At 26.1% G+C, this 288358-nt stretch overlaps 23 protein-coding genes and 1 long non-coding RNA gene across 38 annotated transcripts; 11 read left to right on the top strand and 13 right to left on the bottom strand.

The window, feature by feature from the left end:
* Positions 1–20408: 20408 nt before the first annotated feature.
* On the bottom strand, positions 20409–22265 carry LOC112600785. Its single transcript, XR_003115016.1, has 3 exons — positions 22089–22265; positions 21136–21255; positions 20409–20515 (listed from the first exon to the last, which is right to left on the bottom strand). It is a non-coding gene; the product is annotated as an uncharacterized LOC112600785 (long non-coding RNA).
* A 7494-nt stretch (positions 22266–29759) lies between these two features.
* LOC112600755 lies at positions 29760–36302 on the top strand. Its single transcript, XM_025348063.1, has 3 exons — positions 29760–29875; positions 33444–33604; positions 35075–36302. The coding sequence occupies exons 1-3, from the start codon at positions 29855–29857 to the stop codon at positions 36132–36134; spliced, it is 1242 nt and encodes a 413-aa protein (XP_025203848.1). The 5' UTR covers positions 29760–29854; the 3' UTR covers positions 36135–36302.
* A 6041-nt stretch (positions 36303–42343) lies between these two features.
* Positions 42344–47104, bottom strand: LOC112591031. Of its 3 annotated transcripts, none has more exons than XM_025334672.1 (9): positions 46621–47104; positions 45543–45684; positions 45018–45361; positions 44639–44738; positions 44506–44575; positions 44278–44445; positions 43989–44195; positions 43727–43926; positions 42344–42582 (listed from the first exon to the last, which is right to left on the bottom strand). In XM_025334672.1, coding segments are annotated over exons 1-9 (1335 nt in total). In that variant the 5' UTR covers positions 46724–47104; the 3' UTR covers positions 42344–42581. The 3 variants fall into 3 exon arrangements, with proteins under 3 accessions (XP_025190457.1, XP_025190474.1, XP_025190464.1); XM_025334689.1 differs by having other exon boundaries at positions 45141–45361; XM_025334679.1 differs by lacking the exon at positions 42344–42582 and having other exon boundaries at positions 43726–43926; positions 46621–46723.
* A 2290-nt stretch (positions 47105–49394) lies between these two features.
* LOC112600253 (nuclear pore complex protein Nup153-like) lies at positions 49395–60843 on the bottom strand. Of its 2 annotated transcripts, XM_025347540.1 has the most exons (12): positions 60512–60843; positions 60119–60335; positions 59924–60046; positions 58000–58128; positions 57508–57591; positions 56842–56948; positions 56548–56757; positions 54619–54773; positions 51384–53664; positions 51188–51315; positions 51024–51120; positions 49395–49508 (listed from the first exon to the last, which is right to left on the bottom strand). In XM_025347540.1, the coding sequence occupies exons 1-11, from the start codon at positions 60533–60535 to the stop codon at positions 51051–51053; spliced, it is 3528 nt and encodes a 1175-aa protein (XP_025203325.1). In that variant the 5' UTR covers positions 60536–60843; the 3' UTR covers positions 49395–49508; positions 51024–51050. The 2 variants fall into 2 exon arrangements, with proteins under 2 accessions (XP_025203325.1, XP_025203258.1); XM_025347473.1 differs by lacking the exon at positions 49395–49508 and having other exon boundaries at positions 50965–51120.
* A 195-nt stretch (positions 60844–61038) lies between these two features.
* On the top strand, positions 61039–90447 carry LOC112597685 (sushi, von Willebrand factor type A, EGF and pentraxin domain-containing protein 1). The gene is made up of 13 exons (XM_025343851.1): positions 61039–61417; positions 65835–66044; positions 79800–80012; positions 83159–83382; positions 84033–84244; positions 85185–85417; positions 85519–85695; positions 85768–85947; positions 86015–86197; positions 86288–86445; positions 86622–86781; positions 86887–86968; positions 88757–90447. Exons 1-13 carry the CDS (start codon positions 61375–61377, stop codon positions 89139–89141), a joined length of 2460 nt encoding a protein of 819 aa, XP_025199636.1. The 5' UTR covers positions 61039–61374; the 3' UTR covers positions 89142–90447.
* A 1885-nt stretch (positions 90448–92332) lies between these two features.
* Positions 92333–97296, bottom strand: LOC112597677 (ATP-dependent DNA helicase Q4). Its single transcript, XM_025343840.1, has 14 exons — positions 97104–97296; positions 95803–97039; positions 95579–95715; positions 95412–95508; positions 95113–95342; positions 94787–95041; positions 94413–94712; positions 94230–94341; positions 93992–94167; positions 93617–93928; positions 93375–93525; positions 92836–93022; positions 92642–92768; positions 92333–92578 (listed from the first exon to the last, which is right to left on the bottom strand). Exons 1-14 carry the CDS (start codon positions 97194–97196, stop codon positions 92333–92335), a joined length of 3660 nt encoding a protein of 1219 aa, XP_025199625.1. The 5' UTR covers positions 97197–97296.
* Positions 97297–100586: 3290 nt separating this feature from the next.
* Positions 100587–134495, bottom strand: LOC112596280 (rhotekin-like). Of its 6 annotated transcripts, none has more exons than XM_025341893.1 (10): positions 134189–134276; positions 115121–115301; positions 103966–104147; positions 103662–103877; positions 103420–103599; positions 103240–103334; positions 102931–103151; positions 101569–101723; positions 101395–101507; positions 100587–101076 (listed from the first exon to the last, which is right to left on the bottom strand). In XM_025341893.1, the coding sequence occupies exons 2-10, from the start codon at positions 115277–115279 to the stop codon at positions 100859–100861; spliced, it is 1539 nt and encodes a 512-aa protein (XP_025197678.1). In that variant the 5' UTR covers positions 115280–115301; positions 134189–134276; the 3' UTR covers positions 100587–100858. The 6 variants fall into 6 exon arrangements, with proteins under 6 accessions (XP_025197678.1, XP_025197656.1, XP_025197664.1 ...); XM_025341871.1 differs by lacking the exon at positions 134189–134276 and adding an exon at positions 130659–130684; XM_025341879.1 differs by lacking the exon at positions 134189–134276 and adding an exon at positions 130659–130684 and having other exon boundaries at positions 102931–103148.
* Positions 134496–135239: 744 nt separating this feature from the next.
* Positions 135240–137261, top strand: LOC112594469. The gene is made up of 6 exons (XM_025339263.1): positions 135240–135515; positions 135950–136196; positions 136259–136478; positions 136545–136789; positions 136871–136970; positions 137068–137261. The coding sequence occupies exons 1-6, from the start codon at positions 135298–135300 to the stop codon at positions 137184–137186; spliced, it is 1149 nt and encodes a 382-aa protein (XP_025195048.1). The 5' UTR covers positions 135240–135297; the 3' UTR covers positions 137187–137261.
* Positions 137262–138288: 1027 nt separating this feature from the next.
* Positions 138289–142713, top strand: LOC112591025 (sugar transporter SWEET1-like). 2 transcript variants are annotated; one of them, XM_025334658.1, is made up of 7 exons: positions 138289–138581; positions 138685–138816; positions 141038–141115; positions 141181–141304; positions 141375–141530; positions 142356–142475; positions 142532–142713. In XM_025334658.1, exons 2-7 carry the CDS (start codon positions 138749–138751, stop codon positions 142619–142621), a joined length of 636 nt encoding a protein of 211 aa, XP_025190443.1. In that variant the 5' UTR covers positions 138289–138581; positions 138685–138748; the 3' UTR covers positions 142622–142713. The 2 variants fall into 2 exon arrangements, with proteins under 2 accessions (XP_025190443.1, XP_025190433.1); XM_025334648.1 differs by lacking the exon at positions 138289–138581 and having other exon boundaries at positions 138588–138816.
* Positions 142714–144613: 1900 nt separating this feature from the next.
* On the top strand, positions 144614–145839 carry LOC112599382. The gene is made up of 2 exons (XM_025346269.1): positions 144614–144650; positions 145385–145839. Exons 1-2 carry the CDS (start codon positions 144644–144646, stop codon positions 145729–145731), a joined length of 354 nt encoding a protein of 117 aa, XP_025202054.1. The 5' UTR covers positions 144614–144643; the 3' UTR covers positions 145732–145839.
* Positions 145840–147381: 1542 nt separating this feature from the next.
* Positions 147382–152181, top strand: LOC112594369 (colorectal mutant cancer protein). Its single transcript, XM_025339128.1, has 13 exons — positions 147382–147689; positions 148138–148349; positions 148406–148554; positions 148669–148782; positions 148852–148990; positions 149052–149116; positions 149854–150009; positions 150486–150626; positions 150700–150887; positions 150975–151112; positions 151177–151653; positions 151712–151814; positions 151876–152181. The coding sequence occupies exons 1-13, from the start codon at positions 147574–147576 to the stop codon at positions 151960–151962; spliced, it is 2085 nt and encodes a 694-aa protein (XP_025194913.1). The 5' UTR covers positions 147382–147573; the 3' UTR covers positions 151963–152181.
* Positions 152182–152817: 636 nt separating this feature from the next.
* LOC112594360 (pre-mRNA-splicing factor SPF27) lies at positions 152818–155251 on the bottom strand. The gene is made up of 5 exons (XM_025339117.1): positions 154952–155251; positions 154789–154881; positions 154455–154627; positions 153147–153257; positions 152818–153080 (listed from the first exon to the last, which is right to left on the bottom strand). Exons 1-5 carry the CDS (start codon positions 155024–155026, stop codon positions 152888–152890), a joined length of 645 nt encoding a protein of 214 aa, XP_025194902.1. The 5' UTR covers positions 155027–155251; the 3' UTR covers positions 152818–152887.
* A 3505-nt stretch (positions 155252–158756) lies between these two features.
* On the top strand, positions 158757–161017 carry LOC112596438 (heat shock protein 70 A1-like). Its single transcript, XM_025342129.1, has one exon. The coding sequence runs from the start codon at positions 158976–158978 to the stop codon at positions 160887–160889; it is 1914 nt and encodes a 637-aa protein (XP_025197914.1). The 5' UTR covers positions 158757–158975; the 3' UTR covers positions 160890–161017.
* A 3839-nt stretch (positions 161018–164856) lies between these two features.
* LOC112591929 (ankyrin repeat and zinc finger domain-containing protein 1-like) lies at positions 164857–167886 on the bottom strand. Its single transcript, XM_025335881.1, has 11 exons — positions 167751–167886; positions 167512–167688; positions 167201–167349; positions 167023–167134; positions 166807–166955; positions 166509–166734; positions 166268–166435; positions 165572–165932; positions 165365–165506; positions 165138–165299; positions 164857–165068 (listed from the first exon to the last, which is right to left on the bottom strand). The coding sequence occupies exons 1-11, from the start codon at positions 167884–167886 to the stop codon at positions 164895–164897; spliced, it is 1956 nt and encodes a 651-aa protein (XP_025191666.1). The 3' UTR covers positions 164857–164894.
* A 2011-nt stretch (positions 167887–169897) lies between these two features.
* On the top strand, positions 169898–175839 carry LOC112593185 (serine/threonine-protein kinase PLK1-like). Of its 4 annotated transcripts, none has more exons than XM_025337534.1 (10): positions 169898–169946; positions 170455–170615; positions 171717–171961; positions 172140–172337; positions 172462–172557; positions 172610–172911; positions 172980–173192; positions 175081–175234; positions 175296–175542; positions 175617–175805. In XM_025337534.1, the coding sequence occupies exons 2-10, from the start codon at positions 170520–170522 to the stop codon at positions 175803–175805; spliced, it is 1740 nt and encodes a 579-aa protein (XP_025193319.1). In that variant the 5' UTR covers positions 169898–169946; positions 170455–170519. The 4 variants fall into 4 exon arrangements, with proteins under 4 accessions (XP_025193319.1, XP_025193310.1, XP_025193335.1 ...); XM_025337525.1 differs by lacking the exon at positions 169898–169946 and adding an exon at positions 170356–170375; XM_025337550.1 differs by lacking the exon at positions 169898–169946 and having other exon boundaries at positions 170520–170615; positions 175398–175542; positions 175617–175839.
* A 2059-nt stretch (positions 175840–177898) lies between these two features.
* LOC112594652 (U4/U6 small nuclear ribonucleoprotein Prp3) lies at positions 177899–182205 on the top strand. Of its 2 annotated transcripts, none has more exons than XM_025339568.1 (12): positions 177899–178222; positions 178328–178539; positions 178598–178756; positions 178844–179206; positions 179358–179518; positions 179588–179673; positions 179986–180128; positions 180208–180422; positions 180486–180632; positions 180719–180815; positions 181215–181361; positions 182117–182205. In XM_025339568.1, exons 1-11 carry the CDS (start codon positions 178072–178074, stop codon positions 181350–181352), a joined length of 1872 nt encoding a protein of 623 aa, XP_025195353.1. In that variant the 5' UTR covers positions 177899–178071; the 3' UTR covers positions 181353–181361; positions 182117–182205. The 2 variants fall into 2 exon arrangements, with proteins under 2 accessions (XP_025195353.1, XP_025195346.1); XM_025339561.1 differs by having other exon boundaries at positions 181215–181387; positions 182117–182134.
* LOC112594663 (galactosylceramide sulfotransferase-like) lies at positions 181477–185057 on the bottom strand. Its single transcript, XM_025339580.1, has 2 exons — positions 184951–185057; positions 181477–182541 (listed from the first exon to the last, which is right to left on the bottom strand). Exons 1-2 carry the CDS (start codon positions 185055–185057, stop codon positions 181503–181505), a joined length of 1146 nt encoding a protein of 381 aa, XP_025195365.1. The 3' UTR covers positions 181477–181502.
* A 1468-nt stretch (positions 185058–186525) lies between these two features.
* Positions 186526–190549, bottom strand: LOC112594412 (velvet complex subunit B-like). Its single transcript, XM_025339182.1, has 2 exons — positions 190403–190549; positions 186526–187371 (listed from the first exon to the last, which is right to left on the bottom strand). The coding sequence occupies exons 1-2, from the start codon at positions 190415–190417 to the stop codon at positions 186691–186693; spliced, it is 696 nt and encodes a 231-aa protein (XP_025194967.1). The 5' UTR covers positions 190418–190549; the 3' UTR covers positions 186526–186690.
* Positions 190550–193001: 2452 nt separating this feature from the next.
* On the bottom strand, positions 193002–193768 carry LOC112601894. Its single transcript, XM_025349761.1, has 3 exons — positions 193682–193768; positions 193217–193381; positions 193002–193115 (listed from the first exon to the last, which is right to left on the bottom strand). The coding sequence occupies exons 1-3, from the start codon at positions 193766–193768 to the stop codon at positions 193002–193004; spliced, it is 366 nt and encodes a 121-aa protein (XP_025205546.1).
* Positions 193769–194940: 1172 nt separating this feature from the next.
* Positions 194941–202840, top strand: LOC112599055 (coatomer subunit beta). The gene is made up of 15 exons (XM_025345807.1): positions 194941–195170; positions 195254–195483; positions 195788–195957; positions 196038–196245; positions 196307–196444; positions 196499–196691; positions 196809–196957; positions 197022–197297; positions 198353–198695; positions 199468–199637; positions 199712–200009; positions 200075–200236; positions 200301–200446; positions 200509–200745; positions 202592–202840. The coding sequence occupies exons 1-15, from the start codon at positions 195080–195082 to the stop codon at positions 202661–202663; spliced, it is 2883 nt and encodes a 960-aa protein (XP_025201592.1). The 5' UTR covers positions 194941–195079; the 3' UTR covers positions 202664–202840.
* Positions 202841–202945: 105 nt separating this feature from the next.
* Positions 202946–206641, top strand: LOC112599129. The gene is made up of 4 exons (XM_025345931.1): positions 202946–203067; positions 203181–203463; positions 206362–206436; positions 206499–206641. The coding sequence occupies exons 1-4, from the start codon at positions 203056–203058 to the stop codon at positions 206615–206617; spliced, it is 489 nt and encodes a 162-aa protein (XP_025201716.1). The 5' UTR covers positions 202946–203055; the 3' UTR covers positions 206618–206641.
* Positions 206642–206826: 185 nt separating this feature from the next.
* Positions 206827–227794, bottom strand: LOC112598632. The gene is made up of 5 exons (XM_025345157.1): positions 227673–227794; positions 213520–213703; positions 211280–211385; positions 208405–208657; positions 206827–207262 (listed from the first exon to the last, which is right to left on the bottom strand). The coding sequence occupies exons 2-5, from the start codon at positions 213689–213691 to the stop codon at positions 207161–207163; spliced, it is 633 nt and encodes a 210-aa protein (XP_025200942.1). The 5' UTR covers positions 213692–213703; positions 227673–227794; the 3' UTR covers positions 206827–207160.
* Positions 227795–245387: 17593 nt separating this feature from the next.
* On the bottom strand, positions 245388–282887 carry LOC112595112 (transient-receptor-potential-like protein). Of its 2 annotated transcripts, XM_025340207.1 has the most exons (14): positions 282174–282887; positions 270012–270249; positions 268647–268789; positions 265622–265823; positions 264570–264734; positions 264074–264308; positions 260421–260573; positions 259044–259302; positions 258474–258707; positions 256331–256526; positions 256085–256249; positions 254245–254482; positions 248927–249146; positions 245388–245969 (listed from the first exon to the last, which is right to left on the bottom strand). In XM_025340207.1, exons 1-14 carry the CDS (start codon positions 282260–282262, stop codon positions 245465–245467), a joined length of 3042 nt encoding a protein of 1013 aa, XP_025195992.1. In that variant the 5' UTR covers positions 282263–282887; the 3' UTR covers positions 245388–245464. The 2 variants fall into 2 exon arrangements, with proteins under 2 accessions (XP_025195992.1, XP_025195999.1); XM_025340214.1 differs by lacking the exon at positions 268647–268789 and having other exon boundaries at positions 270016–270249.
* A 1026-nt stretch (positions 282888–283913) lies between these two features.
* Positions 283914–286182, bottom strand: LOC112594788 (vacuolar protein sorting-associated protein 29). Its single transcript, XM_025339779.1, has 4 exons — positions 285984–286182; positions 285680–285874; positions 285380–285615; positions 283914–284092 (listed from the first exon to the last, which is right to left on the bottom strand). The coding sequence occupies exons 1-4, from the start codon at positions 285984–285986 to the stop codon at positions 283975–283977; spliced, it is 552 nt and encodes a 183-aa protein (XP_025195564.1). The 5' UTR covers positions 285987–286182; the 3' UTR covers positions 283914–283974.
* Between the last annotated feature and the right edge of the window lie 2176 nt (positions 286183–288358).

The raw sequence follows: 288358 nt of genomic DNA, 5'->3' as shown, positions 1-288358 counted from the left end.
TGTCTGCAATGTACTTGACTAAAACAATAAAATATGTAAAAGTCATGAACTCATGAACATCTTAAAACAATAAAATAATTTTATGATATAGTTCAGGTTAATACCGTTCAGAATTTAGTTTGTTCGATTAAACTACAGATAAAACAATAAAAATTCAGTTTGATACTTAAGTTTAAATATAATATTATAATCTTACATAGATTTAATAAATATAATAAAAGTACCCAATTACATTATTCTGCAATTAAAAATATAATTTTCGGTTTCAATCTGACAATAGTTTGATGATTCGACCATGTTCAACGCTGAAAAATACGTAAAATAATATTTTAAATAAAATAAATATATTATCCCAAATAGTTGTCATTATAGGATATTACAAAATTCTAATAAATATCTGATCGAGTTCATTAAGTCATGTATAAACGTAAATCGTGTTTTTTTTAATAAAAAACACTTCGACTTATGGAATAATTTTTATAAATCAATAATTCCAAATTTATAAGATATTGACAAATAATAATATACACTGATCAAAATGAAATCCTCAAACCATGAAATAATTAAGGTGTGCGCTTAAATAACTATTATTTTATTTTGCAGACTTATCATTAATATTATATTTAAAAAAAAATTATCCAAAATGAAAATATTTGCATATTTAAAGTAGTAAATAAATCGCTAAATAAATTATATAAACCTTTAAATATATTAATTACAACAACATAATATTATACTAAACAACAATAATCATATCACAGTATTATTATTTATTATAATGACTTAGTTTATATGTTAATAGCCGTAAAAATATTGTATAAGTATTTATAATTCATACATTTCTTAATGTCTTGTCCTTGGGGTAAAGTTTCATCTCCTTTGGCATTCTTTGAGCTGCTGCGATCGAGTAATAGAGTGTAGCAACGACCTTGCCAGTGAAAGTCGTTGCTATGGATCATCATTTATTCCGGTATAAATAAAATACGTGGTACCTATATATAAATATATATTATAATATCTTATACTAACTTTTCACTGTACATAAAATGATCATAATATTATTTTTCTGTATTATTTAATAGTTTTGCTTATGCTGTTTTAAATGACGTGTACATAAAAATTAAAAATAATACACTTTCGCGGTGTGTTTACAAAATAATTCAACTTTTTAATTTCAGCGTGTTGATATTCTATACTTCCGGCTACTCGAGTTTTGATTGTTTTTTTCCATACGATGTGTGGGACATTTAGATAAAAACTAAAAAACTCAATAACAAATACTAACAATTATTACGTAAACACTTAATGTCTCTGGGTCATATTTTCTATACAAACATGTACAAGTATGCAGGAAATTATTGAACAGAGTAATAAGTAAAATTATGTACCAATTCTCAGTAGTTCCGTTAACTCATTAATAAACCTAACTAATACAATTAAATCGTTATATCAGAGTGATTTAGAGTGAAAAATAATAAATGATTTGAATGTACATTCAACTATTAATATATATATATATATATATAGATAGATAGATAGATATGGAGAATAACTGCAGTGTCATATCATAATTATGAATAATTAAATTCGTACAACACTACAGTAATAATAACGTACCTACCTATAATTTATTATATAACGTTAAAATCAAGTCTACTATACTATTGTTGTCATTTAAACACTTCAAACAATATTTTTAAATGTATGTAATCTATAAAATATATATATTTCAATTTTAAAAAACTAAATAATCTATGATATCATCACAACAAATCATGTGTCTTTTGAATAAACGATATTTGACACTTGCAGATGAAAATATATTAAAATATCGTAAAAACGTATACTGCAAGTATTATTAAAATCCAATAGTATTTTTGAATTCTAAAAGGAGTGATGAGTGTATTTATTTTACATAATGTGTTTTTTTTTCTTTCATTAGTTATCACCTTTTAGGGTAATATAATTACTTCAATTTTCAACTTTGAGAGTGGTTTCTGATAGAAAATTGGATCTAGTTGGTACTTTGGGGGACGAAAAAATATATTTATTTATTTTATCATAATTTAAAAACCAATAGCCATTAATACTTAAAATTTTCACTAAATGTTTATATTATTATTATTTTATAAACCTATCAATAAAAAATTATTTACTGATTCAAAACTTTGAAAATTTCAAGTGGTTGACTCACAATAATACCTACTATATAAATTGAGCGGTACCCATTTTCTCACTTTTTATTTTTTTAATGTCCAAAACTAATCTAAAATAATATTTTTTTAGTAAAATACACAGCAAATAGCCGATTGCTGATAATAATTAGTAATTACATAAAAATTGGTCTTTATTTAAAAACAATAATACGAAATTTATCAAACAAATCAAATAAATATTTATTTATTGTCATAGACAATATAACAATATAATATATAATATTATTAACCACGTTGTTAATGTTTACGTGATGATAATTCGTATAAATAAAATGGCAGTTGGCATACTTTTCAGGCACAACGGGAAATTGGAACATACAATATTTCGTTGTGACATAACTGTAACGTTGTTATAGTAGACGGACACGTATTAGCTAGATTGGATAAATAAGTAGGTACGAGAGTATTATGTGCTTGGCAAACGTCCTGCGCGAGCACAAGTTACGGTCCGCCCGCGCGTCTGTCGGTCCCGCTTGAGACTCGCAGCAGTGAAAGCGGTCTAACGTATATATAATAATACTATAACAATAATAATATATAAAATATTATATATATAATATAACAAAACACACTCATGGTTGTGAATATCAATTGGTCGTTCAAAGGGGGAAACACTACCAATACAATATTATCATTGCAGTGTCGATTTCCTAGTTGACTATTTCGTAACGACAGCTAACTATATAATACAATGCCATTATACATTTATACAAATGTAATTAAATCGCGTGTACGTATACATAAATCAAATCGAAAACTTAATGCATCACAGACTTAATATAAACAGAACTCATGTCGTGTGTGTGTGTGTATCATCGTATCAATATTTTAGCATTTGGCTATGAAAAGCTGCGGTTTATATAATATTGTATACAGGTATTTGTATACTTAGATATTACAATAATTGTGTAGGTCATATTATAAACTTACATTATTTTATGCGGATGCAACCGCATGTTTAGTTTAATGCACACGATATAGGTATCTATCTAGCGCGTTAGAGATTAATATTAATAGAAAAGTATATATATCAGTGAAGTAAAAAATCAAAAATACTGTGTCTTGAGTTAATCAACTTTTAATTTTTGACGTGGTTTTATACGTTTACAACACAAAAGTTGACTTACACCCAACCTTGAAATTTAGATTCCATTTATCCGTATACTACAGTATTATACATTACGTACAATTAAAATCACTCTTGTACATTGTCCAAAATACATCTTTTATCACGATGAAGTATTTTTAACTCAAACTAAAGATCTTTTAATGAATACATTGTTTTACAAAGAAAACTATAAATTAATTACGATAAATAAGAATATTTGCGCAATACCAGTTTTCTAAATAAGTGTAAATACTTGAAATATTCATTAAATATTTATACTATCATTTTCTAAGTAAGATTAATTTTTTTAAGACAAAATGTTTGAAAATTCAAGGTTTCTCATAAAATTATAAAATTAATCAAAAAAAGATACACAAGAAAAAAATTGTTTTATAGACTTCTGAAGAAAAAAGTTGACAAATCCATATATTTAAATAAACAATAACGATCTTATTTCATAAAGTTTAAGTTATTTTGTTATAATTTCATAAATATTAATAATTGAAAGATTTCAGGGATTTTCGTAATAACTAGGGCTCAGATTTTGTAACAAGATAAATTCTTAAAAAAGCATTTATTAAATTTAATTCTACAAAAAAAAATTTAAATTACACATTCAATTAAATATTTAAAAAAGGAATTTATAACTGATGTATTTGGTTAAGTCACCAGATATAATTCAAATAATTTCCCCATTTCTTAAGTTGTAAATAAACTTGTAATTACAGTTATTTTGGTAAAGCTACAATTTTTGCACAATAATGTTAGTTATTATTATCAGCCATCCTAAATTATAATAATAATAATATAGTTGAAATATAATACATATAAAAATATGTTAAAATTTCATAAAAATGATGTAAACATTAGAAAAAAAGAACCAAATAAGGAAAAAAGCAAAAAAACCATAAAAATAAAGTTAACTTCATTAAAAAACAAAACAATTTAAAATATATTTATACATACAAATTATCTTTCTATCACACTTCCATAAAAATAAACATTTATTACAAAATCCGAGCTCTAGTAATTATTACCTACATTTATTAAAAACGAAAAAATTTGGAAATTTTTAGACTAATAAATTTTAAACTATTTATTTATACCATAAACCTATTTCCACTATTCTAGTATTCTACTATAAGTTTTTATTGACTTATAAGTTAATAACGATATAATACTATAATAATTATTATGTAATACCTTTATACGATCGCGATGTTTTAAGGTCAAAAATTAGTGCAACTTCATCCTGTTAAGAATTACTTACAATTAATTATATTATTCTTAAAATTAAAAATTGATGCATCACTCAGAATTGACTTTCGTATCCAATGCTTTATAATTAGGTTATAATTTAACATCAGTTACTGTAACCTACTCCAAGATGAGGTACAAATTAAACTCTATACTACTCATCAAAACGTCTTTTTTGGTTTTCTAGACTTACAACTTAATGGGTAAACAGGTATTACCGTTATAAGTTGTATAACATATTTTTATCCGGTATTTTCGTTACTTATAAAAAACAACCGTTATTTGATTAAATAGGCAGTATTGTAGATTTTCTCAATTTTAAAGATAGATTTTTTTAGTCATTTTTTGTAGTTACTTAATACTATATATTATTTTATACACTATAAAATTTTTAAAAAATTTAGATTAATTTTTTGTTATTGCTTATTTTTACCACAACCTTACGTGGATAAGTCAGCATTCGCTTAAAAGTTAATAATAATAATATATAATGTGAATATTCACTATAGGTGTATTGCACGAGATAATAATTTTATATTAAAATGTTTTTACCAACAATTAATTTAACCAACTGTACTACTAAAAGTTAAATAAATTACTTATACGTGAATGTTATTTAATTTAATTCATATTTAACACTTACTTTACAGTGACTTACTCAATGATGAGATGCACTTGACACGTCCTATTATACAGCAGAGAAATAACTTACTTCCGCTTTTTTTTATTTTTTATTGATTTTGAAGCAAACGTTATGTGATTTATTTTAATATGGTATAGTTTTACTTTAGTATAACGTATTAATATGTATATATAAATAATAATAAAATATGACTTGTTTATATTCATGTTTGTTAGTAGTTTGGAAAAGCATCTAAGCACAAATAAATAGTTAAAAACTAGTTATAACTTGTAATTAAAAAAATTTTAAATATAATCAAATTCTGCTTTAAGTGCTAAACTTTGATTTCAAACTATTTTGTGCCGTCTCTAAAAAAATGATCGTCAGTATCAGATATAAATTATATGATAAACCACAAAGGATTTTGACGTTGGTTCCTCCGCACACTCGTAAGTGTGTTACTCCTCCTTGCACTCTGCAGTTTCTATGCATTTTAAATAAATTATATTTATGATGTTTCGATTTTATTTGGCAGATTAGTTAACGTTTAAGCATAGCCAATCGTTTTATACATTTAATAAGTGAAAAAAACAACGATAGGCAGTAATTGTTCTAAATAAAAATAATAATGCAATTACCCACTCCTGAGTAATTCTCTATTCCCGCTATGCGTTGTTGCATGGAGTTGTAAACATATTATCTGGTCTCAATAAAAATAGGTTCAAATTTTGATTCTTGATCAAATCGTTTTCACGGTAGCATCCTCAAATGCATAAGTGTAGCTATAATTTGGTGGAACTACTCGGTGACTTAAGTTTTGTATACATAGTGTATTTGCTAACCTCATTACTTATGGCCTGACGAAATGCACCACTTGAGGATTTTCTTAGTTGATTGCAAGTGTCATTGGATAATTCTAATTTTTTATCGATGAACCAAAATTATGTATAATTTTAAATATTAAAATGTTTATGTTTATTCGACAGTTCCATGAAGAGATATTTATAAATAGATTATGCTGAGACGTTAGGTATATAAATTATACTATGTGAAGTTAACTAAAAATTTAAGCATGAAAATTCAATAAAAAACCATGATATACGATATACCTATGTTAAATATACCCAAACACAGCTTGCTAAAGATTTAAAAAGTTATTAATAAGTCGTCATAAATATCACATCTATAAAAAGTAACGAATCTACATTAGTTCCGATTACTATATACTCATAGGTAGTGTATTGTTTAAGTACCTATACGATTATAAAGCTAAAAAACTCTTATAAAAAAAAAAAAAAATTATAAGAAATGATAATTAAAAACTAAAATAAACTAATCGTGTGATTATTTTTCTCTCGGAAAATGTTAAAAAAAATGTTAAAATTGATAAATGGTATCATTGGTTATATAAAATATTTCAATTTTAGTATGAGTTTATTTTTTAATTAACACACGTATTATAAAAAATATGTATTTAGCTATCATAGTTAATACATTAAATAATGTTATTTTGAATTTTATATAAAATTTAAAAAAATATTAAATTTATTTCACGTGTATGTGTATGTATATATTATGTGATTATGTACTAATTTAATTAGTAATTACTAATTACTAATTAGGTATTGTTACATTTTGTTTAAATCATTTTAATTTCATTATTTTTTAATTAAATTTGGTAAGTATACGATATGATATTTTATACCTATTTATTGCTCGATCTATATTTTTAAAATTTCTTTATTTATAACATACGTAATATTATCATTGAGTATACATATATAGTCAATGGTAATATATATTGGAGATAGATGTTTTGGTATGATATCTTTTAATCATGGTTAATGGTCCTTTCATAACTATTAAATTACTTAGACGGTTATTTTAATAATTTTAAACCACGATGTACTATTTATGATCACTGTGGTTTTTATAAGTACGGTTGATTGGCTTGAATAGATAATAGTACTTTATAAGGTCATCTAAAAAAACTTTCTCTGGATACATTACAATAATATACAGTTTTTAAGTCCATCGAATCAGTATTGTACTCCATTAAACAATTCATCACTTGGTATACGTATATTATTTAATATATAAAAAAATGTAAAATAATCTGATTTATAATGTTGTAATCTATTACACTTATTTGTGATACTTAAACGATTTTGTTTTCTTCGCCATCGATCTTAAGTTATTAGACGGGTAATTAAATATCTTTTTATCAAAGACAATACGTGATTATAATAAATCAATATAAAAATATTAATATTTATAAAAATACTGTTTTTTTTTTCCAATAATTCTGCATTATATAATTTTTACCAAATAAGCATAATATGCAAGTATCTTCGAAGCCAGTTGTTGTGGTCAAGGGGTCAATTATCTTACATAAAAGATAATTATTGCTGGGTTTCATTTGCCCGAAGCTATATTGAATCATTTGAATCCGGAAATCTATGCCAAATAATAGGTAACAAAAATTAGGTCATTTTGGCAAGAGGTTAACAAAAATCCAACATTTTATTTTGATAACTTTATACAATCTATATGCTAATAATAATACATAAATAAATAATTTATGAGCTAATCATCATTTTACTCGATTTGGATTATACTTAAAAATATTATTATAAATATTGTGAACGTCTATTTATACAAAACAAATAACTCAAAAACAAAAAAACATGACAATTTTGATGCAAATTATATATTTATATTATTTAAATAATATTACTATAAATTTATTTACGTAAATAATTTTTCAAAAACTATAGCTACCTACTAGTATTATTACTCATATTAATAAGATAGGATTTTAGAAATCGTTTAAAAACAAATAAATATAAGCTATATAATAGATATTACTTCGAATAAAAATAATCAAATATTTATATTTATAATTTAAAACACAAAAACACAATCAACCAATGAAAGTTAGCTGAAATATAACGAGTCCACGTAACCGCTAAAAATAGATCATTTCATAAATTAAAAATATTTGCAGAAGGAATTGATGAAAAATATACCGATAAAATAAAACGGCTAAGTCCTAGACAGATGATTCGTATAATATATGAGTAGCGTAAATTGAATAAAAAAAATTTCAAAATTTTAAATATTGTTGTTTGAACCAATAAAGTTTCATTCTGTAAAAAGTACATAGAAAATGAGCTTTAATAGATCGAGGTAGTCAATATCGATACTGGAGGAATCCAAAGTCGACACAATAGTCCAAAATAGCGATGGATGCTTATTATCATTTTATGAGCAACTATTTTCTGTTGATTTTTGTCGGAAAAAAAAACGATGATGGATACAGATAGCAAATACGGTAAGGGGTGAGCGGTCTGCTAGCCGGCGTTCAAACTTATAGATGACGATACGGGGAATTATTTTTTCTCTTCAGATACAGATGACCTTGGAGCCGGTTAATTTATGAACGTTTGAAATGGAAAGTAATAGCGGAAGACAAAAATAATGTACGTATATTATTCAATGGTTAACTACAAAGAATCTCACGCATCTCAGACTCGATAGGCTGTCCGGACTTCCTACACATATTATATACATTGCAACTGAAACCACTTAAGCTGGCATAAGTCTGCAACTGGCCACGCCACGATGTTTTCTGTAACTGTACTTAAATTATAGCCTGTATATTATATACACCTGCGTATTGTATAACTGCAACAGTTATTTGATTATTTGATTTATTATTATTATTTTTTTTTTTATAGCTACGCGATAGTTAATGTTTATAATACAAAAATATAGCAATAATATAATATATTATAGATACATCCAACTGAAGTTTAGGGGTGGGCAAAGGATTATAAAGGATTATCGATATTGCGCAACTACTCGTATAATATTACAACTCTTATTAAGTACCACCTACATTTAAATATCTAATTAGTCGTTTCTATGTATTAGACTCATTTAAAAGCTACACATAGGCCATAAGCACATTTTTCGACCTATATTTTTTAAGCTTGTGTACTTAACGAGATAACGCCAATAAGAAATCTAACACGCACTGATCGCAAATGATAGCACTATAATTAAAACAACCGCTATTTTAATATTCTTGTAAATCTTATTTGATTACTCTCAAATAAATAATAAAGTCGACTGTTCTGAAGAACATATGTAATTTAATGCAAGTATTCTTATGCTCTGTCCGTAGTGATAATGAGCTCTGGGAGCAATTTATGTTGCATAGAAGAATCAAATCGGAAACATAGTAAATTATAACAATTATATACTTCAACGAATTGTAAAAATAATAATTACAGTGTATTTGTGATTTAAAATAATATTTTTTCTAATATTCGGGGCTCGTTTAAAAAAAAAAAAATATTACCTATTGAATTTTGATTCTTAACTTCTTTTTACGTATTATGACTTTATTCTGCAGGATACCAAAATGATTATAATATAAACTTTGTAATACTCGACTACATGACCATTAAACTAAAACCGTATAATGACAATAATAAAACCGTAAATTACTCTGTTGCAAAAGTGATAGAATATTTTCTATACTTACTTATTTTAATATGGTCAATAATTATTATTACTTATAGATATTCAAAAAATCAGGAATTTAACCTGGATTAAAAGGAACCCGTAACACATTTAAAAATCCTTAAAAAAAATCGAATAAAATTAAATCGAGTCTAGGCTACTTTAAAATATTTGAATTAAGTTCAGTTTGTTATTTCAATATTATATATAAATGAGTCTGTTGAATTCCGGGCGTACTATACGCCACGATTAGTACATTCGTCAACGGCTCGGTGTCCAATAGTTTTTTGTTCGTTCAAAATTACTACAGTTATGTCAAATACTTTGTAAACATACAATTTATTACGAGTGTGAAATCAAGGAATGTACCATAATCAAAAACAAAAAAATAATTATCGTTACATTAATATTGGTTTAAAAATTGAGTTTATAAAATTTTAAAAATAAGTTTGACTAAAGGAATACTAAGTTAATGTATATTATAATAGGTACCTCAAATATTTTTCCGAAAAAAGACAACATTTGAAACTCATATAATCTTAATGATTAATTATTTTAATAAAATAATTAGTTTTGTTGAGTTTGTTGCAGTATTAGTTCAATTTTGTAATAATTATTATTGAAAGGAATAATTTCTTACAATTAATTGATATTATCAATTAGGTACTAAATATTTTTCGTTATTAAATTATTTCAATACATTTTATGAAAATAAATAACATAAGAAATACCCTTTATTATAAAAAATTGATACTCGTACATAAAGTTTTTATAAATTAAGTTTTTCTTTAATTAATGAACACTTAACTTTCAGAATTAACTTAATTAATAACAAATACCTAACCAAACATTTGTTTACATTTTTTATTCTAATAGTTTAACACCAGAATACATCCAGCATCAGAAACTCGAATAAATGATTCAGGTGCAAGGTCATAGGAAAAATATTGGTCGTTGCATAATTTCCCGAAACCGCGATGGATGTGGGTAGTATCTATAATACATAATACATCGACATGTATGAACTCGCATAATGTATGTAAAACGCGTTTAAACAAATATAATGTATAAAATGGGAAAGAGCTTATATTACGTCCGATAGAAAGTTGATCAAGAAATTCGCAAGGTCGCAATCCGCCCACGAATATTCAATATCTCCCAGTCTCTTTCTCCGTCTCCAGGATAGGTTAGGTTTACGTAATATATGTTTTTTAAGGAAAAAAAACTATAGATATTATGAGAAATTACTTTACGTACGTGAAATTAATCGTTTTTAGTGTTCACGTGATTAACTAGTCAGTTATTACATGCATGCAAATGAATCAAGCTATCCAAGATATCAGTAGATATAATATTGTTAGTTTCTAATTTTATCATCCCATGTTTATTTGTTCTAAAAATATTTTTTAAGCAAAATTTGAATGTCTACGGAACGTATTATTACTGTTATTATATTTTACTTTACTAGTGTTTTTAAGACTTCTATTATTATTTATTATTATTTAACGTGCTAGGTTAGATTACGTTTCTACTCATTTTGCAAATGTATTTAATGTCGTAAAGGCTGCAACACACAATAAGAACGAAACGAATTATTTAATAGGACCCGACAGATACTTATAAGTTATAATTTTTAACTTGTAACTAAATATACAATGTGTTATTTTATAGAAACGTTACGTATCATATGTACTAAATAACGGAATATGCCATACAAATACTTTATTCATTTATTGAATAGTTGTAGATAGCTTGAATATTTATTTTCAAACCATAAAATTATTGGTATACATCGAAATATCGAATACAAAACGTATTAAGATTTGACGAATCATTTAACCAAAATACTTTGTAATGCATTAATGTTTATTTCACATAATTAAACTGAACCTGCGATAGGTATCGACCACCCATATTTTTGTAAAAAACTAAAAATACATCAATTGATAATAAAAAATAATATTTTTCATTTTGCTAATTTTCGCCTCCAAAACAAGCATAGGCATTTTATGCATGTTAACATTAAATTACATTTGTGTGATCACTAAAATATTCCGAGTTAATCAATAGTAAAAAAAAAAACGAAAATACTAAAATTCCTTCTGTTAATGAACAAAACGCATTTAGCGCCTTTCTAAACGTTTATTCATTGACTGTTATAAACAGTAGACAGCTTATTAAATAATGCAGTATTTAGTTTGTTTGTAACTCGACAGTTTTTAAGTAAAAATAATTACCTAAAGTAAGGTATACATTAATCACTTCTCAATTATTCATAAGTTATTCCTACGATCTAGTACAGTGTTTCTCAATCTATGGGTCGCGACCCAATCTTAGGTCGTGAAATATTTTTTATGGGTCGCCAGCAGTGACCTATAATTAAAATATACATGAAAATAATTTTAACGAAAAATTTAAAAGTACCTAAATTATGTTTTGTTTGATACCTCTATATATAATAAATAATAATAAATAATGTCAAAAAAAAAAACATTCAGCGGTCAACCAGTTCCATCAAGTAATTCAGTACAATACATTTTTTTTTCTAGTGTTGGTGGGGGTGGGTTGCGCAACCAACAAGCAGTACATTTATAGGCACCATTAAAAAATGTTGGGAAACACTGATCTAGTAGATATATAAAAAATATTCTATACCTAATACTTAACCAATACAATAATTCTTCACAATCTTTCATTCAGATAGTCTTATAGAAATCTTATTAAATAATTAAAAATATTTTACATAATTATTACTAACACCCGATAATATGTAAACATCAAACGCCCATTCACCGTAATGCTCAATTGCACGAAAATTAAATGTAAATATTAACAGTTATTAAAATACCAAGTACCAGACGATTATGATAAAACGATCAGCAAAACTCGTTTATGTGCAGATATTCTGCATATTATTTTAATAATATGTTGATTTCACTTTTTCATTAATATAATTGCATCCGTTGCAATTACAATCGGCAGGTATAATCGACAAAAACAAGATTTGGTGATAAATATTAAAATATCCTACTGTCAATGAATGTCATACGAAATTTTTTTATCAAACACACTAATGTCTAATACAATACATAAATTTAGTTATAATTTATTGTATAGTGGTCTAACTGATAGCTAATTATTGCACGAATAAATGAAGAACAACTTAAATAATAATTATGTAAAGGGTTGAGCTGATAAAAGAGTTAATTGGAATTTTGTGGAAAATCGTTTTTATCATATAATTGAAATTTGAAATAGTGGTAGTTAATGAGGACCATTAACATAAACATTTTAATTCAAGTACTCCATTATATTTTTAGGGATAAACAATTAATAATTTTACATAACACGAATAAAAATATAAAATATTTTTCATCCCTAAAAGTTTAAAAATGTCAAACTATCTGCAGTTTAATACTATAATTATTATTATAATAGATACCTATAAAGACACCGCGAGTTTGAACTTGGCAGCAAAAGTCACCTCTAAATCTTTTTGTTTTGTTTTTATTAAGCGCTCAATTACATGATTAGAACATAAACTGTTACATTTTTCACTTCATGTTCCAAAGAAAAATATTTTTTCTGAGAGTTCCAATACATAAAAATCGAATTTTGGACGAATCGTTAATTGGTTGTAATTAATAAGTATTTAAAGTATTGATAAGCGGAGTGGAATGACACATATAGGTATGGTACCATACATTTTTCCAATACTCTATATTACTCTAATATTCGTCATACAAAAAAGTAAAAAAATGTTAAAATAATAGAAAACAGAATATTTGTATAAAATGTTATGTGTAATGACTTGTAATTAATTATATGTATAGGTATGTAAAAAAAAAACTATATATTTTCAAAAACACTAATACTTTTCATAAAAATAAGACAAATGTTTACTAAAATCACTTTGTATAATTAAGGTGTGTAAGTGTGAATAGTTTTTTTTTACATTCCCGCGGTTTAATATCGTAATAATTGTGTAAAAGTGTTCTTCCGGTCATCGTCCTTCCGACTTTTATTGTTTACATTTCACTCGCGGAAATGTTAATAACACGATTTATTTATTTATATTATACTTATACGACATTATTATAATATAATATATATAGTAGCTTGTTATCACAATGGGACAGACGAATGAAATTTGAATCGTGCACGCAACCGGTTAAGCCGCGCGACTACGATACGCGGTTATGTACCAGGTACATACGTATATAGGAACACACGTGACAGTTACGAGGGCAGAAAAACCGCACTGGTTATAATATAATATATCCACAAAATGATTAATTACCATTTATTCATAGGCCGTAGTGTTGTAACACTGGTCCATCTCGGGACAGCATAGGTATACGGTATCTATATAGGTGTATAGTGTATAACTATGTATGATAACATATTATAGGTAGATAGGTACGCATCGCGTTTTATGGCCGAGAAAGTCTTCTGCGGACTAATATTCTATACAATAATAATATAACGTGTAATGTACACTGCACGAAGTAGACTAGAAGTTGTGTTTCGACGCGCGTAAAATGTTTATAAAATATCCGAAACAAATTAAAACGTTGACACCTGATGAAAATTAGGCTACCCCATATATTAAATCTCGTGTGAAACGTGTGAGTATAAGTATTATATAGTCACTATAAGATCATACTATTAATAAATACACAATATATACGTACTATGTAGGACGTAGGTCTAATGTATTTATGTAACATAAAAAAAAAAAAAAAAAATCGTATTAAGAATAATATTGATAGGTATTTAGACAAGTACTCGTACTTTTGATCATGTTCACGTTTTCCACTTATTCCAACTATTCAGGTAACGTGACGTTAATACAATAACAGTCTAATTATATATTATTATAGATAGTATATAATTTGTTTCTGTCAAAAAAACTAAATGATGTTATTTCATGAAAAACCTAAGTATAGGTATACACTATAGTTACTTCATACTCTAACCAAATTAAACCGATAAAACATAAAATATACAATACACTTTATAGGTTTTTTGTAAGTTTCCCATCATAGTTCAATAATATTATGTACTTCAGTCTTTAAATTTCATTAAGATAGATAAGATTACGTTAAATTTTATACTCTTTGAACTATTTTATCGTTTTTAGTATAAGTTGATGTGACAGAGTCAATACATATATCCAGTTTTGTCTCTAATCAGTTATTAGTAGGTATATGCTGCATAATACATGTCACATTAAGTTATGCAGGTTTGTTTCAAATATATACGCATCACTAATTTCACAACTAATTGTTATAAATTTCGTAGTAAATGGTGCGTTATACGAGTCAAAATACCATAAAAATTTTAAGTTATCATTTTGAATTTCAGAATGTTTAAAAATTAAATTAAATAAATTATCCATGTATTATTATTAATATTGTTTACCTATATTCAAAAAGGCAATTTTTGTGAGTGAATATAAGCGATCAAGTCTATTAACAATCGTGGTTCTAAAATTTGGTACATTTTCGAGTAATCTAATATTTGAAAAAGTTCACCTGGAAGCTAAATTTTTAAATTTTGATTGTTAAAATTAGTACTTGCTTAGGTATTTATTAGCTCACGAAAAACGAATATTTTTTATTTGTTTAGAGTTTTTATTGATTACAGAAAATAAAATAGTCATTATAATTGAATATAATTTTATACCTATATGTTTTATATTTGGTAAAAAACTCAAAACTAAATAAATTTGTTAAAAATATATGTAGCCTACTTTTAATGCAGTTTAAAATAAGATAAATTCGTTGGTATTATTTAATTTGTAACAGGCAACTCCATGCAGCCAAACAAGATTAGCTATAATTAATATGAATATATTTACTATATAAATCAAAACCATAAAATGGATGACTCTTATATAAATCCATAGTTTTCAATCCATATTCAAAAAAATTTTCGTCAGTAGATTCAGTAAGGACTGTAGTGACAAGGCTATTTTTTATCTTTCAATAACGCATAAATGTCAAATATAAAGTTTACCACGAAAAACTATCGTTTTTAATGTTTTAGTATATTATGTAATATTGTTGACATTGATTACAGGAAATAAAATAATTGTCATGATTGGATATTATTTTAAACCTGTACATGGTCAAAACAAACCAAATAACTGTTTTAAAAATCTATGTCATTTACATTTAACGGAGTTTTAGAAAGAATAATCTTCGGATGACGTAGTTATGCAGTATTAACTAAATTATGATTAATTGACTACCTAGTTAGTATGTTGAAATTTTTTATAATGGTTTACTGTCAATATATCTAATATTAATTTTGTAAGACCATATTTGTATAATTTGTATAACAAGTAGAAACATTAATGATTTTTGTGTTCACTTTAATTTATTAATAATGTAAATATATTTATAAGTTATAAACAATTTATAATCCTGTAAATATACGGAATAACTAATTATTACATTATATGTATACATTTTCCGGATAAAGTACTTTCTTATTTAATTGTAATTTAAATACTAAATATCATTACTACATTATTATATATGCTTACGTTCAATTATAAAATAGCAGATTAAAAACTTTAACAGTAGCAATATAGCATAATAATATAGACATCACCCACGTACGTCGTACATATACCTACCACACATGTTATAAACAATTAACGCCGTATAATATTATAAATAATTACGTTTTTAATAAAATTTATGAAACTGCAATGATAATTATTCCGGATAATCGAATAATATAATATAATATTATGGAAGTATTTAATTATTGCTGGACTATATTATTGTTGTGTGCATAGTGCATAGACTATAGATGCACATCATAGTAAATGTAATGTATATAATATCATACACGCGTGATGTCATGTTGTAATAATAACTGTATAACATAATAAGTTATGAAATATAAAACGCCTAATTATCGTTTCATTTTAGAGCAAAGCGGATGATGGTGATTCTCCTTCGCTTCTAACAGTGTTATGTTTAAATTACGTAAAGTTTTTTTTTCCAAAAATTTTGGTTTGGTAATTATTATTATTAAAAAGTTATTATGAACCACCAAAACCACGAACTTCTAATAATTGAATGTATCATCGTACATGCAGTGGTTTAACAAAATTTGACGAAGTTCAACATAAACATACATTTATACCTGTAATTATAATAAGTTATAATAAGGAACGTACCTATATACCGTTTACGGTTTTAATTCTAACACTGACATAATACAATAATTTGATCATAACATGGAATCATGGACTAGGAAAATTATATAATAATTACATATTATTAACATTCGCTAAAAATACTATCTTTATATACCTACGCGTAATAGGTGTTAAAAACGTTTAATTCTACATTCACGCAGAATACCAACAATAATATTACTAAATTCATAAGCCATTAATACTTAATAATAATAATATGACTTTTCTTTTTCAAATTCATAATAATAATAATAAACCGACGTTTAAATTGTAAATGAATGTTTTTATAGTTTATAATTTAATCAGACCCGCCCTGCTGTTTGCCTATAAAACAATATACACTCCTCGAACATCATATACGTATGATAGGTACATCATAATATTAATAAATAGTTATGTCTCACTTGTTCTACTCGTGTCAAGGAGCAATGTAAAAAAAAAAAAATTAATAATGTCAATACTCATGAAACTTCTTCTGTTCTATTAAAAAGTCTACAAATATTGTACTTTTTACGTATATAAACTGTAAACATCATTAAAAACAATTGTAGACAAAAATAAAAAGTCATAAATTATAATTGTTAATCGTAACTATTAGGTAGTTAGCTGATATATTGTATCAAAAAAATAGTAGGTATAGTATACGTAAATCAAACATCAAATGTCATATGGAAAATCAGAACTGCGATTATCTATCTAAGCATTATACAATATGTACATTATATATATCATATTGTGGAATATCGTCGAATGTTTTTTCTGAAAAAATATATAAATTTAAAAAATAATTGATCTCATATATATCTCATCTGTACATAAAGTAGCTCAAGAGTGAATATGGTGTACTCCAGATGATTTTGTTTTAAAAGTTAACACTATATTTTTTTTTCGAAAAGTAGATTACATTTTTAGAAATATTTTTTTAATAATAAGTAGGTACCTATTTAAAGTTTGGATGAGGGAGTGGACCAACATTTTGCGCGTTACCCCTATACAGCTCTAATTCGTCCATCAAAACTGCAATTTGTTAGAAATTTGATTATTATACTTATATTATCCTTAGGAATAATAAAATAAAAATGTATACTATCATTAAAAGTAAAAAGCTTAAAAAATGTAATGTGTTTTTAAAATATTGTTTTGTAAGTTTTACTTAAAATTATGTAAGAAAACCTTTAAAAATATTCTTACTTTTTGAGGTTAAAAGAATCATCCCGTTTAATGTAAATAGGTATAAGGTATACTGTATATCATATATTATACAATAGCAAGTTTATTATTATATCATATATATCTAAAATATCGAGTATATATAATAATATATAATATATATTATTATATTATACTATACATAATATGATATAGTTTGTTTTAGAATGAATCCCGTATCACCTATAATATCTCCATGACAATTCAGTATATTTAAATGTGAGTTTTTTACAGTTATAAGTAAAACAAATCTAATTAAAGTAGGTACATTAGTTTCAACATTTTTTTTTCGAAAATTCAAAAAAAATGTTTATAAAATTTAACTTTTTAGATTTTCAAGATGATCATTATTTAAATCATATTTTTTAACAGTTATAAAAATTAAATTGAGGTGGAAATTAATCAATTTAAAGCAGATTAAGTATTTGCAGACTTCGTATAAAATTATAAAAATAGTATGTATCTATCTGTTAGTAAAGTAAAATACCACAATGCTTTAATTAATCCTCGGCAAAAATTAATTTATCTAAAAATATTAGATCCTTACCTATTCCGTGTAGTACTCATTCACAAAATTGTAATTTGTAACACCTTTTTCATCCCCTTATTAATCTATCGAACAAACTTCCAGCCACTACGCACCGATATTAATAAATTATACATATGGATAATTTTAAAGCTACAACTTAAATTTTAAAGCTACACTTCTTAGAACTTAAAGATGTGGTCAACATTTATTTTACTCTCTGATTCACCTGATCTATTTTACTCATTATCTAAAAAAAAAAATTAAGTTTTTTATAAAATTCGAAAATTAATTAACCACCTAACTTTATACTATACTATATGTTTCTATGTGGAATAATCATGTAACTTGATCAATAATCACAAAATTAAAATGTTTTTCTTTAATTGATGATAACTAAAACATTATCATAGAGTTAACTATATTAAAAATGGAATAAATTAAATACTTAAAAAAATTTTTGTAATTTATTATTAGAAGTTTCTAACTACTCGTAATTAATAATTGCTGCGAAAACTTCATATTTAAATATTTTGATTTTTCATAGAGATACTATAAGAGATAAGGAACTTCTGAGACAAACTGTATACAATGATAGCGGTAAATGTATGTAATATAATATAATGATACGTACGATAAAGAAAATATACATAGTATCGGGTTATTTTTTGCGAATCTTAAACCACGTTCGGTTATAGACAATATTGTGCTGTAGTTCAACGCATATGATGATGAGTAGGAGTTATTCGAAAATCCACTTCCGGTAGTATAAGCCATAAGAACACATAATAATATAGACACTCGGATATGCAGTATTATAAATAATCGTGTGTTGACGTAACGATTGTTTACTTGTAGCTTACGTATTAAGCTGCACGCGGATTATTGTGGGTACACACACACAACATAGTATTTTTTTACACATTTATAATGCACCTATCTAACCTAAGATGACGGAAATGAGTGAAAAAAAAAATGCTTGAAAACCACAGAAAAATGTGTTTATATTAGAGTACTAGCAGTTGTAATATAATAATAATATTGTCGACTGTTGTTGATGTGTGCATTATTATGACAGAATGTGTACAACTTCAGCGCAACTGTGCAAGGAACTTGGGAGTTAATGCTCACGATTGGTTAGGTCAGCCGGAAGTGCGGCTTACCGATTGGTCGCTTTCGCGTGTGTTTTTTCTATTTCATTAAAAATATATTTAACGGATATCGAACAACATACAAAACCATTAGCTGACGACAGGAAAATCTAAAAACAAATGAACAATTTGTATCTATACTATTTACCTAGGTACAATAAATTTATTATTTATGAATATATTAAAAATCTTGATAAAATATACACGATTATAAGCAGGTTTATTTTAGAAATTAAAAACTATTCAAAAATAATATATCTAAGACACATCATTTTAATAATTTAATTGATTAAATATACAAAATATATTTTTTTCAAATTAATAATTAAATATACACTTATACATTACACATAATAGGTGCTTTTATATAAATATCCATAAATTATAAATGCATGAAATAATAAAATGTTTAGTGGCATCAAAAAAACTTGGTTAGCCGACAACAACACCAATCGCTCAAAAAAATTATTACAAAAGAAAAGAAAAATGATGTAACTATTACAAGAAAATATACATGACATATGTTTAATAATTATTCAAAATAATAATCAAGAATCGCTATTTCTTTTTTTTTGTTAAGCTTAACGGTAATGAAATAATTTAATAATTTTGGAGGATCTGCTTTCTCCAGTGAACTGCAGGTGTCGCGAAACTATTTCGATGTCTACCAATCTCGTCTAAAAAAAATAAGATTATTCATCTATATTTAAAATATTACACGCTATAGCACAGTTGCAGATGATTTGAGCTTATTAGTTATTACAACTATACATGTTATAATATTAAATTTCTAACTTGCTAGGCACAGTATATAACATTCATATCGATTTAAAATTTCACGAAAAACCGTTAAGAGCGCTAAAGAAATTGTAATACTACAGTTGTAGTTTAAATTATTATAAATAATAATATAGGTACATGATATTTGTAATATAATATGCAGTATGTGATTTAAACATTCCAAAATACTGTATATTTTAATCATTTGGTGTACAGCACTGCTACAGAGTGGTACGATACATACGATTATAATAATATAATATAATTATCGAAAACGACTTGAACGCCGCGAACTATTCGGACAGAAGTCGACCATACATAACATAATATATGTATTTTGTCCTGCTGTAGTAAAAGTGAAAGCGAATGCTCTAATAATAACAACGCAAACAATTATGTTTGATCTATAGAGACGATCGTTTTTTTTTTTAAAACCATTATTACATTTTATACTATCGTATATCGTTATCAATATATTATCATTATTCGTGGTTATAATGAATAATGATATACGTACTCGTATTGTGTATAATAATGGCCAATCTTTTCGATGAGTGTTATATTGATGGCCGCGATAAACATTTGTAAACGCCCGTGACTGCTGCAGAGACCTCTGTTAATTTTTTATTTTTAAGCCCTTCCATTTAATCAAATTAAACATATTATACGATATACCTACTATACGATATAATCTAATTTTTATACTTTAGAAATTAGAAAACCAATTATAACATTAATATATTTAATGTTAGCTCAAATCAACGATAAAATACAATTTACTAGTAACCTCTACTTAACACCTCAAAAAAAATGTTTATGTTCGTTTTTATTAAAATCTTTGACGCAAATATGATAATAACGCTATAAACACTCGAAATATTTTACGACAAAAATTGAATTTATTTGAAATTACAATATTAATAAATAACTAGGTAGGTATTCTTTAATATTCTCGCTGTACTATTACAATGTATCAATTGTATCCGGAAATAGGTAAAGATTCTACGGGATCCATCATTAAAACTATTATTTTTGGTATTCTCTAGAGACGCAATTAATGTTTTAAATTACTACCTAGGTAGTATATTATAGTTGTTATGTAACTTTTATATTTTTTTAAATATTACCTAACAAAATATTTTGTTAAACATACATTCTAATATTCTATACTATTAATACTTTTTATTAGATACATACTAACTGAAGTGGTTTAGGTAAATAGTACACATTATTGTTAAATCAATAAATAATATAATATATTTGTTTATTTATATTTAAATCATTGTATAAGTAGTCATTTATTTATTCGTTTTAACGACATCATTATAAATATTATGTGAAATTATGTTTTTAACTTGACTTATTTTTCAAATTAACTAGAAAAATCAAAATTTTTTTAAAGGATTCTTTAACTGGTTAAGGTCTTAGGTTAATTAAAAAATTAACTAGTCAGAAGTTTAGTAAACTTACTATGAAAAAAAAAGGTAATGCCCGCCTTATTGGACAGATGTGCTGATGTGTACACAAGGAACTCATCGCGCGTATGGAATAAAATAACAATAATATTATTATTTTAATGTTTGGACAAAAATGACGCACGCATTGAAACAACCTGAGGCACAAACATCGTTGCGCAATTGCAGCAGACCTAAAAAACCCATAGGTATGTATGATTACGATAACGGACATAGTTGTTAGACAATAATAATAATATATACGCCGCCTATATTACGTATAGATCACCAAACTGGAAGTGGCTACTGTAGGATGGACAGTACTATTACATGGCACATAGCTAGTATATACGTATCATTGTACAAATATATTTTAAGTGTTATAGTACGTGAGACGACTACTCAGATCATATCGGGCCCGAGTACGCATTATTAAACAATAACGTAGGTATACTACATAATATTGTACATCACATTATATCAACAGTTAGCTTTAGTTATTACTTATTTTTAGCCCAGTTGTTTTATTAATATAATTAGGTACATTTATCTATAATAATCATACTACTAGTATTTATTTATAAGCAATTCTATAACATATACACTCGTAGGTACACAGTGAGAATTCTATTTGAATAAAATACACGATTTATCGATTTGAGACGTAATAATAATAACCTAATCTAACTCTAAACTAACAACATAATAAATTGTGGAAATTTTAAGAAAACAATTTTAGAATGGCCACATAGACACTCCGTGTCGACCGAATGTCCCTTAGGAAACATTTCGATAAATATCATTATTTAATGTTTTACGTCATACGAGTATAGAGTGTTTGTATTTTATAATGTGTAAATATACATACATAATAATTAATGATTAAATGTTTACTTATAATTTAATTTTATCTGTTAATCATTCACCGTAACACGACGAAGAGAAAATAATTTATGTATAATATTATTATGTTAAAAAAAAAAATCAAATGCAAAAATGTTTTTAATTGGTTCATTTTGAATTATAATACCTTTATGACATAAGATTTATATTCATTGTACTATTTAAATTTAAAAATAACCTCAGAAATATCGTTAACACTGTAACAATAATAATACTTCCTAAATACTACCGAAAATATATAATAAGCATACCTAACCATTAAGATGAGAAATAAGATTATGGTTTTTTTTCTGTATATTAATATAGTATATTATAATTATTTTCTGTGTAGGTAATTATTTTTAATCAGTTAATCGACGGAAATGATTAATGAAAAATTATTAAGCCATAAAACGCCAGTCTTATTATATTACAATTAATGTAAAAATAATAACATTAAAATCGCATAAAATCATATGAAAGTTAATTCGCTTTTCGATTATCAAGACTTAGTAAATAGCGTGCATATTACTGAAAATGTATGAAACAACTATGAGTACTCAGCTGCAGATATGTACGTAGGTATTAGGTACCTACCGATACGAGGTTATTATTTTGATTAACAATAAAGATAATAAAGTGAAACATTATAGATAATGTAAAACGTTTTTATAGGTATGTCTGACTGGGCGAATGTTGACGGCTGTTTCGAGTTGAGAATAATGGAGTCTATCATTATGATATTATATTATATATAGCACCTGTACCATGCTCGTGGTACCTACGTGTCGTGTATCAACTTCAACTGTGTAGATCACGACCCCGATTCGAACTTAATAGTCAATAATCAGTATTAATTGAAATACTAAACAGTCATATATTAATAAGCTGCTGCAGTTTATAATATTATAGGTACGCATATTATTATACCATATACAACACGACCGCCATCAAACAATATGACATGATCCGGTGTCAACGGTAGTACTTATTGTAGATCAGAGGTTATTAAAAGTTATATACCAATGGTTATTGTAGTTTTCTACGTAATTGTCCAGCTGCATAATACTACAGTAGATAATTTCAAAAGATGTATTTAAAAAAAAGTCTAATCCGAATTGAAACCTAGTTTTTAATTGTTTACATTAATTCAAGTTAATATTTACCAAATCGAGATATGTATTATTATCATAATAATATTAATTTGTGCTATAAAATTAATTTAAAATAAAATACTATAACTATTTTAAATATGAAGAAAACGAAAATCGAAGTATAATTAATACTAGATTCTATAATAAATCTGTTTTTATAAATCTGTAATTTTGTAAGACTATTTTTAAGTATTATCCTTGATATAAACATTTGAATAACTAAGAAACTATTTGTTTGAATTTTGAATTAGGTAAATCAAAATTTTCAAAAAAATTACCCATTGAATAAAATAAATTAAAAGAAGGGTTCTCATTAAAAAAAAAATAAAAACAGATGTTTGTAACACCACAGAACACTCCTTAAATAGTATTAAAAATTTAAAAAAAGTTGTAAATATGGTCTTATTAAGTATAGGTATTTAAACATTTTAAAAATCAGAAATTGAAGAAATTCATAATTAAAGGAAAAATTGGTGTGAGCATATTCATTTAGTAAATCACCCTGTACATATATAGTATAATATATCTAATATTTTCCATATAGTTTTAAATTTAATATTTTTTAAACGTCATTCGTAAGTATTAGGTTTTGAAAAGTTATTAATAAAATTCGACATACATTTCATGATACTCATTTTATACAGTTTTGTGCATATGATTTTTATCTAAGCTATAAAATACAATTAAAGTCTTATTATTGAACAAAATTTAAAAATAGTCAAAACAATACAAACATTTCAAAAAATTAATTTTAAGAAAATTTTAATTAAATTTTATTTTTTTTACCATTATATACTTACGTATATATTAATTAATTGATACCTAAGTTGTAAATATAGGTACATCTATTTTTTGTGTGTGGTTAAGACAGAGTATTGAATATTCGAATGATTTGCACCGTGAATGGTAAGACCAAACACTAATTAAAAAGCAAGTAATTAATAAGTCAATCCATAAAATATTAAAAGTAATTATTGTATTATAATATTATAACGTTCTTATAATGATTACACGATATATTTTATACACAATAGCACTGCAGTATCAAAACAAGTTGTTATATTCTTAAACAGAATACATATTGGTTGTAACGAGAACCACCCGGGGTCACGGTATTAATTGTTTATTATTATTATTTTTTTATGTATTTATTTTATATTTTAATACTATAATACATTACCATATTCCATGATCGTCGTAGATAGTTTTTTAGTCAACCTAAACAAGCATATTAGTATTTTAAAATGTGAGTAAATAAAATTTAAGGCTTCAGCACATTTCCAAACAAGTTAATACGGCTCGTTAAAATCCAACAAACATAATTATTGTATATTTTAATTATAAAACGCTTGGAGTGGGAGAACTTGCAACCAATGTTAAGTATGTTAAATTTTTCTAAAAATATCATATGATAATATTAATTTAAATGAAACCAATAATATACATAGATATAACAACTTAATTAAAACCAAAAATGCTTGGTTTGAATTTATCGTAATTTATAAAGTACCTAATTTTATGCGACAGTGGAGTTTAACAATTTTTATTATTTTGACGTAGCATGTGTCAAGAATACGCACACCTATCTATACCCAAGTTATATTCAGGAATTCAGGATAAAACCTAGCATATGTAGTGCGTGTATCGGTTGCATTTACGCTGCCAAAATTCTACGCTTGCCACTGATAATATTTTCGAGCATATGACCATGCTTCTTGTACCGTAAACTTACATAATTTTTATTTAATGCGTTCAACGACGTCGAGAAACGCGTATCATATTATTGTTATGCCCAACAACTGGAATGTACTTAAAAATTACATATACTATGCGTTTATTATGCATCACATACATGCATACGTGCACAATGCATTAATACTTGTACTCAATTATTTATAATTAAATGCAGTATACGAGTCAACGAGTGCCCACCACGAAACAACCAATAGAATATAGTTCCGGAACATCCTAAACGTCTTCAAGATATTAGAGCAGTCAATAATATTACGTCATTTTTTAAATTCATAAACGTTTTGAACTAAAAAAAATAAAATAAATGTAAGTTTTCTTTTACGAATCGAATTAAACGAATTTACTATAGGATATTCCACGACTATTTTATACATATATGTATGTTTTAAACAAAAGATTAGAACCATGAAAAAGTGTTCGAACTACTTCAAACTTCAAATAGATATTTGATAATAACAAAATATAATTTATGTATAATAAAGCATAAACGATTTTTATTATTATTATAAATGTTATTATGATCAAATTATAAATATTGAAGTATAACTATTAATTATTATACAAGACCAGGTATAGTTTAAAGTATCAAGTTCATAAATATAACACTGTGATAATGATTCAACGGTTGTGTTTATATCGTTCTTGAGAATTAACTGGCGTTTAGTGATATGTCTGTAAAAACCTATTTTTAAAAAATAATCATACCAACAATTGATTTTTTCGGATAGGTCTTGAATATTGATGATATTTTTTAATAATAAAAAATAAAAACATGCATCATTGCATGGTATTTCATTGAAAATAGAGAGTGAAATGAGTGAAACTTGTCTGAACAGAAAACTATAATACATAACACCTATATGTACTGAAATGACGTTAAATTATGTATTATTAAATAAGTTTATAATATCTACATATGATTGGTGACTTAATTTTTAATGACCAAAAATCTTTAAAAATATAATTCAAAAGAATACTATATTTTATTTTACCATATATTTGTCGTAAACAAAAAATATGTATACAACTTTCAGATTTTTTATTTTAGCAAATTGTCGTTTTATTACTATAGCCACTCTTGTTGATTAAAAGGTGTGTGAAATTAAAATTTTTTTTCTCCTTAAGTGTATTTATAATTTATTATTCTTAGTTCCTACTTGCTAGCCTCATAAAAATAATTAAATTTTACGATTTAAAATGGGTTTAAAATGTGTGAGTATTTAAGTACATTTATCAATACAACACACAATATTTCTAAAAAATTTAAGTTAAAATCTTATGTTCTAACCTGGTATGTATTTATTTATTTACAAACGGGTAATATATTACTAAGGTTTCATAATTTATAAAGAGGCACTCACTCATAAAGTATTTAAAAACATTTTTCATCGTAAATAATAATTTAATAATTGCTGGGAACAGCGTTAATGATTTATATTTGAGTTAAATTTGAATAATATATTTATTTTTATTTACTAAGAAAATCAGCATATAATCTTAATAATAAGATAAAATAATTAATTACAATTTTGATTGATCTACTTCCTTTATTTTATCGCCTTTATCTGTTTGATAATTTTTTGATAATCGAGATACCCGTCGAATTATTTTAAAGTTCACCTATACATGCATTAGCTTGTAATGCAAATAATTATAGAAGTGGTTTTACTCAATAACGGCAATAACACACACAACATATTGTGTAGGTAAAACATGTTTAGCACAGCATTATTTTAAATTGGAATTTAGAGAAAAGCATATGACATTTTTAAATGAGATCAATTTATGCACATTAAATATTAAGTTTGTTCAATCTTAACAGTATCAAATTTAAAATTAAAATTAAACTAAGTATTTATGTTTTATTTATTTTTAATGATGAATATAATTTTGTTTTAAAAATGACGAGTATATATTATATAATACGAGTAACTATTAATTATTTTTTATATTGTAAACGCAAAAGGTTCTTTTATAGTTAATTCATAATAAGTATATAGTAAGTTCAATAAATTGTATTAGTGTTATACACTTATGGTAAATTATTTCGTTTAAAAATTAAGCAAATAGATTATTAAAATAACTCCGCTCTTAAAATTATTTACTTTGCAAATTCAATTATCTTTAAACCATGTTTCCACGAAAGCAGAGTCCAATTTATATTTCAGTACAGAGTATATATTTTTTAATTCTGTTCGGAGGATATTAGATTATTGTATCATAAATTCCTTTGATTCATAATTTTTTAATTCGCGTATTCTACGCATGCACAACTCTTTTTTGATAGCAACTCCTATTTTAAGTACCATATTCGGATTGATCGATTTTTTTTTCAAGCCATTTTAATGTATCAACTTCTTCTCTAAAATCAAAATTGACAGAATAAAAGGTATAATAAATATAAAACATTGTTAAATATGAATTTTTATGCAATTTTTTTCTTAATAATACGAATTTTTCCTCTTTAACTCGATAATTACTATAATTAAAGTCATAATTTACTATAAATTATCCATGAAATATTAGATATTTTATTTTATTATTACACTATTGATTAAAAATATAATTTTTACTATCAAACAACAAAGTTTTAAATAATTTTTTTTCATTGAAAAAATAATAAATTTGATACAACATGATACAGAAATGACAAAGATAAATTATTCAACAAATTGTTCAATAAGTACAGTTAAGAAAAAAACTACTCAAGAATTCATAGTCAACAATATTTTATTTTTATCATACCTCTCGTTCTGTTAATTTTAATATTAAAACACTAGCTAATACATCAAAATAGATGAAAAAAATCAATTAATCCAAAAATGTTACTTAAAATAGGGGCTGCAATTAAAAAAAATTAAGTTGTGTTACCCGTGCGCAGAATAAATGAATGATAATTTATGATCCAATAGTTTAGTTTAATGTACTTCAAAAATAACTGAAAAATATAGACAGTGTACTAGCTGAATTATAAAGTGGACCCTATATTTCCACGGACACGCGGAATATATGTTAAGTAGGTACAAATGGCACATTATTATTGTATACGTCGTTTACGATTGTATAGAATACGTCGTGGGTAATAAAAATAAAATATTATAATTTAATCTGTACTTTACTGTACATTAAAAAAAAAAAACAAAAAACAACAAATTCAAAGATTTTTTTAGATATACAAAACGAACGTATTTATACGCGGTTTGAAAAAAATACAATGCAATAATCATAATAAATTTAAATCACCGGAAAAAAAACGCAATATAATATCTTTGCACGTATATTTCGATAAAAGACACGAAGTTGAAAAATCTCGAAATACCATTAAGAACCGAAAAATACTTCAAAACACTGCAACGATGTCGTAGGTATATGTAGCGTGCAGTAATGAACAATATTTTTAAATAACATAATAAGATATCGTTTGAATTATCGTCGTCGACTGCGTTTAGCACTCGTCCTTCCGTAAATGATCGATCCAACCACAACGCGAACTGATCGAAGAAGCAGACGAAATGAAAGATCGCGCGTCCTTAAACTCGCGTATACCTTAAACTTATGCCGCGATCGCGTCGTATAGGTTAGGTACCTACTCGCCAATATCGTCAATTACAGCGTATTACATACACGATTTACAATAATTCGACGACGACGGCACATCACAAACAACCATAATAGTAATAATATTACATTTCGTATGTTTGGTGTGCTGCAAGTCTCCTCCGTTGTCCAAGTCGCGGCGCGCGCGTGAAAGTCATCATTCGCCTTCCGTAATAGCGGTGCGGTAAGAAAGTGCGTGCGTACATTTTTCGGTCTTCTTTTCGGGGGAGGATATGGTAGGGACAAACGACCTTGTCCCGGCAACGGCGAATCGACTCGATATAAAACGGTTCGGAGATCTGTTACTACATGTCAATCGGCGACGGACTTGCAGACAACGTGGTGGCTCGCAGCAAGTAAACACACACTAACGCACAAGCACTGAAAACGAAACATTATGGATCGCCACCAAATAGTGGTTAGTAATATACACATTATATCATATTTTATTTTAACACGATGTCGATTATTATTAATATTAAGCTTTAATATATGAGCAATATTAATTTCAAAACTCATTCGATAATCCGCGTTTTAAGATCAATAATAATTTTATTCACATGCGTTTTGGAGGGAAAAAAATAACCGTTCGTTTTATTTTATAATTTTTTGTATTGTGTGATGTCATATTATAATTAAGATCAAGTTTTTGGATTTTATCTATTTATACAACACCGTCACATGCAGTGGTATACAATATTATCATTCGATATTTTTCAAAATCGTGGGTCAAACTAAAAACGATAACTGATTTTTTTTTTAAAAGTGAAAAAAGTATCTGTTTATACTTATTTTTTATTTTTTTTTTTTAAATTAAAATTACACTTAGTATCGTATCTTTTATCTTTAATATTATAAACATAAAAAACAAATATAAGTTTTGATTATCTAAGTTTTTCTAAGCCTCTCGTGCTTTTCAAAAATCACATAACATTATAGGTACCTATATCATAATTTTTGTCTTTATAATATACAGTATACATCACACTTACAGTTATATACATTAAGTGTTTATCGTGCACACTTATTTGAAGTGTGTATACAGAACAGATATTGTATATACCAATACAGTAATAGCGCACGCTGAAAGTACGTATAATTATGATTTGATTTCATATTATATATATATTTTTTTTTTTTGTTTTGTTCACAATAGAACATTACGGCACTATATATAGTATAATATTATAATAATATTTATTTCACAATTTCTCTTTGCATTTTTGCACACTTACCCATGTATATAAAACGAATAATGTATAATATCTTTTTCGTGTAAACATCATTTCCCGAAATTCGTGCTATATATATATATATATAGCACTGAATAATAATAATAATAATAGTGTAGTAATAGTACTTTATATTTGGACCGAACTCGCGCACAACACAATAGTGTTCTAGCTTATAGCATGCGACCGTTCTCACGCGCGCTTTCCCGCGTTCTTCCGGAGACTTTAACGCCGGGGTTACAGTTCTCTTTCTCCGCGGTACATTTTTATCAATAACACGACTATAATGGGTGGAATGAAATTTTATCGTGAACTAGCATCGTTCTTAAGCTCTATATGCAAATTCCACGAAGCAAACATAATTTTTTTTACCAAATATTCAATTTTTTTCATAAATTACGTACAATATAAGACTCAAATCGTTTTTTTGGTAAAAAGAAACTATTACACCCTTAATTTTTAACTATGGACATATAATAAGCTAACCACCAATTTTTTATTTTAAAATTTCCTTCGTCATTAACTCAATTACTAAAAAGAAAATCTAATAGATTTTTATACCAAGTACGTTATTTACAGAATGATATTTTTGTTGATATTATGTTTGTTAAGTAACGCGCGCACATGTTGTATAGTATTGTAGATAAATTATTATAAATATAAACAACTAAGTGATAAATAACAGTTATAGCTTGATATATAAACGAGGGCAATTTGGCGAAACTTGATCGTGAGCATTTTTTAGACTATTAATTTTGAAAATATTTGAGATTTTAGGTCAATGTAACTGGTTTGCCATCTGAAGTAGTTTTATAATTATACAAATCGGTATTACATAGATTCGACTGTCTGATCGTCTGATCATCTGAGTTCCACATACCAGAAGTGTATAGTTATCCACGTGTCATATATAAACTTGGGTTTACATAGATTTTAATTGAAAAGCAGAATACGTTTTATATTATATATTTAACCGACCCACAAAATGTCCAAAGATTTATTCATATTTATATATATTATACATATTAACCGTTTACTTTTTTCATAGCGCTACTCATATATATATATATATATACGTAAACATTATGTTGTTTATGCACACATATGCTTTATTTATTTATAAGTGCAAATACTAACACTGAAACCAGAAATTAATCAAACCGGACATACTGCAGGTATTTACTTAGGCACCTACATATTAGATATATCATTCTATGGTAATGAGTAATGACCTACGACCTGCAAATTCATATAAACTTAAAACTAATTCTTAAAATTTGTGTATAATATATGAAATTTATTTTATACAAGCAACTTCTTAACATATTACTTTTGGCCAGAATCTACAAAAATTTCCGTGAATTCCTCAAGTAGGTACATCCGCGTTATTCCTATATTACAATCCCGCTCGACTCAAAAGCCAAATCATTATTTTACTCGTAATATATATTTTATCATATAGCTTAGACATCAAGGGGGTGTATCAACAATACAGTGCAGCTTTACTTTTGTTTCATATCATTATTATAAAAATTACGTACCTTTCTAATTAACTATATTATACCTACTCGCAAAAAATAATATATATATATATTTCAATCGAATATGATTATATTGTGAGATTCCTCCGACTGTCGTATTCGATTATCTTTATTTTTTTAATGATTTTATCGATATCACTGTCTAAATACAGCGTCGTTGACGTATTATACGCATAAAACCATATGTTATATAACGCGTGTTATGTGCGCGACTCATCCGGATATATACGCAATATCTTAAACCATATAATATTATTCAATTCAACTTTCCGGCCCACCGTTGCATGTCCGAGGGATAAATATATAATTACAAGTGCCGAACTTTCACCGTAAAACATCGGATCTTGTTTAATCTACACGTTATGTCGATACGAATAAATAATAATAACACTATATTGGATATAAAATCGTTACGCAATAATCAAAACAAAAAAAAAACTGCGCGCAAAGAAGGGCGACATTGAAAAACAAAAAATTTAAAACGCGCTTCTTTTTGCCCGGGATGCTTTCACCGGTTACGCCACACGCCCATATCATATTAGGTACCATTACTCTCCGCATTAAATTATGGACCAGATGAAATACGTCACGTTTGACCGGCGCTCAATATTTTTTTTCCAATTTTCTACTGCTACACTTCTAGTTCTACTATACTGCGCGACTAGATTAAAATATTTCTCCGATAGCGCTTTGGTATATATTGGGTTTATATATAGTTATATTTTAGGTATTTACATTTAAGCACGCAGATCTGTTTTTATATAAAGAAATGGCAATAATAATATATTATTGTACGTGTATACGCGTTTACCTATACCAATATAGACATAATAATATATGATATTGTGCGTAATAATATTATTATTTTGCGCGTAGCTTCGCCGCTGAATGAGTGTATATATTTCGAGTGAAAGTCGAGATCAACTTTTAGTCGTGATTTCCGGATATTAAAAAAAACAGCCTCCTACCCGAAAGTACCTACTCGAGAGTCAACTACTAATGTTGTTGTATATATTTCCCTGGGACGTAAACCATATTATATATAATAATATACTATACACGCACACATTCGTGAAACAGTGAAAGCGGCAAAACGCGTATACTTAAATGACTACCTATACCTAATAATATCATATCATAACTATACATCGTGACGATATATACATTTATACTATATTATTTTTTAACTCGTTTTCAACCCCTTTTTCCACAGGTGTTCCTGGCGTTGTTCGTCCACGTCACCCTCGTCTGGTCAAAGGCAGTCGACTTGCCGCAACAGCAAGTGGCCTTCCCGAACGACGACGCATCATCGACATCGTCTCTCAAGCGTGACAAAAAGTCGCCAATCAATGATTATGCGCAAACTGGTCTGCAGTAAGTACACACATTTCGTCGGGAAAATTACACCGATATTTATATGTAAATACCTTTAGGAAGGTTAATGATTTCAAGATGCATCTTCGAAATACATCAGTTCCGTAAATCATTTATCGTATTATACGTCTAAATGCGCCACAAAAATTTAGTAAGAATATGGTGTAGATTCGGCGTAGTTTTTTTCTTAATCCGATTTAATTTGGATGACCTTAAAATTTGAATATCGGTTAGTCGTCAACGTCTTCCGCAACCGATTCGTTTATTCCAGTTACATTTTTTGTGCTCATTTGCAACAAACGTCTTACTGCATTTTATGCAAAACACGTTTTACCAAACTTGTTTTTGTAGAAGATATCGATACTGGTAGGACATTATTATACATACATGAAATTTAAACGTCATCACAAATTTATAAACCGTTTTTAACGGTAATTTAAAACATAATATCTGTAAACATCATAATTTATTATTCACGCGAATGCCATGATTTTTTAATTCTTCTGAACGCACATTTTTTTTAAATTTATCCTATACTCGCTAAACAATTAAAAAATATGTATACTATTATATCGATGTGTTATCCGCTAACATCAATAGTTATTGTATTTTCGTCCATCCGTTATCCATAGCCCATAAGCCGTAACGTACATTTTCTCCGAGCACATTTATCATACGTTAAGTAACGACTATTTTAATAAGATAACAGGTGGGTGTTTTTTATTACAACACTCTTATGATTCACATAAATCATCTCCTAGGGAGTCTTATGATTGTTTCGTAGTACGTTCAAGTCAAAGTAATGATACAACCACGCGAAACGATGACGGTTCTTATCGGTTTTCGGCACAAAGAGAAATCTACGTGAAACCGATCCTCTGCTTATAGACATCCCGTTTACTTTTTATTTATTTTTTTTTTAATTCAATCGCTTTATTATTATTATTATCATAATAAATATTGTTTGCCGAATAAATTACGAAATGTATAGAGAAAAGTGTGAAAAATCGATATCAACCACATACGACTATCAATACGAAAACGATGACAATAAAAAGAACAACGTAAGTACGTGTATACCTATCGTAAATGGCGCCGAATTTTCATAACATTCGAACAATGATATGGGAAATCAAGACCGGAAAATCTATTGTAAAATTAAATGCGCATATATATATTTAAAAAAATACTTTGTATTCGATGATGAATAGATAAAAGAAAAAAAACAGAGTTGCTAAAGAAATTGGCTATATATCTACACGCATGTATTGACATATCATCTTTTTCATAGGTATCATACTATCATATCATAGGTATGTTAAATAATAATAAATCGTAAGACTGACTTTTACCTCGTGGTATGGCTATTCACTATATTTGTATAATGACATAGATACATCAACGAGCATATATTAAATATAAATATACATGGGTACTTAACACATGATTCATTTTGTAATGTGTAAATAGGCAACCGGCAGTCGCACAAAGCCGCATTGGAGTGCCAGATCACGGTTATGGCGTTGACGACCACCACGACCATCATCACGAACACCATCATGAACCGTTGAAAGGCTACTGGAAGAAGAAGCTCATCTGGAAGCCTGACTGGGTGAAAACATGGAAACCGGGAAAGAAACAAATCTGGAAACCTTCATGGAAGAAAATCTACAAGCCAATTTGGGTGCCAACGAAGAAACAAGGTTGGAAAGAGGTGCACGTACCGGTCTGGAAAAAAATATACAAGCCTGTGTGGGTGCCGATAAAGGTTCCAGCTTGGAAAGAAATACAAGTTCCAGACTGGAAAAAGATATACAAGCCAGTGTGGGTGTCCATCGATGTTCCAGCCTGGAAAGAAGTGAAGGTACCTGACTGGAAGAAGATCTACAAGCCTGTGTGGAAGCACATCGAAGTTCCCGCGTGGAAGGAAGAACATGTACCAGACTGGCATAAAATACACGTTCCAGAGTTAGTCAAGGCGTACGTACCTGGATCCAAGCACCTTGGTAAAGACTATCATGGATGGGAGTACGAAGCGCACGACCTGTGGAAGAAGAAAGTCGTGTGGAAGGTCCACTGGAAGAAAGTGTGGAAGACTGTGAAGAAGCAAATCTGGGTTCCGTCTAAGAAGCTCGAATGGAAGGAGGACTGGGTACAAATATGGAAACCCGCGAAGAAACAAATTTGGGTCAAAGATAAAAAATTAGAATGGAAGGAAGACTGGAAACAAATTTGGCGCACCGAAAAGAAACAGATTTGGGTTCAAGACAAAAAGCTCGAATGGAAGGAAGATTGGAAACAGGAATGGAAAACAGAAAAGCACGAAATTTGGATCCCAGACAAGAAATTAGAATGGAAAGAAGATTGGAAACAGATTTGGGTACCCGACTGGAAAGAAATTTGGCTGCCAGCGTGGAAGAAAATCTGGAAGCCTGTGTGGATATCCGAATGGTTCCCGATAGAGGAACACCATCACCACCACGAGGAACACCATGATTCTCATGGTCATGATGGGTACAAGAAAAAATGAAGACTGAATTATTGTTTCGAATAATCACATCACAGACTACCCATGTTGTGTACATATAAATACCTTGTAAATATTGTTATCACTATACATTAAGTTGTTAAACTGTTTTATACTTCTTATTATTAGAATTATTATAAATGTAAATCAATATTGATTTTAATTGATGAATTCATTTATCATATTATTTTTATGTGTACCTACACGTACTGTAGAAAAATTACCCTTCGTCTTACCATTGAAAAACACTATTTAAAAAAAAAATCTTTATTAGTGTATTAAGCCATTTAAAATCAAAATAATTGTTTTCATTATATTAATATTTTATATTGACATTAATAAAAAAAAAATGTAACGGCATTTTTAGAAAATAATAAATTGATATGAGCAATATTCAATTTTGAGCGTTTTTTTATGTACCTACTTATCTAGGTGGTATCACCCGACCTATCTATCTATTTAATAAATTAATAACCATTATTAATTGGTAATTACTCGCTATTTTCAGTTTCTTTATTGATAAGTAGTATATATCTACCAGCTATACTCGTTGTTAAGTTAAATCTCGGGAAATTATTTTAATAATTGATAATGTTATAGTAATGGTAATATATAAGTATACCTACCTAATAATAGTTATTAGAATAAAATATATTGTAATTTTTAATGTTAATTAATGTCATGGAAAATTGTGAGCTATCTATAAAAATATTCAAATTAGTAAAATGAAAAGCAATATTTTCAATTTGAAAACAGAACTTAACTAGCACATTTTTTTCTAAAACTGTAGGTATACAAAAAATATTGAACATAACAAAATAATTAGCACATAAATACATTGATTGATTGTTCATAAAATAATACAACATAATATAATATAAATAAGTATTATAATATTATTGTGCCGATAAAATACAGTGATAAACTTACTTATAACAAGCAAAAAAGTGTCCCTGCTGGGTATTTTCTTTTTAACGGCCAATTATGCTAATCATATGTAATATCCATACTAAATCCACGCATACGCTAAGTGTAAAAAAAACATCATTTACACAATTTATGTATTTCTTATTAAATTATTAATAAAAATTATAAGTAGGTACGCATATTATTATCATTATAAATGGCATTACCCGTCTTCGCTCTTCCGCATAAACTTACATAGGTACCTACGTAATATAATATAACTAACCGCAATATAAATGTGTATATCCAAAATCTATTTAGGTAAATACACTTTCCTACGTGTGAATTTTACACAGCCACACAGGTTTAGGTACCGTTGTCGCAGTGAAAGTTCTCATTTGACTTTAATGCACTAAACACCATTTCCGACGGGTGTAAATTATACTCACGGCAATAATAATTATTATAATATACGACGTCACGGAACATAATATAATACAAATACCTGGTGTTCTGACCAATAACTTGTTTTCTTACTCGTTTTTTTTTTTCTGAAACATAAGTGAATATTTTATGTACCTAATATACTAAACTGTATTTTGGACGACTAGCACAGTCTCCGGACGGGGTACGTTAAGGCAGCGTTTCTTAAACTGAGTTCCGCAGAGATTACTTCAGGATTTCGCAAAGCTTAAGTAATTTTTTTTCAAGATTTTCAAGAAAATTACTTTAAAATATCTAATTATAGATTAGTAGCGGCTAGTGAGAGAAAAAAATGTTTGTACAACTTTCATCGATAAAGCCCAATAGGTATTAAGAATATTTGTATTAATAAAAAGCAATTTCACTTATCTCATTACTAATTAAAATTTGGTTTAATTATAGTAATTTAAGAATTATTATATACAACTAATATTATTTTTATTGCAAATAATCCTAAATAAAGCTAAAAAGCTAAAAAAAAAAAAGTAGGGGTTCCACAATAGAAATGAACGTGTTAAAACATTAAAAAGGATTTCACGGATAAAAAAAGTTAAAGAAACACTGCATTAAAGGTACGAGAAATTGGACACATTAAGGGAGTCATAAAGTGAACATTTGACCAGAGTGGCAAATTATCAAAAGTAACCAACTTCTATACAATTTTAAATTGAAATAAATTGGTTTCTTTCAATTTTTTTCATGATTAGCATTTATCAACTTGACATTATAACTTATAAGTGTATATTCAACTTATGAAATTATTTCAATTATTTTAGCGTAGTCGTGGTAAATCGTCAATATACAGAAATACAATTATGTAACCTAATGAGAGGCAGAAAAAGTTTAGCATACGTGTTAATCTTTAAGAGGATATAATACTACACCACGTGTGTTGTCTACGTTTTACAAACGTAGAACGTTGCAGATTTAATTTAAATAGAACAGATCTTGTGTTTTTAGCTTTGATATTAGAGCGAATTAAACTAAAATAAAACTTAAGATTAAAATATTATCTAAAATTTCTCATTGGATTTTTACAATCTTTTAATTAAACGAATTATGAGTACGTAAATTACTATGAAATAAAAATGCTCATAACTAGCTTAAACTTCCATCGTATAACATGTCTATTACACATTATTTATCGATTTGCTTATATTATAAATGAATGGTAAATTTTCTACATTTAAAAATAAAATTTTCGTAGAAAACCGACGAGGGATAACAGATAACGTTCTTACTTTTAAGTTTGATCACATCCTATGATAGTATGATCCATAGACGACATAGACCATAGGCCAATTCGTTTTAATATAAAATTAGAAATACAGAAGAAATTCAATTTAATAATGGGTCCACGAGACCGTGACTTCTGTGAAAAATAATTATACCTCATATGAATGATTTATTTAATACTAATGACTTTAGTACTTATACTATTATTCTAAAGAGTTTTTACCTGTTTATAAATATATAATGATATAACGTAAAATCACACATTTAAAATACGTTAATAGAGTATCTGAATATTATAAGTAGGGCTAAAATTTATACGCTTAAGTACGTTTTTTTGCAACTTTTGTCAGTTATGTCCATGAATCATCTCATAATAAGATAAACACTGAATAGGTACTGTATATTCTTGCATATTTCGACTATAAAAACGCGAAAATGCATGTTTTATGGTATATTTTGTTACTATATATAGACGTTTTTATTGTGTGACAGTATGTATTGACGCTGTTCAAAAAAACCCATATAAAAATGTAAAAAAACATGTGGTGTAACATACGATCGTTCAATTTTGAAAATTTAAAACACCATGTAATTGTTTTGTATAAATGTAATACATTTGAATAATGTGAATGATTAATTTGCATATTTTATAATTTTTTATTGCATATAAATCCTAGCCCTGATTATATGTATAATATATTATACTAAACTGTTTAATAAGATACATTTTATTTCAACATTTTTTATTAATTTTTAGAAAGTATAGATAGGGCTCACACCTCCTTTTGTTCTTAAAACCACACCATTTCAATGAAAAACTCAATTTAGGTATACTATACATCAATTATCCAACATGATTATCATTTTAATAAATTTAAAAATGCAATAAAAAACTCGATAATCAACCAACTATTAAAAATGTTAAAATTATAAATACATTTTCAAAATTGGAAAGGATCCGAACTCCTAAGTTCGATCTGGCGGCGAAATGTCCGGGTTTCTAAAAATAAATTCCACTAAACCTTTTTCTTTTTCTTAATCAAACGTAACTAATAAATACTTTGAAGGACAATTAAAAATAATACGAACTCAAACCTGGATTAATGGGGGGGGGGGGGAGCAAGGGGCACAATTAGGTTATAGGGCTCACTGATTTTGAGGACCTATCTTTATTTCCAACAGAAATATATATTTTTAATACGTTTAAAAAAGTTAAAAAAAAAAATTTTAGTGGGTACAATAGATAATTAATAATCATAAAATAAAAATGTTCTTAATTTTTTATTATTACAAAAAATTACTAAATGATAATAAATATTAAATTGTTATTCTAATAATTGATAGCATATTCTTGATCTATTTGCATGAGGTGTACATATATAATAAAAAATAAAAATAATTATTCGGCTGAAAAGGAATTTTCCAAATTAACAGGAATAAAAAATAAATATAGAACAAGTCAGACTAAGAAAAATTTAACATCATTAATGATATTATACTTGGAAAATGATAATCTGCAATTAATCGATCTCAATGAAACTATTCGATAATTTGCAAAAGAAAAACCAAGGGAAACAATTTTAATTATTATTATTTTTAACTAATACAAGTATATCCAGGATTTGTGGCGTTGGCCTTACAACCATGTACCATTTTCTAGCTCTAAGGGCTAATTACGATCCATGGAGGTTCAGAATCATTGAAACGATTTCTGTTCGTTATATGAACCACCAACGACGGGCCTAGGTCCGTGCCTTTCTGATTATGGTCGGTTTTCACCTTAGGGTCCTTCCTTCCACCAAGGTGGAATGGTTTGTTACTATGCTAGCTTTTATTTCACAGCCACCACGTTTCAGTCGAGGTAGGTTCCTCAACATCGAGGTTTCAGACTGCTATCAGTCCTAGGCTTGATGGGACTTCTCTCTCCCGTGGTACCGATTAGTTTGAAGTTGACATCGGTTGGTCAACCCGAGGCAAGCCTTTTCCACTATTTTTTTGACAAAATACATTATAAATTACTACAGAACTATTAATTTATATAGCCTTGTATACATATTTTTTGTGCTGACAGAATTATACAATAAATGTCAATAATATGGTTTATAAAATTTAGTGATACAATTTTTTTAAAGTTTAAGTTGAAAGGAGGTCCACTAAGTTTATGGTGTCCTGGGGCTCAATCGATCCTTGATCTAGGCTTGTCCGAATTATGAACATTTTTGAATTATTGAAATTCAAGGTATAGCGACTAGACAACAGTATGAAAGTTATATACCTATTACTTTTGGGCAATTAGTCATAGAAAATGAGCCTGTAAAAACGTCTGTTGCATCTGACGTGTAATTTTACACACGCCTATAAGCAATAACATATAGGTATTATCTACAATTAATACTTAATAAGTATGTGCATACACGTACTCAACAGTTAGATACGTTTTTACGTGTAACGAAATAATGAAATACACGTCAATCACACGGAACAATCGACGGAATGCACCTGGTGGAGAGCATAATATATAATGTACCATTATCTTACATGTATAAAAGATATACATACGCGTCGGGAAACAGACGTTTTAAAGTGTTAAAAAATAAATACATTATACACGTATGTCACAATTAACGTACGTGTACCTATGTATAATACCTATCACTGCAGGCTACAGAGTAGTTGTGTTAGACAACAGTTAATATTAAGAGACACGCCTTTAGCGTTCAAAAACCAATAAAATAAAAGAAATATATTATATTTCAAATTGAAATCGGATCAAAACGATAGTTTGTAAACACAACCGATTACTGAATGGTCGAAACGTTTACCACTTCTATATCTCGGTTGTATATCATAAAATAACAGTTCTCTTACCAGAGCTTAGACAAACCAAAAACAAACGCACAAAATACGGCGATAGGAATGTGCTTAACTCCTTCAATTTTTATTTAAAAATGAATACTTATTATGGGAACCATGACTAATTTAAGAACTAAATATAGATATAGTAATTTTTATTACAAAAGCGTTTCATTACACCATAATAAAATCTTATTTATTTAAACGAATAACACCTATTTGAAATTACATATCAATATAACTTCACTTGAATGATAAATATTAATACACTACAAACATGACCTAATACATATGTAACGTTTTCATAAAATTTTAAATCATTTCAAAAGTAATTACAGAACAAGTTAAGAAAACTAATATGTATGTTTTACATTTTTTAGTATTCATGATATATCTATATTTAATCTTACATAATAGTGTATAATTTTTAGTAAAAATTATGGAATTAAAGATGTGATTTCGAAAACTCAAGAGTAGATAAATTATATATCTAATAATTTTAAAATTTTTGATTTTGTTTAATTAAACTTTCTGTTCAATAATTATAGAAAACACCAAGTATGTTTCATAATATAAAAAGCGTAAGTAATATAGTTTATTATGATATTATAAAAATATAGTACAAAATAAGTGCTACTTTATTAAAAGAGATAATTATGTCATACAATATCAAACTAAATAAATAGAAAATTTAGGCATAAAATTAGGTATAACAAAGAAGACAAATTTTACTTAACAATACTCCTTATTCCTTCAATATTAAAATATTATTTAAAACAAAATGTTTTCCCTCATATTCGTTTAGCTATTTTTGGGTCAATATATTCAAAACATTTAATATTTATAATACATTTGTCTTACTATTTTTCACTATTAAATAAAAAGGTTTAAGAATTTAAAAACATATTTATAATGAAAAAAATGTGTATTATAAAAATATATGTTGGTATTCAGATGATTATTCTTCAAGATTCTGAAAAAAAAAAATGAAATTTTTTAAATTATGTATGTAAGTATTTAGAAGTGGGATGATTTTTTAATAAATTATGACAAAAATTGTATGGAATAATTAGAGGTCAGATTATAAAAAGTTAATATTATTGATATGCTCTAAAAAAAATAAATATTATTCTAAGATTCTGTTAAAAAAAAAGTATAAATTAATCAACAACCAATACATGAAATTTTTTCATGTTTTTTTTATTAAAATACAAATGAAATCACGATTAAAAATTTCTTAATTATTTAATAGATACATTGAATGAGCATACAAAATAAGCTATTATTAAAAAAATGTATTAGGCACTCTTAATTTTAAATATTATTCTTAAAAGTGTTAATTTAATTTTTAAAATTATAATATAGCAATAATAATAATATGAATGATCAATTTTTTCAAAAAATTCAATTCAATTTCTCAGATTAAATGAAATAACATAAATGAAATAGAAATATAATATAAAACAACTTCATTACTAGAAATTTTGTTTAATTTGAAGCCTCAACAACTAGAATACATGAAATTTTGATTTTACTCCTCTAAAAAGTTATAAAACAATCCTTTAGCCCTTATTACTAGTCTATATACAACTTCATTACTAGAAATTTTGTATAATTTGAAGCCTCAACAACTAGAATACATGAAATTTTGATTTTACTCCTCTAAAAAGTTATAAAACAATCCTTTAGCCCTTATTACTAGTCTATATTATGTAAGATACCAAAAATCCAGACCCACACTTAATTACATAATAAATGTTAAATATTATAAATAAGTGAACAAAAAAAAAAAAAAAAACTAAAATTAAAAATATGAATGCTTAAGAAATTAATTTTCGATAATATTTGTACATATAAATGTACATGTCACATTACTAATTTAATTTCCTAATTCATAATAATAGTATTATAAAACAGCTTTGAATGACTTAAATAAAATATAATTAGTTAGTTATAATATCTTAGAACTTGGAAGGCTTATGAAAATTAAAGAATTGACCTATAATTGTTTATTCAGTGATAAGTGACACAAATTCTAAAATAAAAATGTATTGATATTTTTATAGCTAACATTGTACTATGAAATAAATACTATACAAAAATTTGAGTTAACTTACTAAAGTTGTTCAGATACAGAGTTTAAACAATTCCTATTTGGACGAATTGAAAACCTTGGGCTGTGTGGTACAGTAATTGGTCTTACAGATTTTCTTATTAAAACTGGTTTATATTTTTTAATTGGTTCTGGTTTATGAATAGTTTGTTGTCGCATATTTTTGATCAAATCCATTTCTTTCTTTTTCATTTCTTCTTGTCTCTAAAATATAATAAATATATAAATAAGTTCATCACAATAATGTATAGAGCCAGTAGGATTACCATTTTTGTATTTTCTTCATATTGTGAAAATTTTTCTTTCATTTCAAGTTCAAAAACCATCCATTCTTGAGCACGTCTTTCAGTATTCAAACGTATATTTTTTGGTTCAGTATATTTTTTTTCATGTTTAGGAACAAATGGTTTTTTTTTTAAAACTGTAGCTGGTCGAGCTTTAAATGACCACTGTTGATCTGTACTTTTCACACTCTGTAAATTTACAATAAAAATAATTACATTTTCTGTTATCTATCACTCTTTAGTATTATAGTTTTTAAAAATATTATTATACTTGAGGTTTGGTTGTACACAATTTACGAGATTCAAAACTAAAAGGTTTTGGAACAGTATGCAATTGTTTTTCTAAAACTTTGATACCACCATGCCCAAGTTCTTTATTTTCGACCACTTGAACTCCACCTTGAGAGTTGAGAACTTTTATTTTTTGAGGTTTGTTAAGCTAAAAATTATAAAATAATAGATTTCTAGTATAAAATTAAATGAAAACAAATTGTATTACCACTTTGACACTGCTTGTAGGAATATTTATATTTAGGTTATTATAAATCTGTTTGTTTTCATTACTGCTTCTAAATTAAATTAAAAATCAATTAAAAAAAAAAAATTAAAAAGTTTCAATTAAAATTACTTACTTTGTTGATTTATTTTCAATAATATTATTAGTATTATTTGAGCTAATACTTGGCTCAAAAGCACCAGGGAAAAGACTTCTAGATTTGAAAACCTTTGAACCTAAAACAAATTAAAATGATCAAATCTATCATATTTAATGAAGATATATTACAACATGTTTTAGTTATTGTAGTATTAAAGTAGTAAATTTAACAAGTTGCATGCAATAAAAAATGATTTAAACATAATAATATGAAAATTAATATTAATAGCATATTTATTTTAATAAAGCAAGTGTCTGTTACAAAATATAAACAAGAACTACCTACTATAACAGAATTGTATGGGCTAATAGAAAGCAAGAAGACGCTAAACGAGCACCTGATGAAAGCGACTCACCAGCTGAGACAGTGGGTTTAGAATGAAACCTAGGCGGTGTGTTGTTGAAGAAATTCCTGACTTTTTCAGCAATACTCATGAATTTTTTTGAACTTTTATCTAATATAAGATTTTCTTGCGAACCTGATTTAATGTGTTCATATTTGTACTCGGATTTAACAACAGAACGAGTACGCAAATCTAATTTAGGTGTGTTTTCTAATTCATCTAGTCTGGTAATCATGGCATGATGTTTGATCCGTGGTAATTCTACTTCTATTCCTTCCACAGTAATTGAATGTCTATTATGTAATTTTGATGTCCTTGACTTTTTTGCAGAACGAATCAACTGATGAGCCAATGAACTGTAAAATATAACTGAATATAGTTAAAATATTTGAGAATAATCTTAAATTTAACTAGAATTAAAAAAATCATATATACATATAAACATATACTGAATTATACAGTACTTAATTTTTTTTTATGTAAATAGAGTATTAAATGCATAAAATTTAAGAAAAATTTGATAAATAAAATATTTACTTGATATTTTGATCATCAAACTGATCATCGGGTGAAAAATTTTCCTTATTTTCTTCTAAAACATCACTGTCATTCACAGTTGATTTTTTTACAATTCCCAAATTTGGTTCAGATTTAGCACTTTCCAGTTTTTCAACAATGTCTAATCAAAATGTAATTATTATTTACTACAAATTTATGTGGATATACAAATTATGTGGTGTTCAAATTAGATAATCATTTAAGAATCATGAGAATATAGGTACCTAATGATCAGTAATACTAATATCTATCAAAATAAACAATTAAACATATTATATGAAAAGAATAAAACATGTAAATTATTAAAAGTTTGAAATTTAATATCTTAAAGCACCTACTATTAATGAAATATATAATTTATTGATTTAACACATCTGACCAAATGATTTTCATCAAATGACAAAAAAAAAAAAGGTATGAAGCACTATGTATCCTACACTTAATTCCAAGAGAGAAAATAACAATTTTGTGTGACATGTTTCAAATGTTTACCCTTCTTTCTTTAATATGGTTTTCAGCCATTGTATAATAATCTCTTTTCTAACCACCAATTGCTTCTTGGTGAGAAAAAAAATTTAGACACACAAAAATTAATCATCATTAAGTATCTTCTTTTTTAGAACAGAATACTGTTAATACACTTTATGAAGTAAATAATTAAGTATAACTCAACAACGAAAAATAAATAGGTAGATATATAAAAAATCAAAAACATTAGTTAGTTATAGCCCAACAGATTGTAGATAGAAACTATAAAAGTGTTGGATCTATTTAATACCAATGTTAAATTATATTGTATAACTATGTTTATTTCTATAATTAATTGGGTATTTTAATAAATTATCTCAATTAATTAAAATAGGTAGGTAGTGGAATTGTTGTTGCTAACTTTTATAGGATGAAAACAGCTATGCACAACTTTAAGCAAATATTTCGAATAGGATTGATAGTATATTATTCCTTTCCATTTGAAACAGGTAATTTAATAGAAAAAAAATAATCAGCTTTTCATTGAGGAGTACATACAGTTAAACGAAATCAACTTTTTCGAACTTACCAAAAAATCTGTCAGCACCGTCATCTTTAGCATTTGCTATCTCGTACAAATTGACGAACGTCTTGGGAGCGTCGAATTCAAACAATTCATCGTCTTTGTTCATGGTTCTAAACTTCGAATACTTACCTGCAGAAACACGTCTGTAGATTCTTTGACTACAGTGACGACGAATAAATTTTAGATTTAAAAAATAATAAGCAAAATAGAATATCCAAGTCCACGTTAAAACAATGTAATATTGAGAATAATCGAATAATGGACAGTGATGTCACAGTTTAACGAAACGATGCGAGATACACCAGGCTTATCTATACAAAAACAAATGTTCAATATGTAGTAGCATCGATTAAATACTAACATACAAGTGACAAATGTTTCACTATTGTTGTTTTAGATATGTCTTTTAGTTTCTTTAGCCCTATAGGAGACACGAATAAGACGGTACAACACTTCGGTGGAAATTCCGTCAGTTAATCAATTTGTTCGTTATTACGAGCCTTCGAAAAAGTACCTGTAACCCGATTGGTTGTTAGAACGCATTGCTGCCAATAGACGCGCATGATTTTAACGGTTCGAGACAGTGACAAGGAGATTATACATTTAATATGTGTATTGTGTAGTGTGTAACGCCTCAAGACCACGTCAAAGGTAAAAATTAGTAAAACATCAAAAGTAATCTAGACGGCATAAACGTAATATTCATATTTCGTATATTAATTGTTAATGAAAGGGCAGAAACGATATAATATTTAATTTCAAATCTTTATATTTTATACTTCACGGCTATGAAAAAAAAATGATATTGAGACCATAACTGCTAGTGGAATAGAGAATATTAAATAGCTAAATACTCTAATTTTGAGACTTAGCCTCTCTAATTATAACTTTTGAATACCTTATAAAATTAAAGTAATGAATAAAACAAATTGTATGATTGTAATTTAAAAATGATTTGTTTCACGTAGGTCATAAATTGTAATACTCACTCATTGACAAACATCGTACTCAATATTAAATCAATATGTTTTTAAATTTTATGCAGAAAAATTAATTCATAATGAACCGTAGAAATAGCAAAAATTGATTAAATAGTATTACAATGTAAATCTGCTTGTTTTATTATTGGTTTTTTTTTTGCACTAATTCTTGTATACTTAAATGTCAAGTAAAATTATTGATTAAATTTATCAATAGTCCTCATTTTCCACCGGGTATTTAGGAATGACATAATATAATTAATAAAATATAATAATTGTAGACTACATGGAAAATAATTATAAATTGCTAGATATTTCATGTTAAGTAAACACTCAACTGTGTACATTTATTTTATGCATAATGATGGTCATTATTGTCCATCAAGAAGTTTACTGTATTTTTACTTATTTAAATCTATCTATAAAATTTGTTTTACCAGTATTGATGATAAAAAAGAATAATTGTAATAAGCAGTAAACACATTTAGAGTAAATTAATATTAACAAATTTTTTTAATCAAATTAGGTAGGTTGGCTAATTTTGGGTGCTATTACTGAATAGCTTCTTCACTCAAGCCAACCATGACCCCTATTATAATATATCATTCCATCTATTGTGCTTATTGTAAATATATTATATACAGATTGTATAAATAAAAATAAATGTGAAAAAAAAAGGTTGGTTAATCAAATTTTTTTTACTAATGTGTGTATAATGATAATAGAGTATGAGAATGCTGTCACTTTAATGAATAAAGATAAAGAACTTTTTTTTTTTTTTTAAATATAAATTAATTTTGTTAGTTCAAAAATAAAATATAATACTTTTATAAAATTAGTAAAATTTTCGATTATTACACAGTATGGAACATACAATTTATTATAAGTGATTATATATTTTCAATAATATATTTAAACACCTATGTATAAAATGTGTATGACATTAAACATCAGAAAATTAAATTTATATCCAAAAAACATAAATATGACTTTCGATGCAATTGAAAATAAGTTTCTATATTTAAATTTAATTATTTTTATTATCTTATCAAATATTTTTTGATGCAATTTCATGTACTTACTAAAATAGAATATTAGATGTAAATAAATATATTTTTAATAAAAATCATTATTCTAAATAACAGAAAGTCTAAATTTCTTCTCAATTAAAAGACAACATTTAAATTCATTTATTCATAGAAAAAAATGATTAGTCTGATGTCTTCTGAATTAGCATTAAATAGAATTTACCTGCAAACATTAGAATCTTTGGTGGCATCTAGTAACCATGAATAAAATTAAAAACAATTCATTAGTATTTTATTTTATATAAAAAAACTCCCCAGTATGAATTATTTAGAATACTCTAAAATATCATAGTTTAATTGTTAATTTTTAAAATATTTCAAACATACCCAATCTGCGTATTCATTTTTAGAATGTTTCTTAAATAAACAGCTTTGAAATAAAATAAAATTTGAATATACAGTTGTAAGATCTTAAAGTAAATAAATGAATGATTTTTAAAAAATAAACAAAACATATAATTTTATTATGTATTGTACCTAAATTACAATTTTTTAAGAAATGTAATGTTAACTATTATAAAATTAAATTTATAAAGACTTAAAGTACACTTATGTTAATTAAAAGACTGTACATTTTATAAAGAAAAATAGGCTACATGAAGCTCGAATTAGCAGCCTTACTCCTAAAATTACTCACTTGGACAAAAATAAATTATATCCTTACATCACAGTCAAATTAGTTTATTTCCACTTATCGGTTTACAAAATATTAATCAGCAACACTTTACAACAAATGTATATATATCAAAAAAAAAAAAAAAAGGACAACAATATAATAATAACTACTTACTGATGCACAACTAATTAAATGGAAATAAACAGTCTGAAATTTAAAAACAATTTAAAAACATCATTTCATTTTTTTTTTTTTTTTATAGCATATTAAATGTATATTTAGTTTTAAAATTAAAAATACATTTATTTCAAAGGAGTGAGCCTGCTATAGTTTTCGATAATTATCATCGAACATAGCCTGACCCACAAGAATATCACAGACATCCAAGCCATTTTGGCTAACTTTTAACTAGTAACGTAATAGTTATTTTTTACATTTTACTATACAAAAATAAAATATAATATCTGTATATTTAGGAATTATTTTATGAAATAAAAATAAGGGATCATTTGAATATAATTCATACAGCATAACCATACTTCTGTTGCCAATAGAAATTCCTTGGGTCAGACTTAGAATAATACACTTAAAAACAAATATAACCACTAAAAGAAAAAACATTATTTAACATATATAATATTCAACATTTAATAAAAAAATGTTGTGTTCTGTATACCACAAATAATAACACTTATATTTGTCTTGTATTATAACAATAGAATGGCACATAGTAGCCAATAAATGATAATTAAATTAATTAAACTCACTAGGACAATATAGTTGTACATCCATTTAATACATATTAATATCATTTTTAAGTTCCAGGTTTTTAACATAAAGCAAATATTTAACAATAAAATGTGTTAATATGTATCAATGTATTAAATTAACGAAAATAAAATATATATGTTATAAACGTTTTGAATATAATCATTGAGGTGAAAAGGTGGCGCACAGTAAGAAGAAAATACTAATATTTTAAATGTTTAATTAATTATTGATATAATTTTTATTATTAACAATTTTTAAGTTTTATTTAAAGAATAATTATAAATGACTAAATTAAAATGGCCAAATACAACAAACACACATAATAAATAAAAAACAGTTATTATTATTACGGCATAAGGCATAAAACATTAGTATATTTGTAATTGTATTGTAGGCGGTAATATATTTTTATTTTATTTTTTTGTTATAATTTTTAAGTTTTATCTATAAACATAAGTAAAATTTCAACTGTTGGAACCAAATCTAAGAAAAATGCATACATTTATTTAATTAAAAAATTGTTTTTAAATAAGTTACACAATTCAAAATATCAAAAATTAAAACATATAGACAATAGTTAAGGTTTTCTTATTTTTTTTTTTTTTTTACCAAAATAAAATTAAAAAAAAAAACATTTGACAGTTTAATGTAGTTAGTATATATAGTTTGATCCAGATAATTCAAGTTAGGATTAAAAACTAATTTATTAATATGTTATTAACATATCTCAAAATACTGTGCGCCATCAAAATATGTTGTCAAATGTAACTTTTTAATATCCAAATAATAACTGTTTGTCTACAAAATATTGACCTCAACCTGTTTTTTAATTAACTATTGTTAACCACAGAATATTATAATACAAATATAATGACAAGAATCAGTTCAAACATTGAACAATTATAATATTATATTTAATTTTTGTTACACAATAAAAACAATGTAACTTACAAAATATACAAGCAGTATGTCCATATTTTACCGAATCCTTCTAACAGGTTTTAAAATTTTTCTTTTAGTAGGTGGCTCAGTTGTTTCTGGTTTGGCACTAAAAACAGAAACTTTTATAGTTCAAATACTTTTAAAAATAATAAAACAAAATGTTTAATTCTTACGTAAATTGAGTAGTAGCTCCACCAGTAAAATTAATTGATATTGGTGCATTAGGATCTAATTTCACAGGTTGTTTCGTGCTTGGTTGATTAAATATACTATTTGATGTACATTTAGTCTGATCTTCATCCTAAAATTATTAATTAATTGTATTTTAATGTTATTATAAACGTATAATAAATAACAATGTGGACTAACCGTTGTAGATATTTTTAAAGGTCCTCCAGCATTGGGAATACTAAATACAGGTGAAGATTGTGCACCAAATGAAAATCCAAGATTCGTTGAATTGAATGAATTAGAAGTTGGAGCTAATGGTTTTTTATCATTGTCATTAGAAGACTTAGAAAAAAAACTGTTGGGAACCTGAGGAGCTAATGAACCAAATGAAAATTGAGGTGTTAGTATAGATGAACCCAATGTAGCTGGAGTCGATGTAGTGGTTCCACTTCCAAAAATAGAATTACTTGCACCAAAAACTGGAGCAGTGCTAGGAAAACTACTACTACCCATTATTGGTGAAGCGAATGATTTGTTATCATTGGTGACTGATCCAAATGTAAACATCTTAGGACTTTTTTGGTCAACGGACACATTTTGATCTTGTTTTGCTAAAGAACCAAAACTAAATAACTGAGAAGTCTTAATCAAACCTGGCTTTTGATCTTCATTCAATGTTTCATTAGGATGTGAATGACCATTTACCAACTGATTTGTATTTTCAGTAGTAGATTGAACAGGCTGAACTGAACCAAAATTCATTATTGGTTTATTTTCAATTTGTTTTGCTTTATTATCCCATACAAATTTCTCCTTAGATAAATCTTCATTTTTATGTCCAACATTAATTAATGAATTTGAGTTGTTGATATTAGTTGCAACAGAACCAAAAGATACTTTAGGACTGGAATTTTCATTTATATCATTAACTTTACGTTTATTACCTTGATTTTGTAATTCTAATGGTTTTTCTAATTCTTCATTTTTATTATTTACCAATGATTTAAATTCATTTGTAGACTGTTTAACTATATTACTATCAACAACAGGATTTTGATGAACAGATTTTTCAATCTCTAACTTATCTGAACCAAATTTAAATTGTTCATTTGGTTTATTAGTTGTGGCATTTAACCCAAACTTAAACTGACTGTCAGGTTGATTTGGTTTAATTTCAAAACCAAATTTAAACTGTGTTTCAGAATTATCACTAGTACTGATATTTGATTCCTCATTTAATTTCTTTGCTGGCAAACTTGATATACTATCAGTACCAAATTTAAATGTATTAAGGGGTGCATCAGTTTTATCATTAACTACACCAAATTTAAATTCATTAGCAGAAGTATCTGATTTAGCATTATCAGAACCTGTAAACAGTGCAGAACTTCCGAATTTAAACTGGTTAGATGGTTGAGTATTTTTACTATTATCAAATCCAAATTTAAACTGACTGGCACCAGAATTTTCAAAAGTATTGTTGTTTAATCCAAATTTAAATTGAGTTGAAGGCAAAGGTTTATTTTCTGGAGCAGACCCAGGCTTTGCTGTTCCACATGAAATACAAGTGGTACAATCACTTTTATTTTTTACCCAACAACCATCACAAGTCCAAGTATTACTTTGTACCACAGTTTTCTTTGTAGTACCAGGCTTTTGTGTTTGACATGCGACACATACTTCTATTTCATTTTTATTGGGAACCCAACAAGTTTCACAAGTCCATGTACTTGATTTAACAACTTTTAATACTGGTGTTTGTGTTTTTTCACACTTGGGAGTTTGACAAGCAATACACTTTAATATATCAGCATCATTTGAAACCCAACAAGTATCACAAGACCACTTATTTAGTTTAGTTAATGACTTTTCTGGTACTAATTGATTTTCATTATTAGTTTCTAATTTATTCGGTAAACTGCCAGAATCCATATTCCCCGACTTAGTAAATTCTAATTTAGAGTCAGAACACGGCAATGCATTTTCTAAAGTTTTTTTAGAATTATCATCAACAAACCTATCAAGGTCTGAGACCTTATCATTTTTATTTAAATTTTCATTAGAAACATCATTATTGGCGATGGAAACTTTTGTAGATTCTTTTACAAAGGTATCATCATTAGAAATATCAAAATTTGATCTAGGAATTTCAGTACTAGATTCTTTACAATTTACCTCTACATTAGTATTTTGTGCTTTCTTCATAGACATTTTCTGTTTTTTTCTACAAGTTTTCTCAGCAAATTGTGAAGTAAACTGTTCTATTGTTAATGGTTGATTGAATGTGAATTCATTATCCTCATCAATAGAACTTGATAAATTGATATTTGGCAATGATGTCATTGGTAGAGTAATCTTGGGCAAATTGACTTCAGTGGGCATTTCCAGTACATCAGACTTCGGAACACGACCCTTTTTTGAAAGATTTACTCGTAGTTTTCTCGTTGCATTTGAATCAACTCGGTTAGAATAATTTGATCTATGAAAATAAGATCATCTTAGTTAAAATGTATTTATTAATCAAAAAAACTTTTTTTATTTATCAGTTACTGTTAGAAGACAAATATTATATTATAAATTTTAAGAATTAAAAAATAGTAGCCACCTCAGTTTATTAGACTTTAATAGACTAGTTCCAATTTACACATAAGTAAGAAATAGGAAAAAATTTGTCTGTTATTAGCTTGTCAACTCAAATATTTAAGTGTTAACTCTGTGTAACTAATTATACCTAAACTTTGACCAAAATAAAACAAAATTATTTTTATAAATACAACTTATTTCAAATATAATCATATCTATCCATTAAATTGATTATAAATAAAGAGGGAATTTCCATGCAATCGTATTTTTTTCTTTTCACTTTTTTGGATTTTTATCAGTTATCTTCACGAATCATTTAATGGTGAAATTTTATTTATCTACTTTTGAATAATTTTACAAAATTTAAAATGTATTACATATCAAATTAAAAATTGTTTATATACATGGTATACTTAAGTAATTAATTATTATAAATTCTTTAATTTGTAAATTGTATATAAATAAAAAAAATTCTTGCATATTTGTTGCATGTTTTTATGATTTTTTACTGCATATTATATGACATATTTTAATACTTTATAATATATAAAAATCCGTGCTCTAGTTATAACTTGTAAATCACCTGTATGGGAAATATTTACTGTGAATATAGAAAAATAATATACCATTTTCATAAAAAGGTACACAAAATGACTGCCTACTATGCTTGTGTAGTGTTACGTCTATAAAGTCATCTGACTACATCATACATGACATTTTTTTGTTGGTTTATATTTAATTTTTAATGTTTTATACAGAAGACAATTTTCAATTTATTTTAATAAATACATGGCAATAAGAATAAGCATAAAATAATAAGAAATCTATTGTTTCAGTAAAGTGAACTTACGAGATTTCATTAGATTTGCAATCAGCTTTTTCAGGTGTTGTTTCAACCACTTTGACAGTAGACTCCACTTTAATAGGTACATTTTTTTGAACTGCTTTATGCCTTTGATGCACTTTAGGTTGAATAATAAATTTATTTTCTTCAATTTCTTTGTTCTAAAATAAATAAGAACAAACTTAACTAGTACTTATTTTAAGTTAAAATAAATTATAGCCATACGTTTACATATATTGAATAAAATGACTAAACCAGGTTTGATATTTTTTATACTATTAGAAAAAAAAATTTTAGAATCTTAATATAAAAGTTAAAATTAAATTACTAACAGTATAAAAATTTTAAATATTTTAAGAGTATTAAATCTGATGATTAAGTCCATGCATGCATTCATTTTCAGAAATTGCATTTATAAGAACATAAAGAAATAATCATTAAAATTTTTTGTCAAATATATATAAATACTGTCAACTTTTGAAAATAAAAAGTATATGGAAATAAAATCTTCATTAATAAAAAAAGCTTTAAGTAATTGATTGTAACTAATAGTCATCACTTAACATACATGGTATATTAAATAATTATTTATATTTAATAATAATTTGTAAGAATACATTAATTTTTTAACTTAAGAACTTTAGACAACTAAATTAAAATACCATAAAAACCTAGACAATATTGTTTTCTATAACACTAACACAAAACGGGAAAAATTTAATATTCAGAAAAATTCATTATACTCCATTAATTTTTAAAGAATTGACAAAATTATTAAATTTAAAGGAAAAAATTTAATCTAAGCTACTTTAAAAATGCTTTTTTGATATTATAATTTAAAATGCTGGTAACATGCTTAAAAATTACTTTTTTAAATGCCCTAAAAATAGTGTCGTTGTTTTTAATTTAGAATTTGTACAATGAATGAAAATATTTTAATAACGAACACAAAATTATGTTTAATTAATAAAAAATAAATTGAAAAAAATTGTGCAATACCAGTAATGAAACTTTGTGTTTAAGATAACATTCTATCAATAATTTTAATGATTTGGTCAATTCATACTAATATTATAAAAAAAGTATATCAAATACTTTTTTAATGTTATCAATATGCATTAGTAAGATGAAGACAGCACATGAAGACAAGGTCCACTTAAATTTATATTTAACATCACGTTCACCAATGATCTGTGATCGTCAGTAGTATGTATAGTTAGGTATGCTTGTAAATAACTGGGCTCTAGAGATACTAATATAATGTTTATATTGACCATTCAGAACCTATTAATTAACAATATGTTGCAGTTGGTTGCTAAACTATAAAAACACATATATTATCAGATCCTGAGCTACTCAACATTATAAAAACGATAAATGAATATCATCTGACGAAGAATTTGATGATAAAAAAAAAAAAAAAAAAAAAAAAAAGATAAAAGGCAAATTTGTCACAAAAAACCATTTATAAGGATACGATAAATTACTGTATAAACTGCAAAAACAACCAAAATTATCTTGAATATTGCCTCAAAGAATACTACCAGGAAATTATATGAATAATGATTTTATATTAATATTATTAAATAAAAATATTACACGTTTGGTAAGAAACCAAAAAAAGCATTATCTTATGAAATAATAAATATTTATTAATTATTATTATTGAAATATTTAATAACATATTATATAATTATCTATATATTGTACACAATTTAAAAATATATCTTAATTTGAAAATAAATGTTAGGATATATGACAATTTGCGATCGACGCCAGCCAGTGTCAATTATGGATCATTGCATATATAATGCTATCACAGTTATGTAGCGTATCGCATTAGATTAGGAATATATACGTGGAGGTGAATGTGTTAATAATGCAATGACTCAGTACATTTCTATGCATTCCTAAATTAATATTTATTTGACTAACCTTAGTAGAAATATGTTCCAGGAGAATAGATGAGGTTGTTCTAATTTCACTATTATTTGTAGAAGATATTGGTATCACTGCTTTTCTATGAATTGGTGGAGTATTACCTAAAATTTTGGATAAACTTGAACGTGCAGAGTTGCCCCCATACATAACTTGAGAACAATTTAAAGGTGACTTTTGGGCAAATAATTTTTGACGCTCTGACAACTGAAAATAACATACATAATTGAATTAAAATAAATACTCAATTCCTAAAAACAGAAATTGATAACTAAAAAATAGAGAACTCACTTCTCCATAATTAACAAATGTATCCCATCTAAATGAAGCTGAAGGTATGTGATTTGTTGATGTTTCATGAAATTTTAGTGAAGATTGTTGAAGCGATTCATTCTCCCCTAAAATTTAATAATAACATAATAATTAAAACTTTATAATAAGCAAAAAATTACTTCTAGTACATTTAAATATCAATGAAATTCTTATTTCAAAAATTAATGATTGGCTGAAATAGCTAAGCGTTTCAGCAATAATAAAATGAAATGAATCAGTCTTAATTGATATTTTAATTTCAAATATTAACTTATAGAAACTTCATAACAGAAAAGTATCATAAAATATTACATTCTATTATTTGTTATACAACATAAAACATAGTTTTCTAGTAAAAAAAATACATTACAAATAATAATAATAATAATAAAAATAGTTAATGAAAACATCCAATACTTTAATAAAACTTAAATTTTGTAAATTAATGTATCATAACAAAAATAAAATACAATAATCAGAAGTTTACAGTTTACAGTATTTATATATTTTAAAATATGTGATAATTTAAGGAGGAAACATGTGATGTAGCTAAAATAAATAGAAAGCAAATTAACATCAGTTGAATTAATAACTTTTACTAAAGTTTTATTTGAACAAAAATCTATCAAAAATAGGAAAACTTACTTGGTCTTATCAATTTTGATGAAGTTGGTGTTAAAAATTCATTACTAGTACATGATTTATCTAAATTTAATGATCTCTTTAAACCTATAAAAATAAATTTAATTTGTCTTAATTTTAAACACGTAAAAATCATAAATTGTATTAAAATGTAACTTGTAAAATTTTTTTTCATTCTAACCAATAACTCAAAATTATTACTTTGTATCATCTACTTATTTCATGCTTCATAAAAATAAATTAAAATATACATTTTATTTAACGTGAAATTGCTGTTAAAAAAATCATCTTGAGCTAACTAAAATACTAGCAATTATTTCCACATAATACTTATTAGCTAGAAAAGAACCATTCAATATTTTAAATTTAATTTACTTTTAACTAAATAAAATTGAATATATAATAACTAATCATATTTATATTTAATAAACATAGCATAATTTAGGTAAAAAGTGTAATTCTATATTTAAAAGAAATAAAAACTATAATACTTACTAATTGTAACTGGTTGCTTATTTGATGTAATTACTGTAGGTGTTGATGAAGCAAAATTGAAAGCTGTTTTTGAACTTGGTCTGTTAATATTTGTCGAATCTACCACATCAGATTTCCTTTTAAGAGCACCTTTATTTAAAATAACACAATAATTTTAGCAATATAATATTATACACCAACAAACCCTAGAAGGTTATTTTATAAAAAATAAAAACTCTTATAGTATGGAAATAATAAAAACAAAACCAATAGTACATTATAAGTTTATACATTTAAACTTATCTATGTTAGTAAATGTAAATATATTGGAAGGGTTTAAATGAGTATAGAAACATATTGGTATAAAAAATATACATTTATTTGTAATTTAATACTTTTTATAAAAAAAAAAAAATAAATAAATAGTATAATGTAAATGCACTATAAATATTTTGTCTTAACGATAATAATATGCAGTCAGATCTTTTCTTATTAATTGTTGTTTGTGTTAGATAAAATATTAGCAAGCATACCAAATTACATTAATTATACTAGTAGTAGTGCAAATGGTCAATATCTCTCAAAATTAAAAAATAAATACCAAATATTTGCAATTTTAAAATGATGATATTGTATAATGAATACTTGGTCTTTGAATATATAAATTACAAAAACTAAAATTGTGAATGAATCAGGGATTTCCTTAAGCATCCTCACAAATACATCCCTAAAAATAACAAGTAATGTGTTATAGACTGCTAATTCAATAATTAATAAAAGAGGTTATTCATTTTATAACCCATCTATTTCAAAAACAAAATATAGTTTATTTTATGAGTTTAGTATAACAAAACACCTAAATGGGTTCTATTATTATTAGCTAAATAACCTATGTTTCATATTTTATCAAAACAACTAAAATTATACTCTTAACTTTTTTAATTGTTATCTAAAGAAACCAGTAAATGCATATTATGTATTATGAAGCAACAAGTGTTCAAAAACCTTGCACATTAGATACTGTTAGAAAAAAATAACAATAATACATAAGCAACTAATCAGATATTTAAGATTCATAGCAATACATCATGAATTAAAAAAGGACAAGTCTCATTAAAAATAAGATAAAAGAAAAAATGAAAAATGCACATGTTAAGAATGAATTATATACACATCAAATAAGTATTGATCATACAAAAACTGTGTACAGTTCTAGCAACATTATAATTTTAGTTTATGTTCAATATCATAATCAATTAAAAGACATTATCTAAAGAAATAGAAATGTAGCAATCAAATCTTCTGTTATTAAAATAGGTTTATAAGTTATAACCATAATGAAAAAGTATTTAATTCATTTTATAACTATTAATTATAAAAAAACAAAATCTTATGATTTCACACATTTGTTTTTAGACTATACAAAGGAATAATTGTAAGATATAAATTAAAGTTTATATTTTAACGATTATTCCATTGTTTATTACCAAACAATTTAATTACAATTAACTAAACTGGCATTAAATGGGCTCTTTAATGTGCAACCGCTTAATTAGGTTACTAGTTTTTTTTTCTTTTAGGTAGTAATTCAACATTTATTCACTCAAGAGATAATTGTAAATACTTCACTAAATGCAAACTAAAATATGTTAAAAAATGTTGAAAATTTTAATTATATTCAATCACCTATTATTTAAATGGATTTTATTAAATAATTAAATAAAATTAAAAAAAAATTTAAATACGGGTATGTCTTAAAGTAGCAAACAAGAAGTTAAATTTAATAAACCTTAAATACACACTCCAATATTTTATTATTAAATTGAGAATATTAAAAAGAAAACACACAAATAATATATCGGTTTTCACATTTTCAAAAATTATCTACTTACAAATACTTTTTAGGTATCTACTTTAAAGAATAATGTTCAACAATAACACTTACTTCTATTACCAATATCATGGCTTTGTAAGGAAGAACTTGAGTGGCTTGTAAATTTTGGACTTTGTTTACTTGTACTTGGTATACAAGTAATGGCAGATATTTCTGGTAAAAGGACATTCACATCTACACAGACGAAAGTACAAGAGTTAAGAAAAAGTAGATATCATAAAACTAATACTATAGATTATAATTTACTTGAACCCCTGTGGTTGTCAGTTGAACTAGTAGGTAGGTATTTGGTGTTTGTAAATGAATTATTGGATGTGCACAGTTTCTTTACTGGAGGTTGATCGTCGTTTTCGGTCACTGACGTAGGGCCGTCATCGGTTTGCGCATCGCTGATTAACGTATTCATCCACGTCATTCCGGGTATGTATGCGGACACGCGTTTCGTGACCCTCCTCATAAAAGACTGGAATATCAAAAAAAAAATTTTTTTAAAAAATCATACAAGGGGACATATCAATCGTCGTGTTGCGTGAGACCATGTGATTGCGCAGCGCAATCGGGCGGGAAAATCACTGGAAAATCATTAGACGTTATATCGCCGATCGAAGAAGAACTGTGAGACGTTTGTTTTCTACTTACGTTTGATTTGTCGTACGGCTTCATGATTCTCAGAGCCTGATCCCATGGACAAGCACAAAAAACTGCACGGCTTAACGTACGCGCGACGCACAGCGGTCGAACAATCGCGAAGAGCGCATAATCAACGGACAAATAAACGAGGCAATCGGAACAGTACGCACTCCGTCTTAAGGCCAATGTCGTAATTTGTCGTTTTAATTTTATGATTATTGTATAAACGTTGATGTTGTTATTTTTATATTTTATTTTTATTTTTATACCCTAATCGTTGTTAACGGAGAACGCGATCGGCACACAAGCGTAGGGACGTGACGGCCATGATGGATAAACTAGATCAGTCCATCGCGCGCGACCAAATACATTGTGACCAATCGAACGGACTGACGACCGTAAGGCCAGCAGCACTGGCCGTGCACTACCGTGATAACGCCGAATACAGTGGACAGAGCGCGACACCATACAAATTCCGCCGTCGAGGAGTTTTCCCCTTTCCCTGCGGTTGATGGGCAGATGAATCTCACCTGCTGCTGCTGATGCTCTGCCCTCTCGATGGCTAGTGGCGGTAACGACGACGCCGATGACCGGTTTGGTTAGATTAACCGCCGGGTAACTTTCGTATTTTTCAATTTTCTCCAGTCGCAAGTGTCACGCTGATACGGTTAGTGCTGTGGTGTCCCGTTGCTTGTCCGCCGTCTGTTTTTTTTACGCGTCGTATTTATCGTTGTAATATTATTTAATATTAATTATTATTAATTTCATCGATCATCTTGATTTTATCCCTGCTGATAATATCATAACTACACTGAAGTGTGCAATTTACGCAATTTATTCTGCAGGGGTGCTCCTCTTCTCTTTGCTGCAAGATGCGGCGATCTTTTCTTCACGTCGTCGTCTTGACGATTACAGGTTAGTGTAATTTACATATTTGTATACATATTATATTATTACATACTCATGCAACCAGTACCGTAACTACCGGTATCCGCGGGAGTGCCAAGATGAGGATACTTCTTCACCATTAAGTCGTATACTTGGCCGATCGGAGGAAATTTGATTATAATATATTTGGTTATAATTTAATCTACTGACATATTTATACTTGGTAAAATTGCGGTTTTTTTATTTCTTTCTGCCAACTTATTTATGAAATATTATATTTTGATTAGTCCGCATAAAGTAGGCTTGCAACTCCGCTGATAAATATTTATTTGTGACAATGTATACAACCTGTAATATACTGCAGTTCTATAAATAATTTATTTATATTATTGTAATTAACAAAATAGGTACACACAATTATTAATTAGATATTAAATTGAATATTGTCGATTTCCTAATACATTTTCTTAGAAATTGAATATATCATGATCATATAAGTACCTTTAAAAAATAACAAATGTAAATCTTATCGAAACATTTTAAAGTCACATCAAAAAAAATTTACCATTTTTTTCCCCAAAGTTAAAAAAATATCTTATTGATCCCCCTCCTTACTATTTTTTTCTTCTAGAAAAGCAAATACTTATTTATAACTATTAATATTGGCCCAAGTTATACCTAAACGTGTTGAAGTAACCCCTATAAATTAAAACCTCTAGACTGAAGTCTACACGAGGTATGATTTTTTTTTTTTTTTTATCAAAATATGAAAATATATGCATTAAAAATTAAAACAATTTCTTCAACATTGTTGTAAATCGTATTTCGTATTTATTTAAAATACAATTTATTAGACTCAGTTAAAATATTTAACGTCTAAGAAATTATGAAAAATATTATAGCTTCACTTACGAATTTTACATTTTATATGGGTACATTTTTCATATCATTACCTCATAGTTTTATCATATTAATGAATTTGTAAAAAATAAGGTATATGTATTATGTACGAGTTTACTGCAACGTCTAGATATAGCGAAAAGTGAAACAGTACGGCTCTACCTTCACGCAGTGTTATTGCGTTTAGACGCTATAGACTAGTTGTTGAGTCTGTACTTAAGATAAAAATTCACATTTTTGTACTACTAATTACCGCATATTATGTCTATTGAACTGATCACTTTAAAATTTACAAAAAAATAAATTTAGTCCAGTGACCAGTCTAATCCATCCAGGAACTATAAAAAAAAAAAAATTTGATTTAAAATATGGGATGCTATGTATTCTATTTCTTACTTATACCTACTTACCTACGTACATAATATATAATTTTAATAAAAAAATGCTTTTATATTTTTATACAAGGAACTTACATATTACTATACTATAAACTACATTATATTCCTATATTATAAGTTACAAAAAAAAAATAGAATATATCAGTACAATTTAAAACATATTATTTGTACGAAAATTTGTTATATTTCACTATTTTTCTATTATTTACGTAACTTAGAATTCAATCACGTAAAACTTAGTGTAACTTGTGAAGAAATAAAGAAAAAGAAGGATACTAAAATAAAATAACTACCACAGAATTGTTTTTCAATAAATTAAGATTTGATGCGTAAAAATACTACGAACTAGATGCCTAAGATCCTATAAAAATCAAAATTATCCTAAATACTTTAAAGTATTTTTGATTTTTTAAGCGTTTTCTTTAGCAACTTTTGCTTACCTACAAACTAAATCAAGTTATATTTACTCAACGAAATTTTATAATCATCGAAGTTTTATTACCATATCAGAGTCAGTTATATAAATTTTATTCTTTCTAATTTTGTACTATTATTACTAAATTCTTACAAAATATTTTATTAATAATTAGAATATTATCAACCAAAATGAGTGTTATTTTTTAAGTATATTAATTATAGTTAGGTAAATAATTCAAATATAAGTATGCAAATTTTATACCATTCATAATTACGTGTAATATACGTAGTAACAAATCGGTTAAGAGTGTTAAGACTTAAAAACCAAGAGATTATCAATAATTTACAAATTTCAATATTAAAGACGATAAAGTGAAATAAATTATGAAGAAGTCTTTTATTCATTAGGTAGAAGTACCTGCTATTGTACTTAAGTTTAAGAATTAAAATTAAACACAATTTTCTCTTATTTTTAAAAGAATGTAAAAATTACTTTTCTAATATCAACAAAAATGTCATTAGAGCATATTATATGCTTATTAATATTTACTAACATATTTACCAATGATTAACCTACTCGTTTATTTTATTTCCTTACAGAATACAGACGTTGTGGTTTTATATTAGATTAGTTTATATAGGTAAACGTAGACTTGTATAGTTTTTAATATTTTATTAATGTTAATATCTTTAGTTAAGTATAGTTATTACTTATTACTGTTTTATTTATGATGCATAAGATAGTGGTATGTAATAATAATTTAGATAAAAAATATAAAAATATATATATTTTTAATTTTTAAAATTTCGGTAAGTAACCAGCATAAGTACTAAAATTAGTTTATAGGCAAAATATTATAGTATACTCCAAAACAAAATCACCACTATTAATATAGTTATGCCAATAAAATTGAATTGAGTCTGACTCTTAAAAATTAAATAAGTACATGAATATATAATTTAGGTACTCATATTTTGCAACAAGTAATAAAATTTGCATTTGATTTTTATATATTAATGCATATAAACTTATAATTTTAAAATACGTTCAACCATTTCATTTTTTGTAATAACTGTTTTTATTATTTTATAGTTTATACAGTTTATAAATAAAATTCCTGATGAAAGAATTAATAATTTAATATCGTATTACTTTTTTTCAAAAGATCTTAATTATTATAGGAAGGTAAAGATATTAAGGTTTTTTTTTTTCATTTCGGGGAGAAACTATTTGACTATAAAAAATATGTATAAAATTACCAAACATCCTATGTTATTTACTTATACTTATTGTACTTACTTGTTTGGAACGATAAAAACAAGAATAATTAGTTTATGCTTTCACATTCCAATTTTTTTATAATTTGAAATTTTTCTTATTACTTCATATTTACATCTGAATTAATTATTTTATATTTAATTAATTAAAAAATGTTTATTTCAATATTTACATTATAATATGTGATGGATAACGATTGTTTTCATAGAATCAAAAATTGAAATAAATTATGAAAGTAATTGTAATGTAAAATTTAAGATTAAAAGCTACAAAAAAAAAAAAAATATATTAATATTATAATATCTATAGTTTATTGCAAAAAATAATTTTTTTCATTTATTTTATAAATGTTCAAGATTGAAACTGTCAATCCAATAGTTATAAATATTTGAAAGAAACACGAAAAACAATAAAGGGAAACGCTTAAATAGATATTGATTATTATGATAATCACCATTCACCATAGATTTAAATTCAGGTTATACACTAGGAAATTCAAAGAAATGTTAGTGCGATAATTTTGAAAATTGGAGGATGATTACAACATAACCAAGAGCCACTCGGTCATTTGACACGGTTGTTTGTTTCGCTTATGATTAGCCCAGATCGTTTTTCTTCCGTAAGTCCTCTGTATTTGCTCCATAAAACACATTATGTTCTATCACTATTTACTTTATGACCTATGTAATATGCTTTACGTGTTGTTTAGAAAAACAAAAAAATTGTTGTTTTTTTGTCATCAAGAAGGAGTATTGTTACGTATTGTATTTCAATTACATAGTATTTAATTTATATTTAACAAATAGATAATATAATTGATATAATCACTATGGCGTAACAAAAAATATTTAAAAAATGTAAAGTCTTAATTATTAAACTATAAATTTTAGATTATTAAGTTCTTGATTTAACTATGAAATTATTTAAGGGAAATTTCCCTTGACTAATATGTAATGTATGTAGAATAAAGTATTAAACAGAATCATAATATGATTGTAAAATGTATTATATAATTTAAATAAAATTAAAGAAACATTTTAAAATTCTTTATTTTTTTATCTATAATAATATTATTTTCAATTTTATCTACATGACTAAGGTATATGTATAGATACTCAAATACGTATTTTATTTGGTCATATTAATGTATAGTAGTATGTATAAAACATATAGTTAAGTATTTATACAATTTATTATTATTAAATATTATGCATGTAAATTGTGAAGAATATATTTTAGTGTAAATGTGTAATAGTAATAGCATTTTACGTATTACTCATCAAATAAGTATGAATTATATATGTCAGTAAATTTAGGGTTTGGTATACCCCAGCATGAATTTTTTTGAACATCATTTAAAAAACATTTAAAAGCAAATTATTTAATATAAACATATTATATAGTATCATATTGCATATGATTTTTTTTAAATTTTAATCTGGTTTTACAGGGTTAGTAGGATGTTGGGCAATTTCAACTGAAACTCGATGTAAATTTCCTGGTGCACCAGCACACTCAACTGTATCGTTTTCGAATGATACCTTAAGCATTGGTACAATAGCTACGTATACTTGCGAAAGAGGATTTGAACTCTTAGGACCAGCAAGGAGAGTATGTGAATCTACTGGCGAATGGCTACCTGAAGGAATACCATTTTGCGGTAAGTTTTATCTTCTTTTATTAATTTTGATAAATATATAGAATATAGATACATATATACATAAAATATAGCTAAATAACCATATCAATTAAAAATGTCAATGATGTTTATGATCTAGAACTATTTTTCATATATTTCGAATTTTTGATTCATTTTTAATCGATTAAAAATTGAATTCGGCTTTGTAAAAGATAGGGACATTTTATATTTTTAAACTATTTATACGACTAGAAAGTCTTCGAACTTATTCTATATTCAACGATTACTTTCCTTATTATTATTAATTTTCCATGTAGGTAGTAACAATTGATTATTATAGAAGAACTATTTTTTTACAAATAATATTTTTTCATTATACATTTTTAGCAAACATTGTATTAATCTTTTGTTGTGTTTTGAACTTTCTCTCGCGTTTATAAGCAATAAGCAAGATCAAAATAAGATTTAATTATTTTTGAATACTGTAACATTTTTTAAAAATAATATAAATGTCGGTAATATATACAGTATATTTTATTACAAATTGATACGCTTATAACTTTTATAATGTAACTTAATATAGTGTGTAACGTTTATATTGTAAACTCTATGTATATATTATAATACAATATAGATAAATTTAGCAAGCGAATGATGGGATGATGTATGTATATCATCCAGTTTATGTTGACAAAAAACACGATGATTCTTTAGAAAAATTAGTATATACCGTTGGCCAAGATCATAAAAAAAAATATTATGATTGTCGTCGGTTAGAATCATACAAAGTGGGAAATTATGCTCATAAATTTAATGCTCCGTGAAAAAGTATATTTTCATGAGTAAAAAAATATGGAATGTATTTTATAACAATAGTATACTGCTGATACTTCGACAGATTTTAATACCGTAAAAAATTGTAGTAGGTATATGTTATCCACAACAGCAAAATACCGATTAAAAAAATATTTCCTTGTAAAAATAATCTGTAAGCCTTAAGCAGCATACCTATTTAGCGTAACTATTTTAAACAAGCTCTTGAAATAGAGATTTAATATTGATAGTTTATTTACCCTAGGAAATTATTTATATTTTGATTAACATATTTTCTAAAAATGAACGCACCTTAGGTATAATGTAAGTTTGAAAGTAAAATTGTTTTAAGATAATTCTTAAGTTTAAAGATATTTAAAGAATTACACATCCATATAATGTCGTTACAAAAGTTATACCTACAATTTATTTATATATAGATAAATGGTAAATCTTTTATATTTTTTAATTAATTTTATTCGTAGGTACCTCTTATTTAAATAAAATTAAAATTAAAAGTTTAAAAATTGAATGGTAGATTTTAAAGAAAAATATAATATTATAGTAACCAATTTATTGTATAAATCACCTTACTATACCTACTATATATTTTATAGTAATTTCATATAAATTAAAAAAAGTGTAAAAATTCTGAATTTGAATATGCTGTATCATAATATATTGTATTTCATACGTACCTACTTACTGAAAATATAAATACGAAAATCATATAGATTTACCTATGAAAACATTGAAAAAGTTAACACATTTTTAGTTAGGTGCTTACTTTTTATTTTCATCTAATGTAAGAAGTGAAAAGCTATTGAATATGACCCGATTATAACTTCCAAAGTGGGTGACGTATTCATTACTGTGACCCCTTCGATTTGTGGGGCCGACACCATTATAACATTATAACTGCAATATTCTATCGTGGGACAAACCAATACATGTACTCAATGGTATAACACTATAAGATATACATGGAACATGCACACACACACACACACACACAAACACACATAAATAAAGAACCTGTTTATTTGACTTACAAAGTCACTATAATCTTGCCACGTTGAACGATAAATTAAAATAATCACAGTCGAGTAGAAAAGTATGTGTGTTAAAAACAGTGGCTAAGATATTTGAATCTACATACAATACTGGCATATTGAAATCGAAAATGAGGCACAATGAGAACATCGACAAAGGCGCGTGCACTTATTATCTTATTGATATTTGATGACACATATAACATATTTTCTCGATCAAACACGACATTAATTTTATGTCACACACTCACGAGACAATCCTTTTGTCACCGTGATGAATTTAAACACATGTTATTATTATGGTACTTTGCGTGTTATGTACACGCTAATACGTGGCCCAATTTTTTCGGACATACTTCTACGTCTTCCCATATTATAATAGTCATAATACCGCTATTACAACGGTAAACTACACCTTCTCGCCTGCGTCTCGTTTCATTCCACCGCACGTTTAGATCTGACAATCAGCACCCATCGTTGCATGATAATTGTCAATTGGCATGAGTAATCAATGAGTTTACCAAATCATTATCAAGGCAGCAATCATTCAAAATTCAATAGTCGTTTGTTTTTTCTCCACCTTAAAACTCCAACAGTCCTTATAAGTGTAGGGACTTATTTTTATTATCAAATGAAAATATCAAATTCACGTATTACAATAATGGGCAAGGCCATTTAGGGATAATTAACATTTTATTGTTTGACAAATAGGAGATTATAACTGTTTTAATTGAGAAAGTTTGAACTTTACGATAAAAATGTTAACTCTTTTTTTTTGACGTCAGTTGTTTTTAAAATTCTCACACAATTAAAAAATATTTAACTAAATTTTTTATGTTAGGTAAACCCTTGCAATTTAGTTAATTGTTACAATTAAAATTTAAAATATCGTAGTATTTATTCTTAAAAGTAAAACGGGTGATAAAAAAAATAAATAGATCTACAATATATAAAATTATAATAAATATTACATTAGCAATTACCTATGTAAAACAAAAATGTAATACATTTTAGTATACTGTACTAAAATATAGCTATATAACGCCGTATATAAGATTATATTATAGCGTTGGTTAAACTATTTATAACCAATGATAATAGTTATATAGTATTTCATATTTTAATTGGTTTTCAAATATAATAATTATTGTACAATGTGTTATTTATAAACTAGCTAAATAAAATAATAAATATAGTTAATGTATGTAAACTATGTCTTTGCTTTTACAAACAGTTAGGTAAGGGTAATAGACCATTATGTTTGCATTATTATTTTTAATAATAATGGTACTTTATTTATTTTATGAATTTTTCTTTAAATTCGATTCAGTATATTATGAAGATGTGCCTAACTACCTTCCTATTATTAAATATAATTGAATAACAGAAAAATATGTAGTTTTAATAATACATATATATTGAACATAATATTCAAAATATATGGGTAGGTAAACAATGTCTTTTTTTTTTAGAAGTCATCTGAGCGTTATAAATCCGTAAGATTCGTACTATAATTGACCATTTAAATAGTACATGGATAATGAATTTACCTATGTCGGATAAGCGTGGTCTCTTAACCTCAATATATGCTATTGTGTAGTAGAAATGCGTATAAGTAACTAATGTTTTATATTTACACAAGATAAATTTAAATAATTGTTTTATTTAATAGTAAATATACTATAAACAAAAAAAAAAAATTATTTTATTCCATATAATAATTATTAATTTATAATGATTCTTTATCTTAAAAAAAATTAATTTATTCAAATGTAAAATTAATAATTATTTATGTATTAATGTAATTTTAAAACAGTAATCAAAGTGGTCTTCAAAGTTTTATAGGAATGTTGTGTTGATAGAGGTTGTAGTCTACTTATTATTACCTAGATTACAGTATTTCTTTTAATGCGGCAGAATATGAGCTATGATAGAGTAAACATAAACAAACAATTTTAAAGAGTGTGTGTAACGCATCGATGAACTAAGTTTTAAAGATTATACTTCACTATATTACCCTTATAGTTTATTAAATCATACAATACATTTAAAATACTTTTGATACCATGGTGGATATAGATATCTACTATAGTTTACAACACAAATATAGTGATTTATTTTTAGAAAATAAAATTGGAATTAATTTAATGTGTAGGTAATTAAAATTCAAATGAAGACAAGTAGATTAAACTTAGATTACGAATTAATAAGTAGGATGTTGGATAAGTCATTAAGTCAATGCATACAATGCATGATTATAAAATTTTCATTGGTATTGAAAATAAATCAAATAACAATAAAGATGAAGAATTTTTAGGTACAGTTTTACATATTTTCTTGTATTACTATGTAACATGTAATAATAATAATTAACCTAATATAAATGGATAAAATAAAGAATAACATCTTAAATATATTATACAAAAAATAATGCCATTTAAATTATGATGAAATTATTAACTATTATAGTATTATACCTACAACTATTGTTAAGAATATCAATATATTTTGTATAAAATCTATGTAGAAGTTATTATTTAAAATATGTTAGTAGAGAGTGATTTTTGCTTCAATACATTTAACTATTTTATTTTTGTGTAGGTATCTATGTAAGTACTTAGTATACTTATATAACTGTTTAAGTAATATAAAGTGTACAATTAGTCAACAAACCAAAATTATAAAATGTAAAACAATTACTATTATGCAATAGTCCTTTTATGTTAGACCGCATGATGAGGCTGATATAGTAATGTTTAAAAACATTAAGTTGTATTAACAATTTTCCAGTAGTATAATATACATGAAACTACAGCTTAAGATAAAAAATAATAATACATAACCATATTTATTTACATTGGGCCATTTTGTGCCAAATTAACGGTGCTTGGGAGACGAACCAATATTACACAAACAATACGTGATCTTTCTATATTTGTGGGTAAAAATGTAGGTCCTGACCGCTTTTCAACTTCTAATGGGCAACGTATATCATGAATTAAAAACAAGTTAAGCAGCCGCATTGTATTTAATAATAAATATATTAGAATCGTGATGGACAATACGTGCGAGAATTCGCCTTTATAAACAAAAATGAAATAAGTATTTTTCAATATGGTAGTCAGTGATAACACATAAATTGGTAACGGTGTAAAAAAACAAAAAAGTCCAAAGGCTAAACAAAGAATACATTTCGAGGGTCTTTGTCAGTCATACTGAAAATTTATTTCATGATTTTCTATTTTAATTTGTCATCAATGTGTAGCCTGCGTTCATTGTAACATAGTGCAGACACGGTTTAATTCGTAATTCCTGGTTATAGTTGGTTAGGGCGATTTCAATTACTGAAAATTTAATTTTAAAACAAAAACTATTTTCGTTAGTTGAATTTTTATGAATTCGCTTTCTAATAAAAATAATTTAATGTTAATTGTTAACTAATGATGAGGTATTAGTTAATCCTTGAATTAATTGTATTAATTTAGCCACTCAATACTTATAAACAAAATCAATAATTTTATGCATGTATTGAGATTTTAGAGTTATATCAAATTAAAATAAAATAACAAAAAAAAAAAAATATTCATTTTTATTTAATAATATCTATTTAAATAATAGAATTTTAAACTAAAAAATGTTTTATTATTTTTATTAATTTTCCAGAAAACCATAATTAATATAAATTAAAGTAAAAAGTAATTTTAATCTACTAAGTAGGTATCTACCTTTACTTAAATAATTAATTTTTAGATATTTATTTGAATTCACTTTCAGAGTAGTTAAAAGTATCAGTTGAAAATGAAAAAAATATTATGCATTGAAATCACGACATAACCAATCGTATTTGCATGTAAAAGTTACTCGTGCACGATCTATGGCATTACCTTTTCGTTTTTCGTGTGATTTTTCTTTAAAACGAAAGTTATGTACAGTTTTTATTGACCACAGTAGATTAAAGGGCATAGTCAATTCCAGTCACGTTTTTTTTTTTTTACAAATACCAGATTTAATCTTAAATTAGAGTCGTCAATACTCAATAATATTACAAAATAAAAATCCTAGTATATTATTGTTGGTAAAAAATAACATCAAAGTGTAAAGTTTTTATGGAGTTATAAATTTTTAAAACTAAAAATGTAAGAAAAATAACTTTCCACCAATAATAATTATAAACTGTAATGATGTACTTGTATTTATTTTTATTTTGAAATCATTGTAAAACTATATTTATTAATAATATATACTTAACTATATATTTTATTTGGTAAAATATATGTAACCGTATAGAATTTTAGTTTTTATTTTTTTATAAATCACCTGATTAAACAATATAAAGTTCAACAACATAACATTGCAACAATGAATACATTTTTTTTTTTTGCGTTACGAGTACATTATAATATTGATTTAAAAGTTATTTTCATCTCTGAAAAATATTTTACACTGTCAAAAATTAAATCGTAACATTATTAAAATTATTAAAAGTACATTTCTTGATGTGTTGATAAGTATTATTAACTAATAAATAATAATAATTTGATAATTAGACTTGTAAAAAAAGAAAATTTAGTTCACTTACGTTTCAAAATCGGTTAGCTTTAATATGCCAGCAAAATTGCTATTATATATTTGTTATTACCATATCACATTAAAATCTGTAAAAAAAAAATTGATATGCATGCACTTACAATAATTAGCAAATAAACATATAGGTAACCGATTTTTTTGTAGTAGATTTCATAGGTATGTATAACTATAGTTTTTTTATTCTATAAAAAAAAAAAAAAACAGTAGTGCTAACTGCTATACAAAAACGTGATCGATTAATTTTCAATTATTTTGTAAAGAGAAAAAATCAATGACAAAATGAGTTGTCTTTGAATATGTATTTAATTTTATTATAATATTAAATAGTATTGCTAGCTGTATAATTAATTATAATAGTTATTAATTATATATATTTTTTTAATTAAGACATAGTTTTCATGCTAATAAGATTGGCATTTGTCGATCAATAAATTAAATTATGCGCACTAAATAAAATTGAATTTTTATTCTTTAAAAAAAATGTACAATTAATCATAATATAAAATTGATATTGTGTAGTTTACTATAATATCAAACATGCTGAATTTACTTAAAACGCAGTAGTTCTCAGTAGTTAAAATGCTCTTATAATTACAAACTAATAAACAATAAATTAATAAAAAAAGTTGTAAAAATAATATAGTAATACAATTTGATAAATTTTAGTTTTTATTTTTTAATATATAAATTTAATTTATTAATTACATAGTAAGATATTGAATAATAGATATTATAATGTGTTATGGTTCAAATATTTTAGATACATTTTTAAGGAGACCGTAACAATGTTTGGTATGTATTTTTTTACGAAAAATTTCACACAGAAATACACTGATGGTATTATTTAAAGATTGATTTATCTTTCAAATTAGAAATATTTATAAGTAGTATCTATAAGTGTATCACTATATGTGTAATTATTTTTTTCACATTCATAATAGGGACGATGCGTAGGTATTGCATTTTGACGCGTGTGTGTACATGTTATTTCGTGGCCTCCAGTTAGGTGAAGGCCACGGTCGGCTCTCATTGGTTTGCAACCGGTTCCGCCACAGCATCTAGGTCAAACATTCCGTATCTATGTAGCGCCTTGCATCGCGGTGTAAAGACGTGGGTACTAATAAACTAGGCACGAAGAAATTTCACTGGAACTACTGAAAATGTGCGGTAGTATCAAACTTAGGGTTCTCTCTTTCTTTTTATAACACATACACAGGTGTATCATTGATATTGACGATATTGTTAGATTTTTTTATGGGTATTTTTGTAAGTGCGTGAATTAGTTTCACGTCTAATTATTTTAAACGATTTGACAATATTATGTTTAAATAATGTACATTATACATGCATGCGATGCATATAGCTGTTATTATTTCTAAATGACATCTTTTAAGTTTTAAAATACAAACTTAATTTTTCTGAAACATATTGATCGCAAATAAAACTTTGACCAAGAATAATTTAACGCCTAATTTGTAGATAAACTGTTTCTCAAAATTATTTTACTGTGACAACTAATTTTAAGCTATTTTAATATCATGTCATTATAAGCCACATTCAGATATAAATAAATAATTTTTTTAAATAAAATTATTAAATTCAACCTAATTTTTACCTAATTAGTTTGTCAAGTGCAATTAAACATAGTTTCGAATAACTATTATATCTACTTTACTTCTATGTAGATCCATTTTTTTACTTTAATAATATAAAATTACATTATTAGATAGTAGAAAAAATCATTAAGAATAGTTCAATAAAGTAAAAGTAGTTCTAAAGTTAAAAAAAATCAAATATTGATCATTATCATTTTATATTGTTTTTATTTTGGTCTGTGAACTTGAATGTTATAAAGATGCGCAATGGGACCTTGAGATAAAATTCTTAATCTATTGTTACTGTCTTAAGTCGTGACCATTTCACGTTAAAGATAGGTTTACTAACTATATAGAATATTTCATGATTTATTATTATGTACCTATATACTCGTATAAGGCCAAGGGCAAATATTTTAATAATCTACTTTCCTTTCTACATGTGGGTAATCAATACATTTTTAGTTTTCACTTTATTTAATATTAAAAATATATATTTTAAACATATATAATAACCATGGCTTAAATTTGGATAGATCAAATTTAAACTGTGTTTCCTAAATTATTTAATTTTTAATGTTTAAATAAAATACTATAAAAATATTAGTGTTTACCTTGAATTAATTTTTTTGAAAATTTTGTTCATTTATTAAAAATTGTCAACTTAATTTTAACATTTGAAAATTTTTGCTGCTTTCTTTTTCTTTAACTATACTTTCACATAAATTTCAATGCATGTGATGACATTTAATCAATGTTTATAGAGATTAAACAATTTAATATAATGTTACACATCATAAAAAAATATTTATAATATAAAAGCATTACACTCCTTGGACTTTATGTCTCAATAGTCTGAGCATAATAATGGTAATAATACTCCTGGTTTTTATATTATCTAAAGAATAATTATATTATTATTATTATTATTATTATTATTATTATTATTATATTCTATTATATAAAAAATACATTATACTCGTCCTTAATTATTATATTAGATACATTATTATACTGTAACAATCGTAATAATAATAACGAAAAAAAAACTATAAAATTCATAAATCACTAATTTCAAATTATTTATTTCATAGTCACCAATTACATTCTTATTTTCAATAAAAAATAATGTATAAAACGTCTTATTTCACTATAGATTAACCATTAAACGAAATTTATTAGGAGTTTTGATGTATATGTACATAGTTTAGTTCTGAACTATATTTACTTATTCATATAAATATTAAATTATTTACTACAACAGCAAATATTTGAATTTTCTAAATTCTTATAACGTATTTTTAAAATGTAAATAATATTATTTTAACATTTTGTTTCATATTATTACATTGACTCACTAAATAATTATTTTCGAAAGTAAAGAAACGAGCAGGTGCATGATACATTGTTGTTAAATTACACGTTTTTCAGTGTCTATAGATAACTACCTTACTTTAATGGGGTTGGACCCTTTAAACAACATTCAAAAACCAGTTGTTCCACTTTCTTGAAATCCACCCATTTTAAATTATAAATAAATCTCCCCCAAACTATAGTAACATATTTGTTGATCTTTGTGAAAAAAAAAAAATAAATATTTTATCCACATACCTAAGTTAATGTGTATGTTTATATAGTACCTATTTATTATATAATCACAGTGTATTGGTTATATAATTTGTTGATACATTACTATGATTCAGAGCCTTGGAAGTAGCATAGTTTGATAAAAATTGTGATCGATTTTGTTCGTGATTTATAAATAATTATATTCATCATGATGTCTAAATACATTTATATATATATACGTGAACATTAAATAAAGAATGATAATATTTTTCGATTTCAAGTAAGAAATAAAAAATCATTGAAGTAGATAAATAGAACATTCCGAACAATTGATATTCCGTTTTCTTTTATTTATCAAAATGCGTTTTTTAACTTTAGGTCTGTTTGTTTCTAAATTCTGAGTTGTTGGTTAATGTCAGATTGCATTCATTTTGTTTTTTAGTTATATGCTTTGTAAAGTGAAACAATAGATCACGCAAGTGAAACTTTTACCTAGGGGTCATAACATTATCTCCCAGCAGGTCATTTATATTTCAAACATTATTCAAAAAACAACAACATCGTCTATGTATGAAAGTAACAGTAACGAGCCCATTTTCATTGTTATGCTCAGTAGCCTGTTAATACATATATTATGTACGTAACAAACAAAAAATTGGTCATTTCAATTATATATAGCATTTTAATTTTTCGAAAGTCTAAATTAGTTTAAGTATAGCAACAATTAAATATTTCGAGTACAATTCTGTCAAAACATATTTAATAATACTTAAATGAAATAAAAATATATTCTAGCCAATTTTGTTATTAGGGGTAAAAGGTAACAAGAGTTGCATGACCTGACGACCAATCATCGGGGTTTAAGAAGGAGTCGATCAACAATAGTCACAATAGTACAGTGTAATTTTCGTTTTTTTGCTTGTCCGTTGGCGAGTCCACTCATTTGGAACTGCACAAACCACAGATGCTGTTTAAAAATGATGATTTTCTTTACCGATTGAATAAAGCACGTCGGTTATATTTTTCATTTGCCTCGTAGATTGTAGACAAGAATACTGTGAAAAAAAAAATCGATCAGACGAATATACAACCGGTTCTACCTCACTTGAAACGTGCTCTAGGTTTTCCGACAATTCGTCTGTTCAGCCAAGAACTATTGACGACCACTATTTTTTCGTCAATAAGTTTCCAATATAATCATCATCATTATTTTTGTTCGCCGTTATAATAGTTTAATACATTAAACAATGATCATATGTGAAAATGTTTTTTTTTTATAAGACGTGATTGAATTTATGACAATAACCTCTAAACAATTTTTAATCATCATATTATTCAATTATTGGTGTTCAAAATGGTATAAAGAGATTAATATGAAATGAATTTATAAATATCAGTTATCAAAGTATAGAATTTATATGTATTTTTTCTTTTTAAATTACTAGATGTAATATTTATTTATTTATTTGTTATATTTTAATTTAATAATCAAATGTTAACTCTGGTCTACAATTTTTGGTAGAAAAAAGATCAATTTTATTTTGATAATCAGCTTCAATTATTTTTACTGATAATTTTTTATTAATTTACTAAACACTGCTCAATTTAATCTGTAGGTAAAAATTAATGTATCTATCGTATCTATAATATTATCGTATACAAAGAATAAAGTCAAAGTAAGTTATTGGGGAGCATTCTTTAAAAGCATACAAATAGCAAAGTGTAAATATTTATTTATTGACGAATTGATCATAAATATTATGTAGAATAAAGATAACTTAAAATATTTTTTAAAAGCTATCTTATCATAACTACTTTGAAGGAAAAACAATTGTTTACTTAAAGGTTAAATTACAAATTTGCATAAATTATTAATGAAATAAAATGAAACAAAAAAAAAAAAATAATACATTCTTTGAATGAAAATCATTCCTTCATAAGTATATTATATAGCGTAATTAAGATTATTTTTTAAAGTTCTCAAGAATAAAAATAACCTATTTTTTAAATAGATTTATATATTTTTATATAATTTAAAAAATCAATACTCTATTTACAAATTTTTACTATCAAAAACTGGAGGTGAGTTTACTCTCACTAGCTCATATAGTTTACATTATTCAGTGTAAATAGTGATAATGGCAAATAATTAAGTAACTAATAAAATCGAAAATAGATATTGTTTTTACTTGAAATAGATTCTATATATTAAACGTATGCAGCATCTAAATATTTTATTAATTTTGATTTCTCTTGGTGTGGTATGGATTTTATTGCCTAATTAATATTTTTACATAATATATACATACAAAGTTAAAAGTTTTAATCACAACGTAAAATTATATGTTGTACTGAATGATTCATTTTCAAGGAGGACTATAGATACTTCAGTAACGTTGTAAGGAGAAAATTGTTTCTCTAGTATGTAAAATGTTAAGGTACCTAAAAGCCAATTATGTGATTATTAACAGTCGGAATTCTATCTTAATGTCTCTGCGCTGACGTGGTCAGGAATTCCATTATTAGGAAAAATGATGGTATTTTATGTCTGTTGACACTACTAATAAAGTAGGGTTTGTGTTGTTGCCAACCAACGAGGAGGTTGAATCATACGGACCATGACCACTCCCTCCGCTTTCACTGGCTGCGTTCCATCCGGCCGGAAGACCTACATATAGGAAAGTTTCCAGGCTATAACGCCGTGCAAACGCATACATTATTATATAAATATATGCACGGTACTACTATATTATAGACATATATATATATATATATATATATATACGTGCACTTACATGACGAAGTGTGTACTGGAAATTTCCTAAGTCGATTTTGAGTCATGATGGCTATGATAGATACTTAAATATTATAATGCAATTATTTCTCTGTTCTCTTTTGTATTTTTGCGACACATTGTGTTATATTTTATTACTATTACATTATAACTAAAAATAACGAGCTCAAGTGATCCGGTAAATTATTATTATATTATAGTACAAAAACGTTTAAGGCAAAATTTCCACTCAGCCACCGCGCATATAAGTAGGTATATTATACTTTATAATATATATATACCCGATTTCGTGTTATTGTGTTAGTACACGTATAATAATTGCTCGACCGAAGCAAAACAAATTGAATTCTCCTTGGAGGATCATGCGCGACTTCTTCCGGAAAACTTTAATCGATGTACAGACTGTACAGTTTAAGTATATTATATATCCGTACATAAACTGCCAATACAACAAATACAATATTAGTTTTCAGTTAAAAAACTAAATAAATTATCACCATGATGTATTATGTGTATCATACAAATGATATTATATTATTATGTGTATGTAACATAAATATGGACTTCAAATTTAATTTCATGTAGTCTGTATTGTTATAAATAGAAAATAAATTTAAGTAAACACGATATCATAACACAAACAAATATAAACAAAAACAATAATTTTTAATACTGGTAATTAAAAACCCATATCTAATTAAAATAACAGATAAAATTTCTTTTTTATCTTTCTTTCTCTTTAAACATATTTTTTATTGTTACTTTTATTATGATTGAGGTAAGAACAACGACGTTTACGCTGATCCATGTTCTATGACCCACAAACTCGATCGTTTGATACGACCATGATGCTATAGTATCTTATGATTTTATATGGCAAATTCGTTTTGGTTTTCACGCACAAACTAAAAAGTGAAGTAATATGATTATTTAGAGCTTGAGTATTTTACATCATTGATAGATTAATTATTAAGTTATTATCATGTAGTTTTATGTATAGTATTTAGTTGGTGTATATAACACCTAATATATATTAAACATATAATATTTGAATAAATTAGTTTTATTTGATTAAAATATCTTATGGCAATATTATTTTTAAACAGTTCACATTCTTATGAAAGAAAGTAGGATGATAAAATTTTAGATAATACCTAAGTGTAAAATTTTTGGATTAAAGACTTATTTTTCAATGATCCAATATTTTTGCCGCTATAGTACTTTCGTTTTAAATACACTAATCTATAATACTAAAACTCATAAATTACATTATCTTATAATTACACCAGTTTTACTAGATTTCACTATGAATGACATTAGTTATATTACATCGATAGATAATTTCTTTTCGTATTTTTTTGTATAGTATTAAATGTGGCTGCAGGCAAAGCGCCTATGCAAATCAGTTCAGAACCCGGCGGCCTACCTCAAAAAGCCATCGACGGTAGCACCAGTTCGTTTTTCAGCCCCGAAACATGTACACTCACTAAACCGGAACGTACCCCATGGTGGTATGTTAATCTGTTGGAACCATACATGGTTCAGTTAGTGAGACTGGATTTCGGAAAAGCTTGTTGTGGTGAGTATTTTAATTTAAAATTATTATTATAGTTAAACGAAAATAAGAAATCTTTTTAGTTGATAAATTATTGTAATGTAAAATTTTAAGTCATAATATTAAAATTTTGTAATAGCGATAAGAAAATAATTGGTAATATTATGAAGCATAATGAAATAAAACAGTATAAATTAATTAATTAATTAAATCCAGTATAAGTTAAAATCTTAATCAAAGTAATGTATAAATTGAGTACATTATTTATGTTTTTTTTTCGCTAAATTATATATATTCAAAATTATTTGAACTAAATTTTTTAATAATATAATAACTAGGGCTCAAAAGTTGTAAGAATTGCATATTGTTCTATATGCTCACAATTTATAGCAGACCAAGCTAGAAATCTGAACTATACAATGGAGAGTTAAAAAATTGAAAATGCATATTTTGTTAATTTTAGCTAAAAAAAAGTGTATATTTCATTGATTTTATACGCATATTATGCATATTTCATATTTTTCTAAAAAAATTTTTTTTCTTAGCCTGTATATTTCAATTAAAACTGAATATAAAGCTCAAAATTATCAACGAAGGTATTTATTGTAATTTCAAAAATACCGAAAAAATATTTTTAATTATATTTTTAACTCAATAAGATGTCAAAATACCAACCAGTTATAATTTTTTTCAGTTATAAACAGTTTTTATGTTAATTATTATTTTTTTGAAATTTAGAATAATTTTTTTGCATATTTAACATCATTTTTAATACATATTTTGTAATTTTTTCATACATATTTTGCCTTCTTTAGCTCCTACAACTTCCAAGCCCTATTGATAACGAAGTAAAAATAAAAAGCGACATAATATCACTTAATTTATTTATCATCAAATATATTTACTTAAAAGTTAAACCTAAAAAAATACACTTTAAAAATAATATAATAATGTTAATACCGCTTAAGAGAATACATTACTTAATATATTATCAAGACAAAGTTATTTTAACTGTTTGCAAATTTTAGGTTAACAAAAAAACCTTAAATAAACATCCGTTAAATTATTTCTAATTTTAATAACACAGTTAGTAGACAGTAGCAAATTAGGTAATTATACTAAAATCCTGAATATTATAAAAGAAAATAACTTAACATTTTTAAATTGATTAAATAATGGAATGTAAAATAATAATGGGAAATAGTGATCATTATAAATCAATATTAAAAAGTGATATTAGTAGGAATATTAAAGTATTAAATAGGTTTAAAATTGTATTTATTTTTTTATACTTAGTTTATAAATATATTATTTATATCATTATTTTTATAATTATATGATCAATTCGCATCAATACCAAAATATTTTCTCCTGTTATTATAATTATCAAATTAATTCCATTCTAAATTTTAAGGTTTTACTCTTTGATAATATAAAACCTAAGATGCATTTATTTAGTAAAATTACCAATTAACATATTGTTATAAAGAAATTTTTTTTTTCAGTTCTTAAATACTATTTATTATAATATATATAATTATTGAGTAGATCGTTAGGTTTCCAAGTTTATTTGGATTTAATATTAATAAAAAAAAACTATATCCAAGTAAGTAGAATATAAATGAAAAATATACAATTATTTTACCCTAAATGACTAACATTTATTTTACTAAAAAAATATATCATAGTTATTAGTGTTTCCATTATAGTGTGTGAAATTAAATTCAAAATCCTAAGTTAACAATATGTTCAAATTTTTACAAGACGTATACGAATTATACAGAAATAATCAATTATTTATAATAGTTAAGTTTTAGGTATGTTAAATTATTTATATATTGACATTGACCACAATATAATGAGAAATTTAAACTATATAGATACTTACCTTTCAACATATTTTACATCAAAATAATTCATTAGACACCATTATCAAAATGCATCGAGTAATTTGAAAGTTTTGATCACATTTTTCTAATGACTATCATTATATAAATTTAATTTCAGAATATAATTTTAGGTCATTTTAAAAAAATTAAAAATAATCAAGAAAATTGAATAATTTATCAAATGTCATAAATAAATAATATTTCAAAAAAACATGGATACATAAAATATATTTTTCATTAATTATTTTATTAAAGCAATAAAACTAGCTACTTAGTAAAAAATTACAGTCAGTAACGCTTCTTAACCTATATAAAGATTTTGATTTCTCTAGTTTTATTAATTTACATTGATTTGTAAAACTGTGTTAAATATATAAATTAACTTTATATAACAATACTTTCAAAATACTGAGTACTACTAAAAAAGTAATTGTCCAAAATTGCTATAGTTTTAGAAAAAATATTGTATTCAATCATTAATTAATATATGCAGATACTGTTGTCTGTTTTTGATTGTTTATTAAGTTATTTTTTAATCAAGAATTTGTTATTTTTATTAATGATCGTTTTAATTTTTTTTTTTATTTTCAAGCTTGTATACAAATAGGTAAATTGTAAAATATTTTATCATAATATGTCGGTTACTGCTAATGTTCGACTTTTTATTTTTAATTTAATTTATAAAAATGTAGATAGACAATTGTAAAATCTTATTTTTTACTAAACTTAAGTCAATGTCTTAAATTTTGAAATGATGCAGAAAAGAAAATATTTCAACAATACATTTTATTCTATAAACTATTAGGGTACTTTATAAAAAAAAATAGAGAAGTTCACGATTGTTTTCACTTGGAAGAATTTTGTTAATCTAAATATAAATATAATATTACTTTTGAGTTATTTGTATTCATAAAGGTATTTTTGATAAATTAGTTACAATGAATAAAACCAATTTTTTTCATATTATCATTCAAAATTCTATTAGCACGTGCGAAAAACGTGCACAAAAAACCGGTCAAAGAAAGTTGTACCCTCTATATACTAGTATATTATATTATATTATATTATAGTCATTGGTGTAACTATCTATTTGTCACTTCTGTATAATAAAACAATGAAAATACATTTGATTTTTGGAAAATAACTTTTCACATGGTCTAAAAATTTCTCAAGTAATAAGACTTGTCATAATGACACGATAAACATTACTTATTGTTTACATTAAAGTATATAAATAAAATATAATTGTTGTCTGTTAACTTATATTAGCTTTTATTACAGGTAAAAATAAACCTGCTACGATAGTCGTGCGAGTGGGAAACAACAGGCCTGACCTAGGCACTAATCCTATATGCAACCGATTCACTGGCTTTATTGACGAAGGAAAACCGTTGTTCCTCCCGTGCAATCCACCTATGCCAGGAGCATTCGTTAGTGTCCACATGGAAACAGCTAGTGGAACCACTCAGTTATCAATATGTGAAGCTTTTGTCTATACCGATCAAGTAAGCTTATAGAAATTAAATTATTTTAATATAAAAATAAAATATCTAGATAATTAAGTATATTAATTTTATTTTATTAATTCAAAATGTATTTAAATATTCATTTTAAATGTATATACAACATAGATACATGATAGTTAATACATAATACTTAATATGTTATTGTTAAGGTTTTGAATTCGTTATTCTTTGGTTTAATATGGAATTATAATAATGATGCAGTTTAAGTATATTATACTCACAAATTAAATAAATAATTTATCTAAAAAATGTATAGAATAACTAGTTATCGTACCTACATAAATTAGGGGTACAATAAATTAGTGATGCCTATAAATTTACAAAATAACTTACGTATACTTATACATGCTAATAAGTGACAAAAATATGGATAATCCATTATGTAACTGAACAATAACTGTGAATTTGTAAAATACCTAGATAAATTATGTATAACATATTTTATCGGTTTGGTATCTAGATATTTCATGAAATGGCAACATTTAGATTTAGTATTAGAAATTATTACTACAGAAAAACACTTTATCTGTATTTAAAATATATATATATTGGTAATTCAAGTCACTTACTTCAATTTAGAATAATAGTTCTGAGTTAATGACTTATAATATCATTCTTGTATATTTTAGGCATTACCAATTGAAAGATGTCCACAATTCAGAGATCAACCACCAGGAAGTACTGCTACTTATAACGGAAAATGTTATATATTTTATAACCGTCAGCCAATGAATTTAAGAGACGCGTTAAGTTTTTGTAGATCAAGAGGTGGCACATTGGTTGACGAAAGTAATCCCGCGTTACAGGGATTTGTCAGCTGGGAACTGTGGAGAAGACACAGGTGAATTTAAATATATTTTATATGAATATGTAATTAAATAAAAAATCAATGTTATCAAAGCCTAACGTATAATATACATAGTGATTTACTAAGATTTATCAAGTGCGCTAATCCCCAATTTTGCCTTTGGTTATAAATTTATATGAACTCTGATTTTTTGAATTTTTAATATTATTAATGTCCCATTTTCAATTCTTAAAAATTGTTATACCATTTAATGAGTATCCTGTGAGAATGCCATGTATTTATTTCAAATGAAAATTATTGTTTAATTCTACTAATTAGTAAGTCAAAAACTTTTAGAAAATTTTGATGTTAAAATTGAAATTTGAATGAGTGGTTTTTAGATTATTAAACTTTATCTATCAAGATTATAAGGTTCGCGATAATAGGTTTGGTAGATATGGAGGCTTTAATAATTTGAAAATTATCGTATTTCATACTAATCTATTAATATTTTATAATTAAAAAAATGTTCAGATTATAATAAGCACTAGATTTAATATTTAATCATATTTTAAATATTTATTAAATTATATTTAAGGTCTATTGTCTATTATTCTTAGTATATGTATTTTAATAACTTTGAAACACCTAGTTTGGATTTTGATTTAAAATGTATATCAATAGTTTCAAAAATATTATCGATTTAACAATTTACAGTAAAAACATTAATTCTAATTTGGAAAAAAAGAAGTTTTTATAAACACGGAGCACTCTTTAAATTGTTAAAAAAAAATTAAAAAATGACAATTTGGTTCTTAAATATAAAAGAAAATTTCGAAAATCAGAATTTAAATAAATTCATTATCTAAGTAAATATATGGTTGATCATGCTTGGTGAATCACCTCTATGTTGTATAATATAATGTATGCATATGATTATACAAACATTTACACTTGTATATTTAAATAACTCTTTCTAAATATTTAATTCCAGGAGTGATTCACAAAGTCAATATTGGATGGGTGCTGTAAGAGACACACATAACAAAAATAATTGGAAATGGCTAAACGGTGAAGATCAAACAGTATCGTTTTGGAGTTTACCCTCAAGCGGTTCTGAAACAACATCTATCAATGGAGGCGATTGCGCACGATTTGATGGTTCCAAAGGATGGTTATGGTCAGATACAAATTGCAATGTTCCACTAAATTTCATTTGTCAACACCGTTCGTATTAATTTATTTTTAGTATAATTAATAAATAACTCGTGCGAGAATAAAATGTAATTATTTTAGTTATAAAATGTCTCTAAATGTTTTTTGCGTAGAACCAACTGCTTGTGGTAGGCCAGAGCAACCCCCAAATTCAACAATGATTGCTGAAAATTTCAATGTCGGCACTGCAGTCGAATATTCTTGTGATGAGGGCCACCTGTTGATCGGACCGTCTACTCGCACGTGTCTCGGAACAGGATTTTATAACGAATTTCCACCTGTGTGTAAACGTAAGCTTAAAGAAATATTTAAAAAAATTTAAAAGTTAAAACTAAATACTAATCCTCATTATTCGTTTATAGGAATTCAATGTGGTTTTCCTGCAGACATTTCAAACGGTAGTTATAAGCTAATCAATGGTACCGTCAACTACTTAAGTCAAGTACAATACACCTGCAATGAGGGATATAAAATAATTGGCAGAGATAGATTAATTTGTGATTTAGATGAAAGATGGGATGGACCCCCTCCAAAGTGTACAGGTAATACAAATAATTTTCTTATTCGTTTTTTTTATTTTATTAAAATATTATGTATTTTTTCATGAAGTCCAAAAATGTGATGATCCTCCAGTAATTCCTAATGGTGAATACCAGATGTCAAACAATGATAGTATTGTTGGAACATTAGTAGAGTATACGTGTGTGTCTAAACGATTCCGTTTGGTCGGACCTAAGCAATTAGTATGTTTACCAAGTGGTCATTACGATAATAAGCCACCTTATTGTAAAGGTTAGTATTGCAATTATTTATTATACTCCGTCCAACAAACTGTATTCGATTATTTATTATACTATTGAACGATAAATATTTGCTATTCAGAAGAAACCAAAACACCAATTGTACCAGCCGTGTTAGTAACCAAGACTGTATCGACTAGTACTGTTCCTAGTAGCCGTGCGCCATCAACTCCTAATCGTGAAAAACCACGGCCGTTCACAACCAAGCCCACTTTATTAACGAAACCAGCTAACGACCAGGTATGTTAATTTACTATGTTGTGAATTCTACGATAAAGAAAAGTAGACACTTTCTTTGGGTTACAAATTTGTAGCAAGCTCGATATATATAGTTTATCCGAGATTATTAGTTCAAATCTGAAAATTCGGTGCTTTATCAACCGTAAACTGAGCGAATGTTACTTTCACTTCATTAGGACGATAGCGGCCAGACGTCATCCAATGTGGTAATTGCCTCAGCGCATCCGCATGACAACGAGATTCCAGATAGTGTTCACGTCCGAACAAATCCGAACGCGGCCAACATACCGTCTCAGGTGGAAAGCGAACACCGGATCGGCCCCAAACTAAATTTGGGTAAGCTACTACACTAATTCGATTTCGTAAACAGTAAAAACTATAATATCTTCGATTTTTTTTGATTTTTTTTTTTTTTTTTTTGTGTGTGTTCGTATAAAACAGGAGCAATAATCGCGTTGGGTGTGTTCGGAGCATTCGTGTTCCTGGCAGCAGTGGTGACCACAATCGTCATACTAGTGAAAAGGTAACGTGATTTTTTTTTTTTTATTATTATTATTACACGGCGTGCTGCGGCAGCAGTGTTAGGAATTATGTTTAAAGAAAGAAAAACCGTGTGCGCGTCTGAAATCCTTGTGTGTCTGTGCGACTAACAACAAAAATCGCTTGTCGGCTGCTACATGTGGGCTGTTTTGTTTTTGTTTACAGCAATAGGAACCACAAACTTCCGTCTGGTGCGCATAACATGCCGTCCCGATGGTATACACTTCTGGCAATGCCGTTCCCCGACCAGCAAGTCGGACGGCGTCAGTTCTCTAGGGCGTATAGAAGCCGAGCTGGCTATTTCTCTAACCCGCTATGACAAATATAACCGCGCACCGATAAACACACTATAACTTTAACGTGTACCCGTGGTACCAAAACCAAACAAAAACAAACCTACCCGAAACCCATAAGTCTAAGGTACGACTGATGATATGTATCACCGCAACGTTTTCTAATCGCACTGTTATTGTTATTGTTATTATCGTCATCATTATTGTTGTTGTTGCTGTCGTTGTTGTTGTCGTTGCATTGTTCTCGTCCGACTGTCGTAACGATAATAATAATATTGCACTATGGCGCACCGTTTTTGACGCACGATATTACGCTTCTGTTCTTTGCACGCTTTTATACTTAGTGTTATGGGTACGGCAGCACGGGATTATTGCAGTTTCGAAGTTGGATCGGTTGATGACCACGGAGATTCGCGTTTAGGCGCGCGCAATGAATACGGTTTGATGCCGGTGTAGCTCGAAACGTGTTAAAAATTGTGGTGGAGGCAGTATAGCGCAGTGTCTAGAATTAATTCATACTGCGATACGAATTCAAATTACCGAGTGAAATTCTCAAAGACAACGATGGTTGTCAAACAAAAAAAAAAAAAAATCAGTGCGCACGCTTGTACTTTTCATGTGATGTTTCGCCAGAATATAATGATTTTTTATTAATGCCAAAATTTTAAAAAGGTTCGACTTTCATTCAAGCCAAAAATAATGACGTTACACCTAATACCTTTGATAGTTATTACTAATTATTAATAATCACTAAATCAAAACAAAATATGAGATACAACGGAAATCCACACATTTCAATTTTATAATAATTACATTTTATTAAATTAGTAAAACCTTAAACAGATAAATTATTATTAATTCTATTGTGAATCAAATATCAACAGAAAACATTTAATAGTTACCTATGTCCTATACAAGATTGAGTTTTCGATTTGATACCTAATAAAAATTTATGAAATTTAAAATGTTGCTATAAAAAATATCAACATCAAAACATATATTTAATGTTTGATATTAATATTTATGTGATGTATTTAAAGTACTTATTTGAAATTTTAAAATGCCAAGGATTTCCGTTCACCCCCTCTCACAACTCACAAGACCCAAAATGTACTTATGTAAATCAGGTATGGTGTATGCCATGTAGATGTACCCTATACGTATTAAAATATGAATGATTGGTCTTTTTTATAAATATTTCGTCGGTACGTTTGATGACGTTTACATAAATTACTTTTATTACGCTCTTTACTTTAAAAAAATTAGTCAATTCCCATGATGTATTATAATCACGATGATAGTATCGAGATTATTTTTGGCGGCAAACGAAAGTCGGACTTTTTTTTAAGGAATAATAACTGCAAGTCGACGGGCTTTAAACGCATCACTTTCTCAGTCACGATATAATATAATTTACAATGTCTACCTAAATATTGACGTAGAATTTTTTTTTTTTTTTATCTCGTGCCCATCCGCAGGAACCGCAGTGCCAAACATTACCGGCACCGAGCGTCGCCGGATACTAACACGGTCGCCTCGCTGGACTCGTCCGGTTCCGAGAGCCGGGGCGGTCTGAACCGGTACTACAGGCAGGCGTGGGAGAACCTGCACCAGTCAGCCGCGTCGCCCAAACACTCGCGGCCGCACCATCACCACCATCATCATCACGCGGGCGGCCGGCGCAAGGACACCGCGGCCGAGGGGTCGCCACGCGTCGAGAGCATGCGCGACGGGTCCGAGCTGGTCGTCAACGACGTGTACCATCCGCGGTCAACAGCCGGGCCGATGGACCACAACAAGAAGTCGTCCAGGCATCACCACCACCATCACCATCACCAGAGCAGGGCGGCCAACCGGTACTGATTGATGGTGCGCGCGGACTGCTATAGTTATTACGGATGAGATTTAGACGTCGCACGCGACTTGTACCGCAGTATAACAATAATTATTATTTGCAGCAGCTGCTGACGTCGTCGCGCGGTCATAATAATAATAATAATATTATATAATTTATATACAAACACACACATATACATATATATATATAGTTAAACGTTAGTAAGTTGTTAGGTGTAAGCCTACTTTTATTATTATATACTAATCACGACCGAATCGCTCGTTGTTTCGAAAATTATTCATTCTTTTGGAAAACTTAAAGTACTTGCATGACCTATACGCAATTAGGCATATAATGATATATCATATGGGTATTGTTTTTTTTCAATCTTGTCGACTGAAATAGAATACACTTGTTGGAAAAAAAATTAATGTCCCTATACCCCTCACCTATCATCTACAAATATCGAATATTGTGAGCAAATTGTTTTGTATCAATAAACATTTAAAGTTTAGATGACGAGCGGAGTACAGGCAGCTGACCGCGAAATGTTTCGCCGTGTACCCATCGTAGCCTCTAAACTTTAAATGCTTATAAATAAATAATATTAAGTTTGCAAACGTTTTCAGTTTTCCGGAATAAATATTTCAAAAAATTTTCGTACTTTTCGTAATAATGAGTGTTTGCAGCTGTTAAAAAACCGCAATGTAACGAGCACACTCGTTTCACTGCGATTCAGCGTGTCACATAAACATTAACGGCTTCAAATCCCTCAGTTTTATGAATACCAAAGACTTAAATAGGTACTATTTTTTTATTTAATACGAGACACCATAAACAATGATAAAATCGATACGTCTTCCGAGGAAACTTGTTCCACGAATTATTTTTATTTTCTATTTATTTTTTCAAAATATTACTTTTTGGGTGATTGCTTTGATATTTGGTTGAACATATTTGTATAAAAGATAAACTATGACAAATATCTTTTGTACAATCAATTAACAGTGATTTTAAATTATCATTGAAGTTGGTTTCAAATAAATTTATTTTTGATTTAAACAGATATCAAAGCATTGGTGATTGCTTTATAAATACAAAAACGTACTTCGAATAAAAAATCGTTATATACCAATCCGACATCCCGAATTAAATGATTTATTATTATTTTATTTTTTTAACTAATGGAATTTCCACACAGCTATAAAGTTCACACCTATATTTCATTCACCTAAGTTCTAATTGGTTTACAAAAACAACAGTTAATTAATTTACATTTAAAATCATTAACTATAAAAAAATGCAATTATTATATTTAAGTTCTTTGGATAATCCAAATCCATATTTTTGTATTATTTAAAATATAAAAAAATTAAAATAAAAAATCTGTAAATAAAGTATACTATATATTATAATATATACATTAGACATAAAATGGAATATATGGCAGTTAATTTATTTTAGTGGATAGTCTTATATGTACCTAAATACATTATTCGATTTATATTTCTTCAAAATACCTACTTCAATACTTAAATCCTTAAAAAATTTAAATAAATAACCCTTCAGCTTTTAAAAAATAAAAAATTGTATCATTTTATTTTTTTATTTGTTCATCTCAGTTACTTTATTACATAATGCATAGTATTATGTAGTTGATTCTCGTGCCTACAATTTTTTTTTTAATTTTAGAATACAATTATCGATGACTGACAGTTAAATAAATAAAGCTTTAAACTAATCGAAAAATTAAAATTATCATTTTTAGTCTCCTTTTATTGATAAGATACAAGATCCCCTATTTTATATTTGCCAAACATTGAACGTATAAGTATATAATAATTTATAAATAATATGTATTATTTTTAATGTTACCTTTTTTGACGTTAAAATTTAAGTCAATAATGTTTAAGATTAATAAGTATCATTATTAAAACATTAAATAATATTTATTATTATTATTATTATATATATATTGTGAATTATTTATTTATTTATACATTATACTATAATTTTTTTTTTCAAAAAATAAAATTTAACCACAGAAGGTATAATATAATATACTATGGTTATGACAAACATGTTCAATTAGATAATATGTTTCTTTTTTTACCTAATCAACAGAATTGTAAAAAATGTAAACATATTTTTACTGCCAAAGTTAATTGATTTTATCTATATAAAAATATAGTATTTTAATTTTGTTTATCTTTAGTTTATTTAAATAATTTAATTATTGAATTGTGTAAATATAGTAAACATAACCAAAGTATTGTAATATATTTTGACTTATATATCATCTGTGTAAGTTATTCCTTGATAAATATATGTTTTCACGAGTTGTATCAGCTTATATATTCCATAACCTATAAAGTCATGTCATGTAAGTAACATTTATACATTTTAAAGATAAATTTAATTTGATTTATTCAGTTGGTCAATTTTTATTATAACATTCAAGACAAATATCGGCTTACAAATATATAAGCCAATGATTTTAATAAAAGATAATATAGAATCTCTATTGTACTTTAATATTATTAATGCATTTGCATAAAGTTATTAAAATGTGAATTATTAGAGCCATATACTAAATTAATTAAATAATTATAATATGAAGAAAGTTAACACATTTTAGAATTGTTAACCTTATCAGATTATTCATAAATTATATTTTCATTTTATCAATTAATAGTAAGTATAAATGTATACAATTAGTAATAAATTAGGCAATTTAAAAATCAAAATACAGCTATGGTATAAAACAATTTTTTATTTATAAAACTTTACGTACACAGTTATATATAATATAACCTATATTAAAATACAACATTCATCTACAAATTGTTATACCTAGCCAGCTGGACTCTTAGCTATCAATACATAATGAATATTAGTAAATAATGAAATGAGTCATTAAAAATGATGTCTCTTGAGTTTGCATGTGAACTGAACAGCTGTTTTTATTCTGGGCCTAGTATATGGTATTATTTTAAGATATTTTCTTTAACAGAATTGTAAAAATTTAGAGTTTTAAATTTTTTAGATTAAATAATGAAATTTAAAAATATTTTTAAAAAAAACAAATATTTACTAAATTTATTTATTCCAAAATATGTAAAATTGTCATTTATCAACATACAAAAAAAAAAAATAATCATAAATCTTCGATAAAATTTAATAAATTAATTTAAAGAATAAAAATATTAATAAAAAATTATTTTAAATTAGAAATTATTTGTTTTTGAGCAATTTTACATACAGTATTAAAATTAGTTGTTATATGAATACGCCAAAATGGAGATCGTCCCCAAACATAAGCTGGAAAGTTTGGACTTTCAATACCGTGAAATATTCTAGCTACAGCTCGAGCAGTAAACTTACAATCAATATAACTATTGAATATACGGTTAACATCAGACGCAATTCGGGTTTCATCGGTTATATTTAAAACTGTTTCATCCTAAAATAATAACATTTTATTAAAATAAAGTCGTACATCTAATTATGAAATTTAATAACATACATGTTCTTTTTGAATAAGCATTGATAAATTGTCAATGGTAAAATATTCCCTCACATAATTCTTTAATTTTTCACATAATTCTATATTAATCTCATCACAACACTCAATAAAACTAGATGTTGAAGACCTAGACAAAATATAGATTCATAATAATAACAAATATTAATAAAAATAAAAATTCAATATCTTCTTACCTCATAAATGTATCAAAACAATTTTGTAATTCGGAAAGTGATTTTGTTTCTTGTTGATGTGATATGCTATATAAATTGCAAAGAGTTGAATCTAATTGTTCTACATCCATATTGCCAGGGGCTAATACTCTAAATCCTAGACAATAAAATTCAACTGCCACTCCACTTTTATGAAATTTTCCATTGGCTACAAAAATAAAAAAATATATTAAAATATTTTATGAAACAAAATTCAAACACAATAAATTTTTTGTAGGTTTGGTTCAAGATATAGAGGGAGAGGGATTGTACATTTTTAATGATTTATTACCAGTTCAATATTTCATTTTTAATTTACACTTAAATTAGATACAAAAGACCAGAGCACTAACAGGTGTTGTTAAAACAATATCTGTAATGGAGTAAATGGCTACTATAGATCTATTATGCTAATAGATAAAAATTGTGGGTAGATGATACCTTGTGTAAACTTGGTTTGTTTGATAAAAGCATTTTTTTTTAAGTTCAGTATTAATGCACAAAACAGATGAAAAACTTACTGTTTGTCCATTCTAAGCTTTTTAGTTCTTTTTTAACAATACCACTGTCCCATCCTATGGCAGAAGCTACTTCAAATATTGAAAATTCAAGCTGATTTGATGGTTTTCTGGAACTTCCTTTCAGGGCATAAGCAACAGCAAGAGGTGGACACTATATAAATTTAAGTGATTATTTATATATTAATAATTAATACAACTTTATTAATTTTCTATATTATATTGTTAATGAGAATTTTACTTACAGTCTTGGATAAATTTTTTAAAAATAATGGTCCTTTATAACTTGTAATTTTGCAAAAAATATAAGATAATGGCAAATTTTTTACCAATTTCTTAGTATTTAATTCAAGGTAACACAATAATGTTTGAATATTTTCTTGTTTCATATCTAAAGTGGAAACAGTATCTTCTACTTCAAAGACTACTTCATGTTTTGTACATTCATTTTCTTTACATTTGCACTCAACAAACACCCTTTCAAGTAATTTTCGAATGGACGCACGATCAACAGAATTTGAATATATATGACGACTTAATTCAGCAATATCATTCCCCTTAAATAACATAAATATTTTATAAAACTATAAATGTAAGGCACAACTAAATAGAAATTCTACTTCAGATTCCAAAAACATGTGACAATGTGCCACATTTCCATCACGTCCAGCACGACCAATTTCTTGTACATAACTTTCTAAACTTTTAGCCATATTATAATGGATGATGCCCTGCAGATCAGCCTTATTTATTCCCATACCAAAAGCAACAGTAGCCACAACAATCTTAAGTTGACCTAAATAATAATAATTATTATTATTATTATTTGTTCACAAATTAATATCTAAATTATATTACCATCCATAAAATACTTTTGTGTACGTTTCCTTTTGGCCGCAGTTAATCCTGCATGATATGGCTCAGCAATTTGAGATAACTGACCCCGTTTACCATTAGAAATATGCTGAGACTAATTAATACACATATAAATATATTTATAATATAATACAATTTATTTTAAGTTTATACATGAAATATTACCTGAAAAGTGGTTCTAATGAATGAAGCAATTCGTTCACATTCTTCTCGCCTAATACAATAAATAATTATTGATCTACAATTTTTAAAACGATTTCCATTTAGTAAGTTGATTAAGGCTTTATCACGATCTTTATCTCTTGACACACTTAACATGAGATTATCAGGTAAAGGAATATCTTTAATTATCGAACTTGGATCATCATCCAACATCAATTCATTAGCAATACTTGAAACAGTTGAAACAGTAGCAGTCGCAGTTAAACCCAAAAACGTTTTAACACCAAATTTTTCTCTTAATACCTAAAGTGGAAAATTTAATAGAAACTCTTAAAATTAAATTTATATTGTATATTTTATATTATATTTAAAAGTACTTGACAAATCATGAGGTAAGATGGTCTAAAATTGTGAGACCATTGAGAAAGACAATGAGCTTCATCTAGACACACAAATGCAATAGGAGGAAGTTTTGATAACCAATCTGTATTAAAACCAGAAACAATAGCCTCAGGTGATACTAAAAGTATTGATAGATCTCCATTAGTTAGTTTTTCTATAATAATATCCCGTTCTTTTGGGGTCTGATTATTATGCAAACATGCTATATTTACTGCACTTATTCCACCAACCTTAAACATTTTTTTTTTACATTTTTAAAAACTATATACTTAATATTAATATGTATTTGATTAAAAATTACTTGATCTTCCATCAATGATATGAGAGGAGAAATGACTAATGTAATACATTTGGATTTTTTACCATATAGGTATGCTGGTAATTGGTAACACAATGATTTTCCAGAACCTGTTGATAATGTGACTAGAGTTGAAAGACCCGAAAGAATTCTCATTATTGCTTTTTCTTGACCCGGGCGGAATTTAGTATGACCAAATAACTTTAAAACTTCAAATACTTCATCTGGAGTGTCTGATATTATTTAATAAATCAAAATTATATGAAAATATCAAGGTATATATTATATAAAAAAATAAATACCAATAATATTATTATCTTCAAGAAGTTGATACACTGGAGAAATATTTTTTGTCTTGGTAATATCTTCTAATAATGGAGGGTATTCTATTGAATAGTCCTAAAAAAAAAGTTATTATTATTAGCATACAAACTTTAAATTGGTATTTAATTTCAAACAATTCATATACTTGATTTTTTGATTCCCGAGTCCATTTCTTACAATGAGCTCTTTCTTTTTTTTCACGAGCTAATTGTTCAGCTTCTTCAAGTGTAAGATATGGACTGTCCTCTTCACCAATTTCTTCCAAAGGAATTAATTCATTGCCTATAAAAAAATAAAAATAACAATAATAATAAGTAATTATTATTAATCTTTTAATAAAAATGCTTTTAAATAATTATCAAGTCTTACTTTTAATACAATTCTTAGAATAATGCCCAATATCTCCACATTTAAAACACTTTAATAATGTTGTTCGATCTGTGGCTGAAAAATCTCCACCAAGTTCCTTCTTTCTATTTTTCCACTGTTTTTTTTTATAAGTAGTAGTTTTAACCGATCGTTTACCACGACTATAAATTTTTCTTTTCATATCTAATTTTACAAAGTTTTCACTAGCTTTACCATTAGATATTTTTGCTTCTAACATTGTTTTTTTTTTATTGTCTTTAATTGATAACTTAACATTGTCATAATCATGAGTTTTTGATATTTTTGATTGTACTGTACATTCTTCAAATTCTTCATCAGAATTATAACGTTTTTTTGAACTTCTTGAAATGTCATTATCCTCTAGTTTAGTTTCCTGATCAATACTATTTTGACTATCACTGAATTCTTGAGCCTTAATTCTTTGAGATGAATATAATGGAATATCTTGTGTTTCATTATCACTTTCATAAACAATATCTGTATCACTTTCAATTTCTTTTGTTTGTTTAAAATCAGATTGATTAATGATTGAATTAGTTATTTTAGAATTATTTTCATTACATCTTTCCAACCAACCTTCATCTAATTTTCTATTTACTGTCATCATTTTAGGGGAGGCCTTAAAACTAATTGTTGATTTTTGTAGTAAACTTAGAGGCTGAGGAGTATAACTAGAGATATTAGAAACTTGAATTGTACTGTTTATTAATGTATTAGAATCTGCAGCAATAACAGATAAATTAGAATCTTCATGAAATGCACTATCCTCTTGTGTGTTAGAATCATTAGAGGTGATGTTGGTTATATTGTCGGGAGCATTTTGAGAACAATCAAGTTCACTAGTTTTCTTTTTTACAATACTTTTTCGAGGATTTCTTTTCTTAAAATTACAACCATCAAATAATTTCTTTGAAAATTTTACAGAAATGCTATTTTCAATTTGCTTAACTTTAGTTGGTTTTTCAGACTTAGGCTTATTACTCAAATGTTCACCCCAAACTGATGGCTTATTAATATCAACAGGTGGTTCATCATTTAATGGTTTATTTGCTAGTGTCTGGTCATTAATATTGCTGAGAAATAATGTTTCATCAATTGTAGAATCATTTGCATCGTCTAATCCACCAATTAGAGTTTTTTCAAGTAGAGAAGTTTTCATTTGCCAGTACATTTTGTAGGCATATCGCACTTTTTGTTCAGCTAACTTTATATCCTCCTAAAATGAAAGGATATTTTTTTTTAATTTCTACAAATTTTTACTTTAAAATTATTTTAATTACCTTTCTGGGATTGCGACTGTTAGTCTTGATAAACTCATTTTCCCATTTCTTCACAATAAATTTGTACTTTAAATATGGATCGCTTATTTCCATACTTAAAAAGAAAGCTATAGATTGACGACTTACAAATGATAATTATAACTTCAGTAAACTAGTTAAGAAAATTGTAAATAATACTAAAAAATAAAATATAGTAAATACTAAATAGTAAATATCTAATTAATAAAAAACTTCAGTTGTCAGTTTTTTTGAGTTTTGAAAGGTGCAGTATGACCAAGTTTTAAATATTGATAACGTAACACATTATCATACAATATGATTATCAAAACTTATCAATTATGAATCTTTGCTTTCAAAATTAAGGTTCACATAGTAATAGATACTCTATGGACTATGTTAACGTTAAGGCTGTATCACTAAAATTCAAAATAAAAAAAATTAACTTATTTAACTTTTATTTTCAAGGTTCTTACATTGAATTCAACTGTAGTGTCTGTCGACTCGAATTTCAAACTCCATAGTATCATACTTCATACTTTCACAGACATAACATAAAAATAATACATTAATAAGTACCTATTAACGCAGTATTAGATACAGTCTAAGAACTTCATTGTGCTTATTAACATGATATAATAAATATCATATAGTCTGTGATTATATTATGCAATATGCACTTATTTTATCTATAATTATTGCGTATCGAATTATGTGATCAACAAACCTTTTACTTTGTACTTTGTAGTAGTTTCATAGAGCTAAAGTTGTATCTATTCTGTGATTTTGGATTCAATTCAATATAGTTCATAGTTGTTGATCAGTAATCAGTATAATATGGTAATATAGAATAATCACATATCTACTATGATATATTGCACCTTAATCCGTGTTGTAAATATTATTATTATTGTCATTAATATCTAATTTATGTTAAGTAAGTAGGCACTAAGAAATTATTAAAAGTAGATAATATCATTGACATAGGCAATACATTCATTACCCGTATTTATTAAAAGTCATTAATAAGTCGTAACTTTTAGCGAATCTAAAAATCTAAAACTACATTATAGATTAAATTATTTTATTTTATCTATTTTGTGCTTTATAGACTAGATGCCAACACAACAATAGCCTTGATTTAAATAGTATTCGACTAGTTTCATTTATATTATAATCTTATTATGTTCATGATCTCAACTATTAAAAAAAATAATAATACTATGCAATTATAGAACGTGGTCTGTGCACATGTTTTGTCATATTTTTAATTGAAAAACTTATCAGGAACGTTTTAATTTAACAAATTTAATAACTCCACGTACTTCCTTTAAATTAATTGAAATAAATCTAAATATTTTATAAGGAATACGAAAAAGTCAAACATTCCAAAATATTATCCTCAGTAAATTAACAAATGCCCCTCTTGCAAATAAAATTATGCACTATTCAGATCAAAAACTAATAACTATAAATAAAGTATTTAAATCCTTAAATAAGGTTTCTCATTAAAATCAGCTCATAAAAAATTTAAAATACATTAGAATATTTAGTAATTGCCTAGGACGTTTTAAGTATAAGTGGTTCTGAGATCTTCTTCAATGTACCTAATTAAAAGATCAAGTGATAATAAATGAAAGCATCATTAATGGGTGGCTCTTTTCTTAAACTTGTTTTTTTTCTCACATCATCTTTACTTGTAAAAAATATTCTTATCATGCCATTGATACAGATTTTTTATTAAATTTAATAAATAAAAAAATAACATTTTTTTTGTGAATTATGAAACAAATATTATTTGATTAAAATTATGTTTTTGTTTAAAATAAGATTTTAACAACATATAATTTTCAACTCGTAAGTCATTTAAATTTATAATTTTATAGTATGAGAACAAAATACCTATTATGATATTGTAACAATGGTTTTTTGAGCAAAGCAAGAACATTTTTTTATTTTACTTAATATGTACCTATTTCACGTTAACTCTTTGATAATTATTTACCTAATTTATGTCCATGAGTCCATAAAGCCTGATATAATTTATTTTATTTTATTTCTCATGGTAAAATTTTTAAAGTATTTACAGACGTACAGTATATACCCAGTAGTCAATACTTATCAATAATATATTTTATTATACTAGGTACTCACTTTTATAAAGAGTACATCTGTATTTTGTTAGTTGATTGCTATAACTTTTAGCTGAAATTAAAAATGGACGCATTATAGCTTTTTTATTATAAATCAAAATGTATACCTAGTTAATAATAATTATTAGCCTCAATTTTGATATTATACAAAAATAGTAAGTTATAGTCGTATACATAATAATATGTTTTAGTATCTTAATGTATTTGCATTATTTCTTATACTTTTATAAATAACAGGTCTTTTATTATTTAGGCATAAAACAAGATTTAATTTATAAATAAATAAATACTTCATTAATATATTATATTTTTCTAATACGTTACAAAAATATAATAATACTTATTAAACACAATATTAAATAAAATAATATTTTGAATGAATTATAATAAGTTTAGCATCATTGAGATTATACTATTCAATATTCATGGTCATAAATGTAAATATAGATTTATATTCATTCCATGGAACCGTTGTACGTAGGCAAAATATAACTTCTCATACTTCTGATACATCAATCATTTAATTGTGATTAATAAACTTTGTATTATTTGAAGAGATTAATAAATTCAAGTTAATCACAACTGTTATAACATCGTGCATTACTACAAAATACATTGTCTAACACCTAGTAACTCTAGTAAGTAGTCGGTCGTACACTTTACATCATCAAATAATTACTTGATAAACAACAATACACATAAATGAGTTTCTATAACTATGTGTTTGTATTCTAATAGTTTATATTTTATTTGTATTTGCTAATGGCTCTAGAACTTTAAAAGTATTAACTTAAACATCATGTTGTAATTGTGGATATATAATGTATATTATTATTATAAATAGGAACATTCTTTGTTAGAAATGACATTCAGCATTTCACCCATCATATTTTTGACTTTAATTGAGTAATATTCGATATAATACACTGAAATTTTATGCAAATATACATATATGTTTAATATCCTTGTATGCATAAACTTGGTATAAGAATGTATAGCCTTAACAAATATGGACTACTAAATTATACATACTAGACACAATTTAACAATCAGTAAAAAAAAACTTAGTCATTATTCATTACTCATCATTATAATTATTACATTAATTCTTTCAAATTACATATATTTAAATTTAATATAAAAGTTTTAGAATTAACTTAGCACAAAAAATGGGATATATTATGATGATACATTGCCAACTGGACACATTTGAAATACAACAATAGTCATATTATTAAATAATGATAATAATCAATAATAAATAAAAAAAATTCTTATTTTATAATCCTAAAATAAAAATAAGTATTCATTTTATACAATTAAATTTAATACTTTTTTTGTAAGTCTTAAAGACACTTGAATGAGAGAGGGCTATACTTCAAATGATAATAATATGCTTAAAAATAAAATGAAATGGTACACATGGGAATAGGTACAAAATAGATAAAAATGAATAATAAAACTATTAGAATTAAGCTCTTTTAAAATTTAACATTAAGCAGGTACAAAAATGGTAAATAAGGGTATAAAACTAGGAATCTTAGTAAGGTGTAGCCCACTCCAGTATGTATATCTTAATGAAGAAATAGAAACTTTGTGTGCCAATCACGTTTTTCTAGAAAACGGCCAATGCAATCGTTTTTGGGTTCCACTACTGCTCACAGTTGATGTTGATGATGAGGATGAGTTTGAGCGTAAATTATGAGACATAGAACTGGTGGATGAACACGAGCTAAGACTGCTAGTAGACACTTGACCTCCATTGGAAAACATATCCATTACACTAGGCCTGTTCTTATCACGATTGTTCTTGTCAAAAGATTCTAAACATAGAAGATTGAATAGTAAAATTAATAAAATCATGCTTTACATGAAATGTTTAGTTATAGAATAGCAAACATTTAATTTAATTTCATATTACTCCACTATGTAAGGTTTGGGTTTTAGTATATTTAATACAAATTTAATATCTTAAGTATATTTTTAATTGAATTAATTATAAGTAGATATATAGCAAATAACATGAAAATGTAAAGATATGAATATTAGTTCAAACATTTATACTACTCAAGTTGAGAAATTTCATTACTTGCATTAGCAATTATCAGGGATATTAATATAAATTTGTTGAGTAAATTTACCTAACAGTGGAGTTTCATCATAAAGTGATCCTTGTCGCTCTGGCTTAACAAATGAATGCCTATTAGTTTCTAACAATTGTACTTCCATGACATTTTCAGCTGCTTTTTTCCATCTAAAAAAAAGAAATGCATTAAATTTAAAAATTATCTCATTGTTGAATGATTACACCTTACTTGTAATATTCTTTGGCATGTTGTACTAAATATTTCAGCCAATTACCCTTCTCTTCACCGTTTTCCACTGAAAATATAAATGATACTGTTCGCTTTTCAGATTCGTTAGATATTTCAATTTCATTACTAGTCTTTAACGCTCGAATTACTGTATTCTAGATAAAATAAAACAAAATATTTATAATGTTAATTAGTATACACTTGTCACTTATTGTAGAGCAAAAGAAGTAATGATTAAGGTTTATAAGAATTATATCTATCATTTAAAATATATTAATTTATAATTAATAGAGACAAATTTACCTTAGACATTGGACAATGATTACATTTTAACTATAGTTTGACAAAATATGATTAATTTCACTTAATAATTGTTTTACAGTAACATGAGAGTTATTTTTACATAAAATTATCCTTTAGTCAGGACTATGCGTACATAGTAACTAGTAACTAAAATTCATAACCAGAGTTTGGGACTTCAAGCATTTGCTTATTTTTTTGCCTATCATAAAATCTAACAGAATACTAGGGAAACTCATGTCATGCTACAATGATTTAAAATATAAAATTTGAAAACGCTCCATTTTGCTTATTTCCTTACTCAGTTTTTTAGACAAATTGCTTTTTTTTTAATTTTTATGATGATTTTTGCTTTTTTTATGTGTACGCTTAATTATGACATGGGCCATACTGACAAAAATTTAGAATTTTTAGTTATTGCTGATTTTAATTTTATGTATTTACAGTAATATTAGGACTGAAATTGATTTTTCTATTTAACTCAAGAAAATATTTAATTATTCAATGCAAAGAAATATTTTAAATAATTTTTTTTTTTATATAAATGGTTTGTTTTTTAATAATTATTATTGCTAGGTATAGAATATATTTTAAATTTTAAATGAAATAAACTGTTTTTAGTCTAGATAGGTAAATATTTAAAAGAACATTTTATCTAACTATCAATAATCAATAATTATAATTAAGTAATTAATATTTTAAGAAAAATTCTTAGTTAAAATAATACATTAGATATAAAGAAATAATAAAAAAAAATATAGATTTCAAATAAAGTCTTAATCTGAAATATCAAGTTTTCAGTATCACCCAAAATATAACAGTTAAAAGCTCTAAAATATTTGTTAAATGTTTTATTCTGGTATATCTGAATACCGAAAACGGTGAAAACACAAATAAGTCATTTGAGCATAATACCTTGCTTTTAATAATGGGAAATCTGATAAAAAATATCAAGTTTAAATTATAAAAGTTATTTGTATACGCTTTATTCGTTAATTGATCATGGAAGTTATTTGATTTATTATTATTTTTAATTCTATCACATTGATTTACATATTATACCTTATCAACGCGAAATGATTTTTGGGGTGGTTGAGATTTTGCTTCTTCTGCTGTTGACCATATCGATAATTCAAATGCTTGAAGGCTGGCCCACGAGTAAGATGATTCATCTCGTGGTCGTACACGCCCTGAATATACCGGAGATGATACACATTGGGGCTGTGCAGCCAACCGACAACAAAAATGGCCAAATAGAGGTAACTGGTTATTACGGTTTTCTGCTGGCATAAAAACATAAAACCATTATTAATCATTAAAATATAATATATATTTTCAGCTCTCTTTACTATACTATTTTGTTTTACTTACGAGTGCTCTCGATTTTCATATCGTGTGTATGTACTCTGTCATCCACTTCTTCTAAAGTCAGCTTGGCTGACGCCATTAGTTCAAAATTAGGTCCACTGAAAATGTGTTATAATTTACTTTTATACAGATTACCGATTTAAAAATAAAACGTGCAAGACGTTATAAATGTTTGATGCTTACATTTTACCGCTATTTAATTCGTCCCTCAACGTGGCAGCCAACTTCTTACCAACCGTGCGACTTATGGAACTGTGCAACGTGTTCTTAATTTTTCTTGGAGTACTAGCAATCGAAAAGTCGTCGCGCAGAACGTGAGCATATACTTCTAAGTCGAGTTTGAAATCCGGTCCAACGTTTTCACTGCAGCAATAAATAAATAAAAAGTTAGACATTTTCAGGAGACTTTAAAACACGGGACTTACAAGAGCAATACATCGTTAAACGTAACGTCGGTCATGGATCTATCTACCGGGAACATGAGGCTAGTATCGTAAAGTTGCGTGCCGATTTTAGCCAAACAGAACACCGCAAATCGCCGATAGTCACCTTTATTCTTGAAATGATCCGTGTCCCGCCACATCAACGGGAGTCGTAAGTCCGAAAGTGACACCCGAGCCTTGCCACCGTTCCATCCAATTCTATAAATTATAGAACAATAAAATATCGTTCGGTTGTATACGGTAACCTCACCGATTTTATAATAATAAAAAATTCATCAATACTTACTGTGGGGGTTCTCGGCTTTTCCGGTGCAATTCAGCGATGTAAGCGGTCATTCTTTCATTAGACGTCAACAAGCTCTTGGCGGCTTGCAGCGATTGAGTTTGATGTTTGCAGGCGGCAAGAAGTCGTGTAGTACCTTCACGCATTTTCATCTCGAATTCCATTTTTTGTTCTAATTCGTAATCCTGCTCAAAGTAACAAAAATAAGTCACAAAAATTATAAGTAAAAAATAATAAATAAATACACGCGTGCAATGAACCCAACAAAATATAGAACAATAATCAATAATGCATGTTGATAGCGAGAACATAATATTTCATTCACCTCATATATGTGTTCCGGGCTACAGAAAGTTTCTATAGTTATAACTTATAAGTTATAACTCATAAGACATATCCCAAATACAACGCACAGTCATAGTTTAAATGGGCGATAAAAAAAATACGTATCTAAAGATTTGTGTCAAGCCAATTTTTAAACTACGTTTTTATGTCACCATATAAATAAACATAATTACAGTAACACTATACGTATTTTAATAGGTTAAAAATGAATAAAAAAACACGAATTGCGTGTGCAAAAAATTCAATTTCTGAATTTCCCAGGTTCGATTCTACATAAAACCATTTTATAACCTAATTTTAATGATTTATTCGTGATGTTTTTTTAACATGCCTACTTCAAACAAGTAGTTGTAAATCGTTCATATTTCGTAAATTAAAAAAAAAACAAATGTTATTAATTAGGTAACCTCAAAAGGGAAAATGAGTACGTTTTCGAGTAATAAAAAAATACGATCAAAATGATCATTGATAAATTAATGTATTATGTAAGCATAATATATATATTATAAAAACTAGGTTGTCTTGGCTGATCAACCATACATTATACATAAGTAATTCACACATTAATATACAGTGTTAATAAATAGAAATAATGGAGAGTGTTTGTAAAAGGTCAAAGTAAATTTGCACACTACATCGACAAATTCTTGAAGAAAATTCAACTGTACATTTTTATACATATAACGAAAAGGTCAGAATAGGAAGTTAATACTGAAGTATATTTCGATATGCTTATAATGTTCTACTTCACTTACATTACATAGGTATATTTTAAATAACTAATTAGATCATAAGTATACAACAAAGAATCACTTCCATGTGCATGTATAAAAATAAAGTAAAAAAACACGCGTAGCATTCATATTGAAAACTATTTTATTGTAAAAGCGTGCAGTTTTAACAAAGTGAAATTAAATGTATATAATTTCTGTATAATTTAATTATAAAATGATATAAAACTACCTTATTGTTAAACGTAACTAATAGTTTATAACCTAATGATTTTAATAATCATATACTCTTAAAATACCTACGTAATAACTAATAAATAATAAGTTTAGTTATAAGTTATAATAGGTACTTATAAGTTTTAACTTAATATGTTACAATAATTTATACTAAATGAATGTCTTTTTTCAAACTTTGAAACATAAAAATATTTGAATTTATTTTAATATATACTATAATAATACATAGGTACATACAAATCTAAATTTTTTGAAAACATTTAATTAACAAAATACCAATAAAAAATATCATATAATGCATTTTATTTTATATTGGAATTTAAAAACTTAAATACAACGAATTTTAAACAGTATTAATGTATAATTAAAATTGGAATGATACACTTATTAATATCACAGTAACCGGGATAACAATGTACACTTAGGTGGCTAGGTACAAACAATATTCCCGCATTTTATTTTTCTAATCACAACGAACATCCCGTAAGAATAGGGTGGTCCAGGAATAAGAAAGATATACGGTTACAGGAAGTTATAGAACCGACACCAATATCCTGTATCGTCTAGGCACGTGTCTACAATAACATCTGTGGCTCTTATATGTAGGTACGGTACAGACTATTATAAAATTCAAAACACGTGTGACACACCACGACTATACTTCAAAAAAAAAAAGAAAGAAAAAAAGAAAAGAAGGGCGGTAAACTACAGTTTAATACATACAAAAATGTAATGAGAAAAAAACCATATAATTTTCACTTTTTATCCCTTGTTTTTTATAGATTATAGATAAAGAGCGACAAGTCATAAATATTAGCTCAATATCTGATATCTTCTAAGAACGTACTTAAAAACGGTTCTATGTATTTTTGTGGCTATAAAAAAAAAAATTGATGCTGGTTGGTTTGTAACACAAATTATTATACTAAGGATAACTAAACTTAAAAATTAATTGACACATTTGTAGTATAGGAATATGGATGAAAAAAAAAACGAAAAATTACTTTAAACAATAATTTAACATACTATATAAGTTGTTAATTGAAAGTGGTAAATGTTTGTTATAATAGATTTAAATGTTTTTATTCAGGTTCACCAAAATTCGTTTGATTATAAATTTATTCAAATTATTTAATTACAACTAATTATTATTTTTTAAAGATTTAAAACCAACATAAACCTATCGCATCTATAATACGGAATAATGTTAAGATAAATATATTTTAATTAGCTCAGATTTATTATTGTTTATTATTAAAATAACTATAAAATAGTTCATTTTATCTATATGATCACAGTTCACCTTAAAATAAGAAGAAAAAAGGTATTAACAAATGTGCTATATATTTCGATGACTCAAAACATTTAATAGTTTATTTATAATTTAATTTTCTTTTACAAGATAACTTGTACTGAATAAAAACGCTTGAAAGTACACATGATAAACACAATAATCTATGTTCAGTTTCTTAACAGTAATTTAAAAATTACTGAAAATAATACTAATATGTATCTATTCAGATTTAAAATACAATTGATTTATTTGTATATAAAAAGTAATGAATATAAGAAAAATGAAATAATAAGCAAATTTATTTACCATCAATTACCGTAAACTTGAATATAGATCGCAATAACAGTAAAATAATATTGGAAAAAGGTGTCACAGATACAAACATACAAGTTTTTTCCACACAGACAATGCATAAAAAATATTGGTAAAGCAGTTAAAGATTTAATAATGCAACTGATGACGTGTGCAAATATTTTTGAACAAAACGGAAATTAGAAATTTGTAATAAGAGATAAAATGGTACTTTTAGAATTTGTACTATTTGTTTTTTTTTTGTCTACAGAAAATGTGTATGTTTTTCCATTGTATTTTTGCTTACTTGATGTCTACCACTGTAATTGTGACTGGGCAATACGCCACAAATGACTCACCGACATCAGTTATTTTTTGATTAATTAATGTCAACGAGAGTGTTAATAATAATTACACATAAACGGCAATGGTTTGGAAACAGCCCATACAAATTTATTGTAAATGCAATAATTACCTACTTCTACATATGCATGCACTATACGAACTAGAATCTATTATCATCTAATTTTATAATGTAATTATATAAAATCTGTTATAATTACTGTAGGGTTGAATATAAACTAAAAAGTAATATATTTAAAATGTATTTTATTTTTCTACCATTAAAAATAAATTTATCGAAAATTAAAATAGATAACTACATTTTAAAGTTACAAGAAGTACAAGCATCATACAATGTAGTTCAATATGTGCATAATGTATTTATCGATTAAGAGTATCACATAAAATTCGGCACAATGGATGGTTACAAATGGACGTGGGCAAATGCATTTCAGTACCCAGGCTTATGCATTACATGTATTACACAATAGAAAGTATTGTAAAAAGTAGTAGCGAGCCTGGATATAACAGAAACATGTAAAGAAATAAGTTATGATTTCTAGATGAGTAATTGATACCTAAAATGAATACCAACGACACATTGTTATAATATAAGACTATATAGATACAAATAAAGAGAAAGAGAGACTATAAGTTTAGTTAAAATAAATTCTTAAATAAAATGTTTTTTAACATTCGAATAACTTCATTATTGGTATCAAAATAAAAAATAAACATATATTATGTAACACTAAAGATTTAACATACAATATAAGTTATATTAAATTAGAATATTAATTAAAAAAATATTAAATGTTAACGAATAAAAAATGAATACATTTTTAAATGATTTTATATTATATAAAGAAGACATTTATTTAAGTGATAAATTTAAATAGCCGAATAAAGTTAAATGAGGCACAGTATTGGCATATTCCTAATTCATATAGTGTTTTAACTTTAAGTAATACGTTAAATACCATTAAAATATTTAAAATTATTACGCAATTCTACAATCGGTTATATCGATTATTTGAAATGTTTTAAGTTAATTATCATAACTCAAAAGTAATTACCACAAAAGTTTAGTTTTTATTTAAGTAAAAGTAAAATTTCACCAAAAATATTACCATAATGTTCTTAGTTATATATTACTTCAAAATATCTTCGTTTTTACTATTAACTACATTCGATTTCAACTGTTTTTAAGATCGGATATGTTGAAAAAATTTCTTATCAAATATTTTATTAGTGTGACTATAACATATTTGCCATACATTCAATACCGGTTATTACGATGGTGCTTCTATAGTTTCCGGTTTTTAATATTATTCGAACATAATGAATGACTGCATGTTTTAACGTTTTTAAAAATATCTATACCTATTAGACTATGTATATATCTGTATATTATTAAAAATTCATATGTACAAACATAGTAAAAATGTACTTTCTTCTCGATACCAATTTTATGTTTTTCATTATTTTATATATAACAATTATATATACACAGGTATAAGATATGTATTTTAAAAACTCAATTAACGCCGTGTCATGTACAAAAAAGTAAAAAAAAAATTGGTTTGCGCCCAATACAATATTTAATAATATCTGTACAGGAACATCAGTCCGTGTAGTAAATAGGTTATATTATAGTAATATAGTACATTAATGCGATAACGGTGCAGCAGAGACTTCGACGGGAAAACGATATTATTTGGAGGTATTAATTAACGCTTGCGGAAATTGAATATAATACGCGCAGTTCATATACCTAATATAAATTAAAATAGTAGCGGTTTGTTCGGAGACCACGTTTTGTACATATAATAATTGATTCCGGGCACATTTAAAAAAATATATATATAAATTATATATCAGTATTTAATACAATATGTGCCTATATACATACACAGGTCACAGGGTGGTTGTTTTATTGCAAACTATGGAGTAATATCATAAATTAAATAATTTCAAAACTTCAAAATCAAATGAAGATGTGAGTACTATTTTACATTTTTTTACGTGTTATTGGCCGATTCGCGATAAAAAGTAATCGATCTGTATAATATACTCCGCGGTGATAGAACACTTTGTGTCATAATAATAATAAAAATAACAATATAATAATATTAATAATATGATATGCATTCGGCTGCCGCAAGTTAGTCGTCGGAGATTCCGGTCACGAGAGTTTATTGCCGAGGTGACTGACTATAATATGAACGAGTACCTATATACTTCAGCGTACGTTGGGTAAATCGGCGGCGTATTGTCCAGCGCAGAAACCTTCCCATTGTGCCGATCGCGTATGGTGATGGACGACGATTATAATACGCATATTGTGTCCGTACGAGGACCATGGCGATCTACTCGTGTGATCGTATGTAACAATAATAGTGCATAATATACCTACGACGATGAAGCGTAATAATAATAATGGTTTGTCGAATCATAACGGGTCTTTTCCATTATTATTTAACGAACTCTGCGGCTGATGTACACGGGCATGGCGAATTTCGCAGGACCGTACCCACGCGGAATCGAACGAAAAGAAAAAAACGGATCACTAAACGACGGTGTTACGACGAAAAATAAAGATATTCAACGTTGTAATTATAAAAATATAAAAATAATACCGCGATCACGACGCATCCTATCATTATTATTAAGTGAAGGAACGGCGATATGCATGTATACATCTTTTTAAGTTGTTTTTTTTTTCTGAGAAGTGAAATTTTTTTTGCCGTTTAAAAATATACAAATAACGATGGGTATGGTTTTTTTAATTTTAAAATAAAAAAAAACACTATGCTATTTGCAGGTAAATATGCATAACTAACCGTACGATTTATCACGCAAAATGACGATAAAAAATGTATTATAAACATATACAAGTCTTATTATAGGCTCAATTATAAATTATTACCCTTATTTTTAAATCATTATGTAAGTAGAAAAAATAGAAATCCGAATAAGAGCAAAAATCAACGATTAGTGACTCTAATGATTACAATCTTCATAAATGCATAGTAATATTTTTACTCATTTCAAATTGATTAATTAGTAGCAATTATACTACAAAGTATACTTGATAAACATTTTTATTATGAAGCAATTATAAGTAATATTCAACTATACTATAGATTAGATATCTAGTATAAAATATAGTCATCATTTGTAAATTACCAAACGCAGGAATTTCAAATAAAAGTATAATGCTAATTTATACTCATATATTTTATACTATATATAGCCATGTAATAATACGACTTCGATTGGAAAAAACGAACACGAAATATATGGTACTATATCGATATATTTCAGTTTAGTGTACCTATCGGTCACGGACAAGTCGGTATGACGGTATACCTAACTTTATGAAATAATGAACAAATTGACCTAAATTGGATGTAGCATTTAGCAACCTTTAAGGGTTGAAAAAGAAGTTAAAACACCTCTAACTCTCAAGGAATCTATTGGTAAAACCTCTATTAAAATCGGTCCAGTATAATTTCTAAAATAAATTACTTGATAGTAAAAACCTCATTCATATTAAAACAAATAAAAATCAATTATGAAAATAATTACAAAAATATATAAATATCATACCAATTATTTGTAAAGATATGATGTAAAAATTCATAGTTGGAAAAATGTACATGTTTAAAACTAATAAAAAAACATAACGTGTGAAATAAGGTAATAATTAAACATAATATCTATTTATTTATAACAAAAAATCTTAGGAAATATTAAAATAGATACCTACCAATATTAACTAATATGTATAGTAAACCTACGTTAGCGATGGGTTTATTTTTAAAATATTTATGTATATAATTTGTATCTTGGGGTAGATGTAATAAGTGAAAATGAAATAAGATGTAGTGAATTGCTTAACAGAAAAAGTCACTAGAGCGAGGGTCGTTATAAATACAGTCGATTACGGCACCGAGGTGTTATCATTTTTTTTTATCAGTGTTATCACATAATCTAATAGTATCACCCATATTAAATATTATAATATTATATTTATATATTCAATTATAATTTGGTAATTAACTCAATAAAGTATAATAATAATTATTAATTAATAAGTATAAAAATCAATTAAGTTTAATACTGCTACCAACAAAACGTAGTTCAACAGTGTTATTGGATTTACCGAGAAACCATAAAAAACCTAAAACAAAAGACTAACTTGACGTAATATTGTCCTAATTTGTATTTATTATTATGATTTTTAATTTTATACCTAAAAAATTACTTGATTGATTTATTGATTTATTTTAAAAATTGACGACCAATAGCATTATTATTATTATACTTAATTGATTTTTATACTTATTAATTAATAATTATTATTATACTTTATTGAGTTAATTACCAAATTATAATTGAATATATAAATATAATATTATAATATTTAATATGGGTGATACTATTAGATTATGTGATAACACTGATAAAAAAAAATGATAACACCTCGGTGCCGTAATCGACTGTATTTATAACGACCCCTAGAGCGATGACACTATCTATATAGTTTCAGATGTGGAGTTTAAGAGGGGGGAGATAGAGGCTATGTCTCTATTACACATCAAAAACTACCTATAAATAATTTCTTTCAGAAATTATTATAGAAGTTTGGTGTGTTTATAAATTATAATGGGCATAGCCATTTTCGACCAAAAACGTACCCTTCACTTTTCAGCCGATTCACATTTCGATCAAAAAAAAAGTTTAATATAAAAATAATATTAATGTTATTGAAAAATGAAAAATACATCATAGATGATCAAAACGGACAACTTGACAAATACAGTATATAGCTATGCTTTATAATTACCTAAAAGTAAATATTTGTATACTTTTATATTTGTAGGTATGATTTTTTTAAGTTAGTTTCAAATAACTACTATAAAAAGTAGTGAACCAGCAACCTAACCTAAACAGTGCTAACAAAAGTGAGTAAAGAAAAATGAATTATGACAGGTATGAATATTATTATGATTATATTATTATTAGTATTTTATACAACTTATACATTTTTTAATATTTTTTTATGATAATATGTATAACATAAAGACTTATATTATATAATTATTATCATTATTTATTTGTAACCTACAACTATATTTAAAAATAACTAAAAAAAATTATTTTTTCTATATAAAGACTTATAATTATTATTTAATAATATTTTTTTGGTCGAAATGTGAATCGGCCGAAAAGGGAAGGACACGTTTTTGGTCGAAAAGGAAATCAACCTTTTTCAAAATTTGGTCGAAAAGTGTCTCGCCCATTATAATCACGGTGTCAAAAAAGTTATGCTATCACATTATAAATGGTCAGTGATCACACTAATTGACATCTGCAGGTCATATTGTTAATAATACAATCTTTATTATCTTTATAATTTTAGCACTTATTCATTAAATTATTTTATTGAATTTTCTAACTGTATTCCGAATATCTACTACTACTGTTAAGTTTATTTTAATACTGCTTTACTTTTGCAGTTAGATTAAAACATGGTTGCAGTCAAAAATGGGTCAAGAAAAAGTAGTAGGGCTGGCACTACTTAATGTTCATAAAGAGTACAATATATCATTTGAAAATATAACTAATCAATTTGCAATGAAGAAAAGAAATCTAGATTTTGTATTGTAGACAAACATATACATTTGTTTTTATTTAATATGACTATATATTATATATTTTTACCTACAAATTTTATTATTGCTGCGATACATGTTTTCCCCTCTATATAAACCTTAAGTGGGTAAATAATTAAAAGTAGAATTTTTGGACCAAAAGGATATTACCCTCTCTCCCATTTTCACCGTTTAGAATATTATCATGAAACCAATTATTTTTAAGCTGTCTCGGAGATCTTCAAGCATTATGTTTAATTTTTTGTGAACTATTTGAAATTAATATTTTAAACGGGCGGGATCCGTTTTTCCCAAAATCAACCTTTCCCGTTTCGCCCAGATACCCGTTTCGACCAAAGCCATTTTAGCCGTTTTAAAATTAAGTTGGCAATGGTTTTTTAATAAAAAATTTTATTATAATTCACCATCAATTATGAGTTAGTTAAATATTATACGTAATAACATCCAGATAGAAACATACATAAAAATGAATAGTGTTGAAATTCAAAAAAAAAAAAACAAAAGAAAGATAAGAATATAATAAAAAACGTATACTTTTATATAGATCTGGGGAAATTACTAGATATGAATATTTATTAAAAACATGTGTAAAAATTTCAAAAAATAATAATTTGTAGTTTGATGACTTTTTATAAAAATGATTTATTATTATATTAAAATAAACTATAAAAAAGAAAACAAAATATTAAGTGTAACCGCTGGGTTACTTCTTTTTTTTGTGTAACTCATGTCTTTTTTCCTCTTTATGTTAACACATAATTTTATTGTAAAAATTTTTTTTATAGATTATATATTTAAAAAAAAATAAAAAAAATTATATTAATTAAAAACCATTGCCAACTTAATTTTAAAATAGCTAAATTGGCTTTGGTCGAAACGGGAAAGGTTGATTTTGGGCGAAACGAGCTCCCACCTTTTAAACATAAGTATAGATACGTGTTAATGGCTTAGTTATGGCTAGGTAAGACGATGGTTAATAATTTTAATTGTAATATAATCTAAAGATATCTCAGGACAAGAAACAAGACATAGAAAAATATCAATATGGTATGCGAGGACTTGGATTGATTTACTTTGAATCACCATTTTTTGTACTAGACAGTCATGCGAGCTTAATTTTTATAGCCACATGTAAATGCTTTATAAATTGACATAATAATCTATTTGATTATACAACAGTTAATTATGATAGTATATAAATTCATGATTTAAACTTTATAATACATAATATATCAAAAAATATAATTATTTATGAAAAAACTAATTCAATAACAGTTTAGTATATTTATATATAAAATACAGACTCTATAACTATTCATCGTGTGAATCACAGTAAATGTAAATGTAAAATATATATTGTCGAAAATCATTATCATTCAACAGCACTTCCTATTAAAATTATTTATCATTACTTATGTAAAACCACTCGTGCGAAAAAAATTCGCAAATGATGATATTACAATCTTTCATAAAGAGAGTATAATATATTATGTATTTAGTAACTTATACACTGTATAGTTTAATGCAGTTTTTGTTTATTTTTTAGCTTAATTTTATAACACTTTAAGCTTAGTCTAAAAATTTAAAAATATATACAATGTTTATAAGTAATCCTATAGTATAGGACCTATACTGTAACTAAAAAGTCTAAAAAATACATGAACACGATTTACTTTACAGACATTTTAAGTTCAAATTTGGATATAATTAGATACTTAAACAGAGAATAACGATTTTATATTGTTATATATACCCGTTTACAAACAATGAAATGTTTAAATTCAATTATGCGTTGACTAAAATTAATTTATCCTACCGTAATAATAGAAGAATACATTACTATGACACCAATATAATTGTATTTAATAATAATAGGTATAGGCTGAAAAATGTCTTCACTTAAAATTGTTTTTTGGACGAAATAATTTATCAATGAATTCAAATTAAACATAAACAATATACATTCGAGTTACTTACTCTATAAGACAAGGTAGATACATTTGACACATGCTGTACAATAAAGCGGTTACCTACCTACTTACCTTCTTTTTATTAATGTATTTTAAATAACTATCGTATATATCATCTAATAGATCTTATTTGTATTACTTATTATGTAATATATTTTGAGTATTATATTTTCAATAGATAACAATGTAAAACAGTTAAATCAATTTCGTCACTAAAACAATACATACACGCTTAAAATATTTTTAAAAATTCTCTTTGGTTCTTACCTTAAGATTATGAGCAATTTGCTTTATATAAAACATTTCCATGTCTTGTATAACATTAGGTTTTCCACTGGTTTGATTCCCGGTGGTCTCCAAATAAGCGGAATTTCGGCGTTTATCTTTCAGTGTTAGAGCGGCTAATGGCGGGAAACACGAATTCATGGCCGATGGTCGAATTTGACTACTGTAAAAGGGACGTATGGAATTTTACACTTTGGCAGAAACAAATGCGGAGAGAAAATTATTAAATCCTGAAGTGGATCTGATCCAAATCAGCAATGTCTCTCTCTATTTTGGTCGTCGCCATCGTCATGCGTCGACTCGTTGTAACGTCTAACATATTATTATATCCTATCGGTCAAAACTATGGTATATGTATTACTTATATACTTAAGCATAAAGAAATAATGGTTCGCATGAGTTACCAAAAACAAAAATTAAAACGTCGACAAAAGAAAGACGCTCATTCTTCTTTGATCACAAAGGGCACATGCCGTGCTTATTATGCATTCTACAATAAACATTTAGAATAAGTTATAATCATTTTTCTTCGCACTATTATATACAAGATTTTTAAAACAAAATGTTGAAATTCTAAACCACATTTTTCATCGTACTGCATCAAGATTATGGTTTTATAAGGATGTACAAAAACATAAAATTATATTTAGATGTACACAAAAGAAAATTTAGAAAAACACATGGTCCGTAAAAAAAAACAAAAGATTAAGGAAAAAAATAGACAGAATTATAAAATTTTAATAATATTAGTTTAGTGAAACGAACAACTGTTAAACTAAAAGGTTTAGAAATATTATCCTTATAATACCTCACAATACAATATAAATTATCGGTTCTCATTATTATTACCTCAATAAACAACGAAATACAGTATTTATACTTACGTCTATGTTAATAATATATAGAAATGAATTAGGTATATATCAAACCATTCAAATCTAACAATAACGACTTCTTTTTTACATAGATACATACTGTACATGGATCACATTGAGCTTAGTACATCAAACTTTAGCTTAGTTAACAAAAAAATTATTTATGTTAATATATTGTTTGCTTATTGAATAGAGATAAAAAAATAAAATGTCATAATATCAGTTATTATTCAATAATAAAGTATGTTGTTGACATTTTCGGGTGACCTACATACCTTTAGATTGCTTTGTCGTTTCAGTACTGATTTTCATATTCCTAAAGTTTATTAACAACTATTGAACTGCATATCAAGGCGATGTTTAATTTAATCTAATTTTGTTTTTAATTGATCAAATAATTTGTAGTTTAGAGCTTCTAAGACAAAACGGCTGATATTTGTTAATTTTTGCACGCAATTAGTTGTCTGGGGATCGAATCCTCAAGGAACAATACGTGTATCAAATTTCCTAGTCCAGCGTCCTTCTTGTTATTCATGAATTATTATTATGAATATGACTTCAGACTTTCTAATTTATTTTTAAAAACTACTAACGACAATTTGAATGCCACTAAAATAGTATGAAATTAATAACAGTTATTGTATTTATTCGGCCAAACGGATAAAATACATAAATGCTAGAATATGAATCTTATATAAAATATATAAGTTTTATGATCCACTTATTATTTATTTTCATTTAATTTGAAATGATTATTACAGTTAAACATAACTAAAATTAAAAATGATTAGCATCAATATATAATAGTGAATTGATGACTTTTTAAAACTATAAAAATTATTGTTATAATCTACTTATCTAACAAAATGTTATTAAAATAAAATGCATCTATTTACGAGAAATGATAATCATACCATATTTTTCAACAAATACTCTTGTTTCGTATGAAATTAAGTTTAAAACTTGACATTTAACTTATTAATATCGATTATATCGGTTACGAAGACCCTTAAGCCAATTTAATGATTTGCAAAGGACGCTAGATAGGATTATACTATACTATAAAATCTTAGTTACAAATTTAGTTACATGTTTGGTTAAAAAATATATATTATATTATTTTATGTGTAAAAATAATAATTATACTCAATATTTCTATCTTAATTCTCAATCTAAAAATATTTTAACAATATATTGTTACGCCAATGATTAACGTAAAATAAATTCGGAACAATCTTCTACACGTGTTTGCAGTTACTGAAATGATAACATGATGGTATAATAATATACATTACAGTAGAGAGAGAAATATAAAAGATAACATTTAAAAGCTTTCGGTCATTAAGTCAAAATACAAATCACTAGCAGGCATAGGAAAACAATAATGAACTTGTAAACATATAAATCAAATACGATTCTTAAAGACAGTATAGTAATATTTTTAAGGTTTTGCCGCCCGGGTTTCGTTCGCTTTAGAAATGTCACGCGAAAACCGGTTCCGCACCTTTCACAGAGTATTGAGAAATATAAGCAAAAGAGTTTAAAACAATCAAATGGGGCCCATGTAACCTTAAACAATATTTTATCATAATTATTAATTATACTATATAATAAAAAGTATATAGTATAATTTTGAAAACTTAAAACATTCGAGTCAAACGCGCGCCATGTATTGCCCCTTCAAATATATATTATTTGGTGTTAAACAATTAATGATTGACTTAAGAGTATTAATTTACACTTAATAAAATACATTTGTTGACGGGCAAATTATTATCTACAGCAATATATGATAAAAAAATAAACTTCTATCAAAAAAATATTTATAGCTATTTTTTTATATTAGTGCCTACTAAAATTTTAAGAAATTGATAAATTGTTTTATTTATAATATATGCATATATTTATAACTTAATACACACACATATATATAATATAAGAAGCAAGAAAACATGATGAACAATGTTACCTTACGATTGAGCAATATTACAATTCTTGGATTTACATTTTAACGTCTATCATTCAGCATACATTTTATATAAATCATCGAAATAATTAAATTATAATATATCTAAAACCTATCTAATATAGCCACGCATTTTCAATGATAAAACTGTCGGTCCTCAGATCTTTTGCTAATCATGATAAATGTAGAAGAACAAAATAAAAAAAATCCAAAATGTGTTAAAATACAAACGATAGAGGTTAAATAATAAAAATTCGATAAAACCTAATATTCAGTTACGAATCGCGATTATCATCATATATTTATATCTACACCTCCATAACAATTAATTTTAATCACCTTTTTTCTTACATACAAACGCACACGCTATACATATACGTATATATTATATACACGGTAATAGTATAGTATGCTGCGACAGTGTATAAATCACTCGAAAAACGTCACTTAATGTTTAACACACTTGAAATCTCAGCCGATAGAAAATGTATTAAACGTTCCTGTCTGGTTAAAGTAAAAACTTACATCGTTAACTATAAAGTAACGACTTTAATATGATCTTACCGCATATCATATGTTCATATTACACGAGTTGTTTTCGGTGATAACGTCAAAAGAGAAGGGATATTGCGAGGGTCTTAAATGTATAGAAGGGAGTAAGTTATACGTAGGTTCACCACGAATCGACTCTAAATCAACGAATACCCAGGTAGAGGGAGGGAACGTAAACAACGCATACGACTGATTTCGTAGGAGACTTCGGCGACGACGCACAATAGATTAAAATACATATTATCCAAAATATTGCAGGTGATTATCTTCAACATTTTTTCGACCAAACTCGTGACGAACTTACATAATATTCAAAGCAGGACATCAATAAGTGATACGACGGCGGAGAAGTCGGTTTCCGTTTATCAAATAATATAATATGACACTTTATTATGATACTTTACTACTACACTTACATTTCACACACACAAAATAGGTGCAGCGGACACTAGCACGAACGCACGACTACGGAGCTACGCGCGAGGGCCAATGTCGGACGCGGCGTGGGTTATTTTTATTCGGTACACAATACGCGACCTGCCGGCCGACGCCAACACTAATTGCGCGGCGAAGGAAACGATGATGTCACCGCTCACGGTGATTGAAGATCAACGATGATGACTATCGGATGCAAAATATCATGTGAGATGTGACATAATATTATCTGATCAGGTAGAAGGTTCTTGCTGGTACATATAATTTGCACATAATCCTCACAAAAAAACAAATGTCAAATTTACATTTTCACGTTTGACAAGTAGGTCGATTATGTTTTGGAATAATTTCTTATACTTTTTAAATTAATAAAAAATTTAATTTGGGTTTCTTTTAAAATCAATAGTGTTTATTTTTAGCCCAACTTGTCTCATTTTGGAAATAAAAATATTTCGATTAATTATAATGTGTATTCAGTATAACTTAATAAGTTACAACATATCTTTTGTCCATAAGCATCAAAATATTTCAATTTTGGAATAAAAAAAGTATCATAATAGAAAAAATGGCGAAGAGTTCTCCACAAACTCTGATAACGAGTAAATAAAAAACTTTTATATTTGAATTGACGACTTAATCGAACACAGGTTTTGACGATTTAAAATATTTATGAAAGATAAAATATACTATAAAGTTAAGTGCTCATCCTCCTCGTTCTAATGGTTATAACTCCTTTTCCCTTTAACTAAGTATAAAATGTAGCAGAGTTCAGAGAACCAAAGACACTCGATCAGTTAAATTTTTGACGATTGTAAAATCAAGTCTAAAAAGCTAAGCCTTATACATTTTTACTTTTATATCATACGTACATCGTCTTATACTAGCATCTACATTTAATACGTATAATCATATTCATATCAAGAATTAGAGATCAAACTGAATTTTTTGAATTTGCGAAGCTTTTATATTATTTGTAAATAATTACAACCAATCGATTAAAAATTATTAAAAGAATTTGGTAAGAAATCTTTAACAAAAAAGAATAAGTTTAAAAATAAAAATATAATTAAAAAAAACCCTGTTTGTATTATAATTTATTAGAATACATTTTATATATATATTCAATTAAATTACTGAACCTAATCAACATTGAACTTTAAATTATAACATGAAAACAGAGATACGAGTATATTATATTAAAGAAGTTATGAAAGTTTTTTTTCTTGTAAATTAACTTAAATTTAATAATATGCATTTTTTCTAAAATGACCAAAGTGTAAAAACATAAAAGTAATGGATATTTTATTTTATGATAATCAATTTAAACTATTTAATATATAATTATGAAAATATTTAGAAATATTTATTTCTAATAATTCTAAAATTTGAACCATGCTAATCATGATTGATGAATGACAATTAATTAACTTTATTATTTTAACACGGATAAAAATACATTAATTCGATTAAAATTAATATTTATTATCTGTATGATTTATAATACAATTAATTTAACGATTGGTTCACTAATAATTAATTATTGATCCAAGTACATAAAAAATGTAGGTACAATAATAATTGTATTTATAATACTATCAAAAACTAAAGAATAATTTTTGTACCTACTAAAAATGAAACATCAGTGTGACACACAATCCACATTCATATTAATAATTATTAATTAATATCTAAGCATCAAAATTATAAACAAAAAGTATTCAAAATTTAATATAGACAGTAAATTATACATTCATGGTGATGCAATAATACGTTTAGTGCATACGAATGAGTTCACACCTGCAGCAATAAAAACAGCGGAATGCTATAAGCCTAAACCAAACTAAATTGTTTTGGTATAAATTGTAAAGACTCGAGACATTTTTAAGTTATATCGAGATATTTTTTTATAAATATATATTATAAATGAAAAAAAACATATCATAATACTTTATAAAAAACGAATAAGAATCGATGTATAATATTAATTAAATTACGACAAACTAAATGCTGCATATACCTGATATAACATAAATTAACACTACTAGGTATACATTTTATTTTATTATCTTTAATAAACTAATCTAAACCTAATGTTTAATTATCATAAAATTAATTTAAATAATTTAAATTACTTACGTAAAAATCGTTGAGTAATTCCATACGTATTTCATGTGAATTTATTCATTTTATTATATATAAAAATGTTCTTCTTCCCAAATACTTATAAAATTAAAGTGTCTAATCTATAATAAATTAAAATTATATACGAACCAGACAAAGTGTAATAAAAAAAAGAGTTCTATTATTAATTTATATATAATAGTATACATGAGGTAAAATAATCATACATTAACATTATGAAATAGTTAAAATATATTATCAGATAAAATTATAATATTTTATGCACGATACTACATGATACTTTAAATTTTAATAAACGCCCGTTTAATGAAAATTAGAAACTCTCGAAAAATATATTATTTAATTTTTAAATATTTATACAAAATCAATTAATTGCTCCAAGAGATAAAATTAGTTAATAATTATATGATAAAAATTTAAAAATTTATATAGTTTAATCCATATTAGTCAAAAATAAAAAGAATATATTATGTTCTACATATTTACAAAATGAAAAACTAACTATTTATATTCAAAAATATGTATTTCATGTTAACTTATATCGAAAAGTACTGGTTAATAGCCAGATATAACCATTTTTAGTTTTTACCCTTAAACGTGTTTCCCAATCATATTTCATAAAAATTGACAGATATATGTTCCATAATTCCAAGAATAAGGGTATATTAGAGTTCACATAAACTGAATAAACAGTGGTACTAACAATAAGTGCCAAAACAGATGTAGTTTTAAGAGGACCTATACACATGCCTGTGTTGTTTCCGTCTTACAAATGCTAAAGCAAATTTGCGTTCAATAAAATAGATTTGATGTTGTTAACTTTAATATTAAAAGTAAATTGACTCATCATAATAAAACTTAAAGGTTAAAACAAACCTATTATCTATTGTCGGGTTTTTACGATATTTAAACGTATTTATTATTTATTTATTGAAATCCTGATTTTTAAATATTTAAAAAAATTTAAAACCATATTACTTTTAATTACTTAAAATTATATTATATACACATGCTATTTTAATAAATGTTCTATAATGATAAAAACGTATTTTTTCAATATATGAGAATCGTCGTTTTTTGTAAATTGATGATTATATATTACACAAACTTCAATATTTCAAAAATAATTATTATTTCAAATTTCGAATTAGATACACATTAAAAAAAAAAAATTATCCACCTACTTAACAAGTTACAATGTTATTATTTGAATGTTAGCAAGGATGTATAGCCGTGGTTTGGTATGCTCCCACGTGAAGCATAAAAGTAAGCAATTACATACGTGAATTTCTACACGAACAAAAATACATCAATATGTATTTTCCTGCAGGGTGATAAAATTAAATGCATTACTTTTTGTACTGACAAGTGCCATACCATATCTACTATCTAGCATCCCAAACTATCTAAACTTATTTTTATTACCTATGATACGATAGACACGATATGGTATGAACAATCCATTTCGTTAAGTTTAATACTCGTTAATAATTTAATTTTTACTATTATTATTATTATTTTGTATACGACATATAATACATGGATTAAACTAACATTACATAATATGTATGGGTTGGATTTAATTGAAAAATGGATTAGATTTTTTTATGCAACACTAATACAAACAAAATTTAACCACACCAACTATACATTTAAGTTGTCAGTAATAAGTCTGAATAAAGAGGGAAAGAAATTTATATTTGTTAGGTTTTTGGAACCTACGTACAGGTGTATTTATTTTTTTTGTGCTATAACTATTGCATATCCGTGAGTCCTTTTTACCAGCTACATCTCATAAAGGAATTTACATTCATCCACATGGCAAATCACACTGTACTTACATATATTAACTTTAATATTTTATTATTATACAATATAGTTAATAACTTACACATTAAAATAATAAAAATAAAAAATATTATTTATTTTATTGAGAAATAGTATGTCATTTAAATATTATTTTAGACGATTATTTTTAACAAAAAAAAAAGTAATATTTACTAAATTATAATAATCGAAAACGACTTGCCCTAGAATAAACATAATATATGTACAATTTAACGTGCTTATTCATAAATCCAGTTTTGCAGCCACGGACCAAAAATGTATATTTTTAAATTACCATCAATCATAATAACAGTATAAAGTATGGACTATTTTTCTGTATTATTATTGTCCATAAAAGCCTACATGATAAGCTGTAATAATAGACTACAAAATATAATTGCTGGTATTTTAAATATATCTACCTATAAAAATATTTGAAACGTTTTATTATGTACAAAACTTGTCAGAATTGAGTGATCTGTAATTATTAAGACCAAAATACATTTGTTTGATAACAGACAGAGCCAATCTCTACTACAATCAAGTTTTCGTAATCACTCACATGTCATAATAAATAAAACTATACATTATTTTTTTTCTTTAGTCAAATTTAATACGACAGTCATATTTAGTTAAATCGTAATTGGTAAGTTATTATTTACATTTTATGAATTACTCCTAGAGAATTTATTTATGCACTATTTTTTATGGGTATACATATAAGATATTATATGGTAATTTTTATAAATAACATAAAAATTAAATTTAGTATAACAATTTTCTACAATATTCATCTTATATATCAAAAATATTTATTATGTTTCAATTAAATCGTACAATTATATAATCCAAAACAAAACTTAACTTTTAAATTTAAAATTTTAATTAAAAATAGAGACGTGGTGAACGACGTTCCCCTAATGCAATTGCTTAGCCCTAGAAATTTATTTTGAATTAAATTTTAAAATTTATGTAGTCGAATGTACAATTATTATAGTATATTATTTATTTATTTATTTTTTATTATTATTATTAAATTGTTAATGCTCTATAACAAAAATTCTAAATTATATTACAATTTTAAATTGTATATTATATTGTAAGGGGGTAGTGTCACACTTTAAATACTTTGCTTAGGGTTTGAAATATGCTTATTATGCCGTTGCTTTTAAAAGAGATGAAACAAGTTTTTTAAACTTTAAGATTTTGAGCAGAGTGATGAATGTATATTAATTTTACATTGATATAGTTTTTTTATTTGTTGTTTCTATTATTAGTATTATCATCTTTTAGGGCATGGCCAAGATGACAGACAAAAAATAGATAAATAAAAAAACACACATCATTATAAAATCAATACATTCATCGCTCATCCGTTTAGTTTAAAATCAAAGTAAAATGAAAATTTTTACGAAAACCCATATTTTGACAAAATTTATTTTGAGTTTTTAGTGCAACTTATAAATAAATAATCATTTATATTTTTCACTAAATATTTAAGTTAGTACTTTCTAAGTAGTAAAATTTTTTGTCTCTTTTTGAACAATTTTAAAACATTATAATTATCTCTGCAAGCGGGATTTTAAAACTAAGCTCTTTCCATAACTATTTTTAAAATCCTATCATTGCTTTAAAAAGCGCGTATTATAAATTATAGAAATTAATATACCCAATAGTTTAGTGTTTAGGTTAAGAGTGTAAATGAGTGCACGATACTCTACAGTCTCTGTATTCTACATATAGTTCAAACAAAATATTTAATACTATCAAGTTTTATATAATTATCATATTATAGGCCGTAAAGATGCGTATACCTTATATATTAACATTCAATAATGGATGTTATATAGATGAAAAATTGAACTCTGAAATTAGTCATTTCAGCAAAAAGTAAAACGTGTAGTTCATAAAAGTAGCTATAGGACACAAGTATTAAAATATTATGTTCTTTAATAAATATAGGTACTAATTCAGAGTTAAATCAATTACTACGCTTTCTTAAGATTCGTGCGAAGCTGATTTAATTCACATATCTTATGTACATTTATAATTTACAAGATATGTATAAAATATAAATTTATGACTACCGTATTACAAATCCTAAATTATAAATCCCAAATACTAAATACTAAAACAAATAATTGAAAAATTGTTTTCGTTACAATAAATTACAAATGTAATTTGTAAATAGTGCTGGTGCAAAGGTAATGATTGTATATCAACATCAATCATATTTATTAATCATAGTATAATATTAACTAAATATTTTTTGACATTTTAGATTCAAAGTAAAGTAACAATCAAGTTTCAATAAAATATCATACAATTATCAAATTAAATATTACCATTTTTTTTTTTTTTGAAAGTGAGAAAAATGTCAAAAAATGTCATATAACTTCACTTATGAAATCATTTTCATAAAGTATTGTTGACTAAATTTTAAACTAAAAATTATTTAAAAATATTACTGTTTAGTAATTAAGTGCTGGTTCATAAAATATGAATGAAATAAAGTCGGATTCTCATTGCCATTGTGTAGGGTTGATAATGTTCAACTTGTAAGTACAGTAAAACCTCTCTATAACGGAATCGTTTGGGACCAATATTTTTTCCGTTATAAAGAGTTTTCCGTCATAGAGAGGTAGGAAATTATATATTATTTACACCGGGACTATTGACATTTTCCGTTATAAGGAGGATTCCGTTTAATAGAGGATCCGTTATAGAGAGGTTTTACTGTAATATTTTGCCTAATTTTATTACCTATGTATATTAAATATACCTACGGAACACAACAAAACACGGTGTAATGTGAACATCGTTTAAAATATATTAATAATTACCGATTGATAAAAAAAACATTATGTGTAAATACTAAACAGCTAATGAATTCAGAATGAAAAATAAATACAATAGTAATAAAAAACCGGATATAAATATTGAAATCTATAAAAAAAAAAAAAAAGTAGGGGAGGAAAATAAATAAATTAAACCATTTATTTTAAAACAATTGTATATAAGAACATCATATTCATGTCCATTCAACAATTTATTAATAAAATATAATAATAAAAAAATAAACCAACTATGCAAATATACTATGTTATACACTCTTTATGTTTTTAAATTAATACGTTTAATTCAGATAAAAAAAAATTTTAAAAAGTATTTTCATACTACACACTAATATTAACTATAAAATAAACCTAACATTATTTATCATTTTATATATAGTAAATGAGTATATATTGTAAATATTTTATTATGTATTTACAAAATATATAACTAATGATAATGTATGGTAATATAATATATAATATAATAATGATATTACACGTCAATTAAAATAACAATTATAATCATAAATATTTTAAATAAATGACACATATTTAGATAATATTATTATTTACTGATTAATTTAATGATACATAATATTAAAATTAAGAAGCCAAGTTGTAAATAATTAAAAGAAACAAAAATATTTTACAAATATCTATGTACCATAGATAATATTATATAATTAATATAAATATTATCCATATTATGTACATCATAATAGGCCTTATAATCAGACTACAAACAATTGTGAAATACAAAATGAATAACAATAACATTATTTTGATCTCATAGTTAACAATCAAAACAATCGACTACGAGTGTTTTTATCTGATGTATATTAATAAAATAACAATTTAATATTAGTATATTACAGATTGCATAGTACTATATGACTTTTTTTTGATGACTAATAAGTAATAAATATTAATTGATTATTTTCTAGAACATAAATAAATTTATTTTTTAATTTTAATGTTATCGATTAATATAATAACTAACAAGTAATACAATTACCGGATATAACAGTCGTGAATTATGATGAACATTAGTCAGTACCGATGTAAACCAATAAATCACACCATTAAAAATTTAAAAAGGCCGATTAAAAAAAAAAATATATTGTACTTTTAAAAGTCATATCTTACAAAAGATGCTATAACTATCTATTACATATTACTTTTTAGATACACTCGTATTTATTTTTAACACTTTTTTTTTAACAAGTGTCTTACTAAAATGAGTATTTTAATAAATATTTATATATAATATGCGATCATTTTTACATTAATATTTTAGTTTATATTATTTTATTTATAACAAACAGGATTTATTCGTCTTGAATGTATCTATCTATAACATAAAATAAATATCTAAATACAGGTTAATAATATAAAATGTATTTACAGTATAGATACTGATAAGTGATAGTACTCACGGATTGTAATTTTTTCTTTATATATATATGAAAATAGATTTAAATTATAAAATAAGCAAACTAAAATATTAGGTATACACATAAAATATATAGAAGTCTCAAACTTTAATTTGAAACTACACATAAAGGAATTTTTTACCGAGCTCAATCGGTCACACACGTATGTTACTATTATCGTTTGTGTGGATCGTTATTATTTAATAGATAATGAAAACAGAAGATGAAAACGCAGTAGTCGATTCAGAAAAGAGAAAACGTATACGTGTCATTCAGAATGTACACATTAGATAAAATTATACACAAGGATATTTCTTAAAACATTAATTTTATTCCTACATAAGTTCTAAAGGCAAAAATAATAATATAGATAATATTACGATTGTAATGATTAAAACTAAATTAAATGATTGATTAATTAAGTAAAAAATTAATCAATATAAATTAAGCTGGTATATGTGTATTATTGATAAGTTATTTACGTGCTTATAAAAACTATAAGATCAAATAAAACTGAAACATTATCAAACAAAGAACTGAATTTTTTTAATTTAAAAAAAAATGCATAAATAAAAATATAGTATAATATTTCAATTCAAAAGAGAGATACTAGCTAGAGATTTTCTCAACCTAACCCTGAATAAAAACGTATATTAAAAACGCTTGTCTGCAAAAACATAAAATTGTAGAATATACGAATTATTATAAGCTATAAAATAAAACAAGCAAATCAAATAAGCATTTAGATTTTAAAAAAATCAATTTTTACACGCTTTCATATATTATTAATATTTACATCTTTCCAAATAAATGTGATTTGTCATGGAATGTTGTGCGATTTATTCAATATAAGATTACTTTAGAATAATATATGTATATTACATAGAACTATATAGATAGGTACTAGTAAACTACTAAGAGCCTTAAAAGTTAAAAGTACCATTACATAACAATATAATTTCAGTATTCCATTCATAATATTCAATTAAACATACGGAAGTCATTAGTTAAAATATTATTTTCCTGCTATATTTTTAAAAAACAGTTGTTATTTATGTCAAATAATCAATTAATTAGCGTACCTAAATAATAAAATAAAATTTAACACTCTTAATCTACTGCTGTATGACGGTAACTAACTCGTTACCTTTCATAACATCCGTATAAGAAATAAATACCAGTTAACTTTATGAGAAACAAATTTTAACAATCTAAGAATTCATAAAGATATTATAATAACGAGGTATATAGATTTAGGTAGTAATATATATTATGTATTATTTAGAAACGTTACAAAAATTAAATAAATTCATTAAAATAAATAAAATTTAAATATTCCTATCACAATAACTTTTTTTTTAAAACAATTTTCTGTAGAAATTAATTAAATATTTATATATTGGGATATCATATTGGTTAAATATATTTATAAATCAGTTTTTATTGAAACAGAATACAAAAAATGTAATTAGGTATAACTCTATTAAGAGTTAAATTAAATGTTGATGTATATTATTAATGAATATTACAACTTTAATTAATGTCTAAACACCTAGTTGTTTATGAGTACAAATATCTAAGAAGACACAAAATAATAAATAATAAATATTAACCGTTAAAAGTTAAAACACATGTATAGAATACATAATAAAAAGTAATAGAATGAAATGTTTTAGGAGTGATTTCAAACTTAAAATCTTGGTCATTTTAAAGACAACTATAAGCTTGTTTACATTTATATTTGTATTAATAGTTAACATACGTCACAAAAAAACATTAAAAACATATTATAATTTCATACGTTTCATGTAAAATGATTGATAGGTCAGTAGATATGAATACTCTTTTCAAAATACTATACAGCTATATATAAAAAATAATAATAATAATATAATCATATTAATTTATTGACTAAGCAGACAAAGCCCCGTTTTTAAGGTATATTTATGGAAATACAATATAATAATTCAATTGTTTAAAATGACCAATTGGCTGTGAAAGGTTGATGGCGCACGATTTTTGCTATCCACCAACATCTTGAAAATACATTTATTATAGTATAATACCATTGATTATAAATTTATAAATAATAGTAAAATAATGATAATACTGTAGATACACAGAAAACGGGTTCTAACCATATGCATAATTAGAAAAAAATGTCTTTGTTTTACACTGTAACTGACTGCTAAGTCTGATGATGAAAACACTAAATGTTATTATAAAAACAAAAAAATATTTTAATATATTCTACTTTAACCAATAAAAATAATTTTTCAGACCTTCTACCAAGTTAAATTTGGTCATAAAATATATCTATATAATATATTTAAACTTATAATATACGGTTTATCATTCGTTTAATGTAATACCATCACCCCTTTATTAAATATTTTCCTTGATTCTGTACCTATCCGATTTCATTTTTCCTATTCACATGTTTAGTATTGGTACCTACTATATCTTCTACTATATTTCATTATTTTGTTTACCTATAATAACAATTTTCAATTTTACTCTCGTTATGGTGTCCATCTAAATGTTTTTCATCTCATAACCTCTATTATTACTCCATGTTCTATTGTCTAAATGGAAACTATTCGTTTAGACTTTTCTTTTATCAAAATATACCTTCCGTTTTTTCTTTTTTCTCTTTTCAATCTTACTATATTTTTCTTGTTTTTTTCATACTAAATTTTTTATAAATAATTTATTAAGACTTATTTTTTAATAACCATAATATAATACGATAATAAGATATTTAATTCCTATATGTTATTATAATTCATTTATTTTGACAACTTTAAAATATTTTTCCTGTTTCCAAAAAAAAAAAAAATTAACGTTAAAGCGTAAGACTTTAAACAAAAACTGATTTTTGATGTTTACCTACTTAAATTTAGTTGATATAATATACTAATGGATCTAATTAAATCGATTTATGTCAACACAACTATTTATTGTACATGTTAAAAAAAAATAATATATTAATGTGAAAAAAAAATTGGATATTTATAAGTACTTCATTTAATTTCAATTTACAAAATAATTTTTATAATCCCAATAATTTTCTTAATACGAATATACAAATTATGAAATGTATATTAAAAATATTACGAAAATTATAAAATTTTATAATATAAGATTATAGTTTATTTTCTCTTAATAACTCCCTTATTTCTTTAACTATTTTCCATTTGAAAAGTTACAAAAAAAATAATTTCAAACTAATTATGCACTAAAAAAAAAAAATAGCTTCCACTTAGTTTAATAATATAAACTACACAAAAATATAAAAATCTATTTTTCCGGGCTATTATGCACCAATATTTTAACTTTATTTCTATTTTTATTAAAAAATAAGTTTTAACAAATGCATTTGAAAAAAACATTCAATCATGTTGTATAATATTAAACACATTTACAAATTAAGATATTAGCAAAATTAGATACCTTGTGTACATTCATTGTTTGAGTAGAATTTTTAATAACTTGCACGCCTTGGCAAGTGTCGTCAGGTACTATGTACAATCGTATATGGTACATTCTGGACTCACAATAAATTTCATTAACAAACACTAAAATTGTTACACTACTTTATAATAAAATCCGATATGAATTGGCCAAAAAGGCAAAAAAATAAAATTCACTTAATAAATTTATAAAGAAATCTTAAAAGTATTTATGAATAGATTTTAATTTAAGACATAATTAACTATATAAAAAAAAAATGTACGTAAATTATATTTTAAAACACCAGTTTTTATACGTTTGGATAAGTTTCTGTTGAAAAATATCGTTTATTAAGAATAACCTAGACACATGAGACGTAGATTACAAACTGGACGAAATAACGTTTACGCACATTGCCTGTCAATTTCGACACAGCACGAGAACACTGCGCTACAATAGATAATTATTGTTCTATACAACCAGTCACCGATGATCGGTGGATGGCACAGTTAATGGCAGTCATAAAAGGAAGGAAACGTGCTTCCATAACTCCTAACGTGTTTCAATAAGTAAGAAATGATCACGCACTAACTAAAATACTACACTATATATAGGCAGGTACAATACATTTTTCCATTTTTTAAATAACCATAAAAAAATATTTTCAAAACTTCGCAGTATCAAATATTTTTAAGAATTTATTAAATGTTTTTATTAGATATTAAACACAGAAGTATAAAAAAAATGGAAGTTATGATAAATATCGAATATATGAACCATTTATACATACAACCGAATAATATTGCGCTTCAAACTATTTTTTGTAATAAGATAATTATATTATAAAAAATAAAATTAATTAATTAATTGTAGGAAATGTATTACTTGTAACTTATAAATAACCGTAACTAATTCACTCTACTATCTTAAATCTTTTAACTTAAAATTATGTTTAGGGAACTATTGATTCGATTAATGTTAAATGATTGTTTATGCACCCAGCATAGTATATTTATTTTCCTAATCTCTAAAAGTTCATATAAATAAATAATAACACAAATTAAAACATTATTCAAATTATTAATTATGAGCATTATGACGATAGAGTGCTAATATTTTACTGTATCGTCTGTATCTATAATGTTTTAACATAATATTCTTATCCCATACTTAAATCAAATAGATATAAATAAAGTTCTTTAAGATATACTTTAATAATAATATTATAGGTATTATTTTATTATTTTTATTTACTTATATTAACCATTCTCAATTGATAATTCTACACTCGTTATGACTTTCATCTAGATGTTTGTCATCTCATAATCTTATTTAATACTTTATATCTTTTTGTCTAAATGGAAATTATTATCGATTTAGACTTCTATCTGATCAATATATACCAGTCATTTTTTTATTTGTTCTCTAAGCTTATCGTTTTAAATTCTTAATTTCCAATTTATATTAGTAAAATACCTTTAAAAACACAACAAAGAAGAAAATACGGAATTTTTTTAGGACTAAGCTGATTTTATCCTAGGAAAATCCTGAACTTAGCCAAAACAAAGTTTGGAATCTGATATCGTGCAAATTTGATACAAAGATAAATAATTATAAAAAAGTATTTTATATTTTATACCATAGCACAATGTTGTCGTTTATAAACAAATTAAAATTACAAGTTGTTATGAAACTAAATTTATTTTATTATAAAAAGTAGAAATATAAAGTACTTAAATAGATAGTAGTAAATTGTGACCTAGTTGCTAGTAATGAATTTAAAACGACTTACAAAAATGAAGGCACTATATGAATACTGAAATGACGGGACTGCTATCTGGATAGCTTCGTACAGATAAACATTGGGCTTAACAATTATCTGATAAATGATAAGGATAACTATAGCTCAAGAGTTCAATGTAAAGTTAATTGTTTATTTGATGCTCTTAAACAGTTAGATAATGTATTCCGATTACATAATTTGTTTCATTTCACTGATATTTCAAATATATGAAACTTTCTATTGAATACTTCACCAGTTTTCCATTTTTAAAGCATTTTATTAATTTTAAGTGCATATTAACACATTGTACACAAACTTTTAGTGAAATTACAAAATTCAAAATATTGTATCATTAGAAATACTATTTTCATAATATTTGATTCAATAATTTTTAGGTATTTTTCGTCAGTATCAAAAGTCAATTAATTCAATCGTTCTATTTATGAAACGATATCGTTTTTATATATCTACAGCAATTATCAAATGTAGAATCTTACAAGTTACAAATAAATATAACAACTAATTGTCGAGTTAGAATTAAATCCTGATATGGTTTATTTCGAATACCTATTATACCGATAGTAAAGATACTCGAAATAAACCAGATCGTGATATGTAGATATCAAAATTTAGTTTTCTGTTTTTGTAATATAGTTACTTCAATTAAGATAAAGAAGTGATCGAAATTCCTAAAGTAAAATCGTCGTTTTTCTCACTAGCATGAGAAAAAAATAAGGTTATTTTTGATAGTTTTTAGGACATTTAAAATACAAGTCCCACTGTTAATACATTTTTGAGTTACAAAAAAGTCATAATAATATTTTGACTTTTAAAAGCAAATTTCAAACATTACTTTTGTCTCTTATCAATAATAATCAGTTGCCAATAATTCGTATCAAAGATAATATATTATTACTATATTTATATTTTTAAATGTTTTTAATTTTTAACTTTATGAAATATTTTCACGATAATCCCGGTAATTTTTTCCTTGATACTTTTTTGAAAGGACCCATCCACAATACACTTTTGTAAGCTTGCTGTATTACAACTAATAATGTAGGTAACTTTTTGTGAGAAAGACTACAGACATTATTACACAGGTTCTTAATTCTATGTATAAGAGAACTAGAAAAATATCAAAAAGTAATCCACGATTATTGTAATACAAATAAAAATATTAAATACTGGCATGTAGGACAAATCTCAAATATATACTAGGTGTATAAAAATATTATTGAAACTTATAACGTAAGAGTATAAAATAAATGTGTAAAATATAATTTTAATGATAATATAAAAATACATGTATCTATTATTGTATTTTATACGTAACTATATTAATTAATTCATCACTTTATTTCATTTAGATATCTCTAGTTTAAATTAGCTAAGCATTAAAAACAAACCAGTATTATAAAAGGAAAATTTGATAATAGTAATGATTTAATAAAATAATGTAAACGATTTTTTTTTTTTTTATGAAGGGATATATTGTACACTTACAACAAGTAGCCCAGAGTGCCATAATGGATAGTCTCTCAAATCAATCCACATGCTTGTTAATTTAATTAATCTATATTTTCGGTTAACTGTACTAAAAATGTACAAATTGTTAAATTTCTCAAATAATAATTGAAAAAAAAAAATTATAAATATACAGTGTTTGTAATTTATTACTACCTATTTTCCATAACTTTACATATGAAAAAACATAGACTTGATATGCTTAGGCGAAGGTACTTACCTTAAACTTGAGTCTTATCGATTCCCTCCGCCGAATTCTGCTGTGAAATTCGCTGATACTGTGTAAGAACGCGTTTTCTTTATCAATTGTCGTGCTACCAGGCAAATGGCATTTCGTTGACAAAGATTTTCTAGAGTTTTTAGACGTGGGAGCCATAATGATTTACAATTTTACGATAACACACGATTTTTAAATTAACTAGCGTTACGACTTTGACTTACTTATTTTTATGTCTTAAAAAAATTAAAAGTTATCAATGAAACACTACGTTATTGAGAATACACAACGATAACGTTCAAAATAAAACACAACAAATTATATTACATTCAAATTATGAAAAAAAATAATAATAATATATCTGTCAAAAACATAACAAACGTAAATGGCATTACTTAATACCAACTTCTATAGTTCTATAGCTCTATTATAGTATTATTATTTACTATTATAATTTTTTATCACATACTGACACGTCGTATTGGACAATAGAAAACAATGGTATTATAGTAACGGATTTTTTTCGAAATTTTTATAAACAACTCGATAACGTTGTAAACATGTGATAACACCAATAACAGCTATCGTGCGTGTTGCAGTGTCGCCACCATAGTATGTCACACTACTGGTCATTCCCCTATTCACTTAAACCGATAAGAATAGCGGTAGATACTAGATAATACAGCACCGCGTTAGCATGGTTTGTTGTCTGCCGGACGTCAGTGGTCAGTATAATTTTGAAAATTTGTGGCTTTTGCTTTACCAAATCTTCCGAATCCACAGGCTCGGTGACTCGTTGATCGTAATTTATCAGTCAACATTGTGTATTATTGTTTCTTCTGTAAATTCTTTAATGTATATAGTGAAACTAACAACTTTTATTTGATTTTTTATTCTCTGTTTAAAGTTTAAACAGTTTCCAACAATTCACGGTTAAATTTGTCGTCACTAGACATTAAGTGTAAAAGTGACTACTGATCAAACTATTTGTTCAAAATTTATAAATTTCACAATCGTCTTACATTTATTTCATCTATACTATATTTTTAAATGTTCACTGTTAGTTTTAAATTGTATTCAGTAAACTCGTAATTGATATATTTTATTTTAAAATGCGTATTAAATTAAACCTTTTGCAACTGACACCGGATAGAAATCCAGCCATTTACTGGCTTCACATAGACATGACGTGCATTACATTAATAAAACAACTTAAAGAAAAAGTACAAAAAGTGTTAAAGGAACCTCGTGATATAGAATTATATTTTGATAATGTACCATTTCTGGATGAAGATGATATCAATGCAATTAATGAAAATGAAGAAATAACGTTAGTAAACTTTTAATTCATCAGTAATTACATACTTCTTTTTTTATCATTAGTTGTGTGGAATAAGAATTTTCCACTGTACAAAATGTTTTAAAATACCACTTTAAATTGGTATTTTATCATTTACAATAACTAATAACTTATGTTTACACTTAATCATTTTATTTACCTTGTTTAAAATACATTGCTTATTGATTCATAGATACAATTTTTTCAAATTAAAATTTGTTTTTGATAAATTGAATGCCATTATCAAATGTTATTGTATGATTATGATAAACTAATTAAATTACTGAATTTTCTTACAGTTAATGACCTAAAACAAAATATTTAAATGTATTAGAAGATTAATTATCCCGCATAACCGACACTAGCTAATATATATTTAGCTATTACTAGTTAATTTATTACCTATTTGTTTTTTTTTTTTTTAGTGTTATGGTGAAAAAAAGAAATATTTATGATGAATCAAAATGTACCATAACGAAATCAAATATTATAGACCTGAATATGATTCCTAATAATACCAATGGAGTTTTATCACCTTATCATGAAGTGATTGAAGAATCCAATAATCATATTGAAAATTCAACTTCATCTGAACTATTAAAAAATCCTAAAAAAAGAATACGCAAGAGAACACATAAAAAAAATAAAAAAAACATTGAACCTGTTGAAAATGTAATTTATTTAATTTGTAATATAATTTATTTTATACTCATTAAAAATGAATATTTTTTTAGGAGTATGTGGGTACTTTATCTGAGACTTCTATTGTGTCATCAAAGGAAACTTGTAAAATGCACAAGCGTTTTAAATTAGACAATACAGAAAACCTTCATCTAGAAGATAGTTCTCATTCCATACATTCTGAAGAAGAAAAACTTGAAGTAACAAGAGAAATTTTTCGTTGTGACTCTCCAGCTCTAAATTTAAAAGAGCAAAAAAATATAAAACTTCCTAGTATGTATATTTACTCAAAATTATTTTATTTCAAATTGATTATTACTGCTAACCATTTAATTTCAGTTTGGAAAAATGAAAAACCATTAAATATTAAATTCCATAAAGTTCCAGTATTTGTACGTGGTCAAGCATGTACACCGATAACTTCTACACAAAATATAAATTATACTGAAAATGAAAATAATAAATCTAGTGATAGTAATTTAAGTGAAAATTGTGATATGTTAGTAGTAGATTGGAAGAACATGTCTCAAATAAAAGTAACAAATATTACTGAGTTACAAATTCATGATTTATTACAATTCAAAGCAAGTTTTTATATTATTATATTCCGTGTATGAATATATTTAATTATAAGTTAACATTATTTTTGTTTTATCTAATTATAGATTATGTCCATGAACGAATGTGGTGAACCCCACTTGTCATCAGTTATAACTGCTCGTTTAGATCACATTTATAAAAGTACATTACATATTCAAGTACTTTGTAAGTTGATAGTTTGTTATTATTTATTTATTACTATACATAAAAATATAAATGTGATTAAATTGTCATTTTTAATTATATTATTTATTTGTATTAGCTGGTATAAAAGAATTTATGACAATTAACCCCAAATTCAAAATGGATGATGAAGAAAATATTGGAACTCAGCGTGAAGTCGAATTTGATGATCTATATGACATTTTTAAACTTGTCTAATCTGTTAGCTTGTTTTATTTTTGTATTTTTATTATCGACTTACAAATGAATTTATCATGTTTTATATAAATTATCTAATTATTTCTATTTGTTGTTAAATATTTTATTTTAAGATCCTAATTTAAAGACACATTTAATAAGTATCAGTATACATATTAATTTTAAAAAAAAAATTAATAATAAAAACAAAAAAAAAAACCAGAGCCAATTTTAGTATGCCCAAAATTATTTAATGTAATAAATTTATTTTAATTAACAACAGATTACAATTAATGAATAATATTTTTTATTTAAAAATAAAAATAATATTTGGAAATATTTTTATTTTAAATTGCTGTATAAGAGAAGTTTGTAATTACTAGAAAGTATTATCTCGTGAATTTCATAGGTTTTATTTTATATTATAATTTTAAAAAAACTCATAACTTACTTCAAAAAAATTAAATTTTTAAATGATATTCCTAATTTTAAACTTCAGTGGTAGTGTCACAGATTTTATTTTGTGGTAGTAGTGGTGACTAATGACAGAAAAAAAGACACTTTTAGAGTTTAACACGGCTTCTTATGAGGTACAGATTTGCAATACCTGTTAGAATACCAGCACTTCTAGACGCCAATAAAAAGATATTTCCCATTATTCTACTTTTCTAGCAACTGTTTTTCCAAAAATTTTGCAGACTATTAAAATATAATATTATGTGAGCATTAAAAAATCAGTGTGACTAGACAAAAATAATTTTATATTTTTGATAAATTAATGGATACACTGATATTCCACAAATTGAACTGGGTAAGTTTTGAGTGCACAACAAGAGCAAAATACTCTATTCTATGACTACATACCTACGATCATATATGACATATTATATTATATAGTATTTGATAAGAGTCATTTCTGATTATTCTGTGGTAGTGACGTAATGTATTTTTTTTTTATAACGACGGTACAAAGATGATTGTTATTGTAGATAATACTATCTAGTATTAACAGCCGTTGATGAAATATTTATTTTTTTGTACGTCTATGGTCTAATCACTAACCACTAAAATGAAAATTTATTATTATTGGCATTCGGCAATTTTTATTCCTATATTTACAATCGACACAGTCCCACATTTCCGACTCCCACTATTCCCTCTTAAGTCCCGTTCGACTCTATAGTTTATATGCTTTAGATGTTCGGTATTATAGTGGTATTATTCAATACTTATATACTTATTCATCACACACTTACACCTCTTAATCATCAATCATTCCTCCTCGCGTAGTATTTGAAACAATTTTTTGTCAGAGCATGAAAAAAATCTCACGACATCCGAAGGTCAACCACATGCGAGAACCAGTGGTGGTCGCTTGTTGCTACTTCAATAATTAATGTTCCTCTATAGATAAATGTATACACTATTATTATGACGTTTCTTTAACTATAATAGTTTAATTATAGACTCATTTTTTAATTATTTGATATTGATTTGTTATACTTGAAATTGTTTGTAGATATATAACCATAACTTTTTGTATTTAAATCTTAAAGTTTAATAACTATAACGGGTATTAAAATATGAGTCTCACGGACACTGTTGGCAAATGTGCCGCAATTGCAACCATTGGAACATTCTTTGCTCCTGTGTAAGTACCTATATAATTTAAATTTAAATAGTATTCAGTATTTTGTAATATTTAAAATTGACAATTATTGGCCTAGATGCATTTTAAAATCATGTTGCTTATACTTTTAAATTTTATCATTACTTTTTGAAAAAAAATTTCTCAAAAATATACAATCTATTACTTTTTGAAATTTTAAACTTTAATTGTTATCTATATAATTTAAATTGCTTTCATTTTAGTGTTTTATTATAATAACACTTCTACTTAATTTTCTATCAACCATATAAATCAATAAAACATTTTAATTCTAACTAGGTTGCTACCTAGTTAGAAAAGTTTCAATATTTTTTATATTTTGGTTCTTTGATATTTAAACAATACATAAATTATGTTACGAGTAGTGGTAAAATACCTGTAATATATAGAACTAGTAAAAAAAAATATCTAAACATAGTTTTTTTAAATATATTTAATACATGGTTAAATAATTGTTTATACTTGAATAAATTTTAAGAATTTGTGTTAGCTACCAATCAAATACATTTACTAAATATTTTCATTTAGTTTGATAGTTTTTCGTTCTTCTTTAAGAGTACACCAAACTAGTATGTGATGTCTTCGTCCTACAAACGTATAATAGAAAATTTATGTTTATTTAATCATAATATATGTAAATTTAAAATTAGTAATCTTTAAAACTAATACTAGACTCTTGACTTGTTAATCAATAAAAGCTTGTTATTATAAGGTTTTAATAGTTAATTAGTCAATAAGCAAAGTATTTGAAATAAATACTATAACAATAGTTTAAGGCAGGGGTCGGCAACCCGCGGGCCGCATGCGGCCTGCACAAAGGTGGTTAATTTTTGTGTTTTACTTTTGTTTAATAACATTTTTCATATAATTTTCAATATTATATAATTCTTTTTCCTTTATAAATAAAATCTTATCTAACCGTTTCATAATAGCAATACAATTATAAGTATTATATCATAATATGTAATTTTTTTTTTTAATGTGGCCCTTGATGAACAATTGAAAAAAAAAATGGCCCGTGTGGTTAAAAAGGTTGCCGACCCCTGGTTTAAGGTATAAAATTAAAGTACCCAATTGGCTTAATGCTTCAATAAAGATAATGATCTCTTGATATTATATGGGTTATTAATAATTTATTTAAATATAACTTTGATTAAAAAACTAAACATATTCTTTATTATTAATTTTATAATGTATACTCAAAGATTACTTGAAATTGTTAACTTTAAAGTAGCACTAGGGTAGTTAAATTTATCCTGCATTATAATTTATAATAGAATTAAGTCATAATCAAAAATATGATTTTAAAATATTTAAATTATATGAATGTGTTAACCTCTAAATATTGTAAAATATGTAACAAAAATTAAAAAATATAAAAAAATATATTGTTGGTGTTATCTTATTTAAAGAATCAAATAATTAGTATGTAAATGATAATAATTGAAAAACAAACTTAAGTGTAAAAATACCCAAAATAATTTTAATTCTTCCATGTAATATAAAAATAATTTAAGCTTTCTTTAACAAACATGAAGATGCTTGTAAACCTATTCTCTGGTTATGATATTTGTTTATTTAGTAGTAATATATTAATATAAAATAAACTCTACACAGTAACAACATATAGATTATAATTGTATTAAATTAAATTTATATTTTTAAAATAATATCTAAGAAGTAAATATTGAATTTAAATTATTTATAAAATGTAAATAATAATGATTTACACTTTGTAGGTGTATTGGTATTAACTAATTTTCAAAATATATTCCAAAGCATATCCATTTGTATAACTTATGACTAATCATAGCTTTGATATAATTATAATAATAATAGTATAAATATTTAAGTATAATTATATTATACTAGATTAATTTAACAATTTTTAATTTTATTTAAATATAATTGTGTTATTTAAAAATATTTATTAACACTTTACTATAAAATATGCAATGGCAAATAAATTAATTTAGAATGTATTTGTATTGCAAATTATTTATTTATTTAAGTTACATAATTATAGTTATGTATTTAAAAAAAATATATTTTTTTAATCCTTTTTTTATCCAATTATTAATATTGAACTTATCTTATTTTTAATAGCTAATCTATTTTAACCTTAATAAAATAAGACAAAAATATATTTATTGATTAGCTAATACATTTTTAACATTCAATTATTTATATTTCACTGTTTCAGTCTTATATGTCGGGATATAATAAAAAATAAAAGCACCAAAAATGTTGATCCTACACCTTTTATTGGAGGTATGGCTATGTAAGTATTATATTGATAATTTTAATTTATTCATTTAACTGTTCATTATAATTTAATTTGTTTAGGTCCATACTTATGATCAAAAATGGAATACTTATGAATGATCCTAATATTATACCAGTTAACATTTTTGGATTTATACTAAACTTGATTTATTTTTTAGTGTTTTATTTTTATACTGCTGATTCGGTAAATAAATTATTGTTATTTTTAAATATTCAATGTTTTTCTAAATATTATAATGTTTTTATATTTGTAGAAGCCATTATTTTCAATGTTAACAAAAGCCATATTGTTCACTGGTGTATTATGGGGATACACAACAGTTGAAGATGAAAAACTAGTTGAATACCGTTTTGGAGTTATTCTCACTGTATTAATGTTAACACTAATTGGATCTCCTTTATTCTCTTTGGTAATTTTTTCTAAGTGCTCCATTTAAGGGTGGATCTAGAATGTCTGTGACTGAAGGATGATCAAATATCAGTATAGATTATCAGAGTTTATTTTAAGATTGGTTGATATCTGGGATTGAAAAGAAGTTTATATTGAAATTAGTTATGTAAATAAACCAAATTAATCATATTATTAATCAAATAATTTATATTATATCACTCATTCTATATATATATTATTTTTTTTGAAAGTGAGAGAGAATTGCTTTCATGCAATTCCCTCCCCTACTTTGAATCTGGGCCCAAACCTCATTAATATTATTCAAGTATATTTCTTCAAAAAGAAACCAGTAAAAGTATTTTTAATTTTTAGGTAAATTGTATAATATTTTTTATTTATTTTCTTAAAATAAAATCTTTCATATTTAATTATTATATATATTTTTTGCACAAATTATAAAATTAAAACTAGATTAAAATATTTGTAATTATTTTATCATGTAAATAACTTTTCAGACTGGTATTTATCAATTCTATTTATTTCATATCACCAGCTTTTATTTTGTCAATTCTATATTCTGACCAATGAGAAAAGAAACTTGTACCTCAACAAAAATATGTCCATTTTTTTCCATACGTATGATAGTATGTGGACTAGTGTATCAACATTAAAGAAAAATAATGTATCTCATGCTTGTTACAAGTTCTTCTCTGTAGGTTAGAGAAGAATACCTATTAAATATTGACTATTAGTTTATTACTTATAAATTATTAATTAGTAATAAATAATAATCAATAAGTATGAATGTTTTCTTATGGTTTATACGTGTTCATTTGTTTTACAGAATGATATCATCAAAAATAAAGATGCATCAATGCTACCTTTTCCAATGATTGCTTCTGGAGCTTTTGTTGGATTCTTGTGGTTAATATATGGGTTGTTAATAGACAACATTTTTATCAAGGTATAATAAATAATGCTATTTTAATATGCATTTATATTAAAGTTCTTTTGTTTTAGGTTCAAAACATAGTAGCTGTTGTATTGTGTTTAATACAATTGGGATTAATATACAAATATCCTAAACTAGATAGCAAGAAACGTGATTAATGAATATAGTTACCAATTTAATGTAGTTTTTATTTATGAATACTGTGATTAACTTTTACATCTTTCAATATTACATTTACATAATATCCTTACATTTCCATTATTTTGAGTGCTAATTTACATAATTAATTAGTTTTATATTAATTAGTAAATTCCAAAATGTGATGTTAAAGTAATAGTTATTAATTTTGTGTCATTTTTTGTTTTAAATAATTATAGTTAATGAATATAATTATACAAATAATCAAAATCATTCCAATAAATTAAATTAATTTAGTTACCTATTTCACTGTATTTCAGTTTAAATTATTAAAATCATAAATACAATTTTAGAAATTAAATATTCTTTGTGAAAAATTTATTTTTTGAAACAAAAACTATTATATATTTTGTACAATAGTTTATTTTAGGTAGATATTTTGATGCTGTTTTTGTATCTTTTTTGAATGAAATACTTAAGTTGATGTAAGTATCTTGGTATTCAATGAGATTTGTTAAAGACCGATTAGTTGACGGTTGTAGGAATGTTTGTAATTTATTTATTACAAGTTACAACTAGATATCTAGTTTACAACTGCAGCTGAAAAATGAAGGAAGTGCCTATTCGTAAAATGTTACTAGAAGTCTTTAGGATCTAGAGTTTTAAGACTACATTTGGTATAACGTAGAAATAGCATTTTTTAAAACTATAAGTGTGCATAACTATGAATCTAGTTTTATTTTACTAAGTACTTATCACTGCGACATTACCTTGTTATTTTTTAATATATCTACTGTTGTGCAAAATTTAAGTAGAAATTTAAAACATTCGCATAATGGCCATAATGTATTACCATTTTATTAATTGCATATTGAAATATAAATCTTAAAATACAAAATTATTATTATTACCTACATTCTTTTTGAACTATTCATTGAATCAAAAATATTTAAAATGTCTAAACATAATTTTCTTTTAGCTATTTGTATTTGAAATACAAAATTGGATAAGATTACATATTATTATTTTAATGACAAATAACAATGTTCATTATTTTGTTATAGTTTAAAATCATTTTTTAAGATTTAAAACTTAACACAATGAAAATTTTCAAAATATATGAATAGGTAGGTATGTAGATTGACAGTAATTTATAGTTACATGTTCATATCATAATTTTGTCTTAGATGTAATTGATCCATGCTCATATGTACCAAATACCCTTAGATAGGTATCCTAATCAAGGGCGCCCATAGGAAAAATCTCAAGGGGGGGAGGCAAAATTTTAATTATGTCTAAAGATGGGAAGGGGTTTATAATTTTACATACTATTATATTTTGGTATCCCGTCATTTCGTCGCGGGCATTTGATCGCACGACAATTGGATGCGTACGACATTTCGTCGCGTGTAATTTCAACGCATGCTACATTTGGTCGCATGTACCTATATTTAAATGTATAATTATATTATATATATAATAATAACATTACATATATTAATGTATATATTTCAAAATATAATATATTATAATATCATAATATTAGATAAATGGATTATCGACGATGTTTTATGGATATGTATATTTAACAATATAATATAATATACAATAATTCTATAGTATCTTTATAATTTAGTGGTAGTGGTGTAGTACCTACTTATCGTTTACCCATCTTTATTTCAGTTACCTATTTATTATTTGGTTTTTACGTGAGTCTTTATCGAATATTCGAATTATTACAGTGTAGGTACCTACTTGCCGTATGAGTCTTAGTCGATTAAGTAGGTATACTAGGTAGGTATAGTGTTATACAGTATACCTACGTCTACTTAGTACTTACCTCGATTCACATTATAATATTATATTCACACATATTATTTATTTTACAAATTATAAAAGCTATGTCTTTAGAATTTATAAAAAGTCAACGGGGGCATGATCTAATTCATGATGGTTTTATTTATAATCGAGAAAGAACTATTGGCGATAAGATTATTTGGAAATGTAACGAATCTAAAAATTGTACTGACCGTGCTCATACAATGCAAGGTAAAATTTTTAATTTCTTAGTATTGGTATTCTAAAAAATTATTTATTATACACCTATTTATTAAATAGATATCGTCATAAAATACAAGAAACATAACCATGTACAAAATAGGGCAAAAATCGAAGTAAAAAAAACTATAAATCTAATGAAGGAAAATGCTATCACGATAATTATAAATATTTCAATATAATATAAAAATTTTTATTTTAAACATAATTTAAAAGTACTAAAAAATTGTTATGTTATTATTTCAATAATTTTGATGTTGGGCTATAATATATTATTATATTATTTTAGTTACCATCCGAAGTGGCTGGTTAAATGCCGAATCCAAAATGTTTAAAAAGAACAATTCAACGGGTTAGGAACATTTTTGAAGCCATTCCTGTAAATCCACAAACATTACATTTTGAAATTCCGGATCAATTCAAATTGACTTTAGAGTTTAGACGGAGATAATTTTTATTATACGACAGTAGTGATAGTGGCATATATTTCGACTGAGAGAAATTAAATTTATTAAAAGATTCTGAACATTGGATTTTTGATGGAACATTTTCATCATGCCCGAACTTATTTTATCAATTTTATACCATTCATTTAGTATTCCATAGTGATATAATACCTTTAGTATACGTTTTATTACCCGATAAAAAGGAAATAACATATAAAAAATTATTTCAAGCATTAAAATCATTGAAGTTTAATTTATGTCCAAAATCTTTTATCGTAGACTTCGAAAAAGCAGTGATGAATGTAATTAAAACCGAATTTCCCAATACGAAGATTCGCGGGTGTTTCTTTCACTTAATTCAAGCGATTTGGAGACAAATACAACACCATGGTCTTGCAAAACAATACAGTGACGATGTACAATTTTTATTAGAAGTACGAAAATTAGCTGCACTTGCATTTGTACTTGCCGATACAATTATTGAAGCATTTGAATCGTTATTAGAAAGTACATATTATATTGAAAATGAAGAAATGTTATCACCACTAATAACATATTTTGAAGAAACGTGGATTGGTCTTTTGGATAGGAGAGGAAATCGTCGACCCTCATTATTTTCCATTTGAAATCTGGAGTTGTTATAATAGGTTACAAGAAAGTTTACCCTGGACTAACAATAAGATAAAGGGTATAATGGATTTTCAGCAATGATAAGCCATACGTGACCAATTATTTAGAAATTTATCGAGTCATTAAAAAAAGAAGAAAGTTTAAATAAAATGATAATAGAACAAATAATTGCTGGGCATGTACCATGTAAAAAAAAAAAAAATATAATGATTCATCTAATAAATTAATACAAATATGTATATATTTAAATAATAACTCAATATGTGAGGTTTTGAAAGGTATTTCTCATAATTTAAATTTTTATAAATAATAATATTTTACTGCTTTATTTTATTTATTTTTTTTTTTTGTGCTGATTAAAATACTTTATTTTTGTGTTTTTTTTTTTTAAATATTTTATTTAGATTATTATTATTATTTTGATTGAACTTAATTTTACATTTTATAAATAAATATATATTATAATTATAAAATTAATTTACTGATCTATAAAATTATTATTATTTAGAATACATCTAAGTATATACGATGAAATGGCACGCGACCAAATGTAGCATGCGTCGAAATTACACGTCCAATTGTCATGCGACCAAATTATTGCGATGAATTGACGTAAGACAATATTACTGTGACGAAATTATGTATAACGTTATATTTTATATAATATTAAACTGGAAAATTATGAAATAATAATTATTTATCCAATTAACCATATAAGTTATTTATTGAATTTTCATTTGATTAATAACATATATTTATTAAAATATTAATTTACAAATAAAAATTGTAAATTTTTTTTTTTAACACCAATTATATTTATTACTTACTTATTCTAAGTATTCATTCGTTTTATCATCAATTGTTTCCCTATATACGCTTATCATGCATAATCCATCAAGTTTATCTTCAGTATCTCCACTCGTTGTAGATCTTGTGTAAACAATTTTTCAACATTTTCTAGATGGGGAACATATCCGTCCCTTGCCTCCCCCATATGAGCGCCATTGTACCTAATATAAGCTACGTAGTTAGGTAAGTATTTAAGTATATTTATAATTTTCATTCGAAGTGGTATAAAAATAACATGTTATAAATAATTAATACCGAAAAATCATTCAATAATTATTTAGAATTTATTTTAAATACACTTAAATTTTTTCTTATTTTGTACCTATGTTTAAAATTTTAGATTCTGAGGGGAGCAATGAATTTATTGATTTTACAATGAGTGAGTATAATGTATGTGTTTTTTGTGTATGTAACTATTTACTATAAGTTATCAATAAAATAATTCGATTTTAAACTTTAAGAGTGATTTTGAATGTCAAATCGCATATAATTTGTACTTTAAAGAATTCAATATTAAAAACATAATTAATTTTATAAATGTTTGTAGTTTATACATAAATAAAATTATGTATTTTAACAATGAATAACGATGTTAATATTTTATTATGATTCAAAAACATTAGCCGTAAAGGAATTTATTATTATTATCATTTTAAACTTTTTGAGTCATAGGTATATAGACATAAAAAATAAAAATAAATTTTCTATAAATATCGATAATGATATTTATATTTGACGCTTTCTTATCACATTAAATCTGTTATCAGTTATATTCCATAATCTGTATTGTCTATATTTGTTGTTATAAGCTTATTACTTACTCATGTAAAATTATAAGAGACTTATACAATTCGATTTCAATGATTATATTTTAAAAAATGAACTGAAAACTGAATGTAATGTTCTTCAGAATAGATTGTTTCTTCAAAAACACTTGGAATCTTGCGCCAGCGTTGGATTTTAAAATGTTGACCACGAAATGAATCGTTATGGACGAACAACAATCAGTGTCCGAAAGTGTGGAGACGAGTTCTATATGTGAAGAAGAGCGGGCAAGGAAATTATTCCAAGCCTGTGATGGCGATGGCGATGGTTACATCGATAGGTGAAAACAATATAATAATACTATAATTATGATTTTTACTGTATCTATTTATTTTTTTCATCTCAATGGTCGATCTTACTTTCCACTATGCTCCATAGAAGAATCATAGAAATAATAAAAATAATAGAATGCCTCAACATTATCAAACTGCTAATTATTATGATTTAATGTATCAGTTTTATTAATCCTAAATGTTAATACAACATTTCCTTATGCTCATTTAGCCTTGTTAGTATTGCAGAACATGCAAGACATATTTTATTTAATGATTAATTAGTAATCATTAGTTTTAACATTATTAGTTCTTTTTAAAAAATTATCTTGTAATCTCTAAATGGTTATTAAAAATTATGTTGACCTGAACATATATTTTATTTTCCTTTCCTCCTCCCCCTTTTAAAAATAACCATATTTTATTTAAATTATGGTTTATTTTTTTTATTTGTAGTCGAGATCTGTTGACAATTTGTCGTCAGTTAAATTTAGAAGATAGTGTTGATGAATTGATGAAAGAATTGGGTGCTGATAAATCTGGCCGTATATCATTTGATGAGTTTGTTAGACGTCGTTTGGAATTACGAACAGAAATCAATGCACTTCGTGTCCACATCTATGATCCATTGCCTGAATACTTGCCTACCAGTAGTGATAATAGTTTAGGTAAGATTTGTAAATATTTGATTTGAGTTTTTTTATTTTTTATTAAACTATCTTAGGAGCATTATCTGGTGGTAAACATGAAAGCTGGGAATTTGATAGTGGTGCTAGAGACCTAAGTCCTGAACCAAACTCTGTTCGTATGCAAAATCTGCTTCAAACAGGAGGATCAGCTAATTCTGGAAATTTATTACATCTTGCTAATAAAGTAAGGAACACAAATAGTAACTGAATTTAATATATTCTTAAATTGTACTTATCTTATATAGTCATAAGTATATTAAAACTAATTTATTAAACTAAAACTATCTATACATTTTAGTTGCATTTGGCTGCATTAAAGTCATTGAAAACTGAAATATCAGATTTAACTAAACAATTGCAATTGGCTAATGAAAAAAATGAAATTCTTGAAACATCTATAAATCAAATCAAAGTAAAACTTAAACTTTAAAAAATATTTTTAAATATTATTATATTTAATAATAATTTAATTATTGTGCAGGTTACAACAGAAATTGATATAAAACAGAAATATGAAGAAAGAATAACTGAATTACATTCAGTTATTGCTGAACTAGCCCGTAAGTTACAAGTTCAAAGATCTCAAGTTATTACTGAAGAAATAGAAGAAAGTCAATCAGGTAATTTTGCCTTTACAATTTAGATCTATGTAATTTACTTTTATTGATGTCTATTTTTTAGAAATTGATGCTCAAAGTATTGAAACATCCTCATTTATTCAAGAATCCATTGTTTTATCTAAAGAGGTATGTTTAAAAAATATTTTGATTCAAAGAAGAATATATTATAATTACATTTGTTTTTAAGATTAATCATAGTAAAATAAAAAATATAATATACTATGAATCATCAATCTCTTTTGATTGTATATAATCAACATTAAGTTATTTAATTATGTAATTTAAGTAAACAATTTAAAAATATTTGACTAATAAACTTTTTATTTTGTGATTTAAAATATATTTTGGTATACAGTCAACTTCCAATATAACAAAGCTCAGTATAACAAAAATCTTGTTCTCTTGAAATTATTTCGATGTAAAATCAACATTGATGTAACAAGCTCTCAATATTTCACTTTTTCTCGTTCCCTTTAAATATAACAATATTACAAGTTGATTATATTTAACAAAAAATATTGGACAAATCTTTGAGGTGTATTTTTAGGAATTGACTTAATGCATTATAAATATTTATAAATTAATTATGACTTATACACATATAAGAATGATATACTCATATACCACCTGGTCTTCATCTTATTATTGTTAGCAATTTTATGCTTATCAGAACCAGTTTTGGTCGGTAGCTTTAATATTATTAGAGTAAATTGACCTATTATATTATCTACTATACGAGAACATTAAATTGATGTATATAAATTATTTTATAATGTATCAATTTTTAAGAGTATAAAATATAATAATTATTCATCTAAAAAAAAAAAATGTTGTTAATTTATATTAAGTTTTTCTTTTTTTAGGGTGACTGTGCAGCTTCATTTGATAACCAAGAAACCAAAAATCATACAATATATACTGATGTACATACTAAATTGGCTTTAAAAGAAGAAGAATTAAAAAAAACAAGACATAATTTGGAACAAGTAACTGATGAAAAAGAAGAATTAATATTAAATGTAAAGTTTGGTATTTATGACATTTTTAATTTCTTCAATTAGAATTCTATAGAATACTGATACATAAAAATGTATTAAATGTATAAACATAATTACACTGATTTATGGATAATAATTAAAATATCAGTTATAAAAATGAAAGAAAACAACATTTTGCGAGTTTTCTAATCAGTAAAAATTCTTTATTGTTTATATATTTTACTTTAAATAATTTTAAAAATATTTACTACTAGGTTTCCAGATTTTTATTATATCCTAATAACTTATGGATAGTGTTTAAAACAAAATTATATTTTAATCATACAAGTTAAAAAGTTATGATTTTTGTACTATATTAATATTGTTTTGATATATATCATTGTATCTTATGAAATAAGGTAAATAACCTTACTTTATAAAATATAAATAAATTATTTTTTATTATTTAAAAATACTAGTAATCAAGATCATTAAAGACTTAATATTTAAAATTTTAGCTACAGGATACAGAAAGCAGTTTTTCATCTGGTCCTATGTCTCCATCTCGTTTGTTAATGGAGACATCTAAATTAGCTGAAAAAGTAAAACTGCAAAAACTTATTGAAGACAGTGCAGAAGTTAACCTTGAAGGCACTAGTGTATGACTATTATTTTTTTATCTTTGAATTAATTAATTTAACTATTTCATCAACAATTTTCTTGAAATTTTAGATTTGTCAAAAAGCCATAGCTGAACGTCTTGCATCAGCTGCAATTTCTGATTGTAATTTATTAGAATCTGAAGACAAAGAAGTGTTAATGCGCCAAGTTGAACAATTGCAAACGCGTTTAGATCATGTACGTTCACAAATGGCAGTACTTGAGCTTATGTTTGAACAATCAGCTGCTCAAACTGATAAGTATGATTTTTACTTTAAATTGTAATGTTTTATAATACTGATGTATTAATAGAATATGTTTATTTTTTTTTTTTTTATACATTAAAGATTATATCTAATACTTGGAAAATATGAATCAAACATGATTGCACTAAAACTAGAGGTAGAAACGAGTGAAGAAATAATGAACTGTTATTCATCTTTATTGTCCATTTATGATGGTTCAGCAAACGAAGAAGAGAAAATGTAATTGCTATTTTTAAACATTTTATACACTTTATAAAATTATTAATTTATTTTAATTGTACAGGATGAAAGATGAAATCATAGAATTGTTACATAATTTAGATGAAGAAAAGAAAAAAATTGGATCAACAGTAGTTGCTTTAGAGTCGTATCATTGTGAAGAAGAATCTGTCAAACCAAGAAGTCATAATCAAGTAACTCGTATTGATTTAGAAATGGCAGTTCTTGTACAGGAACTGATGGGAATACGAGAAGAAAAAAGTGAACTTCAAGAACGTTATGTTGCATTGCAAAAACATAACTGTGAGTTAGAAAAACGTTTGGCCGAGTGTGAAGAACGATCTAGAATAGATTTAGATACAATACAAGCATTAGAGCAACAGTTGTCATCTGAAGATTTTGATAGTAATGCTAGTGTAAATGTTAAGCTACAGAAACAGCTAAAAGATGTTACAACAGCACATCAACTTGCAATGAGAAATTCTGACACTAGACATAAGCAAAATATTGCATTGATTGAAAAACTTCGCAATGAGAACACGTAAGATTATATTGTTTTTATTATTGACTATAATTATTTATTTGTTCTTAAACTACAGAACACTGGAACGTAATTTGGAAAGGGCTAAACGTAAATCTCAATCACGTTTAAAGAAATTGGAGTCTGAAATTGAAATTATGGTCAGCACACACACTCTTCAGGTAATATTCTCTTATATTTAATAAATATATGTGTTTAATACTACAATTACATTGGTTTTAGGTAAATATTTTAAAAGAAAGAATTGCTGTACTGGAATCAACAATCATGAATAATGAAATCAGTAAAAGAAACGAAACTACTTTATGAACTTTAACAAAGTTGATTAGTCATAAATCATAAGATTTGTGATTTTTTTTTTTTTTATAAATTAATCCTTAGCTTGAAACATAATGAGCATTGCTAGGCTTTATTCCAGTTCCTTTGAATATATATGACTTAAGTACAATATACGAGCAAATAATATTAGGTTATAAAATAACTTAAATTCTCTGGTTTAATGGTATGACTATATTATTATGAATAATCCTAGACATTTTATATAACTAAATTATTATATTAAATATTTATGTAGCTGCTACATAATAATAATAATAATTATTATTAATGTACTTATTGTATTTTTACAACATACTATTAACAAATAAAATTATATAATACATACCGGGTGTGGTGCAAAATGTCGACAATAAAATATTGAAAAGTATGAAATATTGACCGTGTTGTAATTTCTATAAATCAAATTGTAGATTTTGAATTTTATTTTCTGATAGCAAAAAATGTTTTTTTATTTAAATAATTTTATAACATATATTAATAATAATAACTTTGATTGTACCATCATTTAAAAAGGAAAAATGATACAATACATTTTAATAGATCAATATTTGGTTTGATTTGTCAATATTTCATACTTTTCAATATTTTCACAATCGGCATTTTTGCTGTGTGCTTTTCGACTGGCTTCCATACATATCTAGTGCAATTTATCATGATAGTACGACTATCAAACTTATTTGATACTCAAGTTTTTTATGTGTTTTTTAAACATAGTTTATAAGTTTAAAGTAGGCAAAATGCTTTATTTTATAATACACATTTTTATACTTTTTTTTATATGAAATATAAAATTGTGAAAAAATAATACATGAGAGTGTAGTTTTTACTTATTTTTATACCATAAATGTTTTAAAATACTTTATACATTAATAGGATTAAAGTTAAGATGAAATTTTTAATCAGTATCCATTTTTTCTGCTTTGGCTAATTCATATGCTCTTATTTGTTTTTCCAAATGAGCACATGCTAATTCTATTTCATAATTTTTGCTCACTAATCCTACCCAATTGGCTTCTAAATCTCGTAATTTTTCTCCTACTTGCATCTGCACATTTTTTCGTTGGAAATTTACTTCTTGAATTTGTTTTCTAAAAACATTAATTTATTAGTAAATCAAGAAACATATAACTACAGTTCATAAAATTTATATTTACTTTAATTTAGTCACTTGTGTTTGCGCAGCAGCGACACATTTTACTAGAACTTCCAAATAAGATTTCCAGGCTTCTGTGCCATAATCCATCATCAGTTCTAAGTTTGTAATTCTGCAAGACAAAATAAATTTTCATATATTTTATCCAAATTTAGTTTTAAGAGGAGAAGATCAAAGACAGATCTCATATTTATAGTAAAGCAAATACTAAGTAAACATAATAATTAATAACTAGTGTAATAAGAATATCTACAATAATGTTCATGGATACCAAGCAGGATTATGACAATATAATCAGAAAAATTATGGAAAATCTTGACAAATTTAAGATTTTTATTTTTAACTTGATAGAACTGTACAATAGTAACACAAAATATGTGGTTTGGATACAGGGAGAGGCAATTGATTAGGTAGGAAGTTAATAAGAATTCCATAATGACAAACAAATTAAATGAAAATCATACACTCCCAAGTATTACACTAATAGAAGTAATACTAACTACGATTTCAAACAATAAGATTAGCTGTATTAACATATACAAGTATATATGAGGTTGTTAATAAACCAAGAAAATTCTTAGGCTAGTTCTGTCTAATAATAGATCAAATATGTTTTAAGTAGTGCTGGCCCTAAGAGGGCAACTGGTACAACCGCACTGGACTCCGAGCTTGTGGAGGGCCTCCACAAATTATATAATACGAATATCACTTTAAACTAAATTAACATAATATCATTGTTCTAGTACGCAAAATATGTAATAGCTACACAGTTACACTCATGCATTTATAAAATTGTTTATCGTCGATGACAGTACAAAATTATACAGAAATAAAGTAAGTTCCTAAGAAAAAATAAATAAATATTTATAAATAATTAATAAATTAATACATATGGGGCTCCGCAAAATTCTGCACTGGGCCACAAAAATTATCAGGCTGGCACTGTGTTTTGAGAACGATGAAAAGAAAAATAATTTATTGATCCATCTATAATACCGAGACTAATTTGTGGAAGAAAAGAACAGCTGATTAACTAAAACAATCATATGGAAAAAGAGAGTAAAATACAATTTATGAAAGGTATAAGAATGGAATGGACGAACAACATCTGAAGAGCTAAGAATACTATAAACATAGCACATGAGCAACATTAATATTAAAAAAATTAACTATGCTTAGGAGATATGGCAGATATGAGACTCAAATGATATGGAGATCTACATTGTGTATAAAAACTAGGGAAAGTGGAAGAAATTGGTATTAATACCAAAAAACCTAAACAGTCTATAACCTAAAAAATAATATATACCTTGTAGCTTGATGTTCAAGTTGGGCCATTGAGTTTTCTAAACATTCATTCCAAGCAGACATATCCGTAAGTTTTCCCGCTGGCGGTGGAGGTAGCTCATAACGTTTCATACTCATTGTTTCCATAGGCAAACGCTGCTGAAGTCTATCAAATTCTGTGCGCATCATTTCTGTCTGTTGAATATTAATTATTAGAATATTTTATTATTTTAATGTAAACATGATGTTAATAATCTTCAAAATGTTTTACTTTATAATGGTGATACTACTGTTTTAATTAAGTTTACTAATTGTGAAGGAACAGATAATCGATCTTAAAATAAGAAAATAATTACTTCAAACGCTGATACATTGAGTGACGGTAAATGTTCAAGATAATTTTTTGACGGCCTATAACGACGTTTTTCATCTTCGACCATACTGATTGCCTATTAATCGATTAAATTGAATAATTAGTGTTTATTATTAATATAACATGAATATATCAATACTACTTACCGCTTCACGGATGCCAGGCTCATCGTACCCTTGATCAATATACGGAAGAGCATCGACAATAACTTCGCCAGCCATTGTTAATGTCCCTGTATCGACTGTATTACTTTATTTTTTCACAAAGACAATAACCAAGAAATTCAGAAATTGAGTCTTAAATTTAAAACTTAAAAGCTACCGGTTATCAGTTTATTACTATGAAACTTGGTAATGTAATGATATTTAGTTAATTTAAAAATTCTAACTGTTAGCAAATAGAAATTACTTGTAAATAAAATACTGGTGATAAGCTGCACCTGGCGCAAACGCCGCAAACCGTCTTTCTTTTATCTGCCATTTGCATCATAATAATTGTTTAGTCTCCGCCTCCATATTATAATATAATAATAATATTATCGTGATATTCATAATTATCGGTTTTTCAGTAACCGTCGAAGAACCGTAACGATTTACGATCCTATGTAATATGATATACACACTATATATCATTATTTGCTATTATTGTGGAGGTTAATCATGATTCATGAATGATTTAGTATTGGTTATTTTACCACGAGTTACGAATAAAAATAATATTATGGTGTTCGTCATATTAAGCTGAAATTCAATCTTACGAACATTTACAAACTATATTATAGTTAAAAATGTAAACGCAAATCTCAAGACATCCAATTGCACACGCTTCTACAACCTGAGAACAAAAACTAAAAATCTGCGTCTAAAACCACGACTATTTCAAGATGTTCTCCTATCACAATCTGACAATCAAGCGAAGACGAAGACCAAATTTAATTTAATTTACCACTAAAAATTAATATTAACTAAAATGTTTCAATTTTAAACTTTGAGGGTGAGTTTAATACAGTGATACCATATTGGAACTAGATATACTTTAAATAAGTCAAAATTGAAAATTCTCAGTATTTTTCAAAAGAAAAAATCCAGGAAAAATAAATTCATCATTCTTACACAAATCCAGTTTTTGATAAATCAATTTTGTTTATTTGGTTTAACTCGAAAAAAAAATAACCACGCGTAGATACTTAAAGTAATTCACCAGATGTTAAAATTATCATTTTTATTTTAATAAAATAAATATTTTAACTCTTTTTGAAGCATCTAATATCTATTGTCGAGAATGTACCTCACATACCATTTTTCACTAAAAAATACTACAAGTTTGAACATTTTTGTTATTTTGGAAAATGTAATAAAAAATAAAATAATAAAATACATAAAAAAATTGTGCCCATATAGTTTTAGTAGGTTATTTAATATAGATATAAAAATAACTTATTTTTATTTTTATTTTTTTGAATTATCTTCAATATAATTTTATTGTCATTAGAGAAAGAAAAATTAAAAATTTGAAATGTCTAATGGCTCAAAAAGAATCATCGTGTGGTTTTCAAAACCATACGAGTAAGAAACGTAAATATAGACGTAAAAGTTTGTAGAGAATTTAATTCAATACTATTTAGGGTGTTTTTCTGTCGAAATACAACAAAATATAAAAAAATATATTCTAGGAGAAATAATTATAAAAGGAATGGGATTATCTGGTGTCACAAAAAAAATAACACGTAAAAAGTAGAAAATTATTAAAATCGCCAAACTCATAATCTCATAGTAAAATATAATTAAATGTCGTCTATCTCCAACTATTGATTATAGAAAAGTCTATTCTAAAATCAATATTTATAACTTACACCTATAATATAAAACGGGAATATAAAACATCGTGAAAAGAAAATACTAAAGAGATCTGAAAAAACAATAAGGACTTGACGAAACAACGAGAAAGACGGAGAAAATTCGAGAACGTTCTATAACGGTAGCGGCTATTATGGTACAATGGTACATGTTTAATTTTAGAAAATGGTTAGCAATAACTATTTAATACTGATAGGTATAATTCACAAACTTACAAGAGTACAACTTACACCCATAAGTACCTACCTAATATAGTTTATTTAAGTTTAAAAATTGTCATTGACTCTGGAATACAGAGTAAATGTACCTATATATATTGTATTAGGCATTTTCAATTTTCTGTATCAGAATATTGATAAAAAAACTTTCTCAGTCATCAAGCTTAAAAATATAAGTAAGTTTTACCTATTTACATATATCTAGTAATTAAAAAATATTGAAAATAATTAGGTACCTATACCTACCTATCTAAAAATTTTCTATAGATATTTAAATTTTGTTGAAAATAAAGATAGAAATGTTAATAAAATCAGATATTTGAATAAAAAAATAGTTTTTTTTTTTGCAATCAAAAAAAAATATTAGCTGTTGAAAATTGGAAAATTTCACTATTATCTACTAAAATTATTATTTTATACATATAAAATATATGGCGAATATGTCGTTAACATATAGTTGACGTCCTGTATTATTATAATTGAGACCATTTGATGAGAAATGAATAACAAAATATAAATGAAACACTGTAAAAACAATTTCAGTTAAATTATAATTGACTACTTATTGATTTACTGAAAAATAAATCATAATATTTATTTCAGGGCTTGCAAACGTTATAATAACATTATATTTGACAAAAAAACGATTGAAATTTGTAAACGTAATTATAACGGAAAAAGATAAAAATAAGTAGGTTATTAAATAACACAAAACAAAACATAATGATTAACAAAATATATGATATATCATCAAACAAAACATAATGCAAAACGTTATATATAATATATAGTATATCATAAAAAGAAATAATTAATTTACAATTATTTAATAGTTATACATTTTTAAAATATACTAAAAATTTTAATTCTGAATAACGTTTAACGCAAAAGTTGTATAACGTTTTAATTATAAATAACGTAGTATAACAAAATATTTTTTTCAAATGCAAACCATGATTTATTTTGAATATTTTTACTTGTTTTCAAATATATATTTTTATAGTATGCGATGTTATGTATAATTATTTATTAATTTATTATTATATATTACATATTATTATGTCCATTTTATATATTACATGTATTGTAAACATTAGTACGGGGCGAGATTCGCATGGGCCAAGGCCCAGTTGGCCCAGTTGGCCCAGGCTGTAGTTTTGCCCAAAAACATAGTCTACCTCAAACGACTCAAATCATTGATTATAAAAAAGTCTATTCTATAATCAATGCTTATGCCTAAAATTAAAATAATATCATATGTGTAAAGACAAAATTTTCAAAATCATACAAGTAGGAAACGTAAACATAGACATAAAAGTTTGTAAAGAATTTACATCAGTGCTATTTAGGGTAATTTTTTGTCGAAAGACAACAAAATAAAAAATAAATATATTCTAGGAGAAATAATTATAAAAGAAATGAGATTGTCTGATGTCACAAAAAAATAACACATAAAAAGTAGAAAATTATTAAAATCACCAAATTCATAATCACACAGTAAAATATAATTAAATATCGACTACCTCCAACTATTGATTATAGAAAAGTCTATGCTATAATCAATATTTAAAACTTATACCTATAATATAAAACATAGTAAATTTTATGTAAATACAAGTAAAAAGAAAATACTAAATACATCTAAGTAAACAACAAGGACTCGGTGAAACAACGAGAAAGACGGAGAAAATTCGAGAATGTTCTATGACAGTAGCCGTTATTAAAATAACATACATAGAAATGGGATGGCGGTGAACGAGGGGGACAGCGCGGAGGCAACGACATCGCTCGCGAAACGTATCGAACCTTCTAGAACGTTCCGTCGGCTATATAAACGTTAACAGCGCGCCGCCTAGCTTCAGTTTGAATTTCAAAGCGATACGAGTGCGATACTAGTGTAATACATCGAACGAGAGATACTATTTCGTGCTATTCTGTGCTATTCTCAGTTATTTAAGTGCGATATCTTTAAATCAAAGCGGTTTTCAAATCATCATCGAATCGAGTGCTATTAATTCATACGTTTTATTCGTTTAATATCTATTCGTATTAGTTGTGCGTTGAACGAGACCTACGAGTTATTGGCGAAAAATAAAATGGTTGGAAAGACTGCGATCGGTATCGACCTGGGCACCACCTATTCTTGTGTGGGCGTCTGGCAACACGGTAAAGTAGAAGTCATCGCCAACGATCAAGGAAACAGGACCACGCCGAGTTATGTGGCGTTCACCGACACGGAACGGTTGATCGGGGACGGAGCTAAGAACCAGGTGGCGATGAACCCAGTAAACACCGTGTTCGACGCCAAACGTTTAATCGGACGTCGTTTTGACGACGAGAAGACACAAGCGGATATGAAACAATGGCCGTTCAAAGTAGTGAACGACTGCGGGAAGCCTAAAATCCAAGTGGAATTCAAAGGTGAGCGGAAAGTGTTCGCGCCGGAAGAAATCAGTTCGATGGTGCTGTCGAAAATGAAGGAGATCGCGGAAGCGTACCTGGGCCATAGTGTGACGGACGCGGTGGTCACGGTGCCGGCGTACTTCAACGATTCGCAGAGACAGGCGACAAAGGACGCGGGCGCGATAGCCGGGCTGAACGTGATGCGAATAATCAATGAACCGACAGCTGCGGCTCTGGCGTACGGCCTGGACAAGAACCTGAAAGGAGAAAGAAATGTGTTGATATTCGATCTGGGCGGCGGGACGTTCGACGTGTCCATTCTTCAAATCGACGAGGGTTCAATATTCGAAGTGAAATCAACGGCGGGTGACACGCACTTAGGCGGTGAAGACTTCGACAACCGGCTGGTGAATCATTTGGCCGACGAGTTCAAGAGGAAGTGCAAAAAAGACGTGCGAAGCAATCCGAGGGCGTTGAGACGGCTAAGGACAGCCGCCGAACGGGCCAAGAGAACCTTGTCGTCTAGTTCGGAAGCTACTATCGAAATTGACGCTCTGATGGAAGGCATCGATTTCTACACGAGAGTTTCCCGAGCCCGTTTTGAGGAGTTATGCGCGGACCTGTTTAGATCGACCCTGCAACCGGTGGAAAAGGCGTTGGCAGACGCCAAGTTGGACAAAGGAGACATACACGACGTGGTGTTGGTTGGCGGTTCGACGAGAATCCCGAAGATCCAGAGTCTGCTGCAAAACTTTTTCTGCGGCAAACCGCTCAACCTATCCATCAATCCGGACGAAGCCGTGGCTTACGGCGCCGCGGTGCAGGCGGCCATCCTGAGCGGCGACACGAGTTCCGCGATCCAAGACGTTCTGCTCGTGGACGTCACGCCCCTGTCGCTGGGCATTGAAACTGCGGGCGGAGTAATGACGAAAATCGTTGAGCGCAATTCCACCATCCCGTGCAAACAAACACAAACGTTCTCGACGTACGCGGACAACCAGCCGGCTGTCACCATCCAGGTATTCGAAGGGGAAAGAGCCATGACCAAGGATAACAATCTGTTGGGTACGTTTGACCTTACCGGTATACCTCCGGCGCCCAGGGGTGTGCCCAAGATCGAGGTGACTTTCGACATGGACGCCAACGGAATTTTGAACGTGTCGGCCAAAGACAATAGCTCCGGCCGCTCCAAGAACATCGTCATCAAGAACGACAAGGGTCGACTGTCTCAAGCCGAAATCGATCGTATGCTCAGCGAGGCCGAACGTTATAAAGAAGAAGACGAACGGCAAAAGGCCAAGATCGCGGCCAAGAACCAGTTGGAGAGCTACGTGTTCGGCGTGAAACAAGCGTTGGACGAGGCCGGCGACAAGTTAACCGAATCCGAAAAGAACACCGGCAAACAGGAATGCGACGCGATCGTCCAGTGGTTGGACAACAATCAGTTGGCAGACAAAGAAGAGTACGAGTACAAACTGAAGGAAGTCCAAAAGAGTTGCTCTGCTCTCATGATGAAGATACACGGCGGTGGACAACCCGGTGGCGTGCCTCCGGGTGCCCAAGGTTTCCCGGGTTCTAGAGGACCTACCGTCGAAGAAGTCGATTAAATAATTTTAAAAATTCCATCTCATGATATTTGTAAATACTACTGTAAAGTATACCTTAGATAATGTAATTCTCATGTGTAAAAAAACTTAACTTATTATTAGATATAGATGATATTGTATATAAGTTTAGACTGATTTTTTTATTGAGATGTTTGTTTTTTTTTTTAAATATATTTATTACTTTATTAGCTGTACAGCAATTATATACGTGTTCTTTTTTTTTATTTATCCCTTATAACGTGCCTACAATAATTAGTATTGAGACTGCCGTACTTATAGCAGTATGCATAGTATGGTATTGGTTTTTTAAATGCAAGATCTAGGTTGGTAACCACAGTGCTTGTTAGAAAATAGAGATAGGTCATGTCTACGAATGATTGCGTCACTACTTACATATAATTTTCTCGAAATGAAAATCGGCAACTTTTATAAATTTGCAATAATAATAATTTTTAGATTATTAGCATATTAAAATCAATTTTTGATAGTATATAATAATGACCAAACTTGTAAAATATTTAATTTAGCTAAGTTTATTATACTGCTTACAAGTTTTAATAACAATAATCATTTGTTACGGAAATGTAAATTCCAATTTACGTGATATATAAAAAGTTAATACACAATTATATATATGATGAATGATGATCCATGGTTCATGGTTGATAGTACGTCAAACTTTATACAAAAGAAACAACATAATTAAAAAAGATATCAATAATTAATACAATACAGAAATTATTAGAAATATATTATTTTTTTTTTAAATAAATATAAGCAATCTATACAAGTAATATACAATAAGCTTATGTGTTAAGAGAATACAGGACGTGAGAAATTGAATATGTAGCCGCCCACTGGCAAAACTTGGCATGAATTATTTATATATAAATATTATTTTTATTTTTTTTTAATTGTTGATGGTTGAAATTGTATATTATACATGTAATATGTATATAGTATATTTTAATTTGGTAATTGTAGGAGGTCATGACACCATTTCCTTTTTAACCTGCGCCTTGGATTTCCTGGGAGAGTCACAGAGGAGAGATTTTTAAAAAGAGAATTTTATTTTGATGAGGTACAAGTCGAATGCGGAAGCGCAAGTAAAAGGATTGAGCTTCTTCATTGATGGTTTTCATATGAAAATCATTATGCAATATTAAGTTTGAGACGTACGGTGGTGCATTGGAGAGTCGACGAAGGGCTAAGTTTTGGAATACTTAGATTTTATTGGTATTAGATTTTTTTGCTGAGCCTCAGAGCTTAATGCCATAAGTCCAAAGGAATACATAAAATAATTTATTTAGTTCTAAGAGTGTTTTACGAAAAAAAATCTAAATTATTTGTCTTATTCGCGGCTGACGTCATAATATAAAAAGGAGATAAAGAAAGGTAGTTTTCTCAATACGAAATTTGGATTAATTAGTTAGAGTCACACTTATATTAGAATTCTTTAGGCTAATTCCATAGCAAAACATTTTTATTTTTTAAGTATAACAAATAATATATTTTTATTTACAATATATTGACAACGAGAGTATTTGTTTATATAATTAACATAGGTACACTGGTACACATATTTTAATCATTTAATACCTATTTACCAAAGATGCAGTACTGTTCACGGAAGGCAAATCCAAACATCTTAATCGACTTAATCGAGATGCCTTACTATTATGTAAGGTAATATAAATTTCTTGTGTAATGAAAATTAAATAATAATATTACTAATAATAACAAAAAACAAGAGAAAAAATTTTAGTAATGAATTTACAAAACTAAAAAATTAAAGTTTATCGAAAATAGTTTTGAAATTAATATATTTTTAGGGTTTTTTTTTTTTAACAAAAAATATATAATCTATGCCCTTGGGGCTTGGATATAATATTATAAAATAATAAATAGGTATATATATATATGATTTTAGATAGAATTATCTTGTTTTAACTTAAAATAAAATATAAAATGTGTTCAACATAAAAAAAGTGCTTGCATTGAAGAAATAAAAATATCTATTGTAATAACTAATATTATGAAGTCTTTTTGAAACAGCTTTATTCGTTTTAATGCTTCAATGCATAACTTGGTAAATAAACAATAAGCAATTAATTTCCTTAAAGTAATAAAATTGTATGGGATAGGATTATAATATTATCGGTGTTGTTACTTGTTAATTGTTATACATGCTTGCATATTTATGAACATGTACCACTGTATATACAATAAATATATATTTATAAATACAATTAATACAAATATACTTTATTTATTATGGTTTAACTTCAAAATTTGAGACAAGTGTATACGCTGATCGCTGATGAGTGATGAATGATGACATTATGACATAATCTTATTTTATTATCAAAACCGAAAGGAACTTTCGAATACTGGCAGGAGCCCTTATTGATGAAAGTAAACAAATGGGTTAGGTTATATATGGAGAAATTCAAAGTACCTAGGTAGGTACATGCTACTATCACGGAAAAATACTGGACATTATGTCTGAAAATACGAGGTAATAATGTAATATGGAATTCGATATTGTCGAAAACTAATAATATTTAGCATTGAAAATAAATACGTCAGATGTTAACATAAAGGAAACACAGAACGGAATTAACTCAATTAATTAGAGATTTTTAGTTTTACATCTTAGAGACAATTTTAAAAACTAAACTTGCAAATTTCAATAATGATACTACCAACAGCACTATACGCATGAGCTACATCAAAAACTGATATTAATTAATAAATGATTTTGACATAATAGCAACAATGAAAATTAAAACAATAAGCTGGGCAGGAAACGTGCGGAGTTGAGAACTGGTAATTGAATAAATAACTAAACAGATACCGGAGAACAAAATCCCAATAGATATTTAAGTGGTCCAAGTCAACAATAGGTGGATATTCCATAAATATCTTTCATGCTGGACATAATGTATTATAATGGTGAAGAGATGAATATTGACAAATGACAGAGACATGTGGAGGGGAATGGTGGTTGCAGCGAAGGGCCTAATCAGTCTATATCAAGCCGAAAAATGTTTTATATCTCCACGAATAGTATTATTATTTAATTAGTATCATACTAAAATCGTTATTTTCCGTTTAAATATCTATTTTTTTTTTATATATATATTTTTTGAGTAGGTATATTAGTATATGAAATGTTTAATAAAACGATAATAATATAATATGCCTCACCCCCTCTCAATAGCCTAAGTTTGGTTTTATTACCTAATGTAATAGTAAATATAGCTTATAGGTAAGTAATTCAGTATTTGACCAAATTATATTTCTAGTATTTTTATCACTATTCTTGCCGTGTAACATTTTTTTTGTTCTTTCTGTGTTTTTTTTTCTGATGACATTTTTTTTTTTACTACCTGATTAGGTAGGCCCCCTCCATGGAAGTAGTATACCATGAGTGGTGAATAAGAAGTTACTACTGGGCGATTATTAAATTATGGAAATTATATTGGAAGCCCAATATAATTCATTATAATCACAGAGATATTAATTGACCTACGTGGATGTTATGCACACCCCCTAACTTTGCAATTTAGTTGTTTCATTACAAGATAATTAAGTTAATATAAATAGTAAGGAAGTAATGATTATTGGTAATAAATTAACAATAATAATAATAGTTTTAAAAATGACATTCACAAAACAAATTTCTTAGAATATAATAAATTACTATACTTTGTCCAACAAGAAAACACACCAATTTTGCACATCTCCATATAACATTGTCATAGTGGAACCAGATTTGTACAGAATTGATTTTTGTTAAGCCGCAAAACGTTAATCTTGGCAAACAAAATACATAAAACTTGCAAGAAATATGAAAATTAATTCTTAGTGGTTTTAATTTGATAATTTAGTTGGGGTTGCAACGCAAGTAATTATATTTATGGATTTTTGGTAAATCCAAATCAGTCATTCTAGAATTAAACAATTTATTTGTAACAATATAATTTTTATTAATGCATGTTTTCAGTTTACAATATTTTTTTGTCTATGATTTTTAACACATTGCACACTGCAAAATTTGTAATCCATGTATTCAAAAGGATACTTTTCTTCTATATTTTTGCCACAATAGAAGCATCGCAATAATTTAAATGTCCCTTGAACTGCCATAAATCGTTTTTCTGCTGCTAATGCACACTAAAATTAAATTAAAAAAAAAAATATAGTAAATTTTGTTTTAATATATTTTTTTAAACAATATATTACTTTCTCCCGATCTGATAATTGAAGAAATTTCTGTTTTTGAATTTCTTCTTCTTTTTTTAATTCCTCAATCACTTTTCTTTCTTTGGCACGTTTTTGTTTAGCTTTTTTTCTTTCTTTCAATTCCTCTTGTAACTCTTCGGTTAATGGTCCTGGTAAACGAGACTGCAAAGAACATAACCAAAATATTGCATTCAGTCACCATGAAAATAATAAAAATTTATATTTACTTTATCATAATCATATTTATCAGGGAAAACAGCCATAAATTTTCTAAAAACTTTTCTAGTTGACTTATCTGGTGCTAGTTCATATGGTGTTTTAGCGTCTTTATTTTTATGAATTGGATTTGATCCATGTTGTAAAAGTAAGCTATTAAGCATAAAAATACAATTTATAGTGATAATAATATTTATGAATATTATACAATTTCTTACTAAATATGATCATGCAGACAGTAGGTAGAAGCTAAATGAAGCATAGTATTATTTAATTCATCAATAGGTTCGTTTAAACTTTTTTCTAGATATTCTTTTGAAATGGAACTATTTTCATCTTCCAATAAAAGATATTTACTTAAAGCTTCAGAATTTTTATCTTCAATTGTTTGCAATAAAAGTTTTTTTATTTCTTCTACTTCAGCACATTTCTCAACAATTGTGTTTTTGGGTTTCTTCTTTTTCTTTTTGCGTTTCTTATTTTTCGAGTCATTTGATAATAAAGTGCCATTATTCTCACATAATATTTTATTTTGTGAAGATTCTACAATTTTATTTTCATTTTCATTTTCACTAGAATCTAAAAAGCCAAAATAAAATATATTGACATGACAAAAAATAAAATTTTCCAATAATAAATTATTAGAAAAATAATTTTGTATTAAAACAAAATGTGCATTTTAATATATAAATTTAATTGGTTTTTTTCTTTGCATATAATGCAATGTTTATTTACTCAGAATGTATCAAATATACAATATATCAATAAAATAATAAATAAATGAAAATGAGTTATTAATTAATATAGCTTGTTTTAAAATTATATTAGTATCTATATTAATTGAAGTTCAAGTTAGAAGAAATATCATATTTTTATAGTATAAATAATTTAAATAAAAATAAATTATATATTACCTGATTTTGAAGATAGTTGAGTATTTTCAGAAATTTTTTCATTTGAATTTTGAATGTCTTTAATAGGTTTTTCTACATTTTTTTTTGTTCTAGATTCTGTATTTTTTCTTTTTTTAAATAACTTTAATACATAATTTTTAATAGAATTATTAATAATATCTTTGGAATCTGCAAGAAAGTAGATACCATTCAAAGTTATTATTTTACAACTATTAGTTCATAATTATATTTTGATAATTACCATATACTAAAACTGTTGATAGTTGGTTATAAACTTTTTGAACTTCTGCATAAGTAGCCTTTTTGGTTCCAAATGGTATTTGACATAATCTACTATCATTTTTATTTATTAATGGATTTGAACCACCAAATAGAATATTTCGATTGTTTGGACCAATTGCTCGATAAAATATAAGGTTGCATAATTTTATATGATGTAGCCATGATGATAATATTTCTTGAATATGCTGAATAAAAACTTATTAGATATATATAACATTTAATTAAATTCAAAATTAAACTTGGGTAATTAACTTTACTTTTAATTGGGATGCTTCATTATATCTACGTAAACTAGCACCGGCACTTTTACATCCCCCTTTTGATCGATCTTGTGTACTTTGAGAACCACCTTGTTTTGCTCTAACAGTATATGAATGAAAAGTTTTATGAACAATTACTTCTTCTCCTAAAATAAATAAAAAATAAAAATCAATCATAAATTCATAACGTATAAAATTAACATTCTGCTATACCTTTAAATATAGCTGCTGAAAAACGACCACCACCTAACATAATTATAAACCACATAGGTTTAGTGCTAATAGACTTCAATGAATTAATCACAATTTCTTCGTTTGGAATTTCCTATTGACAGAAATTAATAAAGTATTATTTTTAACTTTGTTTTTATATTATAAAGTAATTTATTACTTTTTTATTGGTCAATAAACATCTGTATACAGAAAAAGCATTACCAAAATTATTTTCAAAAAATAATTTTGAATCAATTGAAAAATGTGAATTGTAAGCATTGATCTCATCATCACTTTCACAACTGGATGAGCTGTCATTAGCTTTATCTAAATAATTATAAATATACAATGTATTTAAAATTATAATATAGTACTATTTATTGACTATCCAGCAGCAAATAATTTAAATATAGATAGATGACCATAAAAAAATAAAATGATAGATAAATAATTATTATTATTAGAATTAAAATGGAAAATTTTTAATACTTTCTAGGGCATGAAACTTTGGTTCGTCAATTGTTTGTCTGTTACGTATTTTTTGCTTTAAATTGTACCGATGCCAATCTGATTTATAGTGTGCTCTGTGTTCTTCTGAAAGTTCAAACGCTATTTGACATGTAGTACAATGCAAGCCCAACAAATAGTTTTTATCAACTTCCAAATCTGAAATTTAATTTTTCAAACATTAGTTGAACTAATGGCACCAAAGGTGTTTTAAATTTTACTTTTTAACCCAACCGCTGTTGTGTCTTCTTTTTTCGTCAATCCCAAATTAATGAGTCGTACTCCGTCCAAGAGCGATTGATAATCGGGATGACCTATCAAGACTGTTTTACTAGCAGGCGGTAAAATCGTCGACATTGTAAGTACTCGTCGTGTCAACAAAACAGTAAATATTAGAAAATACCAATTAATTTTTATAAGTACAACGACGATGACGACGAACGTATATTGGCCGCTGTCCACGTTTTGAGAACGTAACCCATGTGGCCACCGGTCCGGTCATGCTTAAACTTGATGATAACAATTACCGAACACTGATAAGTATCTGAACTCTGATCTCTGAAGTCAACGTCCTCTAAAATCCCGCGCTTCCCGAAATCATGAAGAAAAGAAAAAGCGTTTTATTTTTTCACCGCAATTTCGATGTAGAAAAAATATTACCTATATAGTGCTCGCTAAATTTTTTTATAGAAATCACGATTTATAACGTTTACTATATCACGAAGCAGTAAATTTTTCTTCAAATATCCAGATAAAGAATAATTTACTGGAGCGATCACTGATCACTCGTAAATAGATAACAAGTCGCTGTGATAAGAGTTACTCCCACTCCGTAAGGGCAAAAAATGTATTGTGTAATTGTATTACAGGACTTGTATTATACCATTTATACCCATTGAAATCTTCATAAAAATTCATTATTTTTTAAGGTTTAATGCTTTTTGTCATATCATATTTTTTTTTTTTTTTTATTAAAAACAATAAAAATATATATATTATTTGCTGTATGATTATTCATTAATATCAAAGTAAAATACAACAAAATAGATACATGATACACTATATTAATCTTTAATATACCTATGTGGCTCTGTGACTATGTATTATTATTATTTATAATTAAAACTGAATGTAAATTAATAATAATATATATATTTAAATTAAAAAAATAAATAATATAAGAATTAAACTTAATAATAATGAAATACATTAATAGGAATTAAGAAAATAAATAATTGGATAATTGGTGATGATATCAACACCAAAATGCAAAATATATTGATAAATTTTTGAAATATGAAAATAATTAATTGTTTATATTTAAAATTTAAATGTTTTTAAATAAAATTACTTCCATAGATATTATAGGTCTTAAACAATAATTTTTAAAAATTTTCTGCACATCAATTTTTTTTTTCATAATGTTGCGAACAAATATTAATAAATTGTTGACAAATCAAAATGAATAATGATTAATGAACCTACTCAAGATTAGGAACATCAAAATCTACATCAGTTAGTGTATGAGTGTTTGCAAGAAAGAATGTGGTACATAGCGTAACCAGGGGAGGGTCCCCGGGTCCAGATGCCAAATCCCCCCTCGAACCGTGTCGTATATTTTTAAAATACCGTAATTTTATTTTTACAGCAGTATACACGTTGACACATTGTATATATTTTTATTTTTTAAATTATAATTACAATGTTTACATTAATCAAAAAGTAAAATAATAATTAAATTTGCTGCTACTTTAAAGTAATTATATTTTTGGACTCTCTCCCTTAAAAAAATTCTGATTGCGCCACTAATGTGATACTTTTATTTAAAATAATTTTCATAGTACTTTCAATAACAAATAATTACATCAATTACAACTATATCACTAAAATAGTTTAATTAAAACATAAGTTTAAAAATCATTTCAATTAATAGTTATTAAGGAAAAAAATCTATATTAAAATATTAAATTTTTAATTATTGAAAGTAGGTACAAGAAAAAATATTTTAAATTACGGTTTTTTTTTTTTAACACTCATATACTAATACACTATGAATGATATGGATATTAGATTTTTTCAATTTTGGTGTAATCAGCGACCAGCCCAAAGCCCAAGTTCACTCTATTCACCGAGAGAGTAGTGTTGCATTATTGCGCTTGCGCAACGGACGAATAATCATCGTTTCTACACATTACAAGACATAATATATAGGGCCCACCTACCTACCGGCTACCAGTTACTACCTGTTGTTTAGTGTTCTCGAATGGAGAGGCAAGTTTTACGTCCGTGACTTCAGCTGTCAATCGTACGCGGTCACGCGAATTGGAACTATTCTCTCAATAAATAGGTTATTTTAATGACCACGGTCTTAGAAGATCTTCTATGAGTTCATCTTTCACCTTGTCAGTAATGCACCGGTATAAATGACAATCTCTTACATGTTACAATTAAAATGTTACGTTTCATTTCAAACGTATATGGAGCAACACTGACGCTTGGAGATAATTATAAACTGTCATTTTGTATTCATTTTGACATTTTATTACATTTTTATATTTATTTATTATTTGAGGGTGATTGTCACTTGTCAGTTAGATAATGGGTGTGTTGGGTTGTTGGGTATATTTTTGTTCTATTTTGTGGAAATCTGATAATATATATTTTTATTGTTGGTACCTAAGAAAAAAAAATAAATACTGAAACATACCAATAGTATAGTAATATTGTATTTTGTTACTGTTAAGCTGTTATACTTATTACTTTGTAATGTAAAGGTTTTATCATGCGTTTCAATTTTTATGTCATATCTCGTGACAAAACTTTATTTAGTCATTCTCCATTCATACGTAAATACTAGATAGTAGATTCTTTCTATGAGCAAATCTTACACAACATATTAATATTTAAAAATTTGTGTACTACCAGTTGCAGTTCTAGTTCAACTATAACAACAGAGTATAATTTAATAACTATTATCAACCACTAATATTATGTCCAAATCTAAGGAAGACGACGTCAGAATTCCGGATGTAATAATTGACACTAAGAACAAAAAGAAGTATCAGAAATGCAGCTTTCTAGGAAAGGTAACAATGATGACAAATGACTAATGTAATACACTATAAAAAAAAAAATAATATCGAATATACTTAGTGTTGTATTTCAGTTTTATTTTTCCTCCACTGTGTGTTTTGTATATGATATGGCATATTGGACAACAGTGTGTCGAGTTTAGTTCCACTTCTGATTTTTTATAAATTTATTTTAAATGTCTAATACTTTTATAGGCATCAAAAAATTTTTATCCAAACTTGTCTATATTTATAATAGTTATTAGGATCATTTTTATTGAAAAACAATTAAAATATTATATTAATTTTTTGTATTTATGTATATTTCTTATAACTATAAAGTATTAATGTTTAAGATAATAATACAAATTTCTTATTTTAAAATTATTTGTACTAAATAGAAAATATAATATAAAAATAATATTTATTGAGGTGAAAAAGGGTAAATATGGTATATTATATTATAGTGCTATGATTAATGATTTTGTATCTTCTTATTTTTCTTTGTCCTTCACTTTAACTATATGGAATTATTTACTACTTTTACCATTTACGTCTGTAGACTGAAGGAATCTGTTCTCCTCATCTTTATTCATTCCAGGCATTTTCATGTAATTTTCAATTTTGACAATGCATTTCTTCAATCTTCTGTTTTCTCTTCTTTCTGCATTTATTCCGATAGCAATCAAATTACCTCTACAACACAACCAAACCATTTTTTCCTCATTTTGTTTACAATTCCTATTATTTTCCTAGTAAATTAATTTTTAATTCTATTCTCTTTAGTAAATCTATTCATCTTTTTTTAGTAGTCTCATTTCTGCTACATCCATTCAGTATTTTATATCTACTGCCTCAAAACTACTTTATAAAATCTACTTTTTATTTTTTATAGCATCCTCTTATCAATCAAAATATATAATATTTCTCTGTATTTCATGTATCTACACATAATCCTATTCTAGACATTCTCAAAATTACCATTTTTTTAGTACCACTAAGTACTTGAACCTATGTATTGCTGTATTATCAAGTCTGCACTATTATAATTTGTGATGTATATTAATATATTTATCAATACTCATTTATAACTAGTTTTTTTATTAATTGTTACAGGGTGGTTTTGCGAAATGTTATGAAATTATTGATATGAATACCAAGGAGGTATTTGCAGGAAAAATTGTGTCTAAAAAATATCTTTTGAGAAATAATCAAAAAGATAAAATGACTCAAGAAATATTTATTCACAAAGTATTGAAAAACAAAAATATCGTCTCTTTTCATAGTTTTTTTGAGGATAATAATTTTGTTTACATTGTCTTGGAACTTTGTCGAAAAAGATCAATGATGGAGCTTCATAAGTGAGTAATTTAACACTTAACGCACTCGATTTATTTATTTTTTGTTTTTAATAAAAATGTATGTCAGTTAGTATTTTGATTCAACTTTTTGAATAAACTTTAAAAGTTAAATTTATGATATATGTGTAACAAAAATGAATTTGCAGTTCTAGTAATAGTAAAATAATTTATAATTTAGGAGAAGAAAAACACTTACTGAACCTGAAACTCGTTACTATGTGTATCAAATTCTTGAAGGTACATTATATCTACATCAACAAAATATAATCCATCGAGATTTAAAATTAGGAAATTTATTCTTAAATGATGAATTGGAAGTTAAAATAGGGGATTTGGGTTTAGCTGCTAAAATTGAATATGATGGACAACGTAAAAAGTAATTATAGTTAATTTTAATTTTATTTAAAAAAAAAAAATATGTGATTATAATTTTTAAATAATCAATTATTTCAATAAGTATTAATGTATTTAAAAAAAATAATGAAAGTAATTATTTTTAGAACATTATGCGGTACTCCAAACTATATTGCTCCTGAGATTCTTAAAAAAACTGGTCATAGTTTTGAAGTGGATGTATGGTCTATTGGTTGTATTATGTATGTTATCTAAAATAATATTTTTCAATAGTTACAATGTATTATATTTAAGGTATACACTATTAGTTGGAAAACCACCATTTGAAACAAATTCTTTGAAAGAAACATATGCTCGAATTACGCGATGTGATTATAATATACCTTCTCATTTAAATAAGAATGCCAGTACTCTTATTGAAAAAATGCTTCAATTTGACCCTAAAAAACGTCCTTTAGTTTCTGAAATAATGAAAGCTGACTTCTTTACAACTGGTTATATGCCTAAAAAGTTGCCACCATCTTGTCTGACTATGACTCCTCGTTTTGATTCTATTAACTATAGAGAATCAATTTCTAATCGTAGACCACTCATTGGTAATTATTAAATGTATTGCTTTTAAAAGACTTGTATATTTTTTCAATTTTAATTTCTCAAATTTTAGAACTCAACAGTCCAAAACTCTCTGTTACTAAAACTAAAATTGCTTCAAAACCTCAAGACCCATGTTTTAAATCACCAGTGTTAAATATGCCGAGCAAACCTATTGGAAATGGTGTATCTAAAATTGATTGTAAAGATTATATGATTTCTCTTGAAAAAGAATTGGGAAATTTATTAAAGTGTAAACTATCTACAATTAGAGTGAAAAATATGGGTATGAATTTTTAGATTATATTGCGTATGTATTAGTATACTTAACACTATCATAACTATCAGGTGTACAAAGTGTGCGCCACACACTGGCCCCTCTGTCTTTTAAATTTTATAATTTTATAACTCACTAAGGTTCCTATAATCTATTGTTAATTTACTATGTTTTTATTAATCAAAGAAAGGAATATTATTATCTATAATAATAGTTGTTAAAAGTAGTTAAAGCTAATTTTTTCCAAGAAGTATTCAAATAATAAAATTTTATTATCAGGATTATACATTTTTATCTTTAAACAGTGATTATTTTCAATAGTATGGGTACTGTAACTGTTCATCTACGGGTTTATTAAAAATTAACTCCTTGTTATGATCAAAGCACGATCACTGAAAAGAGCAAAACAGATACCAAACAAATTTAATTTTTAATAATTAGTGTTAAATCAACCAGTTTTAAATTAAAATATTGTTTTAAAATGTCATTTTATTTTTATTAACCTCATGATTTATAACAAATTTTTAGTTTTTAGAAAATTTCTAAAAAAAAAGTCCTGTTGATACTTCTTCCATTATTTGAAATCTTCACAGGACATGTATAAACAATATTTTAATCATCTATTATTTATTTAATGACATTATTGAAACTGAAGTATAAAACATGACAAAAATCTATTTTCATATTATTTAATTATTAGCTTAAATATAAGTTTAAATTTGTGAATTAAAGATTCTTAGAATTTAAAATAATTAAAAAACGTGTGATTGCTAGAGCCCGAAATTTGATGCATTTGCATATTTTCTCTTTTACTTTAAAGTCTAATGTATTGCTCACCTCTATAGAAATTTGATTTATGAATTTTTGAATCTAATGGTACAATTTTTATTTTGTATTTTTTACATTTTTATAGAATTTGGTGCTTAACAATTAAATTTTTGTATTTTTGGTGCATTTTTTTTTACATAGATTTGCATTTTATTGTTGTAAGTTACACTTTATTGTAACACATTCAGTTTCAATTAGCTTGTCAATTATTGGCGTTCATTATCTTTATCGTTACCAATTTCTTATTCACACCGATGTTCTATAAAAAGTCAACCATTGCACTATTTCTAAACTTTTTGATAAAATACTTCACATTTGGCCAAATGGAATAAAACATAACAACATATTGCTTTTTATTAAGTGACACCACGCCATACATGGCGAAAGCATGAAAATGTATTTTAAGTATTTTGTTCTAAATGTTGCATGTAACATACAAAGCATATGTACCACATAGAGTAACAGAGGAAATTAAGAAATATTTCCCAAAAATTGATCAACTCATTTTGAATGGAAAAAAAATATTTTTAAAGAAATTGTGCCTACTATACCGTTAACACCACACCCACTACTTACTAGATGAGGAACATGACTAAGTGTATACTAACATTTTTTTTTTACCTTTAAAAACTACAATAAAAACAACTTAATTGGTGTGTATAATATATAATTTTATTTAATAAATTTATAATAATAATTATAATTTAATTAAAAACAATATTTATTATTTTTACAGTAAAATATACATTTTTTAACATTTTTGTGTCATTTAATTTTTTTTTTTTTATATATTATTTTAAATCATCAAGTTCTGGGCCCTAGTGATAACTAATTACTTTATCCCCCCCCCCCCCCCAAAAAGTAACTTTTTCACTTTTTAAAATATCTTGTCACTTTTCTACTTTTTAATAAAAATTAATCAGTGCTATTTATCATATTATATATAATAAAGATGTTAATTTATAAATTTTAATGAGTTGGTGGTAGTTGAAGACTCCTTGTTTTACCCATACACATAAGCCCCAAAAATGTAGTTGCGACACTAATAGTTTATAATTATTCATTTTAGAAGAAACTACTGATCCAGTTGCTCAACCTTTAATTTGGGTCAGTAAATGGGTTGACTATTCTGATAAATATGGATTTGGTTATGAATTATCTGATGACTGTGTGGGTGTCATGTTTAATGATTTTACTCGAATTGTACTATTGGCTAATTTAAAGTAAGGTGTTTTTTAAATTGGTATATCATTAAAATTTATTTACGAAACATAAATATTTTAGGGATGTTCACTACATAGAAAGAAATGGCTCTGAACAATACTATACTATTGATCATACGCCTCCAACACTGGAAAAGAAAATGAAATTATTAATGTACTTTAGGCGGTATATGAATGATCATCTCGTTAAAGCTGGAGCAGATATGTTAGCTAAAGATGCTGATCAATTGAGTCGTACTCCATATTTGTATCAATGGTATAGATCTACTTCATCAGTTATTTTGCAACTCACGAATGGGACTTTACAAGTATATAATGAAAATAATTTATACACATATTATATAAAAAATAAATATTGAAATTTTATTTTAATTGTGATTAGATAAACTTCACAGATCATACAAAAGTTATATTGTGTCCACTAATGAATGCTGTAACTTTTGTTGAAGAAAATATTTTTCGTACTTACCGATTTAGTACAATTGCAGAATATGGCTGTAGTCCTGAATTTGAAAAGTGCTTAGAATATGCTCACAAGAAAATTATGTCCATATTGAAAGATAACCAATAATAATTTAATAGGATTTTTTTTTTTTTTTTGAAATTTGGAGTATTAATTTATGTTTGAAATTTATAAGATTTCCAAGATTTTGTATAGATTGTAAATCATTTTTATTTAAAAAAAATCATATTCATAATTATTTTATTTTTGTTAAAACTTAAAAAAAATACTGTATTGTCAGAAGATTCAAAAAAAAAAAAATGTATTTAAAAGATAATAGTTAATATTGCAACATAGGATCAAAGATTTTTTTTTTCAAATTAATTGAAATAATCAAGCCTCACTTAGAGTATTAATGTTTTAAAGTTCATATTATAACTGTTATGATTTATTTTTATGAAGAAACTAAAAAAAAAAGTATTAAATAATGTAATGTTAGGTTTGTGTTTATGAGTTATGACTAGCCCTTACATATCTTTCCCCTATTTGTTATTGTAAATATTATTTTTAATTCAAAGTAATAAATTACATTTGGATAAAAAATTTAAGTTGAGGTTAACTTATTCATTTGATTCTATTTGGATTGATCTATAAATTCATCTAAGATCTTTTTTAAAAAAAAAAAAGACAAATGTTTATTATATTTTCTCTTTTAGTGACCAACTATATTTTGCATGCGTATATTAAAACTGATCATAGTAAACTAAAGTTAAATTGTTATTTTAATTGTCCAAAGAGCTATAATTTTGACTTCATTTCCTTAAAGCATAATACCTATTCTTTGTTTATCACCAGTATTCTGAATTGAATTTCATTGAATGACATGTATTGGTATATGTTAACTGCCTGTAGGCTGTAGGTGTTTAAAGTCTCACTTATTGGTAGCTATGATTTCCTTACAATAAGGTTTGAATTGTTAATGTTTATATATTATATATAATTGTTATTATATTTCCGGCGTACTTAAAACATAAAAATATTATTGTATGATAGTAAATTTACGTCTTGGCTTCAGCATAGTATTCATAAGGTATATGTATTCATAGGGTTTTATGCTTTCAAGGTTTTGTTGAAAAATCATGAGTATATGAGCATATACTTTCAAGTTATTCATGAATAAAAAAAAAAAAGTGCTTGTTAGCACGGGACAGATTCTGTAGGTTTTTCTGACTGATTTTTAAGTTCGAATTTTGTCTGAACTTTCATCAAACTCTTGAGCTAACTTTTACATTATGACTAAGATGGAATTGATGTAAAATGAATTATCTGGATTCTTCGATGAGCATTCTTACTTGTTCTTTGTCAATTTATGTAATATTTTCATTATTGACGTTTTGACAATGCTTTGCTTTAAACATTTTAAATGTTAATGTCAATTTCTCAACGTTTTAGATTAAAAAATGTACCTATTTGTTTTGCGTCATTAGAACTAAATTCAACTTTCAGCTTTCCTACTTATAATTTAACAAGATTAATGAAATTAAAAAATATTTCTTATGATTGAAACGTTTTTTTTATTTTGTGCGCATTAGTGTAAAACATACCATAGTTATAAATGCTTTATATAACTATAAAACCTGACCGTAAGTTGTCCTGGTACTTGTAAGTCAACATTAAGAAATATTTTTAATTTAAAAACAATTAGAAATTTTTTTTTTGATCTATTTATTTCATCGTAATTACTGCACAGCTCCCATACACGGTTGCTTACACGTGGTCTGCTCCAGTGTTAAGACAAATTGTCTAGAAACTAGTAGAAACAGAGACGTATTTAGAAATTTAGCGGCCATTTGCTAATATTTTTCAGCCCTAATCATACTATCATACGACATACAGAATTAATTTTTTTATTTATAAATTGTAAAAGTTCTACTATGAAATGATATAGTAAAACACCTTTAATCTACCTATGGAAGGTCACTAAAAATATTAATAATTTTTTTATTATTATTACTTATTAGCCTTCTAAATACGTTTGTGCCTAGGAAATAGGAATAAAATAAATGTACATTTCGAATGATAATTAAATTCGAACAACTTGATTTTGGAACTACTACGTTGTAGAACAAAAGATAACGATCCGATTTTTCATCTCATGGCCTAATAAGTTATATTTCGTATTATTGTTTAATCTTTTCACAGTGATACTGAAATGTCTGATATTCTCTTATCCAATCCTGCCGCAGGTTTAAGTAGTCTAAGGTTTAACGTTTACAAACGTTTTTCAGTTTTCACCATTCAATTATTATTATTTTTCATTATTTAATATTCGCTGGGGATAAGTTATTTTGTTTCTATTTTATTAGTTCATACTATCATATTTTAACAAAAAAACATGGCATTATCAATAAGTAGAAAAGAGGTTGAAGACATCAAACCGTATTTGGAGAAAACTGTGTCCAAGTTTTTAGGATTCAGAGAACCGTCTCTGGTGACCACATTGATGCATTGCTTATCGTCTGGTTATGACAAGTTTAAAACCGCTGGTAAATATTTTTACCATTTATTAATTATACAGAAATTACAAACAATTGTTTACTAAGTTTTTATTTTATTCTTTAAAACAAAACTTAATTTTCCCTTACTTCTAGATAAACTCCGGTCTTCACTGTTGGATCCGGGTAAGGCATTATCGTTAACTGATAAGGCATTTGATTTGGCTAAAGGAATGACAATGAAGGTTAATAATATCCCTGCAACTACAAAACGTACTATTAAAACTGAGTATGATGAGAATAATATTAAACGTAAAAAAGAAGATGATACAACTGTGGTCAAAGAAGAAGCACTTTCCATGGGACAGGTACCTGCCTATATTTTTACAATGTTTAATAATTCATTAATTTGTTTGTCTTTAATAGATCAAAGACATGATGTTAAATGCACAAAAAATGATTGAAGAGCGAAAAAAAGCACTGTCCATACCATCTTCTGGTACTCAAAAAAATGCTAATGGCAAAGATAAAAAACCACAAATAACGACTGATTTTGAGAAGCAAGCTAAAATTGCTCAATTGCAGGTTGTTGTTTGTTTATAAAATATTCTGTCTAGATTATAATATTTATAATACATATTAATATTACATTTTTATTTTTGGAATATTTAGGCTCAAATACAAAAAAAGTTAGCTACTGGTATTATAAAGACAGTTCCAAGTGTTCCCAAAACTCTGAGTTCATCTGCAGAAAAACCAACACCTCTAATTCTTGACAGTGAAGGACGTACAATTGATATTACTGGTAAAGAAGTTCAGTTAACACAAGTTATACCAACATTAAAAGCCAATATTAGAGCAAAAAAACGAGAAGAATTTAAACAAACATTTAGTGAAAAATCTAATGATGATTCTTCTGAATTAAAGTTTTTTGATCCACGATTAACATTAAAAACAAATATCCGGACAAAACGATCATTAAAGTTTCACGAACCTGGCAAATTTCAACAAATTGCTGATCGTTTACGAATGAAGGTATTTTAAAATATAAATTCATTTTATTTAGTTTAGTTTTTAATTAAAATATTTTTACTGATTTTTACATATATATTTAATTCATATAAATCAGTTTTTTTTTTAATACTAAATATACATTTTATGTATTAATTACGATTTTTTAATATAGGCTCAATTAGAAAAATTGCAAAATGAAATTTCACAAATTGCACGTAAAACTGGCATTTCATCGGTAACAAAAATGGCTTTATTAGTGCCCAAAGAAGAACAATTAACTGAACATTGTCCTGATTTTGAATGGTGGGATAGTGTTATTTTGGATGGAGCATCGTAAGTTTATAATTATTCATATATATCTACTTAAATGTTTAACTATTATATAAATGTATCAAATTTTAGTTATTTAAATGAGGAAGGTGAAATTCAGTTTAAAAGAAGTAACATAACACACTTAGTTGAACATCCATTACAAATGAGACCACCAAGTAAGACTATAAATTAAAAACCTATCATTAAGTTTCTAACTCAATTTATTTTAATATTTATAAATATTACAACTATCTTTAGGTTTGGTTGAAAAATAAATAAATTAAAAAAATATAAATAAACTGATGTACTTAGTTCAGAAAAAATGTTTTATGCTTAAATGACATACATTTTATTCAAACTATACATAATATATTTTAAGCATAAATATGTTAATGTATATAACCAATAAAAGAGTAAAACAGTTAAAATTTTAATGTATTCTTATTTAGATCATTTTAATTAAACATGGCTTAATAAATAATTTTCAGCTGATCCATTAAAACCAGTTTTTATGCCAGTGTTCTTAACAAAAAAAGAAAGGAAGAAGCTACGTCGTCAAAATCGTCGTGAAACATGGAAAGAAGAGCAAGAAAAAATTAGACTTGGTTTAGAACCTCCAGCTGAACCTAAGGTATTTAAATCATAAACCATAAATCCTCTTATTATTTTTGTCCTACAGGTTCAATTTATTTTATAAAATTTTAATTTAGCTTCGTATTTCAAATTTAATGAGAGTATTGGGAACAGAAGCAGTTCAAGATCCAACTAAAATGGAATCCCATGTAAGGGCACAAATGGCAAAACGTCAAAAAGCTCATGAAGAAGCTAATGCATCACGCCGATTAAATCCAGAACAAAGACGTGATAAAAAAATAAGAAAGTTGCAGGAAGATACTACATTAGGTGTTAATATTGCTATATATAGGTAATTTTATTACTATTAGAGTTATTAGAATAACTATTTATAAATTTAATGTATATGTTTTAGAATAAAAGACCTCAGTAATCCATCAAAAAAGTATAAAATAGAAACTAATAGTAAACAACTATTTATGACTGGTTGTGTAATTTTATGTAAGGACTGTAATGTTGTTATTGTCGAAGGTGGTCCAAAACAACAAAAAAAGTATAAAAGGTGATGCCATGTTTATTTAATTGTTAAATTGATTCAATGAAATATTTTTAGTCAAAGTAACTAACAATATTTATGTATATGTTTAGATTGATGTTACATAGAATGAAGTGGGAAGATGATGTTATTAAAACTAAAGATGAATCAGAACCAAAATCAAATAATAAATGTTCTTTAGTTTGGGAGGTAATAAAAAAAAAAAATTTTAAAACTTATAAAGTTTACTATCAAATATTATATAACAGACATTTAAAATAGGAAATTAAAAAATTATATTGAATAAAATGTAATTACCATCATATAATTACACAACTATTATAACAGTATTTTTGTGATTCAACAGTTATTGTTCTTAACTAAATGAATAGAATTAAATATTTTTTCATTGAATTATTTTATAAGATAAGAAAATATTATGAACACTTTTTTCTTAATTTGAAAAATTCTGATTTAATGCTGTATGTAAATTAATAATATTCTTATTAAAGAAACTTAATTCTTTTCTTCACAATTTTTGTTATAATTTAAACTATATACTTTCAGAAATGGTATTAATTAATTTTGTATTTTGTGATTTAATTTCAGGGTATGTCTAAGCAACGTAATTTTGGAGAAATAAAGTTTAAAGTATGTGCTTCTGAAAAGTTGGCTCGTGAACAATTGAAAAAACATGGAGTGGAACATTATTGGGATCTAGCTTATAGTGATTTAATAATGGATTAAAATATTAGTGTAAGAATAAACGCATTCAATAATTTGTGAGTTTTTAACTCTACTAAATATATTTATCTCATATATATATATATATATATAAAGATATATTTGTAATTAAACAATTTTTTTCAATTTGTATGATAATATATTTTATAATATTTAATTATTATTCATTAATTTGTCCAATTCATTGTATTTCTTCTGTTTCTCGTATTGTATTTCCCTTAGATATGATGTGTATTTCAATTCATTCATTGCAATATATTTGCATGTTGCATTTGTATTTGCTTTTAATTCATATGAGATTGTTCTAGCATAACCTTTATTTGCCACAGATTGTACACACATTTCTAAGATTTCTTGATTTATGACCATTAAACGTTGAATTCCTTTTTTTAGTTTTTCTACTCCATATTTGCTTATTATTTCTTTAAATTTCAGTAAAAACCGTTTGTACAGCATACTATCCGCCATATTGATTTGTTGTAATCGATCAACATCATCATTTGATAATATTTGTTTATATGTACTTTTTCTGCTGTTGATTGGTAAGTATGCCATTTTCTCTAATGGCCACTGCATGAAATGTGCAAGTAAGACAAGAGATGCATCTAAATATTCAAATATCATTACAAAATCAAAATCTCTTTCAATCATATTTATATGTTTATTTATCATATCAATGTTTTCAAAATTGTCTGAAACCATTCCCAAGTCCCAATTCATTTGATTTATTCCTAATTTATTATTGTAACGTTTTATGTGGTTTGCAGATGATTTGTTTGAAAGCCTATTGGTGATAAACTCAGTTAAATTACATTTATATTTTTTATCAAAATGGTAGAACGAGTACAATGATTGAAACAATGCTGTGGGTTCCCGAAGAATAGTGACATAAATTGTACCTGATCTCATAACGGATTTTACTTCTTGGGAATATCTGGTATGATGGACAAACATGTCAAATTTGCCATCTACAGTGGAATATTTATTATTTACCATACTGGTGTTAAAATGCATAGGATTTCCTATGTAATTATTCATAGTTGGTAATAAAATATCAAGGTTTTCCATATGACCAAAACGCATTAGTATATTTTGAACAGTAGAGCTAGCACATTTATGTGTTTTCAAAAAAAATATGCGTTTCTTCTCTGTTGCCGTTGCAGGTTGTGGTGAATTTGATTCAATGATTGTCCTGAAAAAAACTTATAATTGTTTTTAAATATTTTTTTTATTCACCTAATATCAAAAAAAAAAAAAAATAAAAAATAAAAAATATAGTTATTTTCGTGTTTTAATAATTTTATTTACCTATTGACAATATTTGATAGAATTAAGTATTAACTATCATAAGTATTTTAAGAGTTGATTGAATACTTACTAAACGGATTTCTATGAAGTACCTACTATTTAAATTGTAATCATGTAAGTCATCCAAACAACATTTAATGTTTTTGAAATATAATCATTATTATGTATTTTTTCAGAATGCTTTTAAAGTCTACTTAGAGAACTTTTAAAATATTTCAGAAACTTTTCAAAGAATAATTCTTTTGTTTATTAGTAATCTATAGTATAGAATATAATTTGGTGACCCCTGATATGTAAATCATCTAATTCGTTTTTGGTATTTTAATATTATTTATCAAATCAATATTATATAAGTAAGATGATTTCACTAGTTAATAATAACCACTTAATCACACTGTAGGGCTGTATAGATGGGGGAAGGGGTAAAGTTCTCTTTCTCTAGGACTCTAAAGTTATCGACATTTTTGGGGTACCAATTGAAGGGTCCGGTGCAATAACAAGGTATCTCCACTTTTTGAAATTGTTCAGGAGACATAAAAAATGTTTTTACTGACCCACCTTTCATCATGTTACTGTTTCCAAAACTGATTTTTATGCTTTGGATGTATATATAACATTCCATAAAGCCTTATTACTTTTAAATAAATTTGAATAATTTTAATTAATTAATTCAAGTTTAATTTAGTGGAGATATATGGGTTCTTACCCCAAAATTAAAATCCATGTTTTTTGTTTTTTTTTTATCTCAGAAATTCTTTCATCATATGTATTGAATAATCTCAAAAAACATTTATAATGTGTAATTTATACCTATAATCAAAATCATCCAACCTATCACAACCTTTTATAATGATTAAATTGAGTAACTATGTGTTTTAAGGAGATACCTGGTTTTTTTGACCCAAAATATAAGTAAAACTTTGGTCTATGCATTCATTAATGTAGCTTTGATATCCTTTACGACTAAAAAAATACTTAAAAAAAAAACTACTTTGGTAGGATATTTCATTTTAGAATATAATCATGAGCATATTAGTACCTATTAATGAGCACATAATAAATAAATAGAAAATATATCTTAAAATGATAAAAATGTGTTTGTTGTTACTCACAACATAATATAATAAATCAAAAAGAAACAAATTGAAAATAACATAACACCTTGAGCATGTATAAAAACAAATAAAACATAAACATAATAATAATCCTTTTAACAGTTGAAACATAATATTAAAATCTTATAATGTGGTATTAGTTGACACCAAATATTTGCGTACATAAAAACATAAAAATTAATACTTAATTAATAAATTAAAAGTAATAAAAGTGTTGCCATCTTTCTGAGCATAAACAAGGTATCTCCGGAGATACCTGGTTCTTGCCCAGAACATTTAAAACCAGATATCTCCTTTTGTATGATATTAGCGTATTTAATAGTCGGAGATATATCGTTATTGCACCGAAATGTAGACAAATTTTTCCACTATTAGAATATGTTAAAACATGCATTTCGAAAAAAAGTGGAGATACCTTGTTATTGCACCGGACCCTTCAATTTGAAAAGTTACATTAATATATTTTTTGTTATTAATTAATATTTATTTATTTTTTATTTTTTATACATTTATTTTAAATATATATATTTATATTATATAATTTCGAAAAATTAACTTTTTCATTACCCATGTAAAATCTCGGCTTCCCTGGAATTAATGTTATACCAAATGGCACGCGGAATAGGATACCAAGTATGATTTTTCTAGGGCGACAACGATAGTATTAGCACGGTATCGTGACATGGCGAAAAGTGAAAACGTGAAATTGTTGGATACTTTCAAGTTTCAATTATTTTTATATTACGGTATAACTTGTTAACCATATGGAATACACACGTAATTTATTAGTTCCTTAACTCTAAAATATTAATTCATTCATGGATTACCTACTATAATTTACAGTCTGTGTTCTGCAGACATAATTTTATTAAAATGACTAGGTGTCTAATATTATAATACATGAAAAAAATATAACACAATTTAAACCTAAATATAATTATACTAATGTGTTTGGTAATGTTTTATTATTATAGGAATATGGACTAAAAAACATAATAATGTTATCACAAGTATCATGATTAATTTAAATTTTTTTATTGTTTATTTGAATTATATAATCTATACAAAGTGTATACTTTACGCATTTGAAATTTAGGTATGTAATAACACGAAAACTTGAATTATGATTTAAACATGGCATTAAGTATTTATAGTTTATATAACTTATACATACATACCTATGTACAAATCCAGTTGGTATGAAATTAAAATTCATTAAAAATGTTATTAGCGTCAGTAAAATTACAATGTAGGCAAAACAATATATCATTTTTATAAACCGCATAGTATTTATTAAAGAAAATACTAAATATAACTAATTATGTAAAAGTTAGCAGGTTATGGTTATTTTATATATTATTAGAAAATGTGGCGCATGTATTATTATGTAAGCTATACAATTCATAGATGTGACCCAACATATTATTATTCGATCCACCTGAATTATTACTATAATAAAATCGGTAACCTATCTTCATTTCGAAAGATAATTCTTTGTACAGTGTTAAGAAACACGTCAACACACTTACATTTTATAAGTGCTTAAATCATGTATGTATAATATATATATATATATATATATATATAACTATATGCTCTGTAAACATTAAAATTAAAAGTCATTTGACTGTTTCAATAATACCATGGTATAAATTATAATATGTTATCTTAATCTTAAATCAACATTGTTTCTTATATCGTGTGTACAATGTACTATGTACATATCGATATCTGGTATTATAAATTATAGGAAACCTTTACTGTTATTGATGACATAGTGTGAGCGTTGATTCAACAATTTTTCTGCATTACATACTTTATTAGGTTTACCTGTTAGGTTAGGGTACAAAATTTGACGTTTCATTTTAGTATGTGCGCATAGTCTAATATATTCTGGTATATATATAGACTTGAAGATGGATATGGGACGATGTAGTCCCTGTACTCTCTCATAAAATAAAAATAAATAAATAATAAAATATTTACCCCTTTTGATTTTATTCTTATACAGATACTCGGATCAATAAAACAAGGTCAGGTTTTTTTTTTTTTGTTTTAACTTTTTGCATTCTCTTTCTACATTTTTGTCTAATTCAAGCACCGTGCTTATACCGGGTTTTACACGGCTGACCTCATAAAGTGTAGACAATCGTTCAAATAACACGTATAATGTATATAGATTATAGGTGATTAAATAGTAGCCACTAGCCGGCCGGCATCCGGTTATTACACATGGTAATTAAATATAGTATTATGTACCTATATGAGTTATAACTTATGAGTAAACTCTGCACGTTTCGACTTTCGTCATCAGTCAAATATCACAGTATAATATGTCGTGTAAGATCACTCTCGGTTTTAATTTTTTAAATTGTAAGCGGAACGAGGAATATTTTTACATTATACGTCATTACTCATTATATTATTATGTTGGTTAAACAATGATTAAAATTTTATGTTTTTTTAGATCATGATAGGTACGTTTTGTGTCTGTCACCCGATTTCGGAGCGGCGAATTGGCTCCCTGCAATAATTGACGTGGGGGGGTTGCTGCGGACAGCGAATTCGCATTAATGTAATGAATCGAAAAATCAACTCTTACGGATAATAAACGGGCGACTATGTCCGTTAATTTTATAGACTTTCGGCTCGCGGTTGACAGTCGTGACGATTCGTTACAACGCTTGCAGTAGGTATCGTCCACTCGCTATAATCGCGACGTTATCGTTCTAAAAAATTCCAATTCGTGTAATGTTATTTTTTCAAATATATTTTGACATAATTTTTTCATGGCGTTTACAAAATAAATAATTTGCTTAAATCATTATAAGGACGTCGGCACAATCACTGTCATATGTTAAGTTCTCATCACTCATTACATCCCGGCCGCGACGTGATCGTTGTGCGAATCGTCCAAATCACCGTCTGTACGAGTAGTGGGTTCCGTACGGTCCGGAGAAACTGGTGTGCGAGACAGAATGCGGTGGAGTCACGACGGCACCGGCGGTCGGCCCGTAGCCGTACGGGGCGGCGACCGGTCCGTGGCCGTAAGGGACCGCAGCGACCGGTCCGTGACCGTAAGGGACGGCGGCGACCGGTCCGTGGCCGTAAGGGACCGCAGCGATCGGTCCGTGACCGTAAGGGACGGCAGTGACCGGTCCGTGGCCGTACGGGACGGCGGCGACCGGTCCGTGGCCGTAAGGAACGGCGGCAGCCGGGCCGTAACCGTAAGGAACGGCGGGAGCCGGGCCGTAGCCGTACGGGACGGCCGCGGTCGGTTGGTAGTGATACGGCAGTTGCACGTCGTTGGTATACCGGACGTCCGCCTTGTGCGCGGACGAGTACGGCGTTTCGACGGTTTTGTGCACCGCGGACACCTGTCCCGGGTGGCCGGGCGTCCGGAACACGCTTGTCGACGTGCTGGCCACGGCGCCGTCGTACGGGCTGCCGTAGTGGACTGGGCCGCCGACCGCGACCACTGGTTTCGGCGGCAAGTACGCGGCCGAGTAGAGCGACGGTTCGGCCGCCGGCTCGTCCGCCGCCGCGGACAACGTTATTAACGCGGTCGCGATGACGAAGCACTGCAGCACGTTCAACACCTGTATACATCGAACACACAAACACAAATTCGTTTTTTAACTTATTTATAATGCATAACTTATGATCGATAACAGTGTTTATTATTTTTTTTTCAGTTTATATACATTGTGTAACAGTATTATTAATACCTATTTATATAGGTACTCCGAAATTGTTTAAATTAATTAATATTTTAAGCACTTCATATTGTTTTATTTTAGTTTGTGACGTAGTTATAATTTAACATTGTATTATTAATATCGAATAGTTTTTCTTAAAAAAAAAATTTAATTGAATTTCCGAACAAAATAAAACATATTCAGAAATTATGAACTTGGCAACGTAGCCTATAAAAACGTTCGCAATCGTTCGTTTTTTCGGCTAAAAAAAACAAATTTTTTGATAAGCAACATTCGTTTGCAATTGTGTTATAAAAAAGGTAAAATGTTCGCAATCGTGTTGCACCCGATGTAGAATGTATACTAACATATTTATCTATAATATTATGTAATCCATATTAATTTGATGAAAAACGGTGCTCGATTCGTAGGTATAGTTGTTAAGTCGTGCTGTATTATTTGTGATTCGTTCGTGTCGTATTTGTTTCGTATCGTTCTCTTCAATATGGAAATTCAAATAATAATGTCCGAAAAAAGGCAAGGAATTAGTTCTCTTAGATAATTTTAAATACTGTTTCGTTAGAAAGCGTAAAGATGGATATATCAAATGGGTCTGTACAGACAAAAATTGCACTGCAAGTATTGTAACAACTACAGACAAGACCTCTCTACATCAGTCAACGGGCGAGCATAATCATTTAGTTAACAGTCGGCAAAAAATTGAACGACACATCTTGAGAGAGAATTGCAAAAAAAAAGCCTATGATAATATTTCTACCAGGCCATTAAAAATTATACGAAATGAATTGATTAAAGATAATCCGACAAATATAAAACACAGTGATATACAATCTGTGCGTAAGGCGATGTATGATAAGCGACGAAAAATGTATCCTATATTTTCCACATCTTTCAACGAAGCAACTTCTCAACTGAAACTAGTGGAAAATGAATTTTGTTTATTTAATGGAGATAAATTTGTCTTTGTACCGGAAAGGCGGAAAATGATGAATTTGTTTGTATAACTACAAAGGAAAATTTAAAATTTATGACAACACAAAATAAGTTTTTTTGAGATGGTACGCACCAAAATTTTTTTACAACTTTATACCATACATTCTTACACAAATGGTTTTTATGTGCCTATTGTATATATTTTTTTTTTGCAAATAAAACAAAATAAACTTATTTCAATATGTAGAAATACCTTTTGGAACTGTGTCAAAAATTTTTTACATCAATTTTCGATGTTCAAAAAATTCATTTGGATTTTTAATCTGGTGCTCATAAAGCTGCAAAAGAAAATATATTTCCGAACGTAATAATTGTAACATGCCGTTTCTATTTAGGACAAACTTGGTGGAGAAATATAATGTTTAAAATCTAATCTTGTTTATAAATTAATTTATGAAATATACTGGACTTTACCCTTTACGCATTTTTTTAATAAAATAAAATATCTACAAATTAATGGAGATACGAATTTGAGAAATGCATACAATGAATTATAGGTCAATGGCTAAAATTATTTTTCGGCTTACCGTTTTTACCCAATGATGAAATTAAAGATACGTGTTCAACATTAATAGTCGAATGTCCCAGCTTTGAAGAAGGTCATGTATTTACTGATTATTTACTATCGACATATATTGCACCTGATGTATTATCTCCACCGTATTTTTGGGCACAAGAACTCCCTAGTAAATCCAAGGTATGATTTTAAAAATGTTTAGCTTAAATTCTTGTTTCTACCTACGTACATTTTAACAGTAAATACAAAATCCCTAAGTTTTTATAAATATGTTTTAGAACTACCAATGACCCAGAGAGGCTTTCATAGGACGTACAATGGTCAGTTTTATAATCTCCATCCTCCAACACACGTAGTGATACCAATTTTGAAACAAACACAAGTACAAACCATGACAATAAAAAGTATTAAATTATATTCAAAAATTTTTACATAACCCTATGGCTAAAAAAGATAAATCTAAAATTTAAAATAAAAATATAGAAAAAAACTATTATTTTTTAATTTTTTTTATATAGGCTTTTTTTTAATTTGCTAACGTATTATATACATTATGTAACATTATTATTAATATTTACTCCGAAATTATTTGATTAATTAAAATTTTAAGCACTTCGTATAATTTCATATAATTTTATTTTAGTTTGTAACGTTATTATAATGTAACATTGTATTATTAATATCGAATAGTTTTCATTTGAAAAAAAAAATGTTCTAATTGAATTCCCGAACAAAATAAAATATATTCAGAAATTATGAACTTGGCAACGTAGCCTATAAAAACGTTCGCAATCGTTTGTTTTTTCGGCTAAAAAAACAAATTCTTTGATAAGCGACATTTGTCGCAATCGTGTTATTTAAAAAATAAAACGTTCGCAATCGTGTTGCATCCGTAGTCATATGCACAGCCGTCCGTATGGGTATATAGCCAAACGTAAAATAACGATTTTAGTAATTTTATCGTAGTTTGAAAATTATTAATCATTCAATAATATCTAAATATTTCATTTGGTTTTTTTTTTTCAAACCTACTATCTGAATTTATTTTACGATTGTGAATGAATAGAAATTTATTCGACCATTATTTCACGCTGGTCGCAGAGATATTATTTATAAAATTATGTGTATATATATACGTAACACTAAATAGATGTATAAAAATACTGAAATACATAATACTTCATAATATGCACTAGAAATCTTTTCTATACGATACCTATTATGTAGTTTACCAAATCTGTTTCAGTCCTTAGGTAACTACTAACTGTGCACTTTTAAGTATTAATCCTATTAAATATTTATTTCATATTTTGTTAACTTAAAGTGTCCATAATTTTTTTTATTAACAATATGTTTGTATATAATATAAATATCAAGTTATGTATTATAAGTGCAACTCACCTTAAAATTCTGCATGATATGGCGGTATAGCTAGTATGTATAATCAAAGGTAGTCTGAACAAATTATCGTATCGTTGGAGCGTTGTTGTAGATTGTTCTGGGTTGTTGATATATGGAATTTTAGTCTGCAGATAATATTACATTGAGTCTGTGCGTAATCAACTGTCATATTTATACCTTGAGTTCTATGTAATATATGGTGGGAAATCAAATCACCCTAAGGGGCGAGGTGTTATTTCAGCCACCCCTACTTTCTTATATAACAGGCCGATTGCTTTCGGGTTAAAAGGTTCCATTGTTAACATGAAATATTACTATCGATTGTTATACACTATGTCACTATGATATAGTCTTACCATAGCCGTTGTGTGTGAAAATTATGAACAATTTCTAAAAACGACCTTAAGACTACTTTGCAACATGTGTAATAGAGTAAAATAAAAAAAAAATTTATAGGTTTATATAATGCAAGTATTTTTTTATAACAATGTTCTTGTTTAGGTTCAAAACAATGCATGGTCTTGCAGAACTGCAGAGGCCAGAGACAAACAAACGACGATGGACATACTGTATTAGTTATTAATTACTTATTATATAATAATTATAACTTATAACTTATAACATACTACCCAGTGACTATTGTACAATGCTCGTCAAGTTGGTAATTTATAATGGACGATCGCGTGGTTCATGGAGTAAGCATTTTCGGATTTTTAGTCTTTTTACATTAAATTTCTAAAATTATTTATGTACTTATTATTCGCAATTTACTTACTATAGTTACCTACTTAGATAAAAGGCTTTATTTATGTCCTCACACGATACGTACAACCATAATATAGGTGATTAAAATATAATTAATTTATGTTCTATGAGTTATAAAATACTATAAAATTATAATGTAGGTACCTATAACTACTTACTATTATATAGTAGGCGCATGTCTATAAACATGTACCTATGATGTAATTGTATTTTTGAGTTAAAACGTTCTAATGGTAAGAGTGGTAAGAACTTAGAGTGTACCGAAAGTTTTTTATATACAAATGTATATATAGGTATAAAATTAATATTATACAATGATAACATGACATTTAGTGATCAAAATGTCTAAATATTATTATGTGACTATAGTTTATATAGAACATAGAATGTTATACTATACACTATACGCGTCCTAACTATAATTAAAATGACTGTCAATAACTATTTGACATACAAAATATTATGTAAGTTTAAGTCGCACCATTATATATACAATCTATACAAGAAGATTCATTGAGCAATAAACATACATTAACTAAAAAAATATTAAATTTACTTTTCATCGTTATTTTTTTAAAGTTGTTTTCTTTTTAAACAATGCTACAATTTTAATTTAAACATATTATTCAACTTCATAATAATAAATAATACCCAGTATAAATAAGGTTAAACAGTGGCTCTCGACTGAATGTAAGCGGAAAGCTATATCTAAGCTATACCATATACTTTTATATTGTGGATAAAAATTTGAATTATTTATCAAACGCTATAGTCTACGATAATAATAGAGAGACTCTTATTACTTGTCTTTTTTCACTACCAAATTATATTAAGACATGAGTGTAGCGAGAGTGGGGTAGGAGGCAATTACACCCCCTTCGTTTCAAACCAAATTCTGTTTCTTATATCAAACGTATAAGTTTTATTATAAAATCGAAAATGCAAAAAAAAAAATTATCAACTGCCCCCCTCCCCCTGATTAAAATCCTAGCTACGCCCATGTACTATGAGATATATTCATTAGAATCATTAGATTATCGCTGGCAATTAATCGGTAATTAATTATAATACGGGTTTTTTTTTAATTGATACGTGAAAATTTTCAAAATTTATAATACTCGATCTGTACTGAAATATTAAAAAGATAAAAAGATTGAGAGCCGCTAATCTATAATATATTTTTATATTATGTATTAATACGGAATATAGTTCCCGTTTCATAAAAATAATAAAGATATTGTATGGTTATTTTTTTTACAAAAACTTTCCATTGTTATCTGAAGGTTATTATGTACATGGATCCAAATCGTCCATAGAACACATATATTTTACGAGTACCTATATAGATCAAAGATATGTAGATATTTACATGCAATGTATAGAGTTCGTCTATTGTCGCGGTGAATTGTGGACGACTTTGTAATATAATATAGTGTGTGTGTATAGGAAAACATAACGTGATGATTTATGACGTATCCTTCAAGCCTGATTTGTGACCGACTCTTTTTGTAGCCTTAAGAAGGTCGTTCAAATAATAATGTATACATATACGTTTTTTAAAAATTTTTTTTATCATTTTACTAAAAAAATACTATGTTTGACAAAACCGATTTTGTTTTTTAGCGTAATTTAAAGTCAATTAAGTAATAACTGTAGATACTTGAGATTTTCAAAATATTTCCATGCTTTTTGAAATATATATACAATAAAGACATTTACATTTTTAGTAATTTTATTATTTGTATTATTTTTAATCATCATCTATGTTAAAGTGCCTACCAAACATGAGTATATACGTAAGAAATAAACTGTTATTTTAAAATATTTTATTTTTTTATTTGTTATTTTCCTCCTTACATATGTAGTTATTTAACAATCGTCCTTTCAGGTTTTTGAGTCGATGACCAATACAATGTGATGTCACCACAGGAATTGTACGTTGGTCTTCCTACAATAAAATCATAAAACACAACGAATATTTAAATTTACTGTTTCAATACGTCATGTCTTCTTATAGGAGTTTTATGTCACAAATATATTAATTTATACTTCTCTGTAAATATTGTCACGTATATCTTTTTGACTTCTCCAACTATCTGCTTTTGATTTCGGATCGAATGACTTATTTGAGTTAAAAAGCAATTCGTACTGCAGTTGTTGTACGACCGGTTTCTTAATACCAAAGTAGTTTATTAGATTTTCTTCCGATATGTCCTAAATCACATGTAAATAAATAGTCTGTGAATCTCGAATACATCAAATATTAATCATATTGTTTAAAATGGTAAATAATGTATTAGAGTTTATATTCTTCTTGTTTATATATATTTTTTTCTGTCCATTTTGTCATATATTTACCTAATTATGAAAATAAATAAATATACTATTATTTAAATAAATGGTTATTTTAATATCTGTAAGCACCTACTGAAAAAGAGGTTCGGATCCGCCTCTATGTTGTATTTTGTAACATTTATTAAAAAATTGATGATTTGGACTATGATTTTAAAATACCTTTAATGGTACAGTAGACTTTTCAAGTTTCGCCCACATGGTTGTTAGCGCTCTTTGTACCTGTGTCGGTGTATGCCAATCGGCCATAGTATTTACCTATAGGTAGGTATATGAAATAATTGAACAAGTATGAAGTAATACGTTATTAAATTTAATATTTGTAAGTCTAAGGGAAAGAATTTTAATACTCAGTAGCTTATATGTACAAAACTTTATATATAATGTGATGTTGTATTTTGAGCAATATTTACCATAGATACCTACTATTTTATAAATACTTTAATAGATGGGTATTTTTTTTTCATTTTTTATTTTTGTAAAGTAGATATTTACAACCTGTATGAAAAAAAATATATAATAAGTAATACATATGATACAATTTACATGGCTTGATATGGCTCGAGTGAAAGAAGCCCTCAGTAACGCTACTTCAGAGATAGGTATTTATAGAAATTATGAAAATGCATAATAAAATATTTTATTGTATTTTTAATCATATTAAAATTATGATTAATAACAATATTGCCCACAATGACTATTATTTTTTATTCTATTAGTTGTGACTAGTTGCGAGGTTATTAATGTTGTGTACTACTATACAATAATGATTAGTATTTGATGATTAACAGTTTGACTCAGACGATTTATTAAATTAACACTGTTAACTCAAGTTCTGCTGATTCAATTTTAGGAAACAATATCAATTCAGATATTTGGTTATACCAATATAATTTTTTGATCATACAAATATTAAAATTGCGTAGATTATTATTATTTATTCATATTTACATATAAGTACAAATAAGCTCTGGGCCTCTGGGCTTTAACTTGATGGGAACTTAAAGTAATTATAAAGTGTACATGGTACAGGCTGTTACATCGTAACTGTTAAAAATTGATACAATTATATGAAAAAATATGTCGACGTATAGTGACTTTCATAATTTTTACGTACAGATTGATTGAATAAGAACTGAGTATTTTTAGTAAATATTTCAAATTCAAACTATTATTATGCCACACGTTATTCAAGAGGAAAATTTCGAATTTATGTAAAATAAATTAAAAATTGATATCATCTATTCGAATAATAATAATATTCTTATTATAACGTGTGTGCTTACGTTTAAATATGAATTATTGCCGCCGGCCGGTAAAAGCATCAGTGCTTACCAAAACCATGGTATATGTTCATAGTATGTATCGTATCATATTATGACGTGTTATCATAATAAAACAATATTGGATTTTACTGTAACTATTATTATGTTCATTATACAACAATAGTGATTTATACTTATTTTTATTATTTTTTTACTTTTTCGAATGTCAACGTTTCCATTTAGGTAACTGTTTGGATTGTATTTTGCTTGTGGACAGTTTTATTTTTCAGTCATAATGTCAACTGTAGAACAGCCTTGTTATACTTTGATCAATATCTCTAGCGACTATGAGATGCCAAATGAAATGCAACTCAAGTCAGATCTTGGTTAGTATTAACTATTAATCAACCGTCATGTTTGTATATTAAATCATTCTTATTAATGATATTTAATTTTGGCATGTGTATAGAAAAAGGTGATAGCAAAACAAAAATCGAAGCATTGAAAAAAGTCATTCATATGATTGCCAATGGAGAACGTTTGCCAGGATTGTTGATGATAATAATCCGTTTTGTCTTACCATTACAAGATCATACGATTAAAAAATTGCTTTTAATATTTTGGGAAATAGTACCGAAAACTACGGCAGATGGAAAATTATTACAGGAAATGATATTGGTCTGTGATGCATATCGAAAGGTAAATAAGAATTCAACTTTTTATTTTATAATGTATGTTACTCATGGTAAATTTATTATTAATTAAAATTAAGTGTATATTTAGAATATGCCTAATATAAAATGTGTCATGCTGATAAGCTAATTTTATATGCTTGAAAATTTTAATTTTAATTTATATAATAGCTATTATAGTAGTTATATTTTTACTACATTTTATTCATTGATTTTGAAGTTAAAAATGTTTTTTAAGTATTGATTCCTATTTTTAGTCTTAAGTATTAATGTTAATTATCAATTCATTGATCTACATTTTTTTATTTTAGGATTTACAACATCCAAACGAATACTTGAGAGGATCAACTCTTCGTTTTTTGTGTAAATTGAAAGAACCAGAATTATTAGAACCATTGATGCCTACTATACGTTCATGTCTTGAACACCGTCATTCGTATGTAAGACGTAATGCTGTACTTGCAATATTTACTATTTATAGGTAATATACATTTTTTTATTCAATTTGACAAATTATTTTTTTTTTAATTATAATTTAATTATTAAAAACTTGTTAAATAGAAATTTTGAATTTCTGATACCGGATGCTCCTGAACTTATAGCTAATTTTCTCGACGGAGAGCAAGACATGTCTTGCAAACGTAATGCTTTTATGATGTTATTACACGCTGATCAAGATAGAGCACTTACATATCTTGCTTCTTGTTTGGATCAAGTAGCTTCTTTTGGTGATATTTTGCAACTTGTTATTGTTGAACTAATTTATAAAGTAAGAGAACACTAAATAAATCAAATAATTTCTATTAACAATTATGTTTTACTAAAATTAGGTGTGTCATGCAAATCCATCAGAACGATCCCGTTTCATACGTTGTATTTATAATTTACTGAATTCTTGTAGTCCAGCTGTTCGTTATGAAGCTGCTGGAACATTGGTTACTTTATCAAATGCGCCTACTGCTGTGAAGGTATGTTTTTATTGCATTTATAGATATAAATATTAAAATAAAAAATTTATGTAGGCAGCAGCTTCTTGTTATATTGAATTAATTGTAAAAGAAAGTGATAACAATGTAAAACTCATAGTATTGGACCGTTTAATTGCTCTTAAAGAACACCCTTCACACGAAAGAGTACTTCAGGACTTGGTCATGGATATACTAAGAGTATTATCTAGTACTGATTTGGAAGTTAGAAAGAAAACACTGAATTTGGGTAATCATTTATGCCATTATTTACATATAATACTAGTGTAGTGACTGGTTAAGAGGGGATGTTACAATGCCAAGTAAATAATTAAAATATAATAATACATTGTGTCTACTTGTATAGCTATGGATTTGGTATCATCTCGTAATATTGAGGAAATGGTGTTTGTGCTTAAAAATGAAGTAGAAAAAACTCATAATTTAGCTGAACACGAAGATACTGGAAAGTATAGACAATTGTTGGTGCGCACACTTCATACATGCTCTATTAAGGTTTGTTATTGTTTTATAAGTTAATTTTTAAGTTCTTATTTTTTACTCATATAATGTTTTGTAGTTCCCAGATATAGCGGCAACAGTGATACCTGTTCTCATTGAATTCTTGTCAGATAGTATAGAATTGGCTGCTACAGACGTTATGGTATTTTTGCGTGAAGCTATTTACCTCTTCGAATCATTACGTCCTCTAATAATTCAGCGTCTATTAGAAGTTTTCCAATCTATTAAATCTGCCAATGTGCATAGAGCTGCTTTATGGATACTTGGTGAATTTGCTAACTCACAAGAAGATATAGAAGCAACAATTGAACAAATAAAAACATCACTTGGAGATGTATGTTGTTAATTAGATTTATTTTTGAAATTTAAATTGGTTATAACTAGGGCTTGGATTTTGTAGCAAATGCTTCTTTTGAGGGGAGTATGATTGAAAGATAATTCTTATATATAAATATGTTTTGAATCGTTCTGATTTTAATGATTTAAACTTTATTTTGTTTTTTTCCATAAAATCTGCTTTTTATTGCTTTTTCCCCTATTTGGTTCTTTTTTCTTGATTTTTACATATTTTTCTTGAAAATTTAACTTATTTCTATGTATATTATACTTGGACTATATTTTTATTATCAGAAATTATAAAACCAGTAAAAAACCACTAAATAATGTATGATTGATAAAACTAATATGGTTATTGTGCCGAAATAGTTTTATCTTCAATTATCTATAGTTGTATTTACGATTCAAATTAATTAATTTATATGTAATATACACCGATTACATCGGTTGACCTGGAAAGGTCTTTTTCTGTGTATAAAAATATATTAGCACTCTATAGAATGAGTTTTAATGAAAGTAACTTGACTAAATATATGATAATAAATTACTTTTTTAATATTTAATTTTATGTGTTATTGAAATTTGTTTTTTTTAAATTAAATTTAATAAATTTTTTTTTGGTAACTTAAAATGCTTTTTTAAGGATTTATTTTGCTACAAAATTTGAGCCCTAGTTATATCTATTAAAGAAAATTAGCACAAATTCATCAATTTAAATAGGGTTAATATTTGGTATATATATTTTAAACTATTTACAAGCAATTTATTCAAATAGCAATACAAATTGTTCATTTCAAATAACAATTGAATTTTATTTGTTTTATTATATTTCAGCATAATTTTTTTTACTGGATATTCTTGTCCATTGGTTTAATCTTAAAGTTTTCTAGTACAAACTGTGTATAATTGTATATTTGTCTAAATTTATTAAAGTTTAAAATGTTTGTCCTAATTAATAATGGTAATAAATATTTTTGCTTTATAACTTATAACTTCTATGTTATGTATAACAGCTTAATAATGTATTAATAAGAATATGTTGATTTATTTTAGATGCCTTTAGTTGAAGATGAATTAAAGAAAGCAGCTGGAGATTCAGAAAACATTGAAGAATTTGGGTCTAGTGGTTCACAGTTGGTTACATCTGATGGAACATATGCTACTCAATCAGCATTCATTATAAATACTCCTCGTAGTGGTCAGGCAAAACGGCCACCATTACGCCAGTATCTAATTGATGGAGATTTCTATATTGGTGCAGCATTAGGCACTACATTCACTAAATTGGGTATCAGATATGCTGAAATTTGGGAAGAACAAGATTCTATAAAAGCAAATCAATTTTGTGTCAAATTAATGTTAATTTTAACTTATATTTTGAAGCTTGGAAAATCAGGTAAATTTAATTAAATAAAAAAAAAGTACTGGTTTCTGCCCATTCAAAAAGTATTTTGCTGTTTCTCAGATATAGGTAATGCTATGCTTTATTTTTTTTCTTCATATTTTCAATGTCCTAATCCATTCATCACATAATTCATATTGTGATAGATAAAATAGTAAAAAATAATTATAATTATGAAATATAAAGTAAACTATAATAAGCTCATGAAAATCATTTAAATTGTCAAAATACTGATTTATCTTTCAGTTTTTTCTTTAATGAATACTGTCTATTTAATTTACTTCTCTATATAGATTGCTTATATATATTAAGAGTGTTTATTTTTTATTCCTTCATTTATTTTTGCCTTATTTAGCATTTTTCCACATTCTGTAAACATCATGTGTGTAAGTTCCACTTATAGGATCTAATAAGTTATATTTGTGGTTTATTGTTGAGTGAATTAAATTATGAGTATTGCTATTATATTACCTTGTCAAATACTAATAGAATTTTATTAATCATTATTCTTAAAATATCTAATAAGTAAATTTCACAGATATATAGTATAAATTGATTTCATTAATACTTTATTAAAATAAACCAGATTAAGCTATTCTGTATTTAATTTTATTTGTAGTAAACTATAATTTTTTTAAGCTATAAAAAAAATATAATAGAAAGAACTGGTGTTTTCATAAACGAGTTGCAGTAAAATACTTTCTGAGAGGTATTAATTAAATTAATGTCAAAATATTAATATTTATTGATTTGTTGATTTATTTAGGAATTTGTTCTAAACCAATTGGCATTGATGATGGAGACAAAATTATGGAAAGTATTAAAATATTAAATGATAGGGATAGCGAAATTGAAGAAATTTATACTAAGGAGTGCAGCAAATCATTGAATGAAATGTTGGCTGCTAAAGAAGACGAAGAAAGCAGCAATAAAAAAGTAGGCTAATAAATATAATTTATAGAACAAAAGTATTACTATCTTAAAATTATTATAAATTTATAATTTTTTAGGCTAAAGAAAAACCAGGACATAAAGTAAATGTTGATGATGCTATTGTATTTTTACGTACCAGTAGCAACGGTACAGAAGGTACAGAAAATGTTTTTGAACTTAGCTTAAACCAGGCTGTCGTTGGTGGTGGTTCTATTCACCAGAATAGTGGCGATGGTGCATCAGGACTTTCTATCAATAGCAAACTTAATAAAGTTACACAACTTACTGGATTTTCTGATCCAGTGTATGCTGAGGCTTATGTTCATGTCAATCAGTATGATATTGTTTTAGATGTATTGATTGTTAATCAAACAGGTAAAAAAATATAATATAAGTACAAATTATTTATAATCTTAATAATATATAATATAACATATAAGGTGACACATTACAAAATTGTACATTGGAGTTGGCTACAATGGGAGATTTAAAGTTGGTTGAAAAACCCCAACCTGTTGTTTTGGCTCCTCATGATTTCTGTAACATTAAAGCTAGTGTTAAAGTTGCGTCTACTGAAAATGGCATAATCTTTGGAAATATTGGTAAATTAATAAAGTTTTATTATTATAACTTTAGTCATTATTAATAATTATTTATTTATATTAGTCTATGATATTGGCGGTGCAATTGGTGATCGAAATGTGGTTGTATTAGATGACATCCGTATAGACATAATGGACTACATAATGCCTGCCGTATGTAATGACTCTGAGTTCCGTCAAATGTGGACTGAATTTGAGTGGGAAAACAAAGTATAGTTATTTTTGTATTTTTTGCATTTAAGTGTTTAGTTGTTAATTAAAAATTGTTTTAGGTTTCTGTTTCCACTAGTTTGACAGATCTTAATGAATATTTGGCACATTTATTGAAGAGCACTAATATGAAATGTTTAACACCTGAAAAAGCATTGTCAGGACAGTGTGGATTTATGGCAGCAAATTTATATGCAAGATCAATATTTGGTGAAGATGCATTGGCAAATTTAAGTATTGAAAAGGGATTAGATAAGCCACAAGTTATTGGTCATATTAGAATTCGAGCTAAAAGCCAGGTAATTACAAAATAATACTAAAATATTATCTACACCTCACACTTATTGTTCATACTTCAAAAATTGAATGTTAAGCAATAAATTTCATAGTTTTTATTTCTTGTAAAAAAATGTTCGGTCAAAATATTACATTTGTATACTGTACATTATATGGATTCATATAGTATTATGTAAACAAAATAATAATTATGCGATGTTATTATGAACTGATAGTGAATGAAGTATTGAAAACAAATATTTTATTATACATAGAATACTATTTAAATTATATTCTATTATTGTAAAACTGAGTCATTGGATTTTAAAAATACTCTGAGCTACAGAGATAACTATTCGTAACTATCAAGTATTTTTATAAATATACATAACAATCGAAATTCAAATGAGTAGCTTATGATTTATTAGTATTAAATGCTTAGACAAGTAGAGTAATAGACCAATATTCTATGTTGTCCCCGTACTACTACATTCCTCGCATTTTTTTAAAATATTTTTATTTTAGATAAATCAACAATCTGTTACTTATAGCTATATTGAGAAGGGTGGGGTGTGCATAGTAGAAAATGTGCATGATTTAAAGATGTTATTCATTGATAGCACTTCAACATATTTAAGTTAAATGCAATTTATATTAGAATATTGTTAAAGTTGGTGAAAATTCTTTGGCTATCGTCATTTTATCGCCTTTGGGAAGGATTGTTTGGAAGTGTGTGAGATGAGAGATTTAAGATAAAGGGGGTTGGTATGTATGTTGAGGTAACAGGAGTGGAATTTGTTGTAGTGTTTGGCTAGGTTAGGTTAGGTTGGTTAGAGGGACCTTTGGGTCATTATCAAACCTCTTATTTAAATATTAAATACTTGTAACTCATATACTGCTCATCTAAATTTTTATTTTTATTTATTGAAATAATCCAAAAATATTCTGCTCTAGAATATGAAATTAAAAATGTATATTGGCATACAAAAAAATGAAAAAACTCAAAAAATATAATAATGAAGATTTTGGTTTTTTTGACTGGAATTTATGTAAAAAAAATATTTTTAAAAATTAATAGAATTTTAAATAAGTGTTTGATTAAAGAATTAGTTTGTCTTGTTATTGTGTGTTCACTGTTAACTCTGTCATTATTAGGTAAAAAATAATTCATTTATACTAATAATCAAACTGAAATGTATAGTGTTTAAAATAGCTTGTGACCTATATTTCTAGACATTTTTTTATAGATAATACTTACAAATATCTTTAGAAAAATGCATGTAAAATATTTGGGAAATAATCTTTTAGTAGTAGAATTCAATAACAATGAACATAAAAACTGTAAATATTAGCCCTGGTTTACTGATAACATCACAATGTAATTGAATATAAAATTTAGCAAATCTACATTATACCTGATTTAATATTATATAACTTTATTTGGCATTTCTGCATGTCAGCTGCAATGAATCATTAACATATTTTTAAAATGAAAAATAAACTCAATGATTATATTTCTTGCACGGGTTATGACTATTAATAATAATGAATAACTAAGCTAGCCGAATGAAAGTTCTTAAACAATAAAAATGAGTTTAAATTTGGATTGTGTGTATATATATATATATAAAATTATATCATACTGTAGAAAACTGTTTAACAATTTTTTTTTAAATCTGTATTTAACTATATATTTATTACTATAAAGTTTAAACCAATAGAAAAATTTAATTTGTTTTGCATAGGTATATAGGGAAATTTAGAATTTACAATCGGCAAAAGTTGTTTCTGTGATTTAATAGCAATGATTTTTGTTTAAGTTTAATCCATGAATATAATAATATATTATGTTATAAAATTTGATTTTAGGGAATGGCACTCAGTCTCGGTGACAAAATCAATATGATGCAAAAACGACCATACAAAGCAATTGCGGCCTAAGCTCTATGTTGCGGATTCAAATAAAATCATCTATCTCAAGAGTTTATCTTTATTATTATACATATTATATTTATATTGTGTTTTAAATTACGTATTATCAATAGACATTTGTTTAGTAAACGTCTTATGTTTATATTAAAATATTTTAAAATAACAATGTCATCGTTCGTCTATGGACAGGAATGTGTTGTTTATTTTATTTGTATTATTGAGTCATGATTTTATCACATTTTTTTCTCATTAAAAACATTTCTGAACAATAAGAGAATAATTCTAACAAAACTGATAAAACAGACTCTAAAATGCTATTTAAGGGATTCATCTATAAGATGACGAGTTAGTATATTGATGTCTCGTGACTTGATGAGCGTTTATCGTGAAACAGAACTAATATGTTGAAAATTGTAAGTTTTTTTTGACCTACCTAATAAAACTATAAAAGTATCTCTGTTGTATAACAAACGTCCATTTTTTTCACTTCTATTTGTTGTGTTAACGTTTTTTTGTGGTATTTTAGACGAGCGCGACGTTAGTGCAGGTGACCGTATTTTTTGTAATGCAGGCATCTGTTGAAGTTGTAGAACCGTGCAACGATAAATTCATCAAGGATATGGTAGTGCACGTTTGTGGAATGGTTGGATTTAAACGCTCACTCGCTGATAATAGCAATCCTGGTTCGTTATTTGGGTTAAGTCTAGGGGGAATGTTGGGCGATGCTGAACGCGAATTCAAAGACTTGGTCAGAGACATCGCAGAAGCAGACTTGCAACTGAAAAAATCTAATAAGAATAAACCAAAAGGTATTTATCACGACGTGCCCCCTAACATTATTAACGTATGTACGTTCGGTATAGTAATCAATCTTTCACGAATAGGAAGTAGTTGTTGACTCGTGAGAACATAATATTAGGCACTTAAAAATTATTTAAGTTACGTGGTAGTTTTCTCAGCAGACCAGTAAAACGATATGTCGTTACCAATCAGTATCGACTTTTTTTTTTTTTTAAACAAAACGAATTCGATTAGTTGTTCATTTTGCGGTGCACGTGCTTAAATTAGAAAATTGGGTAGAAAGAAAATTCGTCAAAATAGGTAATAATTTACTAAGTGTTTATAGAACCGTGAAATGTGCTATATATTTTTTGAATCTTTTGTTGCATTATTTTATGTCTAAAGCAGTTCGAAATAATGTACAATATGACGACATGCCTCGCTGCAGGTACCTAGGTTCTATGTATAGTACAACCAATAGAACTAAATTAGACATTATAAGAAATTCAACACTACAGTCGACTTGACGATAATATCGTTTTACGAATAATGATAATTTAAATAATATTGGAAGTTTCAAGTTTTTATAATTAATATTTTTTATTTGCAACAAAAAATTAAATATTGTTGAAACCTGAGTTTTTGTAAAAAAATTGGTTCGTTTTTTTAGGTTCTGTGCGATGAATGTATTGGATTTTACAATAGCGAGACTGTTTTTGTTAGATATTTTTATTTTCGTGCCTTTTATATTTAGAGGCAGTAAAAGTGTTTAGATTTTCAACTTTTGGGGGTGGTTTTTGATAGTAAATTGGATCTAGTTAGTATGGTGGGGATCATAAGAATAAATTTTTCAATAATTTTCAAAGTAACTGAGAAAAAAAGTCTAAAGCATAAATGGAATTTTTATGCAAAATTAGTATTCAATAAAATCGATTAATCGATTATAATTTTTTATTTATTTTTTTGGTGTAACTCAGAATTTAATAACCGTGCGTAGATACATGAAATTTAGAAGCATTAACCAACTCTTTTACTTTTGAAATTATACATTTCAACATCGCAGTATTGTCTTCTTTATTTTGTAGAATTTTAGATAACCTTCTAAAACCCTTTGAATTCAATTTCATATTACGGGTGTTGTAGTAGGTAACCTTATCCCAGTATTTAGATTTGTTATACTTTTATCAAATTTCAACTATGTAGTACCTATTGTACAAATTAAAGTAGGTACACAATATTATGGGGTTGAAATGCAATGGTATTTTTTATTTTTTCAGATAATTTAATTAATGCTTTTAATGTTATTTTTTGTGGGATCTAAATTTACTTTAATTTTTTTTAGTGATTAATGATATAAATTGTTGCAAGTGAACATATTCGTAATTAATTGTTGTCATCATTGAAAATAGATTTTGTGTAATCAATTTGATTATTTTATTATTTATTAAAACAGTATTATTGTTCTACTAAAAATCTTGAAGTTTAATTTCGAGACAATACTGTCTTTATCAGAACACAAAGAGTCAAGGACATTATATTTCAAATTGGTACAGTCTCGGCTAAACCGTCACGTATGCTGTCTTAATCCTACTATATAACTAATATTGAGTAACTATTAATTAAAATGAATAACAAATAAAGTAGTTTGTATAAATTATATACATAAAAGTATCTTTTAGAACTCATAATGAGTCTACGATTTGTAGTTTGTACCCTATATCCTATAAGTTATAAATTTTTTATACCCTATTCATTACGAATGAAAGACAGCCTGTTTAGATAATGAGACGCAGTTTTCGACATTCGTGAATTTTGATTTTAATGAATAGCTTTATCCAAGCTTAACTAAGTATAAGGTTTTTAACTGTATTATGTTTTTCATAACTTAACTAAAATAAGGCTTATTACTCACCATATTCAAGAAATTATTGAGAAATAATTGACATTAGTTTTTCGCAAAATTCCACATTTTTAATTTTTTTTACCTGATTATTTTTAAAGTGCTGGAAATTTTTACTTTTGACCTCTCTTGAGTACCAACTAAATTAAATTTTATACCAGAAACTATTCTCAAAATTGAATATTTAAACATTTACCATAAGAACAAAATAACATAAAATAATATTACCCTGCTCGCAAGAATCGTTTTTCACATACAGAACAAGTTTAAATTAAAATTTTTTTTACACTGACCGACTATAATCGTCATTAATTTGTTATATACACAATATTTTTTTTAGTTTAGAACAACACAATATTATATTTTCTTAAATTTGTCTTAATTTTCAAATATTTATTTAGTTCAATGGCGGATTTTGGATAGAACACTAAGGAGAGTTTCTATAAGAATACTACTTACTGAGCAAAAAAAAAAAAATCAAATAAAAAAAGTAGAGAGGTACACAATATTATTTTAAAAATCTTATTAATACATATTTATAAAAAAAAAATAGTGTATCATATGTCTACACAGCACATTAATATACTCAAAATAATATTAATATTTAAACCAACATCTATAGATTGCATCTAAGGTACCTAGATATTATAGAACACTAATAGTACCGTTAGTTTTGCATATCTGTATTTTAATTTTTTGCTACAGTTTTAGTGTTCGTAATAGTTGATATTATTCCCAATGGTTTAAAAAATAAGTGAAATATCTACATTAATTGATAACTTTGACAAGTAGGTATTATGAAAAGTTAGACAGTTTGGTTGTGAAAATGGTGAGGAGAAGTTGCCTCTGAGTTCCTTAGATCTGTCGCTAATATATGTATATCCAATATTTTAATAAGTACTTAATAATACAGTACTAAATCAAAAATTAATATTTTGATGTCTTTACAAATGTCAACGCTGCAGTGATATTGTATTATTCGTTTGCATAATATTTATTAATAGTAATTTTTCTTTTTTTCTTTCAGAATCAAACGTTACTCCACTGCAGCGTACAATTAACTTATCGGGTTTCAAAGACAGATCGAGACACGTGAATAGACGTATGGTTCTAAAATTTGGAGATTAATTACTTATTAATCAATTTTTTGAAAAACAATTTCAGGTGATGATGCCGGAAAGGTCACGATTAAAAAGCGGGAAGTAATGGCAATGTTAAAAGAGTGTTGCGTCAAGAAGACGTGTACTGACAAAGATTTTTATCGTATATGCGAGAAAAAATAAACAATATAATTAATAACATTTTAACATACCTTGTTTTATTATTAAATTATGGGCAATAATTATTATCAGTAGTCAGTACGTATACATAAAAATATATAAATAATTATTTGTATTTTTTTTTTAAATATATTATATATTATATTTCATGTTCCATATAATGGAGCGAATATATAAATTGTCGTAAAATCACAGACTTGTTTTTATAATAATTTTCTAAAAATCGTTATTTATATTATATTCACCGACAATCGTATATCGTGAACTAAAATCGTGCAAACTTAACACAGGAACTAACGACTTATTATACTTATAAAATTAAAATTAAAATTAACACAGCAGGACTTTAGTCAATATTTTTTTTTTAATTCTTCGGTTTTGCGCGGTGCATTGTTACAAAGAAAAATAAAACTGTAAATGAAACGTTATACACGACATATTATGTACGCATAATGTAAAACCAAACAGTATTAAATATTTCGATGAGTTTTGACGATGGAAGTCAAAATGGAAGACGAATTGCAGGCGCGGTGTTATTCCCGAGTTTCAGTATTGCGTGGTTTTAGTAACGATGACCGATGGCATTTTGTCAAAATATGGTGTTACAGTTTTCACTCGTCCTGGCACTGGGTCCTGGACGATCACCGCCTGGAAAAACGACAAAAAAATAATTATATTAATTATTATTGAAATGAAAAGAAGACGACGACGACGAGCCACGTCTTGAAAAATGAGTTTATGGGTTAATACGGACAAATAATAATATATATTATGATTGTACTGTCGAGACATAATTAGTATAATAAGTAATAATATGTATTGATATACTGGATAAAGTAATTAATACTAATTATTATTAATTAGTGTTATACAAATTCACTTGTGCATTTAACGGTTTAGAAATGTATATGTATTGTTCATGCATAATAATATGCAGGGCGTGTCTCGAGGATTCGACATTTTATCCAATATCTACATTCGAGTTCCCCTCCCACGCATGTTTAGACGTAAATATAGGACTTAGAAAATTCATGGGGCTAGAGTTCAGTATAATAAAGCTGTTTGTATATATATATATATATATAATAAGAATTAAGAGTAACGAAATAAGAGCGATATGGGCGATGCGTCTCCCTCACTCGGCACTCTCAACGTCGCCCACCCTTCACGCAGGGTAAACTTGTACTCTCGATTTTATCACGGTACCACTGCAATGATTTTGCAGTGCTCAGTCGGTTGGTAAATTGATAATTAAATGTACTTTATACAGGTAGATTTATCGAAGACGGTTAAAACTAAAATGCACTTATGCCGTCGAGTTGTAGGAATTGTATATTTACGTCAGTTATGCAGGACTTTGTGTCGTATGCATGCGCACAGCGCACGTACCTTAAGTTGAGATTGTCAACGCAGACGTCTCGCACTTTAAAAATGCAGTCGATTCGTCCCGACACACCCTGTACATCACAATTTATATGTGTAATAAATACAATATGTAGGTACAGTCCTGTATCCCATTATAATATAATATTAATATAAATTATTATTGTGTTCATATACAAAACAAAAATACATTATACACTTCATGTACCTATAATAATAATATTATATATTCATAGAGCATCGAGCGCCGCTATTTAGCGATTCTGATTGATCACATGTTAGTTCCTGCAGGTTGGTACATTTATACGTACCTATTATCATTTTCGTTGTTATTAGATCATTAGAGAGTGGTTGAATTATATAATTATTATTATTATTATTATTATTATTATTGTCGTTTGGCTTACTTCTTTCTTTGGGACGTACGGGACCGTGTTGTATTTATTAGTCTTAATGTCGTTTTGCCTACCGAGCTCTTTAGAATTAGGTATAATACTATAAGATTTCGTTTTGACAGTCGTGTACTCAGCCTGCAGCAGACTGTTGCTTTGGCTTTGGGACAGTGTGTTACTCGTGGGGTCTTTCTGGGGTTTCACGTTTTTGTCTACCGAGGGTTTCTCTACAGACGCGGACAGTTCCAAAACACTCCGAGTATCAGACCTGTAAATCATCGTAATAAGATATATTTGTGTTTTAGAAATGAAGCTAAATGTAGTTTTACAATTGTTCATTTGTCAGACGATAATGTAATATTGTATCGTGGACACAAGACGATTATTTAGAATTCGTAGAAGTACGAAATATGAAGTGAGTTAAAAGCAAAATGTGTAAAAACTCTTGGATCGTATGTTATGTATGTAACGATTATATTTCTTTTATTATTGTGTCAATATTTCCACTCGTTCACAAAAGTGTATATTGTATAATAATAAATTTTATTATGCATTAATGTAGAGGTCTATCGACCTATCAATGAGAATAAGAATAAAAAAATAATATTATATGATAATTATGTGGTTGTTGATGAGAAATGAGAATGAGTGTAAATAAAAAGCGGACGAACTATAGTAATGTAACGTACTTAGGTAGATAATAATACCGAAATAACAACAAAAAAAAAAAAAAAAAAACAACAACAAATGAAACCATAAGATTTAATATATTATCTAATGTGACATAATATTTATATGATACATTAATATACATGAGAGTTAATGTAGTGTTTATACAATGTATGTGTGTATTTATGTATGGGTGCGTGAACGTGAACACTGAACATGAATATGAATGTATTATTATAACAATATATTTAGACGATCAAAATATGATTGTAACAATGTATTGGACAGCCAATCAGAATCCTTTTTACGCGGCTCCAGATGCTTATGAAATAATATATAGGTATTATACATTTATACTTAATGTATATACAGTTGCAGTGATTATAGCGTGTATTCGATAAAACTTACAATAAGTACCAGGTAACATAATAAACTCGTACACAATAGCATATAGTATTATTACTATGATTGTTATAAGATTTAATTATTTGCCATTTTAATGTAACTCTAGGTTTTTTAACATTGTATTATATCTTTATAAAAGCGCGTATTGTAACACAGCAAATTTTTTTGTTAAAGAGATTTTTTGTTTGCGTTTCCACACCACGTGACACGTTTGATGGTATAATTATTATTCGGAACTTATACTTAATATTATTTGTCTCGGTCGACTAATGTTGTAAAATCAGCTATCGCGCATAATAATAATTATTGTTAATTTTATCAACGATGTCCATTTATTCTACTGTTTATTTAGAAGAATAAAAAAAAAATCGCAATCGACTGATCTAGCAAGTATTTGATTTCTTTCGAACAATTTATTATTTTATGATAACATAAAAAAAGAAAAAAAATAATTATATTCATTTAAATGCATATGCATGTTTTTAACAACGGTTATGAAATATTTTAAGCCTTAGAGTTTTACTTGTATTGGCGCATCGTAATAATATCATATTTACGATGATAACAATCTAGGAAATCGAATTATAAGATAAAATTATTATAGGTATACGATTTGTAATATATTGCGACAGCGATGCGTGTTAATTCCTATTAACATACTGTAATGAGGAAGCATAGGGCAGAGTTGCAAAAACTTCCTGTCCCAACACAGCGATTAGTAATATTATTATGATACGATGTGCGTGTTTTTTACGAATTTTTTCTCTCTGATTGTGTTCGAATAATTTTCGAGACTAGCTGCACTTGGTTAAAATAAATTTCACGCTTGGGTTCTTATAATAGTATATTATAACGCGTCCATTGGCGCCACTAGAAATGAAAATGCATTGTGGCGATAAACTACCCGACACAAGTACACTATTACCTATATTATTAGAGACTCGGTTTTTTAAAGTACCTAGTAAAAAATTATTCACGACTTTTCAAATTTTACGTATAGGTACATGTGAACTTGCAGGTTGGTTTTAAATTGTATTAAGAGTCATCCAACAATGTTTACATAAGACGGCACGGTTAGGGCATGATTTTCGCGTAATACATTCTAGGTTAGTTTTGTTTTCCAAACATATTTTTTTTCTAGAAAATAATTTGTACGATTAAAATATTATCAGTTGTAAGATATTTATACATAATCTGTTCTTTTGTTTTAGCTAAATACTTATTATTTAAAAGTCATTTATTTTTAAGCAATTCGTAAACCATAGTCCATAGTTATGCCATAAGGCCATGCGGGATTTAGTAAATAACAATGTTACGTGAAGGATTCTAGTCAAATCTTTCTTTTGTAATAAATTATCACCAACCCCTCCAAGCAAAATTCTGGTTATGACACTGGTTGCAAATACCAACCCCGTTATCAGGCTGTATATTTCGGCTTTGGATGTGTTTACGTAATTAATTGGAATGACTAAGGTCGTGCAGACTTACATAGTTACAGTGAACAAGCAAATTTCAATACTTGGTATATATTATTAGACGATGGTATTAATCATGTTTAGATATTAGTTGCAGTATGATTTTTTATGATAACATTGTGAATTTTTTGTTAGATATTATACAGGCATGTAATATAAAATATTATAGCCATTCGTCCGTGCGCGAGTGGAAACGAGACACGAAAAATACAGTCGACAAGCGTGATAATATTTTATAACAATATCGTCGCGCACAGCAGGCCATGTGTATATGTCGATTTATTGATTCGTATTTCGAGATCGTGAACAAATGTAGCGTTAAGTGTATTAGTTAAGTTTACCTTCTATTTTCCCAGCAGTAGGATTTTAAGTGTTTCGGCGTGCAAGTATTTTCGCAACACTCTTCGACTATTACTCTTTTTCGACGACGGCTCGGGACAGTAACATCTGAAAAAATAAAAATAAAAAATAAAATACATATATCACGACGCTTCGCAGTTTAAAAAATGCCATATAATAATAATTTCATAATGCGATAAATAATAATTCAATAATAATTAATAATACTCGTTATTGTAACAGAACGTATTATATGTATAATGTATACATATATAATCTCTTAAACACATTATAGAGGCTATCGCAGATTATAATAATAATATAATGTCATCAAATTCAATTTTTATTATAGACTAATTGGTACTAATTGGTAGATATTAATAAAATATGATTAACTTTTACTCTAATTTTCAGCCACGTCGACGATTTCGTTTGAAATCGCATGAATCCCCTGATCGTTAGGTGTTAATTGTTTTCAGCAAGTACTGCCGATTATCAAATTAAAATAAATAATTTTCTTGTGAGAATGTAATAAAATTGGGAACATTTTGGTAAACCGCATACCAATGTGCAGTTCTAGAATATTTTTTGGCGTAGAATCAGCAGTGGCCGGAGTACTTTAAAATATGTGAAACGTATTGAAATTTGTAAGGGATATTAAAATGTTGTCAATTTAGAAATATTCACACCGGTTCTTTTATATTAAAAAACCATATATTTCATAAATTTATAGGAAAAATAATTTGACATAGCTGGACATATTATTTGTGAACTGAAAAAATAGTATGATAATATTTATCAATGACAATTTTGACCATTGCACATCATTATACGGCTTATTACTTAATACATAAATAATCACTCATTGTGATACGATTATCGATGATTTATAATATTATGTTTAGATAAAATTATATCAATATTATAATGACCGAGAAATTAAAATTGTTCGGGAATTATCTCTGTGCAGAGATGTAAAATTTCATGTTTTCACAGACGTGTTGAAACTTTTTAGAAACTTTTCAAAAAATTGAAATTTTTAATTTAACACTTTTATACACCTATAATTTGTTTAAAAATTATTTAAGTCTATAACCAACTTAAATATATAATTAACAGCAGATACCAGTGGTACCATAATACCTACTACAATTACAATCATATATATTAAAATTATTGTTCTATTATCTATTTATTGGTGTATACTGTATACGTACGATTATGAAATTAAATTTTTGATATTGAAAAGTTTCAATACTTTTAATTTCAATAGCCTTGAAACTTTTCAAATTTCATGAAAAGTTCCACTTGAAAATTTCAGAAACTTTTCAGCCTCACATCTCTGTCTCTGTGGCTTTGCAAAGGTAATCATATCATGTTCAAAATCGTTTTCACGTATTCATAATTCGGTAGCAAATACCGAAATGAATGTAGCAATTAAAATATATGATATATTTTATGTTTCAAGTATAATTTTGGGTCATAAATGATCGTAGTAGATTGTATTTCAATATAGGCGAGTGAATAATATTTACGAATTTATACGACAATTGGCGTTAATAAATTGTGGTAAAATGATTAATAATGATATTAATTGCATAATACTTTTTAAGAGTGTATCTCTAATGGATAATTGATAGAAAGAAAATATTCTTGTAGGAATTTATAATGGCGTGCTATATTTGTAATGAAAAAAGTGTACGTGTCGCCGTTTTTTAATAGTAGCGTTTAAATTCGATACTTTAAACAGGCTTTTCTTAAATGCTTTTATACTTTTTTCCCTTAATCTTATTCCATATTAATATAAAAAAGGTCCGTTTTAAATTTAAAAGAAAATATTTATACGTTTCTACAATAAAACTGAATAAAATTGGAATGTTCTGTGTTTTCAAAAAAATTAATTTAACTTTTGTTTATGTTTGGATACTAATATGGTCGATTAAATAGTTTCGATTGAGATTTTTAAAACTAAATCGTTTTTGTCCTAAATAACCGTTACCAAGTTCATATAATCAATCGTTTTTATCAATAATAGACGATTTGTTAACCACTTACCTATTTTATATGACATTAAATTAACTTAAACTATAAATTACTTACGACCAAAGCATTTGACAGTCAAAAAAAAGTTTGAAATACAGTGGTTTACATTAATTTAATCTCTGTTCTATTTCGAAGAAAAAATATTAATTTTACGATTCCTGTATATAGAATTATTATATTATTATGTATTCGGACTTACCATCACTCGCCGGATGAAAATTGTATCCATTGCTGCAGATCAACGCCAATACGTTGGCGAGTTGCGATCCACAGAAATGCCTCGGCGTGTCCCACGAAAAATTTATGACGGGTGAGCTGCTAACGTGGCTGGCCAGCAACATAACTATCACCAATACTACAGCTGAATTCATTGCAAATCACACCTGAAACACATAATAGTACACATGTTATTAATATTAAATTAGATTACATTCTGTTCTAACTTCACATCCTATTCGCGTATATTGCGCTCTGTTCAAGAATTTTGGAAACTAATATATATTTATACACAAAAAGTTGCGGATATAAAACAGTTTCAAAAATTTTTATCATCTCTTATAGGTTAGGTAAAAATAAACATCACATTATTATACTTATTGGATACGTAAAATTTGTATATCATGGTGTTAAATTTATGATTCTCGTTGTATTTTTGTCAAGTTATTGGAGGAATTGCAGTAGAACGGATTTGTCGGCCAAATCGTATGCACTCTGTAGGTAGATCCATTTAAAATAGTTCTGCTGAGATTTGAAAAAAAATCGTCGATGTATGACCATGTAATGTTATAATATGATAAAAAAATAAATAATTTTATTCGTAGATTGGCGTAGGTGTATAAATTCAATATAATATAATAATAAAACTGTAATAATAATTCATAATATACCTAGTACCATGTATTTTTGCAAAAACGTCGTACTTGTGAAATGGAACAGTAACGGCAATTGTGGGTGAGCGCCTTTATATAGGTGTTGTGAATTCGTGTTCCCGCTACATAGACAAACTAGATTATAATTCTATGGTTCCCGCGGAGTAGGAATAATTAATGTTTAATATAGTCAGTACGAATGGATAGTGGTTAATTATAAATATAAACAATTTATACAGAAATTTATACGCAAGATTTTAGTACAATGTATCAATAATATTAGTGTAGTGCCTATATGTGGGCTATTTCATCAATTTATAAAAACAATAATAAAAGTATGTGTGTGACAACGTTAAAGTCCATTTCGGGCACGTCTCGGCTACAGCTTATATTATAACACATTATGACAAATAATCACACATTAAGTGTTGTTTTGTCTAGAACGTACATTCAGAAAAATCCACACATCGACATAACCTAATCTAACTGTCTTAACGTAATCTATCCTCCACGTGAATAATTATGAACGCTAACTTTCTGAAAGTTGCGTTCATTGATATAATTTGATGTTAGCTTTTGTAGGGGTGAGGAGATATATCACGAAATTTGTCTTTAAGTCTTAAGGATTGTGATTATTTATAGAATAGCTGATTACGAAATATAGGTTAATACTAAATTATGTTTATTGCTAAGTTTAAATTTGTCATATAATTAAATAAGTAAAAGGAAAGGAATTCTACTTTCTTCATTATTTTATAATAATTATGCCCTTTCTAATTTATTATACTATATAACGATGATAATGAATACATGTTGTACTCATTAGGCCTGTGCACAGGGTTTCATAATTGGTGGGGAGGGGGTTGAAAAAAATGTTTTAAATAAATACATCAATAATTAGTAAACAATATTACATATTTATATTTATTACTAATTTTGAAAGTATAATTAAAGTGGTTATACTCTATTAAAACACTATAATAGTAGTGTACCATTTATGTTATGCTTTATTATAAACAAGATTATAAAATATTAAATATAATCGATTAAAAATGAAAAACACCAATTATATATTTTTGGTAATATGGGGGTTGAACTCCTCTCACTTGTGCACGGATCAGGTACTTGAAGTATTATAATACGTTTACGATTGATATTCGAATGAGCTTTTTTTTAAATGTGTCTCACTATTGTAGATTATAATTTATGACAGAATAACACCACAACTCATTTTTTTTAACAACGAAAACATTTTACACAATTATGCATTTTTAAAGAATCTTTAGTCGATAGTGTTTGTCATGATATAATATAAACTATTAAATTCATAATTATTATATGCTTAACATTTGTGTTTACAAGTTACAAGTCTAAATCAAATACAACTGATCCACGTTTAAGTAAAATTTAGAGAGAACATATAAATACAAATACATTATTATACTTTCTGGAAATAGTGATTTATCTCAAGTTGAATTATTAGGCAGAGAGAAATGTAATAAAATGACACATTCAGATACCACAGCCTTTCACTTCAAGCCATGAAAATAATATATACTACTTATTTTTTTTGTTTTTTACTCGTTGGTAAAAATTAACATTAAATTTGAATAATGAAAAATGTTAAGTATTTAAAAGTTTTAAGCCATGGAAGATGTTAAATTAGTTTTTTCATAATAGATATTACATCAATAATTGACATTATTATTATTATATTATTATACAGTGATATTTAGCTGCAATTATTTGTAATATAGATAAAGACAAACATCTCTATTTTTAATTTAATAATCACAGTTTTTTTGAGAATAAATATTTACACAATTTTGTTTTCATTACTTTATGTTCGAGTATTTTTATTTTAACAGATGCCTACGTCATATTCATCATACATCGTTATATCAAGTTTAATATTTATTTTAAGTTGACATTTTTAATATTTTTATATTTTATAGGAATATTATTGTATATTAGTACATGGATTTTGAATTTGATTTGCAGTTAATGTTGTTCACTTAAAAATTGTATACGATTTGGTAATTTATTTATTGATTTACTGAATTAATATATTCAACCGTGTGATCTGAATAAAATTCCATGACGATAAAAATAAGTATTTTGAATTTAATTTGACTACTATGATAACATTAATTGTTTAAAAAAAAATCTTATATTAAAAATATTTTATTATTATTGTTTTCATAGTTACAGTGTATTATGTTAATATTTCGTAGTTATTTTTTTTTTCTATACCTATCGGCAAGATAAATGGTTGGTTCGTCCTATTGGTATAAGACATATTGTTTCTAATTATTTTTGAGTTGTTGGAGTAATCATTTAATTATTTTTATTTCTAGGGTTATATTCTAAGAATCAGTCAAATAAAATATAATTAACGTTTTATCTTCTAGAAAATTAAAATAATTTCAAAGTTATTAAATTATAAGTGTATGTTTATGAACTATACTATTACAGGTAGTATTGTTATATAGATTGTATATTTATATGAGTACAAAACTAAAAATTAATTTGAAGATAAATACCATTATAAATTATAAAATATTCATTGCTTTTTTTTCGTGTTTATATAAACCTCTGAATTTTTTATTTAAGGCTTGTATTTTTATTTGTGGCGGAAACCTACTGCCCTCATTATTCCGACGTTCTTAAATGTTTTTGAACTTAATACTAGAAATAATAGAAAGATCACAACAAAAATATTTTATTCTTGCCTGTAAAATTGTAAAATAGTAAATTTTACAATCGGAAAATTCACACTGTGCTGAAAGTTGATATAATTAATTTTTAATAATATTATAAACAAGTAAGCTGTTCTGTATCTTTAGTGCACAAAAATGAAGGAATATATGTCGTGTAATTGTGTAAATGTGTTAAAGTCTAATTCACACTGCATTAATTATTGCTGATATGTTAGTAATAGAAATTTTTAAAAATTTGACACTTGATTTATTATAAAAACATGGGATTTTTTGAACAAAACAGTACCAATGATGTAAATATATTTTGTACATAAGTTTTCCGTATCGTGAGAAGGATAACAGACGCTGGTATCTTTTTAATTACAACATACATATATAGTGAATTAAATATGAAATAGGAAATATTTTCAAGATCGGCTCAAGCCTCCAGAGTTATTTTTTAAACGGTTATCAATCTATATTCTTCCCTCAATTTTCGAAGGGCTTCTAGGCGTTGGGGACTTAACTGTTTGAGCTTGTGAAGTATTCAAATCGTATTATAATAAATTAAATAATAAAATACGTGTTACATAATAACGATTCGTATATTTATAATAGTTATATTGACATAGATGATATAAAATCGATCTTTGCTCCTAGATACTACACAATACGCGGTCGCAAGAGTTGATGACATAGTATTAATAATAATAATGCTGTTTCTTGAACAACTGTTTCTATTAACATCAACGACAAACACAAATATTATATCATATTTTATTAATATGCCGTATTTTTATATGTGTTTCAAATGTTTGACTTGTGGAAAACAGTAAATTATTATATAACGCTGATTATGTATGTGTGTGAAACAATTGATTTTCCTTGAAGAAAATTTAACAATACAGTATTATACAACATAATATAATCAACGTTGATCAGATAATATTAATTGTATATAAATAACACGAATATTATTTATTTTTGTTATTAATTTTTTACCTCACAATCAAGGTCATCCGAACATTATTATAAAATTGGTTATGGCTTTCGAAAGTAAAGTCATGTATGTCAAAAGTTAAACCACTCAAAGTACGGATTTGTGGATCATAACTGGTATTATTGTTGGCTTACAGGTAGAAATTATTGTTGTTCAGTTCGTTCTTTCGACCCGTGTCTCGAATGCATCGAAGATGGGATTGGATCGAACGAAAATTGATAGATGTATAATATAGATGAAATATCATACTATTATTATATTTGAATATTTATGTTTTTTGGGAGGTTCGAAGACTTAACGATATTTATATGTTTGAATTTGAGTCAAATGTGCCTTATGGCTGAGGGAGCAAGTCGGTTCATCTGAAATTAGAGCAAGATATTTAGGTAAGATAATTTGTTTTGTTATATTTATTTATTGTTATTCAAATGCCTTTCCAACCAAATAAATAATTTTTCGTTACCTTTTCTGAATAATGATGACTTTTGATTATTATCGTTCTCTCATTTAAAACTGTTAGACGGTATAAATATATATATATATATATATATATTTATGTAGTATCAAAACGTCTTCAAAAAACCGGCTTATTCCGACAAGATAATGTATTAATTCTTAACCGTCGTCTATAGTCTATATTATATTGTATAACAATAAAATAAAATAAAATATAATACATATACGAATGAACCGAAATTCCGTTTCGTGCCAATGGCAATGGCCAGTTCAAGGGCGCTTTGGTTTCAATAAAAATTCGTTTATACGGAGCATTATTTTTATTGTACATCGTTTATATATAGTAGATGTGCATATAAATGTATAATGGAATTGTGCGAGGTGCCCATTACCATTTGATAAATGAGGATTAATGATTTTTAAATTGCGTTATGCGTAAAGGTGTACCTATATGCTATCACATAGAAAATATTATTTAATAATAACGTACAGCTGCACCGCGGTAAGGTCGCCGAAAAGACGTCGACTCGTGCCAGAAGGGCGTCAGTCGGTCTAGTGCACAAAATAATAAAAAGCATAAGACAACGATGGCAATAATCATATGATTATAATAATATTTTGTTTGTTGTTTTCGCTAAGTTTTTTGAACCGACAGGGCGCTCTGCGTTGGCTACTCCGTCACACACCGTGATTCTATACCTAATTATAAAACCGTAGAGTGGGCATTTATATTAATAACCGAGTTATAAAATGCTACTGCAAGATTTTAATTTTTAAAGCGTTGGCTTAAAACTAAAGACTCAAAATCAATTTTTCTAAAAACTATTTATTTCGAGTTGTGTTTGACATAAAAATTAATCATTTTGTTAAATATAATGTTTCAATATTTGAAATTCATATTATATATTCTGCCAGTCAGTCAAAATATTAGTTCAATTGCTCCCTACAGGATTTTTAAAATACAATAGATACAATAGATACAATTTTATACGGGATTACCAAATTGAGTTTATAAATTTGTTTCGTCCTCAGTTAAGGAATGTAAACCAGAAAATATCGCAATTTGCATACATTCAAACGTCCCGTGTGATACGTGTGCGGCGCTCTTATTTATCAACGTCCCGTTTATAAATAAAATAATAATTATCAACCGGTTGTGTCGGAGGTTATAATATTTTCAAGATATATATTTAGAGGCTAATAATTTTATAAATATTAATTTTTCGAGTATGATAAGTTCGATAAAATGAGCTGTAAAATTCGGTAATCGGACTTTCGAAAGGTCATTCAGCTGATAATGTTATATCTGTACCTACTAAATGTGCATATTATACGGTTTCAAGTTTGTCCTCAATTTAGTTCGAAATCGCATAAAACCACTGCCTTTGTACAATGACTGTGCACTATCGTTTGGCGGTTGATAGTGATATTAATTATTTTTAACTCTCGTCTGTTATTGCTTTTTGTCATAAATCAACATTGACAGAACGTAATATAAAATATTTTCATATTAATTTATAATTATAACATTTTGCGTGGGATGATAAAAAAGAATTTCTTTTCAACATCCGAAGTATATACTTTAGATTAACGATTGTCATTGTCTACATAATAAGTAATAATAATATGATATGATCGATCGAACGTTTAATAAAGGATGACGTAAATTATAATATTATTAGTATTTAGCTAGGTAACTAACGTTTCTGTACGTATTTAGACGAGCAAAGGTGAATGTATGCACGTATTTCAGTTATTGTCGCGTTTGGCCGACACCTGAGCAATGAACGCCAGCGCATCGTCTATAATATGATCGAAGTTGTGAAAATTCACCGAAAAATCATAATGAAGAGTATATCAAGATAATGTACCGAAAGCAGAGATCACCAATTAATATTTTTGGAGAGCCACTTCAAGAATATACAAAGTTTTAGGAGCCATAAAAATTTAATGTGAATGTAATTTAAAAAAAGTAAATGCAAAATTAAAATATAAAATGAAAATTTCGTTTGATTTACCACAAAATTTTTTTTGTCAAATTAAGTTTCTTAATGGGCCAACATTTGGTGACTCCTGATCAATGGTCAACATGTTGTAGACTAGTTAAAGTCGAACATGAATTTATAAATATTCTGCACACGCGACGATCTTATAGTATTAAATAACGTCCGATTGAAACACTGTAAACTGTAAACTGTTGTAAATTGGAATACTATTACACCAAACTTTTTTCGTATATGACTAAGTAATTTTTATGCTTATGCAAGTACAATGTATACTATTGAAACCTTCATCACGGTACAATATAAAAATAAAACACTCTAGTGGCGAAAAACACAAATATCATTAACATTTTTAACGATTTATGTGGCGGTAATAATATGAATATTATTATCTATAAAATATAACGATTTATATAAATTTATTATTTATTTAACGAGTTACTAATATAGTCAATGCCAGTTTGGAATTCAAGGGGGACTAAGTTTTGCTTAGGCACAAAAAATGTATTTTTCCATCCTTTTGTCGAGGTTTTATTTTTGTTATATATTTTAAAACATTTATTATATTATTTACTGTTAATCATTGCCATAAATTATTATTTCTAATATTTACCTACATATCAAAAATAATTAATCAAGTTTAAAGGAAAAGAAAGAAGGTATATTACTTAAAATAATATAGCATTTGACAAAATTTATATGTTATATATGATAAAACATCCGAATAATCTGTTTTTCGATTATGGGAAAAAAACAGTTTGGCAAAAATAAATTCAAAAAAAGTTTCGTAAGTTTATAATATAATTAATTTCCTTAAAACTTTATTAAATATTTATATTGTAGAATGGTTGTTGAAATTTTAAATTTGACATGTGTTATCGTAGTTGGGTCAAAATTCCAACGATGGAGTTAAACGAATTGTAAAACTGTTGTTTGTGTTTAAAATTCTTCAAAATTGTTCAGTTTGAGTAAAAATAGTTTTTATTTCATAGTCTTATTTAAAATTATCGTGATATTCAGTAGTATTGTCATGATTATATTTTAAATTTTATTCGACCTGAATTGTATTAAATAAAATTTTGGTTTACACGTTACTTGATTGACATAATGTAGTATAGAGAATAAAAATATTATGTTAATATGACAATATTATTGTATATTATTTAGGTGACGATGACCTCGCGAAATAATAAAATAATAAAAAAATTTTTGACAACGTCATGCCTGTAGTCTATTTTTAACTGTATGACATAATATACACAATATTATACTAAAGGAATTTATATATTAAGAAGGATATATTAGTTATATATTATGCCCAATGGTTTATAATATAGTTCGATGACAGAAATAAAAATAAAATATAACAATAATATTTTATTACAAAATAAAAAAATAAGGACTAAGAACTACAGATTGGGTATCAATTGAAATCATAATTTAAATGTATTATACGATTATGTAATCGTGACTCAAGCCGCTCGATGATTGGTCTATTCGTTTGGTAAACGTTTTTCAATAACATAATATGTATATCAGGTACTTCGTGGCATTTACACTTCATAAAATACGCACACGAGCGCGATATTTTCACTATAATCGTGTAAAATAATAAAGCCTTTATTTTTCCGGTGATAAGGCGAAAAGAAAAAGAATAACTCTACTCTCATAATTGTTATCGTTTAGCGGTCAATATAATATTGTACAGTACCGATGTGAACCTTGTGTCGCGGGGTCAAAGACGAGGAACCGCACAATTTAACGAAAAAAACATTTTAATTATAAATTATTAAAAACGTGAGATAATGGTTTTGATTTAAGATTTAATATTATATAGAGAGGTAGATAGCAGGTACCTACTACAAAATCATCATCTGTAGCAGTAAGGAAACCTTCGCAAGCATATTATTGTAATAACGCGTTCAAGACGAAACACGTGTCGCCGATCTTAACACCAGAAACAGTAAAAAACGTGTAAGCAAAAATTATTATTGAATTATACTAAATATTATACTTTGTATTTTATCAAATCACATTAAAATGTTTTAATAGCTTGATAATTTTTACAACTGTATACCTAAAATCGTCGTTATTGTATAGTTTGTTAATTATAATAATTACCATAAATTCTATTCATGTACGTCTTTAACGGTTAATAATATTGTATAATATATAGGCATTGAAGTCGTAGTGTAGACACCTATACCTACGTAAGGTTTTACACGTGTACGTAAAATTTGATCTGGTTTTTGATTATAATTTATTACTGATTAGGGCTGCTAAAATTTTGAGGATAAAACCGTTTTCCATAGTGTACATAACAGAAAAATGCACATCTACAAGTGGGTATTAAATCGAACTTGGTTAAAATGTAAGTCATTTTAAATGTACCTAAATTGGATATTTAACAACCAAATGAATAAAATTATCATTAGCCGTATGGTGTACATATAAATAGTCTCCTTTCAAATATTATTTTTTTTGTGTTACATATTAATATTTTATAATTATGATCTTTAGCCTTTAGATATAAAAAAAAAAATAACTTAAGTTAGATATTATTTGTTATTATTTTATTTTAAGTATTATATAGCTTTGTATATAAGTCAATATTTTATCATGATTTTATAGCAAATGTATTAAAAGATATGTTTTAGAATTATGCGTTTACCAATGTCTCGATCGTCTTTTTATCTCCATGTATAGATAGGTAAAAGGTATCTATACTATATAACAAAGTAGCTAAAATTGTATACCAAGTTACCTTATAATTGTCGCATTAATAATAATCGCACTTCCTACAGCCAATGACGACGAAAATACTCTTTACATAATCTTAGGACTACTGTAAAAATGTAAATCAATCTTTGATCACCAATTTATAATAACTAGTATACAATGTGATAGAGTATTGCGTAGTCTGTCATCTTACAAAGAATATCAATAAAAAATTTTTTCATTATTTCAGAAATTCGCCGATTAAGTATAGATAATTTATTAAAAACAAACATTGATTTTTAAATTATAGATACCCGCGTTATTGTATTTTATTTCCAGAAATTGTTTTTTTGATAAGGTACATAATTTATCTTCATGTACCTTTCTTAATAGTAGTGTTTACAGAAAGCTGATGGCTTAAATATAGTGAATAAGATATAATTTAAATGCAATAGCGATTGAGAAATAGTTGTGAATAACATCGTTTGCAATTAAAAATTTGAAAACAATATGAACAAATTACTTACTGCGAAACGAAAATACATTTAAATGTTATTTGTGAGTTGCAAATAATACTCGTAGAATGTTTAAACTTTTCTAATAACAGTTAATACCATCGTATTTATTGTTTTCATTATTTTATGATTAAAAGTCTTGGTAAATCTTGGTATATAATAAATTAAATAAATAGATAAAGACGATTAAATTTATAATATTATTGTTTGATTTAATATAAAAATTATATTTGCATCCGTATACACACAACTATACAAAAATTGCAATACTACATGTTTTATACCTAATATTCATTTTAATATAAATTATAGGTAATCTACAATAGTTTAATCCAACTAATAATGGATGATTGTTTATAAAAATTGTTATATTCGGATAGGACTTTTAATTTCATTAAATTTTTGCAATAAAATAAAATTTTTTTTTATCTATTTCTAAACTCCTCAAGTGGATTTTTTTTAGGGGTAAAATTGAAACGGTGAACTTATAATAGTTCAGTTATACAAATAAAAGCATTTATTCATATATATTTAGAAAATTATTAAAGCGAGTTTAATATGACTGAAGTCTGAAATTAATAGACGAATATTGTTTTATAGAAATCGTAATATTAAGTAATAATATTATTATGTATACAATGAAAATAATATAGCCGTTCAAATTATCATATTGTCTGTCGTTTATTTTCACGAGGTTTAGAAATCGCAATTAATACAATTGTAACTATCTCGATTTTTTGAACATTTTAACATAGCAATAGTAATGACGACTGATTTCATGACTATTTTGTCAACTTATTATACGTGAGTATCGTTAAATTTTACACGAAAAATGTACAAAAACTTTGCTAACCTCTGCGTTTATGAGTATATACTCCAATTTGTAATGTTACGATTATGACAAAAAATGTATTCGTAAATATATTATATTTCAAGCTAAAAAAATATTTTATTATTTTTAAGTACTCAATTTATTATTTAACAAATTACATGATTATCGTATGTGTCTGGCATAATATAACAATTTGATTTACGTATCAAATTACATAAAATAATGTCATGGGAATAAATAGAAATAAACACTTCGAGTGATTGCGATCGTTGATAAACGATTAAAAAATATAAAACTCTCAAGATAATATTACAAAAAATTGACTTTATAATATTTTATAAGTTATTTCAGGATTTTTTAATAGCAAAGTTGCAAGCCAGACATTTTAACTGAGGAATTTTATTGATGATAATTTGTAATATTATAATATTATATTGTTTTTTTATTGAAGAGTGAAGACGATTTATAAATAGTTGACCTGGATTAACTCTTAATGAATTAAAAATATAGTGTCTTTGAACTTCGTTTCGTTATTCTACCCACCATGTAAGAAAGAAAATAGTTAAAATCATTATATTTGTCACATTGTAATGTTGAAAACATTAAAAAAAAAAAATTGATAAAATAACTAAAATGTTTTTAATACTAAATATATAAATGATTATATACTTTTTTTTTTATTTATTATTATTTAAAATGTTTCAGTACAATAGGTGCTATTAAAAATACAATAAGTTATAATTACAATTCAAAATTAATTTTTTTTTTTAATTTTTACATTTAAAGTACTGGTAAAAATAATATATACATTTTAAATATGTTAGTTACACGAGTGATCATTGAAGTGTATTGCTATATAAATGATATATAGTACAGAATCAATTTTTGAAAATAATCGTATCCTAAATTTAGAACGAGTAATATTCTGATAATAATAATAATACAAATGAATGCATAATTAAAGAATGTATGATAAATTCTTTAACTTAACAGATCTTAGAAATTGTAGTGCTTATTTCACAGATAGTCGTGCGAGTAAATATTTCGAGAGTGAGTGACGTTTTTACGTACGATAAAGATTTTGATTATTTTATTTTATTTGGTAGATTTAAAACAAGACGATCAAAGTTCATGCCAAAATTATGGTTTTGTATTATTTTATTATCTCTAGATTCGTAAAAATGTTAACATTCATTAAATTTATCCGTTTAAAAAGTAAAACGACTATACTGTTCGTTCTTGATGTGTAAAAGCATAAGTTATATAAGCTTAATAGTTTAATACTTTAAGTTAAATTTAGTTATTTTTTATAAGTTTTTATTGTATGCATACAATATTTAGTATAAGTATTTAACCACTAATGTTAAAAGTTTTATTTTAAATTAATTTTTATTTGGTAATTATAAAAATTAAATATGAACACTTATTAATTACATAGATACTGTATGAACTTAACACAGATTACATAACTTCATGTTAAATTTAAAAATTAAATTCAACCAAAAATCAAATTTTCGATAAAAAAATTACACAATTGTCATTGTGACAAAATAAAAAACAATTGTTCAAATGATAATATCATAAATAATTTATTGACTTACACAAAGATCTAAAGATATGATACACCATGATTTTAAGTGGTTTGATGGTCAAAAGATAATTTATGCGCGTAGATTGCGCGCAGCGTGTCTATAATTTGTTGACTGAAGAGCAAGCCAATAAAGCTTATTACATGCAGAAATAAGAAAGACGAAGGCCATAAAATATATCTCATATTATTATATTTTCAAGTCATTACAGTTAGTATTTTGGTAAATAGTGATACGCGTAAAATATTTGTATTAAACTAGAGAATATCTAGATCAAAGTCTTAATAAAATTGTTTTCTACAATTAATTTTAGATTCTGAGTTATAGAATAATGAATATACGGGTTATACCATGATATTATGTATCAAACTTTTTTGAGTTGTTAAAATGATTTAGCCTACAACTATGATCATGGTTTCTGGTATAAAATTAGATCTAGTATTTTGTGGTAAAATAATTCCCAGTATATTATGTACGATTTGATGAGGAATAATAATAATAAAAAAAATACTACAGATAATGGTAAAATTTTAAGGAAAACTAGATTTTTTTTTTATTTAATTTATAATTAAAAAATAAATAACCGATTTCAATAACATATACGAAACTTCAAAGTTTTTCAAAATATTTATTCGGACAATATAGATCTATAATATAAATGTTTAAATTTTTTTTTCGATTTATGTTGATTATATTCTTTTTTTTTTGTCAAAAGTTTAAAAAATTGTAATTAAGTGTTATAATAATAATTGTTCACATACTAATTAAAAAAATAACAAAAATACCATCACTATTTTTATTTAAAAATAAATTATTTTTAGTAATATTAATAAATTATGAAATAGGTACTAATAATTAGAAATAGATGCCGATACTTTCTGATCAGAATCATTTTTCATTTGCAATGATTATTATTGGATTCAAATTCAATACACCCATTATATTAACCTGCTCAATGATGAGATATACTTTAAATTTACAATACATAGCAGATTAAATTCTCCGGTTTCTTTTCATTTAAATTTATAGATTTGCCGAAACTTCAATTTTTTTCTATGAAAAAAAGAAAGTTAATATGATAAAATAATAAATATATCATTGCAATGTACAATCCGGTAAATAATACGATTTATTTATTTTTACATCTATCAATTAAATCGTCACGGTTACTCGGAAAAATGTCGTCAGTTAACTTTAATAAATTAGTAAAGAATCACCGAATTTTCTGTAAAAATAAAACCCTTAACTGTATCTTAATATTTAACAGCTTGATTAACATTAGGAAAAAAAATTAATTTAAGTAATTCTAAAAATTCTAAAAATATAACAGACTGAGACTTTCAAAAATTTGAAATTCACGACAAAAATGTATGTCATCCGAATCATAGACTTACAAATTATATAATATTAAAAATTTTTATCGAAATCCATAAGAAAAAAAAAAAAAATAAATATTATCTATTCTGTATAAAAGTCACGAGATCTGTCGGCGTTTGAATACCTACTCATATAATAGGTACAACATTTGATCGTAATATCGATCGGATAAAGTTAAATGCGCGACCTGTCGATCGAATAAAACTTTAACAATAATAAAATAATAATAATAATAATTTTACATAGATTTTGAATTATTGCCGTTGTTATTTATTTATTTATTTTTTTTATTACCTGTAATTCGTGGGTAATTATTCTAGCCGAGATCTAGAATTGCCGAGGTGTCGGACAACGCGGTCGGTCTGAGTAGATGTACTCCGGTCTTGAGCCATTAACTAACTGACTGGCTGCTTCACATGACCGGCGTTGTCGGCTTTCCGTCTGCTCTCCGTATCACCCTCTATTTATCCCATTATTATAATATTATTATCATCATCACCATCGCAGGCTGGCGGCGTGTATGTGTTTGAGTATGTGTATGTGTGTGTGTGTGTGTGTGTGTGTGTGTGCGCGCGTTCGCGTATTCACGTATTTGCACCGTAGCTGTGTGAGTGAGTGTGCTATTATTAGAACGACTTACTGTTTAATATTATTATGCTCTCGAGAACGACTACGAACGTTATGCGATTATAATAATCATCACTATTATAGGTGTAAATTTTAATAATGTAATAAGCCGGGTCGCACGAACGATCACTTAACATTTGATATGAATTCAGTGCTGAGCTAACGGTCTCTCAAACACGATTTAATGTCCCGCAACCATTGGTTCATTTGATTTTTAGCAAACCATTACAAATTGAACATATCTTTACGCAACTCGAAATTATAATACAATTGATGTCATTATACTTTTTACGAGATTATTAATTCATGCTATTTTTTTCTCTTCGCATTAGCTCTTTCCAATTCGATTAGTTAAAAATTTTAAAAGTCGATTTTAAAAGTTGACTTCCTAGGTCACCTGCACTCGCTTCCACTATTATGACAACGGCGTGCGACAATGAGCCATTCCAAAAAAGTTAAAAAGTTTAGAACGAATTATTATTTACGCGGTTAAGACGGTGAGATGGAATATCGAGGGACGAAAACGACGTAGCAGTAGCCAAAAGTGAAATTTAGGTACATTAGGTTTTGTTCAGTAGCTTCGTGTAATAATAGCGGTCAGCTGACTTAAATTACTATGTGCCTGCTTGCATATAATAAAATTGTACAATAATTTAACGAACAATGAATGTCTTATGTAAGTATTTTTTTACAGTATACATTGGTTATTTTTATGCATTTGACATAATTTGAATCACGTGAGGTACTTTTGCATTTTTAAAATTTCATATAGTATAGTATATTGAACTATGTGGATAAGTTTTAAATTTGGAATGTGATTTAAAAGAAAATAGAAAATCCAGTTTAAAACGTAAAATATTAAAAAAAAAAAAAAAATGGTGCCACTAATTTATTACTTAGATAAAAACTAAATTAAAAATTAAAAAAGTATATAGAATTATTATTTTTAGAAATGTGCGTATTATTTGAAATTCATTCGTTTTAAACTATACTGTTTATTTATAATAAAAAAATACGATAATTTATTAGGTACTACAAACGACTATGTGACCTAATGATTATTTAAATAACACCTTTTAAATATAGATAACATATGTTAATTTATATGAAAATATTAATAAATTTATTTTATTTTTGAATTCTAAGTACAATCTCGGGGTTAGATGGCATACGTAATTATTTAATTAGAAAATTGTATCCAAATATACGCATAATACAGACACGCACACAAACAAACATACATTAAATAGGTATCAGACTTAAAGTCAAATTATCTTTTGAGATTCTCATTGGTCGACGTTGTAGGCAATAACACTCATCTTATAGTTTTAGTTTTATTCGCAAGTGCAATAATAATCACGAAATATAATAATAAAATTACTTTATTCTTTAATTATTATTACCTAATATATTATATCGTTATTAGTTTATAATTGATGTATATTAGCGAGTTTACTTATCGCGCGTGCGAAACACCGTATAATATAGAAATTAGCCTCTGTACACGTTACTCTACCTACTGCCTATTATATTATTATACGGAACATCATGTAATATATTTCGACACGTGTGAGGTACATGCGGTAATCGGATATTTTGTTGTTTCTGATATTAAATAATAGGTATAATATTTCTATAATAAATTAGATTTCCGTAGCGACCTATCGCTGCTGAGATTAAATGAATTAACCGAAAATTATTTTATACGAAAATATAATATGTACATCGCGATTCCTTACAATAATTACAAAGGTTAGGTTATTTTTTATATTATAATTTAATATTATTATATGATTATAAATAAAATATAATAAAATAGTTATATATTACAATAAAATTATAAAATTATTATAATATTAATATTTATTTATATAAATAATTAAAATTATTACTTACCCACATAAATCTGGATAATTATAAAATTTAAAATTATTTATCAAACATAAAAACTATTTCCGGTTAGCATAACCATCTGTTTGTTGTAAATTTAATATGTTATTATATTATGTCTATATTGATAAATATATACTGTTAATTATCTTATTATTTTAATAGTTTTAAATTAATGTAATCGTATATACAGGATAATTCACTAAGCAAAATCTTTCCCATTAATTAATTTATTAAAATTTTTAAAATTTTTATTTTTCAAATTACAACTTCCTTTTTTACAAAAAATTATTCAATTAGTAATTTTTCTGAAATTTTTTAAGTGCTTCATTCAAAATTCAAACGAGTAGTTATTAAGTTATTAAAATATTTATTCTAAAGATAATAGTCCTTAAAAATGGTTTCAAAAAAATATTAAATATATATAATATTTCCATCTAGTGTTAATTATATTTGTACAATGCAAATCATCAATGTTAATTGATTAGTATTAATTATTAAAATTATTATGGATTAGTTAAAAGTAATACAGTGAGGAAGTAAATATTTAAATATTATAAAATAAATACACGAATAACTAAATACTCAGATAATTGGTTAATTTTCTTTATGTAGTTAAAAAAATGGAAATTTTATATTTAAAATTAATTTCAAAACGAGCGGGTCAAGGTAGTCCTCAGACCATTTATAAAAAATGAAGTGTCCCATTGTTTTATAAATAATCAAAACACGAATATCTTTATTTTATAAGTACGAACAGAATATTTTTAAAACAATAAATTACGACTCTATGTATTTATTTAAAATAAATATAATTTATATTTGTCAACGGTTTAACATTGAAAAACTTAATTTCAAAGATTCACTTATCTTCTAAAGTTTTAGATATAAAAAAAAAAAGAATAGCTGGGTGACTTGGTATATAATATCTAGGTTACGACACCATTATCTTTTCAAAATTTTGAGAAGATTACCAGGAATTATTGAAGATATATTTTTTACGAAAATATTAGAGTGGCCAAATTATACAATAAGTTATATTGATTTAAAAAACTTTTTTTTTTCATTAGCTTTCATTTTACAAGTATTATAGCTCAACAATTATAATATAATACTATTTGACTTATTATATAAACACGAGATAAGAAATATTTTTACCTAATTGTTATTAGGCAGATATAAAGACACATTATCGGTATATTTAAAACATTAGTGAGGTACAAAGTATAATCTAGGATAAGACCATTATGTTACAATGGGGATAATATTTTACGAAAATAGCTATGGAGATAAAGAAGCTTTGGGGATTAGTGCGTTAAGAATTGTGGAGAGAAGAGTAATTAATGGACTGATTAGAGAGTTGAGGTTAGTGATAAAATTAGATAATATGATGGAAAAGTGATCTATGGAAAAATCTTAAGTTCGGGTGACTTCAACGTAAGATTTCGGTTTGGAATGAGGGTTTGACTCTGGAAATTTGGAGGTGCTTTCAAAAAACTTTATTTTATTTATTAAGAGTAGCGGATTATTTCGTGCTTTAAAAAAATATATTTATACTGAAAATTATTTCACGAAGTAACCACCAAAATATAGTCTTATAAGTGAGTATAATTATTCCTGTTCGAGCGGTTGCTGTAGAATTCTAGTCAACTACAAGTATAACCTATAATTATATACAAATTATAGTATACTACCTATAATTTGTAAATGTGGCAAATCGCTTACTATAGGAGACGCGTTTAACAGCGTTCACACTGTCATCATTTTTATATGTTTAAAATTGTAAATAAATGTGTATGTAACCTAATATAAATGACTAAATTTTTATGTGACCTTTTATGAGCTGCGCTATCCACACCGCCCTTATTTTAATGAATAATCATCATTGATTATATACGATATATTGCTTTTAAGAGTGATATGCAATATAATTAATGTGTTTGTTTAAAATATAATTTACATAATAAGTATGACAACATTTTTCTTTTAACTATTAATTACAGGCATAGGCGTGCACAGACTTCTGAGTCAGGTGACTAGAGGACAGGAGGTAACCTAACCTCCCGCGCCACGGTCACTCAAGAAAAAAAATTATGTGTATGAGTAACCAGTATATATCTTTAATCGTATAAATAAATATGATTTTGATTTATTTTGTTATCAATTTTCTACGGCTATAACGTCTTATTAGTTATTACTTTTTTAGGTACCAAGTACCCACCTATTTATAAAAAAAAGCTCAGGTGAGACTAAAACCCAATCAGCCCTACCCGTGAGTACACCTATATGATTACAGACAACTTTAAAATAAAAATATTATAATTTCTTATTTTTGTGCCTATACTCAGTCAAAACTATTCACGACCAAAAGTGAATTAAAATACGCCAGTATACCAAAATAATATGCGTGTGTAATAATTCTTATTTAACAGATGCTATTGTTATGACACTATTTTTATGTAATCATATGATATATATTATTTATGAATATATTACAGATAGATCCAGACATCACAAATTAATTCAATAATGTTAAAGATTACTATTAATATAAGTTTAATTTTAATAGAAATACAGAGTAGTATTTGCTTAAAAAAAAAAAAAAATGCTTCAATTATTTCAATTTAAGTACCTTTAGATATTAGTTAAATAAATTATATAACATTGAAAGTTTTAGATTTTTAGTGGATTGATGAATATATAAATATTTTACTATAATTTGCTTGTTTTTTGTCTGTTGAGGCATTGAAAATGCTTTGATTTTAAATTGTGGAGATGTTTTCTTGTAGAAATTTTGTCTAGTTAATACTTTAGGAGGTTAAAAGTAAAACTTCCCCTTAGACTTTTTAAGATAACCAGGAAAAATAAAAAAAAAATAAAACTTAAGACATTTTTTTACGTAAAATGTATTGGACAAAGTTTATTTTGTTGTTTTGTTGTAAAATTTAATCAAATATTCTTAGATGTTTAGAATTTTTCTAAATGTTAACAATATTTTCTATACCTACGTGATAATATTTTTATTTTAAGGAATTTTGAGCTAATTGTAAAATTTTTAAATTTTTGATTTCAATATTATAAGTGGGGGTAAAAAGTTAATATTGATTCATCGTTAAGTATTTATATAAATATTATATATTTTATAACATTTTTTTGAAAATTTGTTTGTTTTTTATATTTGTAAATATATATTAGATTGCACTCATTTTAAATTGATTACAATTAAAACTTATCGACCAATAGTTCTAATACATAATTATAATCCTGAATAATAGTAAAATGTATATAAATTGTAGACTAGAATAATTTTCATACTAAACTAAAATTTTTTTACTCAGCATGACGCATATAGTTTTTTTCATCTAGTCGGGATAAAATAAATAATTCACAGCATGATTAGTTTTGCCTTTAGAAATGCAAGTTGCATAACTTTATACTTTGAATTGAAAATAATATATGTAATCAAAAATATGTAATGTAATAATGAAGAATGTTTATTTACGGATCACTTGTTTTTACATGACCCAGAAGAAGTTATATTTTCTCTGTACAAAAATGATTATTTAATAATTATTAAAAGATATAATTATATATAAACGAAAAAAATACTCACAACTTGAAAACATGATATTTCATTTATCATGTTATATTGCTGAAGACATCGGAAGAGTTTATTGAAAAAAATAAATATATATATATACGTTTTAATGCTAATTAAATAATATGATATAATTCTTGCAGTAGATAATCTGGTAATAAATATTTAACAGAATTTAATGCGCTACCATACATTGATACCAAAGAGAAATAATAACATAATGTGGGAGGGTCCACAAATTCTATTAAATCGTTAAAAAAAATATATGCTACAGTGGCTGTGGCAAGTAAAACTACTGCAGGTGGAATTGTTTTCGGTCAAAATGAACTTTTTCCTTTCAGTCTTTATAACTTTTCGGTCCTTTTGTAATAACTATTTTTGATCAATACATTATTTTAATCACCAATATAAAATTACATCTTTGTAAAAAAAAAAATGAAATAAATTTAAAATAAGCACATATAAAATCGGTATGTTTGTTATAAGTGCTTATAATTATTAAAATAAGCGCCAGTGAAGTTTTAATACGAATATTTAGCGGTTACGCTGCAGTTAACACACATACTGCATACGCACGACTGCAGTCTGCCGCACATACCTGTATGGCAATATCAACAGATAATAAAAAATCCTCCGATCCTCTTATGGTATACCATATACACTATAAAGGTATAATATTTTAGAAAGATGATAAAAATAATAATTTTATAGCAAATGTGTAAAATATTAATTTAAAACGAATAATATCATTTTAACAATAATTAATTAATAACACAATTTTACTTTAGCGACTAAACTCATGTACTGACTGAAAAAAAAGGTTCATTTTGGCCGAACGTTTCTTAGTTTTTATTTTGGGTTGGTACTCATATTTTTTTTTGAAACTTAATTAACGTAATCTTCCTAACTCACTACGCGTATAGCGATAGCCGTATAGGTTTCTAAGAAGTTGATGGATAGTTTGCTGTAATTAATAATTTATGTTAATGATTCTTCAGTAAAAATAACATAATATTCAGTTTTCAAACAATATACTTATCGCGTCATGACTAGAACGCCACCGCACGCATGCACGTCCACGGCTGTAGTATTATATTATCATTATTATAGTAATGTGATCCTTACTCCTCTACTTGGTCGTGTGACACTGCAAGACTTAATATTATAATGGATCGTACTAATCAACAATGCTAATAATGTTATGTTCAGAGTGTTTTGACCTCAATAATGTACTCGAACTAAAAATCAAAATATTTATGTTGACAAATCGAAAAAGTATATTTATTATTCATATACGGATCTGCGATTTGTTATTATCACTGCAGTTGCTACGGTTTACAAATAACTTATGCGTTTTTCATTCTTACAGTGAACTGAATGAAGTCATTTAAAGCTCGGCGGGTGCTCTTTTATTAACTTATTATACGTTTTTAATTTTGTATCTCAGACATCAAATTCAAAAGTTTTAATCAAAAATCATTATTAGAGTATTGATTTCATGTGAGTAAAAAAAAATAAAACCAACTGTTCTGCTCTTTGTATTTATAAATTTATCGATAAATTTAAAACGGTTAAAAAATGATTTAATATATAAATTTATAAAATAGTATACTGTTGTTTGTTAATACGTGGAAATAATGCAGTAATTCATCATATTGGTTTGATAATCGTTCTAATTATTAAGCATTCCAGCCACCACAAATGCATTTAAATGTATGACTTTTTACCGAGTGGAAAAAACATGACACCATATTAATTGGTTTTAGCTATACCGTTGATTTGTAACAAAGGTTTAAACAGGTACAACGTGCACGTCTACAGTGGAAATATGCAGATGTACCTATAATACTAAAATTATAATAAATATACCATACATAACAAACCATATTTATGCAATGAAAGGTTATAATTGTTCATACTGCATATTTATTATTTATTAGTGAATACTTTGTGTATGAATAAAGTACGAAATAATTAGCATTTGATCTTTTGAATGAGTAATGGTGTAGTACTTAATCAATGTTTTATAAAAAAAATGAATTACACATACTGTTTATATTGAATCTTTTGCATATTATAATGCAAAAACTAATCTCGATCGAAATATACTACACGATTAGGTACATTTGAAGATTCTAGGCGGTATATTATATCAATTGAATTTTATTCGCTTGATAGTACTGGAGTAGGAGAAAAATAATTGATATTGTCATTTGATTAAGATTCATCGACTGAAACAAATTCATGAGATAAATTAAGTTAGAAAAATATTTAGGCACGTGTATACATAATAACATAGGTTTTTAGATACTATAAATTGTCATCGTGTTACGTCGTAAACATCTTGTGATGTAATAGTTTTTGTATTAATCTATATTTGAGTTAAGTCCATCAATTGTATTTAAACAATACATGATGATATGGATTTTTTTACGTTTTATACGCAATACATGGGTTAAATTTAATATATTAATAATTATTTCTATTTGTTTGGAAAACACAGAAAGCAATAAACATTAAAACATATAGTACAATAACAAGTATTATAATCATATTATTAAACGATGATTGTGATCATCTAAGAACTAAGATTTATACTTTATTGAAAACTAACTGCGGTTTTTTTCACTATTTTTCACACGTCAATTATAATAAAAACAAGTTTACGAATAACGTTCTCATAACATTATAATGCATGAGAGTTTTTTTTTAGTTTTATGCTCATCGTGGTAATAAAATGATATTTTCGAGAACTTCTCGTCATATTTTTTTTCAGTCGTATTAGCATGTGTACTATTTTATGTTCCAGTTGGTTCATAAATCATTTTTAGATATTGCAGTTTTTTTTTACCAAGCACAACGCTATTGATAGATGAGACTTTCCGCAAACTACTATGATAATTATGGTTCTAAAAAAAACAAATAAAGTGATTCACACGTTTGCGGTGTAATACAATTTATATACTCTTGGTTTCGGTTTGAAAACGTTAAATGTGCAGAGAGTAAACTGCAAACATGACTAGACATCAAATGGCACTGTGTAGGCGTTATTTTCTTAAACATGATATGTACACATTTACAAATTAACTATTTAGATGCGTATAATGTGTTAATTTACACTTGTATACCATATGGTGTACGTTAATATTGTAATTTAGATTTATAAATAGGCATGTAAAATATAAATATTATATGGCGAATGACGTTTGTTAAATTTAATTATTGGTCTATGTGGCAGTGTTAAGACGTTATGTATACATTACTCAATGGTAATTAATGAAAACAAAAACAATTGATATTTTGACGTGATACAAGTACATAGCACATTTAATAGGGTCAGCATATACGAGTACTCAGAACCGTAATTTTTGGTAAATTGAAGCCACTGAAATAACGAAATTTCTATGGAAATCTGAAAGGCAATCTATAGTCGTTTTCATGTACAAAAATTATGGTTGATAATTATTGATGTTGGAGTCGACGCGTGTTTAGTATAAAAATTTATACTTTGTAGCGTGAATAATGACAGATTTAAATATTTTTTTTTTGGTTTAAAATATGAAGATGTTATCCAGAAAAATAAATTGTGATATGTTATTAAAAACTCTTCTTTTAGAAGTTATAATACACATTTATAAATATACATTATATATAATACATTTATTGCATGGCGTTATTTAAAGTTAATTCAAAATTCAAAGCCTAATATGACTTCTATTTAAGTTTTTTTTCTGTCTAATTTAAAAAAAGAAGTTATCAAAATTTGACTGTTTTACGAGGAGAAATGTTTTGATTCTACCATTCCATACGATTTATTATTATATAGTTGCCATGCAAAGTAACTGGAGATATTGCCTGAATTTTCGTCCTTGATACGCCGATGGTCTTAAACGAATTGTGGTAAATAAAATATCTTATTTCGAATATAAAATAAATTAGTTTTACATTGTTGATATTATGTGACTATATAAGAATTATTATAAAATTAAAATTTAATGCTATTAAAATAGTTGATAGAAGTGTATATAAATAATACGATTACGAATACTTAGTTTTACTAATTGTTAAATATTTATGCTATATTTATAACCATTATTCAACAAGACAAAGTCTAAAACAACAAATATTATATAACTATAAAAATATAAAATATAATTATCAAAAATTGATTTAAAACTATTTATACGCTGAAATTAAATATATTTGTATGCTATAATTAAAATTAATTTAAAGAAATTAGGAAAGTGTATTGCAATTTAAAGTAGAGTTTTTGTTACTATTAATTCAAAGAAATTATTTTCTCCTTCTTACTATCACTCTTTCTCTCTCGTTCTTTATATATATAAATTAAAAAATTATTGTACGTTTGTTAGTACTCGTCACTCGAGACTCGAGTCGGAAACCACAAAAGCTATCGAAGTCTTATCACATATTATGATATTAGGTTTGGTTGGTGTGGTTATTGTTATAATTAAGTGCTGCAAAAAAAAAAAATGTATGGGAAATAAAATATTTGTTGAATCAGCTATTAAGATATAACATACACAAACATATATATTGAAATTATATTATATTATTACATAGTGTAAACAATAATAACCATTAAACTAATTATTCGATTATATTTCATAGTATTATGACTTTAATTTAAAATAGCACGTATAAAACACATAAAATTATATTGCTCTATTAGTACGAGTATTATATTTGTACAATATTTCTAAGTACTATAAAGTATATGGTATTTGTTGTATACATTATGATTTATGAGCAATTATTATTATTAAATAATTTTAAATATCGATTACTATACTGTTGTTATGACCTATAACATGTATGATGTACTGAATTTTCATTCAAATTATAGTAACTATGTGGTTCTTGTTCGAATACTAACTTTTAAGACAAGTGTAAACATTCATATTAAATTTGGATGTCTTAACATTTTAATCTTTTAGGCATTTCGTTGATTACTGATTATTTTTTTTACATACCGCTTTATTTTAACGTTGTAGTTGTGTTTTAAGAATGGTGTAACGATATAATTGTAATTAAATTCAGTAGGATTGGGGCTCAAACGTATTCGATCTTGATTTAATGTTAAGAGTGTACGAGTGATAAAGTGCAATAACTGAATAATACGAAATATATTTATTACAGTTATTATGGTTGTAACTGCTATTATGGATAAACTTCACAAATATTGTTGTGGTAGGTCCTTAGTTTTCAATAATTTATGATAACTTATATCTAATATTATGATGGTAATTATGCTATGTAAATAAATAACAATTGTTTTTTTAATGCATTTTTCATGCTCAGAGTCAGCTTTCCATGTTAATCATTTGATTATTATATACAAATTATATAGTATTCATATTTAAGAACACCAAAACAAGTGTGTATAATGATACCTAATCTTCTTGTTTATTGTAATATATATATATCCAACATTCAAATATATTGTTTTATTTAAACAAAATAATCATTACATAAGAATTTATTACTTGGATTGTATTTGAACTCAAACAAAAAACATTTGAAATATTTCGGATAACAACGGATTGTTCATTTGGCAAATTGTGGTTCTCTTTTAAAGACTATGTTTTGAATTTGATACAATATTAATAATTATTACAAAATATAAAATTATAATATATTCTTCATGCTATTACTAGCTTCTTTTTACTCATGTTTCGTTAGTTAAAATAAAATAATAACAAAAAATTTAAATATTTTTAATAACTATAATATATTATAATGTTAACATAATTTCAAGATTAACGTAAAAATAATGTTAAAATATGTTAAATAGTTAAAAAATTGTTTTAATAACTTTGTGTTTTTTTTATGGAAATATAGGAAGAGCAGTTTTAAGATAAATTATTTTATAAAGGTTAACATCGCTGTGCACTTGTAATTTTTCATAGTAGCAATTACTTTATTAAAATATATGTGATAAAATTTAAGTAGAGTTATTCGAGTATTTTCAACCGCGTTCAATGAATCTTTGAAAATTTTCGCAGTTATGAATTGAGTATTGTTTATATTATATTATTTGTTTCTCATACTGTCGCAATCCCAGACGAAGTTTGAGTTTTCGTCGCAGTGGTATCCATTGCTCGCAAATTTAATTTTAGCGCACAGAAATCTTTATTGCCACCTCTGCCTGCATGTGGTGACCTCCTAATGGTTTTACGGTCGGTCGTCGGAATTCAGTCAACAAAAATCAGTGACGAGTTTGATAAATATCTAAGTAATATCTATTATTTGTTGTCTGTTAATTTTATACTGTTACATGTACGACTGCAGCTCGTGACTACTATGTAGCATTAAAACAATTTCACGTAAAATATTGTCATAGTTATGCAGCTATAATGTGACGATGCAACACTTTAATAAATTCATATAGTATGTGAAAAAATCAGCGCGCGTATTGCATTCACACACCTTTCAAGAATTCATGCATTATATTATTAATATAAATTTGTAATTTTTAAATTTATCGCATTTTGATTAACGTGACTACGTGAGTGTTAACCGCTAAAAAGTATAATAAACTTTTTTTTCGATAAAATAATTTACTTATCCGCAAGTAATTGGATACTATATGAATTAATGATAATTCGATGTTTAAAAACTACCATGAATTATGCATAGGAGTAAAATTAAATATTACTGTGACAATCAAATATTAATCAAAATTAAACATAAAATATGTATAAGCTAAGTAACCTAAATAATTAGATACATCGTTATGAATCCATTACTAGTTACTATATTTACCTACGTAATTTACTTGCAATTTTATTATCAGAAGTTAGAATCAGAACTGAAACGAAAACAATGAGTTTTAGATAAGTTATTTTAAAATAAAATGACAAAACCAGCACTAAAACGTTAATCCAAAAAGTTATTACAAGAATCAAAATTGATATTAAGACATTCGTAAAAAATCAGATTTCTTAGTATGAAATACGTATGTATAAAACTACGACTTAAGTTGTAATATTATAATGATAATTATAATCATCACAATTAAAAAAAAAAAACAGTTTATAAATTAGTGTAGATTTTACTCATAATTGATTCTATAGAATTTAAAAACAAAATCATACAATTATTGTTTATAAAAATGATTAGATGGTTAAATCTATGAAAAGAAAATATAAATAATTCAAGTTTACGACTGGGTGTTTAATTAATAATATATATTGTACAATAAGATAAATAACTTACTGTTCAAGGTAAATTGTATTCTAGTTTAAAATAAATTAAATTATCAAGTTGGTACACCAATAGGGGGATTTTTTAAATCTTTTGTTATATTTCTAATCTTTTTATAACATGTATGTGATATAAAAATGCATTGTTAGGTATTTATTTTATTTTATTTATATATGAGCTTGGAACAATATATTATAATATACCAATTATCTGTAATGTGAATTATATAATTTGATTGCGAAAATAATTCTACTAGTAAATTATGTTATAATTAATGAATATACTTCATGCGATTGTATATTTGTATGCAAACCAGCATACCTACCTATATCAATATTGTACGTCGTAATAACTACCTAGTACTTACACTATGTGGACTACATGTTGAACATTTAAAACGTTTTTTGGTTATTTAGCGTAATAATATTTAAAATTTTTAGATTTCGCGTAAATAGTATTTGACCATGAATTTTTTATGAAGGTGTGATGGTTATCAATACACACACATATACTTATTACTTAAATTTACTAAGACATTCATCAGTTTACCGCTTAAGTCAACATCCAAATATTTTGCTGGGTAATATTTACGACATCGTTGTATGAGTTCTTTCCGATTTTCTCAAATTAATATATTGGATCAGTATTTTTTTAGTTATCTTAGATGTTATTTTTATACATTATGTATAAAAATAACATATATACAATATAATATATTTTTGATATATACGATGTAACACGTAAATATCAAAAATATTACTAATGACGATTTTGTCTTACGCTATAATATTGTATTAGGTATTATATATAAATAGATATGTCGTATGCGTAATTATAATCTATATTTCGTTCTCGTTGAATTTTTTTTCAAATAATCGTAAGCGCCTACGTAAATAGACCGACTTTACTAAATTATTATGATTATACCAATAACTGATAAGTAAATATTCATAATATAACTTTTGCTAAATTTTTTCTACGCATAAAACCTTTGAAGCCAAATGTACTCGCCTTGCACTCGCACTGAAGATTACCATGAACAATATTATACTCACGATTCTCGTTACATAGTCTCACGGTATCCAACTATAGAATTACAGGAGTTATACGTCTGCAGTGACACATGGCGGTGACGTAAGACGATATTATTTGACCAAGTATAAACATAAAACCGACTCCGCAGGGTCCTTGTACCAAACGTTTGCAATTTGAACGAGAGTACGTCAGTTGGATTTGTTCTAAGAATTTATGTACAACGAAAAAAAAACAATAATATTAAATTATAATAATAAAGCGTATATATGTTATATTTTTATTTATATATTATTATGTGTTTAGTAATATTAGGTACAATACGCGTTTTGAGTGCATTTCAAACAAAACAAATCATCAAATTTTATTTTTCCTTATATATAGCAATATTTAATAAAAACTGATTAGTATTTAATAGGTTTTAAATATATTAATTTATTTAAATTAATCAATTTTTAATGCTATTACTTATAACATACAATGCTATATTATAACGTTATTGTTTTGAAATTTGGACTTGGACGTTTAAATATAAATAAGAATAATAGAACAGAGAAGAAAGGGAATTTTGCGGGTGAACGCGGATCGAGCATATATATCTATGATATGATAAATTATTATTATTATTAAATGTATACATATAATACATTTTATCATAATATGTTGGTGCTTTTTTTCCTATACAATTATTACTGAGAAAAAAACAAATGTGATAATCGATCAATCATATTTTAACATATAATATAGGCACTAATACCGTTTCAACAATATATATATATAAATAATATTTTAATAAAACGTATTTGATTTTTCCGATTATTTTTTAGGTACACATGAAAAATTTGGAAGAAATGATAATTTATAGTCATTAATATTCACTGTGGTCTTGTAAACTTTTGTAAACGTCAATAAATACTATATATTATACTGCTGCAACATTGATTCAATACGAATGTATAATAATATAATATATGTAGTTATTTGTTTAGAAATTATGACTATTATGTATGATAAATATAGGCAACTAAAGAATTTCTCTTTATACTTTTGTAAACTTAATTCTCAGTAAGAGGTACATTTTTATTTAGCTTGAGTAAGTTTCATGCAATACGGTCACGGTAAAGCGCGGACTTATATAAAAAACGCTTCGGATTGATAATACAAAATTCGCCTGAGCGTAAAAAAATTTTAATTCAGTAAAAAAGACGTACAATTTGGCAACGTTACGGTAAAAAAATTTTTTTTTAAACTAGCTCATATTTTTTTTTTCTTTTTGTAGTTAAGCTTATAAAATAATGCATCTCTTTGACACGCCGCTATTCGCTCAATTGGGTTGCAAAAATAACAAATATGTTGTTAATTTTACAGTTTCTGGCTCCCGAGCTAATTTCGTATTTAGCTGTATGAAATTTATAAATGTATGTCCTTGTTGCTATTTTATCTATCGTGAATTATTATTAGTATTATTATATACTGTTAAAATTTTATCTGTTCGCATAAAACAAAAACTCACGATTGATATTATAAGTTTTTAGTTGAGGTATAACTGTTATAGAATAATTGTATAACACGCGCGTGTGCGATTTGTCATTTTTGAATAATAATAATAAAAAAAAAAAAAAAAAAAAAAAAAATGATATCTATTTTACATCCGCACCCACATATAGATACAAATTTGGTATGCATTTTTTTGAACACACGCTTAAATTATGATAATATAAATATAATACGAATATAATTGAAATACCAGTATTAATATGCATTACTGTACAATGTACAGCCGTACAGGTAATAACAATTATAATAACCTTTAATTATAAAACACTAATTTATATCACACATATATAATTATAAATAGGTGTACTGAAAATATGCATTATTTGCAATGTTCATTATATATATATTATATTGTTATCATAATAATCGGAACGGACGATGATTTTTCATCACACGGAATTACTGAAATAAATACTTACCTACATATTTTTTATCACGATAACAGCGAAACCTTTAGACCTGGGTAAATCGCAGAAGTTTGAGTTTCCGTCATTGTGGCCGTAAAGTACAAACGTATCAAATGTATATTATGATTTCGAGACGCGAAAATAAATAAATTAAGTTGTTTTAACGTTTAATTTTTTTTTTTTATATAAACGAAAAAGTATCAAAACTAATACAATAGATGCCTAAACTGCTTCATTGAAACATTAATACATAGTATAATGATATTATTGTTTTAAAAATTTTATGCTTGAGGTATATGAGATCAATTAGGATAGTATACAGATAATCTAAAATGGTCGTGTAAAAACTAAAAAGCATGAGCAACGTATTTAAAACTATAATTTACAAATAATTTACATATTTTGTCAATATATCATTTCTATTCGATAAGTTGTATCAGTAAGAATTAATTGTATGATAATAAATTGATAAATAATAATATGATTGCACTTATATCATTTAAATACATTTTTAATGACATTTAAGTTTTTAACGTATTTTATATTCTTGGTGAAACGATGACTGTATAGTTAAAAAAATGCGTTTTAAAAATTTTCATTATAGCCATAGTTGACATTGCAAATGTAATTAAAAATATAGTCGTTAAGTATAGGTATTTAAAAATGTAAGATTCAGAATTTGGATAACTACATTTTTGAGTCGGAGGCTGAGCATACTTGTTGAACCATATCATATTATGTATAAAAAGTATACGTAAAAACCATATTTTCAAATACTTAATATTTTTATATCGTCTATAAATTCAAAGGATGTCCTTTAACAAAAAACTTTTTTCTTATAAAAATCATCATTTATTACTGTAAATTGTTAATTATAAGATTTCTTTTTTTTTATAATTGCATGTACTTATATCAGAAATTGAATTTAGAAAGTTTTGAATTATTAAAGCATATGCATTAAAAATAATAATCCACGATAATAAGCTTGGAAAAGATAGTTTAAGGTTTAAGATATAGCTTTGAGGATTTAAAAATTATGTAACTCTCTAATGCAAAATTTTTATTTTTCTGGCTATTAGAACTGAATGGTCATAGTGTTTTTTCTAACTATTTCCAGTTTACTATAACTATAAATTATAATATTACAATAACATATCTTTTAAAAATTCGAAAAACGTAAAAATTATAAATAAAAAATTACAACGATTATTATTTTTAGGGTCACAAATAATAATGTTGTTGAGAAATAATATTTTTAATGACTAATTATACATAAAACTAATACTAATAATGTATGGGTTATATATTGGTATATATATTATGTATGGACATAATATATTAGTAAAATAATAGCTTAAAAACAATAATTTTATATGTAAAGATAACATAATATGAAACCTAACAATATCAAACTACCGAGTGTATTAGGCGTTCGAGTCTAACCCTATAAATGAATAATCTGTATAAATAGTTGTAAAATCTGAATCTTCTCAAACATTGATTTAATTTTGAAAAAGACAATGTTTTTATGATCTAAAATATTTCTCTAAAATAATATTATATGTTAAATAAACAATGATGTAACTAAGATGAAAATATTTCGGATAAAATGATTATTACGGATTAACTTGCAAATTGAATTCTTAATAAGAATACAAAAATAAATAGAAATCGATTCCTATGATTTATTGCATTAGGGTGCATTTAGGTGATAAGCCTCTTAAAATTGGAAAAAACCGTATAACACATCAGTTTTCTTCGATTATGGGTCCAGAGAATTGCCGTGAGCTCTGTCGACGGTCGAATGTGATTCCAGATTGCAGATTTGGCATGCTCCTCCGGGTGACTAGCGGTCTGTCTGGCGCGGGTGGTGCGGCGTACCAGACGGACGCGGACTTTTTCAAGGCGGGCTGCTGCTGTTGTTGGTGTAACATCGATGGCGCTTTTAGTAGTTGCCCGCGAACCGGCACGGGGGCCGTCCACAATGTAGCATCCCCACCGGACCCGTGGTGGAATTGGTTCTCACTTCGGCGGTGCTCATCTATGAGCGCACGCAGAGTGTTCCGACGCTTCGGTAATTCGAACGGGCATGAAGTAGACGACTGCGACGTAGTCGCCGTCTGATTTGTCGTCGTTGGTGTGTAACTTGTCGATGGTTCTTTTTCTCGTAGAGCCCATACCTCGTTCATGGCCCACTGCAGATTCTGCTTGTTAATATAAGAACCGATCCCGGTTGTAGTGCCTATCTGTGAGCTGTAGAAAAAACAATATCCTCAGTTAGAAGTTGTACATAAGAAAATTATGCAGTATAATAAACACGATATAAATATTAATGTTATGTATTTTTTTTTCGTTTTGTTGGTCAACAGTTATATTATTTATTTATTACAGACCCTGATTCAATTTCAAGATAAAATTCAGTATTCGATTAACAAAACTTATAACTAAGTGACAACAGTTTAACAAAATAAAAATATTAGAAAATTAATTATAGGTAGGAACCTACAATAAAAAAAACTATTCGTAACAAAAAAATATCAATAAAATAATAATTAGTAAAAAAAAGAAAAAGAAAAATTAAACAGAAATCTCTAATATTGTGAACATTATTTTTAAAGTTTACAAGACTTAATAAGTAAGAATCATTAATTTTATTATTTAATACGTTTAAAAAAAAAAAACAATTTAAGAATCTTTTCTGCGATCTTTTAAAGACTTGATTTTAAAAATGTATTTATGTAATCGCAATCAAAATGAGGCGACCTCGAAATATTGAAATTAAAACCAATAAATCAAAAATTTTGTTTTAAACCGTTTCGATGTGATTGGGAATACCAATAGCATTGGATTTTCATATAACTGCAACGTATTTTAAATGAGACCTGATAATAGAAGTGAAAAGACATTTAAAGATGAAAGGGTTGTTAAAAGAAGAACAGTTAATAATTATGCATAATAAGACCAAGTGCTTTATTTTGATAGAAATAATATGAAAAGAGAATGTTAGTTTAGTGTCAAATAGGATGCCAAGGTCTTTTACTAGATTTGTACAAATGATCATTTAGATTATAGTTAAAAATCAGTTAATGTGCTTTTAGAATAAGTAATTGTTTGATATTATTGTTGAATATTATTGTATTAGAAATTAGAATATAACATATTATATTACGGTTTTTTTAATCTTGTCATTTTAATCGACTTTTTGATCGGTAAACCAAGTATTAATTTTTAATGTTATTTTTGATACTGACTCATCAATTTATTTTTTATTACATATACAATTTTAAATTTATAAAAATACAAATGTTTAAATGTCCAACTCTTAAATACGCCATTGTAATAAATATTTTGACCAAATCGTATGTATTTTAAGACAACGTTCTGGATATTTTCAATTTTGATTATTATTCAACTATTTAAAAAAAAATCAAAAATATATAGGTTACTGATTTTATATCACAGAAATAACATTTTTTTTTGAATTTTTATTATTCAATAAAAATTGGTTTGTGCAGTGATCCGGATGAGGTAAAAAAATATCATCACTAGTCTTGTACCCACAAAAATTTGTCTATATGTTATCTGCTTTAATATTTTATCCTCGAAAAGTGATGAAAATCGTCTACACGAACGACAGAAAACAACTATAGTAAATTAGAACCTTTTAAATTGCTTATCAGTAGGGTTAGGATATGCAACAGTATGTATTTTTTTGCAATTTCTGATTATTGCTTTTGTTAGTAATGTCTACGAATCACCTCATGATAAGATAAACAGCGGTGTTTCTATTTTGCATATTTTGGAAAAAATGCATATTATTGCATATTTCAAATAAAATTAATATTATTGCATATTTCGACTATAAAAGCGCAAAAAATGCATGTTTTATGGTATATTTCATTACTAGACGTTTTTATCGTGTGACAATATGTATTAACATTGTTCGAGAATACCTATAGGTATAAAAACATAACAGAAGATCGTTCAGTTTTGAAAATTTAAGATATCAACTGTTTTGTGTAACGCATGTGAATAATAGTAAAGAATATTATTTTATTAATTTTAAAACATGATTTTTTTTTTTTTTTTGAGTGTTTATTTTATATTTTTTGACGTGTATAATATTAATTGCATATTTTTGCATATTTTTAATAAACCAAATGCATATATTACAATTTTTTATTGCATATAAATTCTAGCCCTAATTATCAGATATTATAAAATTAATATTTATAATGGTCTTATGATAAGCACATATTATTGTATTGTATTGTTTTAATAAACGTACATTAAATCGGGTGACTTCATTACCTACACATAATAGATCACAGATACCTATTAATAATAATACTCATACTTATGCGTGAACGTAATGGCACACCCACTGAGATAGATACTATTAAAATATTTCGCAAGAACAATTAACAATACAGTCTCTTATATATATTTATGATGAAAATATCACGATGCGAAAAATAGTCATTACATAGGGTTTTCGGAGAACTGCAAAATTCAACGACCGCACACTATTGTCATACATTTAATATGATGTATTCATTCACCTATATCATACGAATATAATTATGCAAAGATGATAGTATTAGTGACAACATTATTATATTTTGAAAAATACATCAACTAAATAACTTAAGGTAGTTGGCGAGAAGTTTTTTATTTTTGTCTTTTAGATTCCTGACGATCACAAATAATGTAAAACAACATTTATTATATTATATATACTATTTAAATTTAATAAATAATGTTATGTTCCTTTTCAGTAGGTCATACATTTAATTTATGCAATATAACTAATATGAGTAATGCACGTTTTGATCTCTCGGAAACAATCATATTTAAGAATTGCAATCATTCTTTGCGGCCAATTATATTTATTCAGGAAAATAATCGTTTAATAAATATTGGTAATTTAGATAAATATAATATAATAAGCAATAACTAATTATTGAATAATAATATATTTAATTTTAATTTAGATAATCTAGTAATTAAATCATACATCTAGTTATGCAACCTTATGCTGAAAACTGAAAACCAGAAGCATTGAATAATTGTATTACAATCAATACAAAGAAAACCATGTGAATAAAATCCTGGCAAACATCGTGAACGTTCCAAAAATAGATAATAATATAATATATATATACAATATACTTAAGTCAAGGGTACTTATTATAACATATTATACTCACTTTTGATACACGTCATAAATGGTGGTCCGCCATTTGTTGGATATCGAGTTGGCCGCCACCATTCGAACAGCCTTACGAAACCGATCGATAGGCCGCAATTGATGTTTAAGTGACTTATCAATGTTACTGCTACTATTGTAAGTACTGCCGCTCGGAAACATTGGTGCCACGTAAAAGTCCGACATCAATCGTCGTTCCCAAATTTTAGACTTTCTGTCCACTGTGAGAGAAAACAAAATATAATAATATAATATCTATAACAGAATGTTTAATTAAACTATGATTTTCAGACGATGGAGGAGTCCGGAGTGATATCTGTAGTTAAATTTTGGATCATCTTTAAACCTGAAGAATTATTATATAATAATAATAAAAATTCGTGTTTCAAGCAAGAAAAAATCTTAGAAAGAACCTTGCAGAATGTTTGTGAATAATACGTCTTATGATGACATCAAATGTTTATACGATATCGAAAAAAAAATATATTTGTGCAACATATGAGTCGTTTTTTAATATAGTATATCTGATTGTTGGAAACCAACCGGGTACGATTTACACCAGGCATAAGTGATAAGTTATCACTGATAACTATATAGACCTCTTCCTTTTAGTGGTTCTTAAATTTTTGTAGAACACAGACACCTCTGATGAAATACTTTTAGAAATCACAGATCTTCCCCTCTCTTACTAACATTATTTCGAATACCTTTTTTTTTCTAAATATTCAAGTTTTTTCTAGGCCGAAATCACCGTAGAACCCTCATGGACTCCTAAAATGAGTGTCGCGGTTTCCCGGGTGATTATAGACAACAGTTTAAGAACCGATGATAAAGACAATAAAATGTACCTAGCTTTCAACTTTTCTATGCTAACAAAAAAAATACCATAGGCGATATGCATATCATAAATTGGTGGTACTGAACTTTGATACCAGTATTAGGATGTATCAAATATACATCGTAATGTAGATCATATCAGTACACCAATATAGTTTCAAATATTTTAATACAATCAAATACGAATACTGGCTATACCAATAACACAACTAGAAAATAATCATTTGAATTGCCTATATCAAATTCTTTAAAAAGCGCGCGTGTGGAACATAAATGTTAAGTATTTTTTAATCGTGCTTATAATTGTATTAGACGTATTTACTATGTGTCTATTGTATTGGGATACATTTAATTACTTATAGGTATTGCTTAAACTTTGATTTCAGATTTGAAATATTTTACCTTAACAATAAGCTCATACTACAGTAAAATCCAATATAAAATAATATTATAGTTTGTGAAGGATCACCTGTTTGACGATTTTAAATTATGATAATAAAAACGAAATACTTATATAAATTGTATTGACCATTCTTGAAATATTTTAATTTTTTTTTTTTTTTTTTTTTATATATTTAAGTAATTTACAATCTATATAAAATTATGTACAATGAGCAAATTTTATAATTAATGTAATATAAAGTAACAGAATTTAACGTTTGTGGGCAGGCGATCAGCAGCACCCCGACCGTGAACATTTTAGATGTCGTGGTTTTTTATTTTTTATTTTTATTTTAGTAGGTCTTTAGGCTACTGTCTTTTGAGTCTTCTGCGTATATTGCCAGGAAGTGAGGTGGAATAAAGTTGCTTTATTAATGGATTACTGTGAGAGTTTAAGTTGGAGTGAAATTTAGAGTAATGTGCTTTTGCTTATTGATTGAGTGTAGGGAATTTTTAGGTCTTTGTGAAGATTATTGTTTGTGAAATACCAAGAAGAAGATGTTATTAATCGTAGGCAGATAGATTGAAAAACTTGAAGCGTGTTGGTGTTAGAGGGCTTTGCGGAGCCCTATAACTGAATATTTTATGTCCAAGCTGGTTTAATTTATTGGAAAGGAAAAGTTTGGATCTTAAGAGTGGTCTAAGGATATGAAGTCTAGAGTTAACAGTTTAATATTTTAATTAAAAATGTTTTATACTTATTTAACGATAGTACTATTCATACAAGTATAATGCCTCATATTTTTAAAATTAAATACCTAATTCTAATTCGACACTTTGATATAATTAATAAAGCGTATTTTTAATATAATTATATTATTAATATTTTTAGGTGACAAGAGTGGGTAAAACTACAATACGTTTTTTATATTTATGCACTCATAACAATTACGTTAGGTAGGTATATATATAATTATTGATTACAGTAAAAATGTTTTAAAATGGTTTTATTTTGTATTTAAATTATTTTTAAAATTAGCATATTTTTGAAGCTAACCCAATACCGAATAACTTGTAATGGTACATAACGTTATAATTTCAGTGCTATACGTAATTTATTATAAATCATTAAAAAAAAAAAAATGTACACATGTTTAACAGCGAATTGAGGATTGTTTTAATAAGTTCATCATATAATACCTACAATTAATTAAGGCCTCATGCGCTCTGATTTATATGGATGATACAACAACAAATTCAATAAATCACGAAAATGTCGATTAAAGTTATATTCATCAACTATGTATATTAATTAAATATTTTAGTTAATAGATTTATGGTTCATCGCTCTATTATTTACACTCTGCGCTAATATTTAGAAATAATTGTTAAACTCGTCGATTGTCGCACCTACAGTCGGTATCGACTTGCCTTGCTATATAATATATATCTACATAAATAATATGTAACCTTTAGGTTCAAATCGTTTTTTTTTTTTTTTTTTAATGATAATTTTTAAATGTTGTAACTCTTTTTTAATTGAATCTTATATAGTTAAATGTAACAGCTAAAATCGTGGTTAATTAAAATTCATTAATTAATTTCCGTTAATCACTGGAACCAAATCTACTGTTTCCTCGTGTTTTTGTTTTCTTATCGTAGTTTTAAATTATATTATGTAATAATATTCAAATTTTTTTTTATGTTCTAGTCGAAGATACTATAGTGATAGGTTTATGTATAAAAAAAATAAAACAAAACAGTTAAGTTCTCATTAATAATGTTGACCATAAAAATATATTAATGCATTTTTAAAATATGTTTTTATTTAATAAAAAATTAATGCCGTATCGTGGATTGTCAAGATTTCAAGTGTTTTAACTAATCTATGAGTGGTGTATGTGTATGTACTTATGGTAGAAAGATATGATCTACTCATTTATTTTATTGAAGCCATAACAGTATATTAAAAATTGTAATATGCTAAAATACATTAATAATATGATTAAAAAATAAAAAATAAATATTAAATATATATATAAATAACCTTGTATACATTGTATGAAAATAAATATTTTCTTTTTAGTTCCCAATAATATCCTATTTAAAATTGATAAAATTATTTCCTAAACACGGTTAAGGTTACATAATGCCTACACATTTTTGTAATGAATTAGCATTTAACTCCATTCAGAATCATGTTTCTGTTCTAATATGAATCGTGTTTAAATTTAAAATAATTAATATCAAAAACAAAATATCATAAACCTCTGTACTCTATCATCACTTGCTAGGGTGCATAAAAAGCTACTAAAATTATTAACAAATTCAGGAATGTTATTTTTCACTTTATTTTATGTATCATTTTAATTTAAAATTTATTTATAATTTATTCTTTGTGTAAATGATGTAATAGGTATATTATTATTATTATTTCGTATTATTTTGAATGACATCATTGGTAAATGTAAATTTCAAATTTGAATACAGTTAAAAAAAATAACAAATTATAATTGTTAGGTAACAACTTAAAAACGTATAAAATTTGAATTTTAAACAAATATTCTTGATGTGTATATATATAAATCAATTGATTAATAAACAAACATATTTAATAGTTAATCGAAACTACATAATATGCGATACTTTTGAGTATATTTATATTTAAACATCATAAATATAATTTAAGGGTAAACAATTAGGTAGGTAGAAAAATAGTTATTTAAATAAAATATATACGTACTAGACAAATATACGATAAGCTAAATTACATAGAGATAAGTACACTTTTTTATAACTTTTATAGATTTTAAACTGTTGAAGTAAATAAAAAAAAAAAAAAAATAAAGAATATAATTTTAATTAATTATTATTATTTGAGATAAAATATATAATTTTTTTTTTTTTTATGAAAGATAGTACAAAAATGATAAATTTTCATTACCTTTCCTCTCTACTTGTCTAATAATATTATAATTTATATAAACGTATACAGAGTGATTAAAACTGATTATTGTGACAACAATTTTTGTATAAATAAAATGGATATTAAAATACAGATAAATATTTGGATTTGTTTTCAAGAATTGTATTTTGCATGTACATGTATTAATTAAACGGCTCTTTGATTGTTTAAAATTATTTATAATATAGCATAAAGATAAGTTTTAATTATTAATCATAAAATTATAAACTAAATTACTAAGTACTAATATCTTTGATTAAATGATTATTTATGGGTGTAAATAACATAAATTAAATCATGTTTTTTTTAGAGTAATAGGTAATGAGTGGTTTATTACTTTTGATAGTGTTTTTATTTTATAAGTTATGCATATAGTTAAAATTTCAAATTAAAAAAGATTTATTATTATAAAATATGTAGTTTTCAATGGCATTTTATATCAATAATTCTTTTAAGTGGCACGAGCAAAATGTTTTAAATGGTTTAAGTTTTATCCCAAAACCAATTAAATGTTTAAACAGTTTTGAAGTGCATATTTTTAATTTGTATTTATACACTGTAGGTAGTTAAAATACTAAAATAGATGTACAAATGTCTTATGATTGAAACTAAAACTAAATCAACACAAATAAAAATGTATAGTTATATATTTTTATTTGTATTGATTATATTAATAGTCAACTAGCCATGTATCTAGTTTTGTATCACATAAACTGAAATTTTGTAAAAGCGAGTATAAAAATAAATGCACGTTTGTATTAAATTGTGTACATAAAAATAAGACTCTAGGGAAGGTTTTTTGTTTCGTTTTCAATCTCTTTATAGATCTCTATATAGATCACATTTGATTCCGTTCATGAAAATTGAATAATTTTTTATCCCATATGCATAATATACTAGGAAAATACAAAGGTTACTAAGGTTTAACAATATACGTCATTACTCATTAGTTATTAATTAATTATCCATATATTTTAATCAAACCTATAAATAGGTATATATTGAACTTTTTTTTTTATCATCGACTGTTTAGTATAATTGTGTATAGTTGAAATTAATTATTGTTCGAATAAAATGAAAATTTATTTCATTAAGTATAAAAATTCTTAAAGTAAATAACTATTCAGAATACTTACTGCTCTTTTTACGATGGTCTCTGGGAACTTCCATACCGTTTTTCCGGAGTACTTCTAGAAAGTCGTATTTCATCGTGCTGAGCTCAGACTTTATTTCTTTTATATCTTCCTCAGTTACACCCATGTTTTCCATTTCTCGATGTTTCATGGAAATATATCGCCAAATAAGGGCTCGCATCACAGTGGCAAACTCACTCTCCCTTTGATTTAGATTAATTATACTGTTGGATTTATCATTCTGCAAATTAAAATATATCGATTGATTTGAATTTTTTCTTCAAAATTGACCTTTGAAAAAATGTTTGATTATAATTTTAAATAGGTTTATTTTTTAAAAATAATGAATTAATCTCTATATATTTAAAATTGTTTTAATAAATAAAATAAAATGAAACTAATATAATAATACATCAAATATATTATATAATCATTATTTGTAAGATATAATTTAATTACTAGAAATAATGTATAAAGAAGAACTTTTTTAGGGTTTGGTAATGAAAGTAGATACCTACATAAAAATTATTTTTATCAACAACATTATATGAAACGATGTATTTAACGTTATCCCCCAAAACTAGGCTTAGCATTAAAGTCACTACTCAGTAATCAGTAAACGTCGCATTTGAAATATAATGATTTGGAGGAAAATAAAATTCGTCCATATTAATAGGTATATTGTTTAGTTAAGTTATAATTTTTGATGGTTACGGTTCTATGTAATCACTCATTATGGTAAAAATTATAAATGTTCGGAAGTTGATTACATTTTTAAGGATTACACCATATAGCCATGTACTATGTTGTTCGGGTGATTAACTTTAAATAACTAATATCAAAGTTTAAAAATATATGAATATTTAGTTAAGAGTGTTTCTGTGATAAGACAACGTTGAGAGAAAAACATTTAAAAATAAGAAGCTAGTTTTTAATTTCCATTAAAACTAATATATACTAGTGTACTTTGTTAGAAAAATAAATAAAAGCAGGTAGGTTGTACCTTTTGTTTAAAAAATATATTTCTTGAGTTAAGTAGATAATAATTTTATAATGTAGTAATATTTAAAAAATTAATATACATAATAGCTTAATTAAAAAATTTCAATTTAAATGTAACACTCGTATATCAGTACACACCATAAACGGTAAATACCCAGAAATCATAGACACTTTTATGAGTTAAAAAAATACTTAAGATCAATAATGTATCTGAGATAATGTAACTAACAATATCAAACTTATATAATAAAATATATTTTATGATTCACGTATGCAGCACAGACATATATTAAACAGCATACAAGATTAAGTTATATTTACTTTATGCAATTTTAATAGCAGAATGAAATTATTTTTATTATTTTTTTTAAAAATACGTTTTGCATACTACAACAAATAATACAATAATTATTATTGTATGAATTTTTTGCAAAAACATAGATAATTAGTGCGCCGACTTTTAATTGACATAAACATAGTTCTATGAAGTATAATATAATAGTTTTATTATAACATAGGTATCTATCAATATAATTATTATTTACTATCAATTGATTAAAGTTCGTTAGAAAAACGTTTTCAACTATTATAATAAGTAGGTAAACAATACACTGCAATAATTGTACATTTTAATCAGTTCAGAACAAAGTTAATATTTATAAAAATATTTAATTTGTCTTCTTTAAATATGACTCATCTGCTGCGTTACTGGGTAAAAGAAAATAGATTTCCCATTTCCGGGTAATTAAATAAATTTCATCAATATAGATCCAATAATTCAATATTATAGTATTATTTTGTGAAAATCTTTTTTTCTGGTTACGAAATTTAATATTTATACCTGAGACCATGGATTAGTTTTTTTAGACTTCCGTATGTAATGATAAAGCTTTTTGAAGTGTTTCGCCGTTGGATACACGTTGTAAGGCGAGGGGAGTGTCGGTGTTTCTTCCAAACTTAACCACAGTTTTGATCTAGAAAATTTCCATTCCACGTCCGATTGACCCTATAGTTTGTCAAGTGTATAATTAATTACTGTTATGATTGATTATATTACTAATAAGCTATAACAAAAAAACAAATATACCTCAATGACAGAATAGGAATTAGACATCATAGCAATGAGCAGGTTCAACATAATCGTAACGTTAATTACCGAGTAAGCAGCGAACATAAAAAGTGCCCAGAATCTCGTGTAAGGGTTCATTCCTGGTAGATCAAAGGTTTCAAGGTTGACTTCACCAAAACCCGTCCAAAACAGAGTTTGTATAGATTCAAACACACTACAAAAATTACAACTCAAATTTAATTTATATTATTGTTAAATTATGGTATTTAACAAAATATATAGGTATATATAATATTATTATTTTAATACATAATGTATTTTATTGTTTTTTTTTTTAATTATTGTTAAAAAATATATTTATGTATTTCTAAATTATAAAAAAAATAATTTATTTTAAATTTTATTCTTATACATTTTAAATTCATTAATAAGTTTAAAATTATCAAATACCTAGAATCAGTATAAATTTTACTATTAGTTTTTTAATTTTAATTTTAACGGATTTTAAAGTATGAACGTAAAGAAAAATATTGTTGTTGGTGTATTTATTTTTAAAATAGCTGCTATGAAAATATTAACAACAACCGTCAAGTGTCAACCATATATGACATCTACAATTCTGTTGATGTGCAAATTTCGGTTTAAAGAACATAACAGCTTATTTGTTTTTCTTACTATATTAAAATAATATTATTTGAGTCCTACCGCATGTACTATCTATAAACTTCATCGTATTCAGCTGCATTATTTTTGTGGTGCTGCGTAATAGAATTTGATTTAAAAATATTAGTTTTTTACATTTTTAAAAATGGAATCTCGACTATATTATACATATCATATCATCTGTTATTACAGTGAACTTAAAATAGACCCAAATATTTTTTTTAACTACCAATATTATAATTACTACGTAGTTATTGTTTTTAATATAAGTCATAATTAGAAATTAATAAGGCCATTAATTATAATATTATCTTTGTTACACTGTATATCTACGTAAACATCATATTCGACCTTGTTCTAAAAAAAAGACGTAATTTTATATCAAACTAATGGCGTTTTTAAAATAAAACAGTTCTAATCAATAATTAATAATTAATGAAGCGAAATTGGGGTTGACTACAGCTGGTACCATATCGTATGTAGGTATGAATAGTATCTGAAAATAATGATTAATCGTTTTAAAAGGTCTGTAACCGGCTGGATGTAAAATTTTTATGGATTACAATATGAATAGGTATTTTCAGTAAAAAGAACGGATATGAGTACGATTGTTTTTATAATAACCCATTTAATAGTGTTCGTATAATATGAGTACATACTTTATAATTAATATATCTGGCTTTAATTTTGACCTGACTGCAGAAAAATAAAATTTTTAATATTATTAAAATCGAAAAATATTCAACAGCTCTAAAATCAATTTAACCATGAAAATTATTTTAATAATAGAATCATATAAACCGTTTAAAAATCATTTGGTCATTTGGATTGTATTAAAACTTAGAACTGTTAACAGTATCGTTGTTTCCATATTCAAAATAATAAATATACAAAAATCTATAACAGTAAGTATTATAGAAATTAATATTATCAAAAACTGTTGTTATTAAATATCATTTATGAATGTTCAATAAGTTAATAAGGTACTAATTATTTAGCAATAAAAAATACATTATTTAATATTTAATATTATATATTTAAATTGTTTGATATAAGAATATCATAATTTTAACACAAATATGTTTTTTTATGCTATCGATGTTTATTGATTATATTATTATAATTTAATCTAAAAAAACCTATACTAAACAAACTTGTTGCTATATTTAGGTCAATAAGCTAATAATTACTTCCTAGTCTTATTATTTTTTTATTCGTATTGTGCATTAGGTAAAAAAAATTATGTACAAAAGGTTGTATTAGTATTATTGTTCTTGAATTTTGAATTCATTTTAAAAATTTATAATAATTGCTTTCATTTTATTCCAAAATTGAGGATCAATTCATTTCTAACAAATTTTCTACAACCAACTATTATAGAATTACAATTTGCTATAAAATAAATATTTTCTTAAGATAAAACTTAACCATCTACTCTAATAAATTTTCATTTGACGTAAGTTAGCTACTTAAAATTTATTTTTACTTAATGACTCACTTTCCAAAATTCTTCCATTTCGAGCATGATTCAGCTTCTGTTGAATTGTTACATCTTTTTCGTTCTTGATCAGCAAAATACCACATTAACTGATTGAGTCCACATGCGAATGAAAATAAAACCAAACTGTAAAAACTGAAGAACTTGAGTATATCGATCAGAATGCGTTTCAATGATAGTTGTAACGGTCCTAAATGTGAACTTATTGAACACATATGGATCAACTTTAAAGCGCTGTAAGCAAAACATAATATAATATTAATCGATTTTGAGTGTAAATATTTGTTGCACCGAGTTTTTAATATTAATGATTAAATAGAATAACGGTTTAACCAATAACTATATTTTTTTGAGATTAATTAGGTTTTGTTAAACCGTTTTTAATTTTTGATATTTTAATATTCAAATTAACTCGTACTGTATAGATGCGAAATCATACATTAGTTTATTCGATCCAAACGTGATTTCGCAATAGAGAAAAACTAGTCTTATAATATTCTTTGATAATATATTGTGTTAAGTGTTAAGACATATTTACGAAGAAAACTGGAAACTGAGAAAAAAACTCACCTAAGTATGTTGGCGGCAGCAAATAGAGCGTCGGCCACGAGTTGAGGGTCGAAAGTTTGCCATTTATTTCTTGGAATGAATGCCGAAGAGGGGTCGTAAGCTATTTGAGAATTTTCGGTTATGTATGCGTAAACTCGTAGCGCAATCACTAACACGTACATCTTATTCCTGGCAAATTCCACGTAGTTCCAGGCGTTGTGCGCCAGATATCTCTTCAGGCCATCCCTGCGTACGTCCAATATCTCCTGCCAGATGTATCCTTCAACAATAACAAGAAATCCTACATCAGTCGTTAACCGGAATTCCAAAAACGGCAAAAGAACATATCGTTGGGAAAATAGGTCAATTGATATCCCAACTATATTATATTACGGTGTTTCTTAATTGTGGGAAAAGTAATATGAGAACCATGTGTTTGTTATCGTGGTATGCGAATATTTTATATTATATAAATAATATATTTCTCTTGCCACTTTTTTAGGACTTAAAGGTATAGGAAAACTATAGAACATAAGCTACTGAGCACTTAAATTGTTCTCAATAGAGTTTGGTTAAAAATATTACTGTTTTAGAAATCAACATTCGTAATCCTAAATATGAAAGATGTGCAGGAATATATAATAATAAATAAAAGAAAAAAATGTATTTTTACAAATAACACATTTATGTGATTAATGATAATTTTTTATGGAAAAAATATTCAAGAAATGGTCTAAATAAATGAATATCAAACGCAAACGAAAAAATTATTTATATTAATTTCACGAAGACTTATCGACTCTATCAACTTTTACCTGTAATAATTTTGTTACCTTCTTAAATTTATTAAAAAAATACATTTAAAATTGACTTAATTATGTGATTAATTAATTAATCAGTTTAAAATATAATATTATTAGTGTTTATTTCCACACATATTGCATTTGAGTGGAAACTTACAATGTAATATCAAATTTAGTTTTTAAAAAAGATTAAAAGTATAAATAATTACGTATAAAATAAATATTATATAATCAAAATTTATATTTATACATATTTATTATATACATAAATTCTTTTTGATATAATCTATATTATATAAGTAAAAGCAATTTGTAATTTTATTCAGGAAGTTTATATTTTTTCCGTATACGTTCTTAGTTCAGTCAAAAATTATATTTTCAAATTGATGTAATTTTCCCTCTATTATGAAAAATCTAGAGAATCGATGAATTCTAGATTTTACGCCCAGAATTAGTTTTTCATAACTCACGCTTTCCGCAACTTATATCATGTTTCGTCAAAAATAACGATCATTGACCGATAGAAAAATGTTGTCCTAAATTACTGTATATGCTACAAGTGATACGCGTTTATATATGAATCCGCTCATCTTACCGATGACAAAATGCAAGATCAAAAGCTCTAAAAATGACGGTCCATTCCCGCGTTGCCGGAGTTGTCGCTGTTGCAGACTTTCTTTCATTGATTCAGATCCGAAGAGTTCTATAAATTGCGTTTCAGCCCTCTGCGACACTAGTACCAATAGACCTATAGTAAAAGAAAACAAATGAGTATGAGGTCAATGGTTAAGTTCATGAGCATATTATTTATGAAAAGTGTATTTTTATTTTAAATTAAAATACATTTTTACTTTTTATGTTTGATAATACTAAACTTGTTCCTCACATATGTACCTACGTACTTAATTATTAATATAATACGATACATATTATGGTTTGAAATTTAATAATGACGAATTATTATTATTATTATTTCTATATATTTTATAATGCACCACTACATACTTATTAAAGTGAGTTCATATTTTTCTTTCCTGATTATTATTGGTATTTGGAAACAATGTGTAATTATAATTATACCTAATTGTATAGTTAAATATTGCAGGTAGTAGGAACTAATGTTGTGGTTAAAGTCGTAAGACTATAGACATTTTATACTTATAATTAAATTTGTAATAATTCTTATTGATTATATTTCATTATAATTTGCCATTAGGTATGATACATTTTATTTTAACACGTATGGAAAAAGATTTATTTAGAAAATTATGCGTTTAAAATTTTTTCTTGTTTTTAAAAATACCTACATCAATTTTCAAAATTTATTTTGTAATATTATTATTTTGTTGAAGCATCATGAACAGCAAATAATCGAGATATATTCATGTATATTTTTAACAAATATACCCAAAAATTTCTTTTTATTGGGATAACAATACATGAATTTTTTTTTAAATTATAATTTGTGAATGTGCATTAGTAATAATAATAAATTATCATTTTTAATAACATTTTACTACAAGCACAACGGTGTAATGTAGTTCATAATTGGTATCGGTAGACCATTCAATAATTTATATACTTACTATAGATTATTTTATCGTAGTAAATTACCTGCTGTACGAATAATTCCTCTCCCCCCCACCAAAAAAAAAATAAATACCGTAAAGTTTTATCTCAATTTAAATATCTCTCAATGTTTGTTGAATATCATTGTATATGGTCATTGGACGTTCTAGAATTTTCGCGCGGCTACTGCGTGTGTAACTATTGTAAGTCTTCCTCGTGCATAGATATTATTAGTTGTGACTTGTGTTACGTTTTTTTTTTCTAAAATAGTATCAAAAATAATTATATTCAGGTAAAAAATATTGAATACGCAATCTTTCTTCGATTTGAGCTATAAAAACGACTTCTTAAATGGATATACGTTAAATAATATAGATTTTTATTATTTTTATTGTGACAGAAATATACACAAATATTTGAATACCTATTCTTACTGTATTATAATTATTTTTTAAACTTTTATTATGGTTTGAATAATATTAATCGTTCATTTTATTAGTTGGTTTTAGAATTATACTTAAGACTTAGAATTTACTAGTATCTCAACTATAATTATGGCTCATAGATAAAAAAAAAATATTTTTGTATTATTTACCATAGTTTGTATACGTAACTATAGTGTGAACAATAAACATATTTTAGAATTATGAACTACCGCCTGATCATTGAAAGCAACTATTTTATATTAACCTTTTTATCAACATTAAGGATGTAAGAAAATTCATATATTTTAGAAGGCAACTATAGTATGCACTGTATATAATAACTAGTTTATGTTATTTTGTGCTTCTTTAATCCTTATTGTAATTTGTATTTACATAGGAAATATTATGTATTAGTTAATCTAGCTATATAGCCATATTCTAATATGTACGCATTAGTTAAATGGTGACTGGTGAGTCATGTTCCAAAATTCGGTTACGAATTTACGATATACTTTAAATAGTTTTAAAAAATGTATTTCTTTTATTTGTACAACAAAAAAAAAAAAAAAAAAACGAAATAAACATAACAATAACTTAATTTTGAAAAATTTGTTTTACATATATAAGCATAAAACAATAAGCATGAATCATGGATCGTAAAAAAATAATAATTATTAAAATGTTTAGCAAATCCAATAGGGTTGAAAATCACTAATCTATGTATACCGGCTTGCTATGACTACTCGAAAATAAACGAATTTCACAGTGTTTATTATTCTATTGAATAGAATCAGTTTGCCAATAAACATTGTATGATATAAAACATCCAATCATATTTGAATATTTAAAAAATTCAAATTTACACAATATTAAACTGTTTGTTGATTCGAACTGTATATTTCTTAAATATAGATGGATGTTTAGTTTTCATTTTATGAGCATTAATGGGATATGATAATAGAAATTCGCTATGAATATATTAATTAATGACTTTATTTTTATTTTGCCTATTATTAATTTTTGTTATAAAAATATATGAAGGTGTTAGTAATAATTTTTATCAATCTATTAGTTAAAAGCGTAAACATACTACTACTAAAACATTACATTTAAACAGCAGATATAGGAATACGATATAGATATGGGTAATATAACTATAATTATTAAATAACATGAATTTATTAGGTAATCAAAATATTTACAAAACATAAACAAATACGTAATTGAGCGATATAATATAATAAATAGGTCGTCACCAATTTTGTGGTTATACTGCTATAATTTCCTTAAGAAATATATAGAAACAATGAGGAACAATGTGTACAATGATAATACCTAAGAAAATTAGTATTAGGCTTTGGCGTTCTAAGATAACATACATTTTAACCGGCATATCTCCTAAATTAAATATCTGTATAATATTTTTATTCCTCTTAACAACTACAAAATCGTTAGTAATTGTAGACAAATAAAATTAAATGTACCTATAATCATATTTTATAATACTCGTGTATACTTCACGAGATATTGTCCACTGTTTTTCCAGATTCACTGTTTGTAGTCATTTTACTCGTTTAAACTTTCTACTCGTTATACATAGACATAGTAGCAGATATTTTTAAAAAAGAAAAAAACATTTAATATTCATAAAACATAGAATTGATAGCTAATCATTTACATAGGCTTTATATGTTCAGAAAAGAGCATGAGTAGAGCGATATTGGTAACTGAGCTAAGATAGTATCTATGACATTTTCATAGTTTCGATGATAAAAATGTTAAATGCCTATGCAGAAAAAAATACTAAGAATTTCGCAATTAATAGATATGATAGGTATTATAATAAATGATAAAAAAAATTTTAATCAAATGTTAATGAAATAAGCTAAAAAAATAGATTTAAAAAGTAAAATCTAAAATATTACTACAATGAAAAATAATAATCAATTTATTAAGTCGTATAATGTGGTAAAGTCTTGTAATTTAAAAAATATTTCAAAGTACATTCTAAACTACCGGAAATATTGTGATTGGAGATATAAGGAACTTATCGTTTATGGGAAAAAATTTACAAGCATTATTAAAATATAAAAAATGTCAAATAATTCCAATACGTAATAACTAATAACGAGTTTATAGTACCTACCTACGTCGTAATAGTTGTCTTATCTAAAAATTCTAAACGTATGATTGAAACCTACTGTTATTAATTTTAAATATTATAATATGCATATGATACGATATATTTACTCACCTAAATATGAAAGATAAGAAGATGAATGAATTAAAAATTTCATAAATGGCTTTTCCATTATTTTTCCAATTTTAGTGCTGGGTGCGTATAAGTACATAAGACAATAAAATGGAAAAAAGAAAACGACTTTGACGATTTCAATTATTTGCGTGTAAAGACGTAGACGTCTAAATCCTGGAAGACCTTCGTACCAAACCGTTGCCAAAAGTTGTTGTATATATGGATGTGCTACAAACTATAGGACAAATAAAAAAAAAAAAAGTTCTATTATATTAATTTATATATTTGGCTTACTTTCAATGCTTTAGCTAATAAATTATTTCTTTAAAATAATATCGATAAATTATAATTTGTATTATGTTATTAGTCTTAAAATGTTAGTAGTAGTTACGATACATAAAAATATATTATGTATTATATTTTGTTAAGTATAATAAAAAAATCACAAAATATCAAACGATTTTTGATATTTTATAATAAAAAATTATTGACTTACATTTTTTTGCTTATATTTTATGGCAAGTTCAACGAGTCTTAGTTTCATGGATCCTATACTGGGAGCATTTTCTGAATCATGTTTTAAAATGACATCTAATTCATGAGAGCTTCGTATTTGCCGAAGCAGATCAACAGCAAACTGTTCACATTGTTTACAGAGTTCCTAAAATATTATATGAATAAATAAACCGGCATAATTAAACATACTTTAAAACTATTAAAATATTATTATAGTGAATATTTTTATTGTTTGTCTAAAATTAAGTGTAAACATTATCACAAAACTTCCTAACTTTTAAGTGTGAACTTACGATACTTTGGAAAAAATTATAATACAAGTTAGGCTCGTAAATATATCTAGAGCAATGTAATTAACTTTATTTATAAATATTGTTTTTTTTTTTTATGAACTATAAATACATTTTTGTATAATATTTTAATTCATCCTGATTAATATAAGTTGGATTAATCCTGATGATGTTTTGAACTTAAGCTTTCTAGAAGGTTTACTATAAGTAAATTTATAATAAAATTTATTTTTCATCACTTTCAATCTTGAAAATATGAAATACCCATGTAGGTACATATTAAAAATAATAACATATACATTTGCCAAAAATATCAAGTATCTATAGTTATTTGTTTTAGAATTACAACAAAATAAAAAAATTAATCTTGTTTCAAAAACTAATTTTGCGTAAAAATTTCAATTTTCCCCTTTTTATTTTTTGTTTTTGCTAATAATTATTATGACAACTTCTGTGAATTTTTAATTTTATCTCTTCTCTAATATCAACTAAATTCATTATTTAAACAAATAAATAAATAAATAAATATTAAGTTGAAAATCAAAGCATTTTTTCAACTATAAATCTTGTTTATACAAAAAAATATGATGTACATATTTTATTGTTCAGCTCAAAATCTTGAAAAAAGAAAACGTAAGCGTCTATCGGCGATAATGAAAGCCGTCTAGGTATACGGATTTTTTCTGTGAAATCTAACAAAATATCATTGCGCTTGCAATTTTTTAATAGGAAATGCGTTTACCATGTATTCGTTTTTGAATTCTTTTTCGATTCTAGCCAATTTTCTCAGATCCCAGGACAGCTCGAATGCAGTTTGTATTGGATCAGCTGATGAAAGTGCAATCAGAGAAGGACTAGCCAGTGCTCTATATTCATTCACTCGACACATGGAGTATCGCAACGATTCTTTTTTTGAAGATGTAATACACTTATGACATACACACCTGAATAAAATGTTATTATTATTATCATAGTTTGTTTTCTTACCTCCATTACCATAATATTATAATCTTAAAATATATTTACATAAAAATATTTAAATATCGAACGCGTGTTGCTGTATAATTATATAATAAAAATAATAAATATAATAAATTCTATAATATTATACTTATAGTAGCATATATTGGATTCGGTAGTTAATGAATTAAAAATCAGTAAATAATAACCTATAAACAGTATAAACTTTAAAAAATATTCCTAAAAAAGGTCATGAAACTCTTTTTTTTTTAAATTTAGTTCAATGAACTTAATTTTATGCTTTAAACTTTAAAGTATGTTTGCATTAAAAATAATAAAATACAACAAATATTATTAATAGTATAATTTTATTTTTATGAAAAAAATTATTGAAATTTCTTTGTCGTTAAAATTTTTTTTTTTATGAATAGTTTTGAAATGTATTTAAAATAGTTTGACTTTAAAATAATTTTTACTGTCAAATTTTACATCAATAATAAATAAAATAAGTCATTATGTTTCTTTAAATTACTGAAAATTAGTTAAGAATAACATAAAGTTAGAAAAAAATTAGTTTAAATAATATCGAAAAATTGTTAATTAAATTAGATTAATATTAACACATTTTTAGGCATGAAATTATTATTTAAGATGTTCAAAAATAAAAAATAAATTATCTTTTTCCGAGTCTTATTTGTGACGTACATAAAAACGATAACATGCTTATATGGTATTATGTATATTAAAGTTATAGGTCTTTAAATTGGTGATTTAGTATGTATGATAATAAATAACAGTTTAAACGTAATAAATCTATAAACGAGCTGTTAGATAAAATAGAAAAAAAATTGATAAATATTATATAACTCGTATTTTGACGAACGGGTTGTAGGTAATAGATGCTTATAATTAATATACATTTCAAGGAAGGAACCTATGGAAATGGGCGTGAGCCAGTTGTTTGGCTTATTACTAATACATAAATAATTAACTTGCTCTTCGAACTTAATATGTTCATTAATTCGGGACTATAATATTATTTTACTCATATTTAAATATCTATAAAATTCGGTATGGGCAAAACCAATAAAATATATGTTATTTCTTTATATATTTATAAAAGAAATTTTATGATATTTCTATCAGCATACTAGAAAACATTTACACACAAAATAATTAATACATTATAATTTAAAATGCAATTTATAAACTAAAATCTGTACATGATTTTACGTGCTAATTACTGCATAATTATAGAATAACCGAGCGAATTAAAAAATAACTTTATTCTAATTTTTGGGAACCATATTATATATTATGTATAATAATGTGTCAATTGATTATTTACACCAATTCAATTTGAACTCACTCGCGTACCGTATACCTATGTACATAGGCGGTATTTAAAATTTAAAAAATTCAGATGGTAGGTAATTTTAAAATTATTAACTCAGAGTAGTTTGACCTTTGTATTGTATAACCACGATGCCCACTCTATAATTATTCAACAACTCATGTACCTATTATTAAATGTAATGACTAATGACTATACCAAATTTGAAACTGTAGAAAATCATATTTTTAGCAATGTTATGGGATATATATATACTATACATATATTTATATTTTATTAAATTTAACTGTTACAAAATAATGAACGAATCAATGATAAAAATAATGTAAAATTTTCTGTTAGTTATGTAGTTAAAGGTATAGTTTATATAATTTTATTAAAAATCGATTGAATAATAAGCAAAAAAAAATGTGTACATAATTTTTTAATGACAATTTCTTCACAATCGCACATCGTTTATAACTATTGAGCTCATTTGAATGCTAATTGAATGAAGTTTCTCTGTAATTTAAGTTTTTTCGCTCACTAAATTTAAGTTCTTCGAACTTTATCCATTGTAAATGTTATATTGATGTCTAATGTACCCTTATTTTCATAATATTATGAACTAGTCAATTTTAGACGATCCACTCTGTATGCGTATAATATAGCGGTCTATAAGTTTAAACAGTCATAGTAATAACCGAATACTCCGAGATATGATTTTAATTGTACAATATATGTAGTAAACGTTTGGTAGGCATAGGATGTAGTTCAAACCTTTTAAAGACGCGGATAATTGAAGATAAGGGAATTAATCTAGAAAAAAATTGTTTGATAGTATTTACTATAATACTATATTAATAAGGTAATTGGAGAAAAAGGAAAAATAATAAAAATAATATATCGGACAATTTTGTTTGAATTAGCAAGCGAATTTCCAAAAACACGATTTAAATAAAACAAAATAACTTAAATAACATTTAAAAAAGTAGCTACACCCGACATGCTGTCTCTGTCTTTCAAATGGATAATACGAACAATTTTCATTTAACTGTTTAAATTTTGTTTTGTTAGCTAAATATTATTATTTATTAGAGTTAATTAACATATATTCGTATTATTAAACATTTAAACTTAAAGCAAAGAGCATTATTTGTGTTTTCACGTTGGATTTTTACGATATTTTAATTTTTTAAAGAGGTTTTAAATTTTAATACTTTAACTAGGTACATACTTTCTTTAAAAATGGATATTGTAAAAATTCAGCAAGATAACACAAATTATGTTCTAATCTTTAAATTTGATATAATAATTTAATTTACTCTAATATTAAAGCTGATAAGTAACAAAATCGGAATTGCTGAACCTAAACCCTAATTCACAATGTTATATTATGTTTTAAGACGGAGGAAATACAATGTACGAGCGTGGTGTCTTCTTAGAACGACTGTAATAGATAATATAGGTTTACTTGATTTTATGTGGCTTCGGAAGTGTTGCTCCTCGGTCCAGCAACATTTTAATGATCTCATAATTATTCTTGTGTGCAGCCAAAATAAGTGGTGTGATGTCAGGAGTGAAATAAGCAATGTTCCAATCCACTTTTTCCCAACTCTAATAAAATATTTATGATTAGATAACTGTAAGTGATTATTAAAACAATCTTTGTTCCGATATACACGTATCGATAAATATCTACAAATTATTGATAGACATTCCTAAATATACAATCAGCATAAGCAATATTGGTTACATCTTACTATCAGTTCAATTAAATATTTTAAAATCTATAATAAACTGGTCGAACTGGTCAGTGGGTCAAACTCGTCTTAGCGTGGAAAATTTCAAAGAGTTGTTCAAGAGGCGGATGTTTTGAATTTTCAAAAGGGTGTTGATATTAGTGTGGTATATCATTATGTCACTATATGGGATATGATGGGTAGTCAGCAGGCCGTGTAATTTTCTGTAATTCCATTAAAACTTTCTTTGTAATATAGAATTATTTTTTTTTTAATAATTATAAAAATCATTTAAGGCAGATAAAGAGCAAAAATAATATAATACTGCTATTTAGTAGGTATTAAATAATGAACAATTTTTATCGTTTTTTAAATTAAATAACTTATTATGTAGTTTGACTATTGGTTTTACATTTACAGGTAAATTATAAATTTTATTGTCTATAGGTATTGAATATATTATTATTGCAAATTAGAATGTTATGAATTTATGATTTTAAATGTTTTTTCTAAATCCTATGTACTGATTATGTCAATATAATATGGTATTTGAGAAGAATTGCAGTAATAGAAGTATATAATATATTTATGCATCATTTATAAATAATAAATACATATTATAACTAATATTTATATAAATATAAATTATTTAACTAACACTATTTGTGAATAATAATAACTGCAGTGTAATTATTTGATTAACATAATCGAACGTGTCAATAAAGACAAGGTTAAATTATTGTTTGCCTTTAATAAATAAATAGTTGTTTGGTTATAATAATTATATAAATTAATTACATAAAATCTCAACCACCACATATTAGGTATATAAACACCTACAATTTGTGCATAGTGAGTATTCTGTATAATGATCAGAATAAAATGTAAGGTATTTCACAATAATTTTGTAATAATATATGGTTTTTATAGTTTTAAAACGATTGAGAAATATTATTTTAAATAAATAGTTATGTTTTTAAACGGATAGTAATAATTTTGACGTTGATCGATTTTTAATTTTTTAACAGATTAAAAATGACAACTGTTATATAACAATATATTATATTGAAACAATGAAACATTCCACAATCACTCACGTACAGTTCGCCTTCCGTGTGCACCAATTCCTCGTACTGAAGAAGAAGCTCCACAGCCTCAACGAACTCGGCATTGATGGCATGCAATAGACTATCCTTGGGTCCTACACCCATTACCACTAGCATTTCGAGCATTTCCAAATTTTCACCTTCGATTGCTAGGTTGATGGCACCTCGACCAAAAGAATCAACGCAGTTGATGTCTATGTGATCTGATCGAAAGGATCGTTGGATCATCCTGTACACGAAAAAAACAATTTTCCGTAAAATTAATATTATCTTAAAACTGATTTTGATACGATTAATTTTAGCTGTAATATTTAAGTTTTGATGACAAGATTAATACTGCTAAAAAACCTAGATTTTTATTTTATGATCTATTATTACAAAATTTCAAATGAATAGGTCAAAATAAATTATCAAGAACGGTTTTAAGTCATGTAAAACAAAAATTAAAAACGTATAACGAATCACTAATTTTTTCTATACATTTTAATGTTTCACTCTATAGTTTGTACTTCACAAATTTTCAAAAACAAGCAAGAACGAAATTATTTACTTTCACACTACAAATAAATTCAAGATCAGTACGCTGACTTCTATTTTTTCCTTTAATTATTAATTAATTAAAATTCTGATTCTTGAAATTTATAAATATATTTAAATATCATAATATTTTAAGACTCTTGAGATTTTTATACAGCTTAAGAAGTATTTTAATATTTTTACATTTAAGATAAATAAATATTTAATTCCATTTAATGTTCGGGTAGAGGTAAATATATTTTTTATTGTCGTGTTCTTTAAAAATTTCGTTTCAATTTTTGTTATAAAATAGTATCTTTGTGCATAATCCATAAACGTGTCTTATCTACGTTATATAAAATAAATGTGCAACATCTTTCTTTTAACATCAAATTCGAAGCCAAGATTTAATAATGATAGTCGTAGATACTCGACAAGTCTCAACTTATTGCAAAAAGGAAATTGAGGGGAATGCTGGATTTTGTAACATATTATTAAGCTTAAGTTGTAACCCGTCTATAATGTGACATTGTGATTTGATGTAATATTATGCCGTACTAGTGCTATGTCATCCATGTGTGTAGTAAATTTAGTTGGTAAAATATATAATCATATAATATATGAAAATTATATTACCTATATTATATTTTTAATATATTAAAAATATATAATTATTTAAACATTTTAATATAAAAATACGTATTTATATTTTATAATTATTTCTATATTATAAAATAATGTTATAATGATACCAAGTTAACCAAAACACACATGACATTTTTAAATAAAACGAATAGCTATTTATAAGTTCTATGAAATTATCAGATTGAATGCAATATGATTATTTTGATTAAATGATTGGATAAGGCATTGATAAATGCCGTTATGTGAAGTATACAAATGCAACATAATGTTTTAGTGATGAAAACAATAATCTAACAAACCAAAACAATGATTTATACAAATTATTACATAATATGCTCGAAGAAATATCTAAATAAAACAATAAATTATAACATGAATTCTCAAAAATAATTATACTTAATGATATTTTTATTAGATCCATAATAAATTAATTGATTTATCCCAGTTGTTGGTAATCGGAGTATACAGTGTATCTACATTAAATTATTGGAAACGTCAGACCACAGACGAATTGTATTTTAAATAAATTACGAGTAAATAGTATTATAAATTACATGTCAGTGTCAAAGTTCATCGTATATAATAATATGTAAACCTAATTAGTTGAAAAAAAAATACATTAACGATTGAAAAATTAAAAAGATTATGAAAAATATAAATAGTTTAAATAATTAAATAATTCAATAAATTATTATGAGCATTAAATTGAATACTACAAAGAATATTATTTAAATATTTCTTTGTAGTTCGCATTGTTTGTAGCATAATATTTATTATCTTTTTATACTATTATAATAATAAATCTAGATTATTTTTCATTGGATTTATTATTTGAACGATTAAAAATTAACAAAAAAAAAAAAAGTTAAACTATATATTATTACCTAAAAGCACTACATCAAATGTAAATTTAGGAAATTAATGATTAAAACATGAAAGAAAAATGCATATTTTTATTATTATCTGTTAAAGCTTCAACAAATGATTGTGGTTACTAGCATACTTTAAAATTAAAATATTAAATACAACTTTTACAAAATTATTATAATTAAAACTAAAATTTAATAAAAGTATTTAATATTATTCACAATTTTTGGTTTAAGTTTATTTTATTAAGGAAAAATGTTTTAATTGCTTCTGTATTTTCTTTATAAAATAAATAATAACTATCCTATGAGTATATACTCATATAGGTATGTTACCTACATTGCATTATATTAAATATCTAGTGAAATAATAATTAGCAAAGTATAAATACACAAGTGAAGTATAAACGCATACATAATATTCACTCGGTAGTAGGTAAATAAATAAAATATATTATGTTTTATGGATTTATTATTTTAATATTTTAATATGGTTAATTAATTTAAATGTATAATAAATGACAAACTAAACTGGTTTCAGTATGATCATAATCTCAAGATCAAAGTTATCCGATGTATAAAATTTCAAAAATCGTACGTAAAATCACGCTAATAATAAAGTTTTCTCATTTTAAGTAAATATTATATAGTCTACAAACGGGTTTCTGTCAAGTTTGTTTTTTTCTTTGGTAAAGCTAGATCCGTAGTTTAACTATAGAATAAAATATTTCCCGATTTGAACATTCTAATGATTAGATAGGAGTTAGCATCTAGGTGTACGAACGCGAAAATAATTGTTTTAATATACCTATCTAAGTATGTTTGATTTAGTTTGTAAATAATAATAAAATATAATTATCGTTTTAAAAACAATAAAGCGCAAAATGTGTTTACAATAAACTAATCTGTTCAATAGTCAATTTAATGCAAAACATGCATCAAGTGCACGATCAGTGCATAGTAAGCGCGTTTTAGTGCATGCCATTGGTTATTATTTTATTATGTTTTAGTTTATAATATAGTGCATTGAATTGATGTTCTAGTGATCTTCCTTTGAAAATAAAATAATTTAAATTAATCATCTATAAAATAATTGCTATTATTATTTTATTATCAACGTCAATTTTGGTCAAATTATTGTCAATTCGACTAATATGATTAATAAATAAAATATTATGCATTTTTAAATTATTGAGAGAAATCAGAATTATCAATTTTCTTGTTTCGTATAAAATTAGACGTTTTGCGATAAATTTTATATACGTACATTAAATATATTTAGATCAATGTATTGATCTTACGATTCAAATGTTCGTCCGTACTAGATCTACTTCAATGATTTTTACATTTTTTTTCTTTAATAACGTAGGTATCTATGATTTAATTTATTTATACCTATATCGGTTTATATTATTATAATATCATTCCAAGATATACTCACATTCACTATACTACACCAAACGAAAACGTGCGCACCGGACTAAAATCCGTATTGCGTAATCGACGTGTAACTATAAGTGCACGTTTTCGTCGACGGTTATTGCGTACACGGTACACTTGTTGAATATAATATATATTGTAATTTAATATACTATTATAATATTATATACTATATACCTAATATAAGCACAGATAATTATTCAACAGATAGTCAATGTATGGCATGTGTTCAGGGATGGTAATATTATAATATATATTATTATCTGCTATGAATTGTGACGTCAACGTAATATAATCAAAGCCATATTATACTTAGAAAAGTCGGCGCCCGGAGGACAGGGATAATGAAAATCCTCATAAATAATATACAGTGCACTACCTTTCCCACAAATATTTTTTTTTTTAATATACAAATTATAGATATAATTTTAAAACATTAAAATACACACCCATTGAAAATAAAAATCAAAGATGATATTATTTTTTAGAAATATGCACACAATCAGAATTTAAAAACTTTTACTTTTGACTATTTAATATTACAAAATATATAATGATAAAAAAAATACGAATATTAAAAATTTTAAAAATTTATTTACAACAAAATTGAGTGAAAAATTTTAGTTGTTCTATTGCACGGAAGTTTTTTTAAAACTAAGTTGTTAGGATATGTTGTGTATTAATCAAACATGATCACTCAAATTTTTCATTTAATAATGATTTTATTCAAATTCTGATCTTAAGAGTTTTTAAATATACTTAAAAACCACATTCTCAGATTTTTAAAATTTTTTCATTCTACTTGTAAGGAATTTTCTATAGAAATATAAACTTTTGTTTTTAAATGACGACCCCTCTTTTTTTTCTATAGTTAATTATTTAGCAGATAATTTTTCTAAAAATATTGACGTATCAAAATAAAAATTTGAACCAATAGTTTTTGAGTTATTTAACTTTATGTGCTAAGGATAATTATTAGTCTTGAAGATATGAGGGCTAATTGGGTATAACCAGTAGATTCATTATTTGAATTTTGATAATTATATTTAAAACATTACTATATAATAATTTAATATTTAATATTTATACATGTCATTAAAATTAAGTGTAGATAAATATAGTTTATTAATGTGTTGGCTCTTTTAAACAATAATTTTCAATCCATATAATGATTTGTTTTATGATTTACAATGAAAATAGTTACATAATACTGTAATTATTTTATGGTCGATATCTAGTCTTAATGTTTCACAAAGAACAACATAAAAGACAGATCACCGCCTTATATTTATCCACCGAATATACATAGGTATGAGTACAAAAGTACGTTACAATAATTATTAAATTTTTTTATAATATTGTTAAAGTAAAATTATACGCATGATTGAAATACGATTCGTAAACTATTTGTTATTCATTTAGTCGACATTTGTTGAAGTGTTTAGATTTTAAACCCGTTGCTGATAGGTTATCATTTTTATTAAATTATAAACTATATTTTAAAACTTGATTGTCAATAATAATTATAATAATAGATATTTTATATGTTGTGCAACTTGTTTTTTTATAGATTATTTAGCGTAATACATTTCGATATTTGTTTTAATTTTCTTTTCATTATTTAATATATTTTGTTATTTATACTAAGTTCTAAATATATAAGATTTCAAGAATTAAACAAATTCATATTTTTTATCAAACATTATTAGTTTTATTAATTTGCTTCTATGTTTTAACAATGTCGATGAGTGAAATCGTACATATTAACTAAAAAGCAACTATACTAAAATTAAACCAAAAAGATAATTATTTTTTAATGTAAACAAAATGAATCTAAACATATCTAATTATTATATATCTCTTTTGACTTTATACAAATATAATCATACATAACATGATAGGTACCTACCTACTATTAACTACTGTTTAACTACACTAGGTTACCAATTATCAGCTATAATCATTACTGGGTTATAAACAAATAGTGTAGTAAAATATATCTTACTTAATTGTATTGCCAACTTACAATAGTACACCGCCTAATTGGAAAATTGTTTATTCTCTAATACCTTTGAACTTAATTTAAAAAATAAATTTTCTATCACAAATCCCCGTATATACAGCTTCATATACAATTGAACAGACGTATTAACAATATTCTAGCTATGATAATGAATAATTGTTAATTATTTCAATTCCTTCTGTATTTATACTTTTATCATAAAACGTATCTTATTTGGTGGCTTCGTTATTAATGCCGCCGCAGGTGCTATTACCTTTTGCATAATCGATGTCCATTCAATCCTTTACGGTTGAATCCATTCCTCAATTAATTATTTTATCAATCTTACAAGTAATTATATTTGTTTTTGAATGAATTACAGTGATATTTGTTCCTATTAACACGTGATTTCGTTTTTGTTCATAAAATAACGGTAGCAGTTTTACGTCTATACATTTTGTGATAAGTTACATAATTTACCAAAGGTTTTTGACTAGTTAAAGAGATACAATATCACCTAGAGTCTTTTTAAGTAAGGTAGAGGGGTTGGATCTGAAGTATAGAGGTTTTAGCATTTTTAACATTTTTATATGCTTATTTCTAGATAATCAATAGTTAATTTATAGATTAAAATATCAAATATATATATTTATAGATTTTGTACTGGAAGATTTTTATATAAATATCATTACTTATTATTTTTTATTGTTTTGACTTTTACATTTAATGCGATTTTTAATTAATTATATATTAAAGTAGGGATTTTTTAATCCATTGTAATAATAGACATATGCTATTTATATTAATTGCTATTTCAATTTTTTCCTGATTTAATAACAAAAGCTTTTATACATTCAAAAACTCAATTGTTTAATTATGCATATAGTATATTAGTATAAAAATACTAATGAGGAATAATTAAATTTTTTCATTTAATAATAAATTTATACAAATTCTGATTTTTGTAGTTTTTAAATAGACTTAATGAAACTATGAGCATATTTTCAAAGTCATATGATTTTTGTACTACTTAAGGATTGTTTTATAACAATAAAAACTTCTATTCTTCAAATGAGAACCCCTCCCCCTTTTTTTTACTGTTAATTATTTAGTGGATCATTTTTTTTTTTTAATTTTTATATACCTAATTCAAAATTCAAACGGGTATTATTAAATTGTTAATATTAAGAATAATAGTTCTTGAAAATGGTTTTATAAAAATAAAAAATAGATGAAATGTCAGATCTAGTATTTACTATACTTGAACCGTTTATATAAATAATAAATATCAATACATCAATATAATGATATAAATAACTAGTTTTAAATTTATCATAACCCCCAAAACCCAATATCATAGACCTATTATCCTTAGTACACAAAGTTAGATAAATCAAAAACTATTCGTTCAAATTTTGATTTTGATACATCGACATATTTTTAAAAAAAAATTATATTTTATTTCATTTATTTTATAAAATTAGAACATTCGTTTGTGTAATAAATCATTAAAAAAATTTTAATTCAATTTTTCTGTTAAGTAGGGTGATAAAATATATTTTTAAAATATTTATCGTGCGTATTATTATTGTATATTTTTTAATATTAAATATGTTTATATGTACATCTTTAAAGAACTTTTAATCATGATACACGATTTTCATTTCAATGAGTATGTATAATAATGTTTTAAAACCGTATAGGTACATATAAAAACTTAGTCGAAAAAAATGACTGAACAATTCACAACGAAATTTGAAAGTGTTTAATTTGAAAAATAACAATGATTTTCATTTCTAATGCAAATTCATTTTAACAGCAAAAGACACGATTTTTGCCTGACCCTAGATGTTATTACATGTGTACTTATCATCTTTATAAGTATATGATAAACCATTTATAGATCGGATTGCATTGGCGTGCATAGAATTTTCAAATAGAAAGTAAATATATAAGGTACATAACAAAATAAAAGCTATCTATATTAGATCAAAACTAATTTTTTTTTTAAGTCCACCATTAATAATAATTATGAACTGTCCATTTTAATAGTAATTTAATATTATTAATACTGAATTTTTGGTCACATATGAGATACTCATTTGGGTACTCGATTATCGCACACACTGAAATTGTATTATGCCCATCTTGCAATGTACAAATGTTAGTCACATACATTGTCATTTGTCGTATATTGTCTACATTTTATTAAGACTAGAAAATATGAATTTTATGTGTTGAGAAATCTATAAGAAGCAATTGGGCCATTTCAAATGCCAAGCAATTAATATATTATTGACATTAAAATGTTTTAAGTGTGAAGTATAACGATAGTTTCCCTTACAACATATTATTTTGCAAGATGAAAACTATTGGAGACTGGAGTGGCATATTCTCAAATACACACTCGAATATTTCTATGTTGAACATATACAAACACAAATTAAACTTCGTAATTTTCTTATCATAAGCCATTATTTTTAAGTTAAAATTGTTAGTTTAATATTTTTTTCTAAAGGATGTTTTTTTTATTGACAAATTTAAATTAATCTATATAACATTGATTATTAGTGTATTAATGTTTTTGGGCTACTTGGTACTAATACTAATTGTTTAAATACTTGCAACTAGTTCTAGAATTTCAAAATTGCGTATTCACGTGCTACTATCTAGCAAATAATATTTTGTAGACGGTTGAACCAATTTTGTTTTTTAAATACTTTACTAAAATGGTTTCTAACATTTAAACATGATTATTTTATCGGTTAAGCCGTTACCAATCATGTGTGCTATAGTACACATAGTGTGGTATAAATAATATTGTGATGGTACAGCAGTTCGTAGACATTGTTGATGGCTGCAATATGTTGCTATATTATGCGCATTTATTACATATCTATTAAATGTTATTAATTATTATTATTGTACATATAATTAAACGTAATTTATAGCGCGTGCACGTAACCTTGACTCATTAGACATTGGTGAGTAGTTTTAATTTATCCCATAATGTCGGAATCGGATATCATTGGTCGTGGTTTTATTAGGTACGACCAAAGGCATAATCCAATTAAACAACTGACGGAGTCGATGGGCGCACACGTCACTAATCTTAAACACTGAGTAGGAATATAGTTATTTATTATTATCTGTGTGAGTAAGCTTATTATTAAATATAGTAATAATATATAATGTTTATGCTAATATGTATAATAGGAACACGTTGCGTGTGTACAATCAACTTGATTCGTACAACTTCCAAACTTTATATATGAATTATATAGGCGAAAGGATTTTTATATGAGCGATTGTATTTACAGTGGTTAAGTGGTGTTAAATATATTTTAATTTATTGCTGCGAGTACCTATATCTATCTGACAACATGTATCATACATTTGATAATATATACACAACGACCTCAAGCTTAATTTGCACAAAGTCGAACGTATGATAAATAATAGTTAATCGAAATATAAACAATTGTTTTGATTCCTCACTACGGTACCCAATATCACTATTAACTATTATATAATATAAGCATTTACTTTTAGATATATTTTAAAGTATATCTAATTCGCGCTCTAATTATTATACAACCGATTACGATTCACGACTAATGATTTTTATGTTTTCAAAACTTTTATAATATTGTGTAATGTAACATGAAATATAAGTAGTATTTTGTAATATTTTGTACGAATATATTATCAATTTTAATGACATATTTTTATCGCGACAATTTCTTATTCATATGAAACCGTTTAACATGTACACAAATCTTCGCAATTTAAAATTGTAAATTTATATAAAAATATCTATCTAATGTAAACTGAAATGAATGCCACATTAACATTATAAATAATTCATTAAAATACAATAGGTTATAAACTAATAGCATAATATTATTGTACCGACTATGATTTTATTTTATGATAATTTACCTTATGTGTGTGTATTAAAAATGTAAATTTATAAACATATAAACTATAGGTGTCAATAAAATAATGTATATAGACAATTGTACAATACAGTATTCACTGCCTAATATTATTATTGTTTGAATAATGCACAACATTTATCACAAATACATTTTATGAGTAGGAAATACGTCCACGAAAGTGTATCAACACAGAATATTAAAAATATATGCAAAAATCAATGCTTTTCTTATGCGGGTTGCATGTGCTATAGAAAAAAATCTTATATAAATAGGTAGATATTCATTAGGTGTAGTTGTGTTTTTTTTTATCTCAAAAACAAAAATCACAAATATTGCGTTTCATGTTAATTATTTTCATAATTATTATTAATAATAAATTTTAAATTAATAAAGGTTACAAAAATATATCAATCTTAGCTAAAATATCGTCAAATTACACCACACCATCGAACAATTGTATGAAGATCTACGAAAACAATGAACAAAAAGTACTCTTAGACTCATAGGTAAATACTCAACACCTAACTTTCTAAATTTCTATAAAAGAAAAAGAACAAAGAAAAAGCAACTGTCTATTCAAAAAAATATTTAATGACTTTTTAAATATGATTTTATTGATCTCTATAACATCAGTATCGAAATCCATTATAGTTTAAAATATATTAAATATTTAAAAAATGTTTACAGTATAGGTTTACTGCTTAGCTTAAATCTCAGCTTAAATTAAGTTTTATAGTTTATAGTTTCCTTTAGGAAGTTATTTATTTATTTATTTTTTTATTGTCATCATAAAAAAGATTACACATAAAAGGTAAACGGAGCAGAATACAGAATAACAATAACAAGTTTTACAACTAAAGTATAAGTTACATAGTTGGTATATAACATGATAAACATAATTCGTTATGAAATTAGTACAAAAGTAAATAGTAAATTTTAATTTAATATAGATAAATAATAAACTTAGTCTTAAAGATAAATATATATCATTTTAAGAATTTAAAATGTTACAATATATTATATTGATATTTAATTTGATTGTTGGGTAGTACTATAATACTTTTTATTATTGTGATATCTATTGTTTCGTTTCGAGTTTTATTCTGCTATCATACTCGTATATAATACTATGATTATACCATTGAAAAATATATTACCTATTGGCTATTTGTTAATATTGTGTTTTTGTAATATATATTCATTTTAAATTTATATTATTTACGATAATACGTTATAACGCTAAACTATTTCTTTTTCTTTTTTTTTTTGGAAGGGGGTACACATAAATATATTTTAACTGCGAGGTTTGTGGATAATTTTTAGTATTATTCATTTTTACTGCAAGTAATAATAATATATAAGAGGATTTTAAAATACATGTTATAAATTATGAATAACTAGACTGTATTTTTTCACCCTATTCCGAAGTTCTCGAGAAAATAATATGCTGTCAAACAACAAAATTTATGATTTCAGCCGCTAAAGCAATTATTGATCTATGTAAACTCCGTCACATTTCTATTTTATAACGAGTAATATACCATAAGTGAGTACCTACTTTATTATAATATTATATTAGTTTGGTCAATTTAATAATTTACATTCGATACAAGCATCTCTTTCATCTTATGTTGTAACGTTATCCAGCGGTCGCTCAGATTAAGATAGGACATTTATACCGATTGCCCGAATGTGTTGTTTTGATCCTACAATTACATACAATAAAGTAAGTTTTAACCAGCCTTTATTTTATGCTATTAGTTTTAATACGTATTTTAGTGAAATCGTCTATTAATTTTATTATTAACTTAAAAATTAGAATTTAATATCTGTATTTAAATAATCGTATTATTTGACATAAATTGTTTAAGAGACCGTCATACAAACACACATTATGTTCTTACTTTTAAGTTTGATAATAATTGGTAAGCTCACATATTATTAAAATTTAAAGCTATAGTCTATAACGAAACACTAAATTGGTTTTTTATATGCAACTTTGTAATGTTTTACGATTTGTATACGTTTGTAAACATGGAGTTGTGACTTGTGGGTGTGTGGCGAACTCTTAACAAATTATTGGTATCATCATCCTTACGTATGTCGTGTGTGATTCTCCGCGATAAAACATTACGTTCGATTGTACAATAGTTTAGGTGCCATACTTCCATATGGTAAGCTGTAGGTAGATGAAAATAATGATTTTATCGCGCTACATTGTACTGTTATAGATCTCATTATCAAGAATTAATTAATAATTATAATGATTTTCGCTTCTGTCGATGCGACGCCCACGGATTGATTCATTCGGTCATATCCATATAACTATTTAAGGGGAGGTTTAAGGGGTGGGAGTCACGGGACTCAGTGGGCTCCCTGTTTACCTTGAATTTATGTTCTATCACCTTATACGAGTCAGTGGGGCTTTCTATTCGTATACAATTTTTTAAATAGATTATTCATCAACTGTCATAAATCCGCACCGGAAAGGCTAAATTTTTTTCTTCTTAAATAGGCATTAAGGATATTTCCTTTGAAAAATTCACCCACGATACTGTCAGAAACTGTTCAAACGGTATAGAAGTTTAGGTCTCCATAACCAATACTGAACATAATATATAAATATCAAATTAAGTTTTTATACAGTGATTGGGAGAGAGAAAGAGAAAATTATATTATAATATCGTCGATAAGAGGTCCTTGCAAGTCATATTTTAATGGTTATGGACACATGAAAACTTACCTTTGCACGTTGGCCACGTCTCCCCGTTGTACCGCCAATAGATATTTTTTTTCCTCCAGCAAAAGAGACTTCGCCGACTTCCGGTTCATGTTGGTGCTGCTGCTGCGGTTGCGTTATAACAATGACACCGCGATCACTATTTAAATTTTACGAACAACTGCGATTGTCCGCACTTCCTTAAAGTTCGGACATTATCCCCGGCTTCCGGGAAACTCCGGAGTATAACGATGTGCGAGAAACGGAATTATCTCTACCAAGAAAATTGACGAGAGCGATTGATAATACGACGGGAAAAGCGATGTTGGATGACGCGAAACGCTGGAGACGAAAAATTCGATGGCGGAACTGTTCAACACAGTGAACCATTGTACGCAATAGACATTTTACACTATCGCATTGCATTCGATCCACTTCGAAAACTATATACTCGTACAGTAGAAAACCAGTTGCATCGTAGTCGCCGAGACACTCTAACTCACGATCGCGCTAGAACTCATGGATTGTGGTAGGCCTTGGACGCAAGCTGATAATTTTTGTCCCGCTGCCAAAATTCAATACCTAACACTAAAAACATATATTATGCTATACTAACCCGAACTTTTGTTATATTAAATGAACGAGTAAAAATAAAATCTATCCGGTTAGACCGGGTTTTCGAAGGTGAACTTGGACGACGTTTGCGCGACGTCACGATCGTCCGCCGCACAGATATTGCGTTCGATTTGTGGCAGTTGGCGTCCTGTTGACTCGTTTTCAGTTCTATTCGACAACACAATAGGTATTATTACAATATGGGTCAAGTGTGACATATATAGTGCACGGTCATCGTAATTCTAATATTGTAGTCGTCAGTCTTTATCATAATATTATGATTTTTAGTATTGACTATTTAAAAGAGTGCGTGGGCCGTGGGATTAAGTGTATTTAGGTATGGAGGTAACTCTCTTCGCCTTGATCATGGAGGTAAGATCACGTGCACTGATTCCACCATCTCCCCACCCGTTGCAACTGCTAACGTTCGACACCATTCGCATTTATTTAAATCGGCGCTTCGGACGGATGACAACGCGATTGTTGTAAATCAGTGATGACAAACATTTTTTCTTAAGATAGCCACATAATATATGTAGTAAAATTTTGCCTCCGAGTAGATAACCGATAATAGAAATTATTAATTAACAATATATACATATACATTTATAAAATAATATACTGTTTATATATATATATATATATATATTTTTTTTTGTTTCAATTGTCATGAACATTGCTCCCATAACCCATTTAGGTACACTTGATGTTTTCGATATAATTTTAATTCAACATAAACGTGTTTATTAGGCGCTATCGTAAAATGTACAACTAAAAAATAAACAAATTACTGTATTCCAACTGGTTCTAATCTAAAAAAACGGTTATTGACTTAAAAAATATAACCTTAAAGGGCAAGGTTAAACATAACTGCAACCCTGGGACTTTAAGTTTAAAGCCAATTTTTTAATGAAGAAAAAACTTATAGATTCAATTTATGTTTTTACTACTATATACACACAATTTTACGAACTAAAATAGTGTAATGGTGGAAATATAATATAACTCTGTATAATGAGAAGATATTTATAGTATAATTATATATTTATATTATATAAGTTTTAATTAAAGCTATATTATAATATAGTTTATAAAAATTGCAATAAATAAATAAGTGTACAAACAAAAGTAATAATATGGATGATAACAATTTGTAGCAATTATAAAAATAAAATATTATGTGAAAATTATTGGTACAGAATATCACAGTTTATTTTTTTGTGTACTGAATTTTTTCAATCTTTACTTCATCATCAACCAACCTATATACATATGATACCACTGTTGAACTTTGGATATCCATCACCACAAAGGAAGGAATAATTTCACTGAAAAAAATAAAAATACATTAAAAATAATTCAAAATAATTTTTGTTTTTATTCAATGAAATAAATAATTATCCTGAATATCTAACATTAAGCAATAGTTTTTAGTGTGATAAATTATTGATAATAAAAAATGGCTACTACCACACAATAAAAACCCATCTAGAAATCAATAAATGGCTATTTAGTATAAAATAATAATATTTTTATTATGCTTAAAAATTTCAAAAACTCGGGTTATTAGCTTTGGGATTAGTATATTTTTAATTATAAAGTAGGATATTATAGGTTTTTGGAAGATATATTTTTGTTTAAGCGGATTTATTGCTAAAAATCCAAGTTAGGTTAGATATGGTTATTTATCCAAGAGCTATTAATGATGGATAGTGCTTGACAGCAGTACTATTAAGTGATTTCAGTCTAACACTATGCTTTACTATGTCCCAAGGTAGATTTTATATTATATCTTATAATACAAAACAATAGTAAGTACGGTTTTTTCTGCCAGGGCGACGCAGCAATACCTTAATAAAACACTATAATTATATAAATTTGTAATTTTGTGAAACATTCATAAATATTGTTTGATAATATTTTATACCAATTTAAATACCATACATTACTTAAATATTGAAAAATATTAAGCCCTTTTTTTAACCTATTTAAAATAGTACACATTTATATGTATTAGTTTTAATTTTAAATTGACTCTGTATTTACTTTAATATAAGACTATTGATACATATCTATAAGATTAATTTTATCAATTTTTATAAGCATATAAATAATTAATTACTACATATTTTATGTTACTTGTTAGATAAATAATTAACATAGCCTTTTGTTGATTTGAATAAGGAAAATATTGGTTTAGTGAATAGGGAGTGCTAGCATAACTGCTAAAATAGATATGATTCTTTTTGCATGTTTTAAAATAATATATAATAAATTAAAACTATGTAATAACTAACTTTTAAAAATTTAAATTTATTTTTCAAAATAATAATGTTATAAAAAATAATATTTTTTTTAAATTTAACTATAATTTAAGTCTTTTTAATTTTATATTTTTTTAGACAACAATACACTATTGCAATTTATTATTAATGAATAAGAGCTAGAAATAATACAAAATACCTAAACTTTTGAAATACTATATTATATAGTTATATAATAAGAACATCATTAATACTTCATTTGACATAAAAACAAAGTGCTCACTAAGCATAATTAAATATTAATTTAAAATTACTACAAAAAACTAATGTATTTAATTTAAAAGATCTTACGGGTTTAACGGATTAAAAGCTCCAGTAGCTGATCCTGGATTTAAGAAAAATTTATTTCCAAGTTCAAACGCATCAAACTTATGAGTGTGACCGAACACCAGTACGTCTACGTCTAGTTGTCTCTGTAGTAATGCCAAGGATTCTGGATCACCCCATGGTATCACTTGATGGCCATGGCATAAGCCTACTTTAAACTGTCCAACATTGACTACCTTTTGGTCTGGATAATTGAGATTCTAAGAATGTTAAAATGAATCAGAAATGTCAAAATTTCGAAGCACACCATTCTCAATACATTACCTCATCAAAATCGCCACGCACAATGTGCACATCATTGGCGATTGATTTTAAGAACTCGTACATCTCTTTTGTGCACAAGTTGCCTGTACATAAAACATGTTGTATTTTACCCGGAGTTAACAACTTCTTGAATTGGGCCGGTAGTCCGCTACTACGGAACGGCACGTGCATGTCTCCAATCACTAACACCGAACACTTAAAATAATAGAAAATTTTAATTAGTTTTTCGATTTATGAGTGTTCATTATTACTATTTTACAACCAGGGAAAATGAAACAAATTTTTATCAAACTAGTAATCTTACCATTTCGAGCTGCTAGTACGTCGGTTGACTCGTAATGGAGATGGACAAACCGGACAGTATCTATCCACAAATCAACGAGAGTCGGCTGCTCAGATTATTACGTTGGAATTAGAGTAAGCAAAATATCAACGAAAAATCCGAATTCCTGTAAACGAAAACAATCGCCATTCACCAAACACCAAACGGATTCGTGTTCGCCGTTATCACACCCGCCTTATCACAATACGAGAGAAAAACTCGAACAACTCCATGAGTAGGTCGACAGCCGTTCGCTCCAAAGTGTTTTATATACTACCGACAGTCTTGTCTAATCGATCAGTACGAAATACACATTGAACCACAATACCACATAGGTACAAAAAATATACAATTATTCACCAGTATAATGCATATTTCATATTTCCGTATCTTTTTTTCAATGATATCTTTTATATCTATGTATCATATTTTTCATTTGGTAGGTAATAAATTAATCTTAATAGTGAAACATTGGTTAAATGTAAATGTCGCTAAGCATCTACTTGCTAAAGTATATGAGTATATGACTATAAGTAATAATGAACTATACAAATAGGTAACTTAATCTGTTTCGAATTTTGTGTTATAATTTTACAGATTGACGTTATTATAATCTCAAAAAGTTTATAGATCATTTAATTAAAAACTTACAAAAATTTTAATTTATTTTATTTAAATATTAAAATCAATAAATGTTATTAATAGGACAAATTATTACTAATATCATTGATTATAGAATGCTAATATCTAATTACTATTAAAACCGTAGGAAATTCATTAACAATATATTCTATACATGATTAACTGACTTGGTTAGGTAAGTATTTTATTTAAAAGATTATTATTTTTTGAAATTGTAAAACTGTAGAATCAGTTAATTTGGACGGTAATCATAAATAACAGTTACGTAATTAGTTACATAAATATATGTATACATTAAACAACTTTGCTGTAAAACATAAACGACAGCACTCGTATGAAATATACTTTTTTAAATAATTTTATTTATTGTAATATGATTACATTCAATCTGTAAAATATACATTTATTGTATACAAAATTAACAAATAACAACAAAAGTTATAATATCAAAAATGAATAATGACTAAAAATTATAATATTTATAAAAGGTTTATTCTAAAAATATTATTATGTGTAATATCATAACATTAATACATTATCATTTACACTAATAGAAACATAAATTAAATTAATTACATACATATTATATAATTATGTATCTGTATCGGTTACATTTCTTGTAAATACAATTTTATTCTTTATTATAACTCATAAGTGTTACCAAGGTTTATTTTTGTGTTTATTATATTACGATTTACCATACATCGTACATTTACTCTTTATAGATAATTGAGACGTTTTGTTAAATATTTTCCTAATAATTTCTAGACTAATTGCTTAGTTTTCCCATAAATATTTAAACTACTTAGCTACAGACCTCCAAAATTTTATTTAATTTTCACAAATGTTTTTTTTAAAAAACAATAATATTAACAATATATTTTTTTAATATAGCGATTCGCCCTACAATGTATGTTTTTTTTGTCGACATTATTTTATATGTATTTGATTTATTAAAAGAATTGTATTAAATCTAAACACCAATTGAGCCAATCGCAAAACAGTTATCGATGAAATTTAATTCTATTGGTCCACGATACGTACCATTATTTTTTTTTTTTTTATTGTAGCACAAGTTTTACCGGAATACCGAATTTTTGAATTTAGTATAAAGTTTTCCTCGAACTACCATGATGATTATAGAATGTGAAAATAAATTTTCATCGTCGTTTGCGACGACATATATAAAAATTTTAATAATAACATTTTCACTTTAATTATATTAAATTAATAGTTTAAGTTATTTAAAACTATTACCTTATATAATTATAAAACAAATTTTTGACTTTGAAGAAATAAAATATACTATGATTAACAATAAATGCAATATTTTTGGGGAAAAATGAAATCAAACTGCCGTTAAATACTAATATTTATAATCAATAGTACCTAATACTAAAAGTAAAAGAAAAATTTCTCTTTCAGATTTGAAACGATTGGTTAATTATTTTTTTAATTTATAAGCATGCGGATAAGCAATATATGAGTATGTATACCTACTCCGCAAAACCTTTCAACTTTTAATACTATAAACTTCCATTTTATGAAGAATTTTGACTGATCTCAATTGGCATCATTAAGAAAACCCGTGTAAGAAAGACAAATATTTCAACTTTTTCTTAAAATAAGGTTTAAATTCTTTACATCTGAAATTTATTAGTGAGGAAATTTTAATATTTATAGTATTTGTTAGTTATACTTTAACCTTTTATTTT

The sequence above is a fragment of the Melanaphis sacchari genome, unplaced genomic scaffold, assembly GCF_002803265.2.
Source record: "Melanaphis sacchari strain LSU unplaced genomic scaffold, SCAv2.0 Contig0_pilon_pilon, whole genome shotgun sequence".
NCBI lineage: Eukaryota > Metazoa > Arthropoda > Insecta > Hemiptera > Aphididae > Melanaphis > Melanaphis sacchari.
The sequence above is the reverse complement of the archived record's forward strand: the minus strand, read 5'-3'. Positions and strand labels throughout refer to the sequence as shown.

What these genes read in the sequence shown, in the direction of transcription:
- LOC112600755 (XM_025348063.1), top strand. Translation starts at nt 29,855, where the DNA reads ATGGATCGCCACCAAATAGTG. An exon ending in TGGATCGCCACCAAATAGTG is followed by an intron (nt 29,876 to 33,443) that starts GTTAGTAATATA and finishes CTTTTTCCACAG; the next exon opens with GTGTTCCTGGCGTTGTTCGT. An exon ending in TATGCGCAAACTGGTCTGCA is followed by an intron (nt 33,605 to 35,074) that starts GTAAGTACACAC and finishes ATGTGTAAATAG; the next exon opens with GCAACCGGCAGTCGCACAAA.
- LOC112591031 (XM_025334672.1), bottom strand. Translation starts at nt 46,723, where the DNA reads ATGAACAAAGACGATGAATTGTTTGAATTCGACGCTCCCAAGACGTTC. An exon ending in TTTGATGATCAAAATATCAA is followed by an intron (nt 45,362 to 45,542) that starts GTAAATATTTTA and finishes TATATTTTACAG; the next exon opens with TTCATTGGCTCATCAGTTGA. An exon ending in TGTGTACAACCAAACCTCAA is followed by an intron (nt 44,196 to 44,277) that starts GTATAATAATAT and finishes GTAAATTTACAG; the next exon opens with AGTGTGAAAAGTACAGATCA.
- LOC112600253 (XM_025347540.1), bottom strand. Translation starts at nt 60,535, where the DNA reads ATGAAGCCGTACGACAAATCAAAC. An exon ending in AGCCGTACGACAAATCAAAC is followed by an intron (nt 60,336 to 60,511) that starts GTAAGTAGAAAA and finishes TTGATATTCCAG; the next exon opens with TCTTTTATGAGGAGGGTCAC. An exon ending in CCATGATATTGGTAATAGAA is followed by an intron (nt 58,129 to 59,923) that starts GTAAGTGTTATT and finishes TTTTAAATAAAG; the next exon opens with GTGCTCTTAAAAGGAAATCT.
- LOC112597685 (XM_025343851.1), top strand. Translation starts at nt 61,375, where the DNA reads ATGCGGCGATCTTTTCTTCACGTCGTCGTCTTGACGATTACAG. An exon ending in ATTTCCACCTGTGTGTAAAC is followed by an intron (nt 85,696 to 85,767) that starts GTAAGCTTAAAG and finishes ATTCGTTTATAG; the next exon opens with GAATTCAATGTGGTTTTCCT. An exon ending in ACCCCCTCCAAAGTGTACAG is followed by an intron (nt 85,948 to 86,014) that starts GTAATACAAATA and finishes TTTTTCATGAAG; the next exon opens with TCCAAAAATGTGATGATCCT.
- LOC112597677 (XM_025343840.1), bottom strand. Translation starts at nt 97,196, where the DNA reads ATGGAAATAAGCGATCCATATTTAAAGTACAAATTTATTGTGAAGAAA. An exon ending in CTCGGGAATCAAAAAATCAA is followed by an intron (nt 95,509 to 95,578) that starts GTATATGAATTG and finishes CTTTTTTTTTAG; the next exon opens with GACTATTCAATAGAATACCC. An exon ending in TAAAAAATTTATCCAAGACT is followed by an intron (nt 93,526 to 93,616) that starts GTAAGTAAAATT and finishes AAATTTATATAG; the next exon opens with TGTCCACCTCTTGCTGTTGC.
- LOC112596280 (XM_025341871.1), bottom strand. An exon ending in AAATTGCTCATAATCTTAAG is followed by an intron (nt 104,148 to 115,120) that starts GTAAGAACCAAA and finishes TACTTTGAGCAG; the next exon opens with GATTACGAATTAGAACAAAA. An exon ending in AAAAGCCGAGAACCCCCACA is followed by an intron (nt 103,878 to 103,965) that starts GTAAGTATTGAT and finishes TATAATTTATAG; the next exon opens with AATTGGATGGAACGGTGGCA.
- LOC112594469 (XM_025339263.1), top strand. Translation starts at nt 135,298, where the DNA reads ATGCGTATTAAATTAAACCTTTTGCAACTGACACCGGATAGAAATCCA. An exon ending in ACATTGAACCTGTTGAAAAT is followed by an intron (nt 136,197 to 136,258) that starts GTAATTTATTTA and finishes ATATTTTTTTAG; the next exon opens with GAGTATGTGGGTACTTTATC. An exon ending in ATGATTTATTACAATTCAAA is followed by an intron (nt 136,790 to 136,870) that starts GCAAGTTTTTAT and finishes ATCTAATTATAG; the next exon opens with ATTATGTCCATGAACGAATG.
- LOC112591025 (XM_025334658.1), top strand. Translation starts at nt 138,749, where the DNA reads ATGAGTCTCACGGACACTGTTGGCAAATGTGCCGCAATTGCAACCATT. An exon ending in GATCTCCTTTATTCTCTTTG is followed by an intron (nt 141,531 to 142,355) that starts GTAATTTTTTCT and finishes TTTGTTTTACAG; the next exon opens with AATGATATCATCAAAAATAA. An exon ending in TAGACAACATTTTTATCAAG is followed by an intron (nt 142,476 to 142,531) that starts GTATAATAAATA and finishes CTTTTGTTTTAG; the next exon opens with GTTCAAAACATAGTAGCTGT.
- LOC112594369 (XM_025339128.1), top strand. Translation starts at nt 147,574, where the DNA reads ATGGACGAACAACAATCAGTGTCCGAAAGTGTGGAGACGAGTTCTATA. An exon ending in TATTACATCTTGCTAATAAA is followed by an intron (nt 148,555 to 148,668) that starts GTAAGGAACACA and finishes TATACATTTTAG; the next exon opens with TTGCATTTGGCTGCATTAAA. An exon ending in GCAAACGAAGAAGAGAAAAT is followed by an intron (nt 151,113 to 151,176) that starts GTAATTGCTATT and finishes TTAATTGTACAG; the next exon opens with GATGAAAGATGAAATCATAG.
- LOC112594360 (XM_025339117.1), bottom strand. Translation starts at nt 155,026, where the DNA reads ATGGCTGGCGAAGTTATTGTCGATGCTCTTCCGTATATTGATCAAGGG. An exon ending in TCAATGTATCAGCGTTTGAA is followed by an intron (nt 154,628 to 154,788) that starts GTAATTATTTTC and finishes AATATTCAACAG; the next exon opens with ACAGAAATGATGCGCACAGA. An exon ending in CTTGAACATCAAGCTACAAG is followed by an intron (nt 153,258 to 154,454) that starts GTATATATTATT and finishes TTTGTCTTGCAG; the next exon opens with AATTACAAACTTAGAACTGA.
- LOC112596438 (XM_025342129.1), top strand. Translation starts at nt 158,976, where the DNA reads ATGGTTGGAAAGACTGCGATCGGTATCGACCTGGGCACCACCTATTCT.
- LOC112591929 (XM_025335881.1), bottom strand. Translation starts at nt 167,886, where the DNA reads ATGTCGACGATTTTACCGCCTGCTAGTAAAACAGTCTTGATAGGTCAT. An exon ending in GTTTATTGACCAATAAAAAA is followed by an intron (nt 167,135 to 167,200) that starts GTAATAAATTAC and finishes TTCTGTCAATAG; the next exon opens with GAAATTCCAAACGAAGAAAT. An exon ending in TTCAGCAGCTATATTTAAAG is followed by an intron (nt 166,956 to 167,022) that starts GTATAGCAGAAT and finishes TATTTATTTTAG; the next exon opens with GAGAAGAAGTAATTGTTCAT.
- LOC112593185 (XM_025337542.1), top strand. Translation starts at nt 170,520, where the DNA reads ATGTCCAAATCTAAGGAAGACGACGTCAGAATTCCGGATGTAATAATT. An exon ending in TAATCGTAGACCACTCATTG is followed by an intron (nt 172,912 to 172,979) that starts GTAATTATTAAA and finishes CTCAAATTTTAG; the next exon opens with AACTCAACAGTCCAAAACTC. An exon ending in GTACTATTGGCTAATTTAAA is followed by an intron (nt 175,235 to 175,295) that starts GTAAGGTGTTTT and finishes TAAATATTTTAG; the next exon opens with GGATGTTCACTACATAGAAA.
- LOC112594652 (XM_025339568.1), top strand. Translation starts at nt 178,072, where the DNA reads ATGGCATTATCAATAAGTAGAAAAGAGGTTGAAGACATCAAACCGTAT. An exon ending in GTTATTTTGGATGGAGCATC is followed by an intron (nt 179,519 to 179,587) that starts GTAAGTTTATAA and finishes ATCAAATTTTAG; the next exon opens with TTATTTAAATGAGGAAGGTG. An exon ending in AACCTCCAGCTGAACCTAAG is followed by an intron (nt 180,129 to 180,207) that starts GTATTTAAATCA and finishes ATTTTAATTTAG; the next exon opens with CTTCGTATTTCAAATTTAAT.
- LOC112594663 (XM_025339580.1), bottom strand. Translation starts at nt 185,057, where the DNA reads ATGCGGTTTATAAAAATGATATATTGTTTTGCCTACATTGTAATTTTA. An exon ending in CCAACTGGATTTGTACATAG is followed by an intron (nt 182,542 to 184,950) that starts GTATGTATGTAT and finishes AGTTTTTTTCAG; the next exon opens with GACAATCATTGAATCAAATT.
- LOC112601894 (XM_025349761.1), bottom strand. Translation starts at nt 193,768, where the DNA reads ATGGCCGATTGGCATACACCGACACAGGTACAAAGAGCGCTAACAACC. An exon ending in AGTCTACTGTACCATTAAAG is followed by an intron (nt 193,382 to 193,681) that starts GTATTTTAAAAT and finishes CATGTGATTTAG; the next exon opens with GACATATCGGAAGAAAATCT. An exon ending in GTGACAATATTTACAGAGAA is followed by an intron (nt 193,116 to 193,216) that starts GTATAAATTAAT and finishes ATTTTATTGTAG; the next exon opens with GAAGACCAACGTACAATTCC.
- LOC112599055 (XM_025345807.1), top strand. Translation starts at nt 195,080, where the DNA reads ATGTCAACTGTAGAACAGCCTTGTTATACTTTGATCAATATCTCTAGC. An exon ending in GCAATATTTACTATTTATAG is followed by an intron (nt 195,958 to 196,037) that starts GTAATATACATT and finishes CTTGTTAAATAG; the next exon opens with AAATTTTGAATTTCTGATAC. An exon ending in TTCATACATGCTCTATTAAG is followed by an intron (nt 196,958 to 197,021) that starts GTTTGTTATTGT and finishes AATGTTTTGTAG; the next exon opens with TTCCCAGATATAGCGGCAAC.
- LOC112599129 (XM_025345931.1), top strand. An exon ending in TAATAAGAATAAACCAAAAG is followed by an intron (nt 203,464 to 206,361) that starts GTATTTATCACG and finishes TTTTTCTTTCAG; the next exon opens with AATCAAACGTTACTCCACTG. An exon ending in ATCGAGACACGTGAATAGAC is followed by an intron (nt 206,437 to 206,498) that starts GTATGGTTCTAA and finishes AAACAATTTCAG; the next exon opens with GTGATGATGCCGGAAAGGTC.
- LOC112598632 (XM_025345157.1), bottom strand. Translation starts at nt 213,691, where the DNA reads ATGAATTCAGCTGTAGTATTGGTGATAGTTATGTTGCTGGCCAGCCAC. An exon ending in TTTTCATCCGGCGAGTGATG is followed by an intron (nt 211,386 to 213,519) that starts GTAAGTCCGAAT and finishes TTATTTTTTCAG; the next exon opens with ATGTTACTGTCCCGAGCCGT. An exon ending in TACTGCTGGGAAAATAGAAG is followed by an intron (nt 208,658 to 211,279) that starts GTAAACTTAACT and finishes GATGATTTACAG; the next exon opens with GTCTGATACTCGGAGTGTTT.
- LOC112595112 (XM_025340207.1), bottom strand. Translation starts at nt 282,262, where the DNA reads ATGAACCGGAAGTCGGCGAAGTCTCTTTTGCTGGAGGAAAAAAAATAT. An exon ending in TTCTTATCTTTCATATTTAG is followed by an intron (nt 260,574 to 264,073) that starts GTGAGTAAATAT and finishes CTTTTACTATAG; the next exon opens with GTCTATTGGTACTAGTGTCG. An exon ending in AGACCATCGTAAAAAGAGCA is followed by an intron (nt 249,147 to 254,244) that starts GTAAGTATTCTG and finishes TTTCTCTCACAG; the next exon opens with TGGACAGAAAGTCTAAAATT.
- LOC112594788 (XM_025339779.1), bottom strand. An exon ending in TGCGTGGCGATTTTGATGAG is followed by an intron (nt 285,616 to 285,679) that starts GTAATGTATTGA and finishes TAACATTCTTAG; the next exon opens with AATCTCAATTATCCAGACCA. An exon ending in GCTTTTAATCCGTTAAACCC is followed by an intron (nt 284,093 to 285,379) that starts GTAAGATCTTTT and finishes TATTTTTTTCAG; the next exon opens with TGAAATTATTCCTTCCTTTG.